Source organism: Excalfactoria chinensis, chromosome 5 (genome assembly GCF_039878825.1).
Source record: "Excalfactoria chinensis isolate bCotChi1 chromosome 5, bCotChi1.hap2, whole genome shotgun sequence".
NCBI classification, from domain to species: domain Eukaryota; kingdom Metazoa; phylum Chordata; class Aves; order Galliformes; family Phasianidae; genus Excalfactoria; species Excalfactoria chinensis.
In genome coordinates, this window is record NC_092829.1 from 32,727,998 (window position 1) to 32,961,809 (window position 233,812).

General features: G+C 39.4%; 4 protein-coding genes and 1 pseudogene across 6 annotated transcripts; 4 read left to right on the forward strand and 1 right to left on the reverse strand.

The window, feature by feature from the left end:
• The first annotated feature begins 883 nt into the window (after nt 1-883).
• LOC140253636 (cytosolic phospholipase A2 epsilon-like) lies at nt 884-19,113 on the forward strand. Its single transcript, XM_072339382.1, has 21 exons — nt 884-910; nt 1,551-1,631; nt 4,176-4,248; nt 6,067-6,203; nt 6,579-6,710; nt 8,941-8,981; nt 9,828-9,870; nt 10,287-10,356; nt 10,577-10,746; nt 10,885-10,971; nt 11,927-11,964; nt 12,242-12,377; nt 13,363-13,499; nt 14,269-14,491; nt 15,142-15,256; nt 15,627-15,764; nt 16,600-16,707; nt 17,344-17,535; nt 18,019-18,185; nt 18,551-18,737; nt 18,905-19,113. Exons 1-21 carry the CDS (start codon nt 884-886, stop codon nt 19,111-19,113), a joined length of 2,511 nt encoding a protein of 836 aa, XP_072195483.1.
• A 6,703-nt stretch (nt 19,114-25,816) lies between these two features.
• Nucleotides 25,817-63,456, forward strand: LOC140252682 (cytosolic phospholipase A2 epsilon-like; annotated as a pseudogene).
• Nucleotides 63,457-67,091: 3,635 nt separating this feature from the next.
• Nucleotides 67,092-90,433, forward strand: EHD4 (EH domain containing 4). The gene is made up of 6 exons (XM_072337589.1): nt 67,092-67,376; nt 73,799-73,975; nt 76,431-76,528; nt 81,124-81,536; nt 83,707-83,871; nt 86,211-90,433. The coding sequence occupies exons 1-6, from the start codon at nt 67,138-67,140 to the stop codon at nt 86,745-86,747; spliced, it is 1,629 nt and encodes a 542-aa protein (XP_072193690.1). The 5' UTR covers nt 67,092-67,137; the 3' UTR covers nt 86,748-90,433.
• An 8,133-nt stretch (nt 90,434-98,566) lies between these two features.
• Nucleotides 98,567-183,519, forward strand: SPTBN5 (spectrin beta, non-erythrocytic 5). The gene is made up of 67 exons (XM_072337868.1): nt 98,567-98,677; nt 101,062-101,229; nt 102,767-102,886; nt 103,705-103,862; nt 104,700-104,928; nt 106,996-107,627; nt 108,273-108,411; nt 109,953-110,185; nt 110,625-110,778; nt 111,636-111,836; nt 112,491-112,697; nt 113,460-113,651; nt 113,907-114,059; nt 114,597-114,730; nt 115,889-116,140; nt 116,782-117,069; nt 117,662-117,908; nt 118,731-118,870; nt 120,101-120,200; nt 120,798-120,968; nt 121,061-121,225; nt 121,978-122,204; nt 123,007-123,193; nt 123,653-123,853; nt 124,786-124,902; nt 125,426-125,589; nt 126,729-126,861; nt 127,694-127,839; nt 128,815-128,929; nt 130,313-130,423; nt 131,569-131,748; nt 133,355-133,558; nt 134,764-134,913; nt 146,237-146,341; nt 147,328-147,513; nt 151,403-151,558; nt 152,157-152,348; nt 152,964-153,059; nt 155,094-155,212; nt 155,767-155,881; nt 156,435-156,548; nt 157,824-157,945; nt 158,574-158,736; nt 160,743-160,931; nt 161,897-161,974; nt 163,419-163,591; nt 164,668-164,758; nt 165,362-165,508; nt 166,813-166,950; nt 167,657-167,913; nt 168,084-168,270; nt 170,468-170,680; nt 171,050-171,246; nt 171,865-172,069; nt 172,802-172,996; nt 174,134-174,289; nt 174,829-175,046; nt 175,830-176,019; nt 176,238-176,414; nt 177,250-177,354; nt 177,734-178,351; nt 179,504-179,575; nt 180,981-181,067; nt 181,425-181,516; nt 181,687-181,772; nt 182,243-182,384; nt 183,187-183,519. The coding sequence occupies exons 1-67, from the start codon at nt 98,567-98,569 to the stop codon at nt 183,359-183,361; spliced, it is 11,685 nt and encodes a 3,894-aa protein (XP_072193969.1). The 3' UTR covers nt 183,362-183,519.
• A 4,286-nt stretch (nt 183,520-187,805) lies between these two features.
• PLA2G4B (phospholipase A2 group IVB) lies at nt 187,806-221,552 on the reverse strand. 3 transcript variants are annotated; one of them, XM_072337391.1, is made up of 21 exons: nt 221,417-221,552; nt 215,146-215,287; nt 209,395-209,467; nt 207,705-207,841; nt 206,924-207,055; nt 205,572-205,630; nt 204,161-204,203; nt 203,255-203,318; nt 202,720-202,847; nt 202,486-202,596; nt 201,471-201,508; nt 200,416-200,551; nt 199,290-199,426; nt 198,834-199,056; nt 198,102-198,219; nt 196,941-197,078; nt 196,580-196,684; nt 195,862-196,047; nt 193,291-193,457; nt 192,106-192,292; nt 187,806-191,070 (listed from the first exon to the last, which is right to left on the reverse strand). In XM_072337391.1, exons 3-21 carry the CDS (start codon nt 209,465-209,467, stop codon nt 190,826-190,828), a joined length of 2,427 nt encoding a protein of 808 aa, XP_072193492.1. In that variant the 5' UTR covers nt 215,146-215,287; nt 221,417-221,552; the 3' UTR covers nt 187,806-190,825. The 3 variants fall into 3 exon arrangements, with proteins under 3 accessions (XP_072193492.1, XP_072193491.1, XP_072193493.1); XM_072337390.1 differs by lacking the exons at nt 215,146-215,287; nt 221,417-221,552 and adding an exon at nt 214,866-215,119; XM_072337392.1 differs by lacking the exons at nt 206,924-207,055; nt 207,705-207,841; nt 221,417-221,552 and having other exon boundaries at nt 215,146-215,158.
• Nucleotides 221,553-233,812: the final 12,260 nt, after the last annotated feature.

A 233,812-nucleotide genomic window follows, 5' to 3' on the forward strand; every position in this document is an offset into this window, starting at 1 on the left:
GCTGGCTTCTAACAGAGGCAGAGGTAAGTGTCCCACTGCAGTGGCCAGTTTGCAGCTGAACCTAAGAGCTCTACATTGGTGATAAATCTTTTGTCTGGCTGGCAGGGTTCATTGGGTCAGGCACAGGAGCCAGGTTGCAGCTAGTCAGCCTGAGCTGGAAAGCAGCACTGGAGTATTCACAGGGGTGGAGCTAGGCTAAGGAAAGTCATTGCTTCAGGACTCTTTGTCTTAATAGAGGTAATAGTAATGAACCATAGGAAAGGAGAAGAGGATACAGCTTCTTGGGAAGAGACTCAGCCTGGCTGGGCCTGGGCTGAGTAGTGATAAAACACCCTTTGAGTGTGTCTGCTCTGCACATCTAGACCTGGGATGGCAAGAATATGGAATCTCTTAAAATGGCTTTTGCAACAATCAGGTTAGTCTGAGATGAAAAGCATCTTCCCTCTTTTTTTCTATTAATTTCTGTATCCTATCTAGTATCACAGGTAATCTACATTTTGGTTATGTATGTACTGTTTCTGTATTTCATCAGAGTCTTGCTATGTGGAAAGTTCAGTGCTCAGATAAAAGGGTATCCTTTTCTTATCATTAGTTATCAGCCTGCTGTTGGCCAGTATTGAGCAAAGTGACTCAAACAGCATACTTCCAGCCATTGTACAGACAGGGGTATTTTTCCTATTTATTTTACCACAAGATGCAGCACAAGAAAATGGGAGGGGAATAGCTGGGTTTAAGAAATCAGGTAGAGGTGGGGCTCTGAGTCAGTTTATAAAATAGTCACTCACCTGCATGAGACATCTACACTATTGGTGTCTCTGGAAGCTGGGAGATGTAAAGTTGTACGCCAGAGATAACACAGGACATGTACATGACTGCACCCACAATGGAGCCAGGCAGTGCTTTGTCTCAGGTAAGAAGGGTACAGAGTCAAACAGAGCATCTGGGGCCTCAGCCAGCTGTGCTGTGTTGTGCACTGATGGGACTGCTTTCCTGACCTATTGTTGACTTTAAGTGGCTGCACAGGAAGAAGAAATCAGGGCTTCAAGAACTCATTACAGAAATTAAAACGATAATGAATCTAAGAAAGGAAAACTGCTTGGGGAGTAAAAGTTTATTTACAAAGGAAGCATTTTTTACATGCTGGGGCTTTCTTCATCTTAGAAACGTGCCATATGCAACCTTAGAAAGAACTATTAAGTAGCACAGAGATGTGCTTCAAGGTGAAATACCAATTAATTACAGGGTGTGTTTACAGAAGACAGGTTTGCTGCTACTTCAACAGCCAGAGACGGGAAAAGCCGTCCCTGCGGTATGTCACCAGAGCCTGGAGCAGTTGTCACACCAAGGGTGGACCTTACTGGGCTGCTGTGGCCCTGCCCACCCTCACTGGGGCAACACAGCATGGCAGTGACATCTCTGGGAGCACTGTCAACTGCTGAGGCTCTGTAGGCAATGCCAGCCATGGGCTCTCCTTTGTTACTGTGCAGCCATGAATTTGTAAGGAGGATTGCTGTCAGGAACCAGCATGACTTTAGCCCTTCTCATTCTAGGAGCTGACCACCCAAACCAGTCCACTGGACAGAAGTATGCAGCTGAATTGTGATGGAGAACAGTGGACTTCTGCTACAAAGGTACCGCAAAAGAGAATTTTAAAGTAGAACTGTAGAAGAGAATTTTCTGTTGGGTAAAGCCTGGGTGAGAACAGATAGGTTTCAGTGTCTGCTGAACACTCTAATTAGGTATCATAACTCTTACAGCTGCCTCCATGAAACCCCATCCAGCTTATCACTTTGATCACTTTGCTGTGCTGTCTTGCTTCAAGTCCTACTGTTGTTTCTGTCCTTGGCAGATGGTAAATGAATCCCGTTTTAATAAGATTAATAGTTTTTAAAGAGTGGGTTTAACGAGGCTTTCTGCTGCGTATGTCTTACCAAAGCAAATTTACTGCCAGTGTAGGTAGTAATAACAGTGAAATTGAGCCACTTACTCCCACAGAGGGTATGGCACAATCCTGAGCTGGCTTTTCAACACCAGATTTCCTGAATTAATCTTACTTCTGGCCTCTGTGAAAAGAAAGAAATCCCAGCTAAGAGTTTTCCAGAAGACATCACGCATGTTAAATGAAGTTCTTCCTTTTAGAAACCACAGGACCAGATGTGCTTTAATAGATTTATTTTTATTATTTAACTTTTCCTCTCTAGTTTACTGCCATTTAATAGAATAGAATCATTAAGGTTGGAAAAGGCCTTTAAGATCATCTAGTTCAACCCCTGAACTTGAGGTCATTCCCTCTTATCCTGTCTCTGTTATCTGAGAGAACTGGCTGCCCCCCCACCTGGCCATAACCCCCTTTCAGGGAGCTGTAGAGAGTGTTAAGGTTTCTCCTGAGCCTCCTCCAGTTATGAATGGCGCCTTTTTCTCCTTTGAGCTGAGTTAAGATGCTGAACAGAATGCATTACGCCTACAGTTTAGGGAGTAAGCAATTGCTTCTGTTGTTTGGTTGAATGCAAAACGTGAAGATAAGAAAATACTTTCCAAAACACATCTCTGCAAAAACAGATTCTAGGCCATGAACCCACCCTCTTAAGGTTTTTTTAGGCAATGCACATATTCCTTTCATGATTTGTTTCTCTCTGGTGCAGAAGCCAAGATTTGCTGGTTATGGTGGGACACATCCACATACCTGAACATTTTGTTCAATCCCCAAGCACTGCTTGGATCACTAAAATCCATGAGGATCACTCCACGGGATTCAGTTCCTGAATGTGGGTTGAGCCCTTCCAGGAGAGTGTCATCTGCAAAGCCAGTGCCAGCCCCTGGCAGCACTAGCCCCTTCTCATTCCCCTTCCTCATTCCTGACCACGGCTCCCTGCTGGGCATCCCTTGCAGCCAGGCTCCCTAAGGGGCTCCTCACTCACAGCATGGCAGTTATGACCCACACCCAACAGCTGGCAGGCAGTTTCACAAAAAGAACTCTATATGTCAAAAACAAGGTCAGCAGTTTTAATAAAGCTGCTGACAGAAGGCTTTGAACTAAAGTAAAAAAATGACTAAGCAGAAAAATACAGACAACACAGGATTTATTCTTAAATATCTGCTTTCAGTTTCCTTCACTTCTATTCAGTCCTCACTCAAATCTTTGAGCATCAAGGGCTGGCACAATGCCTTCACCCTTACGTAATTATTGTATGTCTTGACTCTGTACCACACTTTCTTCTGTCTGTGCATCCCTTATTTCTGTGCTTTTAGAATTAGGTTTTAAGCGCAAATGCAGGTGGACTGTCTTATCCAGAGCTGCTCTCTGTATTCCAGTCTGTGGTCTGACCCTGTCAGTGTTCACACTCAGTCACTATCTGTGCAGATGACCACTACCAATGCTCTTGGCTTTTCACAGGATCTGATGCTTTGCTGTTACAAGAAGACTTGTTTTATCTGATTCTTCACTAGCCTACTTGCCAAATGTCCCCTATGTGGATAATGTATTTGTTAGCCCCAGCTACAGCTGGACTAAACATTTTGAGAGATATCAGGTGGGCATGTGGCACTGAGGGATATGCATAGTGAGCATGATGGTGATGAACTAGAGGATCTTAGTGGTCTTTTCCAACCTTAATCATTCTGTGATTCCATGACATATATTCCATTTGGTTTATGATCACTGGTGGAATACTGGGAATACTGTATGTTTTAAAAAAACAAGAATGTGGAAAAATCATATTCTGTAGCCCAGTAGTCTGAACTTGGGTCATAGCTGGATGGAAGCCAATTCCCACAACAGTAATTTCATCACTTGAAAAAGCCTAAAGCAGCTTTTTTCATTTCCTACTTTAGAAATTAAAGAAGTATCTCCCCTCTGAAATTGAATCAGAATCTTATCACTCTATGAAGCTGGATTTTTACAAGAAAGCAAAGCAATTCACCATAATTATAAAAATCTGCATGTGATCTAGAAGAGTAGAGAAACCTTTCAGCCTAGTACGTAGCTTAGACACAAGCAGAAGAAACATGATATTGGCCATTTTTTAATCACACCGGAAAATTCAAATAAGATGTTTACAGTTCGGGTATCTCTCTCTCTAGATCATTTCTACCTCCTAAATATGCTATTTACTTTTAACATTCCAAAATCTTGCATGTGTCTTTATTTTTATTTTTTATTTTTTTATTTTTTGCAGATAGAATCATCTCTGTGTTACTTACTGACTGTAAGAGTCATAAGAGCAAGAAATATCCACAAGGCAGATATTTGTAAGTATCTGTAATGCTCTGTATGGACCCCTTACACTTCATGGACAGATAGTCCTTCTCCAAGGAAAAAGATTTTTTAGGTTTATTCTGTGGCTGGAGAAAGTCTCCAGCTGGCATTCTTGTTCCAGAAATGAACATTGTGCTTCTCTTTACTTTAGTCCTATTCTGTGCAGAGATGATTCTTTCTAGTGGGCATGGTGGAGATGGGTTGATGGCTGGACCAGACAATCTTGGTTGTCTTTTCCAACCTTAATGATTCCATGATTCTCTAAGGTTACAGGTGTACCTATTGCACATATTTTCTGCATTCATAAAAGGGATGGAAGAAGCAGCTACTGCAGTATGTTGAAAGCAGGAAATGCAGAAATGTCTCCTGTGTTTTCCTCTGGAGTAGATTCATGCAACAAAAGACAAAAGCTGACTGGAAGAATGGGACAAGCACAGGAATCAGAGTAGCCTTATCTCAAATTTAGCTTGTAGTGAAAGTGTTTGAAGGGTAACAAATCCAAAGTACTACAGCCTGCCTACCAGCTTTCACAGATTAGACCAGGTGAAGTCTCCGTCACCTCTGATGGTCTGCAGCTGTGTCTTTAGCAGGGTCTGTTGTGATAGGACAAGGGGAAATGGTTTCAAATGAAAAGAGAGAAGACAGACAGTTAAGGTCAGGCTTAAGAGGTTCTTATCCAGATTGAGCTGTAGATATTCCTGTTTGTTGCAGGGAAGTAGGCCTTGATGGCTTTTTAGGGTCACTTTGCAATCAAATGATTCTATGAAATATAATGGAAGATTATGGCTCTATTTATGTAGACATCAAGTAGTGTGTTGTTTTTTTTTATTTTCTTTTCTGTATTTTGGTGGGATTTTTTTTTGTTTGTTCATTTTCATGTTGTTCTGCGTGACTAAAATGGAAACAATAATTGCTTTGTTCCCTTAGCGCTTGCAGGAATAGTGCGATATTTTTGTTCTGACTTACTACTTGGAGGAAGGACTAGGAAAAGTACCCTCTGCTACACATTATTCTGATTTTACTTTTGTTTCTATTCATTTTTCATAGTGTCCATTGGTCACGTTGGTTAACACATTTGAGCGTGTTTCTCACTGACCAAATAATCCCTATTCATTAATGTGACATCTTATTACAGTTTTGACCTTGTGACAAATTACAACAAATTTGGCACTTGGCACGAGTAGCCTACATCACCAGTATCACATCTTATTGTCTTTCAAAGCAGCTGACAAAGTACCTACAACTTTGCTGAGTAGCAGCTTCCATATGTTAATGAACCCACAAGGCAATTTAGTTTTTTCAAAGCGAGCACTTGTGTTTAAAGTTGCTGCTCTGCATTTCTGCCGAGCTAAAGCTCCTTTACAGAAACCCCTCTGCTTTCTGGATACCTACTCCACAATATGTTCCACCATAGCTGTCTATTTTGCAAGAGCTGAAACTGGCTCCCAAATTTGGAAAAGGTACCATAAGCAAACTTTTAGTCTGTGTGACAGTGTGGAGTGCCACAGACTTATTGCTTTTTTTATTCTGAGCTAAACTGATGGCACAGGAGGAGAAAACCCTTTTTGTAATGCATATATATATATATATATATATGTATCTATGATTCCATTTATTCAGAGAAGACTCATGTCCTTCTCCAAGTAATTTTTTCTCCTTTCCTATTATCTAAATTGTAATGCTTCTGTTGGATTTGTATAAATATTTATCATAGTGTCTCTCTTTGAAAGTAGACTCTCATTTTGTGCATGCCATTCTTTCCTCTAGAGCAAGTTTTCACTTTAGATGTCTTTGTGTTTCTTAACATACAGTAAGTCAGACTGATTGCTACGTGAGCCTGTGGTTGCCAACTGCTTCAGCTGAAAAATTTCAGACTAAAACCATCCAGAATTGCAAAGACCCAGTCTGGAATGAAACCTTCTACTTCAGAATCCAGAGTCAGGTCAAGGTACTTAGCTGTGATTTCTCTGTTAACTGTGATCTAGAGAGTACTGCCTGGTTTAATCTTTTTGCAAAGCAGATGTATGTAATTATCCTGAGAGGCTAAGAGATATGCAAAAATATTTGAAAATAATGTGTACCCTCAATATGCTTATCCGTACCATGACAGACAAGCATATCACTCAGCCATGTGCACATTTACGATGTCTAATTTCTCCTTGTGCCTCCTTGTAGGTAGATGTGTACACAGAGTTCATTTCTGCTCCATTTCCTTCCCTTCCTGCTCTCTTTTTTACTTCCTCTCACTAAGCACAGAAATGGAATAAAAACGGATCAACTGCTTTAACTTATACTTGTAACATTATTGTACTTCCCTTTTCAGAATGTGCTGGAGCTGGGACTCTATGATAAGGATGTTGTTACTCAGGATGATCACCTCTTTACTGTGTACTTTGATATAGCCAAACTTTCCCTAGGAGAACAAGTCTTCATGCATTTCAAGTGCGATTCACAGGTGAGGTCTTAAATAAGGTATGGAATTTGTTCACAGGAATATTTTTGCTTTTCTGCCTAAAATGTTATTTGAAATACCTTTCTTTATCCTTCTTGTGTATGGATTGCCCAACCACAGAAAATGGAGAAGTTTTTCCATGCTGACTTGAGAAAACCTCTTCACTCCTGCGTCTGCAGGCACACTGAAGTTGAGTGTTGGTGTATTTGACCACAAACTGTAGATACCTCTGCAAAGTTGCCATTTTGTTGAGCCTGCCCCCATCAAGGATCTTACAGGAGTGTGTCCTCACCAGTAAAAATCACATGGTGCTTTTGTCATCACTTGCTACTTAACCTAGTAATTAAAAAGTAATGGCTCTGTGATCAGAGCCAAACTTCAAACCAGTCTAGTTGCTAATTACAGACCTTGGCATGACTGAATAAGGTGTCCAATTCACGTCATTCAGCTTCACAACAAGAAATGTTCCTGTTTAGAGTGTTCCGGGAGTCTCTGAAAGTTGCATTTGAAAAGTTCCAAGATACTGAAGGGACAAGGTGTACTGCATAGCTACAGGGAAGAGTTGTCTGACCTGAAGGCTGGGTGCTGGAACTTTTATCCAGTGCTAAGCAGCACTGCTAACACAGGTACCACCAGCACCACTGCACTAAGAGATTTTCATTGCACATCTCTGTGGAGAATCCTGATATGCTTTTAACATTTCCCAGGGAGGCCAGAATAACAACAGTGTAGGGCATGAGGACTGAAATAAAGCCCTGCTACCTCTCTTAGGTGTGCTGGCACCCTGCACGTGAAGGGATGTCCTGTGCTGTGAAGAAAATCCCATACCCTGAGCAGAAAGTATGAGAAAGATAAATGTGTTCTGTGGCTGTGTGGGATCGCTGGTGCCATGATCTGCTACCAAGTTGATCCACATGCAAGGCTGTCACATCAGCCTGTTGCACCTGTATGTGCAACCTTGCATATCAGTTCTTTGAATCCAACCAGCCCACATGTCATCCATGGGAGTGGTACTGTCTGATACCATGAAGGCTAATTATGTGTTTAAGGATTCTCTGCTGCTGGTTGTTCTTCTACCAGCTGCAATTGGCCTCTCTGGAGCCTGTTTAGCTCTCTTTGGCAAGAGGGTGAAATGCCCCCACCTTGGCAAGCCCAGTAGCTTCACTGAGCATCATGCTTGTCAGGCAGGCTCCTTTCTCCAGGGATAAGTGTCACACTCTAGTACTAAATGTAAGGATTGAGCAACTGGAGGCTAACAGATGAAAAGATCTCCCTGCATGTTCAGCTAGAGCATCTCCTTTTCTCTTCACTTCTCTCTAAGTCTCTTGTGCACCTGCCATGCACCATCCAATAGACCTCAGCTATGCACATCCAAACTCTGCAGTTCATTGTCAATAAATAACTTATCTAAACCTATCTTTGTGAAATACCAGATGAGGAGAGTGTGGACTTCCACCTAGCCCTTGAAAGAAATAGAAATTTTCTATTGATTATAAACTAACTCACAACTGTCCAGTTGATCACAGGTGCTGTGTCCAAGCCTTTCATTTATTCACTTTACAACCACAGTAGTTAGAATTCATGATCCTCAGGCCTTCATAACATCTTTTTTTGTCCTATAATAGTAACTTTTTAGTGTCTTCAGTGCAATAAGTACTCTTGTACTCTTTGAGGAAAAAAGTAAACAACAATACTTGTATCTTCTGTCCCCACTTGCGTCTTCCTCTCTCTGGCACTTTCTTCCACCAAGGAATTATGTTCTGTTCCACTGCCCACAGAGGAAGTCTTAATGCTAGAATTACCTCTGCCCCAGTGCCCTCAATGTGCTGCCAGACAAAGTGGTTGTCCTCTTCTGCTGTTGCTTGGCATACCACCATTTTTCCTCTTTGCACCAAAAGAGTTTGGCTGCTCCTCTCAGCAGCCCTTTGTTCTCTTTGCTGTCAGATTCAGTATGAGGCACCATCTCTACCAGGAACTGCTGTGCTGATGATATCCCAGAAGAAAGGCAAGCTCACCACTTCCTTTGCCAAAAAATGCTTGGCAGGTATCCAGAATCATCCTGTCCATAAAAGATACCCAGGCCAGTCGGGCAAAAGGTGGCAGGTGCATGCGTTTTAAGTATGCTGCCAGTCATGCACAATGTGTGTACATATGTTCTAGGAATGAGAGCTTGCATAATGAAAACCACCAGTAGGCTGGTGTCGGATGTTTTTTTCCTTTCTTTATTTTTCAGAGAAATGAGGAACTAGAGGTGGGATTTGCATTGGATAATATGTGAGTAAACATGAAATGCAACGTAACATAATGTGCCATCCAGAGAGGTGGTGTTGTCACTGTTCCTGGAGGTGTCCAAGAAATACACAGATGTGGTGCTAAGGGATGTGGGTTAATGGGCATGGTAGGGATGGACTGATGGTTGAACTAAGTGCTTTTAGTGGTCTCTTCCAACCTAAATGATTCTATGATCTCAATTCAGAGACATGAAATAATCTCATGTAATTGTCCAGTGTGCATCATTCTTTGGTGATGCTGATGACTAACATGGATTCCCGTGGAACCTATGGTATGAGCTGATGAACTGGTGTGTGCCAGAATGACCTTCCGTGAACTTCAGACAGCCAGGGAAAATACCCTAAAATCTTTTCTTTCTCTACTGTAATGAATGTTATTTGAGGACAGAATAATGGAACTGCTGTGCTGTTAGCATTTGTCTTTGAGAATTGCAGGAGAACTTACCCCCTTTAAGGCATAACAGAACGTGGAATAATCACTGTATCCTTGAACAAGAGCCCACTTTTGTCCTTGGACAAACTACAGTTCTTCAAAAACAGTTTAATCATCTGCAGTTTTATCTTGGGGCTTAGTAAGAAATCACTGCACGGTTTGGTCCTGCAGAACCTTTTTTTTTTGCTGAGCCCCAGGATGGGACCAGCTGGTATGATGAGAATCGCCTTGACAATGCAATTAGGAAATAAGTGCCACGAGTCTCCTGGATTTTTTTCTCTCACATTCAATATATAGCTAATAATAAGGAGGGAAAAGAGGAGAGGGGTGTGGTTCAAGAATTATATCGTAATTACAATCAGTTATTAAAAATGTATTTTTCTTCCTGTTTCCTAGTTCAGGCCCTCCTGAAACCATTGTTACTAATGGAGTACTAGTGGTGAGTGTTATGTTTTGTCATCTTGCTTGTCCTTTTGCCATCCTCATTTCACCTGACTCACAATGATAAGGCCAACATATGTTTCAGCTTTGCAAATTTAGCACTTAAGTGTTGTCATTTCCATCGTCATCATTTGCATCACAGTACATGTCCTTACCTTCTCCCTTCTGAAAACACTGGCTCTCCATGCCGCCCTGCCAGCCTCGCTCTAGCTGTGTCTGGCTTCTCAGATACTCATATTTCAGCCAGCATCTGGAATGAAGGCTGTGATTTAGAGAGTAAGATTTCATTGGGTCACAGAGCACTGCCTATGTAGCATCTTCATCAACAACAGTATGAGCTTAGAGTGGGAAACAGAATCTCAAATTGGGAAATTCCCTGACTATGTGGTGTTTTATTGCTCATGTCTCTTACAGTCTCGCAAGATTTGCTGCTTGGAAGTTCAGGTGGTTGAGAAGAAGAAAAAGGAAAGGAAATCTTTAACAAGTGAGATTACTTCTCTGTCATTTCTTTTTAAATCACAGCTTGTAAATATTATGAAGGTAATTGGCTTAATGAAAGATTGAAAAAAAAAAAAAAGAAAAAGAAAGCAAAAACAAAGCAACAAATGAAACCATGAGAACAGCCTTGTGGTACACTTTGTAAGAACTTTTATTTCCAATTTTGATAACAAAACTGCTGTGTCTGCTTCTGTGTTCTTCCTTAGAAAAACAATTCTCCTTTAAAGTGCAAGGCTCATATGAAGGCACTCAAGACATTACACTGGGATTTGATCTGGTCTTTGGTTCTCCCCATCCTGCCAGATTCCACTATGCCAAATACAAGCAGCCAGTACTGGATCTTATGCTACCAGGGAAGAAACCACCTCCTTCCTATGTATGTTTGTATGTTATTACTGGACTTCATAAAGTCCATAAAGAAATATTACTTCATAAAAGTAACATGTGCCATAAAGAGCAATATTAATTTGCATCAGCAGAAAGGGAGTAATGTTCCTTTATATTGAATTTTCAGCACTCCTATTTGTGCAGTACAAACTCCAGCACTCAAAACATTGAGCTTCATTCCCTTCCAAGTGGAAAAAATATGGTCCTAGCAGAGGTGAGTTCCTGTTCCTTTGTGGGAGAGGTTGAGAAACCTGCTTGTGGACATTTGCAACTTCAATGAACTGTACAGCCCATTAGAGCTCCATATGACAGAGGTTGTATCCAACTCATTCCTGTCCTTGCCAATGCATCTTCTTGCCGCTGACAAAACAGGTCCCACTGTGGCACAGCCTGGTTTCTCTGAAAGGCATCGGGAGTCCCACCCTCATTGCTTTGGTGTGGGTTAATGGGAATGGGGCAATTAAGGTCTGCAGAGCAGAGACTTCAGTTTCTGCTGGAGCATTTTGAAATGCTCTGAAAATATGCAAACAAAATGCCACAATCAAATACTGGTGTGTCTTCAGATAATAAGACTAACTTGTATCTTCTGCTCTTCGAATGGTTGTAGGAATACAAAGAATGTTGTCATACCACCCTGACTTTACTTCATACTTTTCCTTCTCTTACACCTATGTGAGGCCGACGTACTAATGGGGATAGCACCAATCTCTTGCTGGTGCTAAATTTTCCTTGCTTAGCAATTTTAGATCCATCCTTAAAGAAAATCCATATAGAATCAGAGGATGACACTTTTATAGGGTATAACAACAGAAAAAGAGGAACAAAGGCTGCAGTGGAAAATAGTGCCATGGCTTTAGCTTCACTGTCCTGTTATAGCCCAGGAGAGGTAATGCTAGCAGAGAGGTACAGTGTGTAAATTATAATTACTTTCCTTGTAATCAGTTGTTGTCCTCATATGTTGCATTCACATATAAGCATTGGAAATTACTGAACAACTTACCTGGCAATAAACCATTCGGAACAATTTATGTGCACAGCTGAATTATTCAGAGCTTCAGATTTTTATCTGCATTGCTAGAATGGCACAAGATAAAAGCCTTTCTGATGCTGCAGGGAAGAGGAATAAACCAGATAATCATGCTTATGCTGTTTGTATTCTTGCTTTCCAGGATAAAGGATTTGATTTACACGCAAAGACAGAAGACTGGTAAGAGACTATAGAGAGCAGACTTCTCAGAAACTGCAGGAATGTCTTTTGTTAGGTGTTTTTCATTAAAATTTTATTATTATTTTAATAACAGTTAAGAATAGTTTCCCTTTCCATCACTTTTAGGAAGCTTTGAGTACCTGTTTGGCAGTGTAAGAAAGAATTTTCCTGTAAATGCGATATTTTGTGGGTTTATTAAGTTTATTTGTACTGAAAATTATTGCTTGTCTACGGAATATAATGGATTTTTTTTTTTTATTTCTGATCTCTGCTCCAGTCCAGACCACCTTGATGTGCGTTTAGGGTTTGACCTCTGTGTTCAAGAGAAAGACTTCCTCCGCAAAAGGCAGAAATGTGTTGCTGCAGCTCTTAAGAAGGTCCTGCAGCTGGAAAAGGATCTGCTGGATCATGAGGTCTGTAGGGCAAAGATTCAAAACTTCTGATGAGTGCCTATCATTGGGAACACATACTTTGATACTTAATGTTCACTATTTCTGTGGCTTGTGTAGCCATTTGTTTATTCTTTTTCATTGTAAACCTTCACCACTGCTTTCTCCAAAACTTCAGTTTTGTTTTATTCCCCCATGAGACATACCCTGGCTAAGTCCCACAGTCTGTACTCTTCTCTCCTGTTTACTCCTAACTTTCATGGCAGTGAAGGGTCCAAAATACTGCACCTTATTTCTGTGTACTCTGATTTTCTCCTTCATGTCAGTGTCCCAGTCCTGGTGTACTGCTTTTTCTTCCAGTGTTTTTTCCTTGACACTGAGATGGGAATTCTAGCTGTGTCTTAAAATTTCCATAAATCTTTGCTTTTCTGTCTTTCTGCATTACTGTCAAGAACAAAGCACTGACCCAGTTCCTCTATGATCTGTCCTATTCCTGTTTTTATTTGCTCCATCTTTGTATACACTTTCACTTGCTGTTCATCTCTAATGCCTTCAAATGTCTCTACAGCTCAACTTTGTGAAGCTTCTGTACTTTTTCCTCTTTGCTACCTTGTCTCCCTTGCATAACATCTCCTTGGCTATCACCCCTTTCCCACTTAAAGTTTTTGCTTTTTTTCCCCACCTTTAATTTTACATATGCTTTTAGTAGTGTCTCATATCTCTAATCTCACACTGTTATTTATGTCACTTCCAGATGTTATCATGAGTTTAACTCTTTTCCTGTTTCAACTTCATTGCAAGCAAGACTAGATATTCCTTGTACAGAAATAGCTTCTTCCATAGTCTTTACTCGATCATGGCCATCCTTGCTGACAGTGTTATTTTTGACATGTGAAATATCTTTTTCCTGCCTTTACTGCTGATGCTAGATCTCTTATTGCTATGCTGCTCACAGCCTAGCTGCAGGTCACCTCCTGATACCAGTCTTTTCTGTCCCTGTGTTACCCAGACCCCCGTGGTGGCCATCATGACTACAGGAGGAGGGATGAGGTCTCTGACTGCGCTGTATGGTAGTCTGCAGGGGCTGAAGAAGCTCCGTGTCCTGGACTGTGCTACTTACCTGACTGGCTTGTCTGGTACAACTTGGTGAGTAAGACTAGGTAGCTTCTCACTGCTTTCCTCCTCATGGCACTATAGTGCTGAAGTAGGCTAGGGCTACCAGCAATAGTCCACTAACGACACCTTTTTCAGTTGTCCTTTTTTATCTCTTTCCAGTGACAGATTAAAGTGTTTGCACATGGAAAAATCATGTAATTTGCAACAGAATGAAAATGAGTGTTTTTCTAAAAAATAACTCGTGGAAAATTGTTCAAGTCATTTTGACTCTTAGAAGAGAGCACAACAGTATCTTGAGGTGCACACAACTGAAGAAAATCATAAAATCACAGAATCATATAATCATCTGAGTTGGAAGTAATCTTTAAAGATCATCTAGTCCAACTCCCCTGCAATGAACAGAGACGCTCACAGCTAGATGAGGGTGCTCAGAGCCCATCCAGCCTGACCTTGAGTTTCTCTAAGGATGGGGCATCCACCACCTCTCTGGGCAACCTGTTCCAGTGCCTCACCACCTTTTTTGTAAAAAAAACAACTTCTTCCTAATAGCCAATCTAAATCTCCCCTCTTTTAATCTGAAACCATTTCCCCTTGTCTTATGATAACAGACCCTGAAAGAGTCTGTTTCCTTCTGTCTCCCAGCTCTCTCAGCCTGTCCTCTTAGGGGAGATGTTCCATCCCTTGGATCATTTTTGTAGCCTTAAGAGTGGAAGCTTTTACTTAATTTAAAATCAAGAACTGAAAATAGAAGCATGAAATGTATACAAAACCTCTTTTCTCCCCCCCTTCTTCTTCCTAGGACCATGTCAAACTTGTATAGAGATGCTGACTGGTCACAAAAGGATCTCGATAAGCAAATAAGTGAGGCTCGAAAACATATGACAAAATGCAAAATAAATTCCCTTTCCTTGGAGTATTTGAAGTTTTACAAAAAGCAGCTGCACCAGCGGAAAAGAGAGGGCCGCAAAACATCTTTTATAGATCTCTGGGGGCTTGTCCTGGAGTCTTTGTTGCATGATGGGGTACAGTATGTCATTAAACAGAGTGGCTTACAATTTTCTGAAAATTAATATCTGTAAATCATACTTTCTTGTTTGTTCTGGGAAAAGTAAATTGTTATGAGACTGTTTTAATATAAGCACAGTCATTTTCAAAATGTTTGGTGATAACTTTCATTACAAAATGAAAACATCATTCTTGCTTCTGAGGTTTTGAATATCTTCTGATAGAATCACAAAATTAGTATTTTAAAGAAATACAGTATTTTAAGATTCATTGCCATGTTCTTCAAATATTTTGTTTCAAAATAGCAAAGTTAGAGCATCTTAATGAGAAGTATTAACAGACTTACAGACTTTTGATGTATGTGGGAGGAATTTCTCATAAACTTACAGTACAACATATTAAGATGATTTTAACTATCATTGTTGCTTTCTGCTCTTGAAAGTTTCCTTTAATTTTCATTGAATAGTCTGGCATCTCAGGTCTTGCTGATATTTAAGTAAAACAACTCTCACAGGAATTTTGGAAAACATGGAGCATCTCAAAATTTAAGGCCAGCACGTGTTTTACTTAAGAGGCAGAAATCTTAACTGTACTATAAGTTTAGGTCCAGAGGAAATATTACCCTGTTAATTTTTGTGTTAATGTAACTGTATTTCTGGGATCACAGAAAGACAACCATAAACTCTCTGATCAGCAACGGGCCATTGATCGTGGCCAGAACCCACTGCCCATCTATACTGCGGTCAATGTCAAGGACAACTATAGCACTCTGGATTTCAAAGGTAATCATTTCTGAGAGTCATTTGTCTTTATATTTGAACTGGTCAATCAGGGAACAGTCTCTTTAGATAGTCTAAAAAAAACCCTCTCTGCTAAAGACCAGAAACTCAGCTGATGTATACTGGCATAATGTCCTTGTAGCAGAAGTTTGACCTTCTGCAAAGCAGACTCAAAGATATTCACATCTTTCCATGCTTGCTGGTCTTCATTTGTATCATGTTCATAATTCCTTGCTATTTGTCTGAAATATTAGACTGAACTGTAGAAATTATTTTCATTTTTCCTCCTTTCATTCAATGGTAGCAGTATTTTTATTCACAGCTAGGGGAATGCAGTAAAATATTGCTTTCTTTTTTGTGTTCCTTCTCACAGAATGGGTGGAATTTACTCCTTATGAAGTAGGATTGCAGAAATATGGGGTTTTTGTTCGCTCTGAGGATTTTGGCAGCGAGTTCTTCATGGGTCGGTTAATGAAGAAGCTTCCTGAATCTCGAATCTGCTTCTTAGAAGGTAATCTATTCTCTTTAAAACATCTGAACCTTTCTTTAGTTTTGAGTTGCGTAAGCTAAGCACTATCAAAGAACAGGTGCGTGACAGGCTGGGAGAATAAATACTTTATCTCTGAATTAATGCTTAGTGTAGTAAATCCAGTTTATCAACAGTAGAATCCAGGTCTCTGGGAACTGATGGTTCTGCCGACTCTGCTCCAAAAATGTGACTTCCAGAGCAGCTCCAAACATGCTGCCTCTTGCCATCTGAGTACTAGCTAGCAATTTCAGTGCTTCCTATAGACAATCTGCGGTAGTGTTCACACAGGTTCTCCCCTTCACTGGGGTGTGTTTGAGCACAACAGGTTCTACCCACTCCACACATCTTGCCTGGCCATGCATTCATTGACTCGAATGCAGCATTCTCTTTCAAATAAATAGTTTCTGATTATGGAAGCTCAAGTTAAAAACTCATTTTAAAAACAACTTTAAAAAGATATATTGCAGGTAATCCATTACCAGTATAATTTCCCATCAGATACCTCATATTGCAAGTTTTCATCCTTTTATATAAGCTTTGTGATATATTTTTTTAAAACCTAGCTCTTTAAATCACATAAAAATCTTACCATTACTTGAAACAAAATATATCTGCAAGACAAAAACCAAAATACCAAAATAAGGCTTAAAAGTCAGCAAATTAAGATGGAAAAATAAAAATCCAAATTAAAACGGGGCAATTTCCATTTAAAGCAAACTAAAGAAAAGCATTAACTTTGTGAATTTTATCTCACGATAACAGTTCTGAGATTCATGACATGTGAATGCTTGAGTTAGAGAACTCTTTTCTTTCACAGGCATGTGGAGTAGTTTATTTTCGTTGAATGTGTTATACATCTGGAATTTGTCTCATTCATCTGAGGATTTTTGGCACAGGTGGACCCAAGATAAAACGGATGATATAGGTTAGTTATATTTCTTCCTTACCCCGTGTACTTACTATTAAAGTCAGGTAAATGGTCACACCCATCTATGTGAAGTGCACACCTTGTATTTGGCATTTTTAAGAGTTTCTTTAAAGGCTACTTTATTTTTTTCAAGAAGGAATCACTTTTAAAGTCTCACATTGTGGAGCATAATTGATTAATGACAAAATCTGTCCACTAACCTAGGAGCACATTGAGGGCTGTAAAGTGCTCAAGATTAAGAAGATTGTTTTGTAGACAATTAATAAAGCAAAAAGATGTTGACTAACTCAAGCAGTAGCTATGGTAATACAAACAAGTACAACAGTTACCATTTCGAAAGCCTGCTTTCAGTCTGTTTCAATGAGGGTGTGTATGTCTGGAGCAGGTATTTACTGCTGCTTGCTGCTGGATTTTGTTTCCTATCCAAATATGAACTGCGTAAGGAAGTAGCATTTGGCTAGTAAAAGTAGCATTTTGTTTTCTTTTTCACTTTGCAATTCGTGCTCATCAAGTCTTTTCATCCCAGGCTTTTTATAGTCAGTAAAACACTGATTTTATCACTATTTATTTTTGATATTTTGAGGGGTTACCTTGTTGTAGGCAGGTAAAACTTAACAGTCTCTCACTGTGCAGAGGAAGAACCTCCCCTACCTCTGAAGCCCCATGATTTGAGGACTCGCCTGCTCACCCCTGCCAGCCCCCTCAGCAGTGCCATCCGTGATGCTCTCACTGACCGCTTCTCTGTTGCCCAGGAGCACAACTTCCTGAAGGGCCTGCAGCTGCACAACGACTACCTGGAGAACAGGCACTTCTGCAGGTGGAAAGGTAGCAGAGAAAAGCAGGGAAGGGAAGCACCTGTGTGCTTGGGAAGGGAATTGGCTAACAAGAAAACGCGATACACAGATTCAATATTAAACATATTCTCCATGGTTAGAGACCATGTTTGGGCAGAATCACTGTTTGGTCAGCCAGCTGTGGGACACTGGGGAGTAGCATGGTGAGGAATTGAGCTCCACACCAACAATTTGCCAGCAGAACACACCTCTTGATGCTGGGACATCAGGTCCTGTTGGTGGTCCTCATTTTCTCATGTGGTAGGTAAAAGAAACATCCATCATGAATTTTGACAGTGCACACTGCAAACTAGCTCTAGCTGGAGTTGGGAAGATAGAAGTGAAGAGATATGGTGAATTCACCCTCCCAGAAGACAGTTACCAGTTAGGACTCTGCAGCTGTTACCTAAGTGTGGAAAACAAACTAACCATTTTGCACTATTGCATTTACAACATGAAATATCTTTCTTTTTAGATACTGTGTTAGATACATTTCCCAACCAGCTGACGCAATCAGAAGAATACTTGTCTCTAGTAGATACAGGATTTTTCATCAATACAAGCATCATGCCGCTTTTAAAACCAGAGAGAAAGGTGGATGTCATCCTGCATTTAAATTACAGCGCTGGATCACAGATACTGGTGAGAGAAATTGAAGCAATCTCTGCATCTTCTTCAATTACTGCATTCCTGGGTGTTCCTAACACATTGGTGCTTTTGATACTGCTTCTACAGTATTCTAACCACTATCACTTTTAGCTTATTGCTGCAATGTGATACTTCTTCTGTAAGCTGTATATATTCTCATTTGTTTTTCTTGTATAATATGACTGCTTTGTGATAAGAATTCATGGTAAACACACACCTTCTCTTCATGATTACCGTGCTTTTCAGTTAGGGTTTTATAACTCTCACAACCAGCTTGCAGAATGTCCCTTTGGACTCCAAGAAATCCTGATCCTATCTTTTTATTTAAAACTTAGTATCACTTTTGTTTATTGATCCAGGCTCTGGACCAGACCTGCAAGTACTGTTCAGAACAGGGCATTCTATTTCCCAAGGTAGACTTAAGTGAGGAAGACAGGAAAAACCTGAAGGAATGTTACCTTTTTGAAGATGCTGAGACTCCAGGAGCACCAATATTGTTATTTTTCCCACTAATTAATGATACCTTCCAAAATTACAAAGCACCAGGTATGTAATCAAGCATGTTAAAAAATAATGACCCACCCCCACCCAACAATTTACATTATAAACTCTCTCTATGGAGAGATTTCTTTCTGAGCTCTGTTTAGAGCTTTCCTGCCTGTTACCAGAGTAATCCCACCTCTCAGCAATGATTTGTCACTCCTTCCTTGTAGGTCAGAAGCGGTCCAAGTCAGAGATGGAGGATGGCAAAGTTGACCTCTATGGCCGCTGTTCCCCTTATTCAACATATTCGGTCACATATACTGAGAAGGCATATGACCGTCTGGTTCAGCTGGGTGAATACAACATCCTGAATAATGAAGAGCTCATTATGCAGGCCTTGCGCACAGCAGTGGAAAGGAAAAGACAGAAAAAGAAATAATGGCAGATGAGGATGCTTTTGTGTCCCTTTGTGTTCCCTTGTGACCTGCTGAGAGACCAAAGCTCCCTTAAAATCAGCCATCAGGATTCAAGGGATTCCTGCTCAAACCTGCTAAATGGCATTCTCAGATGAACAAAGAAATTGAAGAGAAACTTTATTTTCCAAAGAATTTCAGTGCAACAATTCATTGCAATTGAATTCTGACAGTGGAGTGCAGTTTGTTGTATGGAGCGGATTATGGAGAAGAATAATGTGCTAAGATGATCATAAACATGGTGCTAGTGGCCTTAAAGACTCTGAACATGTTAAGCATTTCAAGACAGACCACATTAAAGGCATAATTTATTAACATAACCTGTGCTTTGTGTTTGTGAGGTGGTGGTAAGGGCAGAAGCAGTCTGTGGGCCAGGTCTGTGGCACACTGTTGGCAACTGTGCAGAGGAAGAGAGATGTGTGTCATACAACATCTTGGGTGCACAAATCATATTCAGGGGTGGCTTTGGGCAGGGACAGAGGCAGAGGAGGCACAGGCTATTGATATCTGACAGACCATGGAAGCAAAACGATGATGATGAAGGCCTCCACAGCCTATCTGCCATACTTCTCTGTATACTTCCTCTCTGTCTCCTCCTGCCAGCTGTGAAAAAGATAGGAGGAGTGTAAAGCTGCAGAGATCCCAGGCAGTTCTTGGAAAGTTTGCCATAGCAGGCACATCCTTCCATGTGGCAAGCTGCTGCAGGAGCTATGCCTTCCAGGCTGTAATTCTTCTTGGACTACCTCTGTACCATGCCCAGCACTGACATGCACATGCAGAGCTTTATTTGCCAATTTGAGGCTGCCTAACCTAGACTTCTGTCATTGTTCCCTGGGTGAAAGACTTTGAAGAGCATTTCCCTTGTACCCACAGCAAAGATTGTCTAGCACCTTCTGTGTGCCTCTCACTGCCTGTATTCCCTAGGGTTAAGATGCTTTATTGCTTGTTCATTGGGAAAACAACAACAAAACCAAAAATTAGGTGAGAATAAGCCTCATAAAATGAAAAAATCATGCAGACTTTGAATCCTCATGGATTCATAGTTATCTGAGTTAGCAAGAATATTTATTTCCGAATACAAAAAGAAGCTTACTTTGATTAAGTGCATTGTAGGTATCCCATGCTTTAGGATTATTCAATTGTATAAAATACTTCACAGACCAAATAAGATACTTTATGTTTCTCCAGAGCATTCAGCTTCTCAGTTTCTAGTAGGTGCTTTCTAGCAGAAACTTCCCAGGACTTCATAGATCTGTTTTATTAACCAGAACAATATTGAAAGCAATAATAAAAATAGGACACACAGATGATATTTACAGCATGTGACAAATATCTCAAGGTAAGAAAAGCCTATCAATGTATGCATACATCTTTTCTTTTTAAATTCTGTAGTATTTTAAGAAGATTAGTTTGGAAGATGAAAATACAATTTCTTAACAGATCACCTACTATGATTTGTCAGTGACTTTTCAGCCAGATCAATTTTGAATCCATGAGCATACTAGTGAACAAGTCAACTATGAGCTTAATTGCTTTCCACTCATTGTTTCTCTTTCATCGCTTATAATTAATTTTTAATGTGCTTCATGCAAAGCCAGGTGAAGTTTCTCAGTGTGTAACAATACAGCATCTACAATTTGCAGCCTGCTAAAAACATCTGTGTCTATATTTCAGTGTACATATTATTCTGGTTGCAGAATACTCGGTTTACATGGCAAGGTTCTTGTAGTGGGGGGTGTGCTGCAGGGCTGGCCTGAGTGGCTTCCTTCCACATTTCAAAGCTCACATGCATGTTTTTATCTTTACTTTCCAAATGAGTATATATATATATGGAGCATGCTTGGCTGAGTCATGTCACTCTGCAGCTTTAAATAGCATCACCAAAGTCTAGAAGAGGTAGCTGGACTCAGTATTTCTGTAATGACATATCAGTCAAGGACAAAAGAGCTCTCTGTATCTCCCTACTCTGAAACACAAGAGAGGAGTGTTAGTGGGTGGGAAAAGTGTTGTGAAGTCCTGTCTTGTTACTGTAAAGGAGCTGCCTGGATATAGTCACACCTTTATTTCGGTACTGCTGAAAGGCTGTAGCACCAGCAATGTGGTTTGTCCAAGTAAATCCTCAGAAGATATTTTTGTGGATTTTGGATGTTTCAAGCTCTCAGCTCTTTGATTTGCACTTATTCCTCCAGAGTGAAACTCTCAGCCTTGTAGTCAGCACAGGATGTGTCACCAAACATTCCATTGCTCTTCAGCCCTTGGAAATTTCTCTGCATAGCACAACAGATGCATTGAGCCAGTAACTTGCATAGAGGGCTTTGAGCTCTTTAAAAAAGGGCCAGTAGGGCCCACCTCATGTCAACATGCCTAGAGAAGGCCTTACACCTTTCAGTCATGAAACCAAAACAGGAGTCTCAGCAAGGAGCAGTAGTTGGCTGCAGTAGATGAGACCGGAAGGATTCAGGAGAGGTGTGGAAAGACTGAAGCTCTCAAGCTTAAAGCTAAGCCTCGATAGATAGTCAGGTTGCTTGGATCCTTCTTTGTTTGCATTCCTTATTTGCAACTTCATAATTATAAGTCTTTAGCAAAATTCTGAGGACTGTTTTCTAGGGCATGGTTTTGCGACTTGATGAATGGGCATATCAGCTTGCAACTATTTAAACAATTCATTTTATAGCACTTCATAGAGTTCTCCGATTGTTTAGCTCCAGCTATCTCCTACTGCACTGTAGAATAACAAAGCAAAACAGTATCTGTACCAGATCATTCATTTTATTTCTTCCTGCAGGCAAATAAAAGCTGGAGATACCATCAGATCCTTTTGTTTTGCTTTCCATGCAGTTACTTCAGTGTTAAACCTGTGGCTGACCAAAGTCTCTCATGAAGGAAAATGACCCCTTTTCTTTTTAAAGATATCAGGAATTATGAAATCACCACAACTCATGGAACTATGTTTTAATGGGTGATTATTTTCCAACAAAAAGAATACAACTTGTTTTTGGCCTCATTTAATTTGACCAGTTCTTGTTAAATCTGTTTCTAGAAACTTAAAAGCTATTGCATAACTACTGTTATTTTCATCAGGGTCAAGTTTATAAAATGTGACCAGGTTACATCACAAACTTCATCAAACCAGTAGACTCAGACTATAAAAAAATCTTTATTTGTTCTATCCAACCATAGTTTGTACTTGTGCTCCCTCCAGCTCTTCACTATCAAATGCAAATTCCAGTACCTTTCCACTAACACTACAGTGAGGTGAATATTGCCTTGTTATTCTCATATTCTTACTTAAAAATGAATACAGTTGTCCTTGTTTGCCACTAGAGACTTCTGCCAAGTTATCTTCTATAAGCTGGTGAAGCCCCTTTTGTCAGGGGGAGTAAATTGTAGCATATATTTGTAATTCCTTTACTCATAACTTCATACTTCAATGCATCAGAATTAGCTGTGATTAATCAGGCCAGTTTATCAGGCAGGACACATTGCTTTGTCTGATTACCCTGTCCTCAGTAGTACTGAGCACTCTATCAATCTTCGTTCTCCTGAAAATCTGATCAGTCAGGATATCACGCTTTTTTCCAGACCACTTATGAAAATGTTGAAGAGAGTTTGAGCCTAGTAGACTCATTAAAATTCCTCAGGAAAAAGAAGAAAGCTACCTTTTTTCAGTGTTTTTTTTTTTTTTTTTTTTTTTTTTTATTGAGGACTAACTCTGGTATGGGCTAACAGATTGTTAACCTCATTATTACATACTTCTTTTTCAATTTTTGCATAAGAAGTCTTGTTATCTGTGAACAAAAATCTATGGAGTTGCCACACAGAACAAAATCAGTTTCCTCTCACAAAACAAAACTGATCTTTCACATTTAATGCCTCCCAGAGGGTAGTTCAGGGTTTACCAAAGCTGCTCATCACCTCACAGAGAAACTCTGGCTAATGCTGATCCCAGAAAGTTAATTTCCATGCAGTTGCATTGCATCACCAGTTTACTAAGCATTCACCTTCCTGGTGGAATTCACCTTCCTGGTGGAACACCCTGTAATTGTTTCAACATCCTTTACAACCTTATTGCACACTTGTCACTGAAGGAGAGCTCCACTACCCTGGTTTAAACCAGGGTAAGATCAATTCACTCATAGGAATTGTTTGCTTTGCTTTTGGCAGTGCACTGGCATCACCCACATACCTAAAATGAAGAAATTAGAGTTCACGTTCATTTTTTAAAATGAGATTTTCATGAAGCTTTAAATAAATATATTTACAAAAGTAAAAACATATATACACAATTAAGCCTGCCTCTATTCAGATCAGCCCCCAGCAGCTTCTCTGTCCTTTTATTCAGCTGATCTGAACTTAAGCTGCTTACTCAACTCTACAGCTACACATTCAGGTCTTATGCAAGACATGTACGTCCTTAGTTTTGCCTTCATGGAAAGGGTTTGAGACATTATTTTTACTCCAGTTCTCCCCAAGTGTTTTCATACTCACATGCACACACACACATATGAAATTTGGATGGGTGGAACCTTCTCCTATCCAAACAGCTAATAGTACTAGTTAATGACTATCCTAAGGCTAACTCATTATGCACCTTCAGTCTTTTTTGGGAAAAACACTCCCATGTGTGGTGAAGTTTTCAGTGTACAATTGCTTTATATGCTGGAACTTGTATTTCATATAAACAAGAATACATTAACATATGTTACACAAAGCATACGAAGTGTAAATGGGAAGAATGTATGCAATTTGAAACTACATCTTGACTTAAAATAAGCATTGCTATTAACTTCTTTGGGGATGATGGTATATTTAGCATGTACAACTGCCAGTCTGTAATTTTGAGGAATACTAAGAGAGCCAAAAGTAGTAATATGACAATAATGGATTTTCATTTAAACATATGATGTCCAATATTCCACTGGCACCAGAGAAACCAATCTCTTAACGCTCTGCTCTATCTCTTGTTACTTTTGAAAACTCGCACTACATTCAATTTCTTCAAGGTCTCTGCATTTCTCCATTATCCCAAGACTTAAAATAGATAAACGCTAGTCAGACAGGAATCTTTCTACACTACCCTTTTATAACAAATTGGTAAGAATTATCCCTGTTTAATCTTAGCATATATCGATTAATGACCATGTGTCACAAAGCACTTGGGTCGTATTCGTTAATAGAACTTGTTATGTTTCTTCTTTGCCAGCACAGAACATATGTGTTTTATTAGCATTCCTTTGGCTGCATTATTAGCAATCATTTTGGTATCTGTATGAAGTAATGAGCTTAGATTTTTATTAAGATTTTACTTTTTCCACATATGCATTTCCTTTATGTTTACATAAATACATACACTTCTTATTGTCAACTGTGCAAACTGTTTTTTCTATACTCTGTAACTTACGATTTACTTTGAATTTCCTGTGTTCCCATGTGCTATGCATTGCTTTGTCACATCCAGCTGCTGCCTTCTTATCACTTCTGAAAGAGGTTAGGCTTTCAGCCAAAATTGTGAAATTAAGATAGCTCGTATCATGCTACTGAGATTTCCTCTGCAGCAGGAGCAGTTACTTGTACCCCTAAGACATCCAAGCCACCTGGCCCACCCTTACCCTCCCCACTGATTTGCAGTATGCAGCTGGAATGCTGAGCCTCCAAAGCAATCAATCACACCCATTTTATGTCAACAGCTTGTCTAAACTTACTATACTCCTGTATTTGCAGATACGTAAGGAATAACTTGTTTTCCTTTCCCCTCATATCTGTCCAATGTGATCTAACTCAATAGGTTTCAGGCGTTACACCACATAGGGTCAAAATATTAAAAGCACGCGAGAGCTGCATGCAATAGCTCTTCAGAGAGACATCCAGATGCTTTACTAACATGTTGCTCCTCTACATTTATTATAATGAAGATTCAGCAAGGCTTGCCCCTACAAATTTGTCTTTCTTTAATGTGTGTTTTCTTGACCTGAGAGTCACGCTTGTCTTTGATGTCGGTAAGTTTTAGCACAAATTCATTTTGCAATGACAATTTAAGTTAGCATGTAATAGGATGTACTTACATAGTTACCTATCTCAATCTCCTGGAGCATGTTTCTTTCCTTACACATTTCTGAAACACTTCCCTAAGATGTTGTGCAATTGTTTCTTTAAAGTCTTTCCATGTGGAGCTGTTAATATAGTCTGATCTTTGTGATCAGCGTTTTCTGTAAGTAAGTGGCCACACTAGATTCCTGTACAGGTTTTTATTTTGTATAACAGGAACAAGTGGAATGACAGTTGGACTCCTTTGCATACCCGCTCCAAATTCTCTAATGTTCAGCTGCACAGCCAACTTTGAAGTCCTTTGGAAGACCCTGAGAAAAGGATTTGTTGTGTTAGCAGCTCTGTGTCCTGCATGTAGTATCACTGGGAGCACATCCCATGGGCAGCTGGCACAAAGCATGGATGACGGATGGCAAAAAATGCAGGTGGAGTGTCCATGTAACTCCCACCAGAGCCTGAGCATGTTAAATACTGCTTACATCACCTACCAGATGCCCTGGAAAGGATGGCCCTCCATGCTATTGGTCACAACATACTGTATATAGGGCAAGTTACTCTGGCAGGCACTCATCTTCAGATTGCACAATGGGTCACAGGGCTTGAAGTCAACATGGGAATGGGAAAATGGCTTCTACACATGTGAAGAGATACAGGAGAGAGCTTCTGCAACAGCCAGGCTATTATCCTACCAGAAAGAGGATTGGGAATTTCAGCGCTACAAGGTGGGCTGTAGTGAGTACATCATCAAATCCAATGCTTCCTGTTCCTCTTCAGCCTGCAGGTGAGACAGGAAATAAACCAGAGCTTAGCATCCTTTCCTCAGCTGGGTATGACTTTCTTAAAGATCTTATTTTGCCTTATCTTGTGTTTTCTCCCAGGCTGTGCTGCACCCAAGGGCTGCCAGCCAGAGGAGGAGGGAACTGAATATTTTATGGCAGAATCTCTTGGTTGTTTCTGTCCCACTCAGTTCTTTAGAAGAGATTTAATTCCCTTGTTGTACTGCATAAGATGTAGGCTGTGGTCTCACAGTGCACTGTTCTCTCTTCTTCTGAAACACATAAAATTAGAAAAAAATTAGAAATTTTATCATACCAAAGCTTGAGCCATTAACTTGATGAGAAAAGTTATCTCCTGATGTCTCTTAAATACTGCCTACATTGTTCTGGGCTGAGAAAGCTGTTGTGCTGGCTTTTACACCGAGGAAGCAAATGGGTCCTGCTGAACAAAGGGGAAAGCTTTGAGAAAATGCCCGAATTAGTGACAATCTGTCACTTGTATTGAAGACCATCATCCAACCTGGGATTCTCAAACTATTATCCTCATGGGAAAACATGTTTCTCTCTTTTTATTCAGTAAATGGATGCTCTGATGATCAACAGTTTTATGCATGGACTAAGTTCTTGCAAATGTACTTTACCTCCTGGAGTGAACTTAAGTGATCACTGGCAATCAAAGGTTGACAATAACATGTATTGTCTTCAAGAAGATGAGACTCAAGGCATACCCCCCCCCCACCAACGCTTGCAAATTTTATTTGGATCCTCCACCTGTGCTGAGCCACTATTAGGATGCCAAGATACAATTAATGTAATACAGCTGAAAATGTTTAGAAGCCAGTTATTTAACTGTAAATTGCTTTAGTTGCTCTAACCTCTTCTAGAGTTTAACGGGAGACTGGTGACACTGGTAAGGATCAGAATATTGTATATCTTACAGAAAGAGAAGCTATTTTAAGAATTTTATGCAAATTTACTACCAGTATATCTCTAGAATGCTAAGCGCTTTTCAATCTATTTATGTAATATTTGTGAGTTTGGGTTTTCTCTGAGTTTGGGAAAGATAATATGCATATAAAAACAAATGTCTGTACCCTATATTCATGGGGTAATAGAAAGATAATACAGAGCTCTCCTAAAAGCTGGATAATGTTCCTAGTGGATGGAACCATTCCTTTTTCCAGTGATCTAAATTAATTCTCCAAATACTCTCAGTCCATTTCTTTTTATCCCCTGATGTCATCACATTTGAATTGCAGATAAGTTTGTATACATATACTTATGTATACTTATGAAGACAAATTTATCTTATTAAATAATGGATATATAGGTCAACAGCAGCAATAGTGTGGATGAGCAGTTTCACAGCTCTGTCAGAGACTGACTGTCATGACTGGTATTTAGCATTGCTATACAGAGGTTTCTGTAAGGTCTTGATTTTTTTTATGTGAACTTGAATATTTAATTTTTTTTTTATTATTATTTTTACTTTTTAAGATTGACCACTGTGTATTAATAATCTTGTCACGCCTGAAGCTTCATTCTGCTAAGAGCCATGGGAGTTGCCCCTTCCTATATCCTGAGGGAGTAGAACATGGCTGTTTCTAGTTAAGATAATCATCAGGAGTTAGACAGAAGGGCTTTCAGAGAAGCTGGACCTTCTCTTTCTTCTTCGTTCAGAAAGTTTTTCAGGGAAAACTGAGGGGAGCAAGAGGAACTAGTAACATTGCTATGGCATGATACAAAAGAACAAATAGTAATGAGACATAAAGGGAAATGTGCTGCAGAGTAGCTGGAAAGGATGGGAAAGAGGATGAAGGATGTTAATGGGAGAATGACTGAGAAAGGTCAAAAGAAAACTAGCAGATCTAACAGATATTTATTTGCCCTTTTGTCATGGTTTTAATAGTCTTTGAATAATTGATTCAATTCACACCTTTGAGCAGTAATGCTAAAATTGACCTGCCTCAGTCATTGGTTATTATTTTAAATTGGGCTGATAGTCTTAGACTCAATTAGACTATTCAGGAAAAAGGGGGGGGGGGGGGGGGGGGAAAAGTTACAGGAAAAAGCCTAGAATGACAGCTACTTTGAGACAGAGCAATGCTGGCTGCTCTGCATCTCACCAGGAGTTTACCAGCTGATGAACAGGCCCAGGGACTGATATTAGCCTGGCTGTCTATGGGCATGATGCTTCCACCCCTCCAGCTGCACTGTCAGTCACCTGGCTCCTGGAACTCTGCCTCAAAAGTGGTGAGTGCTTTACCTTTGGGTGGTTTAAGCACTCCTTCCTATCCTTCTCTTTGGAATTCCACGTTTAGTCATGTCTCAAGTGGTCATGGAGCAGCTGTTGAACTTCCTCAGGTTCCAGTCTGGGTTACTACAGATAAACAAACTTCATGTTCTTAGTATTTCTGGCCATGAGCAGCTGCTGCACAGCTTGTGCTTAACTAGCATCAGAACTGTCTCTGAGATGAGTTGGTGACAATATCAGAGAGGCTGTCTTGTTTGCAGTCATAGGGACCTTAGGCTGAAATATAGAAGGCAGTTTGTACTCAAGATATGTAGTGGTTTCACAATGGAAGCATTGCATTTAGCATTCTCTGCTACAATGAGTATCACAAAACCTATTCTTTATTATCAAATGAACTTATGAGAGGATTTTTCATTTACATGCTAATAGAGCCTTTGCCCAAGGGTGTTTTGCAGCTTCTCGTTGCAACACTCTGAGTCACGTGTTAAGAACAAAACCAGAGCTTGGTGGCACCAGTAGCTTTGGAAATGAGCCATTAAAGAGGATTACTCAAAGTGGGATTCACTTTACCCTACCTCTAGCCATTCAGAAGTTAGGTGTCAGGTTATGACTTGGGCACTGAAGCCTCTCCAGTCAAAAGAGAGAGAAGAATCCCATATAGGTGGGTCACTGTCTGGAGATGTCTGATTTGTTTCCATTCAGAGAACAGAAAACACAATTGGCTCAGATCAAAAGTCTATCTTTAGATGGCTACAATAGGTAGAGCATATTCTCAGTGTCCTGTGAAAAGGCTGTATTTGCCTCCAAAGGATTTGCGCTTCATAGTGAAAAGGAGTTTGAACTTTGGACTAATTTAAGAAATTAAATACTAGCACCATCTTTGAGTCAAAGGCATGTTTGGTTGCATCTGACATGAGCTTAAAGAACAGGTATTTCATATCAGGAAGGCCTGAGTCAGGAAAGAAGAGTTAGTCAACAAGCAACCCTTAGTCATGTTCCTATGGGATGCTGCAGGTTTTTCCCCTTCTCATTTCCTTTTGTCTTAAAAATCATAAGTGCAGTCTGACGCACATAAACGTAAAGCAGCTCTCAAGCAAAAGCCTCACCCATTTGCTACCACATATTGCAAAAACAAGACTTGGTCATAATAACCTAAGCTGGGCACAACTGAGAAATTGTCACAAACATCGTAGTGCCTCCATCCAGATACAGCAGTTCTGCTGTGCATTTCAATCAGGAATCAGAATAGGCTGTAGCAGAACAGAGAAATACATTTTTATTTTATTTTTTTTTAAAAAAAGCATGCTTTTGGATGCATATTTTTTTTTCTCCAAGTTGACTCTGGCCATCGTTCTTACAGTGGAAAAAGTAAGGCTGAAATTTATTTATTTACTCATTAGAGGTGTGTGTATGCTTGTACTGCACAAAGCTTGAGTCAAAAAGTGGGAGAGGTTTTCGACCACTGCTTTGGAAAGCTTCCATGGAACAGTTTATGAACATACTTCATTTATGGCTGTAGTTTATCTGGTTTCGATCAAGCAGTTCCCATCCCATTAAAAAGTAAAGGTGAGAAAGGAAGTTCATAGCAAACCTTTCTCCTGAATTATGTGATTTTAAAAAATAAAAAAAATATGTATATTAAAAACGATTATTTAATAAAAAAAAATACATAAACACATGTCGAAAGTACAAGGGTAAACTGTACCTAGGAAGTCAATTTTTGCAACTATGGAATATTGCAAAATACCTATATGGAATATCTTAACTTGTTCTCCTTGTAACACCAGCTTTTCATCTAATTCCTTTGTGTGTGTATAGGAAGTGAATGCAGTGAGACCGCTGGAAGTGACCGGGTTTGTCTCTAGTTTCTGTCAGCCAGGTTCTTTTACAACACTTATTACCACTGTCAGGAATGACTGTGATTTCATCCTTGTGCCAGTGTCTAATAGGAAGCATCATGCTTTGTCATCCTATTAATCTCAAATCCTTTCATGAGCTCTAATTTTAATCATTTGGGAAGATTTTCAATACAAATGCATGTGTGCCTAATGATGCTTGCATAATGGATTAGAAAATTTAATCACTGAACTTCCTCGAGGTGTGCTGAACAGATGTAGATCCGCAATACATAAAAGGCTGGTAAAATGAAGAAGTTGAGTCCATTAAACTCCAATAATTCTAATGATGCTCAGCTGGCTGCTGATTTGAATGCAGTTGCTCAGAAATCTGAATATGTATTTCTTTTTTTCAAAAGGAAATGACAATTCTGAACTGAACAAAAGAAAAATACAGCATCCAGCTCTCCTAAAACATAAAATTGCTTGAATTTTTTTTTTTTTTAAATGTTTCAATGCTTTTCAAGGTGAAATATTTAAATCTCATTTACATTTTCTTAGATGCATTTTGTATTAAGAATGAAATGCAGAAATAAGAAAGGCATTTGAAATGGAAATGTGATACATTATGTTTTTGGGATCAGAGAAATGCTCCTTATCAAATTTCTCCCTTTTTTCAAAGTGGACTGCTATAAGAAACAACCAACCAACCCCCCCTAAAAATATTGTACACAGAAAAAGCCTCACAAATACCACATACAAAAATAATCATGCTACAGTAGTTTTTAGTGGAAAAATATTCCTTCCAAAAAATTCCTAGTATCTTCCTACGTAAATATTTTTTGATATGATCTTTCCTGTCTCCTCCAGTTTGTGTCCTGAGGACTGTGTTTTCCCACATTGTCCTTAATTGTATATCTTCTCATAATGAATTGTTCTTTTTTGTGCCTTCCAGGGCTGTGTACCTCTCCAGGTCTGCATTTCACCTCCAATCCACAGGATCACAGACTGAATCTGTTCCTGGTTAGTTCCTCTCTGCCCTATTCCGGAGGTAATGAGGATCCTCTGTTGGGTAAAGGAGAGGTAAAGGATTGGAACTGTGTAATATGGGAGACGTGTGAGGAACAAGGAAGAAAAACAGTGCTTAGTTCAAGTGGGTTGAGGGGGCAAATTGCTCTAGAGGATCTGTCTCTAGATCTCCATCCTGTGCGTTGTAGGTAGCTTGGTAACAGGAATCCACAGCTCACTGTTTGGTGATCATTAGTGTAAATCTTTAAAAAACAAGTTGCTATGTGAAATATATTGGCAATCAAAAAAGTCCCCTAGCATTTTCTAATCCAAAGAGGTGCATCTTGCTGTCTTTGGCTCCTCTCCCACCATCTTGCTTATGAAAGAGGTAGTGCATAGAATTTGTTAGGGGCTTTTCATGAAGACAGTAGGCAGATGTGTCTCTTAGGATTTTACTGTAATCACTTTTAGATTATTACTGTAAGGTGTTCTCTCATGTGCCACTAGGTCATCATCAATCAGATTATTGCTTTCAGTACATGTTTGCAGGCCCCCAGGTAGGAAAGCATTGGTCTTATCAGGTTCTGTTCAGTCACAAGAGCTGCAGATGTAAGTTTGCATCTTACAACAGACTTACTCTTAGGACAAGTAATGTGGGTGGGAAATTTTCCTGCTTCAGAAATCATGGAGGGGTGGAGCTCTGACTCAAGGTAATAAAACACCTGTTCAGCAACTTCTGACACTCTTCAAGACTGTAAATATGTTTCAGAAGACACTGGCAACTGTGGAACCTAATATTAGGGTGCCATTTGGAGCACCCATTTTCAATGCAGCAGTGATCTCGATGGCATCAACATCTGCCTTATCTCAGGTAAGTGGAAAACAGAATGATCCTGGCAGGTGACTCTGAGAGTTTGATTCAGAATTGTCCCCAGAATATAGACAGCTCAAGTCTACCCAAATCCATAGGATATAAATCTTCAAGAAAACAAAATAGTCCTTTCTTGGATATTTGCAGCTGTGTAGAATCAATAGCTTTACATACAACACAGAAACAGTTGCCACTTTCCTGGCACATTCCTCCTTTCCACACCTTGCTGATGCAAACAATGAGGCTGCGCAAATTGCACATTCCATGATACAATTCAGCACTGAGAAGCTGAAATAAGAGGGGAAAAATTTATCTTTGCTCTCTTTTTTATCCCTTGTCCTCTTTATCTCAGCAGCATCCCAGTAAATCAAGCCCATTGCAAAATGAAGAACAAAAATGGATGGTGCAGGACACAGAGCAGAGTGATGCTGATGCTGAGGTACCAATCAGAACAAACAGATGATGTGTGGGACAAAACCACACATGAGAAGGGCATGACCTTCTTTTTTCCCTTCATTATGTGAAGCATCTTTTTTTCCTTTATTGGTTTTCTTTTTCTTTTCATTTTTTTTTCATTCCATTCTTTTATCCATTTACACGATGTTTTTAAAGTTTTTATTCCTTAGAGAAATTTCTTAGGGGAAATGTACTTAGTTTGCTGTTAAAATGGGATTGAGTTTGGTTTCTTTTAATGCTGTCCATCTCTATTTATTTTAATGGAGTTTTAGATCTCAATGAATGGAGAATGTTACCTGTGTTAGCAAGTCAGAATGTAGCTGTTGGTGATGAGTTTGGGCTCGCTTTGTTCACTGTGCATACTGCAACAAAAGGGGAACATCTCTAGCAACCTTAAAAAGGCCAGTAACAAGAGCTGTATTCACACTGATTGTGGACCAGTTGTGTCAGTGATGATTTTCCTCTCTGTGTTTGATTAACTTGTAGCTGGCTGTACTTTGTGCCAAATTGTTTCAAAGTAAAACAGTATGGTTCAAAACAAAATTCTAGCTTAGGTTTGATTATATCGTTAGGTAAGATTCAGCGCTCATAGGAAAGATGTACATTTCGTTCTTGTTTCTGTGATCAGAATTCCAGATCAATAGAAAACTATAAATATTGCTTTGTTTTTCTTCAGGTGTATTAAAAAAGATTGAAGTCTCTCTTGCTAGTAGCATTTTGGCATTTCCCATAGGTGGAAATTAAAGTATAAAAATCGTGTCTATTATTGGGGTGTCAAATTTGACATAAATGACAGTGGCATAACCAGAACTGAATTGTTGAGAATGTGCTGTGTATATTGAAGCTCAGAAAGGGAATGCTTTAAAGCAGAAAAAGGATCTGTTGAGAAGTGCAATGGCCCAATCATGGTAGCGTTTCTTTAATGGCTAACTGTATTTATATTGATGTTGTTTTTCAGTTTGAAAGGCTCCTGGCTAAAGGCATCCAACACTATTTGACCACTAATGTAGTTATACAAGTGTATAAAGGTTGTTAGTATCCAGAATGTTTTTGAATCTATGGAAAGCAATATTAAAAAGAAATTTTATGACCACAAGCCCCTGCATATAGAGGGTATAAGGGATCCTTTCTACTGCTTTAATTCATAGTCCTTGTCATAGTTTCTTCTTATGAAAACCATCAGAAGTTCTTTTTTGAACTCCACAAGAAGGGTGTTCTCAAGTCACTCTCTATTTGCCTTCTGGCCCTTGAACATGTCTTCTCTATAATAAAGGTTGGCAGAAAACTGGCATTAAATGCGCAGGCTTGTGTGAGCTGGCCAATTTCTGCTTCTTAAGTATTTGGTTTCCTAGGCAGTTTTCAGCCATTTCCTTATTTTTTGTAACCCATAGCTTGCCATCTAAGAGAGGAAGATGACAGTAAGTAAAAGGCTACTACAAAGGACAACAAACTTTTCTTAATGCTAATGCTCAAATATTTGCCCAATTATTTGCTTTATTTTGAGGAGACTTTGTGTAACTGTGTTATAAATAGAATATATACTGGACTGGGTTTGGAAAATCATGCCCACAGGCTGCTGCATGGAGGTTTGCTGTGTCACCTATCTAAACTGCGAAGCCCAAAATCCACACTACTAAATACTCTGGAAAAAGTATCAACTCTGTAAACTTGCTCCTTCAGCTTTTAAAATGGATGAGAACAACCAGAGAGCAACTCTTTAGCTGTTTCTGTCAGTCCTGAGTTGTCAGTTTGCCTTCTAGCACGTTAGTCATGAATACAGGAAAGATGAAACATGTTGAAGATCATAAATAAGCATGAGTAAGCCAGTTCATAATAACAGCAAATCTAGCAAATTTATCACTATGATCTGTTAGTGAATTGTCTTTCTCATACATCTACAAATGCAAAAATTAAATGACAAATTATCAGATTTAAAAAAACTTAGTTGGCTCATCTTCTGTAAATGTGCTGAAAATTTAAAGGATAATGCAGGCAAACATAATCTTGGTTCAAGTATTAACAGTGGGCTGGGAGCATGACAAGTTATTCTGCCAGACATGAAATCATAAATTTGGGAAGAATTAGGACAATATTCATCACTTTTTGATTTATGTGATATTCGTAAAGTGGTGCACATCCCTTCATGGTTTGCTACAAAACTACCAAGTAATATAACTTTATTACCGAGACCTTGTCCTTCCACTTGAAAACAAACCTTGCCTTTTCCATTGGTAGAAATATGTCTTATGGAAGGCTGCTCCGTCTGCCCATCACCCTCTCTTTGCAGAGATGAGTTCCAAGGTTTATTGCACACAGATTTATCTTTATTAGAGAAGACTGCAAGAGAATTTGCCCATCTGTGAGCTGTGGATACTCAGATTTTGGTAACACTTTCTTCAGCCTAGGTGTCAGTATTATTTTTGGCTTAATATGAAATATTGTACAGAAGGTGGTTGTTTATGATAATTAGTCATCCATGGATAGTTGAGAACTCCCTGAATGAGTCTTTTTTTTTTTTTTTTTTTCCCCTTTTTTATTTTAACACAATTTAACATGGTTTAACACAAATGATCCTCAGCAGCAGTAACGTGCTTGTCTTTTAGTTTGTTGGCTTTGCCATTGCATTATTACAATGAAATGATGACTGGAGGGAAAAAAGGATTAGTTGCATGGTTTCTATTGAAGTATCAGGACCTTGAACTTCAGTTATAAGATGTTTTGATCTTGGAGTGTTCTGGAATAGCCAATAGAAAAGTATCACATGGAGTAATTTTTCATTAACTTTCATCTCTAAGGAAGACAAGTCTCCCTTTCATTTGTCTCAGATTTACTTAGTAATTAATAGCTTGATAGTTAGCAGTTCTCTTCAGCAATATTGGTGTCTCAAATTATGATGATGAGCATCACTGAATATTGCTCCTCCTTTAATGTCCCGAGGAATGATTTGCTGAATTTTTCTGAGTGAATTTCTGTTTTTTCTTTTCTTGCTTTTCTATGAAAGACTTTGATTTGAGAGATATGGACCTGAGTGTTACACGTAGAACAGACTGATTCTGAGAGCTATGAAAATCCTTTTCTTACTGATAGAAATGTTGAATATAAAGACTAATGCTTTAATTATTCCTTCACATTTAAAGTAATCATTGTTCTTTGGGCCAGGCTAGTACAGAAAAGGATTTTGTTTATCCAGTGAATAGACTGAAAGAGCAAGGCTTGGACCAAGAAAGCTTAGTCATCATCTTTTCCACCACTTGACTTGTCTGGCATGTCCTCTACCACCAGCATACTTGGTTGTTCCTTCCAGATTCATGTCACTAGCTCTTTCATCTTGTTAATTCCTTGGATCCCTTTTTTCAATCTGCTTCTTGAGGTCTTTGTTCCAATGACTGTATTTTGGGTACGCTCTGATGGACAAAACCTGTGCCTTGCTGTCTCATAGGACTGAGATTTCTCAGCCAGTACAGCAGAATTTTCTGTGACAGTGACCACCTGTCTACTGGTACACAGTATTTCCAAGCACAGCTCATTGGCTTTTCTCTTATGCAGCACCAATTCAGAGCTCTCCTCCCAGAGAATGGTTCCATATGAAACGAGATGTTTGAACACTTGCATAATCTTTGACACTATCTGATCTATGTAGTATCTCACTGTTCTTCAAGGAAATGCCATGTAAGTTTTATTGTTTTGTTTTCTTCTTAATATAATCCTCCCATGTGTTGGCTCTCTTATCAGTCTATCTTCATTTGCATTTGCAATATGAGGTCCCTGCAAGGCATTTTTCATGCATCCTGTATTCTGCTCCACTGCAGTGGCATTCGGGAATGAGCATATGACTGGTACTTGAGGTAGATGCTCCTTTGCACAGCTCACACTAGTTTTTTCTTACTCTACTCTTAACAGATCTTAGTGGTGTACATGCACCTGGTGCCACATGTTTTCAAAATAGAAAGTATTTCTGTTCCTTCGTGCCTTCACTTTTCCTGAAATACATTTGCTGGGCTTGTTGTTGTTTGTTTGTTTTCTTTTTTAATTTGAAGACTATTTTTGAGAAGGATATGGACCAGACAAACCCAGTTAGTCAGTGGGTTTCTTTAAAAACAAAACAGGTTTAGGTAAGAGGTCATGGGTTTTCCATGCTGATGACAAAGAAGCGGTCTGCCATGTAGAGCTGGCGCAACACAGATTCCAGTAATACTGAGATCTTACCTCCCTGGTTTGAAACAAACAGCCCTATAAAGTGTTCTGTGCCCTATAAAGTGTTCTGTGCCCTATAAAGTGTTCTGTGCCCTATAAAGTGTTCTGTGCCCTATAAAGTGTTGTGTGTTCTATACGTGACAAGTTAGGAATTTTCTGTTTAGTTTTAGTATACACCCATCCAGAAGCTAAGTAAGCTCAAATGCATCTTCTACTTCTTGTAACCTATTACAGAAAATGTGTTTGTTTGAAGCTTCATGGCCCTCTTGTTGCTGTGAGTGTGCTGATTCTGGACCTCAGCAAAATGTATTAGAATTTTAATGTCAATTTACTGAAAAATTTCTGAAATCACAATTCCTGGTTATATGTGTGAGCTCAAGGGCAAAGCCTTATAGTTATTTTAGGCACTGGTTAGCATTCATATGTCATCAAATTATCAAGATTTTTTTTGTTTGTTTGTTTAAAAAAAGTCATTCTTGCCATTCCATGAGATAACTTTGTAGCTTGACAATTTCTGTACTGTGTGTGTGTGTGTGTGTGTGTTTTAATGACCCTTATGTCCTTTATAGAAATGGAAACAATCTGGGAGATTAAGCTGAACTTTGTCATGAGGAATTCTTCATGGTCCAATGCTTTAACCACTTCAGCTGATATACTGTCTTGTCTCGCTGATTTTTCATACCTTGACCTTCTTAGAAGTCTTTGACTTCAATCACAGGAGCAGCAATGAGTTTTCTCTAATTTCGCTTTATACTTTCTCCCTGATGTTTTAATGAAGGTTTATCAGAAAATAGATAACAATTACTTCATTATCTTCTACCAGCACTCCTCCATTTTCACTTTAGATAATCTTTTCAAACTCCTGGTCATTAGCTTTCACAACAGCTTCTTGCTTTTGCTTCCTGTTCTTATTGTTTTTTTGAAGTGACTTTACTAAGAATTACTCATCTGTTGGCCTTCTCCAATGATCTAAACTCCTTGAACTCTTTCTGAGGATAATTTACCCTCTGTCTCCACTTTCCTATTGATCATTTTCTTCTACATTTTCTGTATGGATGGTTAAATGACTGCAGATCAGGGGCTAGTGAAGAAAGTAGGTGTTACCTACTGTATTATTGCTGTAACAGCAATTATAAGAGATGGCCTCAGCAGAATCTGGATTCTTTCATTATTTGATTGGCAGTACAATACACGTATACCAGATTTTAAAGCACATCTCCCTTGTTTTTTTTTCTTCTCAGCAGGAAGAAATATCACCTTATTCCCTGCTCACTGTAAGAGTCATAAAGATGACAAATGCTCATCAGGCAGACTTCTGTAAGTATAAGATTTTTCTTACTGACATTATACAGTGCTAAAGCTACTTGATTTCCACTAGCACTAGCCATTTATGTAAATGCATAACACAAAACTCATACTAGCTAAGAATACATGATCCAAATTGTTCTATAGGATGTATGTTTCCAAATTGAGGTGTTTTGATTTGTTTGTTTGTTTTTTTTTCTTTTTTTTTTTTTTTTGTTTGTTTGTTTTCCAGTGAATAAATAAATTCAGCAAAAGTCAATAATGCCAGTTTGGGTATGAGTAGAACTAATACATTGCTTCAAAAGTAATGCCTTCTATTTTATTTCCTTGGAAACTGCAACAGATTTAAAGGGCACAATAACACTATTTGATAGAGCAGGTTCTCAGCTACCATACACTATTTTTTGACGTAGTGACTACTATTAGATAAACACCACCAAAGATGAGCAAGAGCCTGCATGTTGCAGTTGTAAAAATCTGCAAAAGCTGGGATGACAGCTGCGTGCCCATTTAGAACGTGGCTTGTCTTTCACATCCCTATCACCACTGCTGAAATTCACCACCCACTGTCTCACAGTGCTCACATCCACTGTTTGGTTTCCACAAATGTTCAGAAAGTGTCAATGAATGTGAGTGAGTGCAATTATTTCCACACGGAGGGATTCAGTGACACACCTTTGCTTCTTACAAACTTTCATGTCAGACTGCCCCACTGCTGTCATTGGTTCACTGCAACAGAGTACTGTCAGGAAGGTTCAACCTCTACTGTTGTACCACCAACAGCTACATCTGAAGTCTTGAGACAACATAATAAAATAGGAGGCATTACTTTCAGAGCAGCCCCCATATGCTACTTTTCTGATGTGTTGACAGTTGCAGAGATGTGAGAACTTGTTAGCACCTGTTTCAATATGCAGGTATTTATATCACATATCTGTAAGAAATATGTAGAATACAGGGCTGAAATCCTTACTCTGTCACCCTTAACTCCTTGTTGGTATTCCTTAAAGCATGTATCAGAAGTTCAGTGAAGCTGTATAATGTGCATGTCCTGAGCATCACAACATCAGCAATATCATTATGGATGTTTCTGACTCTGGTCATACAACAAAAGTTGTGTAACAGGGGATTGTAGTATGTTACAGCTCACATGCAAAGTGTTCTGAAATGGTGTGATATTTGTCTGGCACCCACCCTTAGTGGGTGCTACATTTCCACAGTATTTTTATTCTGCAGAATTTTCTTCTGCCATTTCTGTCTGTGCCTCATGAACGTGACAGATTGCTAATAAGCACAGCTTTGTGTATCAGTTTATCATACTTCTGTCTTATCGAGCTGTGCCTTTTCTTTGTTTTTGGGGGGGACTGTGCTAAGGTTGACTGATACCCCAGCCTCTCCACTGCCCAGTGTCTTGCATAACATGTTACCTCACTGTCTTCCTGCTTTTTAATAATAATAATAATAATAATCACTATTATTATTTATTTATTTTACAATCTGGGGATCTGTAAGTATAAACTGTAATTTACAATTTCTGTTTGCACAGAGCAAAGTCTATTCTTTATCTGTGGTACTCCAGAATACGGTAGTTTCAGTGCGTTTACCAAAGCCATCAGAGGAGATGGCTGTATACTGCATGTCAAGGACTCTCAGATCATCTTAATTTCCTGAATTTAGAAACTCAATGTCTACAATAGTCACAATCTTCTGAAAGAGATGAGGTGCCCATGCTGCACCAGGTGGCTCTGCTCCACATTACTTTGGCCTGAAAACCCTACCAGCCTTTGCTTCAGAAGACTCCACTGGATAAGATTCCTCACTACAGAATATGCAGGCAGAATCCTGGTGTAATCCAGGTCTAAGGGCCCTCCTACCCAAGAAGCAGGTCATAGACAGATTTTGAGGAAGGCTAAGGACTTGGCAGTGTGCCTTCTTGTTTTTCTGACCGAAGCCAAAACAAAATCAGTAAGTCCTTTGTTGAGTGAGCAGCAGCAGCAACCTGCCTGTGCTTGCAAACAAGTTGGAGTCTCCCAGGAAAAACTATATGCAGCCATATCATTTCAGTTCCTTGTGATACCATTCCAACAGATATCTGGGTGATTTTCAAGCACTGATTTGGAAGTGATGCCAATGTTCTTTTGACTTTGTTTTATTTTTTTAAGTATCTGAAGCATCAGAAAACTAAATAGCTATATATGCTATTGTGTGGTGATGAGAATTAGAAAATGACATTGTTTACCTAGCCTCATCTTAGCAGTATGATCTTTTCCCCTGAAAAATAGAATATAAGCAGCTAGTACAGGTGCCGTTAGGTTTTAGATATCAGTGGAAGTCTAACAATTTTGTGATTGCCATTTGCCAAATACCAAATCAATGAATCAAATCCACTTTCCAACCAAGTGCTGCAGCTTCTAGGACTTGCTTTTTCTGCTAGGATGCTGGCTTCCCATGTTTCTAACTACACGTGGTTATCAGTCTGCTCATGTTTCTGATTACCTCTGCTTAGATAAAACATGTTCTCTTTCTTTGATTTTTCTCTCATTGCAAGTGCAGTTGTGCCAGGCCACTAGAGTTTTTTTTAATTTTCTTTGACTTGCCATATCCTTGCTTCAGGGAATGCTACTTCTCATGTACTTCCATTGATGTTCCTTACTATTGCATATACCCAGCTTGATCCTAGGTGTTTTTTAAATGTGCATCTTGAGACCTGTAGGATGTGTGGGAGGGAGTCTTGGCTTATCTTGAGATCTGGTGCTACGCCTTTGCCTGTAGACAGTATGTGCTTGTGGTTCTGGGCAACCGTTGTATCTGTTTATACACTAAGACTACTCTAAAGCAAAAAGAAAGCACACCACTCCTCCTCAATGGACCAATTAACCCTTTTCATATGCCTGGTATCACTCCACCACTTTTGTAGGTTCCTCCACGTTTGCTTCATACTTCACACAACAGGTTTCTGACTCGTCTTGTCATGTAGATGCTCTCGACAGACCAGAGCTAATTAGTTTTCACTCTGTACTGAGCTGACCCTTATGTCAATTCATAAAATGGGTTTGATTCAAATGCAGATTTCAGGCACTCCTTGATCTCACTGTGGGCATTAGAGGGGTGCTAAGATTAGAAGACTAACACTCATCCTGCTACCCTGCAGGTTCTGACTGTCATTACCAGGTTCTAATACTTCTATGCAGTTGCTCTGGGGAGGTGGTAGGCTGTTCAGGAAAACATCCTGATGAAGCTTATGGAATCTTACAGTCCAGTGCCTGTTTTGCATTATTTCCTTTTTTTTTTGGTTACTTGTGCTTTCACTTGCTGCTTCTCAGTTGAAGGTGTGCAGGGCAGGGTGGAAACTTCAGGGAGGGTGAAGGCACATGCACCAGAGGCTTTCATAAATCTCAGTGGCTGACAGGAGAAATATCTGATCAAGATGAGGTGGTGGAGGAAAAAGTGCATTAGCTCCTTTTCTCACCTCTAACAGCACCTCCAATGATTGTATTTGCCAGAAGGATGAGGAGAGAAGGACCGCAGTAGCTCAGGTTCTCTATCTTCTAATTTTTAGCCTTAAACAAATCAGTTACAAAATAGTTGTGCAGAGCTGCACCACTGTTAGCATTTACTCATTTTATGTTAGTCCGTGCAGCACACAGCTGGAGCTACCCCACTCTTGTGGTCAAACAAGTCATCAGTCAGGGGCTCTGCATCATCTGTCACACCTGAAGTTTCAGCTTTAAAAGAGAGGAGAAGAGCTGTTGTGCTGCAAGCGAAAGATGACTTCTCCCAGGTTTCTGAGTAATACTAATGATATTATTTAGTATGTGAAAAGGTGAAAACCTCTTGGACTTCACTGTATCTTCCTGAAGAGGGAAGTCTCTGTGCTGGATGGTTCTTTGAAATTATACTAATGTAGATATTGAGTGATACAGTACACTAAGAACTGATCTTTGCTGCTGAAGAACATATGTGGGCAAGTTAATGCAGAAAAGGTGAAGAGAACAGATGGGAAGTCTGGCCTAATGTAATCAGCCCCATCAATACTGGCTGGCTGCAATGCTGAATTTGAACTGTATCACCTAATAAGAAGTTACTTGATGTGAGTTTCATATTGACTTCATAATATTGTTTAATGTTGGTGAAAGTAGATGACCCTGGAGATGTCATCTGGAGACTGAGAAATAGGAGCAGCTCTCCTCCTCTTAGGTGAAGTGAGGTAAACTGGGATTCAAGGGAAACCTGTCTGTGCAGGTAGAGAGGAATTCACTAGAAGAAAATTATATATGTGTACATATGTATAACTCTCTCTGTATATTGGGCATTATGAAGTGCAGTAACAGGATAGATGGGATTTCATAGTTTATGCTCACTGTTCTTAAAAGACTGTTTTTTTTCTCATATGACTTGTTTTTCAGTCTTGTTATTTTTTTTTCTGATAGACATAACTGATTGTAGCATGTGATTGTTAATTTTAGAAACATGTCAAAGGACTGTACCCTCATGGTGCAGCAAACAGTTGTTAGTGGTTCTGAATATATGGGTTCAGTTCTGAATGTTTGTCCCATTTTTAGTGTGAGGACAGAGATGAGAAATAGACCAGCAGTGCACAAAAGCAACTGTACAAGAAGCTGAAAATGAGAGGAGGATATAAATGACACCTAGTAGTGACACGGAAGGCTGCGAGTTCAGATGTCTCAGCATCTCCATGGGGTGACATTATGTTATGAGGGAATGAGGTTGCCACATGTGCTGTGATGTAAGAGCCATGCATGGCATGAAATTGCTAATGATGCCCAGCAATACAAAGTTGCATTAAAACTAGAGCATGAAGAAAAGGCAAATATAATTTCTTTTGTTAGCTCTCAGGAAGTAATGTATGAACTGGAGGACCTTTTGCTAGCTCTTCCTTATGTTTTTTTATTGTTTTCTTTCCAGGGCTAAGAGAGACTGAAGAAGCTGGTTAATCATTTCAAGTTCTCCTATGTAAATAGGGTATCACAGTTTTCATCATACATCCCACTGTCCTGTTATTTTTATTGTTCTCCCTGTTTGCATATGAAGTTAACTTCATATGAATTAACACCACTTCTGCAGGAATATATAAGTGTCACGGCATAAAGGATAGCTGATACTGTCTTTACAAATCAAGGAGAATGTAGGAAATAGCAGGAATTTGATGGGAAACGACATATCTTCCCATCAGCAGAGAATGTAGACAAACTAAGGCATAAACATATGTGGCATGGTTTCTTTCTCCACCGGAAAAGGATATGCTTTGTCCTAGTGGCCCCGCCTCACCTCATCTTCAAGGTCAAAATCTGTTACTAACAATTATATATAATTTGTCTGTGATAAGCTAGCCTTACCATCACACCCAGAAGCAGAATGGCTGAGGGAGGAAGGTGCCTCCAGACATCATCTAGTCAAACCCTCTGCTTAAAGCAGGATCAGCTGGGGCAGGCTTCCCAGAGTGATTTTCAACTCAGCTGGCTTTGGATATCTCAAAGATGGAGACTCCAGAATCAATCTGGCCAACCTGTTTTGGTGTTTGACTACTCTCACAGTTGTTGGTTTTTTTTTTTTTTTGTTTTTTTTTTTTTTTTTTTAGTTTTGTTTTCTTAGACCTACCTTTTTGCTATGTTTAAATGGGTTTTCCTGTATTTTGATTTGTGCTTTCTGCCTCTTCACTGTGCACTGGTGAGGAGAGTCTGACTCTCTTGTTGTTCCCATTGGGTATTTAGATAAATTGGTAAAATCCTGTGGAGCTTTTTCTGTTACAAGCTGAAGAGTCCTAGCTGTTTCAGACCCTCCAAATATGTCAGATGGCCCAAGCTCCTGATATTCTTTGTGACCTTTTGATGTGCTCACTCCAGTGTGTTCATCTCTCTCTTGTCACAGAAATGGTCTCAGCACTCCTGATGGAGCCTTATCAGTGCAGAGTTGACAGAAAGTCAACCTTTCACTACCTGGTGATAGTGCTCCTTCTAATGCATCCCAGGGGGCTGTAGGCATTGTCTGCCATACTGCTGGCTTATGTTCCACCTGGTGTCCACCAGAACCCCTAGCTTCTTCTCTGCAGTTATTTCCCCCAGTCATTTGGCCCTCAGCTTTTTTCAGTGCATGATATTATTCCCATTCATATGAAGGACATGGCATTTCCCTTATTTAACTTCATGAGGTTCCAGCTGGCCTGATCTGTCAGCCACTCCTCCCAGTTTTGTATCATCTGCAAAATCCATTCCATAACCCACATTGTTAATGAAGTCGGTAAACAGTATTGGCCTCAGTGTCAGCCCCGGGGGTGCACCTCCAGTGACTGGCTTCCAGCCAGACTGTGCTGCTGATTACAATTCTTTGAGCCTTGCAGCTGAGCCTGTTTTTAATCGATTTAGTTGCCTGTTTATACAGCTTGTGCTTCCATAGTTTGATGAAGAACTGTCAATAGCTTATTTTAAGTAAATATTTATGAACACAATGCCATATGGAAAAATAATTTCAGCATTTAAACTCAAGTAAATGTTTTATCAAGAGAAACACTCCAACAAATCTGTAGATGAAACAGTAACAAAAGAGATTCATAAATGCGGTGGCAGATCATTCATGCTCAGCACAGACTCCGAGCATTGTCAGCTTTTTTCAGTTTTATCATGAGTCTTAAGTATGTACTGTATGGTTGAAAGGACAGAGCATCTCTGTTCTCATTTAGAAGAAGAGATGGAAAGAACTGACCTTTGCAGTCATAGCAAAAATATTGCAAAGTTCTTCCTGTACCCTATAGTAGCCAGATATCAAAAAGGAGAGAGTTTATGACTCAGATCAGTGTAGTGTTTTTGAAGTGCATCACATCGCATCTGCTTCGGTGATTTTGGGGGAAGATGGACTCGTGTTTTTGGAACGCTTGGCATCAGGAGTGATAAGTGCATTAATGAGAGGAGGGAAAATCTAGATGGCCTGAAGTCATGTGAAGATCTAGGCTTCCTATTGAGAAACCATAGATCAGAGCTGGTGATACCACATATCAGGATAAGTACATCATAGCTTGGCAGGCCATCAGATGTTGCAGTGAGGGGAGTTATTTCAGTATATCAGACAGATTGGTAATTACAGCCCTCCTGTACAGTGTAAATAGAATCCTACAACAGTAGTTGCCAAAATCAAGATATTATCCTTTTTTTTTTTTTTTTTTTTTTTTTTTTTTTTCAATTATGTAAAAACCTGCAGCACTGAAATATTTCTTGTGGGATCACCTTCAGAGACAGAAAGACAACTTAGATCCTTTGTGCAGAGCTTACCTGGCAGTTTCAAGAAATTCCTTCAGATTCAGTGCAAAGAGTTATCTGAAGGTCTCCCTGCCAGTCATCACCCTTCAGGGATACCTTACAACTCCTGACACAGTTTCATAGATTTCAAGTGATACTTTGTATTTAGGCAAAAAATCCCAAAGCAATATATCTGAGCGCAGACACCAGAACTACCTCTCTTTTAACCTCTGACATATGGTACATTTTGCCCATAATTCTGACTGTATTGCAGACTGCTGGTGAGCATCTGGCACTGCTTGCCTGTGCTTCTCCCACACACTGTGGGTCTGCCAGCTTCAGAGGGCTGTGAGCGGTTTACTCTATTTTATCAGCAGAGTCAGTGTTTCACTTGAACTTACTCAAATCTTGGTGTATGCTTACAGAAAACAAATGTTAATATTTTTGCCCATGTGGTAGGTAGTTTTAGTGATTGCTGTGGAACCAGAACCCTCTCTTCCCTTTTCTCCCCAAAACGGGTTTATATCACAAGATGGATCAGCCCCTTCCAGTTGCTCCTGGAAAAGTTCTTTTTCAAGTTCTGAGAATCTCTTTGGTGTTTACTTGGCTCATGACCTATGGGACTGGAATCCTTGTAGTAACTGCAAGTTCCTTTCCTTCATCTGCAAGTTGCAAAGCCTTTCTGCTTCTTCATTTTTCCTGAGGATAGAGGTGGAGTAGGAAATGGCTTCCAGGTCTTTCAGCAAACACCAGGAAAAGGATCCCCGGCTTCCTCTTGACATACTGAAGGAACAATTGTACTGTTAGTAGATCTCTCCCTTCCTACCCCACCTAAGGACACAATACTCAGCATGGGTGGGATAATTAATTTTTCTGTCATGGAGGGTTAATAGTAAGGCATGGCAGGTAGTTATTATCTGAATCAGGCTCAAACCCTGATTCTTTTAATGTTTCTCATGGAATTACATTGCAGACACAGAAACATGAATTTGAAAAGACAAGTTTCTAGATCAAATTCTCACCTTATTAATGTTTTTTGTGTTTGTTTTTTTACATAAGGATTGCATGTAAAAAACATTATGAGCATATACAAACATGCACATTACAGTTATGAAGCAAAGTAGATCAGGATAAAAAATGTTGGGATTAAGTTTGCTTCTGTTACATTTGTGAGCCCCTATAGTCTCCCTACCTTTCTCAATTGGTTCCTTTAGTGGGTTTGGTACCTTCTTCTTTTGCTATTTCCTTGTTTTAGCTGAAATTCATTTCTTTGCTTACTGCTCATGCCAGTCTGGCACATTTGGTGCTGCTGCCCTCAGAGGTCTGGCTGGATGAGCAATAGCCCAGTCTTGCCAGGGAGAAAACTTGTGTCCAGTTCTTCTTGTTGTCTCTTCTCTGTCTATCAGGAAGACTAAGGCTGGGATATGTGTAATGTAGGGATCTTTGCTGTTGAGATGTAGCAAACACTTGAAAGTATTTAGTTTGCCATATGGTGATAGTATGATCAAAATACAGACAGGCTTCTATGTGGCAAATGTCTTCTTCTGCAAACTTACCATGGAACTGAAAAAAATATTGATAAGGGACAATATAAGACTTTTGGCTGCTTATATTATTATATTAATGGCTAGAACTGTATTTAAATACATGCATGGGGGATTGTGTATAACTATTTAGATACTCGGATTCTTAAAATAATGTTGCAATGAACAAGTTATCTTTATCTAGCTCTATAATTCCTATCGTCCTGCATGGGCCTGTGGATATGAGAAGGAACTGTCTGTCTCTTATCCATGTTCAAACTACAGAGCCCTTATGTGCCTCCATCTTTTGTGCTGTTGTTGCCCTGCCAGACATTTTGTGCCTGTGTTTCTATAGTAAGCCAATCTGATTGCTACGTGAGTCTCTGGTTGCCAACTGCTTCAGATGAGAAATTCCGAACAAAAACCATCAAGAACTGCAGAGATCCTGTGTGGAATGAAACTTTCTACTTCCGGATACAGAGAAAAGTCAAGGTACCCAAAACTCTCATCTTATCTGTATGCTGTTTCTTTTGGTTTAAAACAAAGCAGGATGTCAACACTTCTACTACAGATCTGAGTTTACTTAAAGTTATAGCAAGCTGGAGTGAACATCTTTGGCTTTTGTCACTTCCTTCCTCACGGATGCTTTTTGTTTGTGTATCAGCAACTGAGCCTGACCTGCTTGCAGAAGGCTAAGAGAACCAGTGGCAGAGTGACATTACAGAGAAACAATGAAGTAAATCTACAAAGCAGTGTTAGAGCAGATAAACCTCTCTTTCACAGAGAGGACAGGAAATAAATGCAAATCAAAGCCAAGAAGCTGTTAAATTCTGGTATAATTAAAATTTGTATCCAGCTTAGCACTGCTAATCATACTATTCTGAATGAATGCAGCTGGATGAAAGTGGAAAGCCCAAGAAGAGTGCAAAAAGTCAGCCTTGGAAGTTATTAATAATGAAGCGACCTTTACTGCTCCTGTTGATATGGGACAATATAGTACTAATGCTTATCCATATTACTTCCTAAAATATTACACTTGATGAGTTACTTTTAAACTGAAATAATAATGTAATTTCAGCCTTAATTGATAAGACTAGAAGCTGTTCCTTATAAAGGAGAATACACTGATTTTCTTACTCTGGTGCCAATTTGTCATCAATGCTTTTCTATTTATTTCCTCTCTCTAAAGCTGATGCTGAGCATGGAATAGCTGCACAATGTTATATTTATTGAGGACAAGCTAACAGATTGTACATTTTTCATTTCTTTTACCAGAATATTCTAGAAATGACTGTTTCTGATGATGACGTCATTTGTGACGACGACCATGCTATTGTTCTTTTTGATGTAGCTAAAATCCCCCTTGGGAAAAGTGTGATAGTGGCATTCCCACTGAATCCACAGGTAAGAATACAGTCAGAAGTTAAACCAGAATGGAAAAAGCATAAATGTCTTGAGGTAGTAGATTTGATGTCTTGTACCACCAGAACCAACTTCTGAGTTCAACCATAGCAAATTTTCTTAAAATCTTGGAAATTCTATATTGATGGCAAAATTTTCAGCTCTCTCAAAGTGCTGTTGGTTTCATCTGGCGCAGATTCTGGCCAAACACTCAAGTCCCAGAACAGATGAAGTTTTAGGGAAGCTTTGCACTTTTACTTAACTGACAGAAAATGACAGTTTATCTAATCTTAACACAGATTATAAAAACGAAAACAATTCAAGGACAGAACATACCATGACAGTTTTCTAAATGTTAAGTTTTAGAATGTTGTGCTCGACATGTGGAAGCTAGAAAGGAAGCAGTTGTGAAAAATGAAGGTTTACTAGAGAGACTTGTAAACATCCTTTGCTCTGCTAGTACAAGTGAGATCTCTTCTTCCTCAGAGAAGAAAAAGCTGCATCTGTCCTTTAATAGCAAACAAGAAATGGAATATTGTTATTCAGTAAAGCATAAAGAAACTGTGCTTGCAGAAACAAAGGCTGCGTTTGCAAACCTTTGCATGTGTTGGCTGAGTATGTCTCATTTTTTCATTCATTTTCAGGAGAGTCAGGAGCTGGAAGTTGAGTTTCTCTTGGAGAGCATGTGAGTAAAACCCTGTTTTTATGGAAGCAGCAGCTCAGAGAGAGAGAGTCATTGATGCAGGGAAATTTTCTGTATAACCAGTGTCACCTCAATAGCCAGTATCCCTTTGTCCAAACTCAGTGTGTGCATCAGCAGATCGCTATTAGGAAAAAATAAAAATAAATAAAGAAATTAAAAAAGTCACAGCATGGAGAATAAGTTCGTGATTTTAATTCTACAACATTCTTTAAAAATTATTATTTATTTGGTTTGGAGTTGACTTCCAGAAACTGGAGATATAGACTTCAGTAAGTCCATAGGTTCTCTGGATGGCTCATGGCTGAGGATAATATTGCTAACCAATCTGGGACATACCTGTAGTACTAAGTTTGTTACAGGCACTTCCCAGGTGCTTTATTGCAATTGAATCATTTCTGCTCTGTAAGCTATGTGGCTTCTAGTGAAAATGAAGCATGCTTTTATGAACAGTAGAAGGAAGCAAATAAAATCAAAATCTCTCCGAAAAAAATATGTCCTGTTTAAAAAAAAAAATCCAAATGATGTAATTTCTAAGATACGTGTTATTTTTGTTTTCTAGCCAGGATCATCCTGAAGCCATCGTCACAAATGGGGCAGTAGTGGTAAAACATAAAACATTATTTGCTTTGTTTTCTTGCTTTCTTTCCTTCCTTGTTCCTTATCTTAGCTGACTTCAACAGTGGTGAGGGAAACAGGGAAACACTTAAGTCTTCACTCTTTGGTGAGACTTCTATTATGAGCTTTGTTTTCTCCTTAGAGGAGGCCAACATGATTCTAGAGGAGCCTTCAGGCTGCTATCATTTTCTTTTGTTTTTTTGCATCCGTAGAAAATTACAGCTCACTTAGCATTGCACCATCTTACCATATGATAGTGAAGTTCATTCTCTTTTTCACCGGGTCTGGAAGAATACTCCTGCACATTTAGCCCACACATTCAAGCAATGATCCTTCCAACACCTGCCAGCACTGGTGTTGAGATATCTGGCTCAGTAACCTAATTCCCTGTCCTGGTCATGTCTGTTACAGAGCCGTGAGCTGGCCTGCTTGGAAGTTGAGTTTGACAGCAGGGTGAAAAAAAAGCACTTTGCAGGTAAGCTTCCTGGTTCTTTAACTGAGTATTAGTGACTTTACCCTTTCTAACAATGCCTAGAAATTGTGCCAGCCAAATACTAAAGCTTTTACTGACCTCATCTAAGGCAATTTGTAAAATCTTTCCAGTAGGGAACGCTGCTTATTCTGCAGCAGGTACAGGTTCAAAGTTCTGACTGCACAGAGAGCTCTGTGCCGGATGAGAAATGACATAAGATGCCTGCATGGGAAGTATCTAAACCCCAAGCTGAGATCCTAAAAACCTCTGCTGTACTACTGATAACCCCTGAAGAATCTTACCTCCTTAGACATGATAGTCCCTGGCCTTAAGTTTCCTCAGGATCTGTGACACACACACAGAAACACCTCATTTTTTGCAGGGGTTAGCCGCTCAGCAGCTGGCTCATGCCTGACCCTGATCAAGAACCAGAATCTAGGAGTTCCTCTGCCCACCTCCCATGAGGGGCTGCATCTGGTACGCAACTTCAGAACATGTATAACACACGCCGGCAGGATTAGCCAAACTCTTCTGATAAATATGGCCAACTACTGCAGAGTCAGATCTTAATTTAGGGGACTGAGAACTATTGTTGCTCATTATTTTGCAGATACGAGAACACCTTATAGAGCAAGTTATGTGGTGGCACTTATTGTGATCGTGGAGCTGCAATAGAAATGCAGCCGTCTAAAACTTGCTGGCATTCACCTCACACCCACAGCTGCCTTTTTGTTCAGTCTATTATAATGACACAACAACCTGTAGTGTGTGGGCTTGAATCACATTCAGATATCAGCTTTCCAGGTACACAGGGAGAGAAGAGAGGGGTTGTTTGTATCTACCTTTTGCTTCTTTTCCCCCTTTTCTCTTTACTTCCAATTAAAAGTAACTACTCTGTGTGTTTTATTTCATTGTTTTAGAGAATGAGCTAACGTTTACAGTGAGAGGATCATTTGAAGAAGTGCAGAAGGTTTCACTGGGCTCTGGCTCTCGTTTCCCTCTCCCAGATCCCACTCTCTTCCACTATGCCAAATACAAGCAACCCTCACTGGATATTGAACTCACAAAGAAGAGGAGGATGCCCAGCTTTGTACGTTACCCCTGAACATGGTAGTCAACATGTCAGACAGTCCTATGAATTGACCTTTATATATGAGTAGGCAGCAAGAGAAGAACATTTCTGTCTTAACCAAAAGGACCTCCATGCTCCTTTTCAGTGTGCTTGTGTGACATGCAGAGAAAGGAGGAGCAGAAGCATCTCCCTGACTTTACCTCTGAAGTCGCTCCTTTCTGAGCAGGAAGCAGTTAGCAAGGTAAGCATCTGATGACTGTTGAGAATCCTTTGCAAATTTTCCCAAATTTCTACTGGTTCCAAAGACAGAGAAGTCCCTCTCTCTTCATACAGAACCGATTGTTTTCTAACCTCCCTTGCTTCTATTGTGATGCATAATAAAGTAAATTGATTGGAGCAAAATTCATGTGAGAAGGAAGAAGAAGAAAATGCCTGAGCTGCTTCTCATTCTTCTTATATGGTCCATGTTCTTTACCAAGCTGGAAGTCACTGGATGCTACTAGAGCAGAGGGGTGAGGCTCAGCACCCTAGGAGACACATGCACTTTGGCTTCCCCTTGCATCTCATGTTGTTGCATGAAATACTGCTGTTTGTTCTAGAACGAGGTTTAATGATAGTCTTCCAGGGATGTAAACCACTGTATCTCTTCTCTTCTTTGTGTAGATAAGCAGTACTTGAGCAAGCTACGCCTGAACTTCTTAACAGAAGGAAGATGAAGGCCATAGATGATAGTGTTGTAACTTTAAATTGTTAATTTAGCGTACATCTCTGAATAATAACAAACCACTGGGGGGGACAGTCTATCTCCCACTCTTAGTTTAATGAAGTTCAGAGTGCTGTAGATGTAATGACCCAAAAGAGCTATGCCCCTTCAAGTGTGAGGAAATCAGATTGTCTTAAAATATCTATTTCATTATTTTACCTTTTTGATTTTTCAGTGCAGAAAACTTGGTTTGCTCTTAAAGACAAAAAAATGGTAAGAGATCTTATTTGTCTTAATAGAGTTATAGGATCTTTTTGGTTGAAAAAGACCTATAAGATCATCTAGTCTAATCACTGCCTGATACTACTGTCTACCACTAAACCACGTCCCTTTGTTTGTGGATAATTGTCAGTCAAGTTCCAATCCATTTGATACTGTCTGTGTTTTAAGTGTTGGCTTGTCCTCTTTTCAGGCAATGAAATAAAATGGACCTGGAACAATATGGACTTTCAGAGGCTGTGATTTTATGTAAAAGGACTATACAATGAGTTAAGATGTTTTTATCCAGAACACATAATATTTTTTGTTGATATTTTACTGTGATCAGTATTATTCATCAAAGGCCAGTGTGAGTACTTGCAGAAACCTCTAGCCATTGTTAGCAAAGGTAGACTTTCAACAAAAGCCACATTTCAAAACTCACTGAAAGAAACCAATTCTGTTTCTGTAAGCACAGACAAGGGAACAGGAAGGCCAAAGCCAGAGTACCTAGTGACTCTAGGATATGAAAAGAAACTGATGTAATACAGGTACCTGCATAAATTTTAATCAGATAAATAAAGAAATAAATGCACATTAACTTATTTTTAAACCATGGAATCACACTGTGTATTTTGAGTCATGGTTAAGGCCTTTGTAAGTTTTAGAGGGTGTATCTGTGAGATTTTGTATGGAGCTTCCCTACAAAGCCAACAATGGCAAACATTTGAACCATACCTTCTATTTGGGATGTGAGGGAGTCTGTGGAAGTTTGCACAGCTTTTGAAGGTGCATTTAAAACTCATCTTCAAAACCCTGCCCTCTGCAGGCTTTTGGCTTCATGTCTGACAGGGAGCTGGCGTGTTACTTGCAGCTCTATCTGATTTCACTCATCTTCAGTAAGGAGTGGGCAAAAAAGAGGAAAAAAAGAATCCCCCTTAGTCCAGACAAAGATGTGGTGCTGTTCTCTAGGATCAAACCTTTCTTCTTTTCCTGTTCTGCTTTATATGTGAATAATGGTCAAGACACAACAATTTATGAAGCAAAAGCAGTTTAACTACTGAATGTTGCTGTAAGCATGACGTACTTGACATTGTGTTCCAGCCAGGAAGACCTCGATGTACGTCTGGGCTTTGACTTGTGCACGCAGGAACAGGATTTCATTCGCAAAAGGAAGAAGGTTGTTGCGGCTGCTCTGAAGGACATTCTTCAGTTGAAGGAGGACTTGGAGGATGATGAGGTAGCTGAGACATAATTATTCTTTGCTTTCTGTGCAGCTGGATGTCAAAATATAGGATTTGTATTCTATTTTCCTTAGTTTCGGGAAATCAGGAAGTTTAATGCACTTACTATAGCTAGCTTTGTTGTTCTACAGAAGAAATGAGTGCTCATAGGGAAGATTAAGAAAAGCCTTGTAGGATAATTTGAGTTAAAAGGGACCCTTAAAGGTCACCTAGCCCAATTTCCCTACATTGAACATCTGTAGCTAAATCAGGGTAAAGTAAGTGAAGTATTCACAATGCAATATGTACCAAGTATTGTGCTTATGTATGAAGTAGGTTGGGTTCACACAGCTCCTCTTTCCCTACAGAGTTGTAAAAGGGAATGGGGTTGCTATCTTCTGGTACCACATGGTCTGAATTGGTCAGTGCTCTCTTAAACCCATTAGTCATGATGCATCTAGTATTATCATGAAATAACTATGCAATAGTAGGGATCAGCTTTCTCAAGCTTAACATGAATAACAGATTATTGTTACTCACAAAGAAACAGTGAGACACCACCCATGTTTTCTGGTCTGTTGCATCTGGTAAAAATCTGGTTCAGGTGGCAGGAGGTACCATTTTGTGCTCATCCATGGTTTTTGGTTTTGCAATAGCACTCTGAAATTTTGATGTTTGAGATAGTGGGTCTCATGTTTAATTGCACAAGTCCTTGGCAGGGAAAACAAAATCACAGAATGATTGAGGTTGTAAGGGGCTTCTGGAGCCACCTGATCCAGCCCCTGCTCAAGCAGGAACACCCAGAGAAGGTTTCCCAGGGCTATGTTCAGTTGGCTTTTGAAGATCTCCAGGAGAGAAACTCCACAATCTTTTGGGGAGTCTCTTATTCCTTCCGTGCCCCATTACAAATTCAGGTCTTGCTTGTCCTTGCAGACCACTGGTATGCAGCAGCTTTATTACTTTAGCAGTGTTGCAACACTCTCTTTTCTAATCAATGAAATCTCTCTCTCCCCTCCCAACTGTCTTATTAAATGCATGTATTTTGGGATTGAACAGGTACCTGTGGTGGCAATCATGACAACAGGTGGTGGAACCAGAGCTCTGACAGCCATGTACGCTCACCTTCTGAGCGTGCAGGATCTGAATGTCTTGGACTGTGTTTCTTACATCACCGGTCTGTCTGGCACAACATGGTAAGGCCAAGATAAACAAAGTTTTCATTGGAGTTTGCTATAAGTGATTTCAGTAATTGACTCAAAGAATTACAGTGGTGAGCTGCTAGTTGGAGCTTTATTTAAATGTCTAGTGGTTACTACCTACAACACCAGAAGCTATCATTGTTCATAACATTTTTAGCCAGTGCTATTAAGAAAAGGCTTTCCTTTTCTGCTGTGGCTTTTTCTCATTTCCTTCAGTTGGTATTTGTTAGCATCTGGAACTAAGGCAATCCTGCTTAAAGATGCAGGTGGTACTGCATGTATGTGTGTTTTGTTGAGTAAATCAAAACATCATACAAAAACCTCCACAATTTCCTAAAGCTCAGCTTGAGATTTCACACTTTTCTTTGTGTTTCTTTCTTCTTTAGGACCATGGCAAACTTGTATGAAGATCCTGACTGGTCGCAGAAGAATCTTAAGAAATCACTCGATGATATCCGAAGGCACGTGCTTAAAAATAAGTTCTTGGCTTGTTTTGCTCCAGACCGTCTGAAATACTACTTGAAAGAGTTATGCCAAAGAAAACAGGAAGGACATCAGATAAGTTTCACAGATCTGTGGGGACTCATCATTGAATCTATGTTCCATGACAAGGTACAACAGAAGGGCTTTTCAGATTTGCATATTTAATGGATACAGTGGTGAGGGCAGAAGTAAATCAAAGTGGCTGAGGCTGGAGGTTATCTGATCCAACAACTCTGCCTGAGCAGCTATGGAGCAGGTTGCCCAGGATTGTGTCCAGTCAAGTTCTGAATACCTGTATAGGTGGAGACTCCACAACCCCCTTGGGCAAACTGTTCCATTGCCTGACCGCACTTTTCTCAAGTGGCTGGTTTTCAGACACATGCCTGAACTACACGCCTCGTTGGTATCAGTTTCATGTGTTTGCTGACTGTATTATGCAGACATTAACGTCACACCTGGAACAGATAGGGTGAGAATAAAAATAAATATTAGAAAATTTCTAGTTTGAGCAACTTAAAAAACAACTGAATTAATATGTAAATATTTAAGTGAAAATCCTACTGTTCATTTCAAAAAGAGCTACACAATGTGACAAGGCAAAGAAGAAGCACAGCTGCCTCTTAAGCCTTGACACCACTCCCAAACCATCCTCTATTCTTTCTTAACACAGCTGGAGAATAAAGAGACAAGCCTCTCTGAATATTAACTCTGTCTGGACCTTGGCACAGACCTGAAGAAAAGAGGATCTTCTGAGAAGCTAAAGACAGAGATTACCCTTCCTGAATGAAATATTACATGCCAAGAGTGTTTTTCAAATATTTCCAGACTTCTTACTTCTTTTTTTTTTAATTTTTTTTTTTTTTTCTCATCACGTGAATTTAGACCATCCATATCATGAGGTCTGTTTGTGTGCTGAAGTGCTGAGGCAGAGGAGGGTCAGAGAGAGGGATCAGAGCATCTCTCTACATTAAACCAGTGGGGAACATCCTAGTCAGTCTGGTACGCTCTTTGTTGTCAGAGCCCAGGTTCAGGTGAAATGAGAGGCTCTTTGTGTCATCTGACTGTCCTCAGCTACTTCTTTCTTCAAAACAGGAGGACTCCCAGAAGCTCACAGATCAGCAGCAGGCACTAAACCGCGGTCAGAATCCCATGCCCATCTACCTCTCCCTCAATGTGAAGGATAAAATCAGCGACCAGGATTTCAGAGGTAATCATACTTCTGAATTGCACCTAACTTTTAATTCCATGAAGGGGTCCCTTTAGGTTCAGTTAGATAAATCAATTAGGTGCACAAATCCTCAAAGGAGCCAATTCACCTAGAAGTAGATTTTTTAATAGTTGAATCTTTGAAGTCCTCAGTATATGGATGATGGAGAACATTATCCTGAAATTACTTGCTCAGCGTGTCTGTAGAAAGTGCCACAAAACCTGAAGCTTGCAGACGCGTTTAGATGTAAGGAGGCAATTCACTCTCTATGTTCCACACTGTGAAATAACACAGTGAATAAAAAAAGCTATCTGCTGTAACTGTGTTAGCTCAGAACCAGTCTGCCTTAAATTGGCTAATATCATATTTTTTATTCAACTAATTTAAGCCTCTGCTGCTGTAATCAGTCTGTGTTCTTTTCTTTTCAGAATGGGTGGAATTCACTCCTTATGAGGTAGGATTTCTGAAATATGGTGCCTACATTCGTGCAGAAGATTTTGGCAGTGAGTTCTTCATGGGTTGTCTGATGAAGAAAATCCCAGAATCAAGAATCTGCTTTTTGGAAGGTAATTTGTTGACCAGGGTAAAGGTAATGTAATTTAATATAATCCATCCTGGGCCAACCCCTCTTCTGAAATGAATCAGTTATCACGTTTTTATCTACCAGAAGAATTTGTTGAAACTTAAGAATTCATAACAGGTCACTATCTGAAGGACTCTTTATTTTCTCTGAAAGAGTTACTGCTGCAGCAAACACTGATCAGTCCTCCAGGACACTTCCATTTTGCACTGTGAACAGATCTTAGTAGTTACAGTTTTTTTCTGTCATACACAAGAACAATAAAATCACTAAGAAATGCTTTTTTCCCTTCATGAAAGCAATCTCTTGCCTCATTGTTCTTCCAACTTCCACCAATTGCACGAAGGAAGTTTCAGGGGTGTTTGGAGAAGTTTTTTTGCCTGTTTGGAGGTTTCACTGTAGCTCATGGGGAGGCATAAGAAAGCAATTTGATGCCACAACATCCCCTTTCCTGCAGATATCCAACAGAGTGCCTGCATCTCCTTTTCCATGGCCAGAAATGTCAGCAAGTCACCAGCCCACTTCCTACACCTTTCTCCTTGGCATTCTCTACTTCTTCAGAGCAATGCTGGGACGTTTCTGTCTCCATTCCCAGCCACTGAACCAGAGTCCCCTCATTCAGCATTACTTACTTCAGTGACACAGTTATTCCAAAGGTTTCTGTGAATGAAGCAAACTGCTTGGCACATCAGCCCCTAAACAGAGCAGAGGCTGACTGTGTAGGTCCTGCAGCTTCTTTCTGCACAGCAGAGCCTTTTCTGCCCAAAAGGTAAAGGCCATGGCCAAGCTGACTGGGTGCAGCCCTTTCCATCCTTCACTCAGTTTCTTCCAAAAATGCTATGTTTGGTTCCACAGTTTGGAGGGTATAGCAAGGCACTGTTGCAAATACAGTATATGCAGCCACATCAGGGAGTGGTGTTTTCCTGCTCTGAAAGATTGCAGATAGGTGGCAGTCTGGGTTGCCATTAAGTTCACTCCTTAATTTATTCTTTTTTTTTCTTTTTTTTAAACCAATTTAATGTATGTTGATAGATGGAAGAACTAAAAAATACAGTCCAGATACACCCGGAAGACGAATAAAAAAGATTTATGCTCTTACAGTTCCTATTTCCAAAAGCTGTAAGTCAGCCTCCTCATTCTGACTTGGATATTTTCTGGCAGTCCTGTGTGACAGCTGTGTACCTGTAAGAGGGCTGTGTGCCAATAAATAAAGTCTTTAGAACTACAAATACTGGGAACTTCAGAACAGGAAATGTTGAGGGCAGCTGGAAAATAGTAAATTTACTTGAAAAGATGCTATTTGTAACATTACAAAAATGTGTATTTTAGCAGATAGATCGAAAATACTGCCAGCTCTGCTCATACATACTGATAAATCAAATTCTTTACATACATTTTGGAATAATATACTGTTTCACAAAGATGGTCTCTTATGGTCCCTTTTGTTTACCCCCAAAAGTGATGTAATGAATAAAGTTTGCTGGAGAACAAAGGAAATAATGAAGGTCATTGTGAATGAAAATGCTTCCAGGTCTTCACTGTTTTCCTTTCTGCTAAATATATCCTATGCCACAGGGATCTGGAGCAGCGTATTTTCCCTGAATCTTTTGGATGCTTGGTACATATCTGTTCATTCAGAAGACTTCTGGCACAAGTGGACCCGAGACAGAATTACTGACATAGGTGAGTCATTTTTATACCATAATGTTTTTTTCATCATTGTTGGTCTTTTTTTGTTTTTGTTTTTCTCACACTGATTTTTCAAAGCAATTTCAGAATTCCTTCTTCAGGAAATTCTGCGATCAACATGGAAACTAGGAGAAAATGCATGCTGGGTATTGCAGTATGACAATCATTATAGTTGCGTGAGGAAAAGAATCCACAAGATTTGTCATGGGGAAAAAAAAAGAGTATGGCCTTCATATTGGCCAGATTCAGAGCACAAGGGTAAAACTGGAGAAAAATGTCCCTGTATAGTAGGAGTGACTGGATGCCTCCCCTGTTACCCGCGTGATTCCAGTTCTCCTCTTGCAACTTTAACTGTGGCCTGAAGCTCCACTGAAAGAAAAGAAAGTATGATCCTTGCCTCTATGGATCCCATAAAACACAAACTCAAGTACTATTGCAGGTCCTTCCAAATTAATCACAAGGATGAGATATGCAATACCCACCAACAAGTTAACGCTCATGGGATGGGATTTCAAGAGGGAACATACAATGCAGACATAGCACAGACTAAAAAATGAGGAGAAATGTAGCAAAATTATGACTGTGTAGACTGACCTCAACAGTGCTACCACATAAAAAGATCTGTTAATCTTTCCTTTACAGATGATGAAACCCTGTTCCCTAAAAGACCGAATGAGCTGGAAACTCGAGTGGTTTGTCCCACTGACAGCTTTTCAGACATCTTCCGAGATGTTGTCACGTTACGTCCAGCAGCTTCAGAAATCTTTAACTTCCTAAAAGGCCTCCAGATGAACAACAACTACCTAGAGAGCAAATTTTCTAAGTGGAAAGGTATGGTGATAGCATCCTACTTCTAGGTATATTTTAAACTATCCTTTTAAAAAGTATTCAATACTGAATTGGTTGTCAAACTGACTGCATTTTAGTTCTGTTCCCATTCTCTGTTAATATTTGAAACTGTTGCCAAAAGGTAAAATGACTCAGTAGGAGAAGCTTCAAAAGTAAGTTCCTAAGAAATTTCCAAAGCCTAGCAAGCAGTCAATCAGTCAACCAGCCCATACTCTTGTGGCAGGAGATTATGCCATCATGTGGTGTCTCTTGCCTGGATAGTATTCAAGAGTTATGGGTTGGAGCCCTGTTTTATCTTACCTTCTCACTTGTAAGAAAGATAGGAGGTTCATAACAGTGTTCCTTGTTGTACCAGCTGGGAGCTTGTGCTCAGTCTGTACCAGATCTTCCATGTTACACAAGGAGCCATGGCAGCCTACCTTAATATCTTTGTGCCTGTTCTCACAGCATGCCCAGCACTGAGCACATTCACTCTTTATTCTGTTGAGACAGTGAGGTGCAATTTTAATTTTTTTCCCTATTAAAAAAAAATTGGCCCAATCAGAGTTACAAACAAAGCCATAATTGACTTTCCTCAACATACCAGAGCATCTGAATTTGAGCACTGAGTACTGAGCGCCTCCCCTGAAAAAAAAATCCTTCTTTTCCAGACTGCCAGCTTGACTCTCAGCCCAACCACCTGACAGGAGCAGAAGACTACTTCATCTTGATCGATACTGCGTTTGTCTTTGCTACCAGTTACCCACCACTCATGAGACCAGAAAGGAAAGTCGATGTCATTTTGCATTTCAACTACAGTTCAGGTTCCCAGACAAGGGTGAGTGTTATAGATTCCTCTTTAATGATCTCTCTGCTTCATCTCTCACTTTCCAGATTGGCCAATTCTCTACACAGAGAACATCTTTTTATCAATATTTAGGCAGCAATAAGAAGCTAACAGTTCACTGGAGTCACTTGCATTAATTGAGCATTATGCTGTTATCAGTAAAGTAAGCATTTAGTAAACTGATTCTGCCCATTTTGTATGTGAATGTATTTCACTCCATCTGAAAGCAGTTAGATGTAGAACCTGTACAGCTGAAAATGTTGTGACACCATAATGCAAAGGCTCTGAAGAGCCACATGTGATTCAGATTACCTGCTACCTGGCCTCCCAGAGCTGAGCTCCACTGGCTGCCTCCAACACCTTATTTGGGTACACACTATAATCTTTCAGAACTTGGACCCAACCCCACAAACCTCCCCAGTAAAACAGGGGCTTGGTCAAATTCAAAATATCCCTGCTATGTTCTGATGCTTTATTACATTTTCTTTCCTTATGATGGTAAACCAGCCTCTGAAAGAAGCCTCTAAGTACTTTGCAAAACAAGGAATTCCTTTCCCTAAGGAGGTGCCAGATGATGAGGAAACACCACATCTGAAGGAATGCTACATTGTTGGTGAAAAGGAGAGCCCAGAAACACCTATTGTGGTATTCTTCCCTCTTGTAAATGACACCTTCAGGGAATACAAAGCACCTGGTAAGTTTACAGTTACCCTCCACATCATCAGAGGGAGCAGCCTTCCACTTTGTCTTTTCTACTGTACAATCTGTTATTCAGCCCACCCTGTAAATATTTGTTGGCTCAAATTTCCTTTGCTTATATCTGAACCATATGAAAGAGATGAAAATACACATTTTTTCCTCAAAAGTAGAGCAGCAACTGAGATCAGCCTTGAACAAAAATGCCCTTCTTCAAAATTTGTTTATTTTGGCTTTTCATAGGTAGGTTCTGGAATTAAAGAACAAAAAGTGTATTCTGTTTATCTGCAATGGCAGAAATTAGCAGGGCTATTTCCTCTCATACCTCTCCTCCTTTCCTCTTACGGAATGCTCTGGGGAATCTGAAGGATTGCATTGTTTAAAATCATTTCCAGGCTTGCTCTTAATGCAGATAACCTTGAAAACAAAAGTGAACTGGTGAAGTGATGAAAATTATAGCTGAGACACACAGACAGTTTCTGTGCACTTCAGTGGGCCCTACTTTAAAACTTTAAAGAATTTAAATAGCAACGTTGCCAGTCATTTCAAAACAGGTGAATCTTGATAGAGCTCTATTCTACCCCTGATGGTGTCAAAAGTCTTGCTTACTGCTTCTGATGCTGACTAGAATCTATATCTCATGCTATGAGATCACTTTTTAATCACTTCAGAGCCCCACAGTGTACTGAAAACCAAAAGCTCTCAGGTGGTATATGGTCCATGAAATGTAATAACAAAGCACCCCAATTGTATTCTTTTTTTCCTTTTCATTAATTTTCAAGTTTGCTGCCTTGCAGCTGGACCCAGCCTCCAAAGCAGCAGGACAGATCTGTGCAGTCCTTGTGAGACTGGGAATGCATGCCCATCCTCTGCTAGCAGTGGGCAGACAGCAGCTTAGCTTACAGTGCTTCAGTGCCATGTCCTTGCCCAAATCCAAACCATACAGTGTATGAACTATTAATTCTATTATGTGAACAGATGGTTATTCTTAAGCAAGCTCATCCACCAACTTGTATAGCAAAGGGAGTTTCAAGCCTGGTCAGCACTAGTGCCCATTTCTGGGTTGTCAGTGCTTTCTTTCCTTCATGGAAACCAGGGGGTATGTAGAAGGAAGAAAATGTGGGTGAATCCTCATACCAGGACAGGAGGCTGGCACACAACAGCCTCTCCCCTCCTTCAGGCCCAGGGTGAGGACTCTCAGGAGTTCATTAGCAGTCAAAGGCATAATCTGGAGCCCAGGAATTGAGAAGTGCTGTGTCAAAAACAGCATCTAAATCAGAAATCCTCTCAGTGTGAGCATAGGGAACCAATAGTCAGGTCCAACTGAGGTCAGCTCTTGTTCTGAGTCACAGCTGACATATGAAGGCGGTGAAAAAGAATAAGCGTGTACTCGATGCTTTGGATATCCATGAATTTGTTGAGATTTGTGATTCCAGGATAAGCCTTGGGTGTTTTTTTCCCAGTACCAACAACATGCTGTGGAGGTTCCTATAAATGTATGCTCCCTGGTAGCCTCCAAATCAAGTTCTGAATTAGCTTTCTACCACTAAATGAATTAAATAAGTTAATTTAATTTGTCTTCATATCATCCTATATGATGAATCTGATATTTCCAGAGATTACACTTGTGGGACTGCCTGCCTGGTTATTTTCCCTGTATCTGTGATATATATGCTGATTATGCTGGGATGATGAATTGGGCTTGAAAGGTTCTTTCAGCATCTCAGCCAAATCTTAGGAAACATTAAGTCCAGCATAGCAACTGACGTTACATAAAGCTTTTTATAGTTTTTATAGCAGCAGGTAGCTTGAGGAAATTACAGCAAATATTTATGCCGTTTGCTGCTGGGCTCTGTTCTGATCGTGGCTCTGTGAATTTTCTGAGTTTAGACATGAGAATATCACTTTTGAGGTCTGTTTTCTATATCTTTTAAAAATTCTTCCCAGCATGCAACAAGAGTTGCTGAGCAGATTATGAAGAGCCAAGGGAGAGCTGAGGTTGCTGAAAAGGCAGCTCTGCAATTGAAAAGCTTGAATCACTGAGATGTCTGGATTTTCAGCAGTCTATTCTGGAGATATAGCAGTGAGGGATATAATATGTGGAAGCAGGGCCAGAAGGAACAGAAACTGGCAACGGCATCAAAAGCTCACTGCCTGGAAAGAAACTGTGCTGTAGTGAAGCACTGGCTTTGGTTACCTGTTTTGGGAGAAGGGGAAGAAAGAGGGAAAGCTGAACATGATTCACTTGCCACCTTAGCTGGAAATGAAATGTGCTGCAATGTCTAGGACACGGCAACAAGGTGAGGGCTGGGGAGCATCAGCACCGAGTGTGGACTGGGGACCTGGCTGCTACCTTGTCCCAGCAGTAAAATATCCCAGCAATAAAATGCCTCTGAAGGGGAAATCTTTGGGTTGTGATCAACTGTGTGTGCATGCCTGAGAAGTGCCTGACCCTAATGGCTGTTCTGCTGATTAACCAAGTCACTGTTTGTCCCTTAGGGGTGAGACGCAGTCCCTCAGAGATGGCAGAGGGTGATGTTGATGTTGCCAATTGCTGTGGTCCTTACTACATAAACAACCTCACTTATTCAGAGGAAGATTTTGACAAACTGGTGAACCTAAGCTACTACAACGTCCAGAATAACAAAGACTTGATTCTCCAGGCCTTGCGTGCAGCAGTGGAGCGGAAAAAGCAACAAAAGAAACAGCAACCACTGCATAAACCACCACCTGCTGGGGATGATGGCATGGGTGTGCCCAACAGAGATACATCCCAGCATCTGCCCAGCTGCTCAGCAGAAGGGAAAATGAAATAAAACATCCATAAGCACTGCTAATGGAAAAAAAATAAATAAATAAAAAGAAGAAGAAATAAATAAATAAAGAAGAAAGGAATTTGCCTAGAATTTGCCTAGGTAGTTAAAAGCCAAAGACTGCTGAAAATACTTTGTTTGTCATCGGAAGTGCTGCAGCCTGTCTGTCAGTGAAGGGCATAAACACACAAAGCCGAGCTCTTCCTTAATGAATTAATGTGCTTCCCTTGCTGACAAGCCCCAGAGCAGGGCTGGGTGCAAGGTGCTGTTCTCCTGCTTGCAGAAGTGACCCTTCAGGCCAAGGCTGCATTCTATGGACATGAGGGCATGTGGAAGATGACAGTAGCTGCTGGTGTTCTACCTGCACTGTAATAAGAGAGGGGTGCAAGTCCTGAACTGCAACAAAGTCCGTTGTTTCTAAATGAAAACCTATTTGGGAGCTAAGGATTCTTTATATGAATGTAAATAAACATTAAACTTTATATAAGAAAACACTTTTTTTCAAGTCAGAGTAATAGGAAATAAATATTTTTTTTGCAGCAAATATGTTATAGAAATTTCTTCTGGGAGCCTCTTCCTCCACTAGCAAGCCAACTTAAACATGAGATGCAGACTTACTTCATAGCTTCTAAGAATGTACTGAGGAAGCAATGCCACTTGCTCCAGACCTGGGTGTGAAGTGACCTGGGTGCCTGACACCATTTAAAATTCCATTTAAGGCTCTGCTCTATGAGAACTGATTTACACTGATTTATTTAGTTAAATCACATTTAAGTGATAGTGTTACATGTTGAAGGCTTTTACAACTTCAAAGATTTTTGAGACTATTACCTTTGAAAAGAAAGGAGAAACAGAGACGCAGCAGCTCTAAAACTTAATGCCGCTCATTTGAATGTGACTTTTTAACCTGTTGCCAAGTAGTCCAGCAGAAGTTAGCTTCTCTCATATGAGCAGTCCATTTTCCTGAAGCAGATACAGCAGGTTCCATAGCACTTGGATAAAGTGCTTCATGGGAGCCTCATTGGAACTTTGTGAAATGCTGGGTGCCACCGTTGGAATTGAGAATCAGGCTCTCCTGAAGTGTAAAGAAGTACGTTCTTCTGTGTGGGCAATCTGGGAGATTAAAGTTATCTGCAGAAGAAAACACTAGCTGTTTATAAGACTCATTTATAATATACAGGAGTAGATTAGAGAGGAATATATAGAAGGCGACGTGAGAGAGAAGAGTGGTTCATTTCATTACTGATTGAAACAGAGTAAAGCATCTCTGATGCTTAGTCTGGAGAAGAGGATGCTCAGAGAAAACTTTATCACTCTCTACAACTGCTTGAAGGGAGGTTGTGGTAAGGAGGTGAATGGCCTCTTCTCCCAGATAACAGTGACAGAATGAGAGGGAATGGCTCTAAGTTGCACCAGGGGAGGTTTAGGTTGGATATTAGGAAGAATTTCTTTTCAGAAAGAGAAGTTGAGGCATCAGAATAGGCTGTCCATGGAGGTGGTGGAGCCACTGTCCCTGGAGGAGTTCAAGAACCATGTGCATGTGGCTCTGAGGTCAGTGGACATGGTGGAGGTGGGTTGATGGTTGGACTAGATGATCTTAATGATTCCGATTCTGTGATGGCTGGATGAGAGATATGAGTTTCTAATTGCTGAAGCACTGTACTGCTTCGTGTTCAACACTGAACTTAGTTCAAGTGCTGTGGTCTGACAGGTGGAACCCCAGTCTTTGATTATTCTATTTCTAAAGTAAGTTTAGCTTCTATTCATTGTTACTGACATATATCCACAGGTCTGCAGACTCTCGGTATGTTTCCTACAGGCTTCTCTGCTCATCAGTTCTCCTGTAGTATGTTTCAGCAAGAGACTGTGGGCCAGAAATGGAAGTCTTACAAATCCCTTTGCTGTTAAGGTCAGGGGTCTCTTCCCAGATGAAACACAGGGATGTAAACCTGTTTACCACTGAGATCATCATGTACTCACCTCCTGGAGCATGCTACGGAGTCCGCACAGCCTCTGTATGCTGATGGTTACATCCCATGGAAAGCAGAGTGTGTGCTGGTGCTCCTCTCAGTACAGGGCTGGATGCAGCCAGAGGGCAAATCCAGACCTGGGAATCTGGAAGCTCTCCCAGTTACCCACATATGGCTGGAGCTTTATTGTCTGAAGGGCAAACTGTCCTGCTGACAGCAGGAAGCATGCAGGCAGGAAGTCTGAAGACAAGCAGAGCTAGGTGTGTGAAAGCAAGCACTGCCCTGCCCTTCCTGCTGCCTTCCAGCCGCCACGAAGGGGTCATGGACAACAATGGGCACTTTACCCCACTTCACAAAGCACGGAGTGGGACTGAAATAATAATTCACAGCTCTGAGTTCCCTGTTCAGCAAGAACATAGGGGAGAATGACAAGAACTGGCCAAAGAGGTGGAACAGCTTCCACAGAAGAGGCAAAGAGATAAGGCATCTGCAACTGAAGGAAGGGACGACTGGAGTGAAATGCAAGGAATAGCAAGCACTGCAAAATCTGCACTGAGCCACCAGCCACAGGGGCAGCAGACAGCCCGAGGAAGCACTACAATTCCCTTGCCCTCTTTGATGCTCTCTTGCCTGAGTGCTGGCTGCTATCAAAGACCAGAAGGCAAGAAGCCTGACCCCACACTCAGATGTTTTTGCAGATGATAAATAATCAGGAGCATTCCAAATTTGTAAGAGCATTTCACGGAATGAGGAAGCCAAGCAACGGGGCCCTTCTTGAAGTGGCATAAAATGTTTAGACTCAGCATGGAAATTGCAACAAAAGGGTTGCAAAACATGTGTGCAGCCCTAAATAAAACATGAAGCAAGGAAGCGAGGCTGAGCGCTGGTACTACACAAGGAGGGTGGCAGGGAAAGGGCACAGCTCAACCTGCTGATGTGCTTGGGAAGGAGAGGGGGCAGAGGGAGAGTAACAGTAATGGTGAAGTGAGAAAGAAGGAAGGTAAATAGCTAAATCTGTGGGTCAGTGGGCTCAGTAGAGTGATGGGCCTGCCAAAAGGGATTTAGATTATAGGGATATTGCAGAACAATGATGTCAGATTGCAACACAAAGGAAGAACTTCAAACATTCTGTTTAAACACAGATTCAGAAGAAAATCCACACTTATTTATTTATTTATTTATTACTGGATAGAGAGAAGAAAGTATTTGTTTTATGGATGTCCTCATTGTCTCGGCGTATTTATTGTATTCTGTTAAAATCTATTCTAAAATGAGTGGAAAAGATGATCCTCTAGGCTGGCTGAACGTGCTGCCGCGACCTACGGTTAAACCGCGCGGCTGAAGACGAATGCCATCGGGGGAATTTCCTCCACGTTTAGGACAGCTCCTAATGCGGCAGCGGAGCGGCGGCGCTCGGTGACACACGGAGCCGTCAGCAGAGAAACACGAGAGGCATCCGGGCGGCTGAGCTGCCAGAGGAGCCGCCGGGTTTCAGTGCGAGGGGCCCCAGCATCAGCTCCACAGCCGAAAAAAACTTGTATTTGCTGGGAAGGCTCTGGTCGGGTCGTGTTGGAGGCTGCAGCCATCCCCCGCCCCGGGCGCTCCCGGCCCTTGGCGCCGCCTCCCCACCGGGCAGGGCCGTATCGGGGGAGGGACGAGCGGAGCAGAGCCGCGCTGCGGGCAGAGCGGTGCGGTGCGGGCAGGAGGCGGCGGGATGTTCAGCTGGCTGGGGAAGCAGGGCGGCGGGCGGGAGCGAGGAGTGGGCGGCAGCGACATTGTGCAAACGGTGACCGGAGGGTTGCGGGACCTCTACCTCCGTAAGCTGCTGCCACTGGAGGAGCACTACCGCTTCCATGAGTTCCACTCGCCCGCCCTGGAGGAGGCTGACTTCGAGAACAAGCCCATGGTGCTGCTGGTGGGGCAGTACAGCACCGGGAAAACCACTTTCATCCGGTAGGTGGCGGACCCCTACCCACGCCTCACTCCCGGGAGCCGCCCCGGCTGCCAGCGGCGCTGCCCGCTGAGCCCCGCGCCGAAACCCGCTCGCTTCCTGCGGTCCCCGCCGGCAGGGCAGGTGCTGGCGATGGAGCGGGGCGGCGCGGGGATGGGGCTGCTGCCGGGTGTGCTCGGTGTTCTGCGGTTCTTCTGACAACTTCCTGGTTAAGGAGGTTCTCTCGGTTTCACGTCGTGCTGGCTGTAACCTCGTTGGGTACTTCCTGTTAACTTTTCTCAGAACTGCCTACTTTGCTTTAAAAGAACATCAGTCATCAGCGGCCATGTAACCGTATCTCCACCTCTTCTTTTTCCTAAATTCAAGATATGGTACTTTTGTCGTGTTTTTGTATCTTTCCTGTTCTTGTGAAGTTTGTGGGGATTTTAGGGAGCTGGGAGTGCCTGCATTTGTCTTGGTGTATTTATCTTGTGTTTCATTTTCGTATCTAAACATGGGCTGTGAGAAAGAAGGGCACAGACTCTTTAGCAGGGTCTGTTGTGATAGGACAAGGGGAGATTATTTCAAACTAAAAGAGGAGAGATTTAGCTGGAATACGAGGAGGAAGTTTTATACAATAAGGGTGGTGAGGCACTGGAACAGATTGCTGAGAGAGGTGGCAGATGCCCCATCCTTGGAGGTGCTCAAGGTCAGGCTGGATGGGGCTGTGAGCACTCTGATCTAGTGTGGGTGACCCTGTTCACTGCAGGGGACTTGGTCTAACTGACCTTTTAGGGTCCTTTCCAACTCAAACAATGTGGTGGTTCTATAAAGATTGTTTAGAATGCTGCAGAAGAGGCTGAGAGGTCTTTGGGTGAAGTTTTGACCTTCTGTAAATGATACAAATATGTCCCTTTTAGTTCCAAAGGTTACTGCCTGTAACACTGTTTCCCTTTGCAATCTGCGGCTCCCTCCCTCCTACACTGCAGAACATGGTTTGCCTTTGCTCACCTGCGCTATTTCAGATGTTTGCAGAGGCATTTGTGTTCCATTTCTTCTTGGCAGCTGTGTTTGAGCCCTGGGCCAAGCAAAGCTCTCTGTTGGGTATTGAACTCCTGTGAACACATAGAGCAAGTTTACTTGGAGCACAGTATTAAAAATAGAAGTGGGGCTGCCACTAAAAGAAGGGAAACTCAGTTTCAGGTTCCCCAGTGCTAGCTGAAAGTCTGTGTTTGTGGGCTGGGTTACTTAGGTTTTCCCAGCATTTCTTTAACCACCCTGACCAATTCATTTTCATTGTTACTTGTGCTCACGTGATAGCTGTGTTGGTGGTCTGAGTGTGTTTTCAGGTAAGCATCTGCAGAACAGGTTACCCAGAGAGGTGGTGGATGTCCTGTCCCTGGAGACATCCAAGGTCAGGCTGGACTGTGCTCTGAGCACACTAATCTAGCTGTAGGTGTCCCTGCTCATTGCAGAGGAGGTTGGCTATGTGGCCTTTAAAGGTTCCTTCCAACTCAATGGTTCTGTGATAGATCATAGAACACCCCAAGTGTTCCTATGTCGGTGATGAGAGGGCATGGGTAACCTGGAGACAGAACAGGCCAGAATACTGTGCACCTGAACATGTGCTACCTGCCAGCTGAATTGCTGAGTCATTTCATAGGATATTTTTTCCCCTCCTGTTGCAGTTTGCCTTGCATGAGAACTCACATTCTTCCTTTATGGGCATTCTGAATTTCTGTCCTTGACAGGTGCCTGTGTTAAGTACTGGGATTAAGTCAGTGTGATGGTCCTCGAGGTGGTTCATAAGTGCTTTTGGTGCCATCGCTTTGTAATTGACATGTTACCACTTTAACCATAAAATACTGAAGAATAGGGCTAACTGGTATTAACATACAGTCCAGGTGAAGAAGGAAATTTAATTTCCAAGCATTTTAGCCTAATTTCCCAGAGCAGTGAGACTGCAGTTTTCTCTACTGGGGTAGGGGGTCTAAATAAATGTAGGAGGTCTGGTAAATGTCAGTTTTGAAGCTGTTTTCTCATACTTCTTATTAAAATCTGTGACTGAATGGAGGAAGCAGTTTCTTTTAGTGCACCATGCCCTTCTTTTCCCCCACCTACCCCTTTCCTCCTGACCCCATTCAGGTGGATCACAGTATGGTTTCATCCTTTGCTGGGTGCTGGAGACCTCAGAAACTGAACACTAAGACCCTGTCAGTGACAAAGCAGTTGTTAGTGCTCTGCAGGCCAACAGGCTGAGCTCAGCACCAGTGCCTTCCCAGGGAGCAGATAAGCATTCATTACATCAGAGTTTGCCATGGAATAGATAACACCTGTAGATAGTAACTGACTGCAGCAAGATGGGAAAATGCTCTTCAAGAGCAGCAGCTTATAATGATAATATAGATGTTACGTCACAGTGACTGATATTTAAAATCCAGTTCAGAGGGTGATTTTTCTTGGAAAAATGCTGTAACCTCTCAAGATTGTTATAATTCAGAGCTTAAGCTTGTTAGTTTTCTCCAGGAGGAAGTTAGACCTTAACTCATTTTTCCTTTTATTTTATTTTTGCTGGTAGGCTTTTGGCAAGCAAACATTATTTTAAATCTTAATTAAAGCAGCTTTTTGCTTCACCTTTCTTCATTTCATAATCAGAAGGACACACTTGGTCTATTTCAGTGTTTGCTGTCACATTCATATGTGAATCCATAAATCTGTTGTCCTGGTCAATATTCATTTCAGCTTTACTCGTTGTGATTACCCAGCACAGTGTAATCTGATTTGGAAATTATCATGAGAACTGCACGTTTTCATGGCTCAGACACGTCCACCCAGTTCCTTCCACCAAGTCTTCATGGAAAACACTGATCTAGCAATGACCACATGTCCCAGGAGACAGAAATGGGAAAACAAACACTGACAGCCCTTCTTCCTCCCCCCCCCCCCCCCCCACACCCCCCACACCCCCCCTTGAATACTGCTGATACTCTTTGCACTTGGAACAATGCAGAAACCTCCTGGTTTCACTGAGTAAGATGTATATTATATTAACACCATTTTGTTCAGGTAACTGACAGTGCTGACAATTCAAACAGCAATACCCAGGACCAAGTGGCTTGTCTGATTGTTTTTTTAATAGGGTGGGAGGGTGGCTGAACTCCAAGAGCTTATCTCCATGTAAGCTACTTGGCACTGTACCTGTGCAGCTTCTGGAATGCTCTCAGCTTCCCATGGCTGCTTCAGAGTAGCAAAAGGAGAGACAGGAGAAGAGAATGGTGGTGTGCCAGAGATAGAGGTCGTCACTGCAAATCTGTAGTCACTTTCTTTAACACAATGTGTCAGACTTCCAGTGTGATACAATTAACTTATTAACATCTCTTTTAGAAGCGTAAGAGACCAAGTGTTGGGTTTTTCTTTCTCACTTGCTTTCTTGCATTTATTTTTTTTTTCCTACTGCTTTCTTTCTCTTGCATTCTTCCACACACTTACTGCGGTGAGGAAAACCAGAAGTGAATTCCTCAGCTTGCCAGCTGATGATCTGACTGTGCTCAGAGGTATTACGCAGAGGTGAAGATAGCAAACTTCCTTCTATTTACTTCAGCCAGAGCTGAGTTCTGAGAAAGCTCCCTGCTGTATCTGTAGTATCCTTTGAGCAGTTGGGTATATGGCAAAAAATGGGCTGCATCATTTTTTTTTGTTGGGATTGACAGGGAGAGGCCTTCTTAATTTCTTTTTTACTCAAACAAAATGGAAGCACAAAGGAGGTTGCTTCTAAATTAAAGGAGGGGAGATTTAGATTAGATATTGGGGAAAGTTTTCACCCAGAGGGCAGTGAGGTGCTGACACAGGCTGCCCAGGGAGCTGTAGGTGCCCCATCCCTTGAGGCAAGCAAGTACAGGTTGGTTGGGGACCTGGGCAGCCTCATCTGGTGAGTGGCAGCCCTGCCCATAGCAGGGGAGCAGATGATCTTTAATGTCCCTTCCAACTCATTCTATGATTCCGTGATTGTATGAATTCTTGTACTGCAGCAAACATTTTCTGCTAATTTTGTTGTGTCCTTAAAACAAACAAACAAACAAACAAAAAAAAAGTGAGGAGGATTTGTGTTATTGTGTAAAATGGGAGGAGAACAGCCATAGGAAAAAAGGCTCGGTCAGTCTCTCCATGTATCATACTGCATCCTTGCCCACTACTCATCTGTCCAACTAGCTTGTGTTTGTATGTTAGCGTGGCTTAGCTGAAGCGTGCAGACTTTAGATGATTATCAGCATCCGCCACCATGAGTAATCTTTGCTATCTCTGGAACCTTGTGAACTGGTTTCCCGGAGTTTGGCTATAGATCTGGCCAAGGGACATAGACAAATGGTTATTAGTGCAGCAGAAAGGTTATAGCCCAGGTGAAAACAAAGAGAGAAGAGCAAGTCCCTTGAGTCAACAGGATGTCTGCTGTTTGATCCAGACTGTCTTTGGGGCGCTCGCTATTTTTAAGCATTCTTCCTGTTAATCTTTTTGAACTCCCTCTGGTGAAAATTCCTGAGGAGGACATGTGGTCACGGATGCTAAAAATCCAGGTAGTTTCCTGTGCTGAAATCACACACGATACAAAGATATTTGCAGCTCTTCAGCTTATAGGAGGCTGCTCTTCCCTTTTGCGTGGCTGGGTGAAAGCGGTAGTTTCATAATGAGAGGAAGTGTGATATAGTTTGTACCGCCAGCACTCAAGATCTTGGGGTTTATTTTAGGCTGTCCTGATTCTGGATTTGTGTCTGTGAGCCAGTGCCTTAATGGAAAATACCTGCCCTGCAAAGTGCTCGCTGTCTGCTAAAGAGCTGCACCAGGCACAGCACTAGCTGCTGGTTGGGACCCGTATTTGGAAGGAGCTCATGCCTTCCTGCATTGTCACCATTACAAGAGTCTGGCTTTTAAAGCACAATCTTTGAATTCAGCATGGAAGCATTGCAACTTTGTTCTTATCTGTTCCATTTCTCAAATACAAAGCTAATTTGAATTTACACTATTTTTTTAGTGCTGAGCTGAAAAAATGCAAGTTGAAAATCCTGAAAGGTGCATGATGCTGTCAACTCTTTCTGAAGTCTGCAAGTGTTGTATGCGCTGGCAGCCTTGTGAGCAAGCTATGAGATTATTTTTTAGTCATCTAAAGGAAGACCACTATTGAAGGTTCATCACCAATGCCTGCCAGTTTTATGATCATTTCTGATTGATATCAGTGATCCTATTACCATGAAGATGTCCTAGCCTGCATTTGGATCCCCAACCAGATGTAATAGAACTATCAAATCGTTAAAGTTTTGAGGGACTCTTAAAGGCCATCTAGCCCAAATCCCTTGCAATGTATAGGGATGCCTACATCTAGATCACTCTGTGTAGAGCCTGGTCCAGCCTGACCTTGAGTGTCTCCAAGGTTGCCCACTCTGGGCAACCTGTCCCAGTGCCACACCACCCTTACTGTAAAAGACTTCTTCCTTATCTCTCATCTCAATATCCCCTCTTTTAGTTTGAAACCATCTCCTCTTGTCCTATCACAACAGACCCTGCTAAAGACTCTGTCCTCTTCAAGATGTGATTCCTTGTGATCTTGTGGGATCTGGGACATCTCTTGTGTGCTTTTGATCACATATGATGCTTTTCATTGTGGGTGTGAGAGCTTCCTGTCAAGTCTTGACTTTCTGTATCAAAATTGGCCCACTGTCTACATGGAGTCTGTATCTCTGAGCAGATTGCTTGCAGGGGATGCAAGATCATTTCTGTCCAGCATTGCCTGATCTTGTGCCTCTAGGATGATTGTTACTTTCAGCCCTGAAGTTCTGTGGGTCTAACTTATTTAACAACAATTTTTTGATATACAGACCAGAATAAAAGCCTCACTCCCAAATAAAAGTAGGTATTTTGTTTCCTAACTGTGTTGTCTCTTCCTGTGGAAAGGTGAGTTGAAGTTAGTAAAAATCCTGTGCTGCAACAGAGTTCATTGAACGGTTAGATCTGTCAGCAAGCTGATGCTATTCATGTGCTGTTTCAAACCACTCCCTTTCAGTACTAGAAACACTTGTAATGGCTTGAAACATGGGCGAAAGAAAGTAATGTCTTTTAGTGTAAGTTACAGTACTGTGATCTTTGTTAGAAATATCCATATGAATGGCTCAGGTGCTGCAGTTGAGGAAATATTTTCCTCCCTGTTTTTGTGAAGGGGCTGACTTTATCTTTTTTCCTACTTGTAAAAAACTGGAATCTGATCTTTTTAAATTTTCCTAGCTAATACAAACAGTGGAATACAGATAAAAATGCAGTTTTATGGTTCTGTTGTGTTTACTGTGTTTATGATTCTGGCGTGTATATCCTTAAGAATTTTCAAGGGCATTGTAGTTGTTTACTTTCATCTTGTTTCTCAGTCATTCATTCTGTTACTTTATATATTCTTCATCACTAGATACCTGCTGGAACAAGACTTTCCAGGCATGCGGATTGGTCCGGAACCTACCACAGATTCTTTTATTGCTGTGATGTATGGAGAATCAGAAGGAAGCGTTCCAGGAAATGCCCTGGTTGTTGATCCTAAGAAGCCATTTCGTAAGCTCAGCCGGTTTGGAAATGCTTTCCTAAACAGGTGAGATCTGGTTGTTTGTGACCTTTTGATTTTAAGTCTATATTTCTATTTAATTCCACTTTCAAGCATCTGTATTGCTTGCCAAGTCTTTTCTTCTGCATTCATTTTGAGCAGTGTGAAATACATGTTCAAATAGGAGTGCTAGCTTAAAGCTGACTTGGTTTTTAGATGTCATGCCAGCTGGAACTCAGGATTAGTTTGGTCACAAATTCCCCTGCTCAATAAAACTAATAGATAAGTACTATTATTTAGTACTATATATACAGTGTTTATAATAGATAACAGACAAATGCTGTTATTTAAAAACTATCATCCAAAATACAGAAAGATCTACTTCCTTTGATACTGTCCTGTTCCTCTATACTGGTCTCATACACTGGTAATTTTTCAGAAACACTTCAAAGTTGTTTGAAAGAATTGTAGGGATATCTGTTAGAAGACCTGAGAGAAAGTGATTAATTTTGATGACTGATGAAGCTGGTTTTCAAGCACTGCAGTAGACCAGGATGATAGCATTATCGTCTAGATAGCTGCTGTGTATTTACAAAATCAAGCTGAGTTGTTCAGGGGCTGGGAGTGTTGCAATAGATAGGTTAACTCACCATCTAAATATTTCCAGTTAGGAGTTATTAATAACTTTGTCCGTATTGTGTGAGTAATCACCTTGTTTTCTTCCTGTGTTTGATGGTGGTTTGGCATGGAGGTCTACTTTTGTGAGCCAATTAATCTAAATTGGTTCTTTCTTAACAATAATCTTTCCTGTTTGGCTGATAAACACTGGAATATGTGTTAAAAGTTTATCAAGTACAGTTTTATCTCTTGCAGTGCATATTCACAAAAGAAAGTTAATAGCTGCTTATGGTCAGCTTGGCTATCAGTTTTCTGAGAGATAACATGTGCTGTGGGAAGCTGCAGTCAGCTCCAATTTTAAGTACTGTTCTTGGGGTCCCTTTTCTGTGAGATGACTAGCTAAGTCCTGTCCTTCCTCACCGTTGTGCTCTATGAAAACAGCTAACATAACCATACCATGAATAGTGTTTTTCACCACAAATAAGTATTTACACTGAATGTGTAATAATGCTATGGTTTTGTTTTGTTTTGTTTTTTTGCTAGACCATCAGTCTAGCTCATGGTGTCAGGTTCTGAATCATATGCAAGCGTAGGTTATTTACTGGCTAAAGAGATGTACATGCAAAGTGTCTAGCTAAATTATTCAAGTACTTTTGGTGACTGTGATATTGTTATACTGCAGTGCTGTAAGCAACCTTATCTTCCCCAGTATTCACATGAGCTCCTTTGTCTTTGTTTTGCAGCAGCAGTGCAGTTGCCTCTTTCCTCAGCACCACCCTCAATCTGCTGCTCTGATCATATTGCTTGCTATTCAAAACTGGCATCTCATTTCTCTTTCCTACTTAGTTGAAAATGCCTTAAACTTCCTTATAGTATTTTCAGTAACCTCCATTGTTCTCACGTTGCTTTCTCATGGCAGCCTTTTATTTGACTGTCCAGTTTGTCTTTTGTGGTAGAGTGCAAGCTTTGCAGAGGCTGGATTACACTGTGAACTTGTCAGTATAGTCTTCAACCACTGTTCCATAAGAAGATTAAACTCTTACACAAATCTCTTAAAAGCAGTTCATGATGAAGGGAGGTGAAGGGTTTTGTTGTTGTTGTTTTGTTTGTTTTTGTTTTTGTTTTTTTTCCAATCATGAGTTGTCCCAGAAGCATCAGAATAATTTGGGTTTTACATGTGTGAGGCATTCTGAACTTGTGGGAGATGTAACTCTTGGAGGCTGAGTTACTTATTTTTCATAATACCACCACTGAATTTGTGTCCTGTCACATAGATAGGGGATTATTACTCAGATCATGCTGTCTGTAATTTAAACTTCTGGTAGTACAGAAGCTTTTGCTCTGTTTGTATGAGAAATGCTATTTATTTACAGTCCTCTGCAAAAGCCATTGCAGAAGGCTGGTAAGGAGGAAGCAATCACCATTTAACCACAGCCAGAGCAAGTGGGGGCTGACTTGGCAGTAATTTAAGCATGTTTTCTGCATGGCTTTTCATCTGCTTCCCTTCTCTTTTGAATATCTGAATTTGGGTGAAAGTCAAAGAACGTGAGCCTTTATTTCTTGTATGTGCCCATCTGGATCCTAGCAAAATGTTTGTTTTATATAGTTTTTGGTTTTCTAAATGTTGCATGAATGGCCCATACTTTCATCTCTTTGTTTAGTTTACTTTAGTTTTGAAAGTGTGGTGACAAAAATAGGGGTAAAGAGGTTCACTTCAAAAGCTTTTTCCCCTTTTCTCCTTTTCCCCCATTCCCTTTCTTTTCTGTTGTTTAAGATTGCTTGAGTTTTTCTGAAAGCTAATGCATTAATGGAAGTTCTCAAGGTAAAATTTATATGTGAGCTAGAGCTCTTTGGTAATATTTGCTTCTCCCCACCTTGCTGGCAGGTTCCTCTGTTCTCAGTTGCCTAACCAGGTGTTGAAGAGTATCAGCATCATTGACAGCCCAGGCATCCTCTCAGGAGAGAAACAGCGCATAAGCAGGGGTGAGTTGCAGGAGCTGAGAATAACTGAGCACATTCTCTACCAAAGACTACCAAAGTCTTTAATATCTTGATTCTGGTTTGTTCCTTTGGACTCCAGTTTTCTTTATCCTCCTCCTTTTCCATTTCTTTATGTAAGAGGAAGTGATGATTGGCAGCATTCACGTATCTTCTGCCACTTTTGTAGCAGTATGGAAGAGAACGTGAAATATTCACAAAATGGAAGCATTGTTATGATCAGCCATTAAGTGAGCAAATGACAAAATTCAACACTGTCAGGGATTGCCAAGGAAGCACCAGATTTGATGGGCACATAGGACAAGATTGTGTTTCATTCCAGGGTCAATTTCTGAACAATATGGTATGTACCTTATCAATTGTTTTAATGGTGTAATTGGCCTGCCCTTTGATACAGTAGATTTTCACCTAGGCAGTGCGCCATCATAAGTTTAAGCCCTTCTTATCTGTTAACAGAGTTTTAATTTGACTAGTTTACATTTCATCAAGATGTTTTTCAATGTTAAGGTTTTTCTCGAATACATAACTTGGGGTGATTCTTTAATAAAAAATGCAATTCTGCTCAATGCTCTTTAGCTTTAGCCAGCATGGTTGTACAGTAATGAAGTTTGGGAGTCAGCATTCCTGGTGTATCTGCACGTTGCTATATGGAGCTTTTGTATGGACTTATTGCATGCTGTTTTGATTAGGCAATGTTGTACTTGCCCGTGTATGAAATATTTTGTAGTCAGATACATTTCCTTTTATGTGACTACCATATTGCTTATGCAGATTTGATACTGGTGATTTTGTAGGCCACAAACTTGACTTATCCTGTGATGCTGTGCTGCACAGCCTGTCTGAACAGCTTCTAGAATGACTTCAACATAAGCTAAATAAGCCTAATTTAGTGCATTTTGAAGTTTGAGTTGTTTAGATTTCTGTCTTGAATCAAGGAATACAGATAAAAGCAGATTCTAGAGAATATTTCCTGTTGTACTTTAATATACCTCTATCAGACAAAATTCTGTTCCTTACTGAAATAAGGTGACAGCTTGTGCATTTTGCTGTTGGAGCTGCCATTTCCTTTCACTGAAGGTGGTTCAGACTTTGACATGGGCACTCATTTCTTAGCTTGCCAGGGAAGCTCCAGGCACACCAGGAGATTCTTTAGAAGAATTTCTTTTCTGACAGGTTTTAGATTTTTGTATTTTGAAATTTTACAGGGTTTTAATTTTTGCTTGTTGGTTCTGTTTCATTTTTAGTCTTTATCATCTTTTTATTTCTTCTTAAGTTTGAGTTTTGCTGATGAAACTTGATGCTATTTTCTAAAGGATATACATAAAATGAGATTTTTCATAATCTGACAGTGGAATGTGACATAAAATAACACCACAGAAATATTATTATTAGTTGCTTTCTATCCTGTACATAGCTGGTGCTTTTTCACGTCTGAATTTTTCTGTTACATTTCTAGAGGATGAATCATGGAATCACTGGAAGGGAAGGGACCTTTAAAGGCCATTTAGCCAAACTCCCCTGCAATGAACAGGAACACCCACAGCTAGATCAGTGTGCTCAGAGCCCCTCCAGCCTGATCTTGAGTGTCTCAAGAACAGGCACCCAGAAAGTTTAGCTTATGTCCTTTCTGGTGGTGTTTTGGCATGCTTGATGGAAGAATGAGAACCATTCTTAGGTTACAGGACCTCAATTTTCATTCTTTTCACCAACAAGTAAATATCAACTTTTAATTTCAAAATACAGGAAAAAAGTGAAGGGACTGCAGAAATGCAGGCAGCACATTGCTTCCCAGCTTGTTTTATTTATAGTCCTGGAAAGCTGACAAAGTGGCCAAGGATGAAGGAGCTGATTGCTTTCTGGAAGATCAAAAATGTATGCTGAGGACAATATTCAATGCTATCTTTTTTTCTGATGCACCTTTCCTGCTCCCGTTGTCAGTAGGAACATGTGCCCAAAGCTTTCTGCCTGTCAGTTCACTGTCTGTGTAAGTGACTCGATGAGAATGTGCAGATCTGTGCTGGCATTGTCCCATCAGACAATGGCTGTCCCTATGCTGCTGCCACCCTGTGAGTGCGCGAGGAGGTTATGCAGCATCACTGGGAACAAATGCTGATTTCAGACACAAATGTGGGTATAGTCTGCAATATTTGGAAGGAACAATGGGTGTAAGGAAAGGAGAAAGATGAAGCAACGCTGCCAGGGTGTAGGAAGGAACTGCTTTGAGAAAGGGAGGAGAATTTGATTCATGTCTGCTAGAATGGTTGTCCTTAGCAGGATTAAAGCAATTACTCAGAAAATGCGGTGGCGTTTCCCCTTGTAGTGTTCAGGAACCACGCCTTGATGATTTTACTGCAAATGCCACTGAATGCATGGTGACAGAAAAGGAAATGTACATTTTTCTGTCTGGGAAGCTAACTGGTACCAAAACCAGAGGCAAAGGTTTAAAGAAGCATGGGGAAAGAGATCATCTGAAAATGCAGGACATTGCTTAGTTTGCATTTTTTAGAATCAGAATTATTAGATACTTGTGATTTTCTCAGTTCTGCGTTGTTTCTGAAAATGTAGTTGGATATTAGGAAAGGTGATGTATGTAGCAAAGTGCTGTGTCAGGCTTTCCCTGCAGTGCTGCACTGTAATCCTTGGGATCTGGCTGCCAACAGTAATGCAGATTTTCATTGGCATAACTAGAAACTCATTCCAGGACAGCAGTGTTAGCAAAAATAAATAAATAAATAAAAATTGCATCTATGTGTGGGACTGAGTGGTGTTTGAAATAGTGGGCAAGTTTATGTCCATGCCTGTCTCATAACAAGAAAAGAGCAGTAGACTTTTCAGACAACAGCTGTGCTGTCCGGGTCCAGAATTTGTGTGTTTGCAGGCTTGTTTTCATAGCAATTGCTCCAATATTCTGCCTACCCCTGTTTTGTGAAATAGATGTTTTCTCCAAACATGGAGGTTCTTCACTGCAGCATTCATCCAAGAGTTACTTGTGTGCTGCTGCTGCAGGAACACCAGCCCCAGGGGTGGAAGGACTGGATGCTCTGCCTGTCCCTGTTGACAGAGGTTCGGTGCCACCCATCAGGTTCTCCCTGATTGTTTTCTGAGTTGGAGTAACTCTGGGAGATGGTATTAGAGTAATCATTTACTTTGGTCTCCAAAGGAAAAGTCTGTCATTTGTCTTAATCCTTGTTACTGACTGGCACAGGAAATTGACCTCACTTGTACTGCATGATGGCATAGCTGTGGGGCTCGTAACTGTTGTGTCTGGGGTTGATACTTTGCCCTGGGCCAGTGATACATGAGAGTACACATTCATATCAGTGTTTGCAGAACTGGTCAGCTCAAACAGTATCTCTCCAACTTTTTCATCTCATCCACATCATTCTGTTTTGTTCTCTGTCTCCCTGCTGAGCCCCTTACAGACACCTGGTCCTTGTACCTGTGCTGGCTCTACCCCACCTGTAGCTCAGGATGAGCTGAAGTGTTCTGCAGTGCTGCTCATGTGTTGCTCTCTCCTCCATCCCTTAGCTGGGTATGAGGGTGACTTGTGGCTTTTTAATATGCACTTGCAAGTAGATGTAACTTCTGAGACACCCTTAGTCTGTATACAGTAGTTGACAGTGGTCTTTTGGACAAGCTTCAGAAGAAGTAGCAGCAGTAGAGCATCAAAAGGCTGAGAAGCATCTACACTTCTTTCTGAGTGAAAGAGTTGGGATGGAATATCAGTTCCTGGTCAGAGTTTGCTGTTCCTTACTCAAACAAGGTGAGTCACATGCATACCCAGCCCAATACCACATCATTTGTGGTGAGAACAGGCAGAATGTGTCACTTCCAAATAAAAGGGTTCCTGAATGCTGCTTCATGTGTGGATTAAACTACCATCTACGTTTATAAAAGCATTCAGACAGATGTTACAAGCAGCCTTTCCTTCAGAACATCAAAAAGTCAGTTTCAAATGATCAAAAAGGTCACTGCTGATTTGCGTTCTGTAACCTGTCACATCCTCAAAGCCATCAGCACATCACTTGCAAGTTGGATTTCAGAGTTTACTGTGGCAGAAATAACAGCAAGTGTTGCAATGAGAAGCAATAGGAGCTTGGCAGTGGTTTTTAAATCCAAAAAGTTTTGATTGGTGACTTAGACTGAAGTGTTGCATTTGTACTTGTTAGTACTGATAGATGGTGCTTCCAGAGTGACTGGCATTAACAGTGAGAGGAGAAGCTGTGATAAAAGCCCCGCTCACTCTCCATGCTGAAATCAGAACCTCTGGAAAGAGACAAACCTGCATGTAAGCTGGTAACTCACAGCAGCATGAAAGACTGTAGCATGGATAATGGATGACAAGGCTGAGGAAAATCAGAAGGGCAGCTATATTAGCAAAAGCTGGTAATAGTGAGACCTGTCTGAAGAAATGTAGGATACAGTTGTACTGACCTTACTGCCCATTCTCTTCCAGTTGGTCCACAACCTCTTTTTCTCCAGGGAGATACTATGATCCCCTTATTCTACACCCCTACCCTACGTTCTCTGAGACTCTTTCCTCTGAGCAGGAAAAGTGTAATAGTGTGTTCTTTCCTTAGGCTATGACTTCTGCCAAGTCCTCCAGTGGTTTGCTGAGAGAGTTGACCGCATCATCCTCCTTTTTGATGCCCATAAGCTGGATATATCTGATGAGTTTTCAGAGGCTATAAAGGCATTCCGGGGCCAGGATGACAAGATAAGGGTGGTGCTTAATAAGGCTGACCAGGTGGACACCCAGCAGCTGATGAGGGTCTACGGTGCACTCATGTGGTCCCTGGGAAAGGTGATCAACACTCCAGAGGTGCTGCGAGTCTACATTGGCTCCTTCTGGGCACAGCCTCTCCGAAACACAGAGAATCGCAGGCTCTTTGAAGCAGAGGCACAGGATCTTTTCCAGGATATCCAGAGTCTCCCACAGAAGGCTGCTGTGCGAAAGCTCAACGATCTCATTAAGAGAGCAAGACTTGCAAAGGTAAAGATGCTGGCTAAATTAACTGAGGATTCTTTTTTCAGTGTGTCCTTTCTCACCCTTCCCAGAATATTCTGTAGTGAATCAGTAAATTGATTGAATGTTCTGTTTTTAAAGAAAGAAGATACAGACGGAGATAGGAAATAAAGACTTGTATTGGGAAGCCTCCCTAACTTTAGAGTTTATCATTACAGTCAGATCACTTCTAGGCATTTCTATGAAACATAAAATAAAAATGGGTGAAGGTGAATAAAAAGCACAGTGCTTATGGGGCATACCTATCAGACAGCTCAGGAAGGAAAATAAACTATATATCTGCAGGACAGCAGCAATGTAATTCTTCCGGTGTCATCTTTCTGCCCTCTGAACTGAACTTTAATTATTTAAATTATTTAATTATTGATTCAAACATTTTTACAGTATTGCAAACTATTTTTGTTCTATTTCTATACCACTCTGTTCTTAGGCCCTTCTTAAACAAGTTCAGTAACACCCCCCCAAAAAAAGCAAACTGTTAACTTGCCGTCAAATTTGGGTATCAGACCTTTCTTTTAAGTCCTGTGACTCACTTTCCCATTCTGATGAGAATTCTTCTTATCTTTAAGAAACATACTTGCCTGTTGGCACACACAAAGAAAGCTGTTAGTGCTTGTCAACTACAGGCATAGTACTTAAGAAAAAAAGAAAAAAAAGAAAAACACAACAGAAAAGTATTTTAAACATGAGATCCATAATATTCCTTAAGATTATTTATAAATTGTCTTGGAAATATTCCTGTTTAATTGATTCTGTCATTCTAGAGAATATTCATGTCTCCTCTATTAAAAAACGTCACGGTTTTATGCAAAAGGCGCTACTTCTTTGTGCTGCTTTTTTTTCCCTATTCTGTAGAAATGTTAGTATATCTGCAATAAAAAGACATGCATTCCTTTTAGATAATAAACAGTATTGAATGCATACAATCTATACAGTCTATTTTTGCATAGCTGTTGTTTTGTTAAGTCAAATATGACATTAGGTTTGAATTTAAGACATGCAAAGAAAAACTGTCTATGCTATTTTATTTTATAAGCAAATATATATGTATTTTCTAGTTTCGAGTAAGATTCTAAATGAATATAGTAAAAGAATGGAAACACACTTTCCCTGCACAAGTTACCTGTAAGTTTTACATAGAATACTGTAAGACACATTCTGTTGTGTTTTGGTAGGTGTTAATTATACTCATTGCCATATAGACATCATCATATTTTTCTACTGATGCTTTTTTGGTAGTAGTCTGTCATCCCCCAGTATTGTCCTGGGCCATATTGCTCCTTGCCTGGCCACAAAGGTCCTTTTGTTGGTGAAAGGTGATGGCAGGGTGGTAAGGGGGAGAGATGTATGGCTTGGGGAAGGGTGGATGGAGGATCAATATATGGGATGGGTGCTGGTTTATCTTGATCCCAGCAGATCGTAAACTCAAAGAGTTCTGCAAGTATCCAAGTGGTTTAGGATTTGTTACACTAAATTAATGCCTTTACTTCTATGATAGAATGGCTTTTCTGCCTGACACTTTGCAAGGCAACCAAGGCATGCTGTTACTGTAGCATACTGACTGCTCTGTCATCCTTTTGTGGCTACATAAATATAGACTGTATGTACTCACCTGCCTCTGAGTGGATAGGTAGGAACACATTGTCACTTCAATTAGATAGCCTGGCCTCTTAACATACTGGGATTACCCAAGCCATTACCAATTGCTTCTCACAATAATTGGCAAGACAAGTAAATAGCATTACAGCTCTCCACTACTGACATGGATAGACCATCCAGCTGGTGCTGTCTGTACAATCCATGAATGTAGTGTCAGAATGACATCTCTGTACAGATAAAATGCTGTGCAATGTTCCTTCTTAAACTGCACTCAATTTTCTTTTCCCCAAGTGTACATATGTATTTTTTTTAAATGCAGTTAATTTCATTTTTACCTTAAAAGGACTGCTGAAAGCAGCAAAATCTATTTGACGCCTCTTTCTGTAACTGTGAAGTTCCACAAAAAACTGTTGATAATGTCCTTGAGGTATCTCAGGAAGTATATCTTTATGTTTACTTTTGTGACCTGGGTGAAGAACACTAATGATGTTAAGCTTAGATAAGCAGTAGTATTGATTTCAACTTTGCTTCTTCTTAGGTACATGCTTATATCATCAGCTATCTGAAAAAAGAAATGCCCTCTATGTTTGGAAAAGAGAACAAGAAGAAGGAGCTGATCAGCAGGTTGCCTGAGATCTATAGCCAGCTGCAAAGAGAATATCATATCTCAGCAGGGGACTTCCCTGAAGTCAGGAAAATGCAGGTAAAATGATAGTTTGCACTTACTGAAATCATATTAATTTTCCAACAATATTACCAAATCAAAAAGGATAGGACAGAGTGTCTCAGCATGATAGTTAGGAGCCTTCAGGCAAACGGCAAAGGAGTAATGGAAATGACAATCAGTCACTTATGTCAGCATGATATGGAAGCAGCACAAAATGAAAATGATTGATAATTTCCTTATCGTGTCCATTTGCTGATGCAAGACTGTAGAAATTGCCTTAGGGAATGAGATCTTATGACCTTTTAGACAGTAATAGTCTCTTGTGGCAGAAAATATGGAACATTTCTTAAGATGCTGCAAATAAAATTGGAGTGTCCTAAATAAGGGTATTTATATTGCTCTTGCATTGCTAACAGATGTTTGGATAGGTGAAGGTATCTGTAGTCACACATTATTCATGTTCACCTTCCTCTGTTCTTGCTGTCACTGATACTGTTTGCGAGTAACAAAGGCATTGTATTATGTGAAGACAAAAGATAGAAGTTCTTAATTTGTACTTATATTGTTAATTTTTAAGTATGTCTTCTTTTTTTCTTTAACTCTGTGCAGCCTTTCGGTCACTTCCTTTAGAGAAGGACAGCTGTTGTGTTATCAGTGCTTTTCCATTGATTATCCAAACCTTTGTTTGCAATCTTTTGATCTCAGATCACTGGCATTTTATATGATGTTTGAATTAGAAGTTAACTAATCTTCCAAGCTGATGAGCTTGAGATGAGGAGCTAGTCACAGCTGTGATGGAGAATGTTTTTCAGATGGGCATTTATATGTAACTCCCAATTTATGTAGGATATTTAAACTACTAATCATAACATACTAATCAGTGATGACTATTTTAATGTCTATAGGAATACACAGTTTCTTTTATGAATTAAAATATTTAACTTAGGAATCAGTTGTTTCAGAGGCAGTAACTCATAGATTTAGCACAAGATTTTCACAGGCAATATTGCTGAGCAAGGTTTTTTTATGTTAGGTTTTAGAGGGGGATTTGCATGGGACAAGTTGAGTTTTTCTTCCCCTTGCCACTTTTGTTCATGATAGGAAGTAAGTGAGATTGCTTCTCAGTTGGGGTGTTGAAACAGTTTGCACACAACTTTATCAAACTAATAGTGTATATCACTGAACATCAGCAGCAGATGGCAGTAAATGTATACATGAGAGACCACTTCTGTACTGAGGAACAAAATCGTGAGAAAATAGATAGCAGGTTTGACCTTTGCTTTCTAAGGTATATTGCACATTATAAATCTAAACTGTTCAGTTACAGCAAGTCAGGTGACCTGTGCATAAATATTCACATGATTATGCATAAAATTTGTCTGATTATGATTGTGCATAAATTTCATCTTATTTCAACCTGATCATTGTTGGATGGAAATTTTTCCTTCGAGAAATCCAAACTTCTTTGTGCACAGGTGAAGTAACTTCTCTGTGCTTCAGGTTTCTTGGTTTATTACAGTTCAGATATGTAGAGGAGTAGCTTTAATGTCATCTGTTTAAGCAGTTTAATGCCATTCTGGTTTGGTTAGTTTGTTTTCTAGTGTTGTGTGTGTGTGTTTCCACCATACCTCTCTTTTCCTGGCTAGCATTTTGCATGTAGGAAAAACAACAACAAAAAAAAATTGTGATGTTTTTTCTGTGGTCTGACATAGGACTTGCTTGGACTTGTGTTGAAATACGGTACCTCACCTAGTTAAAAATCTCACTGAGGTTAGTACTAGCATATGTAGAAGATGGAGACTCAAAATGAACCATATGACTTCATGGCTTATGGCAGAGCTTTAGAAAACACTGCTGCTCTTAACCCGACTCAGTCTTTCTTTATTGATAAAGGATATTTCTTCATGACCTACCCACAAACAAGAAGTTTAATGTATAAAATCAGAGCAGTCCTGCAAACTCCTGGATTTATTTCTAACCTTAAGCACTTGCAGAAGGGCTAGCAGGACTAAAGCCCTACCTTTGGAAGTATGCAAGTAGGGTAGAAAATTATCAAATGGAAAGCTGTTAGGTAGAATCAACTGTTCTGTTCCTAAGCATTGCCATTTTGGATATCAAGTTGTAAATTGTAAATGTAATTTCATGGAGAAACTCATACACTTTTGCAAAATTCTCAGCATATTTGATCAATGTATTATTACATTTATGGTACATAGTGTTCACTACACTTCTCAAGACAAATTTCAGTTTCAGTTGTGGGAACAATTTCAAAATGTTATAGGTTGTTTTCATTTGAAATTCATTTCCTATCATTTTCATTGTATCGGAAGCTTTTCTAACTACTGTCAACAAAACCTTTTTTATGTCTTTGACAGGAGCAGTTGGAGTTGTGTGATTTCACTAAATTTCACTCTTTGAAACCAAAGCTAATTGAAGCAGTGGATAACATGCTGGCCAACAAGATTGCCTCCCTGATGAGCCTAATCACCCAGGAAGAGAGCAATATGCCCACAGAGATGGTACATGGTGGGGCATTTGATGGCACGATGGCAGGACCTTTTGGCCAGGGATACGGAGAAGGTGCAAAGGAAGGAGCAGATGAAGATGAGTGGGTTGTTGCCAAAGATAAACCTGCTTATGATGAGATTTTCTATACTCTATCACCAATCAATGGCAAAATATCTGGGATCAATGCAAAGAAAGAGATGGTGACTTCCAAACTGCCCAACAGTGTTTTGGGTAAGATCTGGAAACTTGCAGACTGTGATGGTGATGGGATGTTGGATGAGGAGGAGTTTGCATTAGCAAAACATCTCATCAAGATTAAACTGGATGGATATGAACTGCCTGGCACGCTACCTCCCCACCTGGTGCCACCATCTCACAGGAAACCATTGCAGACAGCAGAGTGAAAAATACAATGGAAGGATGAGGATTTTGGATATATTTCAACAAATGTTTTGAAGCTATCAACATTTTAAATTAGGCTGAGATATTTAAACCCTCACAACATTTCACACACGCTACTGAAATGAGAAGTGTAGTAGTCCCTGCTGACCATCACTGAAAAATGCTTATCCACAAGTGCCTTGTATAAATCTATCATAATGTGTGATGGTAAGGTGATGTTGCTTCCATGTCTTGTTGCCTCTACAACCATAAAGTGGTGAAAAAAAATCCTATTTATTGAATAGCTGACCTTCACCAAATGTAACCACTTAAGCAACCACAAGTTTCCCCAAACTGTTTATTTTAGTTAGTGCAAGGAAGCTCTAAATGTTTCATTCACCTGCCCATGCAAAGCACATTTTCTATGCTAAAAGCATACTTCAGATGTTAAGTGAATGTTAGCATCTCTACATTTTGAGAAAGGCAGACATGAAAAGAAATTCTAATTTTTGTTTTCATTATTTCTTATTTGGATTGTGAGTACAGAAAGAGAGGAGTTGTGGCAGGAGACTTTTAAGAAGTGCTCAGAATATGACCAGACTTGTTTATGAGCAGACTGGTTTTAAAACTTCAGTACTTAGAGCTATAAAGTACAAAATATATTTCAATCTGTCATCACTGTGTCTTATCTAAATATCTGCTTCTTCAGATTTGTACAGCACTATATAGTCAGTATTATTGTTGAAAGAACAGAATCTCCTTTCTTCTTTGGCTTCAGAGTTTCTTTTGAGGTTTCAGTTTAGCTGTACTGCAGGCAGATTCCTGAATGTTTCAAAGTGAGAGCAAAATGCTTTCATAAGTTTAAAAAAAAAAAAAACCATAAACTGGTTTTCAATCAAATAAAGCCTTAGATTCTGTTCAGAAAGAAAAGCTGCGTTGTTCAAAGTCAGCATCTTCAAAGTACCTTGAATTGTATCAGTAGATTTTCATGGGTATTTAATTCCTATTTACAGGTATTTATACAGGTATCTGTATATATTATTTTATATACTTTTTTTTTTTTATTTTTTCGGGAAGTTTTTGTCTTTATCTTTTGCCAACATATAGCTGACAGCAACCAAAGAGAGATTGGATTGATATGGTGGCAGATTTGAGAGATGGAGACACTAAAGTGGATCTTTACATCAATTGAAATAAAGTTGTAGACTGGCCTCTCCAAATATTATTCTTTTATTGGAAACAATCCACAAAAGGAATAGATGCTTAGTAAACATTCATTTTTCTAACAACACAATCAAAATGTTGAACTGATTTTTATCAGTACCTTAAAAGAAGTTAAATTTTTGGCCCTGTGAACTTTAGTCTTTTGGGGAGGGCCAGTTCTTTTTTGGATTCACACTTTGCAGTCAGGCTGGGTCTATGATTGGGAGCAAGAACTGACTTGTACTCCACAATCTGTAGTATGAAATGCCCTGCATATCAAAGGTTCTGTAACTTCAAGCATTTTTTCTTTCAGTCTCAGTAAGGGGCAACGATAGTGCCTTCTGAGATCAAACAAGCCAAAAAGTGTTTCAGTGTCCTTGCAGCAGTATTGGGGAGGAAAATACTTTGAGTGTTGTGTCCAGGCCTGTATCAAAGATATCCTGGCATTGCTGACCATTCTTGGGGACTTACTCTCTTTCATTTGTCTTAGTTTTGTTCTCATATCATTCAAGTTCACCATCTTTATTTCTGTTAGACCTATGTCAGAAGCCAAAGTAGCCTTTGTGCATCTCTGGTTTCTTCCATAGAGCTGTGAAACTTTACTGTGAACTTCCTGTATTTCTGCAGAGTAACCCATTTCCATGTAATTTATTTTTGATTGAACATAAGGTATCATATAGACATGGCAAGGGTGTTTAAAGTCAGGCTGCACCAGTACTAATGTGTGTAGTGTCTGCAGTCAGTGACAGATTTGTGCAATAATGACCCACCAGACCAGCATTGCAAGGGCAATTACCAAGAGAAGGAAAGAAAGGTTGCATGTTGTGACTACTGTAGAGTGTGAAAAGCTGAAGAGATCTGGAAAGTTGCTGATTTTTCGACTCTGTCTCGCCTTGTTCTTCTGCTGTACAGGATTCCAGGGTAGACCTGTGTTTGAATTCCCACCACATGTAGCTTCTAGGAGTGATACACCAAATGCATTGGAGCTATGTGATCCCATGCCAGTAGAAACAGACTCTGCAGTGAAGGGAGAGAATAGTTTCTTGGTGATTTATTTATTCTTTTCTAGGTTTTTTTTGGTAGTAAGATGGAGAATACTACATTTTCTTCAGACTCCACAAGAATGTGCTAATTTGGACTAGAGGAGACAAACTCAAATGTGTCATTTTGATGAGTTAAAATACTTCGCTTAGATACAGTTGTAATGGTTTGCTCTTTTCCTGAAAGATTTGAAGGGGAAGGGGAATGCATGAAGCATATGTAGTAGAGGGGGTGGATTTGCTCTTTTGATCTGAAGGAGTAGAAGTATGCAGAGTTATGCCCATAAATATATATGCAGATCTGTGGCGCCGTGCGCTGGCATCTTAACAGAGGTCACACTTAGTTGATAGAAATTCAAGTTCATTTCACTTGGACTTTAAACTGCAATTTCTTGCACAGCTAAACCAATTTAGTAAGGTATTGTTGCTCAGGAGACATAATCTGGATTGTGCTCTGCTGAGTTAGTGAGACAGTGTGTGGAGTATGAGAAGGAGGGAAGGGAGCAGAATTACCTTCTCTTGAAATTGTGCTCTAGGTAGTTATTGGGAGCATCAATATTAGATCACTTTTGTTGCTTGGTTGATGTTGTTATTAATCTCTACTCAAGAAAGAACAAGGTCCTGGACTTGTGGGTCATTTTATGCTTAGGATTTTGATTACATTTTCTGTGAAATCATTCAAAACTGCCAAGAATTCATCCTGTGAAATCAGTGCTTTTGGTGTAGCCTGCTGCTTTAAGCCAAAGTAGAGACTGCTGCTTTTAGATCTTCTCCATCTGTTCTGCTACAGTTGTAATTCCCGACCGTAATTCTGTCCCCACAGAAATCAGTTAGATATTTGGTGTAGATTGGAAGAAAAAATGTGGGATAACTGTTCAAAACTACACTACAGGACAGCAAAAGCCTTTTAAAACTGTGAAAGGTTGAAAATGATGAGTTTGCAAAGATCTTTAGATCGGATGAGGTCCCAACTGTTAGTTAGGAGTGATGTAGAACCTGGTATAAAAGCAACAGTATCTGGTCCCTGACTTGAAACATCATTTATTTACAGTACTTGAAATGTACCCTCTTTCTTCTCACTTCCTTCCATTCACAACATGCACTTGGTTTGGTGGCTCTTTGTATTGTTGAAATTCAAGCAAAGAATTTGAAGTATATTAGGTATGTATAACTTATCATGGAGAACATGAACATGATCTTTTTCTACTTCACACTGCTTACCTTTTCTAATACATTTGTTAAATACTGTGTTTTCCCTTCAAAGGCACTCGTTTATTTTTGAGGGAGTTTGATCTGTGCAGTGTTTCACTTTGTCCAGCTAGGCAAACAAAGTTCATTGTTATTGCACTTTTATTATACAATAAATTCCTTGCAGATATTGTAATATATTTTAATATGCTTTGTAATCATTTTTAGGAAGTTGATGATAAAGAATGCTGATTTAATAAACTAATATTGAACTACCTGACATTTTTATTTGTATTTTTCCTTCTGAGAGATGTAACCTTTCAGTAACCAGATTTTTTTGTATTCTTCTACTTAAGGATCGTAGGCATGGTAGTTATTTGGCAAGCTGTTTCTCACCTCAGTTTATGTATCCACAATAGGTTGTGGTTATTCCTCTTCTGCGCCCTTGAACTTGTTGCTGAAAATACTGACTACATCAAGGCTTGATTCCAGAATCTAAATTTATATTTAAAAGGAAGAAGAAAAAAAACAGCATTCCAGCACATATCGCTAATTAGCTTTTTATAGCAGAATATAATTTTGAAGTTTCTCAGTGTCTAAGTGTGGGATTTTCTTAAAGTCCAAGGTTGGAAGATTAATGAACATAGAGGTAACTTCCTGTGCAGACTGAAAACTCAAAACTTGAGATGGGGGAGGTGTTTCTTTTGACTTAAGGGGGGTACTCACCTTGAAAAATAACAATAGAATGAATACTAGTGAAGCAAAAGTATTTGTTAATATGTTCTTCCATACTGTGCTACCTACTGCTTATAAATGGCTGATTAAATCAATAGAACATCAATGCTGGGCTTAAATAAATTCCATCTGCCTCTCTCCTTCCACCTATATTCATAGGTTTAAAGCATCTCTGATGATGAGATCTATGCCACCAGGATACTGTGGTTCAGCTACTGAACCTATTAGTATTAAATCTGAGTTGCTACAAAGTTAAAGAGCTTTGCAGGCAGGTGGCAATATTAACAGTGGCAAGCTGTGCTGTTATGCTTGTGGTGATCATGCCATATGTCACATGGAGGAATGTTTCATGTGCAAACAGTATGTTGTGTATTCCTTGATGTTACAATGTTGTTCAACTGCAGTAGTTTGTATTAGCTGTTCCTTTTTGAAAGTCAGAAATAGTTTGGAGAAAATGATCTTTAATGGAGTTTGGAGGTGGTTTCTTTCTGTTTGGTTTTTTAGGGGAAGGTGGTCAGTATGGTGTTTTTCACAGTCCACATACAAGAGATTTCAAACTAAAATATACAGTACACTTCAAGTTTAGATATTCTCCTTTAATCCACACTCTATATTTGGGCAATAAGAAAAGTGGACATCTATGCTATCATCAGTTCAGTGTTAAGTTTTGCATAAGGTGATAGTTCAAGGATGTCAAATGTTTCTTTCTGCTTACCATACTATTTAATTTCTCTAAACTTTTTTCTTTTTAGCTCCTACTTTTGGTGTATTTGTGAAGTGCTTTGGCACAGATGCTATTCTGAGTTTCTCTCATCCAAGGCTAGAGCAGGGATGCTTTTATGCTGCAATAGGTAACAACTGCAAGCTCAGGTAACCTTCCTGTGAGCTAAGCTGCTTGATTTATCCCAGGAAAAAGCAGCTGATTTTGCAGGGCTGGAAATAAATGAACTAGCTACACAAACTGTTGTGATACAGAAGCATTGGATGGTACCTTTCTATTACCAGGTAATATATTTCAGATGCACTATGAGATTTTATGATTATTATTTTAATTAAATACTTTAACTAAGGAACTGTTGATGCTGATTTGATGTTGTTGCTCCTGATGCATAATGATTTCCTCATTCAGATTATTTTTTTTATTTTTATTTTATTTTTCCAAGATGACTTCATTTTCTGTCTAGCCTGAAAATAAATAAATAAGCAGCAATGTAACTATAACTGGTAAGTTCTGGACTCCACAATTTCAGCCTACAATGTTAATGCATTTTTTTCTTTCTTTTGCGCCACCCTGTTTTATGTCTTGTCTGGTAAAATTTGCACAACTAAAAATGTGAACTGTTTATGTAAGCCTGTATCTTTACCAGTTATGTTCATTTATTCAGCCTGACTGGGTGACCTTCACTATGGAACAGGTATGTGTAGGGTGTGAGGGAGCTTCAGTTGTAACAGGCTGTCTGGGACAATGGGGGACCAAAACCCGAGAGCACATGTGACATATGCCCTTCCTGTGAGTAGGATGCAGTACTCTGGCACTAGGATTGGTGAGCACCGATCTGCGCAGAAATCTCACTGTTTTGTTTCATTGATAAACAAGGTTAAATGCTTTATCACTCCTGTGTATAAATAGCCCTCTAAAATAGAGCTGCCAAGGAGAAGAATTTTTTGCCCTTCATCTGATAGTCACCTTCTAGAGTAACAATGAGTAACAATCAGAAAAACCTGAAACATGAGGATAAAAAAGCACTACTCAGATCTGAGGTTGCCAACGCAGAGATTTCTAAGATCATTTTCAGTATGATGTTTTAACTACAAAGGCTATTCTGTCACTTGCAACCCTTTATTTATGTTTGTATGCAATGGAAAGAGAATTAAAGATGTCTGTACCATGTGCTCATCCTGCAAACCCTTTGAAGCTCTTATGTTAACTGTTTGAGATTCAAAAACAGAAGGAAATATTCAAGATAACACAAACAGCTGCAAGGAGAAAATGCTTTTATTTCATGACTAAACAAGCAAACGTATATATTCTGTTTTTCAAAAAGATGAGTGAATTTCCTCATGCCAGGAAAAATAAATCCATCTGATTTTGCTTTAAACTGTCCTCTTTTTCAAATGCAGTGAGGGGTTCCCACTTCCTCTGCATGATGTAATTCAACTGTTCTGCTTGAATTCTGTTCCCTGTTGATGTCATGTAGCCTCTAGCCAGCTATTCAAAACAGAAAAGCTGCTTTTAGTTTAGGCTAGAGTGTGACGAGGATGAAGTTTATAATAAACCTACGTCTTAGGATGCTGGTTTAGAAACTCGCAGGCAGAGCTCAGCTGTTGAAGGAGTTTCATTGGTGGGATCACTGCTTCCAGGCAGATGGCACCCCAGGATGGCTGGCAGCAGCGCAGGAAGGCAGGTAAGTGGGGGATGGTGGAGGGTTCTCTGGGGAGTGCCAAGCTGAAGGCCTGTGGGGAGGGAAGCCAGGAGCAATATTTGGCTGTTTAGGGACAAAGTTCATCAGGGAGGCCTATAAATACAGGGAAGCTGTATAGATTGATGGCTGGAAGTCTCTGTGCCTTTCCTAAGCTGCTTCTGACTATCACCCTGTCTGTTTCTTAGCCTTACTATCCCAAATGAGTAAGTAGCTTCTTGTAGTTCTTGCTTCCTCTGACATTCTTGGTGTTCAAAAAATAGATCTTCTGTGTCACACTGAGGTCTGAGAATAGTCATAATCCAAAATACACTTAGGAAACACTCTGGGGTCACAGTGCACCTGTGTCTACACTGCCTCAGCATGGCCAGATTTCAGCTGTGGGCTGGAGCTTTTCTGGGTTACCTCCAAGCCTCTTGGGTGGCTATACACCAAGGCCATGTTAGGCAGCTGGTGAGGCTCCAGTGGACATGAGAAGAGTGGAGGCTGCACTTCTGTTTCTACTTATACTGCAAATACCTACTCCTGATGATCCTTCAGAAGTAGATATATATCATGGCTGTCCAACCTTTTGGCTTGCCTGGTCCACAAGTGAAGAGAAGTTGTCTTGGGCCACATATAAAATATATAACATAGTTAAAGTATATATATATATATATGTATGTATTTATTAAAACAGTAAAAAGCAACAAAACCATAAAGCCAGTGGGATGCAATTCCTAGTGAGTTCTCGAGGTGTTTGTCAGAGACTTTTTAAGAACTTTTACTCTTCCTTTGTTTCATCCTTGAAAACAGTTTCTCATAAATGTGTGTACTGCCAAAAGGTGAACACATGAATGATGTGTGATTATGAAGCAAGGGATAGTTTTCTCTGGTCAGATAGGGCTTAGAGAAGGTAAGAGGTAAGATACACCTCAGTACTCTGTGATGAGTTTTTTTTATGCTCTTTGCAATGGAAAGTCTGGGAATTCACATATTGTTTGTAAGGTGAGAGGAAAACCATACTTTAAAAAGCAAATGAAATATCAGATGGGTCAAAAGGAAGTTTTACATCCATCTTTGTTTTGCACAGTGGTGTCAAGAGTGGGAGAGCACTGGGGTGGAGGTGGGGACAGAGGAGCCATGGAGCTGCCAGCCAGGATATTTGTGTATGAGATCTGTTCAATCTCCACAGTCACTGATTTTGGCTTAAGCAGAACAAGATCATGGCAAATAAGAAAGGTGCTGAAAAAACACATCTTATGTGGCTGCTGCCTTGCAGAAGGGAATCCTACATCAGGGCATTTCCTTTTGAGAAACAAGAAAATGCTTCTGCATACGTGGAAAATTTCTCCAGATTGAAAGCAGTGCAAGGTAGAGGCTGTTGCTTTTTTTCCAGTGTCATTCTTAAGGCTCCACTCCTCTGCAAAGGCAGCAAGAGAGGATCTTAAAGTGGGGTGATGGCCTGTAGGGGTGATTTTTATTTATTTTTTCTTTTTAATGGAGCAACACCATTCGTGTAATTAAGAAAATGCTGTATGCTCCAACAATAAATTCTTCCACACTTCCTCCTCAAATACAGCCTGTTCTGGGATGCCCTTGGCCTCTCCCTGTTCAGCTGTCCATCCTGGATACTTCACAAAATATTGTTGTAACTTTTCTCTCACCTTGATAAAGTGTAAATAACTGATGAAAAGTTATCACTGTATAAATGTCCACCATTTTGACATGTACATATGAATACAGTAAATGGAGATAGATAGATATTCAGGACTTAGTAAAGTGCCAAAACTCTGATTGTCTTCTCTTGTCATAAAAAGCAAAGCCACTGTTTCACACATTTCTTTATTAGATAATAATTAACTTGCAACAAGTACAAATACCTACATCCAGGCATTCATCCACAGGTTCTCTGCACTCTTTATTATGAGAGAAGACCAAATACTTTCTCAGCATAGACAATCCAGCCAAACTGTACCAGCCTTAAGTCAGTAGCCTATGATTCTACTTTTAGTAGAACACGGGTATAACTAAAAGTAAGATAGAAAAGAAAGGAGGAGAATTATAACATGGCAATAAGCTTACAGAAGAGATAAACAGCTGCTGAATTTCTATCCTCTTTATCCTGTGGCTCTGTTCCCATTTAGTGATTATTAAGAATGGCATTTTATTATCTGGCTGCTAAAGACAAGACCAGGAATTTGGAGGGAATATTTCAAGTAATACTTGCAACGTGTGCATTCAATTTTAATTTTTATCTGACTTAAGTGAAACTATACATGACATTTCTCTAGGTTAAGTATGAAGATAAAGATTCTGTTGATCAAGTTTTATCTGTACTGGACTGGGAATAGATTGTTCATTTCTTCTTCCATATTTCCTCACCTCATTTTGAATGCTAACAAAACTACACTTGTCAGAAGGCAAAAAGCTGATATTCTCATACCTTACCTCTGGGGGAAACATTATCACTTACAGCTTCTGATTTCAGATACCTGTCCATTTTCTAGTGTTGATTCCCAACAACAACCCTCCAGTTCCCTGTAATGATGACAGATCACTGTATTCTGTGGTTGCGCAATCTTGTCAGTGACAACAAGGACTCTGCTGTATAAGTTACCGGAATCATTTTCCCTGTTGTCCTTAGTGGTAAAGTCCATCAATAGCAAACTTTACAGGTATGCCTTTGCAATGACATCTTCGTCCCAGTTTGCCCTTCCAGCAGCTGTGCACATGAACTTCCTCTAAGTGGTGACTGGTAGATTTCTAACTCTTCCTAATTTTACATTCTCACTTATTTTATCTCAGTTTAACTACTTGGGAATTGCACTGATCTTTGTACCCTCTTCTGTGCTTTCATTTTTAGACTCCATTGTTAGGTTTGATTTCCAAGGAAAAATCTCCGTAGAAAAGTAGTCTGTGATGAGTCAGAGCCCCTAGTGAATCTGTGAAAGACTAGCTGCTCTTTACCAAAGGATCAGTGTGGTAGATGTCTGTTTGCACTCTGTTGTGGCAGTTTTGGCTTAGTATGTATCTGATCCTTGTGCTCAAAAATAATTTAAGGCCTGTGGCAGCTCACTGGTTCTCACAGGTTATTTCCTTTAGATCAGGTGAAAGGTTCATAGGCATATCATAAATACTTAGTCTCTGTTCCTGAATTCAAAGGTTGCTTTGCATGACAACCATGAGCAGAACGTAGGAGTACAAGTGAATCTAGAACTGAAAGTCATTCTCCAGAATGACCAACTGCTGAACACGAGAAAGGAGCTCCTCCTGACCTCAGTAAGTCCAGATCTTTTGTGTTGTTTGATCTATTCTTACTGTAATATATTATTACAACCAGATTTTGCTTCTAGAGCTGCTTCTACATCCAGCAAGTACAGATATACTGTCATAGCTCTGTTTTCACATAAATGCCCATACTGGGAGCATTTGTAACAGAATTTCATAAGATGTTTGAGCTGTTTTATGAAGCAATAGTTCAACAGCAGTCATTATCTAGGGTGACTGCGATGCCTGACTAAAAACTCTTTTATGGAAAGGAGGTTCAGACACTCTAAGAACATCTGGCAAATTCAGAAATGGCTTTGTTCTATAAGTTTGTTATATAGGAATGGGTTAAGATCACCTCTCTGGAAGGCAAAGGCAATTCTTTGAATATCTGCTCTTCACATGGAGAAAGTGGGCTATACTGAACTAGCTCAGAGAATCAGAAAGTATTGCAAGTGTCTTCTTAATATTTCCATTTCAAAATTTGCAAAATTCTTCCTATATAAGGCTTTCCTCTGTGACCGTGATCCTTCCTTATGTTGCTGCTGAACTGTTAATCTCCAGTACCATCCCTGTAAATCAATGAGTGTTAAAAAGCACTTGGGAAAAGAAAAAAAAGAAAAATATGTGGTAGCAAATCACTGCTTCAGCAATTCCCATGCTTTTCTGTCTTGTAAAATGGCAAAGTTTTTCACATTTATGAGAGAACAGAAAAATATCTGGCAAGCAACTTCTTGTTTGTTGTGATGTTGTTTCTATATCTATTTTACAGACTACAGTAGGTAGATCGTGTTTTTTCAGTGTTTTAGATTTTATGAGTTAAAGGGCACAGAGCTCAATGTAGCTATAGAACTAGGCCACTGCAAAGCGTATACTTCTGGGAAAAGTATTACTTCTGGGAAGAATCACCCTCTGCGTGTTTTCACAGGCTTTAATTTTTCATTCCCTTTTCTCTTTGCAGTGGGGTGACAGCAGCAGACACATCTCTTTTCCACAATTACAGCAGATTTCCTGGTTTTGCAGATAGGCTGATATCCAGGTAATACTAACGATTACAGCGTTAGTTCAAGGAGATGACATTTGGTCACAATATATGTCTGTAGCCATGGATTTTCAGACAGATTTTTTTAGATGGTACTCCTACCTTCAGAACAGCAAGGCTGCTCAATAGATATTCACACTGTAGGCAAAGTAACACCGAAATAATTGTTTGGTTGAATTGAAATCTGGTTTATTTCATCAGACATTCTTAAGGGGAGACTCTTCTACTTTCCGATGTTCCTGAGTATTCCTCTTGAGTTCTGTGATGAATTACAAGCCTGATTTTTAATGGTATGCATGAGGTAGACAAGTATTAGCCTCAGGAAAAGCAATAACAGTCACCGTCCAGGGCATTGTTCCAGTGATAATGGAACTGCACTATCATCCCACAAAGGTTTACAAAAACTGAACCTGTAAGAGGAAAGAACCAAGTTATTTCTTTTCTATAAAGATCATATCTACTTGATATACCGTGATCTAAAAGCCCGCAGAAACATCCCAAACAGCCTTTGGATAGCATAACACACTTTGAAGCAGTGCTTTGGATGATTTGCAGATCCCTCTCTTTCTAACAGTCTAAAATCAGTTCTCAGTGATGTGATTTCAGCATGTCCAATGAAGTTATTGATGACATTGATATCTTGGTTCTTATGGGATCAAGTGGCTGGGGAGAAACTGAAAGAAAATAAAGATGCATTAATATGTCTCATTTTCACCCTGACAGTAGAGGTACAATTTAAGAGAGAACACTTCTAAGTAAAAATGAAGTTGAGTAGACATAAAGTGCAAAGTACAAGCTAAAGGAAGTTAGAGTATTATACTGGGTGTGGTGTTGAATTCAGTTATTGAATTCAGAATAGGAGCTGGATTTCCAGTATATATTGGGTACAACATTGTTTGTAGCTGGCCAAGTTCATCTCTTCAAAACTGACCTCCTCACTGGAATTTCTTACTTCCTAAGTCACCATGAATAGTGAATTTGAAAAAGATCACATCAAAAGGCTGCAGGAGCAGCGTATGTTCATGCAGAAGAAAACCTTCACCAACTGGATGAATAATATCTTCTTCAGGAATAATGTAGGTACCTAATCCACCTGTGACTTTTTTCCCTCATTCTGTCTTTGTTTTTTATTGTTTCACTTGCTATATCTTTGCGTATGTCAATTTTTGTGCATCTTTCTGAAGTGTCACAATTACTTGCATATGCAAACAAGAAAGACTTTGGTTAACCAGAGTACTTCACCCTCTATTTTCTGCCTCATAATGATTTCCATTGTCCATGTTATGAGTTGCTGATCAGTGACTGAAAAAGTTGCCTTAGGTCTAGAAATTTCAGACATCCTACTGTGCAATTACAGAACAGTGAGGTTTCAGTTAGTCTCAGATTTCCAGAAAGCACCAGAGGTAGTGTACAATTGATTTGTTTGTGGAAGGTAATCCACCATATTCCAAAAGTCACCAGATTTGCTGCAGATAACATTACTTGTGTCCAAAATGAATTTATCTGTGACACAATATGGAATTATATTTTCCAAGAACAATTCACTTTTCTACTGCCCATAGTTGCTATTAATGAAAATGGGCCTTGGAGACACCAAACCAGACCAGACCTCTTGTTTCCATTCTAGTTCATGAATACTGTACAGTGTTTCAACATTAGATGTATGTTTTTCATTTTAATGTTTTAAGTCTAAGGATTTTGTGTAAAGCCAACCTCAGAGTACAAACAACTTTTAAATTAATTTTTCTTACTGTAAGTGAGGAGCTGCAAAACATATTCTCATTTTCCTACCTGCAAGAAAGTTAAGGTTTTATGATATGGGAAATTATTTATATATAGCTACAGATCAATAAATACTTTGTCATTTTATAAACAAATTCAAGTTCAAAGATTAAAATGTTAGTCTCCACTTCCTGCATAGTGCTTGACTGTGGATCATAAAAGCATGAGAAGAAAATCCAGTGACAGCTTTCCAAACCATATATGGTAAGAAATGATGCAGAGACCAAGAGCTTATCAAGGTCTTCTCAGCAACATAGTTAAGCTTGCCAACATGGACTTTAACTTGATAATATCCAACTACAGGACACTGCAGTATTCTCAATTGTACTGTTGACTGCTTCAAGTTTAGCATTAAGGGAATGCTTAATGCTTAAGGGAAATGAGTGAATATGTTAAACAGTCTTTGATTTGTTTGTGTGGAGACAGATGTAACAAAGCTGTTACTGTTGCTCAACGGGGCATAAGGCATATGTAGGGAGACAGTCTCCTTACAATTAAATTAAATGTAGCTATTCTTCATGAATTAAACTTCCACAGAACATAATAGCTTTAACTTCTTTGTTGTAATATACTGTAGGTGGAGTTTTAGGATTACTTAAATACAAAAAGTAGTAAAGGCAATAAAACAGAATTTTTCATGGAAATAATCAGCCAGAGAAAGCTGCCAGTCCTTTTTCTACACAAAGAACAGAACCGAAGTCTATGTAACTTGTCTTTAAATTCTCAGGAATTCACAAAATAATAATAATAATAATAAACCTGTCAAGAGTGGGGGAAGAAAGCATTTATCCCTTATTTCACCTACATTTAACTATGCTCCAAACTGAAAAGCAAACAAAAAAATCACAAAACTAACCAATTAAACATCAGGAATATTTAATTCTTTTTTTGTTGTTGTTTTTTGAGGAGAAAAGACTATTGACTGTGATTTCAGAATCACAGCAAGTTACTGTTGGGTGTGTTATGTGGCTTCATTGTCATTTGATGGCTGGTGGCTTAAGGCCAAAAGGAAACACCTAAGGCAAGCTTCTGTTAGATCAGAGTACACGCTATGTCATGGTGTGTCACTTAAGCACTGGGTGACATTTTCTACTGGCAGCAGTGGGATACATTTTTGTAGATCCTAATGTTTTACACAGTAATTGCACTTAAGTGTGAGACCATCTGTAAATATGGAGACTTGAGGTGACAGTGAAGGTCTAGCCAGGAGACTAAAGATTTTGGAATGTAAAATGAGTCAGGGAAACTGTTCTATGTCTTCTCATTTCCTTTATTTTCCTTCACTTAACTTTGGGATTATCAGTTTACATTTTAAATGGAATGCATTGCTCAGAGTAAAAAGCTGAAAAGAGACTTTTCAATTGAAATAAAAAATGTCAGCACATCCAAAGTATTTGTTTGGGGGATTTTGCTGTTTTTCATATTCTGTTCTTTTTCTTTTCTGTTGTATTTTGTTAGGGTTTTTTTAGTTCTGCCTACTTTCTGTAATAATGTCAGTCCTTCTGTGAACCTACTTTTTGTGATTTGACTTTCGTTGCTTATACTTCATGTTTATGCACTGCCAGACAGCAGACTCGGCGGCACAGCAACAAGGTGTTGTTTGTTTAGTACTAGAAGTCAAGGGACCTGTGGGCCAAGTGTTCAGCCAGAGCTGATGTTGTGTGACTGGTCTTTGCAGGTGAGGGCTGAAATAGAAAATATTTACACAGACCTGAAGGATGGCATCTATCTCATGCAACTCCTGGAGCTGCTCTCTGGAGAATCTTTGCCCAGACCGAATCGAGGAAAGATGAGAGTGCATTTTCTGGAGAACAACAGTAAAGCCATTACATTTCTGAAATCCAAGGTAAGCTGATAGTAATATTGATATTACAGATAAAAATAACAAAAAAATAAACAACAGATTTTTCTTACTGTATGAGAAATCTGACCTACAAATATATAACAGTCCTCCAAAAATGTCACACCTAAATGAAAATGAATTATAGATGAATTATATTTTGAAATGCTGATTTAAAATACTGATTTTAAACTTCCCATTTAAAAAAAATAAAAATGGAAAGAGGAAAGCTGCAATAAGAAAATGGACTAGAAATTGGAATATGGGACTGAGAAAGAGAGAACAGCGCTACAGGGGAAAAGAAAGCATAGGAAACACAAAGGCATAGGAAAAAGGGATAAAGTTACTGTACCAATGGACTTTTGTATTAGTCGTGTAATTACCTCACTCTTCCTTGGTTTGGTTTGGTTTGGTTTGTTTTTTTTCATCTGTTGGGCTTTTAGAAGTAGAAGCAGATTTATCCTGGATATCACAGTCATATTCCCTGATAGGTAAAGAAATGTCATGTACTGTAAGATCAGGACAAGGGAAACAATGAACATTTTTGGTTCCCATGGCAAAAAGGAATGAGCAACTTCTTAAAACAATCTCCTCATAACTAAGGTCAGATAAACATTCTCTGAAGCTTGGGTAGTTCCTGAAAACCTGTCTACAATTTCTGAATAAATTCAAAGATTTTTTGGCAGCAGTTTTCCTTCCTGACAGCTTAAAATTTTTAATTATTTGCTTTTTAGATGTAATGCTTTCCCAAATAGTGGGGCAAATAAACAGCAATAGGCACTGGTGAAGACATGTGGTGTAAAAATGGGTATTTTAGAGCTCTGATTCAAACAGTTTCATGCAAGCCTTTGCAGTAGTTTTATATATTTGAATTGCATATCCTTACTTAAGCTACAAGATGGCATGCCATTTTCTTCCTTTTTTAAACAATCAGTTTATTGTATACTTCCCTGGAAAATCATCAAACAAAGCTCTGTGTCACACATTCTGAAGGAGCAGAGGGGTTTCATAGCAGTAAACACAGAAAGTATGTAATGCATTCTTCTCCACTGACTACAGAACAAGTGCAATACAGCATGAGGCTTGGCGTGCTCCACCTAACACATCTACTGAAAGAAGCTGTGGCTTCTTTAGTAGGATATCTGGATTCTTTGGTGAGACTAAGAACTACATGTAGACTAGCTCTCTGGAGATCACATCGAATGATCTCTGAGTTTGCCCAGCTGCCACTCCTTTGGAGGAAAGTGTCATTGAGCTGTGTTACTTTTCTTAACCACAATTTTCAAAACCAGTAGGTAAATGAACTTTAAATGTTTCAGATCACCATCCCTTTGTCAGATAGCTCCTGAATCTCATTTTTGGTGCATATGGGAGCTCGGGGATGAACATGGGAGATCTCAGATATATGGACAAATGAAGTGATTGTGCAAAATCCATTTCCTGAAGAAATTCTGAATGCCCTCTTCAACACCAGCCTGTTAAGCAGAAGGCTTGTTCGGAGATCTTGACGTAATTTTATACTGAACAGATATTTGTTTATTAGCAGGTGCAAGTGAAAGTGATTGGTCCTGAGAATATCGTAGACGGTGACAGAACCTTAATCCTGGGTCTCATCTGGATCATTATACTTCGATTTCAAATTTCGTCTATCAAGCTCGATAAGGTAAAACAAGGTCTTTTTATTTTTGCCTGGTTAATGGAATTCATAGGCTTTGTAGAGCTTCAGATCAGAAAGAACTGTTTTGATGACGTTTCCTGTCCATTTTGATCCTGCAGATTGTATAATATTACCCAATAACTTGCCAGCAAGTTGTAAAAGGAATTGAATCCATTTCATAATTTCTCAAAGAGACAGAAAACAATAACTTAGAGATATTCATGTTCATCACTCCCTTTCACAAACTTTTTTCTGGCTTTAACTTCAGAAAGAATGTCTCTGATGTCACTTATCTCTAGATACGAAGTACATGCTGCCATTCTCTAAAGAAAATTATTCTTCTTTATTATTTTTAGAAAAAGGAGATTTTTCACTTCAAGCACATGAAAAATGAGCTCCTATAAAGATATCATGAAATCAAAATTAGTAATTTCTAATGATAGATCTGAACATTTTATTTTATTTTTTTCTGAATTCTAGATCAAAGCGAGGAAAGAAAATGAACTAAGCTTTATATCTTTCTTGCATTTACTTGACTTCTACAAACCTTGCAGAAAAGAAAAAAAAGAAAAAATTATTATCTTCATTTCATATCACAATTTAGGAATTCATTCAATTAATTATTACTCTGATAGAAAACTCAAGATTTTGCATTAAGTCATTCTATCTTCATGACACATTCATCTTGGAACTCATAACTGTTGGAGATGATTTACAAGTTGGACAGAAGTAGTATGAAGTTATCTTTATTGGGAATATAAAACACAGATACTACTTCCGCATACTGAACACGCTGATTTTTCTTTTCTCTGCTGTCTTCACAGGAAGAATTTGGAGGCAGAGCTGATCAGCTATTTGCCAATGAAGCCCTACTACTTTGGTGTCAGCATAAAACTGCCAGCTATCCCAATGTAAATGTGAAGGACTTCTCTAAAAGCTGGACTGATGGACTGGCATTCAATGCACTTATACATGCCCACAGGTAAGAGTTGAGCTCAGGGTGATATGCTTGTTGTTTTTCCTAGTTCTGGCACAAGTTGTCTGAAGGCACAACAGTCTGAATAACAGATATTTGCCAACTAACTAAAAAATGCTCTTCTTACCCTTATTTACTGAAAACTCTCTTAAATGGATACACTACCCCTGAGGAAGGAAGGAAGGAAGGACCAAAAACTCCTGCTTCACTGTTCATTTTGTTGGAAGTGGGATTTCTAAGGGACTATCACAGATCTGAACAACACTGCCCAATATTTGGTTTCCCACTCGTATTCTCACTGCTCATTTTCAATAGCTACTAGTGTAGCAATTGCTTTTATTGTGTAAGTTTTGTGAGCATTTATGTCTCCTGATTCAATTTTAACAGAGTAAACTTCTCAACATTTTCCTTCCTTCTCTGGCCATTTTAAAAGGTGTGAAGAAAAGAGCTCAAGCAGAGAGAAACCACCTGAGACAGACTTTGACAGTTCTCCCACAAACAGTTCTGCTCCATCTTCCAGTCAGGATACTCTGAAATTTAACCAGCTGGGAGTTGTCTCCCTGATCAGAATTGCCTGCAAAATAGTGGGCACTGGTTTTCAGTGGTGAGGATGAGAAATACTGAAGGTGGTCAGAGATTTGCTGGGAGTGGTATTTCAGTTTCATAAAGAGAATCTTCCTCCAGCTATATAGTTCTGATGTTTCTGAATAAAGCAGGTCAGACAGAATAATTTCAAAGTTATTACTTACCTAATAAACAGTCTATGGTTTATCATCTGAAAGAACTTAAGACAAACATAAATCTCTCTTCCACTTTTTCCTCTCTGTTCTTCTCCTTGTCCAGACCTGATCTTATCAATTATAGCTCACTGCGGCAGGACCAGCCCATCAAAAACCTGAACAATGCCTTTAATGTTGCTGAGAAAGAGCTTGGGATCAGCAAGCTGCTTGATGCTGAGGATGTGGCAGTACCCTCCCCAGATGAGAGATCCATCATGACTTATGTGTCACTCTATTACCACTACTTCTCCAGAATGAAACAAGGCCAGACAAATCAAAAGCGACTTGCCAAAGTAAGTGCATTGCTATCTTCAGAATTAAAAACTTTAATACATAAGGTTAAATTTGTGTTAGAAATGTATTTAGTGCAAGGTGAGGGGGAATATATTGCTCAGTAGGAGACACAAAACTAGAACATCCCTAATGGTGACAAGACTTTATGAAGCAGACTTTGTTCAGCTAAGTAGTCTGGGACAAGAACAATCTGAAACATTTCTTACTGACAGTGATGTTCCCTGAGGAACTGTTGGATGACAGCCAGAATTTGAATTCAGTTAAATAAAAGATTGGGAATAAGTGTGGAGAGTGGGCAGTAAGATTTGTCTGGACTCCAGCAGAGTCTCTGCTTTTCAGGCAGGATGAACAGGCTATATCTTTGTATTATGGGCTAACACAGGAAGAGCATTTCTTACTCTGTCTTGTTTTCAGTTTTTGTTGTGCTCCACTTTTTTTTTGTTTGTTTGTTTTCACTTTGTATAGATATATTCATGCATTCTTTTTTTTCTCTCTCTCTTTCCACTTACTGCTTCCTTTTTCTCTCTTTCTCCATTGGTATTTTCATCTGTCTTTAATACTGCCCGCCTGTCTTCCTGTGTTTCTCACACACACAAGCATAAAGAAGGATAACAAAACAGATGTTAATCTCCTCATGTCCTTAGTCCCCTCAAATAGGCAGTTCTGAATTTACTAATAGGATTGGGGAGGGAAGTCTGAATGTATCAAGGAAGCCTTTGAGTTGAGACTATGTGGGTGACCAGGATGGCAGAAGGATTCATCCTGGAGAGGTAAATCTGCTTTCCCCCACCCACGTGAGGTAGCCATGCACTTACTGGGATCTTTCAGCAAGAACTGGGTACGATGGCAGAAAATACAGAAAGGAGCCCTGGCAACATGGGCTGCTTTTCCTTCACTCAAGGTTGGTGCTGTTTTGCTACTCTTCAAGCACTGTGACATTTATTCATTGCCAAGTGCACTTTCTGCTAGGTTAAAGCAAATAACCACTTGCAAGGCATGGGCCTTTGCTCAGCGGCATCTCACTAATCTGCCTGCCTGCAGAGGCAGACAATATTGTTCAGCATTAACCCTGATGTCTGCAGGGAGGCCGAGTTAAAGCAAGGAAAAACTATAAAGACACAAAAATGGAAAAAATATGTAAACCAGAAAGGAAAAGATGACTTCATTCAAACATTTCTTTAAATTTCATTATGAATTTCATTCTAAATTGATTTTTTAGATATGTGGACAGTGGAGATCAATGCAGGTCAGTTTGCATACGAAACAGATAAATATCATAGAGTAGAAAAATTATTGTTGAATCAGAGTTAACATCCTTACCAACCTGTTTAGCTATGATGTGTTTTGTTTCTCTGACGATTTATAAAAAGTGAAATGGCTCCAATAGAAGAGATTGAGAGGGATCAGTCTGTCAACAGTCTGCTGTTGGCATGTGAGAGAGCTAAAATCTTGTCAGATGGTCTCCCACACCCAAGATGTTGAGACTAAGAGGAGCTGATTTCATATTAACAGATAGGATAAGACTGATTTCTTTTTTTGAAAGAGAATGAAAACAATCTCAGTTTGGTTCCACTGTGAAACTCTGAAGCCTCTATTTGGAACTTCTGCCTTCTGGTCAGGTCTCATAGGAACTGTCAACATTTGTCATATGTATGCTATTTCAAAATATAACTTTTTCCTAAATTAAAATTAATAATAATAATTAAATTAATTAAATTAAATTAAACATTAAATAATATTTATTTAGTTGTTTTGTTTTTTTTTCATGACAGGTCATCTGGCCCCATAGGTAAAATCTATACTTATGTGATGTGTCTATACCTAGTGGATCTAGAACAAGTTAGAACTAGATTGTCTTTAAGGACCCTTCCAACCCAAATTATTCTATGATTTGTATAAATATTCGATGACTGTTGCAATTTGCTTGTTAAATACTGTCTTCCTGACATACATACACTGTTCTGTTTGGGTCCTAAGTTTTATTTCCAATGATGTTGCATTCTATTCACATCATCTTGGTTCATTCTGCTTCTTATGTGGCTTATAACTTTGTATTCCCATTTCAGATTGTGTTCCTCCTGAAGGAGATAGATGACTTGAAGCTTCTGTATGAGCAGATGGTCTCTGACCTCCTGAAATGGATTAAGCAGAAGGTAATTGAGCTGGATGACCGTATCTTCCCCAACAATCTTCAGGAAATGTGGCTGCTCATGGCCAATTTCAAGACCTTCCGCACTGTGGAGAAACCCCCAAAATATCAAGATAAAGGCATGATTGAAGCTCATCTCTTCAACATCAGGACCAAGCAGAGAGCCAACAACCTACGACTATATGTGCCTCCAGAGGGGAGAACACTGCAGGATGTAGAAAAGCACTGGAGCATCCTGGAAAAGGCAGAACACAACAGGGGAAAAGCACTTCAGAAAGAAATGCTGAGGCTAGAGAAGCTGGAACAGCTAGCCAAGAGGTTTCTGAAGAAGGCATCTCTGCGTGAGACTTACTTGGAAGACATGAGGAAAGTGATTGGAAAGCAAGATTTCTGGCCAGAGAGTGTAGATAGGATGGAAGCTGCCAGTAAGAAGCTGGAAGCCATTGTGGCAGATGTACACCCCAGGAGGGAACGCTTTGCAGCTCTGACCGAAATGGCAACAGTCATCAGCCAGAACAACTATCACAGCAAAGATCAAATTGAAAAGAAGTGAGTGGTGATCTTGAGACCATATGATGGTGGAGGTTGAGATTATTTTATTTATTTTTACATAGATGAAAAAGATGAATTGTGCCTATGAATCATAGCTCTTCTCCTCATCAGTAGAACTGACAGGAATTTCTTCTACCTGTGAACAGTTTTAGCAGATAAGAGAAGTGTTTTGTCTTCTGTTTGTTTGGTTTGTTTTTGCTTCAATCATCAAAACTCAGACTGATTTCAAATGAAAAATAATTCTGGGGTATTTTGATCTGTATATGAATATATTTTCCTGCCAAAAATCCTATATTCCATCAAAAATACTTAGAAAACATATACTTCTTTTTCCTCAAAATCAACATATTTCTTTTTCAGTCTGTGGTTTGTGAGATATAGATTTTTTTAAATCACAGAGTCTTCCCAAGTTGACTCCAGTTCTCAAGTTTTGAGAAATTATGACTTCTCTGATTATCAGTATATCCTGACTTAGGACTGGCTAAAAATACTTCACCTGCTTTTCAGTCATGGCCTGTCCTCCTCCACAAGTAAAATGCCTTGTGTTCATTTATCTCCTCTAAAGCTGTGAGAACTGGGAATTTTTACTAGTGAGGCATGTAGTCTTTGATCCAAGCTGATCATCTCTCTCCTCCTTCATAGGGAAAACAGCATTTCAAAGCAATGGCAAGATCTTCTGGATCAGCTGCAGAAACGACAACACTCCCTGAGTACAATGCAGGAGATTCTAGCCCTCCTGAGGGACATTGACGCCATTATGGAGGAGCTGAAAGAGCTGCAGGTACTGAGCTCCCTTCAACAGCACACAGCTCACGCTGTTAACAGCATGTGTCCCTAAACAAACCCTCATATTCCGGGACTAGTGCACTCACTCTCTGGAGCCAACAGAAAATAAATCTATCAGTTATAGAGAAAAAACACTGTTTTTACTTAGATGCCAAACTTTGGGTTTCAGTCCATCATTGCTGGTATCTACATGGGAAAAAAGAAGAACACAGTCCTTATTACAAGGACTCTCTAATCAGAAGGTGAAATATGGTATTGCTGCTATAGATTTAAATTATGTTGTGTAATAAAGATGATACATCTCTCACCTAAATTTAGAAATCTGAAGGCAAAAGTTGAGGAAAAAAAAAACAAAAACCAAAACAGGTGAGGAAAACAAAAACAAAAACCAAAACAGGCATCTGTTCCTATTCCGGGTAACTACACTGAATCACCTTCTGTATTCTAGTATTTATAGAGTTGGAAAGTTGCTCGGGCAAGCTTCTGGGTTTCAGCTACCAAAATCTATAAAATGCAAAAGTTCTACAGCAAAATGCACAATGCCACTGTTAACAAGAGTTTTCAAGTGTTACCAGAGTGTCAGACCTCAAAGTCTTCTCTTTATCATAGGAAATAACTGCTTTCATATTAATTTTGTAATGGCATATAGCATTCATCCTTTGGTCTTGCCTTGTCTTACTTAAAGACAGAAAAATCCCTACAGCTTCAGGTAGTGGTGCACCTAAGTTGAAAAAATAAACAGGTTATGTGAAGGTGTGAATTTCAAAACAAAGATAGAAAGCATCTGTAAGTAATGAATCTATTTGTCCAAGTGTTAGCAAAAACTTCTAATGGTAGTGACGCTGTTGGAACCATGATAGCCTGAGGATATAAGAAGAAAGATCAATAAGGAAAGATAACGCTCTCTGTTAGAATACAATTAGAAAGAGGACAGACAGTAAAGCATGCAGTGCTTGCATTGGACTGAATAGTAAGTTTAAGTACTTACTGTTATACTTGACTTCATTATCTAAATAACAAAAATAGTACTTCACACTAAGTATGGCCATACTAGTATGAAGAACTTAATAAGTAATGAAAATAATTCATTATGTACATAGCAAAGTCAAGTAGGTTTATCAAACAAAAAAACTCACAGTCAAAACATACCATTAGATGGGATACTGTAGAGTTCTTCAAATACAGACTGAATCCATCTGCCTGCAGATGGATGTATATAGAAAATGGCTGTTCTTGTGCACACAAATCCTGAAACCTGAAGTGCTTGCCTTACAGAAACAATTTAGTTGTGAAAACCAAATAGTTATTTGAAGAGACAATTGCTTGCTCTGCCGATGATAGAAACTCCAGACTGTTGCTGTTACCTTGTGAAACTGAAAGAGAAATATTTTTGGCTTTACATAGCTGACATAATTCTTTTACATTTAGAAGTTATCAGAGTCAACAGGAAGCTTTCAAACAATTTCTTTGTACCGTTGCCTTTGATGCACTCTCTGTAAATGCCTTTTTTTTTTTTTTCCCTCACTTTGTTTGCAGGCACTAGTGAATTCCCCGGACTGTGGGAAGCAGCTCCTGGAAGTAGTAGATTTGCTTCAAAAGCACAACTTGATTGACTTGCAGATCTCCTCCTATGATGATAGACTGACACACATAACTCAAAGGACAGCAGAAATCAGCAAGGACAGCACAGTCAAAGCAGAAGTGCTTTATGCAAAGGTTCCAATGCTTCATCAGCTATATCAGAACCTTATAGCTCAGAGCAGAACACGGTATGACAGTTTATGGCTCCTTCTTCCTGATTAAGGTGGACAGTTAATCTCTTAATCAGAAGACTCAATTTCCTCATATTTGAAAATCTCAGTTTCTCCATTTATAAATAAAAAACACAAACAATTTGAGTGTTTTTATTACAGCTGTCTGAAAAAGATCACTCACCTCCATAGCTAAAAAATAACTTAATTCTTAGCATTTTTTATGGTTTGCTTTATGTGTAGTCTGAATAGTGTGTGGTTATCTCGTCTCCTGGAAGAAAAGGATATTTAATTTTGTTTCCCTTGTTTACTTGCATGAAGAAATTAAATGATGACAAAGAAAAATTAGATACACTCAAATTTTGGGTTTTCAAAGTTCTGAAGTTTATGCTATTCTGTAACATTATCTCCATAGAATCCTAATTCTGACTTGGATATATTAATTTCTTGGTTTCAGAAAATCCCAACTAGAAGAGGCTTTGAAGCTCTTTGAGTTCTTCCGTGACTGCAAAGAGGAAGAATCATGGATCTCTGAGAAATGGAAAATAGCAAGAACTACAACATTAGGGAAAGATGTCAGCCAGATTACAGCTTCCATTCAGAAGCACAAGGTATATTTCTTTGCTGGTAGTGTCTATTCTATGCATTATAGCACAATTTTAGAACATCTATGTCCTTCAAACCATGCAGCAGTTATAAGAAAATTGTCAATCCAGTTGTTAGCTCAAGTATAATCACCAGTATCTTGGACTTTTTTAAAGACAGTGTCCGAGGAAGAGACAGAAAGTATAGGGAAGGACTATATCTCATACTGGAGCTTCTCCTGGGCTACATGAATATACTGGACTACTTACTATGTCATGTTGGTGTATGGGAAGGAAAAAATAAATTGTTAGGTTTTGTTTTTCCCAGTCACCTCTCCTGATGGAGGGGAAAGAGAAGAGCTCATGGAAAAAAAAAAATCACTGATAACTGCAATCATGATGGGAGCCCCATGGATGGCATTGTGTGAGTTGTGTAGAAATTACCACTCCTGAGAGCTTGCTATAAACTAATGCCACAGGTTTGGCTACTGACTTTTTCTGACATAGAATCGTTATAAACAAGTGGACATGAGGGACTAAACCGAAGCGGAAGCCTCTTGGACAGGTTTAATATACAGGTGTGTTTGTTTTGTATTTCCTGCTTCCAGAAAGCAAGAGAGTACTGAACTGGTGGACTATAAATAAGTATCTCCCTCAGAGAAGATGGCATAAGAAATTTGTCTTTGTACAAAGGTTAAAAAAATAAAAAAGACTATTACTTATGTGTGGGGAGCAAAGGTCAATCATCCCATGTCTAGGGCACAGATAAGACACAGGGCTCTTACAAATACATGTATTGTAGTAGCTGAGAATACGAATCCCCCTTTTTGCTCTTAGCTGGCTTTGTGTGAGTTGTGTTCATGTTTCTCCCACCCCTCTGCTAGGCTCTCGAAGCAGAATGCAACTCCCACAGGGCCATTTGTGCAGATGTTATGAGGAGGGGCTGGGATCTGAGCCAGAAAAACCCTACACGTGAGGAGGAAATCCAGAAACAGATAGACAAACTCCAAACATGGTGGCAGCAGCTCCAGGATGAGGTGGCTAATCGCAAAAACCGCCTGCAGGCAGCAGCTCTCATCAAGCAGGTAAGCAGGTCTTGCTGGGACATGTGGAATGGGGGACACAGATGTGGTTCACTTCTGTCCCCTGTCCCTGCATACAGGACAACAGCAAAAGGAAGCTTTCAGGTGCCAGTCTTCAAAAAGAGATCTCCATGGTTCAGTCTTATCCCTCCTGCAAGCCTGCCAGGCTGGAGATTAGAGTAGTTAGCAGAAAACTGTCTCCATTAAAAACTCTTATGGAAATACCTCACCTAACCTTGCTGATACGCAGTAAATTTTGAAGGTGGGATCTGGGCAGCTGTATGACATTTTTCTAACAACAATAACAGAACACCACTGATCTCACACACAGAATCCCAACAACAAAACAAACACACCAGAAGACTTGGATGAACTGTTTCAAAGTCTAGGAAATATCTGACTTTTTCCTTCTGATCTCTGCAGATCTTTTACATGAACAAACACTAACACATCTGCAGACAGGGAGCTCTTTTAAAATCAGCACTCAAAAATCACATTACAGTGTCTCAAGTATTATTACTACTCTCCCTTTCTTGCATCTACCCTCAGTCTGTTTTCCCCATGAGTTCCTTGAACAAAATTTAACAGCTTTGTTCTTGGCAAAGACTAAATTCTTTCAGGATAAGACCCAGCATTTTTTTCTGCTGTTTCCTTCAGTACTTTGCTGACATCGATGAAGCAAATTCATGGTTGCAAGAAAGGCAACCCCTTCTGGCTAGCAAGGACTATGGAAAAGATGAATCAAGTGCTGAAGCACTGCTGCATCGTCTTTTGCGCCTGGAAAAGGAGATTGCAGCCTACTCCACAGAGATGAGGCGCCTGAAAGAGCAGGCTGTCATTGCAGCAGAGCAAGTTCCAGCTGCAGTAAGTAGGTTAGGGATTGTGTCAGTCTTTGTTCCTTTGTTTCATAACAATAGAGGTTGGCTAGAAATTTCACACAGAATACTTTCCAATGCGAAAACTGTTCTAATGTTATTTAAACGCAATATTCAAAACTGTATAAAAAAGAGCTTTCTTTTTTCAATTACTATTATTCAGGAGGTGTACTGACTTGGAAGAGGAAGACTTGGAGGAGTACTGAATGGAAGCAGATTTTTAGATGGCACGGGGCATTGGCCACTTTTAGCCTATATAAGTGTTCTGTGAAATGCTAGAAATATATTTATGTGTAATATTTTCTTCTGCTGATCTTCAGTAATCTTTTGTCACTCTTGATTCTCATAAAAATATTCATTTCATCTGGCTTCAAAAATGATAAAAAAAAACAAAAAAACAAACACAAAACATTTGCATTAGGTTGCAGATCCTATGGATTGTTAGCAGTTTTAGAAGTTAAGAAAAATGGACATTGATGTTGGCACAAAATGAGAACTTTTAGTGAATCAAAGTGTTTTAAACCCAGCTAGATAAAACCATTCAGTGTAAATGAAATGTTTTTCAGTTAGATGGTTAACTATTTCAAAGTAAGTTAAAAAGGAAATAGAATCAAAAAAATCCTGGGAACATTTTATTAGAGGGTCAGAATGTAGTGGTTTGAACTAGTAAGTCCAAATTTTCTGTGTATGTGAAATTTTAATCCAAATTAGAAATGTTAATCCTCGGATTCTGTTAAATTTTGCACAACAGATGGTGAAGACAGAAGCCCCAAGTGACTTAAATCAAAAGACAACTAAGCTACCATTCAGTCGAACCTGGGCTACCTCTGAATCTGCACTGCCTGGAAGCTCCAGTTTAGATGCTCATTTTGTTCCAGAGAATATTTGGAAGACTCAAGATGAAATAGACTCACTTTATGAAAACCTACAGCGCATGGCTGAGGTACAGTACCTCCATTAATGTTTTCTGATTCTGTTATGCTTTTAAATCACTGTTCCTCTAGGGAGAAATATTCTGAGCTCAAGGTAACAAGTTCTGTTGTCTGTCAGCAGTACCTGGCAAAACTACTAAACTACCATCCTTGTACTTTAGTTAATGTAAATGAAAGAATCTTTTTCTTTCAAAAGACAAAGTAGTTATTAAAGCAAGTTAAAGCAAAAGTTGTTAAAGCAACAAAATTCTTCATCTGTCTCACAGGACAGAAAAAAGGCCTTGGAAGAGATGATTGGGTATTACCGCTTCTGTAGCTCCTGTGAAGCATTTCAGTCATGGATGAGAGAAAAGGAGAATATTTTTAGGACTCTTCAGCCTCAAGCAGACAACGTGGAAGTCATGCAACAAAAATATCAGGTATTCTCTTTCCCCACTCACAAATGGCACATTTTAAATTAGAGACCTTGGGATAAAGGAAAAAATTGTGAAAATAAGTTTTGAGTGTTTTTCATTCATTGCAATTTATGGCACTGTCTGTAAGTCAGATACTTCTTTGGTATAAAATATGCCAACCTTGCTGAAGCTGATGTCCGTTTAACTTCTGTGGATAAGGTATTATGGTACAAATATTGTGGTACAGAAGGATTCTTTTTGTGGTTTATGTTATGACACTTGAAGAAAAATGTCACGTGAAGAAAATAATCCTATAGTGAACTTACATCCCTATGGAATAGGGCATGTGCATAGCAATAGTGTGTATGCCAGGAGAGGTCTGGACTATAGGGGAACTGCTGGTGCAGGTCTGTGTTGTGTCAGGGGGCAGGAAGATGAACAGTAAGGTGCAGAAGTCACCTGACAAAGTGCAAAATGAATGTTTATGGAAATTATCAAGAACAGCATCCATGGAACTGGAAAAATCTCAAGTTCTGCATTCTTGTATCTTTTTTATTTTAGAATTTTTTAACAGAACTGGCTGCAGGAAAAGGCCAGCTGGGAGAAATTGAAACCTTAGCTACTAAATTTGGAAAGACCAAATACACTGGCAAGTACACTGAGATCCAGATTTGGCTGGAAGAAATCCATGGCAGGTAAAGGTGCTACTGGTAAAATAGAGAATATTTTCTGTGGTGGCCATTGGAGAGCTGACCTTTGAATGCCTGATCTAAACCACACTGAGAGAATTTAAGCCTGATAGATTACTAAATCTCAGAGTTTGGGTGAGGGGAGGATTCTAAATGTACTTGAAGTTCGCTCTTTGGGGTTGCAGAAGTCACCACCAGACACAGAATGATACAAAGTGGCAGGGGCTGCTCCCTGGGATCAGCAGGGGTCAGGGATTCATTCAGCAGGGACCGTGGCTGGGCTGAGGCAGGGCTGTGGTGCAGCAGGACTGCACTTTAGTCCAACCCCTGTAGCACAGTCTCTCATGAGAGAAGCTCCCACGGGCTGGGGTCAGACCTGGCAGCTCCCAAAGGCTGGGGTTTCCACAGGGCTGTTGGAGGGGGACAGGTTGTGGTTCAAACAGCCAGAGTTGACTGTCGAACTTGCTGCCCTGTATGGGATGGGGAACTGGGAGCTAAGGAGAGAGACCTTGACAGGCAAGGCTAGTCCCATAGGGAACTGAACAGGAAAGACCCAGGATGGTAACTAGCATCAGACATGAGTCCCAACAGTCCCTACTGTCATTAGCAGGAATGGCATAGCCCTGGACTGTGCTAGCTGCCCTGAGCTTGATATCTTGCTTCCAGGATTGTGCAGTGCCCTCACAGTGAGATATTGCTTAGGGGATGCCCTTCACTATTACTGAAAGGAACACAAAATCCTATTTGACTTCTCAAAGTAGCTCGTTACCAGTTGTATATGTCTTCCTGTAAACTCTACCAAGCTGGAACTGTGAAGCACTGCTGGATCCGTTTGATTAGTGTTGTTTATTTACATCATGTTCAGGATTTTTGATTCACTTCTTTGAGATACCACTGAGATGAGCTTTGAAGTTGAAATACTGGCTTTCTCCTCAATCCACTGAAATCCTGATTAAATCCATTACACAAAATTTTACTTAATAGATAAAGAATGTATATCATATGCTTCCCTCCTTGCTTTCTGAATCCAATCCAGAAAAAAAATCTCACCCTGGCTAGAACTCTAACAAAGGCTATAAACTGAATCTATTTTTCAGGTGAAGGCAAGTTCTGGGTTAGTGACTGAGGCTACAGGCAAGTAATTGTGTTCTTTTTCCCTCCAAGATGGGAACATATGGAATCTCTGAAGGAGGAGAAGGGCTCAGAGCTGATTGGAGTGGCTGATGTGAGGACGTTTCTTGAGGACTGTCAGAGCATTGGAGTGCTACTACAAGACAAGATGGGCCAGCTCAGAGATCTGGAACCAGGGAATTCACCTGCTGGGCTGGAGTCTGACAAGCGCAAACTGTCTGCAGTTGAGAGAGAGGTCCTAGTGATGGAGAGGAAAATTGAATACTTGAGGAGTGTTGCAAAATCGTAAGGAAACTGCTCTTTGTTTTCGTATTCTGTACTAATTCTCTAAGATGGCATTATAAAGAGAATACGCAGACAGTGAAATTTCCCTTGAAGTTTCTATTTAGTGGCTTGAAGAAACAACTTGCCCATTGGACTGAGGTACTCTCTCTTGAGAATGGCTGGTGAAGTGGCTGTTTCCAGGCTTTGCTGCTGTGGAAATAATCTGTAAATACAGCAAGACTGTGACTTTATCAGTTTACCTGTACTGATGGGAGTTACTCACACATTTCGAACTAGGTATAATATAACTGAAAGAAGATCATCAGGGGAAGCAAAGATGAAGGAAGAGTAGCTGGGAATTGTGCACTACAGTTTAAATTTGAAATTGTAAAGCTTTTTACTTCTTTTAGTCTTCTATACATTCATAGTGTACAGATACACTTGAACCACAAGAAGGTTATCACAGTTTTTAAAGTACATTTTCTGTGATACACCCTTTTCACAATGATGTTTTTTGCTAGTTTGGAGTATTTGGTGCCTTAGCTGACTTTCATTAACAGAAGTATAAACATCCAAATTTATCGCTTTTAAAGGGCATTGGTTCATGCTTCAAATTTTTGAAGCTATTCTTCCAGTTTTTTGTGTTTTACTTCTTACTGTAGCATTAAGGACACCAACCCTGCAGAGAGCAAGGCCATTGCAGAGGAGGTGGAAAACATGGAGAGGCTTCTGGTAAGCCTCAAGTTGGAGACCCAAAGGAAGCATGACCTTCTGCAGCAGGCCCAAAATCAACAGTCCTTCCTGCAAGACAGCCGCAGGCTCCTGCTGTGGGCAGAAGGCATCAGGGAGAAGCTGAGAAGTGAAGAAATGGGTGTGGACGTGGCTTCTGCAGAGCAACTGCTGAGGGAACATCAGGACCTTCTGAAAGAAATAAGGTCTCAGAAGGAAAGGTAGGCTGGGCTGAGCAGAATGGGGTGATATTTCAACAACACCATGGAGATGAAACATCTATTGTATATATAAATTATGTTATGTTGTTTATTTAAATGCTTGTGAAATTTAGAGTCAAAAGAAAACTGCTGAACATAAAATCTAGTCAGCTGTTGCATTCTTACACCAATGTTGAGGAGGAGATACCTGTTGGAGCAGAGTTTCACATGCACTCTTGACACTTGAATACTGCCACCTGTACTCTCACTTCTCTTAGTTCTTCCCTTCCTGTGCTTTATGCTTCCAGATGCCATCATTTTCAGTCCTATTCTTATGCAGCATTATAAAGTTCTAGATACTGTATTGGTCTTTCTTGATCATTTAATGGGAAAGTCTATTTATATGGGGACTTGTACAGAAATCTTACCTACTACCTCCAGCCTGTGTCCCTGAGAAAATCAACTACATGTACTGTATAGTGTACAACAATGGTTAGCAAGGAAAGAGCAAGAGGAAGGAAAGGCAGCTTAGAGTTTAGGTACTGCTGCGAGCTGTATAAGAGCATTAATATATTCACACAAACTAATGTCTCACTTTTCATTCTCTGAGAAGATTTGTGCAGCTGGAAGAGCTTGGGCGTAAAGTAATCCAAAAACAACCCAGTAACAGCAGGACCAGAGATGTTCACCTGTCTGTGGAGAGGCTTGCCCAGGAGAACAAAGAGCTGGAAAATATGTGGGAACAGCGACAGAAAAAGCTGAAGGATGGCTTGGAATTGCAGAAGTTCAACAGAGAGGGAGACCGTATCAATGCTGCCCTTTCTAGCCATGAGGCTTTTCTTCGGGGTAATGACCTTGGGGTATGTACAGCAGCTGCTCTATTTCTTTCTACTTCACATCCAGGGAGTCACACATCCTTCTTAATTATATCAGCTTCCTCATTCTTATGGTCATGGCATTTTCATACATTGAAACAAGACTGTCAGGCTCTTATTTCTGTCCTTATGTCCTTGATCATCATAATGAAAATTAGGCTTGTCTCAAAAGTATTTTAAAAAGCAACTGGAGTTGTCTCATGCTGTGTTTGCATGACAGATGATTTAAATACAACTGAGTAACAAACTGAATACCTAATGCAAGTTAAATAAATAAATAAAAAGAGGTTTTGAAACTTAAACATAATTATTATTTTTTCATTGAAATAGAAACCTGAGTTTAAATAAATTCAATTGTTAAATTGTCAAATGTTAAAGCAATAAAGGGGGAAAAAAACAATCATATACAATATTCATAAGATCAGTGAAGGACAAAGATACCTTTTATATTTTCAGTTGAAAGATTTTGTTAATCTGGGACCAACTAAATAGAAGAAACACATGTTCAATTATTGATATACTAGCCTAGATGCAGAATACAAATATTCTTAAGTGAAAATGGAACCGTAATGTAGGAACAAATATATGACAGGTTAAACAGATATGTCACAAGCCTAAGCATATCTATTGCTTGTTTATAGGCAATATATACACACAGGGTATTATATGTAATTTTATTGCTAAATGTATGGTGTGTATATCTCTGAAAGAGAAGGGGGAAAGTAAGGACCAATAAGTTTTTAACTGCTACATGAAAAACATACAGCCAATAAAAAAACTTGATCAAATTTACTTTCTTAAATGTAGGATCATGTAGATGCTGTTCGAAGCCTGCAGAAACAACATCAGGAATTTGAACAACTACTAATGGTGCTAAAGAGACGAATTGAAGCATTTAATGAAAATGGGACGGACCTAATAGAAAGTGGACACTTTGCATCACACACGTAAGTCCAGAATCCCTCCTCCTTTTTGTTCAAAGAGGGAGGTAGAAAAAAACAGTAATTTCACTGGAGGCATTTAGCATTAATAAACAATTGGATCAACATTAAAATCTTTTCTCTAAGGCAGGATTCAGTTGACCTCTAAGGACAAGGGACAATGGATTCAAAGTAGAAAAGAGAGTTGATTTAAATTACATAGAAGGAAGAAATTCTTTACAATGAGGATGGTGAAGCACAGGCACAGGTTGCCTAGGAAGTTGTCAATGGCCCACCCTCAGAGGTGTTCAAGGCCAGGCTGGATGGGACTTTGAGCAACCTGGTCTAATGGGACATGTCCCCGGGAGGGAGTTGGAACCAGATGATCTTCCAGCCCAAACCATGTTATGATTCCAGGCTCTGATCTGCTGAACTAGTATACAAAAAAGGGTATATTTCAAAAAGATACAAACATCCTTTGCTTTCAGGACAAGTGAGTCTAATAAGTTAGGTTAAAAGTGGCATTTTACACAACATTAGGATAATTGTTCTTTTATTATAAACTAATGGTATTTAAACCTCTTTAACAAAAATACATTAAATGTCTGCATAATTAAAATTTTCTCTCACTTGCAAGTATCATGTATTAGAACTAACATGTTTGCTGTTAAAAAGTTTTTTATAAGTTTGTAAGGAAATAAGAGCACATCAGGAACAGCTTCATGTTGTAGTGGAAGCTGAAATGTCATCTATAAATTCACTAGAGTCTAGTAAGAGGACCTCTGCATAGATATAGGGAAATATAGGGTCAGAGTAGACATCTTGGGTCAAACAGTCCATGCTTTGTCATTACAAATGACAACGTCTTGAAAATTTCCTCCACAAATTCATAAAACTACTCTTAGAACCAGGTATCTTAACAGCTCTACTACCATTACAAGGCTATTCCAGAGCCTCACTGAGCTTGTATCACAGATAAAACTACTATTTACAATGGAATATTTGGGTAAAATAAAGGCCTGGGTGTTTTAGTCTAACATACGTGACTGCAATTCACTAATGGAACACAGCTATAGAAAAGGAAAATCTAAGGTAGCTGGAAAGTTTGTCTTCAGATGAGCCACAAAATGTCATAAGACAGGGCTGTAATCCCTTCCATCAACAAATGTGTGAACTAGATCACAACTGTATGATAGTAACACATACAAAAAAATCGTATGACCATTACAACATTGAACTTACTATTTTTATTGGTAGTATTAAAGAGAGAATGGCTACACTTCGGCAAAGATGGCAGCGGCTGATAGAAAGCAATTCCAAGAGAAAACAGAGCTTGTTTGATTCTCTGCAGCTGCAGGTAAAATGACTGAACGTGCAGATTTCATCAAGCATGTGTGAAGTAAACTTAGTTTGTCTTAGTATGGGATACATCTCAAACATTTTTACTGCAGCTCACTTTCCACTTTCCCTTTGGCTATGAGACAGAAAATGTCACTTTCCAAGGTGATGTGTAGGGGTTAGATCTTACAAAACTATAAGCACAGCAAAATTAGAAGCCAAAAATTGAGAGATCAAATGAAAAAATATCAACAGAAAATTTTGTCTAATGGATAAGCTTATTCTGCTCATTACTAATTTTCTGAGCATTAATCATCTGGCAAAAATTAAACTTTCACACTAGATTAATTAGGGAGAATACCTTGTACATTCCAATGTTAATATTAACACTTCTCAAAATGTTTTAAAAGCTACAGTGCATTTAGCTTAATTTGTGATGAAATGAAACAACTAACTTAATTAAAAGTGTTGATTATAGAGAACAACTTTCATATTAAAATATTATACTTCTAACTCTTGGAAAAAAAATCTGGACTTCATCCTAGTGGCAAGGATGCACTAAAAATCCATGCAAAACCAGAATTTATATCTATTTAATCCTATCTGTTTCTGTAAGGAATTCAACCGTGATGCTGCTGAGCTTTTGATATGGATGGAAGAGAAGTACAAGATTGCATCTGATGAATCCTATCGTGATCCAACAAATGTTTTACGCAAACTGAAGTGGCATGAAGCTGCTGAGAAAGAAATGATGGCTAATGAGGAGCACTTTGCAACACTGATAAAGGTGAAGACGCTCTTGAAACTAAGTTTTCCACCTGGTCCCAAACTTCATGACATTGATCTAATACAAAAATGTGATGTGCTGTGTTTCTCCAGAAAGGAAATCAGCTGATTCAAGATGACCATTATGCTGCAGGTTCTATCCAAAAGAAGATGTCAGAGCTAGAGAAGAAGTGGAAGGAACTGTATAGGAAGATGATAGAGCGAGGTGACAAGCTAAGACAAGCTGGGCAGCAAGAACAGCTCATGGAACTGCTGCAGGTCAGGAGGTGGTGGGGTATAGAGGGGAGGGCTAGCACAGGAACCTGGTTACTCTGTTGGTAAAAAATGTTCCTTGAAAAAAAGAGCAGAATACTCTGCACATGAAAGCATGTTTTAAGGTGCTTGGGCACAAGATAGATTAGTTTCTACAATCTCAGGAAAGAAAACCCAGTGTAAGGCTGACCAAGCTCCCTCCAAAGCTATAAGGATGGTAACAGTGCCAGCACCAAGATGCAATGCTACTAAACTCAGGCTCAGCACTACATCTGGTTATCCCAGACTTGGAAACCAATCAGATCTCTCTGCAGGGCTCAAGATGGTGCAAACAAACATGCTAGCTTGGAGTCAGTATGGAGGTTTAAGGCACAGAATTATATTAAAGTAATTCAAGCAGATTTTGTGAGAGAAAAAATACGCTCTGAATCCGGATATTAGTGTTTAATTAATCTGCTGTTTTATTGAATTTAAATGCTAAACTTTGAAGCCATTGGAGATTCATTTGTACCTGAACATAGTTCAGAGAGAAGATTTTGTAGGCATGCACTTTAGTAGCTCAGAAAGAAAAGTATGACAAAATGGATAGTGAAGTAAAATATTCACAGGAGATGCCTCTTGAAGGCACCTGGCCATGGTGTTACCAAGAAATGACATAGGGGTTTAAATATTGTATCTGAGAAGCTGTCCTGGGAGGAGCTGAGTGAAAGAAAATGTTTCAAGGTCAGTAGGAGTGTGCAGTAACCTTTTCCCTATAGGATGCCAAAAAGAAGATAGAGAAAATTGAGAAGGTTCTTCAGGAAGCAGAGACAGGCCATGATTTGCGCTCCAGCCGTGATCTACTCAAGAAGCACAGGCAGCTGGAAAATGAGACACACGAGCTGGCAGAGAAAATGAACTCTATCGTGTCTCATGCAATGAAAATGGCCACCAATCACTTTGACTCCCAGAGAATTCTGGATGAAACACAAAAATACCTAAAAAGGTGAAGTACCACTCTCTTTTTATTTCCACTCCTTATGTCATATCACATGTTTTGTTCCACTTTGGACCCATATTCAGGAATGATTTATTCTGTTAGTTCTGCTACAACAGTGTTTTAGTCTATACCTGCACAACTGCTGGGTGATAGATTTCACCATCTGTTACTTGGAATTCGCTCCTTGCCTGCTGCACTCCTACTCCTGTCCTTTGGTTACCCATAGGTCATCCAATTGCTTGCTAAAATGTGCAGTGATCAATATTCAGTAGTGACTAACTTCCTTCCTAAAACATCACAGGACAAGCCTTTGGCTTCAAAAGTGAAAAACTGTTCTTTCTCCTCTGCTTGCATTTATTGCTTTTAGTCCAAATTAAAAGTTCTCTTTCTTCCAAGCAGCATTACTTAAATGGCTGGAAAATGAGGCATGGATAGCATGTTAATTGTTTTCTCCTTTTGATGTATGTTTACATTAGAAAGGTGAGAAAGTTGTTAACTGAGCACCGACACTATCTATTGCAGCAGGCAATGACCCATGCCAGGCTGTATTATGACCAAGGCTTGTCATGAGAATCATAGCTTCATAAAGCTCCATTGCCATTCCCCATGGCCTGGTCAAATCCCTTCCATACTTGCCAAAAGTAACCTTCTGCAGTTCTTGTATATACAGCCAGCACTAACCTTTGAATTTTAATTGCAGAGAAGTATCCAACATTCTGTAATCATCAGTGTTATTATAGACTAATTCCCTTGGCAGGGTTAGGATAGAGCTTTGTTTAATGTATACATTTTAATGGATGACCCCCAGGTTTGAGTCTTTGCAAGCACCTCTTGATGAGAGACGTAAGCTGCTGGAAGCTGCAGTGGATCTTTATGAGTTCTACCATTACCATGACATGGAGCTGAACTGGATTAATGAGCGATTGCCTATTGCCAATTCCACAAACTGTGGGAAGTCCTTGGATGTGGCTCAAAGTTTGTTGCAAAAACACAAGGTATCTCTTTTCATCAAGTTTATAATAGCTTGTCGGCGCACTGAACATTAACACAGCCTGCAAACAAGCACCTGCATAATTCTCCATTACCTCCAGGAGGGGTGTTACAAGTAAAATCTAGTGCTATACTCAATGAAATGTGATTCCAGCGCACTGAGACAAGAAAGCAGAGCAGTGTGATTTCCAGAGCAAACAAGGAATTCCTGTAGTAGCTGCAAATTTTTTCATGTTTTACAGTATTCTTATTCTGAGAAAGATTATAGCTCTTCCCATTAGAAGTGGATAAAAGCTAGTGTACTTCACACTAAATAGAGAAATTAAGTTTTTGCGTTGTGCAGTGGTCTGAGAAAAATGTTTCTCTTCTCATGTTCTCATACTATCCCTGTTCTACACTTACTGCACTTCTTTTTCTTCATATGCCCTTCTTTTCTTCCTCATTTTATTTTTTCTCATCCCCAGGAATTTCAGGCAGAAGTGAATGCCCACAAACAGCAAGTCCAGCGGGTCCTGGATAAAGGAAGGGCAATGGTTGTAAGCCAGCATCCCTCAGCTCACAAAATAAATGAGAAATGCCAGGAACTTGTGACTGCCTGGCAGGGTCTGGAGAAAGCCTGTGAGGAAAGGATGAAGCAGCTGCAGCACTCAGTTGGTTTCCAAGAGGTACAAATTGCTCCCATAGTAGCTTTTTCAGGCAAACAAGAGGATCAAAGATTTTAAGTGAACAACAAAACAGCTTACATCTCTCCCTTTAATTGTCTTCAGTTCACTTCAGCTCAGGCTCATGGGGTCAGACTCAACAAAATTATACTGAGAGACTGATCAAGGCATTCCACTTAAAGCAACTTAGGACTTTTGACCCTCTTACTTCAACAAGATAATGGAGCATAGTTTTAGCCTGCCTAGAAAAAATATGTATCTGGATTACCCAAATTTATTGAGTCTTTAGTGGGTCATTTGGAGTGCAGTCACTCAGATGACATAGGTAGGTTTTTAGGCATAACAATATTTGCACAGTGTTCTTAGGTCCACCTAAAGTATGTTCCCTGGAGAATTTAATCACGTGGATATTGTTTCCTCCACATGTTTAAACAGCTGCCCATACTGCCTGCTTTATGAAGTCTGATATTTATGGGTGGTTTGAATTCCTCAGAAATTTATCACCAGAACTTTAATGCGTGAATAAGACCTCAGTTATTTTGCACTGATGTCTTAAATCTGTGACCTCCTTCATATGGTTTGAAAAAGCAACATCATATATAAAATCTTCATAGTATGATTTATATGAGGATTCTATAAATTAAACACCATTCAGAAAGCATTTCTTTTCAGGGATTTGGTAAGGTTAATGAAGGCTCCCTTTGGTTCATTTCTTATCAGGAAGGACACACAGCTTCTTCTAAGATTCCTGCAACTTAATCTAGTCATATGGAATATTAGTCCTTAGGATTAAATAGTCTTTATTAGTTATTCAGTGTGATATTACAGTAGACCTGACAGTGTACCCTTTGCTTCAAATTTATTTGGTCAAAAGAATAACATGAGTATTATGGAAATTGACACAGACATTATTTTGCTTTTGCTTTGATTGATAGTTTCTAATGAATACTTCAGACCTGGAGGCCTGGATAGCAGAAAAACGTCCACTTGTGACGAGCAAGGACTATGGTAAGGATGAAGATGGAACACTGAAACTCCTCAAGAAACATAAGGTATTTCAGAATCATTTTAGTAATTCTTGAAAAGTTTAGTAAAGGATATTCAACGTTTGCATCTGTGATTAAGTTAAGGAATCGAGTTTCTATGTTGCTTCAGCAAGGAATGACTGAATATTTGAATTTACGGATCCATCAGCAATTTTTTTTTTTTAACAAAGCTAGGATCTTTGTTTGCATGTCATGCTCTGAGTCTGAGTAATGGGTGCAATATACCAGGCTGCAAGTACACTTTAGTGGCTAACACCATGCACACTGGAATGGGCTTGACTGGCTTTTTCAAATATTCTTAGCATGAAAACATGTTTGAGAGGAAAAAATTTGAAGCTTGTTTGATATTATATATGTAGTTTAAAAAAGAAAATAGCCTGAAATGGATCAAGACCTGGAAATATCACATGCTTCCAGAATTTTTTTCTCTTCTTTTAACATCTCCATTGATTGCAATATTGTCTGGCAGAAAAGTTGATATAGTGAATGTCTTGGATAATGACTCTCATTCCACTGTTTTCTTTGACAGGTCCTGGAGCATGAGATTGCTGTTTACCAAGATCTGATTAAAGAACTAAATGAAAGCTTCCAAAATCTTCCAGCCATGGGTTCCATCCAGTATGTTGAGGTTGATGCACCAAGGGAACAAGTTCACTCAAGACTCCGTGAGTTGCAGGAACTAGCAGCAACAAGGTATGAACTAGAAAATACGTACCTTAGCTGACTCTAGTCTAAATTGCCCCTATGTTTGATTCAAAGCCTAGATGACTAGGCTTTGACTCAAATAAGTCAGTCAAGGGCATCTCCAGTTACCTCACTAGGATTTTTATCTCATACATCATGTCCCCTGATTTTAATTGTATTTAGGAAATTGCTTGTTTCTGTATTTTTTTTCCACTCTTGCACCCATGGGCATTTTATTATTGCTACATGAGGCCTCTACAATTTGCTGAAGGAATTTAAAGCCACCAAATTTCCTCTTCACCCTTCATCATCGTCGTGTAAAACAATATGAGATGCCAGATCCTGATTTTCCTTCCTGTTATCTGGAATCTGATATTAGAAGGGGAAGGGAGGGGTAAGCCTTGTTTTAGAAAGTTTCCCTTACTGAAAATGACTAGAAAATGACTTTACTTGTTACAGAGAAGAAGGAAAGCAATTGAAATTTTTTGTATTAATGGCTAGTGCCATTGCTATTATAAGAATGTAATTGAATAAGACACGTACTTTAAATTTCAGATCCTTTCTCCTATTAAAAAAGTAGCAAGTTACAACAAGACAGTTTGCTTTTTACCCAGGGTTTTTAAATACTTCTAGCTTGTTGTTGGGAAGGAACAAATGCCCATTTGAACAGTTCAGGTTTTACCTCCTCAGAAAATTCACACAGGAAATGTATGAAGCTCTGCAAGTTGCTTAATCAACACATTAATCTGAAAATTAGAATACTGAATATTTCAACTATAATTTTTAATACTGTTTACAGTTTCTAAAGTTTTGTTTATCATGCAAGGCCTGTCATGTGTCACGCTTTGTTATAAGGCTTGTTATAAAATGCTCTATGAAACCGTAAATATGCAGCTAATTGCAGCAATTTTGATGGATAGGCAACATGAGCAGAATTATGTAGAATGGCTTTCATAGCACTTGCCTTCATGATGCACCGACTTAGAAAGATTTCCTTCTCATTTTCATTTTCATATGTATTACTGTCCTCTTCAAACAGACAAAATATATATATTATATATATATGGTGAAGTAAAGAGAAAGTTATTAATTGACCTTCTCTTGTACTCCCTTATTCTAATTGCATCTTCTTATCTCCCCCCCAACAGAGGGAAGAAGCTGGATGAGACTCTTCTCTTGCATGAGTTCCTACGAGAATATGAAGATCTGCAGGACTGGATGGCTCAGCAGAAACAAACAGCCAGTTCTGAAGACTATGGAAATGATTATGAGCATGTCCTGGTGAGTTTTTTGAATAACCAATCAAAAATCAACCAACAAAATTGTATGCTGTCAGACTGTAAAAAGATTCTAAGATGGTTCCTGAAAACATAGAAGATGAAGATGAAAAGCATAACAATGAAAGCATAAGTCACTGGGAAATAGGAGTAGAAAAGGATCAAGGTGGGCAGAAATGAATGACTGGTGATGTCAGGCAAGCAGCATTGCCGGACTTTTCATCCTGTTACCATGGGGCCTGAGCTGCATGAAGCAGTTGTGTGCTAAAATGCTTACACTTTCAGATACTCAAAGATAATCTCCTATCTATTTTTTATAGCCAGATATTTAAATGTGATTTACCTTCAGCATTTGTGAAGAAAAATCCTTATGTAGGGACATTACAGCCATATCTTTTCACATGGCATAGAAATTATTATAAAGTCATCACATTAGAAATCAATAGACATTAAAAATCTCTATTTTTAACATTTATTTCAAAATATGCCCTAAATCTTCAACACAGAATACATTATTCAGTTATAGTACTCAATAAAGATTTATATCCCTAAAGTAAAAACATATTGTTTTAATTGCAATTCATTGTACATTGAAAAAATACAATTGTTTCTGTCCTCAGTAATCATGCTTCTGCCTCATATCTGCATCACAGACCTCATGTTTTGCAAACAATCAGTAGCTCCTCACTGTCTCTGGGAGTAAAGTCCAGTCATTTATATCCTCCTCTTCAGTTTCTCCATCTGCATTTGTAGTCAGTTTGTTACTTCTCACTCTGACAGCCATGAAGGTATGACAACTATCAACAACTTTTTTTTCCTTGTTTTCCCTTCAAAAGCAACTTTGTGCCAAGTATGACACTTTCCGACACCAACTGGAAGCAACTGGGAAAAGAGTTATGACTTGCCAGCAGCTGGCAGAGAACTTGCTAAATTATGGTCATTCTGAGTCCCGTGAAATCCGACAGAAGCAGAAAGAGCTAAGGTAGGACACTTGTGTAGGCTCTATAATTCTTTGTCCTTTTAGTTCACTCTTGAGGAGGAAGTGAGAAGAACACAGAAAATGGTAAGGAATGCCCCCCAGTTCTCTAATTGCAAAATGTGTGGTGTGCTCACTGATAGAGAACTGTTACCATGCCTCATTTAAATATAGACTACTATAATATAGACATTATCTGTTTGCTGATCTGCTTTCTTGCAAATTGCATCAGAAGTTCTTTGCAAGCAAGGGGTAATTGAACTTTCTTTGTCCTTTGGAGCAGGGTCAGCTGACTATATGGCTGGAAGTTTAGTTGAATCATTATTGCTTCTAATGTTTTTAGTTTAAATCCCATGACTGCTCTGCAGCTATTAAGATGAGCCTCTTATGCCTAGCAGTGTTCCAAGCTGGCCTGAAAGAGAAGGGTCAATGACTAGTAGAGTCTGATTCAATCCCTCAAATCCTGCTATGACAGTCATAGTACTGGACAGAGTACAGGACAGAATCCTGGCAGTGAAAATCAGGGGAGAACTCTATTTAGTCATTAATTTAGTGTCCAGAGAAGTGTGACAGCTTTAGGGAGGCAAATTCATGTAGATGAAGAGTTACATTCACTTTTAATTAGAGCTTCATATATATGCTTCCTCCAGGACTCTTTTTTCCCCATATTTTTCCCCTTCTAGTTGTAAATTCTGAAGCATATAAAGCCTGAAGGACCTATTGTAGAGGAGTGCCCATGTATGGGCAACAACTGAAGTGTCTGGAGCAGATGGAAGACTATGGACAGAGTAGGGTGACAGATGTCCTACCCCTCAGAGAATCACTTCAGCAGAGTTTAATGGCAGAATGACTGAAAAAAAAGTAGGAGGAAGTCTTTTTCTTAGCCTTTCTTCAGACCTCTAAGCTCCTTTACTCCTAGTTTGTATGTCTCACATGTTTTGGATTTGTTATGTTGTTGTTTTTTATACTATTTCTCCCTAGAAACTCTTGGGAGGAGCTGTTAGAAATGACCAGATTACGTGGTGAGCGGCTGAAAGATGCTGAGGTGATTCACAAGTGTTACCAAGATCTGACAGATGCTCTGGCCCACATTGAGGTAAAAAATACTGGGAAGATTTTATATAAAGAAAACTTCCATTTCAGCTTAGTTTGTGGAGTATTCTTATGATTCTCAGCATGCTTCCTGCTGTCTTCTTAAATATCTCAGTAAGAAACTCACATGATTACTCAAACTGTGTAAATTTGTAGTGATAGGTACTGACAATACTTTCAAGCTCCCAGTATGAAAATGGGAGAGGGGCAAAATCTCAATGAAATTCTTCAGGTCTCTGTTTTATCTAAGAATCCTGAAGAATTTTTAGAAAGACACCACATAGTTGCTGTAATGAGAGGTGTGGTTTCCTCAGTGCAGATGTGTATTGGAGGCAATGTAACAGAGCTTCCACTGTTTGCAAGGCAACAGAGCTTTGCTGGGTTAAGTGTAGTAGATTTTTCCATTTCCTTGTACTGACAAAGGCTGCCCTATTCAACTATGTTATTCCTGTTTTCTTTCCCTGTTGTAAATGGAAAATCAAATGTCACATACTCTACTGTATACCAGTTCAGGTTTTCAGGATCTGGCACATATTTAACTTTAAGAATGAAGTGGTTAATTCTGTAGCTGTGACAAGTGACAGTTTAGAAACATTGCACAGACCAACTTTTGATTTATTCCTATGCAGAGTTTGGCCCAGGTAAACTGCTCAGATGTCTAAGGGGGAATACCTTTTTCTCAGAGGAACATAGTAATGGAAAGTCTCTCTTAGGTGACCAACTACAATGCAGTTGTATCATAGGCTACTACAACACAGCTCCTTTTGTAGCACCTTACTAAGATGTAATGTTGGTATCACAAATGAGCCCGTGAATCTATTACAGAAATGCACCTCTATGATTAGAAATATTTTTCTGACTTTTCACCTAGCTGGACATCGGACAAGTTTCTACCTATTTTATTCCAGTGACAGAATTGTTCAGTGTTTCTCATCTTTACAGTAATTCCTCCTTCCAAACTTAACTCATCTTTCCCAGACGTGCATAGATAAGATTCATGTAAAGATGATTCACAGATCATCTGCATTCCAAAGAACAGCCTGAAACTAGTGGTTGCTAATATTACTTTAATAATTCAACATATGTCACAGCAGTGGCTATTCAAGATTAATTCACATTGCCAGACCTGTAAGACATTCTCTTTATTGGCTGATCGAAGAAAGACTTAAACCTTCATCTCTCACAGTCTGATTTGGTAGCTTAATTACTGTGATGCTTACCAGGGAGTTACTAGGATAGGTGTGCTAGGACAGAATTTTCTGGCTTCCTTTTACTTGTCATGGTTGAGTAGTCCATACCTGTGCATACCTGACTGAAGTAGACTGCTGGTGTGTTTTGCTTATAAGTAGTGAGTAACAAAGCTTGCGCTGATTTTTCTCCTTGCTAGGAGAAGTCCAAAAGCATCCCAGATGATGTTGCAAAGGACATGAGAGGTGTGCAAACCCAGCTCCGGAACCATGTGGCCCTGGAACATGAGCTCCTTGGAAATGAGCAGCAGGTAATGAAAGTCATTTGTAGTCTTTAATGTATTATCACAATGTAAGTTTCCAAGACAATCATAATAATGTAGTATTATGAATATATTCTATGAAAGCATGGAATATTCTAAGGCTCTTCCTCCATGTCTGCTGCTTTTTTAATGTATTCAAGATCAGCAGGTGATTATAAAAGTAGGTCATTTACAATCTTGTAGATAAGGCACATATTATAATGAGTACTGACTATTGAAGTGATTCACAGGGATATTTTTAACCACTATTTGAAATGTATGATTATGCCAAGCTTTATGATGTGTCTACCATGCAGTCCAAAGCATTCCAGATGATTACAATGAAAAATCCAGGATCTCTTTAATGAGTAGAAAGGCTGAATCAAAACCAAAACATGTTAATTGGCTATAGGGGATTATAGAAGGATAGATGGGGCAGCAGCCTGGAGATTTCAATACATTTAGAGGATTAGAATTTAGACTATGAGAAAGAAGAGAAGGTCTTGTTATAAAAACTTGTGAAAAGGGTCAGCTCATAAGAATAACTATTGCTTTGAAAACTGCTTCATACGTGGTAGATTTGCATAGATTAGTAGACCAAAGAAACCAGTACAAGTTTTATCTTCATCCCTTTATTTTGTTCATTTAACAGTGTTGTTAACACAATACGTGTTATGCTGAGATTACTACAGTTGCTATCTCAGAATCACCTTTCAGTGTCCTCATATCTCAACATTACAGAAGAAAATGCTTGAGCTGATTATCACCAGCTCCTTGGTTTTTTAAAGTTAGAAGGGCATGAGATGTGCATGAGTAGAATGCAATCACAGTTAATCTGTATAGTCACTGGGGAAAACAAGGTATGGATGTCTGTTCTTTGTAATGTTCATGTGGTAAAAATGGTAAAAATGAGAAATGAAATCTGGCTAGTTGAAAAAGTCAGTTGTGATGAGCCTTAGCAAACACTGGATGTCACTGTTATTCCATCTGAAATTAGAGATACTTTTGTTTAGCATGAGAAAACTTGGATCAGAAAATTTTATTTGAATTGTAATTTGATTTAAAGTTAACATCGTTTTTGTCATAATTTTCTTGATATTAGCTGAATCTCTATGGCTCTCTTTCTTACCTTCTTCTTTCTTTCCTGTGTACAGCTGCAGGATCTGATCCGCTCTGCAGATCATGTGCTGACTCGTTGCTCAAACGAGCAGGCGTCAGACCTGAAAGCAAAGCAACAGGCAATAGCAACCAACTGGAAGGCCCTGAAGTCTAAAGTGCAACTGCGTAAGGAGCTTCTGGAACAAGCACACAAACTTTACCAGTTTCATGCACAAGTAAGCACTTTACACCTTCTGTCACCTGTACACAGGGATACATGTTTGTCAGTCATAGGTATACTTGTGAGCTGCAAAGGCTGATGTGAGTGGCTGTAGATGCTATCTGTGTTATTAACTGATTAACTGCTTGTAGCTATTTAGAAAGGTATTAGAGGATAAGGATCGTTTTACCTCCTGTAGGGAGTACTTACAGAGTAAGAGATTATTCATAGTTGTCAGAAATGGTCATCACTTTGCAGAAGTAGCAATAGATTTCTTTTCAAATACTCTTCCACTGAATAAGGTATAAAAATAGATGAAGGCTCCTATTTATAGCAGTCAGAAGTTGGATCTCTTTCTCTCTCTCTCTCTCTCTCTCTCTCTCTCTCTCTCTCTCTCTCTGGGCATGCAATAATGCTCCGTTAATTTATTTCATGAAATGTATTAAATACGACTCATGGGTCTTTGCTGGATCATGGCAATGAGTTGCTTAAACACAGAGATCCCAGAATAATGTCATTACCAGCAATCACCCATAACCATATCTTAGACTTCAGGAGGGAACACAATTTGCAATGGAATACTGTGCAGATGTAAATACTTTCAGTGAAATCACTTGTGATACATCTCTGCAAATTAGTAGATTATTGGTACAAGTACTACAGTGACAGGTACCAAAAGAACAAAGATGCCCTCTTCTACCAAATACTATATATAGTAAATTGAAAACAAACAATCCTTTTCGTTCTATGGATGCTGACCACACTGTTCCTGTGCTTCCAGTGAGAGAGAAGAAGTTGCTAATCTAGATTTCTAGGATATCTTAAATGGGACTTTTTCTTTATGACATTGTGCTTAGATTAAAAAGCAAATAATGAACAAATCAGTGAGTCTTTCTGTGAAAAGAGAATTCTGTATAATCATTCTGTGTATTTCTCTGCATCCCTACAAGTACAATTTTCTGTAATTGAAGAGCAGTGTTCTCCCCAAATGATAGCATTCAGTAACAGCAGGGGGTTCCAAATCTTCCGGTAAGCTATATCAAGGAATCAGAATTTAGACATAGACATATTCAGTATTTCTGAATTGTTCAAGACCCCTCTTCTGAACTTCGTGCGGACTGATGCCTAGTCAATCCTTAAATATTGCTGGCATTGCCAGCAATATTAATAAAATTAATTAAAAATAAATAAATCTGATTCTCTCTTTCACTTTATAATATGTATACTGCATGAGTTTTGAATGGATTTTCTATTAGCCAAAAATAAGGTGTAGAAAAGTAGAATGAGATATACTGCTTAACCCAGCATGTGGAAAATACTTAAGGAATAATGGACTAAAGAGAGATAAACAGCATCATATTGTCACTGCTGAGGTATGACCCAGTTTGATTAAGATTATGATATTACAAATCTTGTATGATTTAATGTAGTACCTAAAAAAAATTCTGCAGTCATATTACATTCCCTGGTTGAAATCTATAAAAAAGCTGTAAGTCCTAATTAAATATTTTATTCCATCTCTATAATTTTTATTACCTGTTGAACGAGCAGGATGTGATTTTCCAGTCTGATAATCCAAGCTTGAGATGTAACCTTAACTTTTACATTTTCTTGGGTTTCAGGTGTGGGACTATTTCTCATGGACATCAGAAATGATTAGGGAAATGAGAGCCAAGGAGACTATCCGGGACATATCTACTAGCAGCCTGAGACTTACCCAGCATCAACAGCTACTGGCTGAGATTGAAGCACAAGAGGAGAAGTACAAACAAGTTGTACAGCTTGGACAGTCACTCTTGCAAGATGGGGAAGTAAGATCAAAAGAGGTAACTGAAACACATTTGAGTTTGAAGTTGAATACATTCAGCTACTCAAAACCGCTGTAACTATCATTCTGAACTATACAGTATTGTAATCATACAGATGCATGGATACACTCACACATATTCATAATCATGACAAATGTTTGCCTCAGTGTGTTATCTCGGTTGGGCGCAGAAACATTTCCTACCTTAACTGTAGATGAGTGTTGGCATGTCCTGAGGGTGCATTGCAGCAAACTTGGGCTTATTGAAGAAACTTGGTATGTTCCGAAATGTGGAGATAATTCTATGCACTTCCCAAACTGAATTTTCACACAAATATTCTGCTTCATATCATAGTTCTAAATCCATATCAGACAGGTTGAACCAAAGACCTGTCAACCAAAAATGAAAATAAGCATGTCAGAGAGTTTAAAACCAGTTGGAACATTTTCTGTAGCAGGAAATTATGCCATTGTATTAAATTCCCAGACACGAAAGATGAAAACCAAAGTGCTAGTTTACTCAGGACAAATAGCTCCTAAAATTCTATATCGTTTTTCCTCTTCCAGTAGCTAGTAGTCTACTTCTCCCCATCAATTCAATAGCACCTCTTCAATATATTCAGACAACTGAAATTCTGTTTTCCCAACTGACTAAGCGACATCCCGAAAATTCATCTGATGTTGTAAAGTATAACTACAGTAACATGGAGTCTTCCTGACTGAAAAGTTTTATGCATGTAGAAGAATGCAGAAAAAAATCAGTAATAGAAGATCTGTAGATATGCAGAGTTTGGAAACTGAAAATACATGAAATCTAAGATTGAGATGTATTGGCAAAATATAGCAGAGTTATGACATTAACTTATGTAAGTATCTGTCCTATCCCAATTTTAAATTCTATTAATTGTGCTGTTATTAATAAAGATAACATAAGTAGGATTTGATTGCAGAAGGTACACTTGAGAAACAGTTACCTTTATTTGCTCTTGACTTGGACTGCTATACATGCCATAACAATCATTCCCCTGTACCTGAGATGAGGCAACTCTCTAATTATCTCTCTGCCCAAGTGTAAGTGCTGGAACTTCTACTTTTCTTTGTTTGATAATTTTGGTGCTATTTATGGAGTTTATCCAAGACTTCACATGATCTTTTTCTTGCAACCTTGTCTTCATCCATGGTGTATGATGACCACCAACATGAGTTTTTGAAAACTGTGTTTAGATTCAGCAGAAGCTACAAGCTCTGTTGGAAGAGAAGGACAAAGTATACAGTGAATGGAAACAGAAGAAGAAGTGGCTGGACAAAGTACACCAAGAACAAATGTTCTACAAGGACTGGAATTACCTGGACAAGCTCCTGAACTCACAGGAGGTATGTTTATTGTACGCTTGAAATAAGCTGACGTTTTCAGCATTTTAACTCTTCCAGACTAAAAGGGACATTATTATGTACCTACAACTTAAAATCCTTAAAGCTATGTATAGACAACATGCTTTTTATTGTTATTTGTGTTGCAGAGTCACTTGTAATTGCAAATAAATATAAGAGACAGCATATGAGAACCTTGACAGAAGAGGGAGACAACAGTCCAGAATTAGTTAGCTTTAGTTAGATCTCAGCGTACTGACAGCTTAACTGCTGGCAAGCTATTTTGTAAGCTACAGAAAAATTGGGAATCATAAAGATGGCTTGAAGGAGGACAAACAGATTTGCAGGTGTTGCTGGAAACCTCCCCCAGGCTGAAATTTAGTGCTGGGGAAATGCAACTTGTGGAAAATCAATGTGAATTAGTGTGAATTAGTCCAAGAATAGGAGATGCCTTCTCTTTTCTGCAAGGGAGTTGATAATACCATGGAGATCTATGGAAGTGTCTGACCAGGAGGAATAATGATTTATCTTTGGTGTAGCAGAGAAAGGAAAACTTGTGTCAAAAGCCCTGCCCCCCCCGAGAAAATAAAGGGTTTATGTAGTTAATGCAAAGCCATGATATTCCTTGTATTATCGTTTGCAGCTCTTAATGTTTCCCACCAATATCAGTGTCTTTTGTCCTTCTTGCGTTTTCCTGAATTGTGGGTATTATCTAAAGCAGTTCCAGCCCTGGGTCTGACATTCACTGTTGCAAAACTGGGAGTGAAGAATTCAAGTGTCCTTCCCAGTCATACTGTGCACATTCATGAAATAATACATTGTTGCAACTGTGCAGAGGCTTAGCATGCAAACCACATTGTTGGGATGAAGTTGTTGAAGGGTTGAAACAAAGCTGAAGAAGGTTGTATCTCAGCAGCATTTCCTATTAAGGAAAAGTCATTCTTCATTCTCCAAGACCACTGGCAGCACAAAACAATTGTAATTGATTTGTGCTGAACTCTGCTTTCCCCCTGTGCTTTGCCACAGGCACTAAACCTTTTGGAAAAGTGATGCTGAGCTGTGCTATGCACTGATACTCAGCTCTTTCAGGCACATGGGCTCGAAGCCTTCTCTAATTCACTGCTTGTGAGAAGCGTGTATCTTCATGATTCCCTACAAGTGGCATACTTGGCAAATAAAACCTACATTCTCAGTTTGTGCTGAGACATGATACCAAGAGAGTTTCACCTAGTTTTGAGTTGCTGGAATAAAATAGTACATGATTCTGCCAAGTGAAAATGTTTAGTTGTTACAAAATTTGCCATTTTTTAATTATTATATTTCTTTCAACTGCCTTCCAAGCAGTGATACACCATTGCTAAACTCCTACATAGATAGCATTATCATGGAAATGTGAACTCCAAAAAAATTTGGCAACTGTATTTTTTCTCTTATCATGAAATATAATCAGTCAGCATGCGGAGCAACCGTGACCATGGCATCTGCTTTGCAGTGCATACCTCAGAGTTAAATATTATGATAGCTTCTATGGACCAGTGTTTCTTCTTGCCTCAGCTGTGAATCCCAGTTTCAAAAGACTGTATTACTTTTATGTGAAAGCAGATGCACCTGATAATTTCATTATGCCCTCAGTGCACTCTGTGCAGGTAAACTGCAGAACTGCAGTTCATATTAATTCTTAGTTAGATGAATTTACCACTGACATATGCTGTGAGATAGGCTGCGATAAAGGAGGGTTTTCATCATGGACTCGGTGAATTCACTAGGATCAGACACAGTGCCTACCTCTACCACAGTTTTCTTTAGCGCAAGCAAAGCCTGAGAATGAAGGCTGTGACCTCGAGGAACATAAAGGGCAGTTCTGTTCTCAGAATTTTTCTCTAATAGTATTTTTTGTTAGGTCTTTCAAGGATCTGGGTACCCAAGTTGTTCTCACTGTGTTCAAAAGTTGGAGTAATAAGGTGTATATGGGCCATTTCTTCCAGCATCCCTTTGCATAGATGTTATTTTATGATCATGGAAAGCAGCAACAAAATCAACACAGAAGCACAATGACAAACTGTTCTCATACATGCAGGTATAGAGAGTAAGGGGACTATCATCACAGCATGCTCTATATATTTCCTCTGTCAATTTCTGCAATTGATTTTAATATAAAGAACAAAAGAAATAATGCTGCAGTTGAAAAGAGCACACCAGATACGCGAAGGAAGAATCATGATCATTTTTCTCATTATAGCTGGTATTTAATTCTCAAAAGATTACAACTGATTGAAGCTCAGGAATAATCTGTTAGAAGATTGTTGCTTTTGTGTTAGGTTTGTACATGAAAAGAATTGGCTGTCGTGTTCTCATAGTTACTGTTTTAAGATAGAAAAGTCACAGTTTCTCAGATGTCAGTAACAAAGAGTCTACCTACAGCTTACTAGGGAATTTTCAAAATACCAGTGGATTTCTATATAGGTAATCTGAATATCACAATCAGCCACATGTCCCCTCCTTCACTGGCACTGTCCCAGCTATCATCAATCTATTGTGATGCCTAGAAAAGACTGTTACAGCCTGGCTCTCAAATTTTACCTAGGAAATGTATGAAAGTGCTATCAACTGGGAAGAGGAGACAATGAATTTGTCCATATCCAAGGTTGCAAAAAATCAGATGCATTCAGGTTGAGTTTCAATATACATCACTCCTGAAGTTAGGCCCTTCTTATCAGAGATTATTCATTTTCTTTCATGCTCTTGTCATGTCCATTCTTTTCATCTTGGTTTTAACCCACAGCTGATGCTGAACAAAATTACAAACAAGAAAAGAGCTGCCCAGGAGCATCAGCTTTTCTCAGAGCCAGAGATGATTAATAAAAGCACATCTCAGCCATACTTCAGAAATGCCACTGCTCTTTGCTCATTTTAAATCACATTTTACTGACTTTAAGTCAGTTTTAATGCTTTGAGTCCAGAAGATGTTGGTGTTCACCTCAATGTCCAAAGCACTGTCTGTCTACAGTGAGTATAACTACACAGGGATGCAAGTTTACCCTGTTACACTGCTGAAAAGACAGATAAGACATACATACAAATTAAACTGTGTCTTAAAGGAATTAATGGAATGGGATTGAGAAGATAATCATTGCAAGAAGAGGATTCATGAAGGAACAGAAAGGAATCGCCTTCTGAATTCTACTTTTTCATTAATATGCAATGCATTGGCCTGGGCCTGAGTGAAATCCCGCCTCAGCTGGAATTCTTATATTTCCAGAATATCCCCTATTCCTTTCATTCTTTCATCTCCCTGAGTGAAAATTCCTTGAACAGATTATCCATGACCTGCCAAACTCCACTCTGAATGAGGGAGGAATTCAGAGAACTGCTGGTTTTTTGTTTGTTTGTTTGTTTGTTTTTTGTTTTTTTGCAGCTGCAAACATCTGTCCTTTGGATCGATAACTACAATCAGTGTACTGAGGTTTTTTAATCACTGTTTGTATTTTACTTCTCTGCATGTGAAGAACAATTGGAAGAGGAATCTGTTACATTTGGATGGAGCTCTGTTACCACTGTCTGGAGTTAAAATATGCCCGCATAGTGATTCAGATTTTCTCCCTAGGGAGACAGGCAGGAGGAGCCCTTTCAAACACACTTTCAAAAATTATTCAGCTAAGACATCTATTGAAGACTCCCAAACCACTTTCCCAATGGGAATTTTCTCATTTACTGCTTTCAGAAAGGACAGAAGCAAACATGCATTCAAAAAGAATTCCTCTCAAGCAAACAAGTATAAGCAATCACCCCACCCCTTGTTCTTTCCTGACTTCTGTGTCCAAGGAAATACACAGTCAAGTCACACACAGTTTCACAGTTTCACATCTGTAAGAAAGCAGCTCCTGTCATCCCGTAAGTATTGGATCCTGTTTTCCCAGAACTTCATATGCTTTAGACCAAGTCTCTCTCAGCAGCAAGGAACAGAGGAAGAAAGAAGGCAACACATGAGTGTTTTAAACTAAGAACGGCTACTGAGTACTGCTCTCTCATTCGCTGTCTGTGCCAGTGTGACAGGTTTGACTTCATGCCAGCATCTTATATTACATCCAAGTTACTTAAACCTTCGAAGGATTTTTGCAGAATTTAGTCTAGGATTGTTCTATGCTAAAGAAAATAGAGCACATGTGGAGGAAATTATGCAAACATCTATCTTTTTAAATTTATTTTTATTATTATTATTATGAATTCAGTTGTGCCATTGCTTGGAACTGTTGTAGGATACTCTCCGAAGACCTGCAAACTGAGATCTTGCCATTCAGAGTGCAGACAAGCAACAGCTGAAACGGAGAAGAAAGAAAAAATCATTTTTGCTTTGAGCAGAAGCAGTGTCCTGCACATTCTGCTCTTTTCCAACCTTTTCACAGCAGCAGATGCATTGCTCAGGTTAGCTGCCTTCCTTTTTTTTTTTTTTTTTTTTTTTTTTTTTTTTTTTTTTTTTTTTTTTTTTTCCACAAGTGAAATAACAGCAAGTACACAGACTGTCTCTGGCAAGCATTTTTGGCTGCCTCCTACTCCGTCTGCATTCTCACTGTCAGAACACTCAGGGAGCAGAGCCTCATGCTCTGTAATTTATCTTTCTGCCCATCCCGCTCTCGTATCACTTTGCAGACGTGATAGGTGGTGGTAGCATTACTGGAAGAGTTGTGTGTTTTTATTTTGAATGTGGATTTTTTTAGTTTGCCTTTTTTTTCCCCTGGAGAATGCTTATTAACCTCTCATTCCTTTGCTTCAGAAGAAGAATGGAAATTTCCAGTACCAAAGGAAAAAGGAGTAGGAGTTGGTTTTAAAAAGAGGGAGAAAGGCAAGTTTCTGTGGCTTTGGTTTTGCATCATTTAGGACTAAGCTGCAGAATGTATTGCAGGGACCATCGCTGCAAACTTTCATCTGTACCCATCTATGTCTCTACTGCGGAAGTGATGCTATCTCCCAGCAGAATGACCCCACCTCCTCCTTTTGAATCTATTGTGAGAGACAGGTCTTTCCAAAAGATGACACCAATAGCAAGGCATCCTTCCACTGGTCGATCAGTTGCAGAGATCACTCAAGGAAGTGCCAGCTCATCACCAAGCAGTGTGTCTTCTGGAGCTTACTGTTCAAGGCTAGATGTCGTCCTGGAACACACAGACCGGAGGAAAGGTTTGGGGAATGCTAGTAACTGTGCAGATCTTTCAGATAGGATATCCAGGTGGTCCAGTTCTCACAGAGATCCTCAGCGACGTGGATGTGGAAGTTCTGGCAGTTGGTCAACGCCTGCATCTTACAAGCAATATTCAGAAAGAGATAAAAGTGTTCATTTTTCTTCTGAAAAAAACAATCCCTTGAAGTTTGCTGTATCTTTGCCCTCTGATGTTCTTTCCTGCAAAGCTTCACCAAGCTGGACATCACATCTAAATGTTGACCTATCTGCTATTTCAGATGTTTCAACACTCTGCAGCAAAAATCGGCGTGCATCTCTGGAACCTTGTGATTCTTTCCCACTCCAGCAAGGCTGTAGCCAGTGCAATGTCCAAATGCAAGATCTCCATGCTTCAATGAAGCTTTACATTTCAACTTGCAGCTTGACAGTGAAGCCTTTTCGAGCGGATTCCCATGCAAGCAATCATATTCATTCAAGTCTTCTCATGCCACAATTAGAAAAGCTGCCTGAAACTCCAGCTGGTCTCTCAACAGGATCCCACAAACCAAAATCATGCTTCCCTCCAGGAGGGTCTCCAGCCCTCCAGATCACAAGATTTCATGTGACTTCCTCTAACTGTCCTAGCTTTCCCCAGGAAACTGTCTCCAGAGATATCTGGCTGTCCCCAGCTGCACTGACTGGAAGAGAAAATTCAGCTCATCGGAATGAGATCACAAGCAGGGATTTAAGTCCAGAGCTGATTGTCTTTCAGAACCATCCTTCATCTAATCTGGAGTTTGGAAAGACTCCATGCAATGGGCAAAGACCTGCTCAGCACAAGGTTTCCAAAATAACCTTGATACTTGCAGCTCCTTGGACTACAGTGCCTATTCAAGTGGTAAGAGAATTTAGAAGGAGCCCGAATCCAACAGTCTTTATCAAAACACATGGTGCAGATATAGCTGGTCCACCTCTTCATCCTATGGGGATTGGGGCTGACCTCTCTTTATCAGTGAATCCAGTTTGCTGCTCTGGATTGCTTTCTACCCAACAGCCATGGGCAAGGTCTAGTTTGAGACCTTCCCAGGAAACATGCAGCCTAGAAAGCGTATGTCCTGAAGACCTTTTGCCAAACATGCCAACTCATACGATTTCTTCAGCTCACAGACATGCAGAAGATTCCTGGTGTCCGTCTATCGCTGTCAACATTGGTTCTGGGAGGAAAGTAGTGAAGATTTCCATCCCATTCTAGGAACATTTGCAAACACTGGTTTTAACTTGCATTAATTGAACCATGTGGATTCTTTCTTGCATACTTCTTGCCATGTTCCTGTTACCAAGAGGATGACTTTTGGGGCAGCCAGAAAGCAACTTTTGTTCTCTGTCATCAAGGCTGAAGATGCCTCTTGATCCTTCCTAAATGGAGCTGAGCACTCTGATCTGATCCAGCTCTTAACAAATGTTTCATTTTAACCATTTGAGCTCTGCCATCAACTTTACATGCACAGTTCTGGTTCTTACAGGTTTTGCATAATTAGGCTCCTAGTGCTCAGCACTTTTAAGGTTCAAGACACTGAAGCCAAGAACTGGTCTTCCTCTTTGACAGTTAGTCTGAGACCTGGGATAAATCCACAGTGTAGTTTTCCTTATGATTTTCTTTCTGTTTCTTTATTTTATTTTTTTTTCTATTGCTTTCATATTCTCATTTGTCAAATTGTGATGTATATCTAAATGGTTAATACTCGGGTTTGTAAACTTTTTAAAGTAATTCTTGTTTTCAAAAATCAGTTAAAATTTAACAACAAGGGAAGAAAATTATTTTCCCCTTAGAAAAAGGAAGATATCACCTTTTCCTGGGGGGAAAAAAGGGAATTTAGTCTCGATTGCTTGTCAGATTCAGGTATCCCAGAAACTATGCAGCAGTGAAACTAAGGAGTGCCTAAGGGGAATTTAATCTGCCTTCAGACAGATATTCATAAGTAAAAACCACAAGAGCATGTGATTCTTGTCTAACACCTTGAGAATTTTGATAGATGGGATGGTAGCACTTACAGGGATACAAACATGATTGGTTTCTGTATTTCTCCCATCTACATTTCCAATATCAGATAATTTTACTCTTTCACAAAAGGGGCAACATGCAGTGGATGGGAGGGAAGAAAATTCTTAAGTACATTTAACATTAGAATTCCAGACCTGTTCTATGGGATCAGTGGCCAACAGTACAGTGATGTCAGTATGATAGAAAAGGTGTGTGCATGTGTTTTTTAGAAACAACTTAGTGTGTTTTATTTCACTTATGACAAAGTATTGTATTACTTAGTTGTGAACAACATGTAGTCATGGTATTAATCATATGTATTTACTTTGCTAAAACTTTTTCTCTGTTATTTCTTTTTTATTATTATTTATTTACTTTTATCAGAAGAAGGTAAAATCAAAGCTTGTTGTTATCATTTGTCTGGGCAGAGTTTGGACTGGGTTACACTCTTCAAGGGAAGGCATTTATGTCTGGAAGTAATACTAGCCTTTAGTACATGCTTAAAGCTGAAAGATTTTCAGTGAAGTTCCAGCCATCTCAGCAGCAAGCTCCAAGCAGGCAGTGGGGGGCAAAATATGTTAAGTTTGCTGTACTGTGAAGAGCAGAAGCAAGAGAAGGGAGTGGATTCACAGAAATACTTTAAATACTTTTTCTTCTAACGAAATGAAAATGACATTTATTGGAAGCCAAATTTTGTACAGGGCTGTCTCAGCTTCCAACATGTCTGTATGACTGTTTCATTTAGTATTTCTCCAAAGAGCAGAGCTGGCCTGCGCTGTCACATTAACTGTGTGTATAGTGTTTAGTGCTATTTTACTTCAAGTGAACTATTTTTGAGATGGACTTCGAATTTAATTCTGTGTTAACTCATACATAAGAGGTGCAATCACAGCAGTGTGGCTGAATCTATGTAATAAGCTCAAAAATAGTGAAAAACTCTACTTGAAGTAGCAATAAACCTCATTTATGTGCTTTGCATTGTTAATAACTTGGCTATTTGCTAAATGTTCCATTTCAAATACCAGAAAGGGCCAAGTCTATTTTGTGGTTTTAAGCATCTTTGCAAAGTCTTCTGTTAAAAATGAGTCAATTGTATAGTGAGCGGTCAGGTCTCTGGTGCTTTTTGTGGCTGAGAATTAGATTCGTGACGATAGGCCATGATTCATAATGGAAACAAACTTGAAAGTTTGTACCTGCTGTGTGCTCTGGGAGGCCCTGGTAGGTTACCTGAGGAGAGCTATGCAATGTTTTTGTATTTGAAATTAACACATCACTTTCAAAGTAGGAGTTTGGGGACCTGTCTGAAGCCATTCCCTACACCAGAAAATGATGTAATTGGTTAAGGTCCAACATCATAGTGTGGGAGCCAATTTCTGTTCTGCCTTCAGATTGATATAACAAATACTTAAATGAAAAATTGTTGCAGTTCTGATTCTAGCAATTTCTGTAATAAGATTTCTGTTTACAAGGTGAATGGAAAGTTATCTCCAAGTAGTACTTCTAGTGCTACTGACAATGGCTTCTTGTAAGCAAACTGCAATTGCCTCTCCTGTAATGTGTGTAGCCACTTTTCTAACAGTTTTCTTTTTCAGCATTAAAATATGGGTTCTCAAGCACAATTGCATGAGCTTCTGCTTTGGGGGCCTGCTCAAAAGTCAGAAGCACTTTTTCCACTGCTCTAAGAGCTCAGGGAATGAGGCTTGAATGTATTACCCGTGAATAGTGATTCTCAGTAGGAGCAAGATACTGAGCAGTCAGAGGCAGCTGATTATGACTCACTGTCCCACACCCCTGCTCTCAAATGTCTCTTTTCCAAGGAAGGTAACCATCTTTACCAGCAGATGTCCCTTTGCTTTTTCTTTCACCATGGTTTAGAAGAGCCAGAAAGCTACTGTCAATTTCTTCACGTATAACACTGTAGTTTCACTGCTAACAGTTGGTAAATAAAGGTCATGAAGTGATATGTGGAAAATTGTAAAAATTTCTTTTTTCCTCAGGTAAATATTTTTTTATTTATTTTTAACCAGAAATTATAATAATGATCCACAAAATAAGTAAAGAAGCTACATTGCCTTTAGAGCAGCTGTTAAAACATGAATGTGGAGGTGCATTATGTGGCTCTGCTTTCGTACACAGCAAACAAAAGTGAGAAGCGTCAGCTGTGTAGAAATGCAAGCCAATTATAAGTGGCTTAATGCAGCAGTAGAGCAAACAGATGTGCATGGGTTTTTTTTCTTCACAAAGCAAACCAAACACAAAAACACTCAGAAAAAAACAATCCCTCATAACTTTATACACTCAGTGAGCAGACAGATCAAAGGATTAACATTTAAATGACAAAATACCTGCATTCTAGTGGGAATTGTATTTAATATTTATGGGCCAGACTTCTTAAAAATGTAGGTCTTTTGTACACGTCCTTCCCCTCTCTCTGACAGTGATTACTGTGTTGGGATTTACTCATGTCTCTCCTGATACTCTGCATGGATTAGTACAGTGCAGTTTGAACATCTGGTCTGGGTGTGATATTCTTCTGTACACTGTTCTCCACATGCAAAATATTTCACTCATTAACTCCCAGAAATGAACAAGAAAGTCAGACTAAGTCTAGCTGTCAGTCCTCTAAGCCACAGGGGCCAAGCGGAGTGGCAGTACCAAGCTCCATCAGCCAGCTGGAGATAAAGGTGACAAAGCAAGTACCATATTTGTCTATCCAGGAGACCCAGGCTCAGGCCTCCATTCAGTGAAGCTCTGATAGTGCAGAGCCTCAGTGGGGCCCCCAGACGGGGCTGGGGGGCATTCAGAGAATGATCAGGGCTGCCTGGGACTGCTGGTGTTGTGGGTATGGATTCCACTGCATGTAAAATGTGGCTGGGAAAATCTTCAGAAGATTCCCCAGAGGCAGAATGCATGGAAGAAGTAATTGTGCAACCAGTTTTCTTAACATCAGGAAGGAGTCAATGAGCACAAGAGTGCATTAGGGATGTACATGGATTCATTAGAAAATGTCATAACAATATTAAAAGTCAAAAGTGAGACAGTTTCCTTAAAACTGATTTTTTATTTTAATTTTTATTTTAGACTATGGTCTTCCTACATCAGAGACTGACATGATAGTAAATAAAATCAGTGCAGAACAGATAGAAATGCAGCCTGAAAAAATAGCAGATCTAATACGCTTGTTTCAGGTGCAACATTATCGAAGGATCATAGAATCATATGATGTTTTCCATGAATAATCAGCTGAACAAATACAGGATAGAAACAAACTGGTCTTAAAGCAGTTCTTTTAAAAAGATTCTGAAAACTTAATGTAGATTACAAGGTGAATATGAGTTCAAGGTATTGCATAAAAGATAAGTGCCATACACAATTGTGTGATTACAGCTTGAAAGGCACCAGAAATAAGCTCTCTGCTACCTTCATTCTGGCAGTCTCAGCCAAGTAGTGCATTAAATTGTAGGAACACCATTTCAAAGTAAATGGAAATGGAGAAAACCCAATGAGAATAATTAAAAGACAAGAAGACACAGCATCTGTGGAATGATTGATCTGCTCCAGCATAGTTTTAGCTAGAGGTGATAGAAATCCCTATTAAGCCTATGTGAGCCTACAAAAAAGTACAAAGCTGAAGCAAATGTAAAAGAAATTATTATCTTTCTGTGCTGAGGAGGACAGAATGTAATGAGATGAAATATTAGCATTGCATTTTCAGGTTATATATTCAGAAAATCTTGTTAATGGTGATGGTAATGAAGTGGTGCAATGAATTGCCAAGGGAGGCTGTAAAGTGTCTGTTATGGGATGTCTTCTAAGAAGAAACTGTCAGGCATGTCAGACATGGCAGTGATGATCTGGCTTTGGATTACAAGAATGGCTGTTGAATTTACCACCAGCTTTATGATTTAGAGAAAGCAGAGACAGGTCAGTTTACATAGTAGGATCTGCTATTGTATCTCTTTCTTACTCAAGACCATGAAGCTCTGCAATTTCATTTCCAGTTTGAATTGCTTTTTATTCCTTTTATTTCCTCTCAAGTGTTCTGTAGGGCTAATATCCCTTCTCATATTTATTAATTGGGATTATGTGATGTTTAATCAAGTGAGAAAAATCTAAAATGTTTTTTGTAGGTTTATTTGAAAAGCAGTGACCTTGGAAGCTCTGTAGATGAAGTAGAGCAACTGATTAGGAAACATGAGGCATTTGAGAAGCTACTGGCATCACAGGATGAGAAGGTACAGTAAATAATAAGGAATGTTCTACCAATACAGGAGCTGGAATAATTCTATTTATTTTTTTAATGTGGCAAGAGATAAAATTGCTGAACAGATGTGATGTACCTGATATGCTTGATTCAAAGCAAAATGGGGAAGATTAGTGAAATAACAGACAGAGGAGTGGAGAAAAGCATTAAACAATCCATGTCCAAGTCTTGTCTGCATTGTGTTGAAGTAGATGAAAAAAAAAACAATTAGAAAATCAAATACTGTGACTTAGCAGAAAAAAATATTTAAAGTAGACCATACTGTGTTATGGATACCAGAATTTTTCACCTTTTTTTTTCTTAAAAAGACTGTGGCTTTTGAAGCACGTAAGATACAGTCTGTCAGAGTGGCTGTTTTTCTAATTATTTAAGTATATGTTTGTTATATAATGTCTGTATTAAATTGTCTTGCTTCTTTGCATCTATGGAACTGAAGCCAAATTGCTTACCCACACCTAAAAGAATCTGGCTGGCTTGTGGCCAGCTGCTGTAATTCACCTCTGCTAGGGCTGAGCTCTGAAACCTGGGTCTGTGCCTGCTTTTCCAGATGGAATGAGCTCCCAGCCCTGTACCTGCTCCCTGGCAGACTTACTCTTGTGTTGAGAACTACCTCCCAACACCTGATTTCCACTAAACAATAAAATCAGGGCAGTTATAAGCGCCAGGCTTACTCCATGACTCCTTGCCCCATCTGATCAATGGGAAAAGGACTCCTGCAGCTACAGCTTTATTTCATCTAAATAATCACAGTGTGCTAAAGTAACAAATGATAAGGAGGTAGTGGATATTTTGTAGTACTGGGCAGGGGGCACTGTGGAGGAACTGCTGGTTAACTTGTCCCTAAAAAACTCCTTCTAGCAAAAAATGGTATGGAAATTAGCCTGGCATTTCATTTCTTTGTTGAAGAAGCTACCACTTGAAAGCATAAATGTGACTTTAGATTTGTTGCCTTCTCAGATGATGTCTCTTCAGGAACAAGCAAACAAGCTAGAAAAGGATGGTGGATTGGATGGGCTACAGATTCAGCACAAACTGAACACCATTCTTCAGAGGAAGCAGCAGATCAAGAATCTTTCTCAGAGCAGGAGAGAAAAGCTGCAGACCGCCCTTCTTCTGGCACTTTTCTATCAGAACTTGGCAGAGGTAAGAGAAACTTAGACTAGGGTGGGAGTGGAAGAATGGGGAGCTGCTTACATCTGTTGGATAAAGAGCTTGTTCTTGCCAGAGATTAGTTGAATTGATAATTTACTTTGAGATGGCAACTGCTGTATTGGTATGTTCATGTGGTAGGTGAGCCAGTACCACTGCAGTTATTATACATACTATTGTGGTGGGATTGTGACCATTTGAATTGCTTTATGCATCAGAAGTCCTGATAAAATAAAACTAATCAAAAAGTAACTGCCAGCCACTACTTTATGCTTCCTTTGATGGGATAGAAAGTGTTTAAAGACAGAGTGAACACAGTGTGGAAAGCAATATGGCAAGGGCACCAAGCTCTCCTAGTGGGTGTTTACTGAAGTCCTTCAAAACAGTTCTGTAAGTGAGCATAGTTCTTGAGCTACTATACTCTGCAGATTAGGTTAGCCTGCATTCTGTTCTGGCCATATTCCTGTAACCAAGCAGCTCTGTTCCTGGCACAACGGTTGGAAAGATAAAGATATAGCAGGTTGTTTTTTCAAAGGACAGCACACTGTGACTGAAAAATGTCTTAGCATCCGGTGTGCTGACATAAGCAACAGCACATAGACAAGAAGTGACATTTGCAAGCACTGTCACTGGCCTGGTAAGCCCTTCTGCAGCTACAACCCTTGGAACATTCTCCATGTTTTAAAGAAAAACTGCAGGTATTTGTCACCTCCCATCCCACAAAAAGGGCACTTGTACTGACACAGTTCAAATTAAGATTGTTAGCAAAGACCTGTCTTATGCTTTCTTCTAACAGCCAGATTTTAAAATAAATAAATAAATAGCTGGTAAATTCCATTTATAACAATATCTATTTAGAGCTCCCCCAGCAACGATCAAATATTTAAGTGTCCTCTTCTATGGCTATGCTGATGAGCAAGAGCTGCACTCTGCTTTCTAAAATGAACATTAGGAATTATTTACACCGTCAAATATTAACCTGTATTATTTAGCCATACCTTTCCTACTGCATGAACCAGCCCACTAATCACAGTCAGTCCACCTTGTGGTCTAGAAGTCAATGGAATGGATAGTGTATTGCACAGTGCTAACACTTTCAAAAGAACACTGTACCTCTGACAGAAAGGTCACATAACTGCAAACATCCAATCTAGTAGAGAAACTGTCAGTTTGCACCTAGGGATACAGTCAACTTCTTCACTAGGAATGCATCTTAGTTGCTTCCCATCTGTAATCTGTAATTGTCAAATCAGTGCCTGGGCTGGGGTCCTCCTTCATGACATCTTCTTGAATAACACATCATGCAGCATCTGGCCTTGTATAGTGAGGAATTTCTCTGCATTGATTCAGCCAGAAGTTCTGTAGAGAATTTTTTTTCTCTCAAACAAAGTACTCATTTAGTACTCTTTCATTGCCTACTGCTGCAGAATGTGATTGCCACCATGGAATTTTAAAATATTCTTACAGTAATATTTTCCTTCCTCTTTGGTTGGATGGAATGTTTAACTTAAATTTAATGATGTTCTGGGTGTGTATGAGTTCATTTATGAGAACAGTCCCCAGAGGAGAGTTAAACTGCAGAGATGAGTTTTGAATTAAGTTGTGCAATCAGTGAGGTAATTGCTTATTCGTAATTATTGGGAGTCTCCTTCTCTAGAGGTATTCAGAACTTGCCTGAATACTTTCCTGTGTAACTTACTCTTGGGAACCTGCTTTATCAGCATGGTTTGACTCAATGATCTGCAGGGGTCCCTTCTAACCCCTACAATTCTGTGACTGTGATAGTACCGATCCCACCCAATGAAAATTCTTGCTCCTGAATTAATTTTAAGTAATTTCCACTGATCAAACACTTTTTTGTGTATGTTAGCAGAAAGTAGAGGTCACTATTAAGGTTAAAAATCTTCTAGTTATTCCCCAGAGGTTAACACATCCATAGAAGATCAACATAGTCCTCAATTAGTGATGGCAGAATGGAGAGCTCAGTGTCATATTGTCCATTTAGAAAGCTAGCTGCTGTAGTTCGTACCATTACCAGGACATAGCACTTTGTTTCTACACAAAGTTTCCAATGATGAACTGAAGACTTAACATGCTTGCAGCTCATGGAATAGGTCACACTCCTAGAAAGTGGTACTGAGATAGACTTCCAGACTATTGTATTGCCACAACAGAACAGGCAATCCTGTACACATCATTAACATAGAAGGCAAATGAGTAGGTTGCTACTTAGAAATATGTGTAGTTAACTAAGTTATTTAAGAGGAAGGATCATACAGTTCAAAGCCTTGACTTGTAAAACTGTCTGAATTTTAATGCTGACTGTGAAATTTGCTCATCATATTATTGGTACTTAACTTTCTTTCCCTGAAAACACGGATTTCTATATTGATAGCACCCATGTTTTTTTATGAGTTCCACTGAAATAAGACTGTTCTCCTGTACCTGCAGTGAGTGTAGCACTAGACTCACTGTCCTTGTATTCAGTAAAGTGTGAATAAATTAAGCCACTAAGAGTGCAGATATGTTTTTTTAGTTGTTTTGTTTGGTCTGCCATTAAGCCCTTGCCTATTATTAAAAAACAGGAAAGAAATCACCCTTTGAGAGGCAGTGTGCAGGGAATACATTAGTTTCCCAGCCTAACTGCGCAGATGAGCCTCTCTCATTCAAATGAGAAATAAGTTTAAGTGACCTCAAAGTGTTACTATGTGTCTGGGTAACAGGAGACGGCCCTAGCTTGTGAGGAGGGTGTCAGAAATTAAAACAGCAGATGACTGCTCGCTGTCCTGGGCAACCTTGACGTAAGGCAAAAGACTCCTCTTCGAATCTCTAACTGTACTTTGGAGGGAAATGGTTTCAGGAGGATGCACTGCTAGTAAAAGCAATTTTTCTTGTTTGTAAAATTTCAGCATCTGTAATAATACTTAACGTTTTTAAATAACCGAGAAAATCTTCCAGTTGTCAGCTCTTCTATGTAGTGCAGAACCACAAGGACAGCCAAGATGCTTTGAAACTGATAAGGCTGGATTCAATTTGCTGTCATGTAGTCAAAACTTTTGGGAACTGAAGTGGTCTGAGGACAATGGAATTACAGTGTATGTCAAGTATTCACTTGTGCTTTGATGGACAGAAGATATTTATATCAATGCAAAGTGATTCAGTTTATCAAACTATTTAAAAAATTGTGGAAAAGTCACTATCATGTTGTTCATTTTCTTCTACATAAGTTTAAGCCTTCTAAGAAAGAATTTCTTAGGAGAAATGGGTAAGCCTCGCAATATTAGTCTTCATGCTTCAGCTGGTGATCCAAATGTGATGTTCCTGACTAGAATATTTCAAACATTATGATGTATAAAAGCAAGGAGACTAATGTTTGCTTTCAAATACTCCGATTAGTGCTTTGACACATCAGTAAGGCTTTATTGCTTCTTATTTTTCATTTAGATCTCACAGCTTTCTTTTATAGACAAGGCACACAATTTATAAGTATCTTGAACCAGCTTACAGGTGGATTGATGACACTAATAGAAGGTGAAACTCAGAGCCCTTAATCCAAGGCTCTGTTGCCACAAGCTCATTTGAAATATGTCTACTAAGTTAAGGCTGCACATCTGCTTAAGAATTCACTATATCTAACCTGGAAGTTTGCATAATATGTTCACAACTTGTGATAAAATTTGGGGCATTCAAGGAATTTTTTTATTAATCCTGTTGTCAGATAAATATTATTTTCATTCCTACCTGCTTTTACTTCCTTTCAAGTAGAATAGGTCAGAAATTGGAGAGCACAGGCATAGGAAACTTCATAGAACCATGTAGTGGGAGGAGACCCCAGGATGACATGTAGTTGTCATGCTAACTTAAGTGTTTTATGCTGCTGCAGGCAGAAGACTGGATCAGTGAGCGCATGCAGAAGCTAGAGGATCCTTCCATACAAGAACCCAGCAGTTTGCAGGACAAAATGAAGCTGCTGCAGAAACATCAGGTCTTTGAGGCAGAGATTCTAGCAAATGAAGAAATCATCACAGCTGTTAATAAGGTAATTCTAACATTCTGCTAATTATCTAGGTTATCTCAGGTGGGATGAGAAGGATGAATAGCTTCCTCACTGTCTCCTTACCATTTTTTCTCCTCATAAGACAAGAACACAGTTACTACACCATGGAAATAGAATCCTATTTATTTGAAACAAAGAGATTTCTTAATGTATCCCTCCAGAGGACTTCCATCTTTCCTTATTGTCCAAAGAGAAAGATATCACTAACTTCCCTCTTACCTGAAGGTGATTACTCCTGCAAAAATATACAGGTTTACATGCTCAGCTGCTGAACAAACTCACTGAAACTGGGCAAATCATAAAGCTGAAGGATACAATCATCTGCAATGCCTCTCTTGTGCTTTCACACAATGACTGTCATCCTTGGCAAGTGAATATTCAAATCTGGTGTGCTTAATTAGCTTCCAGAAGTGAGAGCATTACAGCTGAGCAGTATTACTTGGGAGCTGAGAAATTAGGAAGTCTTTGTGCAGTGCAGGTTGGGAAAGTGGCAGTTCTTCTAGAACAGTCTTGTAACATAATAATCACATTAGAAGTCAGTAGTAACCTTCATATTTAATTCCCTCTCCTGGATGCAAAGAAAGGAGAAGCCCTGGTTTCAATGGGCCACCCAAAATCAGGGGAGATCCGCCGCCAGGTCCGCATGCTTCAGGAGCGTTGGGAGAAGTTAAAGAGAGCTGTTGCTGCCCGTGGAAAGATGCTGGAGGATAGTCGAGATTTCCTGGAATTCCTCCAGAAAGTGGACCAGGTGGAAGCCTGGATCAGGGAAAAGGTAACTGAATTCTAGTATTTAAACCAAGCAGAACATTAGAGACTTGGTATATCACAACAAATGTGTGATACTTGTGTCAACTTCCTGGACATTTTCTTAGGACCACCTTCATGAAAGAATTGTGATGTGCTCTACAGACAATATGAAAGAAATAATTCAACAGATTCAAAAACTTTTCTGAAGAGTTTCTGTGACAAATTAGGTCGAACAATACTACCACATCACACATAGAATCTGCACATAAAGAAGTTATTTTTCTCATGTGTCTCTGTTAAAACAGACATAAAAGCACACTAGAATATAAGGGACTTCAATAATATGACAACTGGCATGCAGCTTCATTGTGTGTCAAATCTGCAAGTTTCTCTTTGAAGAAAGTGTCATTAATTCTCTGTTTTCGTTCAGAGCCTGTTTCATAATCAGTAATAGATTGGAAAAGTAATTAGGACTAAGTCTCATCATCATCTAAAGATCAAAAGTGACTACTTCAGAAGTTGTAGGTCAGTGATTCACAGAGGAAAATCACAGAATTTTTTGTAGCACCATAAGCATTGGAACATGTTGTATTCTTGTACTCAACCTGAATATTTGCCTATCTACTTCTTCTTTCCTCAGGAAGTCATGATTAACATAGGTGATGTGGGAAATGACTATGAACACTGTCTGCAGCTCATGAAAAAGCTGAATGAGTTCCGTGGAGCAACATCGGGGGTAAGAGGTGTTTTCCTTGTCTGTTTCCACATTTCTTGTGATGCTGGAAGCAGCAGTTAACTTTATAGCTTGTTCAGTTAGAAAATACAATTCCATTACTCTTAGAAGATGAAAGATCAGGGAAATAGGAAGCATTATCACGTCCTAAACCACTGGGTTCCCCACTGGGAACTCTGTGAAGCCATCTATCATTTGAATTAGCCTCTCTTCCTCTTTATGAACTACGCAGATGTGGGCAAACAGGTCTCCATGTCACACAGGAAAGATCTCTGTGCTGACTTACTATTCTGTACTATAAGGCCTACTAGGAGTTCATGTGTTTACTTCTTTGTGCTCTCATAATATTCTCTTCATGCTGTTTGCCTTTTATACTAGTTGCCAGTTACTATATTGCCAGCTCCCATCTTCTCTTTCTGTTGCCTAACAGCAGAAGACAACAATCTTCTTTTATGCAAAATAAAAGCATAAATGTGCATGACACCTGGGAGAAAACTCTGAGATCCCTCTTGAAGAAGCCAACAAGATTTTCTGCAACAGTGCATTAGAATAGGATCTGGTCAGAAAGCCAAAACACTTGAATTTTAGCACCATGGAATCAGGGAAGTGAAAAAACAACCTTCATTTACCCTTCAGTCCTCACCAGCTGAACTGTGAGCTAAGGGTCCTGGTATGGACTGTGCCAGCTAAAAAGAAGGATAGAGACAGGAACAGTATAAGACTGATCAAAGAAGCATTTCCATTGACTAAGGTAGATCTTATATGTGTTAGATCTCATGTGTTCTTGGTCTTCAATACTGCCTGCTTCTAGGCACTTCTCCTTTACTACTTTAAACATGACTCCTACAAGAAACTACTGAGATTGATACCTTCATAGCTGGTGCTTGAATATACAGCGCTTTATTGGGTGACCCAAACAGAAGCAGACTGGTCTTGGCACAGTGTGTACATCAATTTAGTCTAGGTTTCCCCACTAGACAAATCTGAGAGCAGGGTAGGGATCAACTACCCCACACTGATGGTTGCCATGTTTTCTACTCAGACTCTGTTATGTTGTGTTGCTAGCTCCCAGGAGAGGAGATTGAGGTTTCTGAAAAAGCAATATGTGGCTGTCTACTGGTTTATCTTGTTTACTTTGTGGCTGCTCGTAATACTGAAGTACATATGGAAATAGACATCTTGGTATGAATGTACCATAAATAAAATTCAGATTGAATAAATATTTCTATTAAAAAATTGCTGGTATCTGGCAACTGTGCTTGTTCAGTGATTAATGTCTCCCCTTTAAGCCTATGATTTACTGGTCTTACAAAAAATATACAATGTTTTTGAATCCTGGAGTAGTATTCTGTGTTGACTATCCATTATGCTTCAAAAGAATTATCCATTATGATCCAGAATGTATATTTGCAGTGCACAAATGTTATCCTTCCTGTAGTATATATGTTACATGGGAAGCAAATCGAAAGGCTTAGTGTACATTTCATTATGCAGTTTCTTCTAAAGGAAAAGCAATAACACATCTTACTATACAATTTATGAACTGTCTAGATTTCCCTAGGCTGCATAGATTTTAAGGCTATTGTCCATGATACGGAACAAACTTCTGGACAGATGCCTATCTAAAGTGAAGAGCCACAAGTCTTTTATCTGTTTGATGGGGGAATGGTCTGACACATCTCATTTGTTTCACGGCAGCCACCTATGTAACCAGCAGCTGCAGTTATATTTCTTCAACATGTAAGCCCCTGCTGGAATGCCTGGCTTAGAAGACAACCTCTAACAGTCTTTATGTAGCCCTAAATTGTTGTTGAATCTATGTATTATCATTACACAGTGTATCATCAATAATGTCCATTCTTGCTTGAACTGTCGGCTCATCTGGGACTGATAATAACAGTGTCATAATATTGCTGATTGAAATTTTTGATAGTAAGATATAAATCTTGCTTGTTGCTGCTATTGTTGTTTTGCATGTGTCAGACTCAGTCACAAGCATTTTGAACATGCACCTGAGCTCCTTTTCTCACTTTACAGGAGACAACAGTGGATGATGCTCACATCAAGGCTATCAATGCCCTGGCCATGAAACTGGAGAGACAAAACAAGGAAGAGACAAAGACAATATATCAGCGCCGGAAGCAGCTCAATGAAAAGTGAGTATTCTTTTAAATCTACATAAAATGAAAACAGAAAGGTAGAATGAGGTATTTTAGGTTGGCCGGGTTATGTGTAATGTATTTTCTTTAACACCGTGACTACCAGACTTCATTCACAGGAGCTGCCTTTCAAGATTTCAGAGCAGTTAGACAAGAGGATTTCTTATCCTTCAGAGCTAAAGTCGTGTCTGTCCTTGGAGACAAACATGCTTTTTCCACTACATTTAACAGACTACATTCATGAAGCTAAGACTTCCATATTCTTTCTGCTACTTCACAGTCCACTAGTTAAAGTAATCTAAGGAAACTATTTCAGGACTCTGTAGCTTTAATTTTCTATGCCATCCTGAAAAACTAGGAACAAATATAGCCAGATAATTTCATCAGATTGATGTTTTATGTTGCATCTGCTGTTGTGAGGAAGTGGGGATAAGTACACAATGTAGCTCAGAAATCTAGACTTTCTTACTTAGATCTGAGCATTATGAAACTCAGTTGTGGAAGTTTTCACCTCTGAAATACACTCCTAAAATATTATTTTCCAATAAAAGGTGGAACAGTTTCCATGGTAACCTGAATGCATACAGGAGGAAGTTAGAAGGAGCCCTGGAGATTCATGCCTTGATCAGAGAAATTGATGACATCACAGAGAGAATTACTGAGAAGGTGAGCTCCCAGATTTGGATTAATTGTCATGGGAAAATATTCTGTTTTCTGAGTGACAAGCCCAGGTATCTGTATTACTGAAGATATACTGACTATCTAGTAGTGACCCTTGACAGTTGTGTATCAAGTCTGCAGGAAGATGTTAAACACACTGCAGATTGCCAGTCCTTAAGTCACTCAAGGCTAAAAAGGTAAATTTCAAAGTAAATTTTGAATACCAGAAGTAAGTTAGATGAACTACCATAGAACTTGACCTGAATTAATTATCCACTTAGTTTGAAAGTAGCAGTTTCCAGTGCTTTCCAATTCAAAGCTAGTTCGTTTGGCACTAACTTGTTTATCTCTCCCTGCAGTGCAATGTAGACAAATATGAAACTCTGATAAGTTCTGTGAAAATCTCATTTTTTTTTTCTTCACATGGACGTACAAATGCCTATTCTGTTTTATAATTTTGAGATTAATAGAAGAGGGGAAAAGGAAGCAGTTTGATAGAAGTAAAATATTACCCTTCTTTGTGTCTTCTTCACCATTTACATTTCCTGTACCCCTCCAGAGCGTCCTGATACAAGCACTGGATTATGGGAAAGATGTCGAAAGTGTGGAAAACCTTATTCGAAGACATGAAGAGATGGAGAGAGAAATCAGTGTTATTAAGTCCAAAATAGAGGTAAGAAGTGCAAAAGTACAAAGGATGCTATAAAAATTTAATTCTTATTTTTTGGAAATTTGATGAAAGCTCTGGCATGTCTCTTCAGATCCATGAGTTGCACTGCAATGCAGTTTAGAACTAAAAGACAAAATCACGGCTCATGTAGTTTTCTGCTGTATCTGTCAAACCCCAGAATCTTAGGTCCTAATTCCCAGATCAGCTCTTGCTGTTGTAAATTGCCCAGTTTGCATGGTTTGGGACTAATCTGAACATTAATTACAGTCTTGACTACCTATATAATTATGTATTAAAAATTAAAAAGAAAAATATTTTCAGCTGAGCAGCAACAGAAGAAATCCCATACCAATGCCTCACTATTGGCATTGCTGGGTGAAATAGTTTCATACCGAACATATTTTTGCAAACTTTCTCTAAATCTTTCCTTCGCAATAGTACGCAAGCTGTGACAATATATGTGATATCTTAACAAGCTGTGGCTTTCTCAGTAATTCTCATCTGAAATGTGGGTGATTACTAGTCAGCATTGCACAGATAACACAAGCAAGGCTGTTGTAGGGAACTACTGTGTGGAAACTCAGAAAGGTGAGCAAAGTTTTCAATGCTGCCTCAAATACTGCATGCAATGTATAGTATATGTACTGTACAATATTTTATGGATTAAAACCAATCTGGCATGTTTTCCTTTCTGCCTAATTAAAATTCATTGTTTTTATAAAGTTGATGTAGTTGTAGAAGAAAGATAACAAATATAAACCCGGGTTGGTGAGTGTTCATGACTGTTCAGGCTGTTAATGAAAACATTGTCAACCAAAAGCCCACACTGAAAGTAGCATTTTGATGTTGCTATTTGCTGAACAAGATACACAGAACTTTTGAGTTCCCTGCTGAAGGGCAAATCTGGTTGCTTCTGTTAACTGTCATGCCTCCATGGCTCCTGTCACCTCTCAGAGCCAGATTAGGATAATAAAGGTTATGACTAGCCCTTCACTTTTCTCCCTGTTTGTCCCCATTCTGCAAAATTGCTTTCTTAATTGTAAATTAACATTTGTGTGCATGAAACAAAACAGATGTATCTTTCTCCACTTGGATGATCGCTAAGAAATCCAAATGTATTTTTTGTGTGAATAATACTGATTATATTTTAGTATTACAATCAAATCACCCTCTTTTGAAAACTAGAATCTTAAAATGAACTAGTTCCGAGAGGTAAATTCAGGAATTAACATAAGTTTTTTTTGGCATAAATTCACCCCACTATAAATCTCTTTCCAGCCATTGGAACTGGAATCTTTCCGCCTTTCCACAAGGAATCCATCCATAAATGACAAGCTGACTATGAAGCAACAGGAGATGAAAAACAACTGGCTACGACTCCAGGGACAGGCCAAACAAAGGTGAAGGTTTCTTGTGATATGCGTATCTCTCATCAGGAGCAAAGCTATTCCCTGGGATAGCAAATCTACTCATCAGGGGGTTTCCACAAATTTTTCAGGGTCCTTTCAAAGCTTATATGGATAGCTAGAACATCTCTATTTGGAAAAAGGATGACTTAAGACAACAAAAGTTCCACAGATGTGACTTCAGGAAAGTTAGTCCAGTGACTTCCTAGCTGAAAATGACTTCCTTACTAAAATGTCTCCAGGCTATCAGATAAAAATTGTCACGAATATTTTGTGAAATGCTTATTTTTTGATGTCTCTAGAATATTTTTTTCTCAAATATTTCCAAAACAAGAAAGACTTAGGCCTGAGCAGGAATTGTTTCTGGAAACAGCTGTAAGGGTTTTTACTTTTCTTATTCTAATGAACTGTCATAGAAAAGAAGGTAAGCCTGTTGTCTCCAAGGCAACATGCAGCTGTGGAATTTTGGTTTATTGTGAAAATGGGGTCAGCAAGGAAAAGCTAGGAGGCTTGAATTCACTTCAATTGCCTTCTCATAGGATACCTTCTTCTGCTCATGGGGAGGGAATGGGTACTAGGCAACTCTGTGTTGGATAATGCTAAGTTGTACATTGTGTTGCAGGAAGGAGAAGCTGGCAGCCTCATATCAGTTGCAGAAGTTTAACTCTGAGATGAAGGAAATTATGGATTGGATTCAAAACATCAGAGGCTTAATGGAAGCAGGGGGGCTTCCTAAAAGCCTAAATGAAGCAGAAAGCATGATTGAGGAGCATCAGCAGAGAAAGGCAAGTATCATTACTGCTTCCAATTGAATATACTCATCTAGAGTATGGTGACTCTGCATGTGGCAGTAGGGTTTGAAACTTGATGAACTTCGAGGTTCATTCCAACCCAAGCCATTTTATGGTATTATCAATCATTCCTATGGGAATTAAATGCTGCGGAAACAGCAGAATTCCTGCTGCATGAATTGACAATAACATGATGAGAAGTCTGTTTCCACTAACAGGCTAGTGACAGAAATCATCTAAGAACTGGTAGAATTTTATCTCATGGGCTATTTAGTAGCTCATTTCCCAGGAAACCACATTACTGCTTACTTCTTCTGCTATCCAACTCTGCAGGTGAAAAGCTGATTCAGTTTCAAAACATGTTCAGTTCTGATCTCTTAGGTTGCCAAGAAGTTAATGTCAGTCTAGCTTTGAGCTAGATTTTGTGATGCAAACTCCATTTTCCTAAGAAGAAAATAAAAACAGCAGTTTGTCTCATACAGGGCAGTGAATTACCATCACGTTCTACTATACATTCTGTTCTGAAACACTTCATTTCTGAGTACAAATTACCACGCGATCTTTTGATGACTGATTTGGTTCATATTTTTGATGATTTTCTAAAAGGAGTACTATTATTAACCTTACAAAAAAAAAACATTGATATTTTACTTTTTCCCATGCATAGTAGCTATCATTCAGTTCCTCTATTACTTCTTTGTAGTTATATTTCTTTTTCTAAAAAGCATATTCTCAGAATCATGACTAATACTAACAATGAAAATCCAGTGCTTTGCACTTCCCATTACTAGCATGAATAGTACTAAATCCTAATTCATTTTCCAGACCTGAATTTAGTGTCAAATAACTGATGTCCCCTCTTCTATTGGTCTTCTGTCTGTTAATGGTTCTTTCTCAAGTCAAATATTCAGCTTTTTTTTTTTTTTTTTGCTTTTTTTTTTTTTTCCATTAGTAATAGAAACGACAGAAGACAGTATAAAAACCTCAACACACTGCACACTGTTATGGTGTATTTTGAATTTAGATAGTAACAAGATCTAGACCTAGCTCTTGATCTCACTAGGGAAGGAATCCAAGGATTCCACTGAGAGTCACGCAGAAAAGGTGGAATCCAGGGAATTCTTCCTATTGTACCGGGTTGACTAAACTTGTAAAAGTCACAATAGAAAACGGATTTATTTTTTTTAATGGTGTTAGTCCTTAGGGGTCTCTGTAGTTGACTGCAAAGCAGTAATCTGAATAAAAAAAAAAAATAGAATTGTATCTTGCAGTTGTTTTGTCAAACTCAAGGCACCATCACCCCTCTCAAACAAAAATCTCTAAAAAGAGCCTTTCTGTAATTTCAGACATTTAGTGGTCCATGACATCATTTCTAAGGTGGTTTGCAAGATATTGCACAGCATTATTTCAGTATGTGGTTATTTTCATTTTCAAATGGTTTACATTAGGAATTCCACACTCAAGTTTGCAGAGCTCACTCTTGCTTTTAATCTGAGGATTCAGTATAAAGGTATAATTCATTCCTCAGACCAGGAGAAGTTAAATATTTCATCTTAGCACCATGGAATAAATTAGAAGAGTGTTTTTGATGTAATAATCTGATGCCAACTAACTTGGCAGGAGAGGAGAAACATCTAGGTGCTGTTTGTCTCAAAAGAACCACATTCATATAGGAAAACTCAGTGGGAGATACAGTACTATGGGTGTTCAAAACTATGTTTGTTTATATCTGAGCATTTTCCAATCTGTTTCTAATTGAATTCTGATTTTGATTTGTAGGAGACCAGTTGTTCCTAAAGCAATACAGTCATTTATTGTCCTCATTTATTTTCTCTTAGATATTTTTACACTTTTTCAGTAACACAGATCAAAGATGAATGATTTTCCACACAAATATTAGTGTTGGAAAGTTACAGCCTATATTCTGCCCCTTAAGACCTGTATTCTGAATAGTTGGCATACCATAAACCCTTGACATCAACTTTAGTAATATATTTTAGGAGGAGATTGAAGCACGAGTGGAAAGATTCAACTCTCTCAGTAACTATGGTCAACAACTTGCCAATTCTGGTCACTATGCAACCCCTGAGATTCATCAGTCTCTATCCAGACTACAGAAAGCCTGGTCTGAATTGATCCAAGCATGGCAGGAGCAATATATAAAATTGTTTCAAGCACAAGATTTACAGGTAAGTAAAAAGACATTCGAAATGAAATGCACATCACACTGACAACTTTCCCCAGTATAAGCAGTGTATTTTGACGGGGTGTTACCATTAGCTGAGGGTGATGTAATAATATCCAGTGTTTAACACTGGTTTCTGGAAGATGACTGAGGGCAGAGCACATTCAGTGATGGCGCTTTTACTGTATCTTTAAATTCTGTCTTTACAAATTAAATGCATTTTTGTTGAATGTACGACCGTCTGCTTTTCAGAGGCCATGAAACTTGACAGAACTCAAACATTCGTGTAGTTGGCAAAAGGAACATACTTGAAGTAGAAAGTCCTATAAATTCTAAACTCTCTCCCCCAAGAAAAACAGTGTGGATGGAGGCATGTTTTTAAACAATTGTGGGGGGGAAAAATAGCATGGACAAAATCTAGTTTTCTCCCTCTGGCTTTCTTTTAAATGGAAAAACTGTTTTGGCTGCAGCTTTCCAGAAACATCCTTGTAACCGTCATCTCACTTCACAAAATTTCTGCCCAAAGTCAGAAATAGCTGAGAGATTTTATAATGTGGAATGTCAAGTACCTAAAATAACTGCTTGTTTTACTAGAGCCGTCTAAAAAGCTTCACGTATATAAGAACTTAAACCATATGGTAAGGACTGTTTTCATGCTTCTTATGGACTACATTATACTTACTTCAGGCCAGTTGCTTTACACAACACTCTCTATGCATTATTAGCAAACATGCTGCAAGTACTCATATTGTATCCAGTGCCTTTAGACAAAAAGAAATGGTCGTCTTATTAAAGAGAAAAGTGCAGTAATTGTTACGCATGTGGTTTTGCCAGCATCCAATATTTACTGCCATCCAATGCTCTTGTGGTTAGACTTTACAATAGCCTCAGCATTTTAGGTATTTTTCAGTATATTCTTCCTAAGTCACGAGTGTGTCCATTTTATAATTCTTTCTTCTCCCTGTGCAGAAATTCTATGGCTATGTGGAACAGACTGAGAGCTGGCTCAGCAGCAAAGAGGCTTTCCTAGCCAATGAAGACTTAGGGGTAGGTGCTCCAAGTATTGATAGTTTTCTCAGCTATAGGTTTGGGGGGCAGGGAGATGTGAAGTATGATGATGTGCTTCTTCTTTCTTTCTCCATCTTTCTCCTTTCAAAGTTACTGCTTTGCCTTATTGATGACTTAGGGTCACGTTTCCTTCCAGTACTTTAAATGAGATGAGTTTCTCAGCCCTTAGAGTAATGAAACAGTCTAACTACTCCTATTATAGCAGGGGAAAAAAAGACTGTATTTCTCTACCTGGTCTTACCTGACTCAAGCAAATTTACTAGCAGTGTGTGAGTTGTCACTGTGGTCATTTCTGATATAAATAGTGTTGCTCTACTTTAGCTACTTCAGGTATCAGTAACACTGCAATAACTGAAACTGCAGACTAATACACGGGTTACAGAAGTCATGCAGGATGTTGGATATAAACTCTGATGCTTAGGTTACCTTTGGTAACTTGCATAGGTACCAAATTAGCTGAAGGAACAACAATTACATCTCAGAGTTCACTGTAGACATAATTGGTACAAATCATATGAAAAACATCTAAGGCTAGTGGCTCGTATCTATTTTATTTTCATTCTGGAGATATGTACTTACAGTCCCTCCACTGAAGTATAAAAGATTTAGAAGGATCTATTTTCCAGCCATATTTAGCTCAGCAGTGCACAGAGAACAGCATGTAAGTACTTTCTTGTCCAGTGACTTTTCCAGTAAGCACCCAGTAATTTAGATGTTTTTCTGGCCCATTTGATGTGAACTTTTGAAAAGACAGGTTTCTCCAGGAGCTTTATAATGTCCTCTAGAAAAGTGAGAAAGCAGATTTTATTAAAGTAACATTATGATGCTGCTGATTTTAAAATTAATAGTGCAGAGGGATGCTGAAAAGAGAGTTCTAAGTCTTTGGATTCACAAATGTTACATGAAGTCAGGTTCTGTGTTTCTCTACAGATTAGCTGTAAGGGCAGGCTTCAGTCCTCAGATTGAAAACTCAATCAGAACGCTTCCAGATCCCATGGGTTGAAACTGAGGCTCTAATTTCAATCTCTTTCTGTGGCATATTTGTTGATTTAACTCTGATTTCTCAGCATCCCGTATTTTCTTTTGAGATAGTATCTGTCACAAGATTGATTTAATAGTAGAAGGAGATCAGCTTTTTCTCCAGAGAAGTGTGAGATGCTCTTTGTAGCACAACAACCAGCAGAAGCAGCTAAGCATCCAGTAGTTTGCTCAGTTTTGACCCTGAAACAATCATCTCAGGCCATGCATAAAACATTAATTTAGACTCCAAGTCTCAGATTCAATGCCAATAAATTTCAAAGGCCAATAAAATTTTTGACAGCTTGAAAATGTGGGGTAAATGTCATTTAGCTTCTGGATTATCAGTTTGGTGGATGGAATGACTCTGATTGAAATCAGCTTCCTTTTGTTGAATTCCATCCAGGACTCAGTGTCTAGTGTGGAGAGCCTGCAGCGGAAACACATGCAATTTGAAAAATCCCTGGAAGCTCAGATGGAGAAAATTGATGAGATGGCTTCATTTGCCCAGCAGCTAATTCAGAACAAACATTATGACTCAGACAACATCACCAACAGATGCCAAGCCGTTCTGAGGAGGTAAAGTCAAGCCTTCATCATGTTTGCTACCCATCACTCTTGCAGTGAAACTGCCCACATAGCTCTAAAATCTTTAAATGTTTTAAGAGAATCATAAACTGGTTTGCATTTACTTGACTTTGCACTGCTATCTGTGGTCTTGCAAAACTTGCTCGAGTCTAGTTTATATTTCATCAGAAAGTTTCCAAAACTGCAATAAAAGAGAGAGGCAAAATTCAGAAAAAGGGCACTGTTCCTTTAATTCTGTACCCTGGTGTGGCCCGAGGGGCAGTGCTACAAACAACACACAGAGCTCTGCGTGACATTAAATAATACTGTAATTAAACGCCATCAAGAAAGGGCATTCATTTGCTATGCAATTGCTTTTCCTCTGATCTGGTAGGTTGATCTTAAGACTCTGCTCAAATTATCCATTAGGGCATTTTACTATTATTTCTAATGTGAATTACTTTATTTTTCCTAGCATGTTGCATATTGTTCATCTTAATACATAAATTAAGATGAACACATATGTTGAATACATTAAAACATAAATGCAAACATTAGAAACTATTATATTCAGTGTTGTGGTAGATAAAAAGATGTACTGTAAAATCTACAAAAAGGGATCAGAAATTGCTTATGATGAAAGTGAACGTACAAATTTATTAATATAATCAAAACATTTCATGCCTGTATCAACATGAATAAAATGCTGCATGGCCATATTTGGAAGAAAGATGAAAGGACGATGTAGTTTTGGCCTGTCACATGTTATTAGTGACAAATATCTTTATACTCACAGGCTTTCTATAATGTTCGATTGTCCTCAGAAAGTCACTAATGGTGATTCCAGGATGCAGCCATTGTACACACAGAATTTGTGCATGCTTTAAACATATCTGCTAGTAGTTCTTCCCACAGTATCCTGAGTGTCTTCTCTGAAAGTCAGAATCATGGAAGGCTGCATACTATGGACTGCTTTCTCCTAGAGGTTGAGGGTTAAATCTTATGTTTTTTAGACATGAAAATTAAGAACTCTTTACATATCTAATTCACTCTATGTTTTATTCCTTGTGCATCTGTCTTTTTTTTAGAAAAGAGAAATTACTGGAGAATGCTGCTGTTCGCAGACATCTACTAGAGGAATCAAGGCTTCTGCAGAAGTTGTTGAAGAATTCCTATGAGGTACAATTACACAGCATTCAATGCATTCTGGTTCTTAAAACATGCTGTGCTGCAGAGGTCTGAAACCCTTATGGGATTTAATGAGAGAAAAGTCAAGAAACTGAGTCTATAATGAGATAATATTTGAAAATATGTAGATAAGGGTTAATGGATATTTTTCAGTTTTCGAGCAACAAATTCCCTTCATTTGGACTACAAAAATCAGTAAGAAATAGGTGCATTAAAAGGAAATGTGCCACCAAATCATAATTCATGGGAAGAGATGAAGTAATCCTCTTCTTGTGAGATATAGTGTGGCTAGAAATAGGGAGGTAACTGCCCTTTCTTCCACAGACACACATGTGCAAATGCACACAATTTTTACTGCATAAGAACAATTTCATAGAGACAGACATCTTTCCAGATGACAGTGCTGGTAGAGAGTTGTACGGGTGCCCTCATCATGACTTGAGGAGATTAGGGAAGCTGAATTTCAGAAGGACAACTCATTTATGTCCCCTCTCACTAGTTCAGTGTTTTATGCATACGAGAAGAGACCCTGGCAGATCACAGCTGAAGAAACACTGAAGTTTTTTGTCCACTTCTGTTCTTTCCTTCCCAAAGGTGGCTGCGTGGATCAATGAGAAGAATAGTATTGCCCAGGATGATAGCTGGAGGGACCCAAGCAACCTGCAGACCAAGCTGCAGAAACATCAGACTTTCCAAGCAGAGATCATGGCCAATAGAAATCGCCTGGATTCCATCAAATCTGTGAGAGAAGCTGGGTTGTTGGCAACTCTGGGCAACTAGCATGAAAAACTATAAACAAACTGACTTACACAGACCTCAAACAAGCAAGGAGAAATCACTGTCCCCTCAGTGACATTGTTCACTCTGTCTCTGAGTGGGCTGAAAAGTTTGCTCTTTTGGTCTGTGAACTTCCTGTGCCCACAGAGTTCTTTCAACTTATCTGTTAGTACTTAGTGTTAGCTTGTTATCCATATTCACTGTGATGCCATGGAAGGAGATGGGTGCTATGAATGATTAATCCCACTGACTTCTGACACTTCTCTCTGGTGTGAATCACACTATAGAGGTGTATCTGTTTCTTTCAAAAATGGAACCTAGGTAATTGGATGCACAACTTCAATAATTCAGAGAAGTTTTATCCAACAAAAAGATCCAAGATGAATTTTCAAGTATTACCATTACAGAGACATACCTAGTAGGAGAGATATGAGGGAAGTCTGACAAGCTTTGTCAGATACTTGGCAGAAGCTGTGATCAGATGATTGGTTTGGAAGAACAGACTGTTACATGCTTACTAAACTTATTCTCAGCACAGCACTCACTAGCTGTATTTTGCAGGAGATAACTTGCATAAAAGCATTAAGAGCAGAGTTCCTCCTCAGGGTCACCTGCATCCAGTATTGTAGAGCTCAGTTTGTTTAGACACAACATAGACATGATGGGGGATTAAAGGGTGTAACTACAACTCTCTCTATACTAACACATCTCTCGTTATTTCTTTCTGAGAATGAACTTGGGAATTGCTTTTTTATAAGAAAATTGGCACCTGCTGTCTTTGTGTACTGTCTCTCTGTGTCTCTTCTTCCTCGTTGTAAAAGACAAAGTAACTCAGCTTAGCTTCCTCAGGCAACCATGGTCCTAGCTTAAGTATATAAGTACTGAATATTCTATCTGATGGAGATCTTACTGTACCCACTCTACCTCTTCTTCTGCCATCCTGTTAAGGGTCTGCAGCTCAGGAATTAAAATGCAGATATACATTTATCATACGATATGTGGTTGAAAAAGGTTTTCTTATCTCATGCAGTAGTTCCTTTGTACAAGATAGATAGTTCACTTTCCTTAACATGAAAGTAAGGGAGAAGGGTGGGCTAGGGTGGCTGGGCTATCTCAAGCAGTGATCATGGAATGCAGAAAAAAACTCAGTGGTCACTAACTAGGCTCCCTGTCCTGTTTTCTAGTATTGTTCCAACATTTCAGATAATTGTAGAGGCCAGAAAGTCTGGAAAATTTGTCCATCAGTTTGATCATTCTCTCTGCTGCAGGAAGGTGAGAAGATGATACGTGAGAGACACTATGCCCCTGAGGCCATTCAGTCCAGGCTACAAGAGATGGAAGAGCTATGGGAGGAGCTGCTAGCAAGCTGCCAAGATAAACGGGCCAAGCTGCAGGATGCTTACAAGGTAATACAGATACACTAGTGGTTGGGTTTTTGTGTTATTTCCAGAGGCAGCATGAATGCCCTGCTGCAGTCTTAAATATGAATGTGCCATTTAAAACAATCAGACCTCAAGACCACCAGAGCAAAAAACTGCAAAGTGAGGAGTTATTGAGAGGAATTAGAGATCCCTTGTGAGAGGGAAGGATTTGTGGGCTGCATGTCTTTCTGCTTTCTACTGCTAAGTTAGGTTAGGTTTCCAGAAAAAGGTACTGAGGGAAAATGTGTACCTTTCTGTCTTTCAGTTCTCTGGACTCAGTTCTCACTGGTATCTTATCACCATCTTATGAGAAAGATGCCTGCAGCTGCTTTCCATTCTCCTAGTTCTTCTCAGGCATAATCACTTCTCATGACTCTGAGTTTTGCACAGTCTACTCTGTGGGCATAAAATAAAGATCTGCCTTTAAATGTCTGCCTTTTAAGGTACTGTCCATCACTGGTATATGTGCAACGAGACACAAATAAGATTATATCCTGATGCATTTGTTCGTGTATTCACTCTGACTGAATCATTTTCTTCATTTGGACCACTGCCAAATCTAGGAGGAAGTCACTGAGCCCTTGGAAGTTTCTCTGCATTTGTGTGTGATTCTTATTGAATGGGGCCACCATTATATATTGTAATTTATGTCTAAAGGTTTAATTGGCTTTTTTGTTCTGTTTGCCTCCAGGCCCTTCATTTTCAGCGGAGTATAGAGGATACAGAAAAATGGCTGGAAGACGTGGAAAATGAGTTGAAAGCCCCATATAGCAGCAGTGATCTAGTGGTTCTGAACAGTCATCTGAAGAAACAAGAGGAACTGGAGCAAGATATTTCTAGCCACAGGGACCGGTTGCAAGAGCTTGTGAACACAGCCCAGGAATTCCAGAAGGAAAAGCATTTCCTTGCTGATGAGCTAGAAGAGAGTGTTGATCATCTGGTGCAAAGGTGTGTTAGTGCCTGGTCCGTCTCCTGCAGAATTTTGCCTATTTTTTTCAGCCTTTTTCTTCTCTGCATCTTTTTTATTTTTAATTGTCTACTTTATTCTGAATAGAACCTTTTGTGTTCATTCTGTACAGTTTTGCGGTTCTCATGTGTGTTCCCTTTAAAATCTCCAGATACAAAAGTCTACGTGATCCTCTGCAGGAGAGACGCAGGAGTTTGGAGGAAAGCAGACTTCAATACCAGTTTTTCCGAGATGTTGATGAGGAGTTGGCCTGGGTTCACGAGAAACTTCCCATGGCATCCTCCAGAGATTATGGCCAATCCCTGGCAACTGTTCAGAGTCTACAGGAAAAGCATCAGGTAATGTCATTCTCATTCTTCAGAATCAAAGAGAGAATAAGCAATTCAGTTTGCCATAAGAAAACTTCAGTGCATTGGCTAGCAGGATTCATGATGCTGGGGATAACTCTTATCCTTGTCTGATAATGATATTTTTCTCAAAGGATATGTCTGTGGTTTGACATGTGGGATTCCACGCTTATCACAGCAATGCTCTAGGTACCATGCTATATGCTTCTGTGAACACAGGCTTTTTCTGCAAACTGAGTTTAAAACCTGGCTCTTACAATATGAAATAGATTTTGCATCTGTTGTAAATGCTATTTCTTTGAGCTACAAAGGATGTCCTAATGTCCTAACATACTGTGTAACTTGTTAAGTACACCCAAGCAAGCTTATTGCTCAGGTGTCTCAGGATGAGCTCCCAGAAAAACATCTTCCCCCAAAACTTCTCTGCTCTGGGGGGAGGGAGTTAACAAGCTTCTATGATCCTTAGCTGACCTTCATTCCAGTGGTAGCTTTCAAGATAGCTGCTGAATTATTTCACAACATCTAGATTGACTATCAGGCACAGCAGCGCCTGGAACATTATCATCTCAAATTCCCATAAAACAGCAGCTGCTTTTCTAATTGTTTTTGAGTAAGGATCACTCTCTCTCTACAAACATGTGGTGGAAGGAAGAAAATGCTGCTAAAACTTTCCAGCAGCTATTGGTATTTAATGTTAGCAAAAGACAGCACATTTAAGTGCCAGGTCAATTCCCTTTTGGGAAAAATCTGTGTAATCTGCAATAGGACTGGGAAAGATGGAAGGTCTGATAAGGAAGGAATACGAATGTATATAAATACATACTGTAGGCACAGGCATTTGGTGCAATCTGCGTGCCTAAAAGTAAGACTGAACTTGCAAAAGATTTTTTAATGTTTCCGGGGTAAAAAGTTTAGGCTGGTACAAGTGACATGACAGGACATGGATGAATTCTCTTAAAAAGTATATTTATCCTAAATGTGTACTCACAGTTTAATGAAGAACTGCAACTGCAAAATGTTTATAATGCATCTTCCAGAATATGTAAGACCCATGGATATATTAGATCCATATTATGTATAAGTCAAAAATTGAATATGCTGTTTGTTCTACCCCCTATTTTTTGTCCTATTGAGTCAGGTTTGCAAATTTAATACTTGATCATTACCACAAAAGTGGTAGTGAACTAAATGTATCAAGGTGACAAAACTGAATGTCATGCAAAAGTGCATTTACACTCAAATATAGCATACATAAGTATAGCTGCTTAGTTTGGAAGAACAGTTTCCACTCACTCCCCCACCACCCTTTTCTGCTGGTATAAATGAAGTACTGTGAATGCATAATGCCTAAATGTTCAACTGTAAAGTTGTTCTTCCCACTGCTAGCTTATTATTAATAGGGAGTACAAGATGTTTTAAAACCTTTGCTACTGGGTTCTGCTCTGCTGGGGTCAAATATGGTGTTACTTTTCAACAATGTAGTGGCTGTCTTGAAATTAATAGGGGAAAGTTAAAGGCAAGGTTAAAGTCAGAGCTGTTTTGCAGCCAAGTCTGATAATAAAGTTGAAAGAGCAGATTCTCTTCCCAGAGGGCATCTCTTCTACAACAACACAGCACCACAGTCTAACTCTGAAACCACCTGTTTGAACTGCTTTGAAAATAAATAGAACAACTATTTTCTTTTCAATGTGCTTAGGCTTAGTTAACCATAGGACGAACAAACAAATTGAAAGTGTGGCCCTTGCCTACCAAAGATGAGGAAAGCAGAGGTATGCACCTGCTTTTTCAAAATCTAGTTTTCAAATATTCATTTCAAATAAAGCCATGTTTTAATTCAAGAAACATGGTGCAATATGAATGGAAGTAGACATATCTGGGTGTAATCTGTAGGCAAGAGGTTTGTGGTTAGAATTTCTTTCCTCCACACTCTGAGGTGGATACAAAACAAGGTACAAATTGTGTGGTTAAACTTGATTTCTGCTATTGCTCCTTCACCCAAAAGAGCTCTTGCACTCCACACCATGTATTCACTCAGATATTGCACCTATGACCCATCTGTGTGTATAGAAAACGGATTTATAATGGAACTACAATGGAATTACACAACTAAATAATTGTGGAATGCTATCTGGTAGAAAAAAAAAGCTACATGGCTTTTCTTTTTGTTCTGTCATTTTACTTCTTCCAGAATTTGGAGAATGAGATAAGCAGCCGGGATGCTTTGACCAAAGCAGTGCTCAGTACTGGGCAGAAACTGGTTAGGGGAGGCCACTCAGCCTCTCGCAAGATTATGGAGCAGATGAAGGAGCTGGAGACATCTGTCGAAAACTTGAAGACAGAGGCTCAAGTGAGGAGACAGCGTCTCATGCAGTCATATGAGGCCCATCAGTTCCTGACTGAGGTAAGAATGGTTCATGAGGAATTTATTTTGACCTTTATTTGCTTTAAAAGATACCTGTACTGCTGAGTGTCTCTAAATACTGATATATGAGCAGAATTCATACTGTTCTGATTTTTTCTATCTGGTAAGTACAGTTACAGTAGAGACATAACAGTTGTTTTTCCATGTAACCGTAGTTAAGGATAAACAAGTAATTGTAAGAATTGGGATTTGGGCATACAATTTTTGGAATAACTAGACTAGACTGGAAGGCAGCTTACTGCTTACTATTTTGACTGATGCATCTCTTTGAGCACCGATGCTTTAGAGTTTCCTTTGCCTTGACCTAAACTATAGCTGTGTATAAGCTCATCCCTGTATTTTATACAGCTACTGGATGTGGAGGCCTGGCTGGCAGAGAGGAGCTTCATTCTAGAGACTTCTGATTATGGGAAGAATGAAGAATCCACTCAAGCTTTACTACGTAAACTTGAAGCCACCAAGCTGGACATGGAGGGTTTTAGGCCTCGGATTGAGAAAGTGCAGGAGACGGGTGCCAGATTAATAAACAAAGACAACCCAGAGAGGTAGGAAAGAAAAAGTAGGCTTCTGTTTTCTAACCGAAATTTCCCCAAGGAAGACAAATATGGAAAAAGTTCAGTCCTCATTAGCTGTTCAATGGCTTACTTAGAAATGTGATTTTAAGGGACATCAGTCCCTTCTTCACTACCATCACATACTCTCAAGCTCCCAGAAAGCTTTATGATTGTTTTAATGTTTTCATAACTGTTGATGTTTCAACAGCAGACCAATTAGGTCAGCTTCTTTGTCCACTGTCTATTCTGAGGAACTTTCATCTACTTCTCAGTTGAAGTCTCATTATGTTGAATTATAATTGTTCAACAAGTACCGTGTTTGGGAAAGGCAATAGACATTCTTGACAGTTCACTGTTTTTCATTTCCAATTTGTTTTTATTACTGAGAAGAAAGAAGTGGAAAAGAGCAGCAATGTAAGATACTTTGACTAGTTGGTTCTCACATCTTCTTATAAATCACTCCATGACAACAACTGGACTCTTCAGCATTCTGAAGGTGTTACAAATCCAACCTGTTAGAAAAGACAGTGCTCAAAAAGAGCAGTAGAACAGAAACACACCTTTTGATTCTTGTTTGTTTTATGCTGTTTGTTTGTTTGCTTTTTGCAGTCCAGCCATACTTTCAAAGCTCCAGAGTATCCTAGCAGACTACCAGTCTCTCCTGCAAAAGGCTGAGATCCAGAGAAAATGCCTGCAAGAACAGTTCCAGCTGTATCAGTTTGAAAGAGAATTCCAGCTGGTGGATGCCTGGCTTTCCAGTAAACAGTCTATTGCAGAGTCTGATGACTATGGGCAGGACTTAGATGGTGTTGAGGTAAAAGAAAATAAAAGGTGTTGTATGTGTTGTGTGGTAAAGCAAGAAAATGTTTACCAAAATTTTTGTGCAGCTGTTGAAAGTGAAACGTTACAGTGACAAAAACTAAGCAAACCAGTTCTCACTGCAGCAAAGCCTCAGGCTGGTTACTGTTTGCTTATGGAAGGCTTTCATTGGTAGCATTCTCCAATGGAGAATGGAGGTACAACAGAGTCAGCTTTTTCCTGGAATAAGGTGAGGTTGGTACACTTGACTTCTGACACTGTTCATAAATTTGACAAAACATAACCTTGCAACCTCACAGTCTTGCAACAGTTTCAGTGGGAAATCTTGAAATAGAGCATTCTCACCTCTAGCTGCTTGTTTCATGGATGAATTTCTCCTCAGGTCATGTGTTGCAGAGGGGTATACTTTATTCCTCTCCATGGTTTACTGAATTAATGTTTTCAACAACTGTTACATATTCTGACAAGCTAAAGAGGTTAGTTTCCTAGTTCTGGGCAGCATTTCTTTGTCAGATTGTGGGTGATTTTTCTCTGTAACTTGAAAGGTTTAATGATCAAGACAACAGATACTTTCTTGGTTCCAGATCTTCTGGTCTTATCATGTAGTTAGTTAACACTCTGCATTGAATAACTTTTGTGTTGTACACTACAAAGGAAGTGATTCTTCCTCTTTCTTTAAAAGAGATAGGCGTAATATTTTATATCTGTGTCCCTGTTTATCCTATAGGTACAGGAGAAAAAGTTTAAAGATTTTGTAAATGAGATTAAACCTCTGGGACATTCCAAAGTTCTCTCCTTAAATGAATTAGCATCTAAACTAGAGAAGGATGGCCACAACAAGACAGATATTATCCAGAAAAGGACAAAGCAGATTAACGAGATGTGGGAGAAACTGTGCCATGCCATCCAGACAAGGACAGAGGTAGGAAATACATGGAACATTTAATTCCCTGCATTTTCATATATCCTTCTTCCTTTCTCAAACCAGTGTATTGCCAGTGTAGAAACACAAAGATAAGAGTAATGGGTATGTTATGTTCTCCATCTTCTTGATCAGTTTCCCTTTATAGCCACTGCTTTCCCTGCTGTTTCTGGCAAGATTATACATGAAAGGTGCCTAACATCCTGCTGGCATACTGTTTACCTAAGTTCACTGCTAGATCCAATTTCCTTAAAACCTAAGCTAACCTAGTGATTTACCACTGCTCACAGGAGGCCAGCTCTGCCACTCACTGAACTTTTATTTTCTTTCTTTTTTTTCTTTCTTTTCTCTTTTTTTCTTTTCTTTTCTTTTTTTTTTTCTTTTTCTTTTTAATTAATTCAGCTCATTAAATGAGGGGAGAACTGTCTATATATATTTTTACTGGGTCAGTGAGTTGACATCAAAAAAGGGAAATCAGAGAAAGTATAATAGAGAATGCGGGGACAAAACCTTTACCTTTTGGCAGCAGTTAGCTGTAAAATCAACTCACACCATCCTGTGAAACAGTAGTTTCAGATGTATTTAGAAAACAGAAAGGACAATTAAATTCAACTTTTTAAGCTGGCTTAAAGAGGACATAAAATGTCAGACGTCCTCAGCTCTTTTCACTACTGTTACATACCCATTTTGAATATGGAGTAGTTCAAGCTCACTGTAGTCTATTTCACTATGCCATGAAGTTGATGCATGCCAATTGTTAACATAAACAGTGAAACAACTTCAGAATATTTTAAATTCTAATTTCAGAAAGCTTAATTTTCACCCAACTCACCTTACTTTCACTGCAATATACATCTCTATTCCAAGCAAGTTTTCTGAGACGCTTTCTGCAGTTGAGAGAGCAATTTTTGCTTTCCATCTTGCATGGGAACAAATTTGGATACATCTTTGGATACACCTCTTTCTTTCCATTGAGAAAGAGAACTTAAGAGAACTTGAGGAAATTAGATGACTTAATTGGGAAGGTGTTTCTCTTCTACTCTTGTTCTGCATTAGGACATGATATTATGGTCACTGGTTTTTGCACTACAGACATGATATATATTGTATTACCATCAAAGTTTTTCTTTATTCTAGAATCTGAGAGCAGCCCAGCAAGTTCACCAGTATGATCATGATGTGGATGAAGTAAAGGGCTGGATGCAGGAGAAGGAGGCTGTGGTGGACATAGATGATTATGGATACGATCTTCCAGGTGTACAAACTCTTCTGAGCCAGCTTGAAGGAGTGGAGGTAAGGATGAGGTATCATGAAGCAGCAAGGAAAAAAAAAAAAAATAATAATAATAATAAAAAAAAAAAATCGATGCTTGATTTGAAATGTTCTCACTTGCCTTGCTGGCAAAACAAAAGATAAATAGATAAATTTATTTCACTCTGAAATATCCTTTGTGCTTCGTGGAAGGGGTCTTTTCCTCCCAGTTTGACCTTTATGATATCAAATCATGACTACTTTTGCTTCTCAGGATAAATTTCTTTCCTAAAGCTTATTCCAAACTCTTGTTATAATTGTGAAGTTGTCATTTGAACTGCAGGAAGAGACTTCAGCTCTGTAGTTACCAAAATAAGCAGCCGTGTCACAGCTAAAGAAGATGTTTTGATGTTTGAATGTTACAAGCCACTAGAAGGATACTAAGAGGAGAAACCTGTACAATTATGTTTCCAGCCTCTTTGCAGCCAGCGGATAGAAAAGATATGCACCATTTTTAAAATCTGCTTTTGACAGACAGAAGTAGGGACTTAGTCTTACAATCCATTCTGTCTTTGTTCCAGAGAGATCTAGGAGCCATTATGAAAGAGCTGGAACGGATTCGTGGAGAAGCTTGGCACCTCAGCCGCACATACCCACAACTCAAGGAAAACATTATGGAGAGACTCGCAGATGTGGATGAGTGCTGGAGAAACCTGGATAAGAAGTTTCTGGAGAGAAAGGCGAGACTGAGCCAGGCAGAACAAGTCCAACTCTACTTCAATGACTGCAGGGAGCTAATGTATGTGTTGGCTCCTTGAGTTTGGCTGTGGGCCTTATTTCTGATCTTCCCCATATTAGGGTTTTCTAAATTATATCTTTGGTTATTTGACCAGGAGTTCTAAAACATGCTTGCAAATTTCTTTGAATGGTAATACACAGCATCTTCTCAACAGCACTTCATGGAATTGACCACACATCAGAGGTGACCATGTCACTCCACTTCAGCACAGTGGGCATGACAAGCCTATACTTTTAGCCTATTTCCTAGACATCTTGGAGAATCAGGTTAATCGGTGCTCAGTTGCAGGGAAATTACTTTTTCTTTTTTTTCTTTTTACATCTGAATTAGAATGAAACTGAATGTTAAAAGCTTCTACAAAGCATACTTTAAAGGTTACATTGTTTCAATTAACAATTAATTAGTAAGTATGCGTAAGTACAGATCTAGTGCAAAAACTGAAATGGACTATACTTGAAGTGGCAAACCAGTATTAAAACACTACATTTTATCATTTTAGTGTAATTTTCATCAGAAATGATACATATTTCTCAGAATATTTTTTTTAATCAGCATTTCTCAAAGAAGAAATATGGGAAATTTTGATTCATTGTGATTAATGGAAGAGTTAAGCCATGACAGAAGTAGAAATACAAAGACAGTGAAGTGGTTACCAATGATTATTGGGTATTTACTATGATAAGGGATGGATCCAGAGCTTAAGTAAATCAAGAAGAATGTGTTAGCTGAAGCAAATTAGATTCATATTGCTTCAGGTTTTACTCTTTTATTCTTCTTTTGTAGGGCATGGGCCAATGAGATGCACGCATTAGTGATATCCGAGGAACTAGCAAATGATGTCCTGGGAGCTGAACTGCTCATCAAACGTCATGAGGAATACAAGCGTGAGATAGAGAAGCAGTGGCTAAAATATGAAGAAATACAGCGGGCAGGAGATGACCTGATGAAGAATGGACATTTCATGTCTGAGGAGGTGTGCTGATAAGTTAAATATTTTACAAACAAGATCAAAGAAATCGTATTAAATAGGCAGGGTTTGCGGCTTAGTCTATTTTTCAGAACAGAAAAACTAAAAGGGACAACAGCAAGCATTTCTCTACTGTTAAAAGCTACAGACTTTATGTGATATGTTGGCTGTCAAATGAAACTGGATCTTTTGCCTCACAGCATTGCAAATGTTCTTCTTTTTAGATTGAAGAAAAGCTGCTAGAGCTGTCAGAGCTGATGAAGAAAGTAAGGGAGAGCTGGAACTTGAGGAAAGAATTGTATGAAGAAAACTGGGAGATTCAACTGCTCCGCAGGGAGCTAGAACAAGCAGAAGCATGGCTGGCTGCCAAGGAGAGCTTTCTTTCAGACCCTAGCTATGGGGTGAGTAAGGACAGAGCTACAGTGTTGAAATGCTTCCTAGCACATTCTGACTGCTGGGAGCATGTACTAGGTCAACTCTGAAATTAAGCCAATCCAAAGAGCAATGCAGCCTTGAGATTACAAGGGGCAGGATTTTGGTTCTGTTACAGAAGGGAACCTGAGTCAGGGGCTGCAAAATACATGATGGTGAACTTCAGGATGTGGTGGGTGCCAGGGGTTGGTAGAAGGCTGGGAAGAATTGCATCTCATTTCTTCTTCACATAGTAAGAAATCTTGCAGATGGTACCACCTTCCCTGTCATGGAGAGAACCTGCTTTGAAAGGGAAAAAATTCCCCACCTCTTGTTGGGTTAATAGAATATTTTGCACAGATTGCTGATAGGTAGCGTGCAAGATTTTATTTAAACACCAACATCCTTTTTTTTTTTTTTTTTCCTGCTTGTTGATTATCTTTCAATCATTCTGAAAATGGGAAAACGCTGTCATAAACTGAGATATTCCAACACAATGAGAGAGCAAGGCAGAGGTTTAAGATGCATGTTGTCACTAGGATAGGGAGAAACAAGGTGTGTCTAACTCAATCTAACAGCCATACGTAAACAGTTACAGTTGAAGCCAAGCAGTATCATGGCTTTCAGTGGAAAAAAGAAGGTTTTTGTTCGTTTTTTTTTGAGTACTTTTTCTCACATACAGCTGCCAGACAGCAAGTTGTGAATAAATAAATAAAGGCAATTCTATTTGCCTAAATGGAATGGGTGTAGATGAAAATCTCAGGCTTAATCTTTTTCAATAGTCTTGAGTTTCAACTTCTGTATCTGTTCATTTTTTCCACTCAGGATTCTGTGTCTGAAGTAGAGGAACTACTGAAGAAACATCGTGACTTTGAGAACATGCTTGCAGCTCAGGAGGAGAAATTTGCTCAGCTCAGCAGGAAAACTAAGGTGAGAGGTAGAATGCTGATGAGTTGTATCTGAGACAGGATGATCTGGAATCTTAGATATCTGGAGCCAGTCATTCCACATAAGAATACTTGTTGCTTCTACAGCAAACTTAGAGAAGCAGTGGCACAGTTTCTCTAGAGGTTACTGAAGTCTCTAGACAAGATCTAGAGTGTATTAAAGTCTCTAGCACAGGGCATAACAATTACATTTAGTTCTAATGGTTAAAATGCCAGTGAAGATACAGTCCTTAAAATTTAGTGCCAGGAGAGAATGCATTTGGGAAACATTTCCTGCTTAAAATAAAAGCTTCTCTGGAAAGTACCCATGAGTGCATTACTTATACAGGTAATTTCAAAAATATAATATTTATGTCCTACAGAGGGAAATGAATCTTCTGAAACAAACAGATGCAGAAGAAAGTGAGCAGAAGGATAAAGGCAAAATTGTACGGGTTCCTTCGCTGAAAAGAAAAACATCTGACAAAAGGAATCCACCACCAAAAGTGATAGAGATAAGGAACACAAACCCACTGCAGTCTGTGCAACCACCACTCCTGCCCTGGACTCCACTTGAAACAATTTTCTCCCCAGTTGAAAAGCCTGCAGTGGCGTTCCAACAGTTTTCTTCTGGGAAAGTCCCTGAGGTGCTGAGCAGCAAAAAACCAGAAATGAAACCTGAAAGGAGACTCAGTGAGATTATCACTCCACCTACACCAAAGACAGTGAACCCAGAAGCTACATCTTCAGCACATCACAGTTCTTTAACCTCTCCTTTATCACCTACTCCCATAAGCCTGCAACGCAGCAGAAATTTCTCAGAATCATATGCCACGGGCCTTTTATCACCTCAAGAAAAAGGTGCTGAAAGCTCCTCCTTCTCCAACCTGCAAACAAAATTAGTGGCAACATCACCCAAGCCTGACCAGAAGTCATTGGATAAATCACCAGATTTACTGCTGTCTAGGTCCTCACAGGAGACATTGGAGACTGCATCCTTGGTAAGTCCCAGGGATTCTTGACTCTCCTCTAACTACTGACCTGTGCTTGTTCAAATAATAAAATACAGAAAATTCTGCAAGAAAGTCCTTTGCAATCAATATGTTTTCCAAAAACATTAAGCAGATACGTACAGCTTAAAAGCATTGGTTTCTGGTCTTCATTCCCAAATGAGAGACTCTTCATACTGATGGACATTCAGCAGAACACTTAACGGGAACCAGAAGGTGCTACCTCATAAAGAGACAAAGCTGCTGACTTATTCATGACATCTTGCCTTTCCATAAGCATCTCCATACTTAGTGCCCATCAATTTTAGAAGTTACAGAGAAGTAGGACTAAGTAGTGCCTTTGTTCAAGCTGATAAGCTGGTGCAAGTCTAGAACCAGAAGTTCCTTGTTGCCCACCCAGGCAGGAAATTCACTGTTAACTCACAGATGGGTAAAAGTTGTCCTCTTCCCCTTTGCACTTTAAAAGAGGAATGTGTTTCTCACATACCCAAGTATATCAGTGCAACACTACTCATTGGTGCAACTCAGCATTATTGCAGGGGTGTAATTTAATACAATTGTATTACAATTTAATACAATTGTAAATTTTATTTAGTAATATCAAAATAATATTCAAAGGTAATAAAATTCACTTTTCCGTAATGGATTTTTTTCTAATCATGCTATCACAGCTTAAGCACTGAGTGGCTCTTGGACATGTAATGTTTGGATGTCAAATAGACAGAGCTCTTGTATTGTAAGGATATCATCTCTGCTCCTTGTAAACAGTATGACAATACACTTTATTCTGAATAATAATGCTAATTTACACCTCCAAATGGCGGTTGACCTCCAAACTTGGTTGACCAAGTAAGAGAGGTCCGGGAGTGTACTAATCCAGTTTGAAAGCCAGCTTGCTGTTACAGGTAAGAAAATGATTGGGTTTCAAAAGGAAACATTAATTTCATAACAAACTGTGATAAATTCCCTGAGCATACTGTTCTAGGGGCAGCTGGATTCTCTTCACATGGCTATCCCGTGAACAAAAATGCTAGGGGCAGCAGAGATCAATTTCTTAGTGTGGAATTTACCTAGAAATTGCTTCAAAAATAGTAATGTCTTCAAGGGCTTTTAAAATGTTTAACAGCAACATTCTTGTCTCAGGTTTCTTCAAGTCTCCAGCATATGGAGGGGTTCCTAGAAAAGAGAGACCAGCTTCTTCCAGGACGACAACAGGTAGAAAAAAATGCCTTTACTCTGGATTTATTCACCTTTCTTTGAGTTACAATCCAGATCAGGTCAGACTTCTTTAGGATAAAACTATGCTGAAATGGAGAGCAGGACTGTAGGTTTAAATTGATTACTGCTAAAGAAGCGTCCACTGATTTCATCTGATGCAGTCCTTAACAGACACAATAGCACTGTGCCTGTATTGGAGTCATACAGAACAGGGTCTGTCTATCCATGATAGAACAGGTATCCAAAATAAATGAGAAACTTGAGTGTTCTAATTATGCTCCCCTTCAACAAGTTTCATGATCCTGTATCATCATGTGATGGTTTGTTGGCAGAGGAAGCTCCCACTCCCATGCTTTCAATGGTTAAAGCTTCTAACTTTACTAGAAGAGAAAAAGGTTTCAGTTCATTTTTGGAAGCTGTGCTTTGTTTGATCCAGGTTTGAATGAGACTGAAATCAGAATTCTTATCCTGGGAAGGAATAATGAATCAGTAAGATGATAACAGGACAGGGAGTTTCCTAATATTTACCACCACTCTGTAGGCATCTGAGCATTTACTGTGGTATTGCATGTAAGCAGGTAGCCTTGGATTGTTTGTTCCATTGAATTTTTCCTCTGACACTTTTTAACTTGAAATATCTCTCCTAAAAATTGAAGCTGGTATGGATTTTGTCATCTGGAAATGAAATCTAGTTATTCTACTCCTTTGTACACACCAAATTCAGTCTGCTCTGATACTGAACCTCCATCTTACTGAGAAAAATATGACTCATTTTCCTCACCACATTTTCCTTCCTTTTCTCTGAATCACCAAATAAGTCAACTTGATTTACTGTGATTAATTGTTGCAACAAAATAAGAATACATATATGTAACAGGAGCTTTGGAATTTGGAAGATTCTCAAGACACTAGACTGACCTTTCACTAGTACATAGTTGGGGTAGGAAATAGCAGTTGCTTTTGCATAGTGTTCAGGTGATAGTTGAGGAAATGAATTAAAAGTTGGCAACTGTGTCATAATGAAACAATATATTTACCCAAACTAGACGGTGACCAGCAGGCATGGCCTGGTTCCAGTTGGGAAAATGAAGTGAGCCTGTTAATGTCCAAAAGTAGACCAACCTTTAATAAAACATCTCTCAAAGTAATTGCTGACTACAATATGGAGTAGAACTTTTTTGAGCTGTATTGTATCATTTGTTGGGTTCTGATTCACAGAACCCTTTACTTGAATCATCGCAACAGTAACTACTGTTTTTAGGAGGTAATCATGACAAAGAGAACTTCTGTGATCATTATCTGGATACCTCCTGGCTTACTGTGGAATCCACCCAAAAAAGATTTCACTACTGAAATTAAATATATAGCTAATCATTGGATTTTATTGTTATTTTTCTTATAGCCAGGCTCAAGGTCTTGGAAATCATTTTATGTAAAACTTGATGGACTAAAGCTTGATTTCTACAATGATGAACAAGAAGCATCTAAGGTAATTTATTTTTTGCATCTTTCTAGTAATGTGTGTGTTACATTTGCTTCATCAGTTCTCTTTCAAGTGTTGGTTTTGTCAAATCCTACAGTTGTTCAATGGTTACCAGCTACGAGACTGAATAATAAGATTTGACAAGTTTTCAAACAGTGTTTAAATGAAGTATCTGATTCAAGTATCTGCCTTCAATGTGTCTGTTGTTCCTCTGTGGTTCTTCCTATTCATTGAGCTTGATCATAAAGTTAGAAGCAGAAAAAGATACTATGGGTGTGTAGTCAGCTTACATGTTGGTATAGAATTTAATCCTAGGATAAAAGATAAAACAGATATTTTGTCATGATTTTTTTCCTCCTTCAGAATGTATCCACACTCCTGTCCCTCAGCATTGTTGGTGCCAAATGTGAGAGGCTGGCAAACTATATCAGGAAAGAGAACACCTTCATGTTACGGTAAGGCTTACAGAGAAGTGTGCTAATAAAAGTCTACATAGCTATCCCGTCCTGATGTATTTGCCTAGCCACCTAAGACTGTAGGAGGCATAACTGCAGTGTCTTACAGTGCTTACCTCAGTCAAAGGTAAGACTAACCAGGATGTTCCCTCTCCTATCCCTTTTCACAGTCTGAGAGATGGGGCAGAGTATTTCTTTGCAGCACCTTCTCTGATGCTGATGGAGAGCTGGCTGCAGTCACTGCAGAATAATATAGGTATGTTCTTATTTTCTTCAATTGTGAGAATTGTGTTTTAGCAAGCGATGGTGAGAGAAAGAGAATGAGAGATCGTCCTTAGAATGGGGCATTTTAAGCCTTCCTTTTTTGCCTCCATTAGACAGCAGTACACAAGTTACCTGCCACCTTTCAATGTAGTAACCTGGCAAGAGGGTTCCCTGGGGTGACATGCAAAGCAGCCTTTCAGTTGTACTGCAGCCAATGTCAGCTTATCCCCAAAGGATATTACCCAACTGCCATATCCACCATTTCAGTAAAGGGTTGTTCTGGATTCTGATCAACAAGTTTTTCCTCTAAATCCACTAGGCAGTGGCATACTGGAAAGGAAGCCAGAGACATAATTATAGTGAGATTCAGGGAAAGCTGATATGGACCCAGGATTGGTTACAGAACCCAAATTCTGCCTTTAGCAACTATCATGTTTTTATTTATGTTCTTTGACTCTTCAGGACATAAAAACAGACCAGATTCCACGGTGATGGTGAGGCCTTTCACTCCAAGCACTGAGACCCCCCATACAAGTCTGTGGGACAGAGACTCTGCTGAAAGACTAACCAGCAAGCAACTCCTAACCAGCAATACACTCCTAAGGTAGGGGGTTCTGTGCTGCAATGCTGAACAGACACCACCACTGTTTGTGTTTAGTTAGCGGTCACCTACAGAGGTAGATTGCCCTGAGATCCAAACAACCTGGTTCTCTGTTGTTGATCTGGTAGAACACAGTATTCTTGAGTAGGACTCTGCCTCAGTTCACTTCATCATTTATGATGTGCTACAGCCAGTTTTCAAAACTGGGCTTCAAGGAAGTCAGCCATATCCTGTCTGTGGTTAACAAGTTAAAACTGGGAATCACAGAGGAATTCTTTTATCACTTATTTGAGTCACTAAAGTTACTGAAGTGTGTGATCTGAAAACTGGATTACCTATATGCTCAGTGGAGACAAACGTTTTCCAATAGATAAGGAAACCAGTGAAAGAACCTAAACTAGAAGCCTTGGATTTTTCCTCTGGATATTCTCTCCAGAGGGGGCTGAAAGGAACCCAGGCTCTTACAATAAGAAACCAAATCAGTTGTCTGAAATTGCATTGTTTGAATACTTCAATCACAGACCATTTTTAGAATCCAAACACAGACACTGAAAACACAGCTGGAGCCAAATTAGGAAATTTGGCCTGTAAACTGTTTCTGCTGCATTTAGAGGCTGCAAAAATCATCCAGGCTGTGATGTGAAACCCTATTCCCTCTGCAAGGTTGATTTTTTTAATTTTTTTTTTTTATTATTTTTATTTTTTTGCTGCTGAGATAGATGCCTAAAAAGTTCTTTGAATATACACAGTGACTTAAACTCATCCAGACTGTCCCTGATTTTCTGTTGATGACTGTCGTTCGTAGGAGAACACCATCTTTCAGAATCAAGCCAGAGAAGGAATCTGCAGCATTTTTCAGAAATTCAAAGGAAGATGGGACTGCAGTGACCCAAGCCTCCATCACCACTCTGAACCTAGAACAAGGTGGTAATAACACAAACCTGCCTCCATCTCTACTAGAAGCAGGAAGAGAAAAATAACATTTGCTTCAATGAAAAACAGACACTTCACCACTGTATCTTAACCTCTGCAAATGTATTCATAAGTTTTAATTTAATCACTACCTTTGGAACTTATTTTAATTAGGCGTTCAATCTGGTAAAGTCATTAAATATAATTAAAAAGAACTACATCTGGGATTCTTCTGTGGATATGGCTGTCATTCATCCTATCACCTATGTAATATCTACTCCAAGTCACTTGATGGAAAATGAGGGGGAACTTTAATCCAGACAGCTCACATGAAATGACTGCCAGATGGAAATGTGCCCATCCACCCTTTTACTGGAACAAGTACCAAACCTGCATTTAGCAGTCTTTGTTCAGTGGCTAAGACTGAGGACTGGGGTGTAAAGATGAGGACAACATACAGCAACAATTCAGGTGTCCATTGCTGCAGGCCTATAAGAGACTCCAACTTTAGACTGTTGGAGCTTGATACTGACAAATGAGAGGAATGAGGTGCTGTCAGCTCAGTGCCTCCCTCCCAGGGCTCATCAGTCATGCCAAATTGCATTACCGTGGTTTTAGATGAGATCTGACTTAAGACCTGCAACCTGATCACCAGTCTCCATAGATGAAACCTAATTATGCATAAAGATTTGTCTTGTCTTAAAATGTTTTAATGCCCTACATTTTGTCTTGAGGTGTTGATGTAAGGAACCCATTGAATGAGTGGTGCACAGTTAGGAGAGCTTTAGTTGTCTGGTGCTCTGAGTGGCACTCTTCAAAGTCATGGCAACTGAACATGAACATTAGTCTCGCTCTATGATATGCGAAAATCCCTTGACAGTCACCTACATGTCTCTCCTAGAAAAAAGGCAAATGAAAGAGCACTTATTTCATAATGAAATGAACTTTTCAGGGTTTACCAGACTCTTCTAGGGAAGACATTCAGCCTTCACACATTAGAAATGCAAAATGCCATGGGATTAAATTATTGCACATAAACCTTTCTTTCTGCACCTGCAAGCATACCATTGTGCTTTATGCTATTCTAGTGTAAATTGTTTTCAACAGCTGAAAATGGAAATGATCATCAGATCCAGGTGGGCTGTAATGTTGTTGGGTTACCAAGCATTACTTTGTACTAAGAAAAAGGCACATTTGCAAAGTTGTTCTGCTATTCTATAAATAGTCGATACGTTCAACATTCATTTCTGCAACTGTTTCAGTGTTTCATTTACCACTATAATGATCAAATAGAGAGGCAATTATATACTTTGTCATTTGCCAGAGGCATGGGAGGGCTTGAAAAAAAGTAGATTGTGATATGGAAGCCTGCCATTATTGTATGCTAATGAAGAATAAGAGGCATCCACACCCACAGGTAAGCTGGGGCTCACTAGTAATTATAGGGGCAATATTTTAAAGCATAGTATGGTGTAGTGTTTTTCCTAATAGTATAGAAATAATAGCCTGCTTATTTCACCAGCCGGATCTCCCAATCCTTGTGCTTTTATGAACTCTGACATCCCAAAGCAGAAGCCTCAGGTACATGGGATATCAAAGGAGGATACCATCCACCTCATTTCCTCATCCCTATAAAAACTACATTTCAAGTCCCATGCCTTTACCTGCTGCCTTAAGTCCTTGCACTTCAAAGTGCAGTGAGGAGGCAGCTTAGGAGGCACAAGCCATCACTTTCTGCAAGGCATAGGCTGCTGTTGCACAATAAGCTGCTAGTAACTGGTAACAGTAGCTGTGTTAATAAACTGAGATGCATGTGAGATATTTCAACATGCTTTCTCCCAGATAAACCTTCCTTCCAGAAGTCCCAGTGAGGGTGAGAAGAGAAACATAACATGATGTATATCAGCAGTAGGAGGTCCTCCCTGCAGATGCACTGGAAGGTAGGAATGCTGAAGAATAAATCACCAGTCTTGTTTTGTCCAGATAGGAACAAACTGAAAAAAAAAAGAATTGCCACGAAGTTAACTGAGACACAAACACTGCTTTGGCTTTCCAATCCCAACCTGATTTTGCTCCATCCTTTGATTCTTCTCTCCTTTTTTCCTCCTGCAAATAACTCTTTTACTTTCAGGAAATGATCGAAATGATCCCACTAACGTGTATTATACATTTTTTGTTGACAGTGTCAGTGCCAGTACTAAAACTGCTGCTTTCATATTCCCCTGGGTCATTCAAAGTTCTCCATGGACTTGTTGTTCCACAGCATGCACTGGTTAGCAGTTTATCATTGCATGGAGTTACAGTTTTATGCTACTTTTATTACGTGTACCAGCTAATTAGTAGTGAACGCTTGAAGCTGATTGATAAACTCATTGCCCAAAGTATCTTGCAGCTTCAAACATAATATACAGGCATTAAGATTAAGAAAACATGTCATATAGGATATTGCCTTAAGAAAGCCAAGAGCTGCTGGCTCAGTTAACTTGATCAATTGCTTACAGACTGTGTTACACAGGTTTGGTTGTTCTGGGAATGGGAGATTTTGGACCTGAAAAGAATTTTAGTTTTTCCTTCCACTGCCCTTTTTGCCACCACAAAATCAGTGTGAAGACATAGCAGGACTGCTTAGAGTCCCAGACCCTTTTTCACTGAATGGTGCACTAGTAGTGTGCTGTACCTGGAAATACTTGGCAGCTGTGGGCAGCAAATTCCTTCTTTCTCCTTGAGATAGAACACAGTCAGTATGCTCTTAAAAATGTACTCTTGCCCAGAGCAAAGATGTGACTGTCAGTGTTCCTCCAGGAGAAGTCCAGGCTTGGAAGAAAGGTCTTTGACAGGGGACTGCTTGTGTCTTTCAGTTTTCTTCCTCTGCAATAAGGTGACTCAGCTGCAAGTTTCATCTTTATGTACTTCTGGCTAAGAGGTATAAATAAATAACAAAGGGAAGTGTCAGACCTGCAATAGAAGCAGGGCATGAGTTTTTGTCTGGAAACAAAGTGCTCTCTTGTCCTGAGGTTCACCCCCTGCAATGGGCATGCAGAGAGTTAGTTAAGTTTTATCTTTCCTGTTCTGGAACAGCTTTTTTAACCAGTCAGTCACCAGATCCAGAGAGAAAGAGTATCTCCGCACACTCAGAACAGTCCGCAGATGAGCTGGGTCACCTGAGGTACCGACGCCAGCCCTGCTGTGCTGGGCTGAGCCAGGCAACATCGGACGCACCCCACAGAGCCCTGCAGCACCAGGTGGGGCTGCCGGAGCTGGGGCTCCACTTGTTAAGGTATGGCGCAATCATGAGGAGTAGCACTTTGTTGGGGCCTTATTTTCCCCCTTCTCATCTCTGTTTCAGAGCCCTTTGAGAAAACCTAGCACAAGCAGGGAAGAAATGTGTTATTTTTCACCCAGGACAGTACAGTGGCTAAGGCTTTTCCTTGAGAAGTGAAAGCTAAAGCTTCAAGTCCTTGGCTCCTCAGGTAAGGCTCCTGTCTTAGCCATTCTGAAACATGGTTCTTGCTCTCATTTGTCTCAACTAACTTTTCAGTGGGAGGGACAGAGAGTGCACAGCCCCAGATTTATGTAAATACTTTTGGTGTGCATGCAGCACCTTGAGTTTAAGTTCACGCTGTGACTGATTCCAATTGCAGCCAGTAAGGTGGGCTAATCTCCATGCTTCTTGGCTTGTTTGACTCTCTCTTTTGCTGTGCATCTACTGGAGCCATTTTCTGTTGCAAAAAACCACAGTAATGAAAAGGGGTGTATTTTCACTTAGAGTTGGTCTTTAGCTGTTTTTACACATCTAAAAAAAAACCTTTTAATAAATAAAACTTCCTGAGGTTATTTTTATACATTTTACAAGGGCATATGGCAATAGGACAAGGGGAAATGTCTTTAAACTGGAAGAGGGATTTGGACTAGATACTAGGAAGGCATTCTTTACTTTGAGGGTGGTGAGACACTGGAACAGGTTGCCCAGCAAGGTTGTGGATGCCTCCTCCCTGGAAGCATTCAAGGCCAGGCTGGATGGGGTTTTGAGCAACGTGGTCTAGAGAGAGATGTCCCTGCCCACAGCAGGGGGGTTGGGACTGCATGATCCTAAAGGTCCCTTCCAACCCAAACCATTCTATGATTCTATGATTTTAAACTCATTGTTTAATTGATAATATTGAAGCTCAGTAAAAGGCAGGCTTCTGTACACATTTAATCACTCATAATGAAATAGTGCAGTGTCCTGGCTGCAGCTCAGTACAGCTGTTTCTACCCAGCCTGTGCCATTCTGCTCAGGAGGGTTTGTTTGCCACAGGAGTGCATATTATTTCCACTCTTTTCCAGCCTCTCAGTGCCTCTGTAAGCCACAACATCCCTCTGATTTTTCCACCCCATCTTGGAATAAGAAAATGCCCTTCAAAGCAGAAGCAGTGCTGGTGCTACCACGAGGAATCCAGTCCTGTGCTTAAGAAGTGCGTAAGAACTGACAGGGGTCTGGTACTCTTTTGCAACATTATGTTTTAATGGTTGTATTATTAAGCAGTTAAAAGATATAAGCAATTTCTATACAGCTATAGCTAAGAGTTGTAAGAAAAAATGTTTTTTCCTCTGTGTTTGACAGCAGATAGCGAGCTCTGTGTTTCTGGGGGTTTTCCAGCTGAATGTTCATCTGAGAGCTGTGACCTGGGGTGCATTTCAGATGGGCATGTTGCAGGCATGAATTCATCTTCAACAGTTAAACAAACATAACTAACAACTCCACAGCGGCAGGCACGGACCTGTCTATAAGCAAGCCATGTGCCTGCGGATGAGGAACAAGCACACAACATTTCAGTGGTCTTCTCCTTTAGATTTGTGTTCACCATAAAGAAGAACAGGACTGAGGAGCAGGCCTTATCACAGGGCACTAACCAGCTGCACATCTCTCACTGTAAAAACTTTCTGGTTTTGTGGGTTCAGGCTGTTTTACTGAGCATATCCTAAAACCACAACACAGCTGTAGTGAGGGGACAGCATGTGCCAGCCACCACTCCCCCAGCAATCTGTGGGTGAGCCCACCAGGTCCCTGTCCTGCCATACTTTACGCCTTCTGCCACACCGACAGACCAACAACAGCACTCTCAGCTTCACAAAACTAACAAAAAAAGAAACCAACCCCACCCTCTCATGGGCAGTGATGCAGCCCTCACATAATTGCAGGCTTTGAAATGCAACAAAAAGCATTTAAAACTTAAGTACTGTCTTTTAAGGCTATAACGGTACTACATGGGACCCCAAGAAGACACTGAGGCACATAGCAGTGTTGGCCATGAGATTAACCAGCAGTCCTGGCCCAGTGTGAAGTGCAGGATCATGGGTGACAGTTCTCTGGCTAAAGGACCATCACCTCATCTTCCCACTTTGACCTCCTTCATCTTACCATAGGGTTTAACAGTTCCCCAGAGAAACTATTCCCCACTGACCCCCATGGTTTATCTGGGTACCCTGGGTTTGTTGTTTTTTTCCCCATTATTTCTTTCATATTTTAGAGGGCATCTCTGTCTGCATTAGCAGGACTGCGCAGGCACAAGCCACTCCCCAGTTATTGGTAGGTGGAGCACACAGAGCCCCAATTTTCTCAGTGCATTCAGAATGTGTCACTGCTGGCTCCATCCTGTCAAGATGCCCAGGCATCAGGGACCACTCATTGTAGCCTGTGAACAAAATATTGGCTTTTTTAGCAGCATGTAAAATTTAGGCAGATGAGGTAAAACAGCATACAGCCGCCTCTGCTCCTGTGTGCGTGTGCCTGCACCATGGCACACTGCGCCAGGACATGCATTCCTACATGAAGGTCACAGATCTTGCCGGTAAGACTTTTTTTTCTGAGATACCCCCCTGCTGCCATCTTACTTTTCAAGTCAAATCAAAACAGCTCTCTGTCTTTCTTGCAGCGGTATCTGATTAATTCTTCTCATGGTGCTCCTTAGCACAATAAGCACCATACAAGGAATAGTACAGAGGCTTATTGACTGCCTTTACTTGCAGCAGAAGACAGCATTTAGTAGGAGCAGGGTTCAGGCAATGAAACATTTTGTGGGTGCTGTCCCTCTGAGCTCAGATACTGCAAGAATATACCAAGTAGGCAGACCTGTTTCTCTTTCTTTAATTTTGATTTCAAGTATAACTCATTCTAGATATCAAGTACATTTCCAGCACAGAAGAAATGTGCAAGAGTTTCCTGGGCCTCTGTAAACGTCCTATGTTTGGAATAAATATGTTGAAAGCAGGCCCAACTCCTTCACTGCTGTGAAACCCAGAAACTTCTCTAACTTACTTATGTTCTGTGTATTCCACATCCTTCTCTACCATCTTTTCAATGCTGTGGAGAGCCATAAAGATATCCCAAGCTCCCAGGTCAAGGCAATATCTCTCACCATAATCCCAAGCAAATGAAAACCAGGCATCATTCTTTTCCAAGTATTTTCCTCCAGCAAAGAGGCGTGAAAAAGAATTTCCTTTTTTTATTTGTGTTCTATTTCAGCGTAGCACCTATTAAAAATACCTTGCCTGTGATGTTAGGGGTAAAGACTGCAAAGGGGAAAAAAAATCTTCTGGTTGTGAAAATACAGTAACTATGCACTCTGTTACATTAATTATTTTACTCTGCATTCAGCTTGCACTCATATGAAGCACAAGCTTAGGTCTTGGTCATCGTTCTTGAATTAAATGTAGTTACTGGTGTCTATGGTAACTACTCACCCTGAGATTTTTATATCAAAAGCTCTTGACATTTTAATTCATACAGGCACTGCCCATATAAATGAAAATAATCACTCATGCCTTAAGCAGCATTTTTCCTTCAGCCAAAACTCAAAAGAACCATACTCTCATGTCTTCTCTTCTTGAAATGTAACTTCGCATTTCGTGGCAGTCTGGAGCAGCATTTCTGTGCCAAACATTTGCAGGGGAATGGAATAAAAGAATAATTTCTACATCAGCAAGGGGAATTAGCCAAACAGAATGTAACAGTTCACATTGCAGATTGGCTGTATTTCACAGGTGTATATTACTCTGACCTGACTTCAGAACTGAGCCCACCAATTCAGTGCAAATTCTTGCTGCTCAGCCTAGCTGAAAATCTGGACATTACTGAATGCAAATGGCCAGGACTTGGTTTGTAATTGTATCATTCAAAAAGCACTAATAATGGGCTCAGGATTGAGGGAACAGGCACACATGAAGAACTATTGCTATAACCACCACCATTTTTTTTTTACAACTCTGGGAAATTCTTGAAAAGTCTCTGCTAACCAGGACTCCCATTTCTTATCAAGTAAAACTACACTGTGAGGCTCTTGTGGTCTGAAAACTTGGGGGAAGAAGGTTAAATAAATCCTTTTGAAAGCCAGGAACTTGAACAAGTCAAGATGAGAAATGTACAGGTTTCCTCAGTCTCCTGCAAATAATGAACATTTGCATTGATGCATTGTAATGTGACTGTGATTGTTATGAGTTCGTTGCAATGTGACTGTCGTAGCCTTCAGTGTGAAAAAGAGTGAAAGCCCAGCCTAGGCATATCCAGCTCCAGAGTGGCTGGGGAGATTCCAAGTCGTGCAACTTATTTTCCGTTCTACGGCATTCTGAAGTGCCCGAAAGAGCAGGTCCCTGTTGTTGAGGATGTTGTACTTGCTCAGGTTCACAAGTTTGTCAAAATTTTCAGGAGAATAGATTAGCCTAATGAGGTAATAGGGGGAACAGTTGTTTTCCAGGTTTACTTTGCCTTCTTCCATCTCTGAGGGACTGCGCTTGACCCCTGTGGAAGAAGAGAAAAGCCACCATGGTGAGCTTTGCTTGATACACAGCAGGTTTTTATGTAACTGAGTTTTTTTCATGGCAATGAGATTCCAGGGTGTGGGGCCCCGGCTGTCAATAGAAGTGACTGTATTAAAAAGGTCCAAGTTTTGCTTTGTGAAACTTCCTGATATTTGAAGAGCTGTATTATCTGTGCTATCCACATCCAGATACAGCTGCATCTGCCTCAAGCACAGAAAAGTGCAGTCTATAAGGGCATCGTAAATGGGAAATTCACAAGCCAATTCTTTCTCTTTTCTAGAATTTAAATAGTTAAAAGCAGGAAAAATAAATACCCACATTCCATAAGGTGTCTCTCAGCCATCTGCAGCTGAAAAGCTCCACTGTTAAACTTGAAATCCACACAAACAGGTTGCCAAGGACCCTCCTCCCCAACTACCCATATCAGCTGCTCTCAGCTTGATTGATGAATCAGTGCCTGCTCAGAGACATGCAGCTGAGCGTCACATCTCACACATTCAGGCCTGGAGCACTGAGAAGCTGTAGCAGCTGTGTTACTCTGCATAATCTCATCCATCTTTCACACAGAGTGCCCCTAAGACACTCACTTGTTTTATCAGCTAGCCTCTGTTCAACAGCCTCACCTGATGGCACAGTGCCATTTGGACCATCTCCAACCTCCACCTAAGAAGCCCAGTTCCCTCTGCTAAGCACTTTGTCTGCAGTTTCTAAGTATGACTTTGTTGAAGTATCTGTTAACACATACACTTTCTAACCGTTGAGTGGTGAATCTCATATCAGAAAATGAGCTTTACTTAGCCTCCATTGCCACAGTTCATAATTTTCCCCAAATACATCCTCATTCAAGTCCCAATGATAGAGGCAAACATACATGTATGACCCTGATGGGTAGTAGATGTGATAGTCCCACTCACACAAAGGCTGCACCCTCTCATAAAATTGTTAGGAAGGACGAAGAAGATCAATACTGTAGAAAGACAAATAACCCAAAATCAACTAAAAACATTAAACTTACCCGGAGCCTTGAATTCCTTAAATGTGTCATTCACAAGGGGAAAATGAATTACTATGGGTGCTCTCGGGTCCTCTGCATCTTCAAACACATAACATTCCTTTGGGTTCTTTGCCTCTTCTTCGCTTATCTCCACTTTGGGGAATGGGATTTTTTGTATCTTGCAATATTTGTATGTCATCTCTAATTGCTGTGGATACAGAACATCATTGCCTTTAAGGAGGTACTAAGACAAGGTTTACTGATGTATCACAGAAATACTGTGGCAAATTAATTCAGTTCCTAGAAATATGCTGCAATCTAGATGTAGACCAAAATAGCCACAGAATAACCCTACTTTCTGCCACCACATGCCACAAATCATTAGACACTTATCACCACACTGAGATTTTTGTAATGATTAGAAGGAATAACAACAGCCACAGAATAACCCTACTTTCTGCCACCACATGCCACAAATCATTAGACACTTATCACCACACTGAGATTTTTGTAATGATTAGAAGGAATAACAACAGCCACTCTTAGAATTTGTCATGAGGACAGGGCATGGGAGATCATGATCTTGTCCTCAGCAACTACTTGTTACTGCAATATCCAGAGAATCCTAGAAAGTGAATGCCATGAACCAATACAGAGAAAGGAGCCTAAGATCTTTAGGCCTATCAGCCTATATTATTGTGGTCTTGTAGGAAGCTTCCATCCTCTTCCAAGCTACAGTGACCGGTTTGCTCTTAAGCATATGGTCAAGACTCAGACAACTATTTACTTGAAAGTTTTAATAAATCAAGGATCCACATGCTCTGTCCCTTTGATCAGTTCCATGTCCCCTCGCACTACAGGCACACAAAGGGGAATAATTTTCCCAATCACCCAAGTGGCTCTGCAGAAGCTCTGAAATATGTAGTTCTAACAGTGTAAGTAAGTGTGTTGCCTACATGTCTACATGTACAGCAACTGAGCTTCATTCAGTCTTTTCCCTCAAAACTCCAACAAACTCCATTACTCACCTCAGGAGCTGACCTTTGTACTGTAAAGATCACTTCTACACCTTTATCAATTAGTCACTTTTAGAGTAGCTGGCCGTTGTATAATTTGAGTATCTGATATAAATTTGGTGGTGAACTCTTACAGCTTTAGAAGAATTTGACCAGGGCTGCAAGGAGCAGAACATACTCATTTTCTTACCTTGAACGCATTCCCCAAACCATAATCAAGTGAGATAATGACATCTACGTTCCTCTCTGGCTTGAAAAGTGCTGCACCACTGGTGTTAATGAAATAGCCAACATCTATCAGGCAAAGATATTTCTGCAGCGGTGTCAGACTGTTAGGGAACGAGTCTAGCACGGTGTCTAAAAAACATTATGAATATAGTTAGCAGTGCACTGCTGGTCAAGAGAGCTGTGATACACAGTAAAGGCAGCCCCTTGTCATCAAGACCAAGCTCACCTCCCTCCATAACGTGACCCCACAAACGTGGCCTCACAAAGGCAGGCTGTGAGGCAGCCAGGCAGAGGACAGGTGAGACACAGACTCCACTGGCCTCACAGCTGCTCTGGGGATTGTTTTTTCACAGAATACAGACTTTAGTTGATCTTATTTTCCCCTGCTAAGAACTGGGAAAAAATGCAAACAACAAGAACAGTTTCACAGTACAGCAACAAATCTAACAAATGCAGTACATTGCTGCTCTTTTGCATCACTCCTTTTTGACTTCTGCATTTTCTGGTTTAGACTCCTCCCTCGAAGTGAAAACTCTGACTTCAGCTTGCTTTCAGTGTCTTCTCATATAAATTATTTTAGCCGTGTTGAAAAAATATCAGATGGTGCATACAGCATTTTCTCCCAACAGCTTAAATATTCAAGTATTGCCTGAATTAATTAAATTTCACACTGACTCTAAAAGCAGCAAAAAGTGGATTACAGAAACCAACATACTGAAATCTAGAGCCAATATCTGATAGCTAGATTCTCTTCTATCTGTCAGAAACCCACCAGCCACCCTGTAGACAGCAAGCCCACTACCATTCCCAGTCTTGTGGAACAAGAAACCTTTTGCAGTCACTATAAATATCAAAACAGTGTTTTAAGAGACTTCTTCAAGTTGACAAAATGATGTAGCAAAGCCTAGAGCAGACCCCTCATTCCTTGAAACATCTGTGCTTAGGCATTCTTTTTAAATGTTGGTTGCAGAAATACTGCACATCTTTCTGCCTCCTTGGCCTCATTCTATAGTGCTGATTTTTCTGTGCAGAAAAATTCCAGCTCGTTCCCCAGCCTGGAACATTTGACAGCATCTTGAAGTAATAACTCATATTTTTTCATTCTCTTAGTGTCAGATTTTTACAAAATTATTTGCTTCTTTTAGCATTTATGGATGATGGGGATTTACAGATTCTGATACAATGAGAGTTATTCGCTTGCCTCCTCGAAGAAGAAACAGAGTGTACTTTTTAGATCTATTTGGCCTGGTGAATATTGAAAGTTGAAATTTCACTACATCCAATATCTTATCACGGACACAAAACTGTGCAGCATTTATTCATGGCTTCATAAATGAATTAGAGACCAGGGTTTTCCTTGGGAGAGACTCTACTGCCATTTCATACTCAAAAAGGGACTTTGAAGAAGTCCTTCCTCAATAATTCCCTCAGAAGCACCATAAATGTATTACAGTGATTACCTTCTATGAGTTCTTAGATTTCAAATTTATCACCATCAAAACTATGCTTTGCACTTGCCGTTTATTGTTTCAGTTAATCTGAGCTCCAGGGAAGTATTTAAGACAGAGCTGTATTCCCAAGACTTCACCTACCATTAGACTATCATTTCTGAAAAGCTCTTAGTATTTCATAGGCCCTAAAAGCTCCACTGTCAGCAAACTTCAGGTAGCAATGGCAGCCACACATAAAAAGTGTTGTGACTTTTGGAAAAGAGAAGACAAAACATAAACTGCAAAAGGGAAAGAAAGACTCAGAGGAGCACACATTTCCTTACTAAAATCAGATTAAGAATGTAAGATCCTCCCACACTGCTACCTGCTCAAGGCATAAACAAGGACTGGATTACAGGAAGATTTATGGTGTACAAAAGCTCAGTTCCATTACCTGCATATCATTTCACAGACTGTTTCATGGTTTTTGAGGTAAAACAACCATGACTTCTCTTTGTTCACCTGCAGAGCACAGGCCGTAGAAAATTAATGTTTAATTTATGCAACAAATCTACACTTTTTGTGTGTTTTTTTTTTAATATAGATCTAAACCTATGCGGCTCTAACTTTCTTTTGTTGGATTTTCTAATTTCTGTTTCTGAAGGGTTAAGGAGAGGTGAATAAATCACCAAATACCACACAGATAGCAACCACACTTTTGCAGCCAATCCTTTCCTTCATCTGACCAACACAATAACACAGTTGCCTTAAGTTTCCAGTGTTACCTTTGCTTCTTGACCACAAAAAGAATCCACATTTCTCTGAACCTTCTGACTACTGTATCTATGCAGAATGACAAATTTCCTGTAGAAGAGCATGCTGTGACTCAATTTACAAATCTCGTCAAGAAGTGAAAGAGCATCTCATGGACTAGTTTGTTTTAACCTGTCACTCTGAAGAAACAGACACAGTGAAAGAGCTCCATCTCAGCAGATTTCCAAACCCCAAGCAAATATCTTTAAACATATGAGATTTCCAAAGTCTAATAAAAACAATCTTGAGATGTTACCTGCACACTGCAGCTAACTCTTTGTTGCAGTTACCTTTCCATTCAATAAATTTTCTCTGATGGACATAATCCTTATGAAATTCTAAGCCTCTCAGGAAGTTATGAGACTTTCCCAGTAGCGGACGCTTCGTTAAAATGTCCTGAAACATTTCATACAGCTTCCCTGACAAACAAGATGGAGGCTCAATGATAGTGGTATCCTCCTCAGGAGAATGTTTTTCTAAAATAGAGAGAAAACATAAGAAAAAACATATGTAAATTGTTCTGCTGGACAATTCTGCTGGCTAGCTGGTGTCCCCTCTGTGTTTCCTGCAGTCTGTTGAAAAATGTATGTACACGATCATTTAAACACAGAGATGTTTGGTTTTCTTTAAAACAAGCACACCTTTTGCCTTTTACATGCTTTCTTTGTACTTCTGTCTAAAAGCAAGAGCTACCCTTCTCATCTGTAGTCACAGGATTCATTTAACAGATCGCAAATAAATTCGAAACATTTGCAACTAGCATGAAGTGTTTCTCTGGGAATCAAGAATAAAAGGAACTGTAAGAGGAAAACATCATCAGGTGATCATTCTGATACAGGTGAAAATCATACTGGAAGATCCAGAATGATGCAATACAACACATACCAGTTTAGGGAGAATATGTGAGAGATTATTCACAAACAGTTGCAATGGTGTATTTTCCTTACTCATCTCCTTAACAGAAGGCATGGTCTGGTCGAAAATGAATACTGATTTTGAAATTCTTACCTATATCTACCATATCTTTGGCCCATCGCTCCCAGAATTCATTTGAATTTGAGGACCAGTACAAGCCATCCAGCAAATTCCTAGTAAAGATGTTTGTCCAAAGACCTGCAATTAAAACACAAGGGAAAAATAATGAACCAACATGTTAACTGCTGACTATTTCAACTAATTACGATTTTAATTATAAGTATCAATGTTATGTATTGTTGTTCCATATGAATTGACCTTGTCATGTCACAGTTTAAATAGAAGAGCTGAAGCTTAATAATGAAAACAATCCAGTGTTCTTCCTCAAGGGCTAACTACCCCCAGACCATTCACCATGCAGAGTAACAAAATAAGATGTTTCTCTCTAGGTCACCTTCCAGATAGCAGATCCGAGATTCTGGCAGCTTCTTCACTCGTCTTCCCATGAAGAACTCACTGTCAAAATATTCTGAACGAATAGAGGCTCCATACTTTGGAATGGCCACTTCATAAGGAGAAAACTCAGTCCACTCTACAAAAGAATTGGTGTCTGCTATGTTTACTGTCATACAGAATAAGGACACAAAACCTACCCCTTGGATACAGCTATCTGAAGGTTTCGTGAACTTTGCTGGTCTCAGCAGCTCAGTGCTATCACTAGTTTGTACTGCAGACTACGCTGTCTAGTTCCATAAGAACTGAGAGATGATTCACTCACGAGCTTTTTCCATCTCAGAAAGAGTCTAACGTTAGCATCAAAAATGTAGACTCATATTTTTATATAAAGATTCTGGGAACCTACTTGTCTCTCCAACTCAGCATCATCAAATGTACAATAAACAACTGTGACACAATCCGCAAGTAATGATGTGTATGAAAACTCTACTAAACCAAACGTGACAGTCTACATGATACAACAAATAAGCTTGAAGACACATCAGCTCAGAATTAGAAAGCATCACAGTGTGGACATGGCTATGCAGTTTTCTGATTCAAACTGCCCCATATAGGTATTACTGTGGAACAATAGCTATAAACCTAACCTGAGTCTTAAATGTCTTTTTCTTTCCAGTATCTGATCACTTCAATATTTCTTGCTGAATATAGTCTATTTAAAGGGTGTCACATCACACCCAAATAGTAACCATACTCCTCTCTAGAGATTTGTCTTTAGATAATTGACAATTACACTACAGAGAGCCTCTACAAACAAAGGAACGATCACAGACATTTCATAGATGTGGAACTGAAGCAGAAAAAAATCATATGATTTGCCTTCACTCGCTCACAATGTCTTTGGCAAAACTAGAACTTCATCCCACACCTTCAGAAATGCCTTTTTTTATGCCAGACAGTGATTTTCAGCAGATCTGCCCTTTCTAATCAACACCCAGCAATTTGCAAGAAAGACAAACATATTATTGAAAGATGAATCTTGAGTAAGGGCAAGCAACAGAGCCAATCCTCCCATATTCCCCTGAGATATACACATTGCCAGCCTAGAAATTATCTTTAGTTCCTACCAAGAGTCAGAAGAAACATTTGGAATACTTACCCCTGAATTTGAAAGTACTGAACTTTTCCTCTTTGACATTGAGGACTGCATAGAAAGGCAATGGGTTTTGCCCATACTCCAATGCCCTGCGCTGGTCTGTGAGTTTGTACTTTCTTGGCTAATCAAAGGGATAAAAAAAATCACAATGAACCTCTGGAAGATCATAACCTAAAACCATTGACACAATCTACATGAGTACTGATTGACAACAGATATTTTATTACTCAGACAAATTTGTGAGACACATCTCCTTTAAAAAACTGCTTCTTTCTTGTTCTGAACTTTCCTTCATGGTTATCTTTTGGATATCTACTAACCTGTACATTAGTATCTAAATACCCTGACTGTATCCCATAGATCTTTACAAAGTTTCAGACTAATGATAACAAGAGGATAGTTTATTCTAATTCTGAAGCATACAATCAGAAACAGACATTAAAAGATTTGATTTTTCAGGGGTAAACTCTTCAGTTCTTTCTGAATATTTGCCCACTCAGATTATTATCTGTTGGGCACCTTAGTTCAGAGGCATCGACAAACAATCGGCTACTCCAGAAAGACCTGGCTAGAGAATCCTTTGCCATTATTTACAAGTCATACTGAGATGCACCAGTCACTCTGGATTTGTTCCACACATGGTAACATGCAATCAAAGTGGAAGATGCTAAAGCAAATGAGTGGATATTTCCTAAATGTGTGGCAGGACCACATACCTGGTGGTGTGGTACATACCCGTCCATGTAAGAACATTTCCTGAACAAGTGACCACAGTGTTGTAAAAGATGAGACGTGTCCTGCTTTTGCCCTTTCAGCAAGTTCCTTGTGATAATACTTCAGATGATCCATAGACATAAGGTTGAGCTTGCATTTTGTCACCTGCGCTTTTACTGCTCTGAGTGGCCCCTCCAGGCTCTTCTGTGACCAATCTGCATGTTCATACAGGTCTGCTAGGGTCCTAAAGGACAGAAGTGTGAAAAAATAATCAATTTCTTAGTAAGAAATACTGTATTTGCACATGACACTCATCAAAGCAAAGTTGTTACGTTAGAGAGCCAATGGTAATAGCTTTACCAGGGAATTATGTTCACTTATTAACAAGGTGAGACTTTGAAAGAAATGCATATCTCTCACTGTGGAAATGTGATGTCACAGACATTCCAAGTATAAATCACATCTTCTGTTACTCACCATGTTGAGCCAGAAGCCCCAGTGAGATAGGTAACGCAGTCCAGTAGATTTAGCTTCTGAAGAGCTAAGAGATGGCCAAACATAGCTGACATTGCTCTGAGGCCTCCACCTGTTGCCATAACAGCTATTACTGGGACCTGTTCAAAACATAAATATCATCTTCACAAAGTTACTCACTTGCCTACTTGGAAAAGTCTAATTACAGCTCTTACAATTTTCTCCTCAGGCTTCACTGGAGGACAATGAAATTAAATCAGTATTTAGACAGCCTTTAACAGTACCTTACTTTAATTAATCTCCAGATACTCAGAGAGTTCCCATAATCTCCAAGCTTGGATGAGTTCGGATATGCAGTGATTCTAAATCTCCTCACTCCCTTTGTTCTTTATTGCAGTTATTTACAACAGATAATGATATAACTATAAATAATAAAACTGCAGTAAAATGTAATTAAGAATGGATTCGAGGAAGTCATGAATAGGATTTAGAAAAAAATAAAAATTAATTTAAAAAAATGATTCTTTGGACAGTATCTGTTCAACAAATAAAATTACATCGAGAATATAAATGTTCACTTTAAATTTTGCCCTGGATCTTGGCAGCGAAACGTACTTCAGCTGGAATTTGTTAGAAAGGGCTCTTTCCCATCCTGAAGAATTTCCACTTTTTGTGAAAAGCGTTTGGAAAATGAAAAAAAGCACATAACCATAAGCCTAAAGAAAGAGCATCGCAATGATTCCATAAATTTCCACTTGAAGTCAATTTCAAATACTCCTGTTTTCCTACTCATTTTGGGTTTGCCTGGTTGTCTGTCATCTCACAAAACATACCAGTGTGTCTCATTTGGTGTCAACACGCTGCACCACATTGTTGGAAACTCTGGCCTTCAAAAGAGATATATTATAACTTTGGGAATTTGACCTGTTGAAGAATATGAAGGCCTGAATAGCTGAGCTGAAATTTTAGATGAGTATGGGATGCGCCACTCTGAGAACTTCAGTAATGCTGCCATTCAAATCAATGGGTTTGTCGTCAACATGCAAAAACTACTAGAAGGTTTGTGGGGAGTTGCGTTAACCCTAATTCAATAGGCCCACACCCCACACTTGGATTCCAGCTCACAGACCTCATGCCCATGTAGATCTCTTTCCAGATGAAAAACCCTTTTCAGGGCACTGGCAACCACTCTCTTCCTTTTATGCAAGAATTCCTGCTCTTCTGGGCACAGATCGTATCCTAAACGCACATCAAGTTTTTCCGTGCTGCAGTGTAAATAAATCCAGAGGCATTGGATTAGGATTAAAATTGCATATGGAACTATTTTCACCAACTCTAATCTATTAAACGCCATAACGAATCATGATACACTGTTCATATTTACAGACAGAAATGCAGATGCAAAGAAATCAACTGTTTCGTTTCTAAATGATCTCATTATTTTCTGATGTTTCAGTCTAAGTTTTACTGCTATCTTAGGACAGCAAATATGAAAGGGAAAGACTTCTACATATCCTTCAGTAGCTCTGTTGACTTAATCCTTTCTATGTCTCCTACACAGAGTTTCTTAAAAAAAGGTTCATCTAAACACAACAAGTTCTTTCAAGGGCATTTTACCACGGATCTCTATGGAAATAGTATGATGAAAGAGGCATTCAAATAATTTTGTTTGCATTTGTTGTTTGTCTCATTATTTTACAGGGTAATGTTTCATCTTCCCTAGATGATGCTTATTTTTTTATTCATGCCACTGATTCCACAGGTACACTTTCTCAGGAATACTTATGCAGTTTGAATAATGTACAGAACCTGGATGTTTTGCTCAAGTCAAATTCCCTTCTCCCTCTGCCTTCTTCCTGCCTATCCCTTTGGAAGAAGACTCCGATCTCAGTCTTTGGTTCTTCGAAGCAAAAGACGTCTGACTAAGTTCCTCACTATTTAAAATTCTATTTTTTTTTAATTTTTTTCTTTGAGGTGGGGGAGGAGGCATCCTAGTATGACTCTTTTGCCCCAGAGGCATCTACATTTGCTCTGTTGTGGTGACTGTTTTATGATGACTTAACCATTCACCTATTTCGCCCCAAGTCTTTTTCATTCCTTGTATCTAAATGAAGGATTCTCTGCTCTAGAATACACAGTTCAAAGAGCAACAAAACTTTCAAAGAAAAAAATAAGCCCCCTTACCAATCATTTAGTTGGAGGTACAACTGCAGTGGCACATTCTGTAAACAAAGAAATGCAAGCAGGAATGAAAATGACTGTGTGAAAAGAAAGTTTATAAATCTAGATTTCCAGTGATTCCTTGAACGCCCCACCACTACCACCATCCGGCACATACGTTTTTGGAAAAATTTGTCAAGAAGGGAAAAAACACCAAACATTTTCTAAAGAGGCAGAAGGACTAAGTGGCTACTTGAACAAACTGTGAACAGAACTCCCACCTCACTCCAAAATCCAGCAGCCGTTTCACACAGCCAGCCTCTCATTCATGAGGATGAAGAACAGTATCCAGCTACAGATACTGTTACTAAGGAAATACAAGTCACCACATCCTTTCAAAAAGCTAAGGAGGAACAGGAATCACCTGCTGTGGAACAGATGTTCATTCTCCCTTCTCTATAGGAGCAATGTCGCCAAGAAATTTTCCTCCTGCTTTTGCCTCTCATTTTGCTGCAAGGTGTGAGAAAAGATATCTAGCTATTGTTAAGAGATTCACCTCTCCATACAGCAGTGCTACTGCTGCTTTTAAAGCAATTTAGAATTGTATTTGTCCACCAGCTATGATCAATATTGTACTCACAGAGGAATGTGACAGAATTGTCATTTGAGAGTAAGAGTCAAGTTATCTAACTTTTTCTACCTAAAGCCTAGGTATATAGGCTGAGATAGCCACCCAGATTTCACATAGGCAGTAGAGACAGAGTGAGGCATCTCAAAGTCTTGCTGTTGAACATTCTCCTTTAACTGTGTAACAGTACTAGTGGTTGTTTTTTTCATTTAGATATGTGCAACTAAAACTGGCCAGGATGAAACCCCAATTATTGATTTTACTGACAGAAAATTAATATTTCTGAGAAATCCAACCCCTTCCTGCAGAAAACTTGTATTTACCCAGACTAAAGGAATTCTTTTTTCATCTGGTGTTGCGTTAAATACTGAGGGTTACTTAGTCCATCTCTTCAAATGGTGAGGCACTTACATGTCTTACAGGGAGGGTTACTTTCACTTTATGCCCAACAGGGAGAAACTTCAGTGGTACTGTTAAGGTGTCACTTAAATTGTTTGTGTCATCTTCCTTATCAGAGATTATCTGCAGAAAACAAAAAAATATGTATTTTACATGCAAAATGAAAGCAGTCCAGTTCTCCGTTGTTTTGTTGACGGTAAAAACAAGCAGGCAGTATGAGAATCAGTATGGTACAGTACACATTACCTGTAGCCTGGCTTTTAGAACTGGCTCCCAAGCCTTCACACAATGGAAGTAGAAGGTATTTGTGTCTTCCGTAGCTTTCTGTGTTCCTTCATGAGATGCAGGCACGGTAAGCACAAGATTTTTCCCCTCTAGAGAGAAAACAGATTTGTTTAGAGAATGTTAAGAGCTGTCCAGGCAAAACAGCTAACAAAGTTGGCTTTTATTTCCTGAGGTAAATACTTCGTAAATTCACACACTGGCAAGTCTCCTTGGCATGAGAAATGGTACTCCTGCATTTACCCCATAGCTTGAAGTGCTCCCAATGTCAGCACTCTCTCATATCTCCACCAGCAAAATTTGCTGTGTCCAAACTTGATAGCTTCAAGGGAGAGACACCAGAGATCAGAGTTACAACTAGAGCAAGTTCAGGAACTTTCACTACCAAATTTTACTGTCCTTAGGAGGTTATTATTTGTCTCTGTATTCTGAAGTGCCTCCACCCGGATCTGAATGCCTATGATCTGGTTGTATCCTCACTTCAGAGAAATCTGCATACCTCGCAAATATTTCCTGCTTTCACTATGGTCCACTTGTACTTCCAAGCACCAAACTTCACGGGACTGTAAAAGACAAGAGAGGAAATGTGTGAAAATAGCAAATGCTGGGACTGCAGCAAATAATGAACCATCACGCAGGCAGTCAGTAATTATAACACAGAGTCAAGCTAAACTGGGCTCAGTGCTCAAAGCAATCTAGCTGTACAAGATTAAATTCATTATCGCAGGACAGTAGACCAGTTGTAATGCTTTACAACTGGTTTGTCCATACAATGGTGCACTGCCAGAGGTGATTACATCTGCTCAAGTTATCCCCAGATCAAGAATCTCTGAACTACACATTGTTGTCCAAACACAGCTACACACATATCTGGTAATTACTTAGGACGGGTGGAAGGAAACCACTTGATGATGAATTCCTGTGTACTATGGTCATGATTAGTCTACAAGGTATCTTCTTGCTAGTCCAGATGTAGGAAGATTGTGGATTTATTCCATCCTACTCTCCACCTCAGTCATTCCAGTTCACCTTTAATAACTCATGCCAGGACAGTTTTCCAACAATGCACACCAATCATTACAGCTCTCATGCCTCACACAGAAAATGAGGGGCAAAGAACAGAATAGGTGTTATTTTGCCACAGGGGTATTAAAGGATAGCATCTGGAAATTATACGCAGGCTTGGAGTTGTTGACATGAAGTATTTTGTACTCCTTAGCTGTTTGGCCAGCCCAAGGAGATAGGTAATGGACCACATGCTGACTTATACCACAAGAGGACTATGTTTCAACAGCTTAAAAAGCTCTTTATTAAAAAGCACATGCCCCAGAAAGCTGTTAGGTTAGATAATCTCCCAGTTATTGCAGGAAAAGTAACCCAAGCTAAGTTCATACGTGAACCTTACCACTAGGACATCATTAGTAATGACATACTCTGGAGGGCCAGGACTAAAAAGAAGCAAAAAAGAAACAATTAGTGAAAATCCAGTATTTTTTTTTAATAGCAGTTTCATTACTTCCTGTGTAAAATTGAATACGGTTACATTAGTGTCATCTTTTACTTTCTGGAAGGTATACTGTATGATCGTCTGCTAAGCACATGAACCAAAATGCAGTACGTAACAGGAGATCCCACAAAAATATCAGTTCTTAAAACTACAAGAAAAAAGCTGTACTTGTCTATTTGGAATCATGTACTGCCCTTACCAAATAGCCACATGGCTCAGGAAAAAGCAAAGTCATGCACTCTCCAAATACTTATTAGGAAAGACATTTTTTGAATGATCTAGATAATAATTTACAACTGGTCACCAAAGAAAGGCAAATTAGAATTGGTTCCCATATATGTATGACTGGAAAACACAAAGGTAAATAACATAAGGACTTTGTCCCTGACATCTCACCTTGTAAGACCCAGATCTGTCACTGAATGGTTGGAGTTACTCACAGAACTAAATAACTACAGAGTCTAATAACAGAACCTCTCATTACAGCTAATACTCCAAAGGCACCATATTGCACACATTCCTAAGTGCTTCCCCTACACCCCTAGTAACTTGAGCTGTGAAAAATCTTCTGTTTATTTCTAGTCTGAACCTGCTTAGTCCAGCTTCTAAGAACTGCTTCTCACTCTGAAGTTGAATCTGGATGAAATTGACTCCACATTTGCAGGAGATGCTTACACCATCTCTTAAGGAGTCTCTCATAAAAGAATGGATTTTCTGAGTTACGTTTTCCATTTCACAGCTGCCTGTTCTAATCATGCATTTCACCAGTTTTAAATGGACTATTTCCAAGAGCATTTAAAAGAGAGAGAAAGTTTAACTGATTGAATTTGTTCTCCTACAGTGTTGATTATCACTTTGAAGAGGGGGAGATCATAAATGTATTATTCATAGATTGCATGTTCTTTCAGTTTAACTAAGCTATCACCTAATGATTTATCTGATGCTGTCTACATCAGTCTACGTACATTTTGTTTTCTGGTCTTTTAGAAACATCATGGTGTACGAGGCATTGTTAAATTAGTGATAATAGCTCATTTGTTATGTCTTGTATGCATCTTCTGTGCAAGTTATTGAATCCTGTCAGTGTTACTGCAAGATCATGTTACGATCAGGATATAAGCACCAGACATAAGATAAGATTTGTATACAATACACTAAAAGACAGAGTTTGCTGGGGAAGTTAAGGTAAAACAAACAAATTTTAAGAAACTGAAACAGTAACTCACTGCTGGGAAGAAGAGCTGCAAGTTCTGCTTTCTTATACACTGCCTGGCAGATACATACCTTTCAACTTTGGAATTTTACTCACATTTTTTCCATCCAGAATTCCACTTCCAAACTTTCCCATTTCTTAATGCACCTCTCTTTCTAAAAAGAAAAGAGTAAAATAAATGCGGATTATTGGAGGCTGCAAGAGTTTACTGGTAGAGAAACCCAAAATCATAGAAGGACTTGGGTGGGAAGGGACCCGAAAGCCATCTTTTTCCAACGCCATGCTGTAGGCAGGACTGTCACCCACCAGATCAAGCTGCTCAGGGCCCCATCCAACCTGGCCTTCAGAATGCCTCCAGAGATGAAGCATTCACAAGAAACTTGAAAAGCATTTCACCACAGTGTCTGATGTCTCTTCTGTTAATGTTACCAAATAATCTGTATGTCACTTCTTTCCAAAGCTGAGATTGCAGGAAACGCATGTAAGATTAATATTCTACCACTGTGGGTTATGTAGAATTATACAACTTACAAAGACCCATGGAGGAAAAGCTCAGCTACAACAGAAATAAAATGGATTTCTGCAAAGATGGTCTGCCCAGGATAAAGGCATTGACACTCAGTAACAAATATGACAAATTCTGGTGTCATTTCCATTTAAATTACATTCATGTTGAATCCAGTAGAGATGAAGGGAAGGAGAACACTCCCAAGCAAGGAAGTTACTGAATCATTAACATTTCCCAGTGATTCAGTGAGTGGTTGAGAAGTGCATTCCACCAGCCTGCAGAGTCATAAGGGGGAATCCTTGTTAAGAGTTCTCAGCCTTCAAAAAGTAGCTGTAACTCTGCTATGGACTGTTTCTTTACTATTAAAAGCATACAGCAGTACCTCAGCCACAACTCACAGGAGTCCAGGAACTGTCACAGAACTATCCCAGTTTTGTTCACCGGTCAACTCTCCTTCAAGTACTCCTTAATAAAAAATACCAGTAGAACAGGCATCCCTTACCTATTGGCTATGAAAACCTCAATCAACTAGAAGAAATCCAACATGAACATTAACATGAAAAGCCTCAAAGAATCATTTAATTCAAGTGGTTAGTTGATTATCTTCAAGTTTTTAGTAGAAGTCATCAAGAGGAGACGTTCTCTAAGCATAGGAAAAGTGGAATAAAGTCAAAAAGTAAGAAAGTTGTTTTGGGGAATAAAAATGATGAAAATGACTGTATTTACAGATGCCAGCTATTAACATTTATTTTGCATGCACAGAGATGGCTGCACAGGATAGAAGTCACTTCATTTTCTGAATCTGTGAAAACAGATTACAAAGTCACAAAAATCTACCACAATGATAACTGACCTGATGAGATATTGATGACGCAGACCCAAATTTGATCTAACCCAGAAGCCAACATGGAAAGTAATTCCATGTATTTTCAGACCTTACCTCTGATTTCAAAGCAAACTTCTCACGGACTCTCTCTCCAGGTCTGACTCTAGCAATATTAAAAAGAACTGTGAACTGCATGTCATCTTTGGTGAGTGGATCTTCATCACACACCGCCAATTCTAAAATGTTCTGGTAGTAGAAGAAAATAAATATGAACTCTTATTGAACTGCTGTTTTCAAGAAAAAATATAAATAAAATGGCTACAGACTTTTGCAGCTGATTGACTCGCATAGTGGTATGAATAATGGTTTCTTCAGGAGTCTGGTAATGTGGAACCAAATCATAAAATTCAGCCCTGGGAAACATATCGTGGAATAGAAGAAAACAGCCACCAGCAATCTCACTATTCCAAGACAGATAAGATGTTTGGTGCTCTGCACCACTACCAAAAGAATGCACTTATTCAGTTTGTTCATTCTCAAATTTCTATTAACTATGCAGCAACCCCTCTATCCTTCCCTTACAACCAGCAGATGAAATACTCTTTCCACACTAACCATTCAAAATAGCCCAGAGATGAGGCATGCTACAGCAGTACTCATCTCTCAGGTGACAACAAAAGGAAGGGAATCCACATTAGCTCAGATGTAGGAATTTATATCACAGATGTTGACAACTTATTGAGGGGAATGCTACTCTGTATATCTGCTGATTTGTGCTAAATTCCTTCTCATAAACAATGTCTTAAGGTATTTAGCACATTTGATCAACAGGGAGTCAATTGTGGACTCCCAGCAATTCCAAATTGTAAAATCTCTGTTGTTTTTTTTTTAATACCTCAACTTCTCTCTGGATCCTAAAGTAGAAAGTCTCATTCCAGACAGGGTTGTCAGAATTCTTGATAGTTTTGGTCTGAAGCTTTTCATTTGAAGCAGATGGCAGCCACAAGCGCACATAGCAGTCTGATGCAGTCACTGCAGCAGGAAAATAAAATAAAATCCAGATGCCAATATTATAGATGGGCAAGGCCATGATTCTGGGGAACAATAAATACTTTAACAAAATAATAATAATAATTAAAAAAAAAAAAAAAAAGAGAGATCATTGGTTGGAAGCAACCAAGGAAAACCATCTTGGTATACAACCTAATTTCTGGGTAGTTACAAATTGCAAATACCACATGCACGCATGCACACACAAGATACAGTGAGAGCAGTGTTTCCCATGTGAAGAGAAAGAAGTAGAAAAGAGCCCATTGACAATTCATCAGGCATATTCCCTACCATTCCAGTCAATTGTGTTTAGAAGAAGTTTAACTGAAATTAATGCTAGCTCCAGAAAAGACAATTAGGATGGTTACAGGAAAGGAAAACACATATTATAAACAAGATGACATGAGACTGGCTTGCTCAGTCTCACAACACAAACACAGGGGGGACAGGACTGTCGTCTTGAAGGGTTAGCTACTGGTGAAGATCTGTTGCAGTTATAGGCCAGTGTGGGCCCAAGAACAAGTTGGAAATCTTCTCAATTCCAGCCTAAACCTATTCTTTATGGTTAGTGTGGTCAGTGTCTGGAGCAGCTGTCCTTTGGGAGAAGCAAGATGGGAAAGCACATTTACTTTGAGGACCTTGACAACGGTGTGAAAAGAAATCTCCAAGTTGATGTCTTTCAGAGCTGGAGTCTGGACTTGACTGATGACGTCTACTGCAGCCCGAGAGGCCTAAATACTTCAGACTGGTATCAAGCAGTGAATAACAATGCCCCGCAAGGTTTTGGCAGGAAAGTGGAACTGTCCCTTCAATAGAGTAGACAGAACACGTCATTGAGACTCAAATACAGGCCTCGTCACACTATGGCCATTCTGGTGTCCACCTCTGGACACAATACCTGAAGTACAGTGAGAGTATAAAAAAAGGCAGCTTGAAGTATTTTTGCTGGCAGAGGAATACACAGAACACTGCAAAAAATGATAGCTGAATGGCTGATCCATCATACACCTTGAGGAGGAGCCATAGGAAGCTGTGAGAGTGAGATCAGAAGTTAAAGAATGTGGAATAAAAAAGTACACAGAAAAGTCTGCTTTGCCTGCACATTCAGCACGTGGTTAGGGCAGGATCCGCAGAGGTTCTCCTTAGTCAAAAACTTAGGAACATTATTTAACATGAAACACCCCAAATGACCCTCTTGTCAGAAATTCTATTTTAGAAGGTCTGAAATTCTCCAATTGACCTTTGACTCCAAGAAAATGTATAGACCGCAGTTCCCTCATGTGGTCTACTTTCCCTTACTGGTTCAGAAAGTTCAGCTGGGAGTCTTGGATTTTACAGTTTCTCTGAAATGCCAACAGATCTGTCCTCTAAACTAATGATACCTCAGGCATTTGATCTAATTGCAGCCCTGACGTTAGTACTTCTATTGCTCTGCTTTATGCGTATATGTTATTTGTATACCTTCAGAACTTAGGAACATTGCTCACTGTGTAAACTCTAAAGGTGACTAAAAACATAAGCAAACCACAACTCACATAGGTCTCTTGACTTGATGTTCCTGGCTTGTATGATTCTTACAGAAAGCATGTAGATGGGACAAATCTTCATCTGCAGAGAAAACAAACGCAATGAGTTTCATCAGCTCATCCTACAGAAATCATGCGTATTTTGAACTGTACAGAGGACTGTCTGTCCTTGCTGTTTGCCTGTTTGAAGTGAGGAGGTCACCTTTCAGTGGAAGTGCACCATGCTAAGATGAAAGCACAATTACCCACTATTTGCTGAGTCCTTGAAGACTATTTGCCAAGCAGCTTGAATGAATGAAGACAGAGAGAGAAAGAAGATAGCAGCTCATATAATGCTATAGGAAGCTTCTGTAGTCACCCTAGAAGTGTCTGTTTACAAACAATCTGGTATATACATGGCTGTGGTAATGGCTGTTCTGCCAATCCGCAGAGAAACTTGTGCCACAGCTGGGTCAAAACTGGGCCTCTGGAAGGCAACACTAGGAACTCACAGCTGCCTGCCTGGGTCTGGGCACAGTACTGATACTGGCTCTAGATACGGCAGTTACCAACAGTTTAAAAGGTTCTGATTTCATATTCCAAGCAGGACTAGATTTTCATGATGTTTATATATAGGCCAAGTTCAGCAAAAGGCATCTAGTGGAATGTACTACAAGCTCTAAGTGGACCATACAACCACACACCCAGCAGAAGCCCTTCAGATGAAGGATAAAAAGTGCCCTGATTTGAAGATATAGTACCACAGCATCCTACATCATTAGGCATCTTCAATTCATCTAATGGAAATGTGACCAATTCTCTTTCAGATATAAGATTTATTCCTATCAGAAACAAGGTATCAGTGCAATGCTTGTTTCAATTGACTTGTTCCAAACTCTCACAAGAGTTAAGCTTGTCCCAGAGTCCCAGCCTAAGCTACTAGAAAAATACTCTGCACTTTCAAAAAAGGTTCCAATAAGCCTGAATGAACACTCATATGCAGATGCAATAAACTTAATGAAAGGAAAATATTCCCCCCCCCCCCTCTTTTTTTTTCTCTCTCTCCAAATCAGAACATTCAAAATTTCTTTTCAAATAAAAATAACAGTCTCTCTATCTTTAAGACATTAGAACAAGGACAAACATGCTAAAAATACTCCATTAGCATCCATGGTACTTTAAGCTACACACTGACTGGAACATGAAATCTGTTTGCCTAAACCAGAGTATTGCACTGCACTGCAACTGTATACGTATATTTTGAAAAGTAGCACCGTGATTAATTTTCTTGACACTGAAATGATTAAGCTCAGAGACAGTAGGAGCTGAGGAAGGGGGAACTTCTCCATACAAACAGTCACTATTCAAAATCCGAAACTCTTTCTAAATGTGATGGAGACTAATGGACATTAGTTTAACATATTATGGACATTATGAGTTCCAGTGAGGACAATTCCAAACTATTCCAGTAGCCCAGTGAAAGAATTTTAATTTAATTTTCCCATGCAAATAGCTATTAAACATAGAAGCACCAGCTGGAACACTCAGCATTCCTAGTGGGTTTCATTAACATGAAATATTGGATTTTGTAGCCAATTACAGGGTTGACTGTTTTTAATTAATATGGTAATTCTATGCTGTTTTGTAATCAACTTCCCCTTGCTCAATGGAAACCCAAATCGTTCTCAGATTTTGCCTTCACTGGAAAAATAAATGTTGGTGTATAATTTGCCCTGAACCTTACTTGATGAAAATTTCTTAATTTCTTACAAGAAGGTGCATCTGCAGTTCACTATCAGTCTACTCTTTGTTGTGACAGGCCATGCTTTTGCATCTTCTCCCACTAGAGCCAGAAAGCCTCATTCCTCCTCTCTTCCCCTTTCAACAGCAAGCATTTCATTTAATGCAATATCACCTAAGATGACTGATCTTTACTTCAGATTTGGTGTAGCATAGCCTTTGTGTTGTTGCAGGGAAGACATAAACAGGTTCAGATGGGTAAAGGTGGCTGTAACAAATCCTACAGACTGCAAATTCCCATGAGAAGCAAGAAGACATCCAGATCCCAAGGCTGCAGTTACTCCAGATTGTGGTAGCCATTCAGAATAGAGCCAATTCTCTTTTTCATCAGAAAAAGGCTGAACTCATTTCCCTAGAACACCTTTTCATTTGCTGTTTTCATAACATGAAAAGGAAAGTGCAATATTGCTATTAATAAAAATTGCTAAGCATAAGTGTTATATCCAGATAGCTCTTCCAAAGCTATCTACTTGCAGTTCTACTAATCTCGTTCCTTACTTCCTTGTGAGAACCAAAGTTTCCTGTATAGGCTCACAGAGACCAACACAACACTTCTGGAAACATCCAGAGTCAAATGTAGTCTTCATTGAAGCACATCACTCTACTTTTGCCTAGAAATACAACCATCCTTATTTGCTAGAAAATTAATCATGCCAGATTGAGGCCAACAATAGAGTGCAGGACTCAGCTACTTGTGTATGTCTGCATCCTAGACGACACTCCAGACCAACAAATAGTGGCATGTCCAAACTCCAAAGGAGTATTAAAAAAAAAAAAAAGCATTAAAAAAAAAATCTTCTTTTCACTTGATAGCACTTAGCATTAAACTACGTTTTTGTACTCTTTGAGCAAGTTTTGAGGGGCCATTTCAAGTCTAAAATAGAGAAAATCCAAGGAGGTAAAACTAGCTGCAGCTGTGTAAAACCCTAAGCAAAATGAAAATTCACATCTGTTTCCAGCCTCACGGTGATGATTGTAATAACACATTTTCTGGCCTACTGTCTGGCTTCCAGGGGATAGTCATATGCCTGTCAGCTTCAGGAGGACACATAATTAGCCTCCTCTACTGTTTACAGGCAGTTAGTCACTTCAGGGTTTCATCCCAAAAAGAGAACTTTGAGAATATATGAGCTTCTCAAAGCTCATTAATAAGGAAAAGCCTACTGAGACAGTCTTCAGGTGGCAATGAAAGAAGCAAAAACTACCAAGAGCTCATAGTCTTGATTTCACTACTCACTGTTCCACCATACTGCACCCAGAACAAGGCCCCATGGCTACACTCACTGGTAAATAATTCTTCTAGCAGAGTAGTACCTACAGAACTTGAAAACTGGAAAACTCCTCCCATCACCATTGGTTTGTACACACTGGAAGTCTGACTGCAATCTCAGTGTTGCACTTCCCCAGCCCCAAATCTAAGCAGTTATCAAAGCAGAGTTACCACCATGAGATAACAATAGGTTGTATGAATAGTTTTATATGAAAAGTTTGCTCCATTTCTTTTGGCATTCTCTGAATAATTTTAGAGTTTTCTCTCAGTTTTGTCAGTATTTTTAGGCAGAAATCATTACTTCTTTCCATGCATTACCTCCAGTGGCACACTACAAGCAGTGCAATATCTTATGCGAAGGATCTCACACTATATATAACCATTTGGCATACTCTGATCATTTCTTTTATCTTAGATACTGATGATTTGCTTCAGCTACAGTTTGGAGGTAGTTTATTAAATTAAGGGTAAAGTAAAAAACTTAAAAATAAAGAAAAAGCCCACAACACTTTATGACCTTCGTGATCGGCCTGATCCAAAACACTCTCTTTCACATAAATTCTTTAATAGATAATGTGGGCTGAGAGCACTGGGAGTTGAACTTTTAGAAAGAAAATCCAATTTTATTTATGAATATTCATTGTAATTTCATGTTTTCAGTGATGGATTGTTTCAAGAGTCACAGTAGGTTTGGGATGTACCTTCCTTATAGTCTACCAGTCTTCTCTTTACCTGTATGGGTAAGTCCCTCAGGGATTTGTACTGTTTCTGAGTATCTTATCTTATTATAGAAAAAAATATTCCATGTTTCAAAAAGAACTGCTGGAGTGCTAACGCTTGTCTGAGCAGAAGGAAGTACCCCCTTATGAAAAACAAGAGTCTCAGAAAGCTGCAAATTAATACTGTCCACTACTTCCGTGCAAACTTTGTAGTACTTTTAAACAGCAAAACAATTAACTTGGAGATTTTCAGTAGGCCTTTCTAGATAGTATGAAGTATCCATGTTTTCCAGACAACTTGCTTTTATAATCCAAAAGAAATAGAAGAAAATAAAAAGAACACAAAGCGTGATTTTTGTCCCTATTTATCCAATTAAACATACTGAAAAATATGCATTTTCCTGGCAGAATGCCACAGCTCATGCAGTACTCAAAACATATTCTTCTGTGGGAGCAAACACCTTCTGACCTGAAGCTATGCTTGAACTCTACATTTAGTCCTTGTTGTCCATAAAGTGGAAGAATGTCTAAACTCAGAGGACAGCAACTGTAGCATTAGGTTCAAATGCAAAAGCTTTCTCTGTAGTAGAGACTTTTTAAATAAAATTTAATCTGTGCTATCTACCCATCTAAAAAATCCTGTGCTACCTTAATAGAGACAAGAGATACTTTGAATGGATGGATGATGCTTAGTTATAAGATGGATAGATAGCTCTGCATCTAACAGCTAAACAGACAGATTAGCTACAAGTTTTATCAAAATAGTTCTTTACATGTGTAATTCATATTATTTGTCCTGGGCACCCAGCATCTGACTGTTTTTAACCTTCCATTAAGTCCACCAATTTAAGCTACCAACAGTTCAATCTTTTAACTTCCCCAGCAAACATGACTGTAGCAAAGTACAGTAAGTATTCTTAAATCTTAAAGATAAACGATTCTCAGTAAACCATAACATGTAACACTGTTTCCCACTATATTTAAAGCCTAGCAATAGCCATATTTCTTTTATTTACTGTAAATTTTGACAGAGAGTTTGATACATAAAGAATGTTTAATTTGTATATAATTCAGACGCGGCACCAATTACTTTTTAAAGACACACATGAGAACATGGTTCACAGCCAATAATTCTGTTGATTTATACTGAAAGCCATCAGTTAAAATCTCTGAATGGAACTCATTGGAAAACTCAAGTCCAAACAAGAAATATTTCCCCTCGAAACACAGACACTGTAAACATTACAGTAAAGATAGCTATATCAGCCAAATGGCTCATTAGAACTCCCCCCTGCAGCTGAAGTAATACAAATTGTGCTTTGTTGCTAGAAAAAGCTGTTGTTTTTTTTAGCTTGGGCAAGCACTGAACATGTGCGATCCTGAGAAAAGCATGCAGTAGGTCTAAAGCACTTTCGTTTTGCATGAAGTAAACTCAAGGCCAGCCCTCCTCCACCCTGGTGTTCATTCCCGCATGTAACCTTATGACAAAAGGGACACATTTTCCTGCATTTTCACTGAACGTAGCTCACACGTTAGTAAGGGCAGAAAAAAAGGGAAAACAGAAAACTGCAAAGTTCAAGAGAACCCTGCTATATCGCACCAGCAGCATCTCAACAGACACAGAGAAGAGCGAGTTTGCTTGTGAGAGAGCCGGCTGTTCCCAGAAGCAAGGCGTCAGGCCACAGCAAAGACAGGAGCTGCAATTCGCTTACCTTGGCTGGTGGGCTCCCCATAGCACACAAGATGGCGACAGCAACAGAAAACCCAATTTGGATAACAGATCTGTCAGCTGACAAACACGCTCACGGCTTGTTGTTGCTGCTGAAATAACCTGAAGGACACATATAATTTATACAGGCGCTGAGCTCCACCCTCTGCCTCCTCTGTATGGGGAAGAGATTCTGCCTACGTCTGAGGGAGACATTTGCAATGCCAGAAGTGAGAGGAAAGCTGCAGTTATCACAGCTCTGCCTATCACTTTACACCTCTTACCTTTTGTTATTACCCCAGTACAGGCCTTCCTGGCTCATGGGTGAATTTTGCCATGTTCAGAAAGTCTTCCTTCACTTTCCATCTTTTCCTTCTAGTCAGTAGATGAATTGCCTGTATCTTTTAAGTTCTTCCACAGAATAATCTAGTGTACATTTTTTTAAATGAAGAGAGGGGATAGCCAGATCTTAGCTATTATAATTGCTAGTGTGAGAAGGTCATTTGTGGAGGCCCTTTTCAATCCTTTCTACATGAGAGGATTGTTTTAATATATTACTAGGAACTGTACTACAGACCTGTAAATCAAGCCTGCTTATTTTGAGTACCTGCTGCATGATAACCCAGTGCAGAAGTGTTGGTGAAATTGGAATAAATATTGCTAGGGAAAGCTGTATACAACTTCTGGGCTTTTCCTCTTCTTCTAACATGAGCATGCCAAGTTTACATCTCCCAGTTTCCACCCCACCAGTGTTGGATCTGGAGGCATCCTTTGGAGAGGCCATGGATACAGTTTCCTCCACTTCTCCTGTGCCATCTGTGGGTTGCTGGTAGACAACCGTGGGCTGCCAGTCAGAACAGTGCTCCAGGCAAACAGTTCTGTCTGTGCTTTAATCCACATTTACAATTTCATGGTGGCTGTCTTGCAGAGCCAAACTTGGAAAGGGCCTGGGGGGCACCATAAACTTGCAATAAATATGTGCTCACCTGAGCACAGTAATATCAGTCATGGGAAGAAACAGGATCAAGCTTCAGCAGACACCTAATGCTAATGGAAGGTGAGAGAGTCAAAACCTAGCTTTCAAAAATTGTAGGTAGTTTGGCAAAACCAAAAAGAAAAAAAAGAAGTGTAACCAAAAGAACTGTTTAAGAAAAATAGGTTTACCTGAGCTCTTTGGTTTTACTCTTTTTCTGACATGCTGTCAATTATGTTTAAACCACTTTAGGCACTTCTCACAAAACAAAACAAAACTCGACAAAATAATTGAACATCTGTTTCATTCAGTTGCTCCTGGGTTTATACAAATGATAATTAACAGCTCAGATTTACACTGCAAGAACACTCTGCTGTGACTGACAGGACTGGATGCAGGATCACCCAAGCAGCAGGACAGAGCCTGAGTACTAAAGTTGCCATTTCTAAAATACTAAAAAGAAAGATATCTGGAATAACAATCCGCTCTAAAGTGCAGCTAATCAAAGGGCAGCTACAAAAGCCCTAGGAAGATGAAACATGTTCATCAGAAAGCAAACTGGGGTTCAAATGAATTAACCACTGAATTGTTACACTCCTGCAGTAAAACGATTCAGACAGCTTTGCTTGGAAGTGTGTAGCATCCCTTTTCCAGTGATAACAAAAAAGCAAAGGCAAAGAAGAAAAATCTCTTATCCAGAATGGAGTTTTGGTTTTCCTCCTCCATAGTGCTGTTGCAGCTTTGATCACAGTTTCTGCTGCTGTAGCTGAATTGAGAGACCAAAATAGTAGGCTGACAAATTCACCTCCTAAATAGAAGGCAAATGGAAAAACAGCCAGAGAAAAGAGAACTCCACTCAAAATGGGGTATGTCTGCCTGGAAACGGAGTAACACATTCAAAACAGAACAGCTGCAGCAGGGAGACACAGGCCTTAATGGAATAAGAAAGAAGAAAAAAAGCTCTTAAACGTCTTCAAGTCAAGGTGTAGAAGTAATTTTGGAGAGCTATGGAATTGATTTTTCCAATAGCCCCTCCAAGAAATTAATGTTTCCAGTAAATCAGAATGGCCAAAATACATAAAACATCTTGTGTTGCTTGTCAACAAGCGCACTGACAAGTACCACATCCATTTCCTCCTGGTGATGGGGGAGATGGGCTACGTGATGTTAGGCCTTACTACAGACACAAAGAATGTACAGGATGGGGAAAGTAAGACAAAGAAATTCAAGTGCATAGAGAAGGAAAAATAAATCTAAAAGCTTAAATCCAAAATAAAGAGGGCATTCAGCCGAATGCATGAAGTGAACTAACTGAATCATAGGCAATGTCTTCAGGGGGGTGCAGAAAGCCTTCCCCATCCCTTTTTTCTATAGGTGGGAAGAGTCATGGCAAGATTATATCAGTGGAGCTGATAGATGTAAAGAATATAATGTTTTATCTGTGATTATAATTTGTAAAATGCTGCTCCAGACAAAAAAACAAAAGAGATTCCAAAAAGTCTTTATGGGTTAATTAAGTTGATATCATCCTGCTATTACAACTGAATCTCAGTTCTTTTCTGAATTAATATTTAGAAAGTACTTGGAAATCAGCTGAGAGAATTAAAAACAGAAATAGCTGTACCAAATCGCACTCAGGTTGAAATGCTTCATACAGAAACTGCTGGCAGTTTCCAACAAGAGACCCTAAGAAATAAAATCCAAATGGAAGGAATGCAAACTTGATCTGTTCTCAGTATGCAAGAAACAAAAGGTAATTAATATGGTGTTCAGCTTCATGCAACTTATCCAGCATGCTGCTCATTAACATCCCTTTGTATGAAGCTACTCACAGCCCCAGCTAGGCTGTCAGAAACCAAGCTGCAGAATGACAGCAATTCAAGATGGCTGTGATTTGGATCATCCTGTTGGCATAAACTTAAAAGCTAACTGAGGTAGAGCTTGTAAAAGGTACTGAAGGCCCATGGAGCAGTTTCTATTATTTATCCCAGCAATGGCACCAGCACAGCAAAATTTCATACTAGAATGCCTCTAGAACGTACCCTCAGTGAAGCACTCAGTCCTTTGATGCTCCATCCTAACAGCTTATCAAGCAAGTATGGCAATTACTGAGACCATCTCCTATAAAAATAAATCACAATTTTGCTTGAAAATGTTTTTTCATTCACCTCATGAAATCTGTTAAGAAGAGAGAAGTGATGGATCTTGTTAGGTCTAGACGTTGCCATGTCACTGAGAAGATGGAGGTGGAAGATGGGGTAGCTTCTTGTTGCACACGACAGTGGCAATGCGAGATGGCAGCCACTTTCTCCATGCGTCATAAATCAGTTCCTGCCTTGCTCAGCTCAGTGGCTGGATTAAGAAAATTACAGTAATTTGAGGAAATAATAGTCTATATTCAAACAAAAAGTTTTCAGTGTTTCCTCTGTCTCATCTACAAAATTATAATAAAGAATTTGCACCCAAAAAAAATCTTATGAAACTGCACTGTCATTTTTCAATTAAACAGTGCCATGAGGAATGAGAATATAGAACAAAGCTTCAGAAATGTCAGACTGTCAGACCTTTCAAGACCGAAATATTTCATTTTGACATAAAAGCTTCTTAAGTGTCACTGCTCCCTCTACACACAGTCCTGTTTGAGCAAAATCCACACCTAATTTGAAATTATTTCACACCTCTGAATACACTGCAAACATCCATTTACATCACACCTAATATTAATTAGAACAAAACACCACGTTATCACTCTCTGAGCAGCAGTCAGGTGATAGCATCATTATTAAGTTAATAGTCTTTCTGGCTATCAAGATCCAAACCTGATTCAGAAAAGTAAAAGGTGCCATATTCTCTTGCCCATCTCATGAACCACTGCAATCTTTAAGATATCATACAGTAAAATCAGCATCTCTGGCTCTTCATCCATGTCTTTATCCTGACCAGGGTAAGAAAGCTAATAATTTCCTGAGATATTTTGCAGGTGTGGGTGTAAATATGGTGAGATGGCGATCTCTGTAGCTTCAAGATGGGAGGAAATTGCTTATTATTTATCTGGGGGTATCTGAGGTCTGGAGTGCCATCTTTCCAAGATGCGTCAAAGTAAAACCACACATTGAAATCCACTGTGTCTAAGTTCAGAAATTGTTCTTTTGTTTTAAACCAAGTGATTGCAGAGCATCTAATTGAAATAATTGAGTAAGAGACCTCAGTGTAATTCCACTCAAGCCAGTTTCTGAGACCTTTATCTTCAGATCTTATTCAAATAGTCTGACACTGATGTCAGTACCAAATTGCTTGAGTAAAGACCTCTGAAGAGTTAGGTAAGCATTACACTTCACCACTTGGCTGACAGGAAGAATTGACTTATGTTTAAGGCATTTAGTTTCAAATTACCAAAGGAAGAGTATCTTTCTTAGTTGCCACCAATCCCTTGTATTTTTTGAATATCATCTTTTCAGAATCAAGAAATTAACATTTGTTTTATTCTATTGTTTTTCAGCTTAGGTAACTAAAAATTATTTGGGGCAAGATCTACTGGGGCAATGTTTGCTACTCAGTGTTATTATGCAGACCAAGAGTAATTAAAAAACAAAGTTTACTGTCATACTATGACACACACAGCGTTATATCCTCTCTAACTCTTCTGCTGTGTCAAATCCTCATTAAGCCCTGAAAGCAATTTTTTTTTCCAAGGATCTACCTTTACCCAAGTACAGCCCATAGATGTTGGCTCAGAAGAGCCAGAAGAAACATACAGGGAAGAATCACACAAGATTCTTCTCAAAAGAGCCATATTCTGATTTCAGGTAACATGAAAAACACATAGGGTTCGGTTCCCTCCTGACAGTAATTACCCTCCAAACAGTACTCCAGAATTAACAAGATTAAGGACAGTAGCACTCCTTCGGCCAAATGCGAAGCTCACCTAAAGAACTGAAGCAACAGAATTATTTTTTTCCTGAGGAATTATCTGGCCCCTTTCTCTCTAGTGGCACGCAGATTATTACACCTCATTATCCTCCATATCAGAAAATCATGGGGCTTCTCACTATCTTTTCAGACATTCTGAAGTTACTACAGTGTTGTCAAAATCACCAAGCAAACTTTTCCTTTTCTTACGCTCATCACTGTATCTTCCTTTTTCACCAAAATTTCTATATATCAGCCAAACTTTGGGAACAATTTAAAATGGAATAACCAGAGTTTGACTGAAACTATTAGAGCTGTTACTGTTTATGAAACTTACAAGTTTATTCACAGCAATAAAAATCCCCATGACTTGCTTCTGATGATGAAGACTACTTCATGGGCTCTACAGTCATGGGGATTTTAATACAGAAGCTCCTTCCACATTGATATTTATCCCTAGAGAAAACATTTCAAAGAGAAAAGTTAGACCTGTGGCTGTGCTTCCAGTCCACGTAAGCCATTCTTGAGACTAAAAGATGTCAGCAAGCTTTCCTAATAGTGCAATTGGGGATACAGCCTGAGAGCACCCTCAGCTTTATTCCCTCAGTATGTTTTCTGTCACCTGCTCCCCTCTGCCCAGCATAAAAGGCAGATCACTGTAAGCATGGAGCCTGGCACTTTAAATACACTGAGCTTCTCTGTTCATACCAGCAAAGCTAATCTAACCTGTGCAAAGTCATCCACGGAGCCTGATGCTATCTCTGAATGCCTCTATGCATGCATATCATACCTTCTTTTTTTTTTTTTTTTTTTTTTTTTTTTTTAGCAGAACATAAAACAAAACACTTGACTGCAATTATAAATGCTCTCATTCTAGTAAAAAACTGTTTTTTCTTAGGCCCAGCCCTTTTTTAACTTCTTCATTCATGTCATATTGTGGGACATCGGAAGTTCCCAAGAGTTTTATACACTGTTTCTTGAAGTCTGAAAATCCAGAATGGTCCTCATCTCCTACCAAAGTCTACAGAAATACATAGGGTTCAGCATAAAAGAGAACTAGGGTGCTTTTAACCTTAGACCTCCAACATGGTTTATGTGGCAGAAGAGACACGTGATGGCCAACAAGCATGAAAAATCTTGTGTAGATCATGAACTGAGTCTGTTCAGAGCAGAAAACTAAAATAAGCTTTGTAAGCTGCCTCCTTTCCCAGAGGATCCAGAACTATGGGCCAAAGGTCTAAAACTGAGACCTAATATTTGAGGTCTAAAAGGTCTAAAGTTACATCTCCTTGGCTTAGCCAGGGAGAGTCCACATTAGAAGATACAGACTCATACAGAGACTCTAGCTTCCAGGGGTAGAGATCTGATGAAGACTAGATTTCAGATGTTGAGCTCTCCTAAGCATACCTCCAGGAATCAAGTCTCACCCACAACCTACCAGTGCAATGGAGCACTAACCAGTAATGGTGCCTACTCTGCAACACAAGCAATTTGTACTCTGCAACCTCTCCTCATGCAATAGATATGTTGCAAAGTGGCAAAGACCCTCGCCTTATATGATTCAAACCCACTAATTGCCGGTGTTCCCCACAGTGCATACTGAATGCATTTGTCAGACAGGCACTAGCAGGCAAGCTGTGAACCACAAAACTCCAAAATGTCCCGTGACTTACCTGCACCAGTACTGAGAAATGGAAGACTCATCTCAGAGGAAATCTTGTTGGCACATCTCTCCTCACCCTCCCCAAATAGGTTTCACTCATGTATACAGAAATTAAAAATAAATAAATGAAAGATTCTGAAATGTTCCTGGGCTGATGTCTCAGTTCTCATGCCAGGACTCTGCCTACATAGCTGTTTCACTGCCATATGGGTGGGCAAGCAGTCGCTTGGGTAGGCTAGAATTTTTGATGCTACAGGATCTAACTAGCTGGAAGCAAAGGAATTGGCCAGTAGTTGAAGGACTTCAAATGGGCAGCTCATTCAATTGCTGACCAGCCTAGGGGGTAGCTCCTGGTAACTGGGAGAAGCTAGCAGTGTCATGGCATCGCAGAATGGTGGGTAGCCAGTGGAACAGGCCAGGTAGGTTCACAAGATTTACAAAAGCATGACAACTTTCCAAGCAGGTTTCCATGAACCTGGAGAACCAGACAACCAAGCAATGCAAAACCCAGTCAACATTTTCAAAAGAGTAAGTGTTGCATCAGAAAACTTACGATCAGGTCTATTAATCACATATCACTTCCTCACGCATGCTAGAACTGTGAATGGGAAGTACCTGGCTGTTGTTAGCAACTCCTATTTCTTCCTCCTCCTCAGACTTGATACACAAACAGCTGACAACTTGGACAGATATGTGGAGCACTGAATGGATTGTGCAACAGCTTTGTGCTCTTGCTTATAGGCAAAAGAGGAGAGAGGAAGTGAGAATTTAAATGGTAATGCTCCCTTCTCTATATAAATACTCTTTGACTCTGTCATAAATTCTCCACACATCCTAGGCAAGTTAACAAGCAATCTGTACAGTTAAATGAAAGTAGCAATAATCAGTTCATCTGATATCTGGGAAACTGGAGCAATGTTGGAAGAAAGATGAACTAGAAATGCAAAGAGAAATTGTCATTACAGAATATGAAGAAACCAAAGTTAACATTTTAAAACACCCTTTTCAGACACCTTCAGTTTATGAATGCAGACACTGCATACAGGTGCTGCTGATGTACTGAGAAACTCAGTGTATTCCCTACTAAGCTTCTGTATCACAGGAGACATCATTTTACAGATGGTCTGGGGAGTACCAAATAGAACACTTAGACTTATGTGGCTCTGAATCAAATTAAATTAATGTTTGTATTACATTATTACAGATGCAGCTAAATGTTGTTCACTTGTCCTCAGCCAAACAACCTTCAAGTCTGTGGGGAATAACCTGGGAGTCACAAACTTAATTAGTAGTTTCACTCAGGCACCAGGGACAGTCTGTAAGAAGCAGTGACCAAGGCAGTTTAATTTTCGTTCAATATGCTCCTGTATTATAATGTCTACATTAATAACTTAAATAGAACACATTACAGTATCCATGGCAAAACCAAGAAACAAAGGTACTGTAAAGCTATTTGATGCTTTTCTAAATAGGAGCAGAATTCTATAGCTGTATATTAACTACTCCTTTTATACCTAACACTTTGGAAGAACTGTACAGAGGAACCCATGCCATCCCATTTCAGTCTCTAGAGACAGGAACATGCATTTGATTTCTTAATTTTGGTTCTGGCTGTGATCATTCTAGGATTCACTTCCTTCCTCCTCACATGTGTAATCATCACCATTATGTGGCCAGTCTATGTCAATACAGTATTTAACATAAACCATACTGATGACAGAGCATCTCTGCATTTTTACTGCTACCTGCGTGATGCCAAGCACGAGTACAATTCCCATCACTTACAACAGTCCCTCACCACTCTGGACTATTCAGGAGAGCAGAGGAACTCTATGAGTCAAAAAAAAACCTACAGCAAAATACAGAAAGCTCAAAGTCATCTGTAGCTGGAACAAGAAGGGCTGAAAAGATACAGAGACGTCTTCCTGATAAGCAGCTACTGGAAGTTCATCAATAGTTTCCCAGGTAATACAGTAGCAGCTTTTCTACTGTCCATTTAGTAGTTACATCATGAATTTAAAAAGCCAAAAGCTTTGACCCTCCTCAGGAACACTCTAACTGATACGAACAAGGCAACTCACAGTTGCAAGTCACTTGTCACTTCAGGTGCTGAAGTGTTTGATGAAGTAGAGCACAACAAAGAAATATACTCAAATCATTACTTCAGCCTCCCCTCTGCATCCCCCACCAGAAACCCAACACAAGATGTTTTATTTGTAGGCTTAATTGCTGTTTAACTCCTGTCCTTTCACTTCTGCTTTCCCATGTGTGCTGGTGTTTGCATTGCTGTTCATGTAATCTTTTTCTGAGCAACAGTTCATCTGGGAGTTTTGTTGCTTTTAACAAAATGGGGCTCACTTTTCTTTTGACATTTCTCAGTACCACAGTATCAAAAGTGATAATAAATTCTATTTCTGAACCTTCAAATCTGTCTTATAGCTAAACTATGCATTTTCCCTCCTACACCTTTCTTTCATATTGTGACCCCTGGCTCGCCTCAGCCTCCACACCACATTTCCCTCCCACATAATCTCTAATTTTAAACCAAGCGTGGATGACTGGCTTTTATGTATAGCTCAATCAGACAGTAGGAATTCAGGAGGCACAGAGAGAAATGTATACCTGGTATAGGTCATGTTAAATGACATCTGGCCACAGCTTTACAAATCCCTCTTTCTTCCATGCATCAAGACTTCCTTTACATCTCCACATATATAAGAGTCTAACAGTGACTGATATCCACAGGCACTGAAAGCCCATGTGCTTTATAAAAAAGGCTCACATAGAGACAAGCTGTTCCCATTATTTCAAGGAGTCTATCTCTTAGCCTGACAACATCAGAATCTGAATGCCCTACATAGAATGTAATTCTCCAACAAATATGGAGTAACAAAGCTGTCCAAGAAATACATGGCATGTGACAACACACAAAAGCTGTCTCAGAAGAAGCCTTGCTTCCAGAGCCTGGGGGTCATAATACTATGAGGGTAGGAACCACATTCCCTTCCCCTTCCTCACACCTTTCTTCCCTGAGCAAACATCGTGAAGAGTGCTCCTGAGCCAGTGTCTATTTCTTTATTCTCTACTATACAGACACTAGCCCTTCACTTGCATCTCATCTGTGTCACTGGGTTTCAGCTTTTCCTGTTTATAGTTGGTGTACCAGCATGGCAGCAGCACCATTAGGATAATTACAGTAGTTAAGATAGGACTCCCTCACACACTACCAAGAGACCTTTTGTGTCTCGATAACGAGGTCAGCAGTTACCAAGATTCATAGAACAAAGACAAATTGTCTTGACAGTGTGCCAGATCTACTCCCAAGATGACCTGTATACCTCCTGCTTCTCTGCATCACCATTCCATGCTACTCTGTGCTTCAGGCTTTTCTTCCACAGGATGAACCATATCAAGCAGAAGCTCCTATCCTAAGAGCCACCACCAGCACAGAGGCCACAGATAATTAGAAAAGCAATGGAGAGGGAGGGAAGGAGAGGAATCACAGCCCAAAACACTGTATACTACCAAGCTGTTGTTACACTGCAAGTAAGAGGAAATGCAACTTATGCTGTCACAAATGTATTTTGCTCTTCCAAACCCAAACCTGTACACTGTTGCTGTCTCTTCAAGAAAGTCAGATATGCTGGCACACCTCTGCTCAGCTCTAGCCTGTGAGATCTGACCATCCAGATCTTGTTTAGCATTTAGTCTCATGTCCCATTCAAGTCTCGTTTAACAGTTATTTCCAATAAAATATAAATAGTGTGCTACTTCCCTTCAGAGGATTCCACTATGACAAATGTAAGCTTTTAGTTAAATGGCATTTTTGTTAGACTTGTCTTCTATTACATCAAAAATCTATAGCCATTTCCTCAATTCATACCAATGCATTACAATTCATACTGAGGCACCAGAATTACTCACGGAACCACACTTCACAGACCTAATGACTTTAAGTAGGCTTGGCTGTGTATTTAAATTGAAGATAATGACAGATACACCAACCTGAAAACAGGTTACAGCTGAACCCCAGGACCCTGGTACAAAATCAGTACTGAAAATATCACAGAGGTACATACACAATTCTCAGCAGCTATGCAAAGAATAAGCCTCATATGAGGCACTGAAGCTGACTTTGGAAAAGCAGTGTCTACCTACTGTCCAAGCAACATAAAAGCACCCTGCATTCTACATAGGTGGTGAATCACTGCCAGAGTCAGTCATTTCTCCTCTCCATGGAATCTCAACCTTGGCTACACAAACTGTGAGGCTGTTAGTGTAAGGCCTGCTGCTCTAGGCTCCCTCACTATTTTACAGAAGAAGCAGTACACACCAATAGTTGTGCTACACAAGATTTTGTAGTCTTTCAATACACCTTGAGACAGACATGTGTCATCGTCTTGGCTAAAGCTCATACTGTATCTGTACAGCAAGCATTTCACTCAGCTGTTGCTATAGCTGTATGTTATGAAACTTCCTAAACATGCAATGTATCAGCATTTGGCACAGCTCTCTTGAGTAGGTGTGCTGTGCAAAGCATTTGTCAGGATTAGCGTGCACTAAATAGGATTCTGTGGGCCTCAGGATTGTCAGGTTCTATTGCTCTGAGTTCCACAAGGCCAAGTTTCCTCTGGTCAGATAAGGATGTTCTGCATTCAGCTATACATAGAAGGAGGGCTGTGACTAAAATGCAGAACGAGTCCAGCACCACTGAATTTTTAAATCTCACACTCACAACAATTCAAGAAAAACTTTTCCATACAAGCATGCTCCGAACTGCAGAGTTAGACTGAAGAAAAGCCTCTGGGCAAAAACATTTCTGATACCTTCCAGGAAGACAGAAGGAACCAGAAAACAGGCACTTGGTATAAAATACTTTCCTTAAGTATGTCTATAGCAAAGCTTCTGAGAGTTCATCGATTTTATGAAGCATCTCCTTTAGATAACATGACATAGTTGGGATACTTAGAAAACTTAGAATTACTGAAGGCTTTATTCCGAGGGGTTTTGCTGCCTTAAGACACAGTGACACCATGTGGCCAACTGCTTAGCCCAGTAACTATGTGTTAATGGAAAGGGCAGGGTAGACTTCCCTTATTTTTATTTAGCTTTAGGGATGCTCAGATGTGACTTTGAAATACACAAAATGAAGACATTCTGGATTTCAGCACGTATTCAAAAGTTTACAAAAATGACATCAGAAAATGCACCAGTGAGTTCAGAAAGTAAATATCCATCAGCACAGTTTGCACACGTGCCAAAATATCACATTCACTTGATAGATACAAACTAGTGACAGAAATATAATTCAGCGTTCCATGAAAGTGCAGCTGGAAGGTGTGCCTACCCCTATGGTTTAATTTCAGTGACAGCATAAAAAATGAAATTAATTTGAAAAAGGAGAGCTTCCTGCCTTGCTCTCATGGTTTGTCTGTATTCCAAGTAATTACAAGTACCTCCATTTAGTTTTACAGAGAGACCTCAGGAGAACATTTAAATTCACAAGTGGGAACGCTGCTGCTAGAAATGTTCTCAGTGGAAGTTATCACCCTTCATTATATAACGTGGCGATTGATGTGATGAATCATCCCTCCTAGTACAGCTCATATTTTCCAGATCAAGTACTGCACATTCAAAAGGTACAACTCATGAAGAACAGTAGGAATGGGCAGATATCTTCTTTGAAAGAGAGAGACAAAGGCAGACAGTAAGGCAGATGAAAATTCAATACTTCCATACACCATAAGCAGAGGAATACATTAAATCAACTCTTACTCATTGCTGCCAAAAATAAATATAATATTCACTAAAAAGTGTGTATTTGGGGCAGGGTTCAGAATGTATTGCACTCAAGAGCAGGAAGAAAAAGCCTAAGAAACGTCTAACTCTTGGTTGCAGGGGATTTGTGAAGCTATTGTTCCATAAACATTGCTGTTTGTATTCATTAGATAGACAACATGCTGGTGTGAATTTTTGTTCAGCACTGAACGCCAGGTTCAGTGAATTTAAATTCAGCATGTTGGTTTGAAAAGTGATGCAACAAGATTTGCACCTACCAAGATGGTAATTTAGAAGAAACAGCTAGGCACCAGAGTTCCATTTTCTTCATTTTTGAAGAGTCCGAGCTGGGGAATTAATGACCTGATCCCTCGAATTCCGTGACCCTGACTAGTGAGATTATGCTGCCATCTTGTGACCTGTGTGCTTTACTTCTCCACAGTGACATCAATATGACCCCTACACTGGGAGGACAGTGTATGTCTCCCTGGTATAAAAATGCAACACATTCTGAGTAGCTGAGCTCTTCATTTTATGCGGACCTGTATCTTCCTTCCTTAGCTCTCTTACCTGTGACTACCAGGCCACATGCTTCAGTGACACTTCCAATGCTAATGGCTATGCTGTCCATGGACAGGACCAGGTAGAGACCTGCAGAGATGAAGACACCCACAGTTTAAAGGAGAAGGGTTTTGTAGTAAAGACTACAGAACATCCCCCTGCTGGAAAGCAAAACACTTAGCCAGCATTTAGATATGACAGTATGTGGTGAAAAAAGACACACTCTTCACATCTGGGAAGGAGAATGATTATAATTGATTACACAGTTTTGCACACTGTTAATATTTTTTTCCTCTCTAGGTTCCCAAGTGTAGAGCTTGTATATATACAGTGGAATTTTTCATGTTCAAAAAAAGTGTATTATGATTGGCTATATTCTGTATCTAAAGGAGGTTATTCCGTCTGGCCAAATGAAATTCAACAGCTGAATGTCGAAGTGGATATGATGTCCCCTTGAAACAACAGACTTCAGTTGCAGCGACTGCCCTTTGGAGCATCTGGAAAAAGCTTAGCACAGCTGCAATCGTACTGAAAAGCAAGTTAGGAAACCCTGCTAGCACTGAGTTCCTTATTCATAGATCAACTGCCTGTGCATCCAACAACGTCCACTCTCAGGACACTTCAGAAGTGACAGACCTAGAATAAAACCTTGAAATGCACATGCAAGGAAAGAATTCCAGGTGCAAGCAGGCTCGAACAGCCTGAGATATGCAGGTGGTAGTTCTGAGCTAGGATACATGTACAAGAATGCCCACAGAAGGAAGTACAGCAGAAAGGTCCCCTTAACACACATAACTGAAGATAAATCACCAGTCTTCCTTCATCACTACCAAAGTCTCAAACACCATTTTACACCCAAATTACTGAAATATTTCCTTCCTAGTCCTTGTATGCTGAAGTAAAGCAAAGCATTCTGCATTAAGACTTTGTCTACAGTTTATAAGATGTTATATTCTCTTCAGGGCACAGCACAACAGAATGAGGGTTCCCACCTACCATTGGAAGGTTATATTTGTCTGCTCTTGTTTTTGAGGGAGGCCAATTGTATTGCATTGACTGTAAGACTGGAACCTCTAAACTTGTGACTGTGAGGACTGTATACTTGCCTAAAACAGTGAAACATTCAGGCAAATACACAGCCAGCTGCACCATCTCTGTGAGACTTAGCAGCATATATCAACAATCATAACAATAATTACTACTGCCATAGTGGTGCAAAGCTCTGGGCAAATTTACAGCCAATACATTTACAAAGTTTAGTCAAGAAATAAAATGAAGTGTAAAGTAATGTGGTTACAGTCCCCCTCAGTGAGACAGTGATGAAAGACACAGACCTTCTTTAAGACCTTCCCTCATCATTTGCTCCTTCAGAACACAAGGAAGATGTCACAAATTTCTTTCTTTCCAACATTTCTGACAATGCAATTTGTCAGGAGAGACATTTGCTATGGTCATGTGGGGAGCAGTCACTTACACTCTGCTGCAAGTTAGCAAAGACCATCTGACATGGTACATCATGGTCCAGGAGAGATGCTGCAGCTGCACAGTGCATGGGCCTGAGATCCAGAAGAACAATTGTTTCTGCAACTGAAAATGTTTTCTACTCTGGAGAGCCATTTTCTAATTCCCCTCTTCAAAGACGAAAGTGAGTTCCAGTTCTCATAGCTAACTACTACATCTGCTTTGGAATAGACAAATTAAATCATCTCACATCAAATCTTATCTTTAATATGATGTATCTATCTGATAGAATGGAGTTCATTCTTTTCTCTTCCTTTCCTGTCAGCACTAACTGATACTAATGAAGCATGCAGCGTCAACAAGACATCATTTTAAGAGTGCTGGAGCTGTAAATAGATCCCGATGACCATCTGGGGAAGTAATACTGTTATCAGCACATACACAAAGTTGTTATACCCCTACATACATATATACATATAGAAGTATAAATTTGTTTCTACTGATCTCTGCCTCTCCCTGTATCTTTCATTACTCTTTCTTTTACAGCCACCTTCTTCCATAGCTGAGGAAGTATTTGATCTTTCTGCTGAGTTTGGATGAACCACACTCTTACACAAAAGGTCAGCTGAAGGTCATGTATCAATGAAACTCCAGAGTAGACTTTAGCAGCCAGAACACAGTTTCAATGGTAAATAGTTGCTACACATAATCACTACACAGAGAAATGGGTTTTGCACCAAAACATAAGCTCTCACTGTTCCGCTGCTGATTACACACCTATCTGGTAAATCACGATTTTGGACTGTGGAAAGAAGATTAAAAAAATCTCTGTACTCACTCAGCATTTACTTCCATCAGATCCTGATCACTCTGGCACTAATCTACTATCTGTGCAAAATGCCATTAATGTTGACTGGAAGCCTTCCAGGATGTGAGACCTTGTATCACAGTAGTCTCGTGGTCCAAAATCCTGAAGACAGTGTTCAGGACAACACCTGGTGAGCTGAAATAAGAAGCCTATAAAGCAGACTGATATGGCCTCTTTTCCTCAGAAAGGGAAGGAAAACTTTTTTTTTACAAGAGCAGGAGGTATTCAATCATCAGAAAATTTCTATGAATCCAGACCAATGTTCAAGATCTGCTGATGTTTTTTGCAGGATGGCAGTAAACCAAGGATATATTGAACATTCATAGCTGGCAAATACACAGTCACTCTCTCAATCAAGCAAACTTCATCCACATATGGAAAAAGATACTTGCTAGTGATATGGGTAAGAAAGTGGTTCTATTTCCCTGCAGAAATTATTGCCATGGCAGCATTTGCATCCTTCTGTTTTGAAAGCCCACCTCCAGACACACATCTTATTTGGGGACAAAATCCACCTCCGCAACAACAGTTTGCACTGTGCCTGTTATTTCCCCCTTGTTTCACATGGAGGGCTTAAGAGACACCACAAGAACAGGGTGAGCCCCTTGCCCCTAGAGCAAATAACATCTTCATATCTTCTACCGCCACTCCTCTTTGTTCTCTGGTACAATCCACTCCGAGAATAGATTCAGATTGTAGCAGCAGTCCAGACAGCCAATAGATTCACAAAGACCTCAGTCCATTCCAGTATTAACTGAAATAAGTTGTACTGTCCTTCCTTTCAACCTACCTCATCACAATAATCTGTAATACAGATATTTTTGAGATACAGAACTCACTTTTATTACCTTTATCCACAACAAGAGCTCAAAGTTGGCATTCTTATAATGAAAGTGAATAAGGTAGTAGTTAGTACACCCTGTGTCTGTTGGTCCGCAGAAGTCAGAGCTGTCTGAGGGTGCTGCAGAACTGCCAGCCAAGCAAATTGTGCTGATCAAAACATCTCCTTCTTCAGTGAAACTTCTTTTTCTTCTTCCTTTTTTTTTTTTTTTTTTTTTTTTTTTTTTAGTAATAAATGGCTTTTGAGAAAGCAGAGCTTTTTCGTTTCTTTCTTTTTTTTCCCTCTTTTTCAACTGAAAAGTCTATTTGGAGAGACTTGACCTGACACTATCACTCTCAGAGGCATGAAAACAATGAAAATATGTTAGAAAGGGAAGCTTTCAGTTTTCACAATTCTCTGTAAAAAAAGCTTACAGAGAAAAAAGCATTCCTGACTGTACCTACACAGGACTTTGCACAGCAAGAAGGGCAGAAACATTCATTCCTCTGCTTCCCAGAATAACTGCATTTCTGCCCATAGCATCCTAAGACTCCTTTCATCCAGAACCTCCTTGACTCTGTACTAAGTGCATGCACTGACCTACAGAGAAATCATCCCCTACTTTTTACATGTAGCAGGAGGGGAGCTCTTGTCTTCCAAGAATTCTACATCATAAGGAGAGCTTTATTCTACAGAGTACAGGAAGGCACTTGAGACATGCACAAGAATTACTCAATTCAGAGCTCTATGTACAATGATTTAGCCTGAACACATGGCTAGGAGGTTATAAAAGAAATGTGTTTTACTCTGTGAGTGTGAAATGAAATGACTCTTTTGCCAAAGTTGGCTAAGAGTCATAACAGCCACAGAGAATACATAGGATTTATGAGACTAACCTCTGGATTCCTTCCTGAACCCAGGAAATTGCATTCCTTTGAGATCTGGACTGACATTCATTAACAATGAAAAATTATGTTCTTTTGCAAGGAGCACGACAGGAAGGTAGAAGCACTGAAAAGCCAAATTGTCTTCCATGAGAAGGGAATAAAAAGGATAATAAGTCAGTCCTCAAAAATTCTACTCTCACTCCAGATAAAAAGAAAAGTTGCACTTGCAAAGGATAGAGAGCAAATGTTCTCAGAAATATAAGAATTTTTCTTAAGCTGTAAATTGGCAAGTAGTGAGGTATTGCCTGCTTCAGCCCATTATTGTCCTGTGCATGGTGTTTTCTTTGCAGCTAGTCAGGCAGACAAAAATGATGAAGAAAAAATGCCCAGAAAACAAATGAAACAGAAAACTAAGGAGAGAAAGGAGACAGCTCTGGTTCAAATACAACTAAACTCTCTCTGCTTAAGAACTACTAGGTACTCTTCAAGATTAAAGCTTCCTTTCAGGTGTCAAAAGGCGAAAAGCCCACTTATGGTGGCTTTTTTGAAGCAGTTCTTCTACTGATGGACCACGATTCCTTAGGCTAAGCAAAATGTACTTCAAAGCCAGAGACAACTGAACAACTGAAACTTTCCTGCATGCCTGGAACTGTCATTAACTGCCTGGTTAAATTTATCCTTTGGTTTCCACAGAAGACAACATCTAAGACATGTAAACATCCCAGAAAACAGCAGGAGATACCACATCCTCTCCTGAGGTATCCACACATCTGCTGCAGGAAGTCAAAGGTTCCTGTACCCATTCTTCTGACTGTGGATATGAGGCATGAGTTGTGCATACTGTTTTAAAGGATAAACAAGCACATTTTTAATCTGTTGCGAACTAGGATATTTCAGACAAATATAGAGAAACTGAATATGCCATTCTACAGCAAGATTTAAACTCAATCCTGATCTTACAGGGATACTGTTACCTTGAATTGTAATTCAACCTATTGAAAATACTCAGGAAGGTTAGGCGGCTGATTATAAGTCATGGAAGGCTTCAGATGACTTTACAGTGTTCTACCTACCTCATACTATGCACAGGAATGTACATATTCTTCATAAAGTTGTAGCTACATATAATTTGATAACCACAAAGACTTCTTTTTACTATATCTGCACCAAGTATTGAGAGAAGAACCCACCTATACATAAACTGACACTTCCAAACTTATCCTGACAGGTGAAAAAGCATGCTTATCAGTACATAAGGACATCACAAACATACCTTTCACTGGAAAGCAACGTGATTGTGTTCCACTTTCCATCAGACAGCGCACATCCTGCTAGAACAACCATGAAAACAAAGTAATGTGTTTTCCCTGCAGCCCTTGGCAGCAGTCCAGAGCTGCATGCTGGGGATTTGAGGGAGGATTGAGAGTTGGTGTCCATTCGTTGCAACAATCAACACTCTGTCAAGAAAGACATAGAAAATATCTAACTTTTCCTCAAACAAACAAACAAACACACAAAGCAAACATGCAAGCAGGCAAGCAAAAACCAATTTCAGCTCAGAAGATGATTTAGCCCACCATTCTGGCTTTGTCAATGGTCAAAACAGATGTTCACAGATAAGACCAAGAACAGGACAAGTGCATAGTGGCTATTCTCCAAAATACTCTTTCAGTTTCATGTAATTTGTAGTTCTGGGACTCTGAGTGGGAGAGACAGTCTTTACATTTAGTCAATCCTGATGGATAACTGCTAGATACATTTGCCCACTGCACTAATCATACCTTGTGTACTGGTGTGATGGTAAGTCACATGGAGCAGGTTTGTTTGTGCAGCACCTATCAGAGAGGGAGTCTACTCTCAGCAGATCCAGTCTTTAAAAAAAAAAAAAAAAAAAAAAAAAAAAAACCTGCTTGAAGATCAATGGAAAACACAGTTAATACAGTAGAAGTGAAGGACAAATATATTTTATTTACTTTATGATTTATACCTAGTACTAGCGATATTCTGTCAGTAGCACAAAGGAGCACAGTA

Excerpts from the sequence above, each read along its gene's own strand:
- PLA2G4B (XM_072337390.1), bottom strand. The coding sequence starts at position 214,886 with ATGGGGAGCCCACCAGCCAAG. Across the intron at positions 205,631-206,923 it reads AGTTTGCTTTGAAATCAGAG|AAAGAGAGGTGCATTAAGAA; the intron begins GTAAGGTCTGAA and ends TTTTCTTTTTAG. Across the intron at positions 193,458-195,861 it reads AAAATTTATTGAATGGAAAG|ACACCGTGCTAGACTCGTTC; the intron begins GTAACTGCAACA and ends AATGTTTTTTAG.
- SPTBN5 (XM_072337868.1), top strand. The coding sequence starts at position 98,567 with ATGAATAGTGAATTTGAAAAAGATCACATCAAAAGGCTGCAGGAGCAG. Across the intron at positions 110,186-110,624 it reads ATAGCTCAGAGCAGAACACG|AAAATCCCAACTAGAAGAGG; the intron begins GTATGACAGTTT and ends TCTTGGTTTCAG. Across the intron at positions 151,559-152,156 it reads TCATCACAGCTGTTAATAAG|AAAGGAGAAGCCCTGGTTTC; the intron begins GTAATTCTAACA and ends CTGGATGCAAAG.
- LOC140253636 (XM_072339382.1), top strand. The coding sequence starts at position 884 with ATGGAGCCAGGCAGTGCTTTGTCTCAG. Across the intron at positions 10,747-10,884 it reads AGAAACCACCTCCTTCCTAT|CACTCCTATTTGTGCAGTAC; the intron begins GTATGTTTGTAT and ends TTGAATTTTCAG. Across the intron at positions 15,765-16,599 it reads TCGAATCTGCTTCTTAGAAG|GCATGTGGAGTAGTTTATTT; the intron begins GTAATCTATTCT and ends TTTCTTTCACAG.
- EHD4 (XM_072337589.1), top strand. The coding sequence starts at position 67,138 with ATGTTCAGCTGGCTGGGGAAGCAGGGCGGCGGGCGGGAGCGAGGAGTG. Across the intron at positions 73,976-76,430 it reads GGAAATGCTTTCCTAAACAG|GTTCCTCTGTTCTCAGTTGC; the intron begins GTGAGATCTGGT and ends CCTTGCTGGCAG. Across the intron at positions 83,872-86,210 it reads CTGAAGTCAGGAAAATGCAG|GAGCAGTTGGAGTTGTGTGA; the intron begins GTAAAATGATAG and ends TGTCTTTGACAG.